This window comes from Theropithecus gelada, chromosome 15 (genome assembly GCF_003255815.1).
Source record: "Theropithecus gelada isolate Dixy chromosome 15, Tgel_1.0, whole genome shotgun sequence".
Classification (NCBI taxonomy): domain Eukaryota; kingdom Metazoa; phylum Chordata; class Mammalia; order Primates; family Cercopithecidae; genus Theropithecus; species Theropithecus gelada.
The window spans coordinates 104,776,770-105,048,472 of record NC_037683.1 but is presented as its reverse complement, the minus strand read 5'-3'; the positions used below and the strand labels follow the sequence as shown (position 1 = coordinate 105,048,472).

The 271,703-nt window shown below is 46.9% G+C and overlaps 1 protein-coding gene and 1 pseudogene across 2 annotated transcripts; one reads left to right on the top strand and one right to left on the bottom strand.

Annotated features, from left to right (window-relative positions):
* The first annotated feature begins 30,363 nt into the window (after window positions 1-30,363).
* On the top strand, window positions 30,364-247,730 carry ROR2 (receptor tyrosine kinase like orphan receptor 2). 2 transcript variants are annotated; one of them, XM_025360580.1, is made up of 9 exons: window positions 30,364-30,854; window positions 200,988-201,065; window positions 216,393-216,680; window positions 217,807-217,837; window positions 232,974-233,101; window positions 237,045-237,359; window positions 239,337-239,582; window positions 243,740-243,942; window positions 245,227-247,730. In XM_025360580.1, exons 1-9 carry the CDS (start codon window positions 30,758-30,760, stop codon window positions 246,667-246,669), a joined length of 2,829 nt encoding a protein of 942 aa, XP_025216365.1. In that variant the 5' UTR covers window positions 30,364-30,757; the 3' UTR covers window positions 246,670-247,730. The 2 variants fall into 2 exon arrangements, with proteins under 2 accessions (XP_025216365.1, XP_025216366.1); XM_025360581.1 differs by lacking the exon at window positions 245,227-247,730 and having other exon boundaries at window positions 239,337-239,548; window positions 243,740-244,034.
* On the bottom strand, window positions 130,564-131,801 carry LOC112608603 (annotated as a pseudogene).
* Window positions 247,731-271,703: the final 23,973 nt, after the last annotated feature.

The window sequence follows — 271,703 nt, the reverse complement described above, 5'->3', positions numbered from 1 at the left end:
TTTTTTTTTTTTTTTTTTTTTGAGATGAAGTCTTGCTGTTGTCTCCCAGGCTGGAGTACAAAGGCATCATCTTGGCTCACTGCAACCTCCGTCTCGCGGGTTCAAGCAATTCTCCTGCCTCAGCTGCCCGAGAAGCTAGGATTACAGGTGCCTGCCACCACATCTGGCTAATTTTTGCATTTTTAGTAGAGATGGAGTTTCACCATGTTGGCCAGGCTGGTCTCAAACTCCCAACCTCCGGTGATCTGCCCGCCTCGGCCTCCCAAAGTGCTGGGATCACAGATGTGAGCCACTGTGCCTGGACTGCTGTGTTACATTTAAAGACTACCAGAAAGGTAGGTCTCAGACTTTCCAAAGGCAGCTTGTTTTGAATTTAACACTAATTTCCAGATAAATTATCTTTTCTTTTTTTTTGGAATTTGTTCCATTTTTCCCCCTGGCTTGTCACTCTGGAAGTAAAGAAAAACACTTCTGCACACTTCCCACAACAAACCTTCATGCTCCAAGAATGAGTCATCACATTTCTGGATGGAGCAAAGACAGTGAAAGTATGCTTTTAATCTTCCCGTGAGTGATCCTGACCCTGTGACTCAGCAGCTAACTTCAAGTGAGCTTTGAGGGTCAGGACTCGGTCAAGGCAATGAAGCCTCCTTTTTTGCTAGAGAGGGTGGGATCTGCTCTTGGTATCTGTGGAGACTGTCAGCCATGAGGAATCACATCTCCTTGTGTCTAGACTCCTCTGACAAGTGGCAGCGAGCTCTCTGTTTTGAGATATGGAGTCTATTTCTCCATCCCATGAATCTGGGCTGGCCGTGCAATTTGCTTTTACCAACAGAAGGTGGCGGAAGGGACAGAGTGCTGGCTCCAGGGCAAGAGGCTTTGCAGTTCTTGCTCTCTCCCTGGTGGAACCAAGAAACCACCATGTCTAGCTTGTGTTGGATGGAGAAGGACTCAGATGTTCCCACCCCAGAGCTAGAAGCTGAGAGTGAGGCTGTCGGGGATGTACTCGCCCAGCTGACCTTCTATCTAAATGTGACCTTGTGGGTGAGCCCAGGAAAAACCAGCAGAGGACCCACCCAGCCAACCCACAGAATCATGAAAAATAAATAATCATTGCTCTTATAGGCCACTCCATTTTGGGATGCTTTGTTTAATGGAAATAGATAACTGATCCAGTATTTGAGAACATAAAATGAGTTTCTGGCTCTGAGGGAAGATGGGGAGAACAGCAGTCCCAGTGCTGCCAGGCTTCATGTCTGAGAGGTGGTGGACCTCCAGTTCCAGCATGGGTACCAGTCCTGGGAGGTGCAAGATTCTGCGTGGCAAGACGACGCTGCTGGCTGGCATCACACAAGGGTCTAAGACTAGAGGACCAGCAGGTGCGGTAGCTTATGCCTGTAATCCTGGCACTTTGGGAGGCTGAGGCAGGCGGATCACCTGAGGTCAGGAGTTCAAGATGAGCTTGGCCAACACAGTGAAACCCCGTCTCTGCTAAAAAATACAAAAAAAATTAGCCAGGTCTGGTGGCGGGCGCCTGTAGTCCCAGCTACTCGGGAGGCTGATGGGGAGAATAGCTCGAACCCAGGAGGTGGAGGTTGCAGTGAGCTGAGATTGTGCCACTGCACTCCAGCCTGGGCAACAGAGCAAGACTTTATCTCAAAAACAAAACAGGCCAGGCGTGGTGGCTCAAGCCTATAATCCCAGCACTTTGGGAGGCCGAGGTGGGAGGATCACGAGGTGAGGAGATTGAGATCATCCTGGCTAACGTGGTGGAACCCCATCTCTACTAAAAATACACAAAAAAATTAGCCGGGCGTGGTGGCGGCCCCCTATAGTCCCAGCTACTCAGGAGGCTGAGGCAGGAGAATGGCGTGAACCCGGGAGGTGGAGCTTGCAGTGAGCCGAGACTGTGCCACTGCACTCCAGCCTGGGCGACAGAGCGAGACTCCATCTCAAAAACAAAACAAAACAAAACAAACAAACAAAACAGACTAGGGGACCATCCCAGCACTGCAGCCCCTACACAGCCCCCACCTACTAATCCTTCTTTAATTGAGTTAGTTGGACTCAAGCAGTTGTACTATGGACATGCCACAAGGAACTTCCCATCAAGTCACTAAAATTTTAGCAAACCAGCAACATCCTTGGACATGGCAGGGAACAATGCTGGACTCACCCTGGAGGGTCCTAGGACCTCTAATGGGTGGGGGCACTCATCTTGATATTGTGCAGTCACCGGCCAGGAGCTGGGGAGCTCAGGGGCCACCTTTGCATGCATGGTCTGGAGCCCATTGGAGTCCTCAGGGTAGAGAACCAGTAGTGTCCTGGTCCATACCTCCTGTGATAACAAAATACCTGAGACTGACTAATTTACAAAGAACAGAAGTTTATTTCTCACAATGCTGGAGCCTGTGAAGTCCAAGATCAGGGTGCCAGAAAGTTTGGTTTCTGTGAAGGCCAGGCCTCTCCTTTCCGGACGGCAGCTTAAACGCTGTGTCCCCAGAGGGGAGGAGCACTGCGTTCTCACTTAGTGGGAGGGACAGAACGGCAAAAAGGGCCTACGTAGTTCCCTACAGACTTTTGATAGGTGGCGAATTGCATTCACAAGAGCTCCACCCTCATGACTTAATCAATTCCTTATGTTATGTATGTATGTATGTATGTATGTATGTATGTATGTATTTATTTATTTTTTTGAGACAGAGTCTTGCTCTGTTGCCCAGGTTGGAGTGCATTGGCGCGACCTCGGCTCACTGCAACCTCTGCCTCCTGGTCTTCTGGCTCAGCCTTCTGAATAGCTGGGACTACAGGTGCATGCCACCACACCAGGCTAATTCTTGTATTTTTAGTGGAGCTGGGGTTTCATCATGTTGGCCAGGCTGATCTATAACTCCTGAGCTCAAGTGATCCACCTGCCTTGGCCTCCCAAAGTGCTGGGATTACAGGTGTGAGCCACCGCGCCCAGCCATGACTTACTTCCTAAAGACCCCACCTCTTCATACTTTCACACTGATGATTAATTTTCAACATATGAATTTGAAGGTGACACATTTAGACCATGGCAGGGAGTAAACACCCCTCTTAAAACCTGACTTCATTCCACTATAGATTGAATGCACATTTACAGTTTCTCCACTGCCTACCTTACCTACACTATGACCTAGAGCTCAGTTTAGCTGTCACTCCACCTACTTTATAGTAGTCCCCCACTATCCAGTTTTGCATCCCACAGTTTCAGTTACTCCTGGTCAACCACCATCTGAAAATATTGTTAAATAGAGAAATCAAGGACTAAAAATTCATACTTTTAAACTGCATGCCATTCTGAGTAGTGTGAAAGTTTATCACACGCTACTTTTTTTTTTTTTTTTTCCTTTTTTCTTTTTTTTCCAGACAGTCTCACTCTGTTACCCAGGCCGGAGTGCAATGGCACGATCTCGGCTCACCACAACCTCTGCCTCCCAGGTTCAAGCGATTCTCCTGCCTCAGCCTCGCGAGTACCTAGGACTACAGGTGCACACCACCATGCCCTGCTAATTTTTGTATTTTTAGTAGAGATGGGGTTTAACTTTGTTGGTCAGGCTGGTCTTGAACTCCTGACCTCAGGTAGTCCTCTCACCTTGGCCTCCTAAAGTGCTGGGATTACAGGTATGAGCCACTGTGCCTGGCCGGGGACAATATTTTTGTTACTGTATTCTCAAGTATCTAGAAGATAATAAAGAATTATTAAATAAATGAGTGCCTGTGTGGAAGGTCTTAAGAAAGACTGAAATACCCTGAGAAGGAAGGAATTCTGTCTCCAGACTCCCTCTGGACTTGCTCTGCAACTCTGACTCTTCCCTGGGGCTCCTGCCTGCCAACCTCATCTACAGACTTTGAACCTACCAGGTCCCACAATCCTGTCCAATTTTTAAAAAAATGAATATTTATCTTTGTCTCTCTCTGTATACACACATACACACACACACACGCACACACACACACATCCTGTGGTGCTTCTCTGGAGAACCGTGACTGATAGAGCTGCTCTAACAAACTGCCACACCCTGGGTGGTTTAAACAAGACAAGTTTGTTGTCTTGCAGTTGTGGAGGCCAGAAGTCCAAGATAAAGGTGTTGGCAGGGTAGGTTCCTTCTGAGGGCTGTGAAAGAGAATCTGTTACAGGCCACTCTCCCAGCTTCTGGTGGCTTGCTGGCAGTTTTATATCCTTGGCTTGTAGAATAGCCACCCGGATATCTGTCTTCATCTTTATATGAAGTGAATTTATGAACAGTTTATAATATATAATATATAAGCGATTATATATTATAGATAAGTGATTATAGATTATATATTAAATATAAGTGATTATAGATTTTATATTATATATAAGTGATTATAGATTTTATATTATATAATATATAAGTGATTATAGATTTTATATTATATAATATATAAGTGATTATAGATTTTATATTATATAATATATAAGTGATTATATATTATATATTATATATAAGCGATTATAGATTTTATATTATATAATATATAAGTGATTATATATTATATATTATACATAAGTGATTATAATATATTATATATAAGTGATTATATATTATATGTTATATATAATATATAAGTGATTATATATTTTATATTATATATTATATATAAGTGATTATATATTATATAATATATACATGATTATATATAATATATAAGTGATTATATAATATATAAGTGATTATTATATATGTGATTATAAATATATAATATACAAGTGAATTTATGAACTGTTTATAATATATTATGAACTGAATGTTTTTGTGCCCCCAAAATTCATGTGTTGAAGCCCTAAGCCCCAATGTGATGGTATTTGGAGGTGTGGCCTCTGGGAGGTAATCAGATAGATAAGGTCATGGGCGGTGGGGGTTGGGGGGTACCCCATGATGGGATTCATGCCCTTTTCTTTTTTCCTTCAACTTTTATTTCAAGTTCAGGGGTACATGTGCAGGATGTGCAGGTTTGTTACACAGGTAAACGTGTGCCATGGTGGTTTCCCATCACCTTGGTATTAAGCCTTGTATGCATGAGCTATTCTTCCTGGTGCTGTCCCTCCTCTCTCCCCAGCCTCCAAAAGGCCCCAGTATGTGTTGTTCCCCTCCCTGCATCCTTGTGTTCTCATCATTCAGCTCCCACTTATAAGTGAGAATAGGCGGAGTTTTCTGTTCGTGTGTTAGTTTGCTGAGGATAATGGCTTCCAACCACACCCATGTCCCTGCAAAGGGACATGGTCCTTTTTATGGCTGCATAGTATTCCATGATGTATATATACCACATTTTCTTTATCCAGTCTATCACTGGTGGGTATTTAGGTTGATTCCATGTCTTTGCTATTGTGAATAGGGCTGCAATGAGCATACCTGTGCATGTATCTTTATAATAGAATTATTTATAGTCCTTTGGGTATATACCCAGTAATGGGATTGCTGGGTCAAATGGTAGTTCTGTTTTTAGGTCTTTGAGGCATCACCACACTGTCTTCCACAGTGGTTGTACTAATAATTTACACTCCACCAACAGTGTGAAAGCATTCCTTATTCTCCACAACCTCACCAGCATCTGTTGTTTTTTTACTTTTTAATAATTGCCATTCTGACTGGCGTGTGATGGTATCTCATTGTGATTTTGATTTGCATTTCTCTAATAATCAGTGATGTTGAGCTTTTTTACATATGTTTGTTGGCCACATGCGTCTTCTTTTGAGAAGTGTCTGTTCATATTCTTTGCCCACTTTTTAATGTGGTTATTTGTTTTTTTCTTGTAAATTCGTTTAAGTCCTTGCAGTCTCTGGATATTAGACCTTTGTCAGATGGATACATTGCAAAATTTTTCTCCCATTCTGTAGGTTGTCTGTTCATTCTGGTGATAGTTTCCTTTGCAGTGCAGAAACTCTTTAATTTAATTAGATCCCATTTGTCAATTTTTGCTTTTGTTGCAATTGCTTTTGGTGTTTTCATCATGAAATCTTTGCCTGTGCTTATGTCCTGAATGGTATTAACTAGATATTCTTCTAGGGTTCTTATACTTTGGGGATTTACATTTAAGTCCTGAATCCATTTTGAGTTAATTTTTGTACATGGAGTAAGGAAGGGGTCCAGTTTCAATTTTCTGCCTATGGCTAGCCAGTTCTCCCAGCACCATTTATTAAATAGAGAATCCATTCCCCATTGCTTGTTTTTGTCAGGTTTGTTGAAGATCAGATGGTTGTAGGTGTGTGGTCTTATTTCTGAGTTCTTTATTCTGTTCCACTAGTCTATATGTCTATTCCCCTGTAGCAGTACCATGCTGTTTTGGTTACTGTAGCCTTGTAGTATAGTTTGAAGTTGGGTGGTGTGATGCCTCCAGCTTTGTTCTTTATTCTTAGGATTGTCTTGGTTACACGTGCTCTTTTTTGGTTCCATATGATTTTTTTTTTTTTGAGACAGAGTTTTACTCTTGTTGCCCAGGCTGGAGTGCAATGGTGCAATCTTGGGTCACCACAACCTCCGCCTCCCGGGTTCAAGTGATTCTCCTGCCTCAGCCTCCTGAGTAGCTGGGATTACAGGCATGCACCACCACGCCTGGCTAATTTTGTATTTTTAGTAGAGATGAGACTTCTCCATGTTGATCAGGCTGGTCTTGAACTCCTGACCTCAGATGATCTGCCCTTCTTGGCCTCCCAAAGTGATGGGATTACATGTGTGAGCCACTGCACCCAGCCCATATGAATTTTTAAATAGTTTTTTCTAATTCCGTGAAGAATGTCAGTGGTAGTTTAATGGGAATAGCATTGAATCTATAAATTACTTTGGGCGATGTGGCCATTTTCACAATATTGATTCTTCTGATCCATGAGCACGGAATGTTTTTACATTTGTTTGTGTACTTTCTGATTGCTTTGAGCAGTGGTTTCTAGTTCTTGAAAAGGTCCTTCACTTCCTTTTTAGTTGATTCCTAGGTATTATATTATTTTTGTAGCAATTGTGAATGGAGTTAATTCATGATTCAGTTCTCCTCTTGCCTATTGTTGATGTATAGGAATGCTAGCGATTTTTGCACATTGATATTGTATCCTGAGACTTTGTTGAAGTTGCTTATCAGCTTAAGAAGCTTTAGGGCTGAGATGATGGGGTTTTCTGGATATACAATTATGTCATCTGCAAACAAAGATAATTTCACTTTATCTCTTCCTATTTGAATGCCCTCTATTTCTTTCTCTTGCCTCATTGCCCTGGCCAGAACTTCCTATACTATGTTGAATAGGAGCAAGGAGAGAAGACATCCTTGTCTAGTGCCAGTTTTCAAGGGGAATGCTTCCAGCTTTTGCCCATTCAGCATGATACTGGCTGTGGGTTTGTCATAGATGGCTCTTATTATTTTGAGGAATGTTCCTTCAATACCTAGTTTATTTAGAGTTTTTAACATTTTGGATATTGAATTTTATTGAAATTCTTTTCTGCATCTATTGAGATAATCATGTGGTCATGTGGATTTTGTCTTTAGTTCTGTTTACCTGATGAATTATATTTATTGATTTGCATATGTTGAACCAGCCTTGCATCCTGGGGATGAAGACAACTTGATTGTGGTGGATAAGCTTTTTGATGTGCTGCTGGATTCGGTTTGCCAGTATTTTATTGAGGATTTTTGTATTAATGTTCATCAGGGGTGTTTCTGCCAGGTTTTGGTATCAGGATGATGCTGGCCTCACAGAATGCGTTAGGGAGAAGTCCGTTCTTTTCAATTTTTTGGAATAGTTTCAGTAGGAATGGTACCAACTCTTCTTTGTACCTACAGATTCATCTGTGAATCTTTCTGGTCCTGGGCTTTCTTTGGTTGGTAGGCTATTTATTACTGCCTCAATTTCAGAGCTCATTATTGGTCTCTTCAGGGATCCAATTTCTTCCTAGTTCAATCTTGGGAGGGTGTATGTGTCCAGGAATTTATCAGTTTCTTCTAGATTTTCTAGTTTATGTGCATAGAAGTGTTCATAGTATTCTGTGATGGTTGCTTGTATTTCTGAGGTGAGTGGTGATAACCCCCTTATCATTTCTGATTGTGTTTATTTGATACTTCTCTCTTTTCTTCTTTATTAATCCAGCTAGCAGTCTATCTATTTTATTAACTTTTTTTGGAACACCAGCTCCTGGATTCACTGATTTTTTGAAGGGTTTTTCTTGTCTCTATCTCCTTCAGTTCTGCTCTGATCTTGACTATTTCTTGTCTTCTGCTAGCTTTGGGGTTTGTTTGCTTTTGGTTCTCTAGTTCTTTTAGTTAAAATATTAGGTTGTTAACCTGAGATCTTTCTAGTTTTTTGATGTGGCACTTAGTGCTATAAATTTCCCTCTTAATACTGCTTTAGCTGCATCCCAGAGATTCTGGTACATTGTCTCTCTTTTCTCATTAGTTTCACATAACTTCTTGGTTTCTGCCTTAATTTCATTATTTACCCAAGAATCATTCAGGAGCAGGTTGTTCAATTTCCATGTAGTTGTGTGGTTTTGAGTGAATTTCTTTTTTCTATTTTTTTTTTTTTTTTGAGATGGAATTTCCCTCTGTCGCTCAGGCTGAAGTGCAGTGGCGCGATCTTGGCTCACTGCAAGCTCCATCTCCCAGGTTCATTCTCCTGCCTCAGCCTCCTGAGTAGCTGGGACTATAGGCGCCTGCCACCACGCCCGGCTAGTTTTTTTGTATTTTTAGTAGACAGGGTTTCACTGTGTTAGCCAGGATGGTCTCAATCTCCTGACCTCGTGATCTGCCCACCTCGGCCTCCCAAAGTGCTGGGATTACAGGTGTGAGCCACTGCACCCGGCCTTGAGTGAATTTCTTAATCTTGAGTTCTAATTTGATTGTGCTGTGGTCTGAGAGACTGTTTGTTACGATTTCAGTTCTTTTGCATTTGCTGAGGAGTGGTTTATTTCTGATTATGTTATCAATTTTAGAGTAAGTGCCGTGTCACAATGAGAAGAACACATATTCTGTTGTTTTGGGGTGGAGTGTTCTGTAGATATCTATCAGGTCCAGTTGATCTAGAACTGAGTTCAGATCCTGAATATCTTTGTTAATTCTCTGTCTCAATTATCTGTCTAATATTGACAACGGGGTGTTGAAGTCTCCTACTATTATTGTGTGGGAGTCTAAGTCTCTTTGTAGGTCTCTAAGAACTTGCTTTATAAATCTGGGTGCTCCTGTATTAGGTGCACATATATTTAGGATAGTTAGCTCTTCTTATTGAATATAACTCTTTACTGTTATGTAATACCTACTTTGATCTTTGTTGGTTTAAAGTCTGTTTTGTCAGAAAACCAGGATTGCAACACCTGCTTTTTTCTGTTTTCCATTTGCTTGGTAAATTTCCCCCCACTTTTTTATTTTGAGCCTCTGTAAGTCGTTGAACATGAGACAGGTCTCTTAAAGACAGTATACCAACGGGTCTTGGCTCTTGATCCAGCTTGCCATTCTGTGTTTTTAATTGGGACATTTAGCCCATTTACATTTAAGGTTAGTATTGTTATGTGTGAATTTGATCCTGTCATCATGATGCTAGCTGGTTACTTTCCAGACTTTTTTATATGGTTGCTTCATAGTGTCACTGATCTGTGTACATCAGTGTGTTTTTGTAGTGCTGGTACTGGTTTTTCCTTTCCATATTTAGTGCTTCCTTCAGGGGCTCTTGCAAGGCAGGCCTGGTGGTGACAAATTCCCTCAGCATTTGCCTCTCTGAAAAAGGATCTTATTTCTCCTTCACTTATGAAGTTTAGTTTGGCTGGATATGAAATTCTGGGTTGGAAAACTTTTCTTTGAGAATGTTGAATATTGGCCCCCAATCTCTGCTCACTTCTAGGGTTTCCTCTGAGAGGTCTGCTGTTAATCTTATGGGTTTATCTTTGTAGGTGACCTGGCCTTTCTCTCTGTCTGTCCTTAACATATTTTCTTTCATTTCAACCTTAGAGAATCTGATGATAATGTGTCTTGGGGTTGATCTTCTCATGGAGTATCTTACTGGGGTTCTCTGCATTTCTTGAATTTGAATGCTGGCCTGCCTTGCTAGGTTAGGAAAGTTCTCCTGGATGATATCTTGAAGTATATTTTCTAACTTGCTTCTGTTCTCCCTGTCTCTTTCAGGTATCCCAATCAGTTGTGGGTTTGGTCTCTTTACATAATCCCATATTTCTCAGAGATTTTGTTCATTCTTTTTTGTTCTTCTTTCTCTATTCTTGTCTGCCTGTCTTATTTCAAAAAGATAGTCTTTAAGCTCTGAGATTCTTTCCTCCCCTTGGTCTGTTCTGCTAGGGCTACTTATGATTGCATTGTGAAATTCCCATGTTGCGGCTGGGCGCAGTGGCTCAAGCCTGTAATCCCAGCACTTTGGGAGGCCGAGGCGGGCGGATCACAAGGTCAGGAGATCGAGACCATCCTGGCTAACATGGTGAAACCCCGTCTCTACTAAAAACACAAAAAAGTAGCCGGGCGAGGTGGCGGGCGCCTGTAGTCCCAGTTACTCGGGAGGCTGAGGCAGGAGAATGGCGTAAACCCAGGAGGCGGAGCTTGCAGTGAGCTGAGATCCGGCCACTGCACTCCAGCCTGGGGGACAGAGCAAGACTCCGTCTCAAAAAAAAAAAAAGAAATTCCCATGTTGCATTTTTCAGCTCTATCAGGTCACTTATATTCCTCTCTAAACTGACTATTCTATCAGCTCCTGGCTTGTTTTATCATGATTCTTAGCCTCTTTGCATTGGACAGCAACATGCTCCTTTAGCTCAGTAAAGTGTGTTATTACCAACCTTCAGAGTCCTACTTCTGTCAATTCAGCCGTCTCAGCCTCAGCCCAGTTCAATGCCCTTGCTGGAGAGGTGATCATTTGGAGAGGAAGAGGCACTCTGGCTTTTTGAGTTTTTAGCATTTTTGTGTTGATTCTTTCTCATCTTTGTGGACTTATCTACCTTCGACCTTTGAGGTTGCTGAGCTTCAAATGAGGTTTTTGTGGGGTCTTCTTTGTTGTTGTTGTTGTTTTGTGTTTGTTTGTCTTTCCTTCAACCATTGAGCCTCTCTTCTGTAGAGCTACTGTGGTTTGCTGGGGGTCTGCTCCAGACCCTAGTTACTTCTGTTTTTCCTGTACCTGGAAGTATCACCAATGAAGCCTGTGAAACAGCAAAGATGGCAGTCAGCTCCTTCCTCTGGAAGCTCCGTCCCAGGGAAATACTGACCTGTTGCTGGCCTGCACACACCTATCACCTATGAGGTGTCTGGAGACCCCTGTTGGGAGGTCTCACCCAGGTAGGAGGAATGGGATCAGGGACCCACTTAAAGAAGCAGTCTGGCTGCTTTTTGGTTGAGCAGGTGTGCTCTTAGGGGGGACCCTTCCTAGTCCAGACCATTTGTATTCTTCAAAGCAGCCACGCTGGTATGGCTGAGTCAACCAAACCACAAAGATGGCAGCCATCCCTCCCCCTAGGAGCTCAGTCCCAGGGAGAGATCAGAACTCTGCCGTAGAACTCAAGCTGGAGTTGCTAAAGCCCCCACAGGGAGGTCTTGCCCAGTGAGGAGGAATGAATCGGGGTCCCACTTAAAGCTATCTGGCCACAATCTGGCAAGGCACTTATGCTGCATTCCTGGGGACCCTTCCTCACTGGACCATTTGTATTCTTCAAAATTGACAGGCTGGAATTGCTCAGTGTACCCAGCCAAAGAGATGGCAGCCACCCCTTCTTCTGGGAACTGAGTCCTATCTCCGGCTGACTTCAGCCTGTTGCTGTTGGCTGTGGCTGGAATTCCAAGCCATTGGGTCTTAACTTGTAAGGTGCCATGGAAGTGGGGCCTGCAGAATGACACTGCCCGGCTCCCTCCATTCAGCCCCCTTCCTAGGGATATGTATGGACAGATCTCCTGCCTTGCCGGGGATCCTGGGGCTGGAGTATCTCAAACTCCTGGGACTCTGTGAATGCCTGAGCTGCTGCTCTGCCAAGACTCCACACAACTTGTGTGTTGGACCTAAGGCCCTGGTGGCATGGGCTGCCAAGGGATCTTCTGATTGGTGAGTTGCAAAGATCTGTGGGAGAAGTGTTGCTTTTTCGGGTGGTGTCACACAATCACTCACCGCTTCCCCTGGCTGGAAGTGGGGGTGTCTTTGACTCCGTGCCACTCCTGGGTGGGCTGTCACCCCACCCTGCTTTTCTTCATTCTCCAAGGGTTGAGTTGTTTGCCTAGTCAGTCCCAACACGAGAACCTGGATATTTCAATGAAGGGTGCTGATTTCACTCGCTGCTTTCATTCATTTCTGTGAGTGCCACAGACTGCAGCTGCTTCTAACCGACCATCTTGGTCCCTCTCTCTCATGGCCTTTTCTATGACACTCTCTCCACACACACAAACAGAGGAAAAGCCACATGAGTGAGAAGTCTGTGGTCTCCAAGCCAAAAAACAAGCCATGATGAGGAACCAATTCTACCGTCACCTTGATCTTGAACTTCTCAGTTTCCAGAACTGTGAGAAATAATTGTCTGGTGCTTAAGCCACCCAGTCTATAGTATTCTGTTATAGAAGCCCAAACTAAGACACATGGCATTCTCTTGTGTCTATGTCTGTCTGCAGATTTCACCTTTTCATAAACACACAACTGTAGTGAATTACAGCCCACTCTAATCACCTCATCTGAACTTGATTGCCTCTATGAAGATCTTGTCTCTAAACAAGGTCACATTCTGAGGCACTGGGAGTTAGGACTTCAGTATATGAACATTTTTTTTTTTTTTTTTGAGACACAGTCTTGCTCTGTCATCCAGGCTAGAGGGCAGTGGCGTGATCTCGGCTCACTGCAAGCTCCACCTCCCGGGTTCACGCCATTCTCCTCTCTCAGCCTCCCGAGTAGCTGGGACTACAGGTGGCCGCCAGCACACCTGGCTAATTTTTTTTTTTTTTAGTGGACAGGGTTTCTCCGTGTTAGCCAGGATGGTCTCGATCTCCTGACCTTGTGATCCGCCCGCCTTAGCTTCCCAAAGTGCTGGGATTACAGGTGTGAGCCACCACACCCAGCCAATATATGAATTTTTTGAGAGGATGCAATTCAACCCATAACACTTGGCCATCATGTATGAATCATTTCAACTTTCCTCCCACAAGTTTTACCTTTCTATAATTTTATTCATCCTTCCTACCTATAGTGGACATTTGGAATTTGCTTGCTCAATAAACTCTCCTCATCACTAACGGTTGCTAATATCCTTTTGGAGAATCCCTTCCCTATTGTGTGCTGGCATAGGCTCATTCAAATACACCACCGGCTACTCTTGAAGTCATAGCAGATGATTCTTCCCATGGCCAATGCCAGCACAGCTGCGGGGAGAGAGACACCTGTGCACTAAGTTCATTCAAATGAGTGCTCTCTCTTGGAACTTGAAACTTGATGGCAGGAACAGGGATTGGAGGTTATTCATTGTAGCAGGCTCATACTCATCAGACTGACCCTATTCTAGAACTCATGCAGTGATTCCTATTGCAGGACATACTGAAGTCCACTGGTTTCCAGTGATTTCCAATTCCTGTCCATTCCTTGGTATTCCCCCATACAAATTCCTTCGTACTTAAGGAAAGCTGAGTTTCTGTTCCTTCCAAAAAATAAGCCCTAAATAAAACATAAATTAGTGCCCTTAGAGGGGTAAACGTATGTGACAGGTTAAAGCTGGCCACAAATTCTTCATTGTTTCTCCCATGGATGAGGGAACTCTTTCCTTCCCCTTGGACCTGGGACAGCCTGTAACTGCTTTGACCACTGGAATGTGACATATGTGAAGCTCTGTTAGTTTCAGGCTTAGCCTTTAAGACTAATGGCTATTAGCTTGCTTTTGGAGCCCTCAGCAGCCATGTAATGAGATTGACCACTCTGAGGTGATCATGCTGTGAGAAGCCCAAGCTATGTGGAAAACTCCCCAAAGAGTAAAACACTATGTGAAGAGAAAGGCCAGTGCGCCCCAAGGCATGTGAGTAAAGAAGCCATCTGGAAAGGAAATGCACCAGCCCCAGCTATCCTTGCTGACCCTACGTGGCTCAGAGACAAACCACCCAGCTGAGCTGTTCCCAAATTCCTGACCTACAAACTCATAAGCAAAATCAAATGATTGTTTTAAATCCCCTGTTTTGAGGTAGGTAGTTACATAGCAATAGTTAACCAGAAGAAATAAACATATCCTCAGGAAAATACAAGTATGAGATGATACAGAAGACCATGACACTCTTGGCCGGGCACGGTGGCTCACACCTGTAATCCCAGCACTTTGGGAGGCCAAAGCAAGTGGATCACAAGGTCAGGAGGTTGAGACCATGGTGAAACCCCGTCTCTACTAAAATACAAAAAATTAGCCAGGCATCGTGGCGCACACCTGTGGTCCCGGCTACTCGGGAGGCCGAGGCGGGAGACTTGTTTGAATCCGGGGGGCAGAGTTGCAGTGAGCCGAGATCACACCACTGCATTCCAGCCTGGTGAGAGAGCGAGACTCCATCTTAAAAAAAAAAAAAAAGAAGAAGACCATCACACTGTCACCCACACATGGGTATGGGAACAGAATAGCTGATGGCATTCTGTGGCAAAACCCGCATTCCTAGGATAAACTTCACTTTGTCATAGTGTATTATCTTTTTTACATCTGTAGAATTTAGTCTGCTAAAATATTGCCTAGGGTATTTTGCATCTAGTTCATTGAGGATAGTGGTCTACAGTTCCGTTTTGTTTTGTTTTTTTCTTTTCTTTTCTTTTCTTTTTTTTGAGACAGAGTGTAGCTCTGTCACCCAGGCTGGAGTGCAGTGGCGTGATCTCGGCTCACTGCAACCTCTGCCTCCCGGGTTCAAGTGATTCTCCTGCCTCAACCTCCTGAGTAGATGGGATTACAGGCGCACGCCACCATGCCCGGCTGATTTTTGTATTTTTGGTAGAGATGGGGTTTCACCATGTTGGTCAGGATGGTCTCGATCTCCTGACTTCATGATCCACCCGCCTTGGCCTCCCAAAGTGCTAGGATTACAGGCATGAGCCACTGCACTGGCCGGTTTTGTTTTCTTGTAATGTCTATCTTGTTTTGGTATCAGGATAATCCTGGCCTCATAAACTGAGCTAAGAAATATTTCCTTTTTGTCAATTTTATGGAAGACTATACATAGAATTGTTATTTCTTCCTTAAACATTTTGTAGAATTCATCAAGGATGCCATCTGCTATTGTCTTTGGGAGGAAATTTTTAACAACATTTGCAATTTCTTTAATTTTATTTAATAGATACAGAATTATTCAGGTTAGCTATTTCTTCCAGAATGAGCTTTAGTTTGTGTCTTTGAAGGAGTTGAGCTGATACATGTAAGTTGTTCAAATTATTGGAATAAAATAATTTAAAATATCCCCTTCTTACCCTTTTAGTGTCATATGGTCTGTACGGACATCACTGATGTCATTCCTGTAATGTGTCACTCTGGCTAGAGATTCATCAGTCTTATTGATCTGAAAGATTTGGTTTTATTGATTTTCTGGTTTCTGTTTCATTGAATTCCCCTCTGATCTTTACTGTTTCCCCCCTGCTTACCTTCCATTTAATTTGCTTTCTTATTCATAGTTTCATAAGGTAGAAACAGAGGTCATTGATTTCTATGCTATTAATTTCCCTTTAAATACTATTTCTGTAGCGTCCCCATAAATTTTGATATGTGGTGTTTTCCTTTGCATTCAATTCAAAATAGTTTGTACGTTCTCTTTTCACTTAATTTGTATTCCTTTGATCATTTACCTGTGTGTTATTTAGCTTTCAAATATTTGGGGGATTTTCCAGAGATCTTACTGTTGTTGATTTCTAATTTAATTACATTATGATCAGAGAATATACTTTGTGTGACTTGAATCCTTTTAAATTCATTGAGACTTGTTTTATGGTACAGAATATACACTATCTTCCTAATTTTCTTATGTACTTGAAAGAGCATTGCATGGAGTGTTTTAAAAATATCAGTCAGATCAAGTTGAAGGATAGCATTGTTAGGTCTTCTACATCCTTACTGATTTTCCATTTTCTATCAATTATTGAATGAGGAGTGCTGAAATCTCTCACTATAATTATAAATTTGGTTTTTTTATCTTTTCACTTTTGTATGATCTATTTCAGAGCTCCTTTATTAGATGCATAAATGTTTACAATTCAGAAATGTTAAAATTGTGTCCTCTTGATGAACTGACACCTTTATTATTATGAATGGTCTTCATCACTGATAACATGTTTAGCTATAAAGTCTACTTTATCTGATATTAATATAACTAGTAAGCATTCTTTTGACTAGTGTTAGCATGGTACATCTTTCTTAATCTTTTTACTTTTTACCTATTTGCATCTTGCATTTATTGTAAGCAGCATATACTTGGGTCTTGCTTTTGTGTTTAATCTGGTAATTTCTGACTTTTAATTATAGTGCTTTGCCAATTACACTTAATGTGACTATTAATTCAAATACATTCAAATACATTCAGTCATCTTGCTTTTTGTTTTCAGTTTGTCCCATCTGTTCTTTTTTCTACTTTTCTGCTTTCCTCTAGATCAACTGAATGTTTTTTATGATTCTGTTTTATCAGTTTCATTGGCTAATGAACATAACTCTTTGGTTTGCTATTTTAGTGGTTGCTTTAGGATTTGTAGCTTAGATCTTTAACTTTTTGCAGTCTAGTTTCAAGGGATATTACAACGTTTTAAGTACAGTGAAAACCTTATAAGACTATACTCTCATTTTTCCTTTCCTGGTCTTTATGCTATAGTTGTTATATATTTTAGTTTTATATATGTCAGAAACCCCACAAACTGTTTCAGGCCACATGGTTTCAGGGCCTGAATTGTCTGAGCCAAGATCCATCCTCTTAATATATATGCTAAACTGCTTCAACGAAACAAACCAAGAAAACAAACAAAAACAAATGAATAAGCAAAAACCTTGTGCTCAGATTTGGGCTCTGATGAGCCTCAGCTGTGAAAGGCATGCTGGCTAAACATAAGGCAGGATCCTGGCTAAAATGCAACACAATCAGGAAATTCAACATCATGTCAGTATAGATTCTTGATGGTTTCAACAATGTGTGTTATAAAATGCTACTAGGATGCAACTGATAGATTTCCAGAGTAATGTTACTATAATCTATTTTTTCACATGGAAAGTATACATAATGTAATACATAGTTTTGTGTTGTGTGATTAATAACAGTTAATTACACATATGGTGCTTACAGTATGCCAGGTACCATTCTAAATGCTGTACATATATTAATTTATTTACTATTACTTCATTGTAGTCTATTTACAACAAGCCAGTGAGAATTGCTATAGACGACAATTCAGAAAATGTTTAACTTGAGAGTATAATCAATTTTAAGGATGGTATGCATCCTGTTATATTATTTTTGCTACATTGTTAGATCAGGAGTTACCAAGACTGATTTAGTTTCCATCCCATGTGAATACTAAATTTCTTTCTATCCTTAAGAAGAAAAATACTTTGTGTTTTATTATTTCAACAAGTTCTCAATCTTATTGTTTCAAATTGCCCCAATAAATTTTAGTTGTTACTGTTCATATCATTTTTACGATATGGCATCAGTTTCTCAGATAAATCTTGACAGGAGCAGGGTTGGAATTCATGGTATAATGTGTCATTTGTATAATCTATACCCCCTAAGAGATGCATAAATCATGCATTCTTGTGTAGTAGGATAGAAGGAGTTCTCATGTGCTCCAGTGCAGAACTCTGAGCACATCTGTGGAATGTCAGTGCCCTGGTTCAGGTGGAAAAGACCATGTGAGGTGGTGGTCCTTTGGCTGGCAGCACAGACTCCCCAAAAAAGGTAGTGGCACATCACTCCAAAAGGCCCGATAGAACCAGGGAGTGAACCGGTTCAGCCATCCTGCCAGTGAAGCTGACGGGCTGTCTGTGTGGATCTGATGACTCCTCTCTCTCCTTGCTATTAGGATGAGCGAGTCACATCAGGCTCCCAGACAACTTGTTAAAGAAGAAAAGCAGGAGGAAAGTGAAATCTAAAAAGAGGCCACTTGGACCAGCACATGTGGAGAGTTAAATCTTGAATAAACCCTCCATAAAAATAAGTAAAGTTGTAGTTTTGTAGATAGCAATATGTGCCAAGGAGAAGATACAACAGCAAAGGGAGACGGGAACAGTTAAATTTGGGACTAGGGTGGTCAGAAAAGGCTCCACGGAGAAGGTGACACTGCTGAAGGAGGTGGAAAAATCTTCCATGTAGGTTCTTAGGAAAGAGCGTTCGGCCGGGTGCGATGGCTCATGCCTGTAATCCCAGCACTTTGGGAGGCCAAGGCGGGCAGATCATGAGGTCAGGAGATCGAGACCATCCTGGCTAACACAGTGAAACCCTGTCTCTACTAAAAATACAAAAAAATTAGCTGGGCGTGGTGGCGGGTGCCTGTAGTTCCAGCTACTCGGGAGGCTGAGGCAGGAGAATGGCGTGAACCTGGGAGGCAGAGCTTGCAGTGAGCCGAGATCATGCCACTGCACTCCAGCCTGGGTGACAGAGCGAGACTCCATCTCAAAAAAAAAAAAAAAAAAAGGAAAGAGCATTCCAGGAAGCAGGGGAGCTGTCCCCAACCTGTTGACGGAGACTAAGCAAACCAGTGCGGCAGGAATGAGTGAGTGATAGACAGGGAATGTCCTAGGACCAGAGGGCACAGGGGAACAGATGGCCAGGTCACATGGAGTCTGCAGGCCACTGGAAGGATGTTTTCCTTTTCTTTTTTTCTTTTTTTTTTTTTTTGAGACAGCATCTCACCCTGTCACCTAGGCTGGAGTGCAATGGCGCGATCTCAGCTCACTGCAAGCTCCAGCTCCCGGGTTCAAACCATTCTCCTGCCTTAGCCTCCTGAGTAGCTGGGATTACAGGCGCCCGCCACCATGCCCAGCTAATTTTTTAATTTTTAGTAGAGACAGGGGTTTCACCATGTTGGCCAGGCTGGTCTCGAACTCCTGACCTCGTGATCCACCCGCCTCGGCCTCCCAAAGTGCTGGGATTACAGGCGTGAGCCACTGCGCCCAGCTAGATGTTTGCCTTTTCTACAAATGGTGACAACTGTGGAAAAAGTTAGTGGGAGAGAAGGAAACAGTGTGAGTTGGATTTTATTTTATTTTATTTATTTATTTATTTTTTTAAAGACGGAGTCTCGCTCTGTCACCCAGGCTGGAGTACAGTGGCCGGATCTCAGCTCACTGCAAGCTCCGTCTCCCAGGTTTATGCCATTCTCCTGCCTCAGCCTCCCGAGTAGCTGGGACTACAGGCGCCCGCCACCTCGCCCGGCTAGTTTTTTGTATTTTTAGTAGAGACCGGGTTTCACCGTGTTAGCCAAGATGGTCTCCATCTCCTGACCTCATGATCCGCCCGTCTCGGCCTCCCAAAGTGCTGGGATTACAGGCTTGAGCCACCGCGCCTGGCCTGTGAGTTGGATTTTAAATGCAGCATCCCGTCTGCCATGTTGAGACCAGGCTTAGCATACCAAGGATGGAAGCAGAGAGAGCAAGTTAGAAGCTGTTCCACTAATTCATCTAAAAGACAATGGAGGCCTGGACCATGGTCAAGCCCCCTAAAAATTGGTTGCTATAGGAATATTTTCTGAAGATAAAGGCAGCACATTTGCTAATGGATTTGATTTGGCATGTAAGAAAAAGGGAAGAGTCAAGGGTGACTTCAAAGTCTCTGGCCTAAGTGATATTCACTGAGATAAGAAAGATTGCGGGAGGAGTATGCTATTTTTTGGACACTTCAAAATTTGGTATGCCTCTCAAAACTCAAGTGGAAATGTTGAGTATGTCGTTGGACATCTGCTCTTTGAGTTCAGGGATTCAGACTGGAGATGGGCATTTGAGAATATCAGCATGGAGCTGGCATTTAGACATGAGACTGGAAACCATCACCAAGGGAACAAGACATCCTAATATTTACAGGTTAGATTGGTGAGAGGAAGCAGAAAAGGAGATTATAGAAAATGACCAGTATGGTCAGAAGGAAACCAGAGGAGTAAAATGTTTAGGAAGTCAAACAAAGGAAGTGTTTCAAGGTGAAGGTCAAATGCTACTAATAAGTCAAATAAGATGAGGACTCATAATTGATTCCTTAGATTTAGAAACATGAAAGTCACCAAAAACCTTGTCGGCCGGGCGTGGTGGCCCACGACTGTAATCTCAGCACTTTGGGAGGCCGAGGCGGGCGGATCACCTGAGGTTGGGAGTTCAAGACCAGCCTGACCAACATGGTGAAACCTCGTCTCTACTGAAAATACAAAAATTAGCCAGGCATAGTGGCGGGTGCCTATAATCCCAGCTACTCGGGGGACTGAGGCAGGAGAATCACTTGAACCTGGGAAGCAGAGGTTGCAGTGAGCCGAGATCACACCATTGCACTCCAGCCTGGGCAATAGAGAGAGCGAGACTGTGTCTCAAAAACAAAAAACAAAAAAAACCAACACCTTGTCAAGAGTAGTTTTTGTAAAGAGAGAGAGGTAAAATCCTGGTAGAAGTGGGTTCAAGGTCAGTGGAAATGGTGAAGTAATAACCTCTAAAAATTTTCTGCTCCATAAAAGCAATGGGAAAACTGAGAAAATTGTCAGAATCAACTTTCTAAGAACTCTGGAAATTAACGTTAAGGTTTGTAGCAATCCAGGGAGTATTTATGCAAAAAAAGAGGCTGGGTCTGAGTAAAAACAGTAAAATTATGGTGCTTTAACTTGCCCTATTCCCAATTTATTCTCCGGCTTCACAGAAGCCTTGATAACCAGCAGCCTGTTCGCTACCAGAAAAAGCAGAATGGAGGTGGAACTTCTTCAAAGCCTCCTTCCCAAAGAACTGTAATACTTTGGTTTATCTGGTGGTTCCCTGGAAGGTTCCACTTGAAAGGCTGTCTCTATTTGACCAGAATCAGGGCTTGCCTAGTGAGAAAAACCTTTTCTCACAGGTGTTTGTTGAAAATATTTACAGGCAACTGTTTAACCTGACTGCTACATAGCTGGGAAAAACGGCAGGCTAACAAGGAAGCTTAAAAGGTGAAAAATGAGATGTCCATGGGGCTTTGAAATGCTGCAACACATTCCAGAGAATTTGGAAGGCTCTGCTGTATGTACACTCAGGAAAAACCTGAGAAGCCCCTAAGCTGCCACCTCTGATGAACCCTGAGCTTCTGTGTCAGCAGGAAGTGAAGGGAAAGGCAGAGTTGTCAGCTGCCTGGCTGAGTGTGGAAGGCATGTCCCAACACATACACACGGGCCCTTGGCAAAGACTGGGAGACTGACTAATTCCAGGTGTTTAAGGAAATCTGCTTGATCAATAGCTGGCCAATAAGCTAATCAAGCAGAGACTGCAGTGACCGCACACGACAAAGAGTACTGTCTTAGTCCACTTGGGCTGCTGTAACAGAATACTATATCCTGAGTGGCTTATAAACAACAGAAATTTATTGCATACAGTTCTGGAGGCTGGGAAGTCCAAGATCAAGGCACGAGCAGATTCAGTATCTGGTGAGGGTCTCTTCCTGGTTCATAGTTGGCACCTTCCTGCTGTATCCTCACGTGGTGGAGGGGGGCAAGGCAGCTCTCTGGGGCCTCTTTTTATAAGGGCACTAATCCTATTCATGAGGGCTCCACCCTCATGACCTAATCACCTTCCAAAGGCCCCACTTCCTAACACCATCACATTAGGTTTCAACCCATGAATTTTGGGAGGACATAAACCTTCAGTCTAAAGCAATTATAGACAGAATTAATTCAGAAGAGTTTTTAAACACACAAACAACAGCTAAAACAACAAGCAACAAGAAGTTCTGGAAAGGGAAGGAGATTCTGATTTCCAGAACTGTCACATTATGTTATTTAAATGTCCATGTTTTTTGTTTTGTTTTTTAAGATGAGGTCTCACTCTGTTGTCCAGGCTGGAGTGCAGTGGTACGATCACAGCTCACTGCAGCCTCAACCTTCTGGGCTCAGCTGATCCTCTCACCTCAGCCTCCTGAGTAGCTGGGACTATAGGCATGTGTCACCACATACAGATAACTTTTGTACTTTTCATAGAAAAGGAGTTTTGCCATGTTGCCCAGGCTGGTCTCAAACTCCTGGGCTTAAGCAATCTGCCCACCTTGGCCTCCCAAAGTGCTAGGATTATAGGCATGAGCTACTGCACCCAGCCAAATGTATAATTTTTAACAAAAAATTATGAAGCATGTAAAGAAACAAGAAAGTATGGCCCATACATGTAGAAAAAAAGCAGTCAGTAGAAAATGCCCCTGAGGAAGCCCAGACGTGAGACCTACTAGACCAAAGACTTGCAATTGGCTGCTTTAGGTATGTCCAAAGAACTATAGGAAACCATGTCTAAAGAAATAAAGTATGGCCAGGTGCAGTGGCTCACGCCTGTAATCCCAGCACTTTGGCAGCTCACTGCACGTTCCAGTAGCAGATGGAGCCATCATTTTCTATATATTTTAGAGATTGTGTTATTCAAGAGAGTAGCTGTCTGTCTAAGCATTGCCCAACAAAACTGGTGATTGCCAGTTCATAGGAAATAGAGATTCTAACTGTGCTTTTGAGACTAGAAGTCAATTATTATTGTTGTTATTATTATTATTGTATTTTTGAGACAGAGTCTCACTCTGTCACCCAGACTGGAATGCAGTGGTGTGATCCTGACTCACTACAACCTTAAACTCTTGGGCTCAAGTGATCCTCCTGCCTCAGCATCCCAAATAGCTGGGACCACAAGTGTGTGCTACCACACCTGGCTAATAGTTTTTAATTTTAGTAGAGACAGGGTTCTGCTATGTTGCCCAGGCTGGTCTCAAACTCTTGGGCTCAAGTGATCCTCATGCCTTGCTTGCCAGAGCACTGGGATTACAGGTGGCCACACCTGGCCTACACATTATTATAATTTGAGACAGAGTCTCGCTTTGTTGCCCAGGCTGGAGTGCAGTGGCACGATCTCAGCTTACTGCAACCTCCACCTCCCAGGTTCAAGCGATCCTCCTGCCTGAGTCCCCTTAGTAGCTGGGATTATAGGCACGTGCCACCATGCCCGGCTAATTTTTATATTTTTAGTAGAGATGGGGTTTTGCCATGTTGGCCAGCCTGGTCTCGAACTCCTGACCTCAGGTGATCCATCTGCCTCAGGCTCCCAAAGTGCTGGGATTACAGGCATGAGCCACCATGCCCGGCCTACACATTATTTTTAAAGGGGATTTTGGAAGATATTATTGGCATGAAACCTGGCTGAACAAAACTCTTAGCAGCATTAGTATTTTAATCTAATAATCCTATGGTAGTAACCATGATGATACAAACACATCTATTATTTCTAGCTGTCCCATCAGGAAAATCCTGACCACATCTGTGGTATATGGGAAGTATATATGTGGTCTTGGTCCCCAGTTCATAGCACATAGCCCCAAAACCCTTGGAGTTTCCTGAATGATCATGCTTTTTGTCGTTGATAAGAACCCATTTAGACCATACCTGGGTTTATCTTAATAAGGTGGTTTTGGGCTCCGGGCCTTAAATAACTTCCGGTTAGGGGCTGGTCACCAGAAACAGCAAACCTTAATTAGAGGGTTGGAACTTTCAGCACCCCTCCCCAACATCTGGGGAAGGGAGAGAAGCTGCAGACTGAGTCAATCACCAATGGCCAATGATAAAATCAATTGTGCCTACGTAATGGAACCTTCATAACCACCCCTCACCTATGCGGTTTGGGAAGCTCCGGATTGGTGAGTGCACTGGGATACAGGGAGGGTGGTGTGCCTGGATATACACAGCAGCTCCGTGCCTCCTAACCCCAGACCTCAGCCTGTTCACCTCTCCCATGTGACTCTTCCTGACAATGTCCCTATAATACACAGGCAATAGTAAGTAAGGTGTGCTCCTGAGTTCTGTGAGCTGTTCTAGCAAATTATCCCACTGAGGAGGTGGTTGTGGGAAGCCACAAATTTGTAGTAAGTCAGACAGAAGTGTAGGTAACCTGGGAACTCAGTACTTGGGGTTGGCATCTGAAGTGGGGTCAGTCTTGTGGGACTGAGCCTTTAAACCTGTCGAGTCTGCTCCTAAATCTGGATAGCTAGTGTCATAATAAAATGAAATTGCTGGGCACCCAGCTGATTTTGGGAGAATCAGAGAATTGGTGTTGGCAAAGACACCACATACTTGGTTTCAGGAGAATTCTCAACACGATTAAGGAGATTAAGTCAGCCAGGCGTAGTGGCTCACACCTGTAATCCCAGCACGTTGGGAGGCCGAGGCAGGTGAATCTCCTGAGGTCAGGAATTCAAGACCATCCTGGCCAACATGGCGAAACCCTGTCTCTACTAAAAATATAAAAACTAGCCAGGTGTGGTGGCAGGTGCCTGTAATCCCAGCTACTTAGGAGGCTGAGGCAGAAAAACAGCTTGAACCTGGGAGGCAGAAGTTGCAGTGAGCTGAGATGGTGCCACTGTACTCCAACCTGGGCAACAAAGAGCAAAACTCCGTCTAAAAAAAAAAAGATTGGAAATTCAAGATAAAGTTTTTTTTTTTTTTTCCGAGACGGAGTCTTGCTCTGTCACCCAGGCTGGACTCCAATGGTGCGATCTCAGCTCACTGCAACCTCTGCCTCCTGGGTTCAAGCAATTCTCCTGCCTCAGTCTCCCAAGTAGTTGGGATTATAGGTGTGTGCCAGCATGTCCAGCTGATTTTTGTATTTTTAGTAGAGGCAGGGTTTCGCCATGTTGGGCAAGCTGGTTTTGAACCCCTGACCTCAGGTGATCTGCCCGCCTTGGCCTCCCAAAGTGCTGGGATCACAGGCGTGAGCCACCGCGCCTGGCCAAAATTTCTTTATTATAATGACTACTGTACTCAAGCCCTGTGAACTTCCAAACTTTGTAGCTATTGGTGAAAACAAGAATCCTTATTTTATTATTCCTGAATCTGAATTTTTGGAAACAAGAAAGTCTGAATAGCTTAAACAGCTGTACACAGAAATATATGGTTTGAGGTAAAATTTACTTTATAAAAGCCCCGTGCTTCTGGATGATCAGTAATTTCAGGATGAGTCTACACTTCAGTCATGTAAGTGGGAAATGGAGAGACCGCCAGCATCATTAAGAAAGAATCTGCTGTACATTAGAGGGAAAGGCAGCAGACTGGGAAATAAAAAGAATTTATTCTATTTGCCCTAAATCAGAGCTCAACATGTCGGCATTTTTTCTGCCTTCCTCTCTTCGTTTTATCCACAGATTCACTGCTGGCACATCTCAGGCATTGCTGGGGACACACCAGTCTCTTCCTGGTGGAGCTTCAGGTCGGCAGAGAACACAGTCTTCAGTCCAGTGAGCATGCAGAGCACAGTGGTCTGTGCTCAGGTGGGTTTCCGTGGAGCCCACTGTGGGGTGGGGACAACAGAGAAGGTATTTCCAAGTAAGCGGCATCCACAGGGATGAGACAGAGCCATTTGAGTGAAGGCAGTGAGGGAGAGCATGCTGCAGGCAGAAGGAACTGCTTGCTAAAGGGGCCCCCTGGCGAAAAGGAGCTCAGTGCTTTCTATGTTTTTAGAAAATGAAAGATTGGAATAGCTGGAAAGTAGGGAGCAAGAAGAACATAGCACAGAATGGGCCTGGACAGGTAAGGAGGTGTCAGATCCCCAGGGCTGTGAAAGATTTCAGGCTTTCGCTTAGGAACAGGAGCAGGGCAGTTGGCAGAAGCATCGTTAGCTTTAGTTGCTTCCCATATATGGGTGGAGAGGAGACTGGAGCGGGTGGAAGCTAGAGATGGAAAGACTAGTTAGGAGGCTCTTCTCCAGGCAAACGAGACAAGCATCTTGGGCTAGGGTGATGGGGATGGAGAGAGAGGACGGGAGGCAGAGGGCATCGGGTGGAGACTAAAGGCCGTGGTGCTAGGTGGACACAGGAGAGAGGGAGGTGGCAAGGAGGGGCTGGGTTTCTGTCTTGTAGAACTACAGGGATGATGGTGCCATCAGGTGTAGGAGGGAACATGGGAAAAAGATGAGGTTTGAGGCAGGGTTTGGGGTAGGGCGATGTACATCTTGAGTCCATGATTTAAATAACTTGAGTTTGAGGTGCCATTGGGAGAGTCATGTGGAAATGCCAGAGAGACAGCTGCAAATCAAGTTTGGAGGTCAGAGGAACACACCAGGCTGGAGTTACAGATTTAGGAGGTGCCAGGCACATAGGTGGCAGTAGAAGCCATGTGCCAGGCACATAGGTGGCAGTGGAAGCCATGAGCTTGGAAGAGATTTCTCACTGGGAGAGTGTGGAGCAAGACAAAAGGATGGCAGAGGACCAAGACCAGCATATGCCAAGTGGAAGAGGTTAAGGTGCAAAGAAGAACAAGGAGAAATGTCTAAAGAAGTAGAAGTAAAACCAGGAGCGCTTGATGTCATACAAGCCGAGGGAAAACATGTTTTGAAGAGGGAATGGTCTAGGGTAAAATGCTGCAGAGTGACTGCATGAGAGAAGAACAAAAATGTCTGTTGGTTCAGTGCGTGGATGACCCCACCCAGCCGCTTGTGTGGATTCAGGGTGGCAGACTGGCAAGGAGTGTGGAGTGAGGAAATGAAGCCATTGTGTTTGACAAGTCTGGCAATTTATCTTGTTTGCAGTGGGATATTTGTAGAGCTCCCTGCTAGTGGAGCAGAAGGGTACAATTCAGCTGAGGATTTTCCTAACTGAAAAAGTAATGAGCAAGTGAGAAACTCCACCACACTGGCCTGCAGGTATTCCTCACCAAAGCGCGGTGGGCCCAATGCCTGGGACTGCAGTCACCTACTTTCCATGTCCACGCAGTGAAGTTTGGTATGCCCAGAAACTCCATATTCTGTTTTTTTTTGGTGGGGAGGGGTCTGATTTGGTATTTATTGAAACTCAAAAAGCACTACCCACAAATTAAAGAATGGATAAACTGGACTTCAGCAGAATGAAAAACTGCAACTTACGAAAAGACATTAAAAAAATGAAGACTAGCCAGAAACTAGAAGAAAATATATCTATCCCTTTGAGTTTTCACCCAGAACATACAAAAAAGAACTCTAAAAACTTTTTATTTGTTTGTTTTAGAGACAGGATCTCACTCTGCAGCCCAGGCTGGAGTGCAGTTGTGCAATCATAGCTCACTGCAGCCTCATACTCCTTGGGTCCAGGTGATCCTCCCATCTCAGCTTCCCGAGTAGCTGGGACTATAGACACTCACCACCATTCCTGGCTAATTTTTAAATTATTATTTGTAGAGACAAGATCTCACTATGTTGTCCAGGCTGGTCTTCAAACCTTAGGCTCAAGTGATCCTCCCACCTCAGCCTACCAAAGTGTAGGGATTAGAGGCAAGAGTCACCATGCCTGGGCAACACTTAAAAAGAATAAGACATCCAACCTTATTAAAAATTTAGAGAAAAAAAGAAATCCCATTTTTTTTTTTTTTTTTTTTTTTTTTTTTTGAGACGGAGTCTCGCGCTGTCGCCCAGGCTGGAGTGCAGTGGCCGGATCTCAGCTCACTGCAAGCTCTGCCTCCCGGGTTCACGCCATTCTCCGGCCTCAGCATCCCGAGTAGCTGGGACTACAGGCGCTGCCACCTCACCCGGCTATTTTTTGTATTTCTTAGTAGAGACGGGGTTTCACCGTGTTAGCCAGGATGGTCTCGATCTCCTGACCTCGTGATCCGCCCATCTCGGCCTCCCAAAGTGCTGGGATTACAGGCTTGAGCCACCGCGCCCGGCCTGAAATCCCATGATTTGAGGGAGACAAAGAATAAAAATTAAATCAGCAAAAATTTGAATAGACATCTGACAAAAGAAGATAGGCTAATGGCCAATAAGCATAAGAAAAGATATAGAACATGACTCTTCATCAGGAAAATGTGAATTAGACCACATAATTTAACCACCCAGGCATCAGATATCCCAGGATACCCCTGGCCTTGAAACCTTCACACTGGCTCTTCACTCCAGCTGAAATACTCTTCCCAGATATCTGCATAGCTCCCTTAAGGCCTGCAAGGGCTCGTTCCTGCCGCTCTTGCCAGTATAGACCCTGCTCGTTTTCTTTCCCTCTTGCTTGCCGTCCATCACAAGGATCAGCATGGCTGTCCCCATATAGCTGGTGTGGTGTCAGCCTCCAGTGATTCCCATCTCTTGATATATAACCCTGTTTACTTTCTTTCTATGACAAAGGGCCCACCCATGCAGCCAATAAGATGTTGCAGAAATTATGGCATGTGACTTCCAAGGCCAGGTTATAAAAGACACTGTGGCTACTATCTGGTTCTTTTTTGGATTGCTCACTTTGGAAGAAGCTAGAAGCCATTTTGTGAGGATGCCCAAGAAGGATGCTAGAAGCCGAGGCTTCCCATCCACACCCAGCACTAACTTGCTGAGCATGTGAGTAATCCACCTTGTGAGACTCCGCTAGCCCCAGCGAACCTTCAGATAATGGCAGCCCTGGCTGACATCCGACTGCAACCTCCTGAGAGAGACCCTGAGCCAGCACCACCTAGCTAAGCCTCTCCTGCCTTCTCCACCCAGAGAAATGGTGCGAAATAACGAATGTTTACTGTTTTTAGCTGTTAAATCCTGGGGCAATTTGTTATGTGGCAATTGATGACGAATACAGATGGAAAGGAATATGTTGCTCCAATGTGGCCTTGGACGTAAGCCACATTCTCTTAACCACTGAGAAAGCTTGTATTTTCATCCTTCCAACTTTGCTTTTCATGTTTATCCTTCAGTTCTGAACCTACAGAAAGGGGAGGAAGGAGAAAGTGAGAGAGACATGCCAAAAAAGAAAGCTTTAAAAAGCTTTAAGAAATCATATGCAATATAACCCATATTTCTGACCCCACCCAAGAAACTGTCAGCAAAATAGATGTTGCTGTTTAAACCTTTGAGTTGGGTTTGTGAGGCCTCAGTCATGTGAAAATAACACACAGATGGGGGGCTGAGGCATGATGAGGTCATTTTCCGGAAGGTCACACAAAAATAAATGGCAGGGCTGCTGATGAAATGGTTCTGGAGCCACATGCCCAAGCTGTGTGAAGTGGAAAGCGAAGGTGCTGGGACCACCTTCTCCGAGCTGCACAGCACCTTGGAAAGGACACAGCATTGCTGAGGGAGGGGTTTTCCAGGGCAGGTTCAGGACCCTTCTCTGCAGCCCCTGTCGGGTTTTCCCCCCACACTGGGGAGAGCATCCCCCCGTTCAGACCCGCAGCAGCCTGGGCAGAGGAATAGCCTAAGCCTGTCTAAGAAGTTTGGCAATAATTTTGCCACCCAGTTGAGGAGAGGTTGGGAGCCTCTCCCATTCTCCTACTGGATTTACAGCAGCTCCTAGGAATAAGAACTGCGTGAGATTATTTCCCCACACAAATCGGGTAGAGATGGCCGGGCGCCTAAATACTTTTAATAGAGGTAACGGGCTAGAGCTGGCTTAGTCATTTCGTCCGCAGACCATAGCAAGAGAGTTTTTATTTCTGGCCAGTTGTCTGAGGTCTCAGGTCTGGCACCCAAGGCCAGGGCTCTGCCTAATGCACTCCAATGAACAGGGCTTCGTACTCCAGCAAAAACACCAAACAAACTGCTGGATAATCAGTTGAAAGATCAATCTCATGGAACAAGCAACTGACATGCTGGAGAATCCAATTCCTTCCTCTAAGAGAGGAAAAACAAAGACATTTGCATGTGCTGAGCAAAACCAAGAATAAGCAAGAAAATATGCTATTTGAATTGCGTTCAAAATGTCTCTTACAAGTGAAGCAAATTACTTCTGCATGCTCTGGGGCTCTGCAGAGAACAAATAATGTTCTGCCTTTAATGGGTAAAATTATACAATTTGCTTTTAATAGTAAACCAAAAGCCGCGGTGGCTTCAGATAGCACCGCGCTCCCGAGGGCTCCCTCCACGCAGCTCCACCCCTGGCAGTTTTGAGCATTTTGGGGGACGCGCTTGTCCCCACCGACCTGGGAGGGCGCCGGTGCCAACGCGGCCTGTTTGTTTTCCTGAACGTTTCCTTTTCCAGCTTTCGCTTCTCCTCTTTCTGCCTCACCGCTGGTGTCTGGGACTGGGTGGCTCTCAGATTTGTCCCAGTGCGTAGTGCAGCCCGGAGTTACTGATTTGTGACTTAGATCCCCGTGTGTCTCGCCCCGAAAGTCGGGGGCAACCGCTCTGGGCACCTCTCCTGCGTGGGCAGACCCGCCTAACTCCGGCTGACGCCCCCAAGGAGCCACCTTTGTGTTCAAGCGTTCCGAGGCGCAGGCCCGAGGGCGGGCGCGGGAGGCAGGTCGGGGCCCCAGCTGCGGCCCCAACTCCCTGGGTCCCGCCCGCCGCCCGCCGCCCGCGCGTTTCCCCGGCAGGGGGCGCTGGCGCAAGCCTCGCTCTGCCCATCGGGGCGGGCGAGCTGGGACCCTGCCTCCTGCGCGCCCGCCCGCCCGCGGTCCGCCCCCCGCGCTCGTCCTGGCGGCCGGCGGGACGCCCCAGCTCGCGCCCAGGAACCTCCCCAGCCAGCCCGCGCCGCGACTGGAGCAGAGCGGCGCATCCGGGCCCGAAGAAGAAGACGACGACGAGGTCCTCGAAGTGGACCCATTTGCGAAGCGCCGGGGAGAAGGAGGGGAGGACGCGCGGCAGAAAGGGGTGGTGGCGCCCGACCCTGCGCCCCGGCCCGAAGTTCGGAGGGCGGCCCGGCCCCCACTGCCCGCGGTATGGCCGGGGGCTCGGCGCTCTCGCGGCTGCCGCTGCTGTGCATCCCGGCCGTCTGGGCGGCCGCCGCGCTTCTGCTCTCGGTGTCCCGGACTTCAGGTAGGATCCGGCGCACCCCCTCGTGCGCAGGCGGTGGCTCGCGGCTTGCTGGGCCAGCCCTTCCTCCGCCGCTCTGCTCCCGGCCGCCGCGCCGGCGCCCGTGCTCCCGAACGAGGGGCGCCAGGGAGGGCCATTCGCACCGCGCCCGGCGCCGCTCCCCGCCCGCACCCCGGACCCCGTCGGGCTGGTTACAATAAGCCGCGCTCTGGGGACGCCTGTTTCTAGAGGCTGCGGGCGGGCGGGGGCGGCGGGGAGCCTCTCGCTGGCGCTTCCCGAGGGTCGCGAGTGGGAGTGGGAGTGCGAGCCCTGGGCCCGGGACCCGAGTCCGCAGATGTGCCCCGAAGGTCCCAGGACCCGGTCTTCCTCCCCGAGGTCTTCCTCCTTCAAGGGCACAGGGTCCCGAGCGTCCCCCCACCCCCAGGGCGGCCTGATGCCGGGCGGAATCCTGGGTTGGACGTGGCCCCGGAGAAGCGGCTCTTGCGGCGGGGGTGGGGGCGCCCGCAGCTCTGGGTTCTGACTCTCCCAGCCCGCGGGCCGCTTGATGGAAACGGGCTCTTTGGCTTCCCTTTTGTTGGTCTCTGAAACCTCCTCTCCCCCACCGCTCTGGGGTCGAAGGTGGCCGAAGTGGCGTGTGATCTGGATTGAAATGGTTTGCGACCGGGATCGCGGTCCCTGAGCGGCGGGGGCCCGGCCGCCTTCTGGCCGCGCCCGGGGACCCCGGGACCTGTAGGAGGCACGCGGCGGGAGGGGCGGGGCCCGGCCCCTAGGTGGGTTTCCTCCCTGCGCGGCCTCGGCTGCTTGGACCCGGGGCGCAGAGGAACGGCCGGGAGGTTCGGAAGAGCAGCTGGGGACCTGCCTAGGTTGCCTGGAGGAGGCAGTTCGCCCTCGCTGTGCAGACCCCGGGAGCACCTCCGGCCCGCGCGCCTCCGACCGGATTCCGGGCACCCTGCGGGGGTGGAGGAGGGCGGGTGGGGCCTTCAGGTCCAGGAGCGCCAGAGACCGATGGGGTTCGCCTTAAGCCCCCGAAATGTGTGAGACGCTCCTTACTAGTAAATGGGCTTCAGTAGCTTCCCTCCCCTGCATTCCTGCAGGCAGGTGGGAATCTGGGGACAGTCGCAGGCTGGGAGACGATCTGCTTTTCCTGCGCCCTGCTGGGAGCTGCGCACTCCAGGTATCCTGGCCTGCCGCCCTAGCCGGCCCAAGGTACGCGAGTCAGGAAGACTGCGCAGGCTTTCCTGGGGGGTGTTTTGGTTTCAGCAGATGTTAATTACGTCAGATATTCCTAGTTACTTGATTTGGGAAGGGAGCTTGCCTTTATCTCACTGTCCATTAAAGCCTAAATCGCTCAGAGTGCATTATATATAAAATAAGTAAGCCACATTCTAAGTTGGTATCCATCACTCAAGACCTCTGTCGATTTCTGCAACCCCTCCCCGAGAATCTCCCAGGAGATCCCTTTGCTGGGGGAGAAGGGTAGCAGGGAGGCGGCTTAATCACGTTGCTCGACGTGCTGTTCGGCGGCCTTTGCTGGTCACCCTGCGGTTAATTGTCCTGCAAAAACTCCGCCTTGCAGACCGTGAGGGTTGAGCGCAGCCTTTGAGGGGCGGTGCTGTGGTGGGGGTTTTGAGACGGGCGATGAGTAAAGCACAGTGGGTCCATTGCTTAAACCAAGGTGATTGTTAACAGGAAAGTTCCTTGAGTTTTGGGTGGAGGAATTTAAACACTGTCATAGTTTCCAGTGAATGTACAAATGTCTTATATGAACAAAGCAATCGGGGTCGTTGTCTTTAATTTTTGAACGCTGTGTGGAGGTGATTTTCTTTTTCTAGTGAAATACTCATAACCTTTATAGGAGAGGGCATAGGATATAATTCTCTTCGTTCTGGACGGCTAGGTTAACAAAATCCAAAGAGTATGATAATCTTTATTTAAATATGAATAAATGATTACAGGAGATTTGAGTGTTTGAGATCTTTTCTGCTGTGAAAAGAAGAGTCCCTGTTATTTGAGTGTGTTTTATCCACGAAATAATTTATTTTGTAAAGCTATTTAAGGGTTTTTCTAAAAGAATTTGCAAGTTCTTATTCCACATTTTAATAGCAAGACTCTGTTTCCTCTAATGACAAATACTGATTGGGACTATGTACCAATCCTAGGTAGGGTAGGTGAGAACGATGGAGCATTAGGGTCCCCCCAGCCCCCATTTTTGGCAGCGTAGTGTTTACTTTTGGCCCAGATCCCTGGAGTGACGGTGGTAATAAATAATGACAGTGATCCCTCTAGAAGAAGTCCATCTAGAAGTAAATAAATGGAAACATCTTGAATAAGACGACTTTGTGGAAAAAGAAAAGTTTTTATGTATATAGTAAGGCAACATATTTTTCTTATTATGGCTGTGTGCCAAGCAAAGAGCTACACATTTGAAATTTTTCAGTGTAATTGTGAGATCCAGCTTAACTCTCATGTCCTCTTCATAAACCGTGTCACCCTGAAAATCTGAACACCATGGACCCTATGTGACACTCAGTGTAACTGAGAGGGCTCTGGAAAGTGAAGCTGAACTTTTAATTAGTAAAGCAAATCATGGAAAACTGACAAGTCTGCTTTATATTTTATATGTAAAAAAGCAACATGGGTTTAAAAATGTCCTTTTTCTAGGGGTAGTTTTTGGTGACAGTGCTCTGCAGATTTTTAAGGCAATGTTAAACATTTTTATTTTTATTGTGAAACTTTTTAAAATTGTTTATTCAAAGTGCTGCTGTAATTGGTGTTTGTATGTCTGTCTATTACGCTGTGGTTTGCAGTGAATCACTTCTTGCCCCTCAAACGGTTAGCCTGGATTTAACCTCCAAGAGATTAAGTCTGGCAGAGTCTGAATTTTACACTGCTCTTTTCTTTGGAAGCTCTTCTGAAATCAGTGGAATAGAAATGCAGGGGTAGGAACAGCTCATCTGACAGTTAGGGAAGATTAATCCCCTTTAGAAAGGTTTCAGCTGGAGCACTGACACTCCTTTAAAATGCATTCCCTGGGAGGCCAGGATGGGAAAAGTTATCATTATTGAAATGGGAACTGGATGTGAAGGACTTGAGCTCCTTAATCTGCAGGACCTGGCTAGTCTGTTGTAGTGCTGGAAATTTGTGTACTCCTTGTAATCCTTTCCCGTGGAGAGTTCTAATTATCTAATTCCACATTGTAGTCAGGGAAAGAAAGTATGCTACAAAGTGTGACTCCTACCCAGGATTTATAACCATCTTCTGAAACAGTTCCTTAATGACAGGCCTTTTCTTTTGGTGTTTATCTGGTCCATTCCCTCGGAACCTGGAGGGGACACTGTGAAGGACTCCCTCCTCCTCCTCCGCCCCCCATCAGCATCTTGTGGTTTCCACATGGTGAAGGGTCTTCCTTGCACCTGCCCATCGATTGTGACTTCTTACATTGTCATTAGGATGTTTCCTTTTTGGGAGCCCCATGGTGACCACCAAGTGGACCCTGTGAATACTAAGCATGTAAGGTTTCAAAATAAAGAAACCAGGGAGTTTTGCTTTGCAGAGGAAGCATTGCTAGTTAGGTCTGGATTTTTATTGGTTGCACCCCAGCTGCATGGCCACTAGCAATTTCATGAAGGGACTGTTGGGCTGAAAGGACTGGCTTTGAAAACATTGCTTCTTAGTGACCCTTTGGGCTCTCGGGGTCTGCATTGTCCCACGACACCACCATAACACTGTTAAGGATTTCAGTGGGTAGTGTGGGCATCTTGAGTTTTGAAAGTAGAAATCCAAGCAACAAGAGGCGCTCTGGCCCATTAATTATAGCTGCAACTGGCCGGGGTTTTGTAGCAGCCGCCTTTTTCTAGCATGTATTTATTTGGCTTTGTTGAGGAGCTTGCCAAGTTGGAAACGAGGGCGGGACAGCTTTGCTTGCGTGTGCAGTTGTCATAAAATATGTCTGGGGTGTAATCTGTTTAAAATCATATTCGTAGAGTGGCCAAAGAATTGTTGAACAAACAGTGTTGGGAGTTTTCACAAAGCTTTTACAAAATAGGGAATTTTATTGGTGTGGTTTGCACTGTTTTTGGGATTTCTGTGGGTGTTTTCTTTTAAGTCCTATCTCTGAAAGAAGCAAAAAACTCAAAAGCTAAAGGGAAGGAAATAATTACACAAAAATGTAGCTTAATTCGACTAAGTAGCTTGGTCCTCTAGAAATCCTTCAGTTCTAGTGGGAAGTGGTGTGTATGTCTTTAATTGTCGCTGGAATGAGCTTCAGTAAGCACTCTGTCACTTTCTAGATGTTATCAGAGGAGAATGTGGCTGCTGCTTCAAGTCCTCCCTGAGTGGGGGAGGGTTCCCCTAAATCCCAAATGCTCCCAGCCTAATGGTTTCCACACCCTCCTGGAGGGATAGTCAACACAATGGGCAGTTAAATTAAGGAAATGTTTAGGCCTGAACTCCTCATTGTAGGCTTGTGCTGTGGAATATAGTGGCCACCAGGCACACACAGCTATATAAGTTAAAATTAATTAAAGGCAAAAGAGATTAAAGATTCACTTCCTCCCCTTCACTGGCTTCATTTCAGGTGTCAGTAGCCACAAATTGCTATGCAAAAATAACGTTGGGATTTTAGTAGAGGTTCATTGATCGGTAGATGGATTTGAGTAGTATTAACTTTTTTTTTTTTTTTTTTTTTTTGAGTTAAGGTCTTGCTCTGTCACCCAGGCTGGAGTGTAGTGGTGCAAACATGGCTCACTACCTCTGGCCTTAACCTTCTGGGCTCGGCCTCCACCTCCGGGGCTCAAGTTATCCTCCCATCTTAGCCTCTGGAATAGCTGGAACCACAGGCACGCACTACTGTGCCTGGCTAATTCTTTGATTTTTTTTTTGTAGAGATGGAGGTCCAGCTGTGTTGCCCAGGCTGGTCTTGAACTCCTGGGCTGAAGGGATTCCCCACCCCCACCCCAGCCCTGGGATTGTAGGCATGAGCCACCTGGCTGGTCATCATCTTAACAGTATTGTCTTCCTGTTCATAAACACAGGATGTCTTCCCGTTTATTTAGAGGTTTCATTTCTTTCAGCAACGTTTTTTAGTTTTCAGTGTATGAGTCTTTTGCCTCTTAAATTAAATCTATTCCTGAGTATTTTATTATTTTTGAACGATTGTAATTGGAATTGTGTTCTTTAAATTTCCTTTTCACATTCCTTTTCACACAGCCCACTGTTAGTGCACAGAAATGTCACATTTTTGTGTGTTGATTTTCTAACCTGCAAGCCTGTGGAATTTGCTTATTAGCTCAAATAGCATTTTTGTAGCTCTTATTCTATGTGTAAGGTCATATCATCTACAAATAGGTATAATTTTACTTCTTCCTTTACAATTTGGATGCCTTTTATTATTTTTGGCCTTGCCTAATTGCTCAGCCTAGAACTTCCAATACAGTCATGGGCCAAATAATGATGTTTTCAGATGATGGACCACCTATATGACCACCTACAGTGGTCCCATAAGATAACACTACTGTATATGACTGTGCCTTTTATATGGTTAGATACACAAATGCTTCCCATCCTGTTACAGTTGCCTACAGTATTTAGTACAGCCACATGCTGTACAGGTTTGTTGTAGCCTAGGAGAGGTAGGCTACACCGCATAGCCTAGGTGTGCAGTGTGTGTGAGGAACACTCTATGATGTTCCTATGATGATGAAATTGCCCAGGGGCACATTTCCCAGAATGTATCATCATCGTTGAGCAACACATGACTGTACTGTGTTGAATAGAAGACGTAAAAGTGGGCATTCTTGTCTTGTTCCTGATCTTGGAGGAAAAGCTTTCAATCTTTTAACATTGAGTGTGATGTTTGCTAGGGGCTTGTCATATATGGCTTTTATTATGTTGAGGTAGTTTCCTTTCTATTAGTTTATTCTCATTTTTTGGTATGTTTTTGACTTTTAGGACATGTTAACATTCTACGAGTTCAAAAAATAAATCACTAAGAATAGCAGGAAACTAGAATTGAATGCAAACAAGCACATAAATGCAAATGTGTTGCAAATGAGTAACATGGGGGGGGTGGGGGGGTGGGGAAGAAACCAATGTTGGGCTTAGTGCTTTGACGGTGTATCCTTAGCCTACAGGAGAAACAACAACCTGAAAGCAAAACTCGCATCCTTCTTAGTAGGTTTGATTTTCATAGTGGTCTGTGTATATCCATTCTGCAACGATTTTGTGTGAATTGTGAGATTAGACAAATGAGAAATGTGTTAATAGTGTTGTCACCAGGGTGCTCACTGAGGAAGGAGGGAGATATAAGGATGGAATAGAGGAAGGCAAGGAAGAATCTGGAGGGGTTGAATTGGAATTGGAGATATCAGTGTAACTCATGATTTCATTTATATATATTTGGCCTATATTATGTTAAATTATGAACTGTAATTTGTAAAACATATTTTATTCTATATCTAACAGTTATTTCTTACTATCTCATTAGCAGTGAGCTTTCTTAGTGCCCAGATAATGATTTCTCAATACTATTTCATCTTAAAGGAGCTAGAGAGGCTTGGAAGGAATGACTATGAGACAGGGACAGGGAAATATATGCAATAAGCCTGAAATGTGTTCTTGTGTTAGAATGCAAATGAGTGGAAAAAGTGGTGGGGTCATGGCAGATGTACTCAGGGGCCAACTTGAAGGAGTTCCAGCCAAGTCTGGGACCATTTAGGCGTCAGAATAAATAAAGACAAGCATGGCTTATACAACGAACAAAATAGGCATCCAGGACTCACCATTCATAATAAGTACATAACTATATGTATGAGTTTCCTACGCCTGCTGTAACAAAATGCCATAAACGGGGTGACCTAAAAACCGGAAATGTATTCTCTCACAGTTTTAGAGGCTGGAAGTCCAAAATCAAGGTGGTGGCAGGGCCACGATCCCTCCCAGGGCTCTAGGGGAGAAAACTTTTTTGCCTCTTGTAGTTCCTGGTGGCTCATGGTGTTCTTGGTTTGGGGCTGTATCACTTTGACTTCCATTGCCATTTTCATATGACCTTTTCCTGTAAGGACACCAATGATTGGATTTAGGGACCACTGTAAATACAGGATGATTTTACCTCATGTTCCTTATTACTGCTGGAAAGACTATTTCCAAATAAGATCACATTCTGAGCTTCTGGGTGGTTGGGGAAACACTAATTTACTACAAAACCTAAGTGGGAGGGATGGGGAAGATAGGGCCCTTCCTAAAGCAAAATGCCAACTGATAAATGGGAGGTGAGTTGGGAATATCACATTTTACAGCAATAACCATATAGATTGATTTGGGCAGGCATCATGAATGAGTGCTAAGCTCATTAAAGAAGACATGTTTGATGAGGAGCAGGAAATTTTCGTGGTCTCAAAGGATTTCCCTACAGATTCCTTGTTGGCAAGGGGACAGTTACTAACTGTAGACTGGTGAGATTTGCATCCCAATACCTGGGTGGTCCAGGTTAACACCACAGGTTCGGGCAGATGGATGCCGTCCTTCCCAAGAGCGTAGATCATTTAGGTTGCTTTCCATCTGGGGAAGAGAGTCTGATTATGAACAAAAATCAGCAAACCAAATGGAGGGACATTCTATGGAACAATGGTCTGTAGCACAAATTGTCGATGACATGAGAGATAAAACAGGGCAGGCCAGCTCCAGCTTGAAGTAAACCACAGGGGCTGAGCGTGGTGGCTCACGCCTGTAATCCTAGCACTTTGGGAGACTGAGGCCAGTGGATCTCAAGGTCAGGAGTTCAAGACCAGCCTGGCCAACATGGTGAGACCCCGTCCTCACTGAAAATACAAAAGTTAGCTGGGTGTGGTGACGTGTGCCTGTAATCCCAGCTACTAGGGAGGCTGAGGCAGGAGAATCACTTGAACCCGGGAGGTGGAGGCTGCAGTGAGCCGAGATGGTGCACTACACTCTAGCCTGGGCAACAGAGCAAGACCCTGTCTCAAAAATAAAATAAATAAAATAAAATAAAATAAAATAAAATAAACCACAGGGACAAGGCAGTCCAGTGCATGTGCTGGCCTTGACCATGTGCTGGAGGAAAAAACGTGCTGTCGTGGTTACTAGTGGAACCACTGAGGAAATCGGAAGGTGGGCATAAGTTATTGAAACATGTTGTCAGACTTATGTTTCCTGAGTTTGTTAATTGTGCAGAGGTGGTGTAAGAGGATGTCCGTGCTCATAGGATGTACACGCTGCCATGTTAAAGGATAAAGGGGCTTGATGTCTGCAGTCTACTATTATCATCTCAGACCATGATAAAGCCTGTGGGGCAAGAGTGACACATTAGTGAACCTGGGCAAAGAGTAGAGGGGAGTTTCATGCCCCATTCTTGCAACTTCTCTGTAAAGGTGAAATGGTTTCAAAGTAAAGAATTAAAAATGTTAAATTCTAACAATGGGTGGCTGAAGCCAGTGCAATGAACAATGGAGTTTAGCACATGCTGTTAAAAGAAAGACTCAAGGCCCAGCACGGTGGCTCATGCCTGTGATCCCAGCACTTTGGGAAGCCGAAGAGGGCGGATCACCTGAGGTGTGAGGGGTTCAAGACCAGCCTGGCCAACATGGTGAAACCCCGTCTCTACTAAAAACACAAAAATTAGCCGGGCGTGGGGGCTGGGTGCCTGTAATCCGAAATACTCGGGAGGCTGAGACAGGAGGATCACTTGGACCCAGGAGGTGGAGGTCACAGCTGAGATCAAGCCACTGCACTCCAGCCTGGGTGACAGACCAAGACTCTCAAGGAAAAAAAAGAAAAAAGAAAGAAAGAAGGAAGGAAGGAGAAAAGAAAGAAAGAAGAAAGAGAGAGAAAGAAAGAAAGGAAAAGAAAAAGACTCGCACAGTTACGATTTTATTGGAAATGGTGTCACAGGGACTGAGGATGGATGCGATCCAGGTGCTTTTGAGGCCAGACAGCATTTCACTGAAGGGACTGAAAATCTTCTTCTTTGTCTAGCTTCTGGATTGCCCCAAGTTTTCTGATTTTTCTTTCTTAATTAAGATTTGTATTATAGAAAACTTCCAACATACATAAAATTAGACAAGTGCATTGAACCCCTGTATATTTTTCACTCAGCTTCAACAGTTACCACATTCATTTCCCCTGGCCTACTTAACAGGCCCCAGACAGCCTTAATTGTTTACCTGAAAATACTTCAGCATGAATGGTAAGAACTGTTTTTTTCACACCATCTCAATACTGTTATCTACAAGGAGCCCTGGTGTTATCTGATACCCAGCCCTGCTGGAAATGGCCTTTCACACTTGATTTGCGATTTGCCCACAGGGGGCTGAGTTGCTATGAATGCAGCTGTGCTCTGGGGTTCCTGAGGGCTTGGAGGCTCCGAATTCTGGAAGGTGTTGCCTGCCTGCATCACACAGGCTGTGGCCCCCTGTGTGGAGCCTCACTGAGTCTCTCTTGGACATCTTTGTGCAGGTGAGTATGGGGTGTGGCCCGGAGATTCAGCCCACGAGGCGTCTGCTGAGCCTTGTTTAATACAGCCCTTCCCAGTCCCATTCATTCTGTAACCCTCTTTTGGTGGGTGCTCTTGTTACCACCTCCTTCAGCACAGCCCGTGGCATGGACTATTCTCCACTGTACTCAGAACGCTGGCTTTATGAAAACAAATATAGTATTAATGCGTAGAAAGAAGGGAGGAGGCACTTTGACTTCCAGGTGTTTACTGCCCCCCTTCTTTTTTTTAAGTAACAAACACAAAATACTCAATTTTCTGCTTCTCGGTGTGGAGGCTTTGGCATCCCACTGTGGGATGGGCCTTTACCACAGAGAGAACAGATGAGGGATAACATCCAGAGTACGTAAAATAATTCACAAGATCAGTGAGAAAAAGATGAATGCCCCACTTAAACGAGGGGCAAAAGGTACAGTCAGGCAGTTTGCAGAAGAACAAATACAAAAGGCCACAAACTTGTGAAAAAAAAGTGTGGCCTTATTAGGATTCAAGGAAATGCAGATTATAAAACAGTTATCCCAAGCTCTTTTGCCTCATTGGATTGCTGAAATCAGAAGTGGGTACTGAGCATGAAAATCGTGATGCGAGAGCATGTGTTAATGGTGCAGGACTGACCACAGGTAGGGCCATTTGGCATTACTTGTTAACATTTAATTTAATTTTTTTTTTTGAGATGGAGTCTCGCTCTTTCACCAGGCTGGAGTGCAGTGGCACAATCTTGGCTCACTGTAACCTCTGCATCCCGGGTTCAGGCGATTCTCCTGCCTCAGCCTCTCGAGTAGCTGGGACTACAGGCGCTCACCACCACTCTCGGTTAATTTTTTTATTTTTAGTAGACAAGGGGTTTCACCATGTTAGCCAGGATGGTCTCTATCTCTTGACCTTGTGATCCACCCGCCTTGGCCTCCCAAAGTGCTGGAATTACAGGCATGAGCCACTGCGCCCGGCCACTTGTTAACATTTAAAATGCACATACTCCGTGGCCCACTCTAAGGAAATAGTCATGCTCTTCCTTGCGGCACCATTTGCAGGAGTGAAACGTAGAAACATGTATGTGTCTTTTAATGGGAGCCAAATACATGGTGCTAATTCTCAACTGTGGGTTATTCTACAAATGCAAGTCCATATGGGGATCTATGGATGCGAATAGAGGGAAATTTCAAAGAGGAAGATTCTGAGTGGGGAGAATGGTACAGAAGGAGAGATGGGTACTTACGTATTTAAAAACTCTCGCCTTCCTCCTCTCATTTCTGTGGAGATACCAATCTCTAGAATAAGATCTTCTTTTTTTTTTTGAGATGAAGTCTCGCTGTGTTGCCCAGGCTGGAGTGCAGTGGTACAATCATAGCTCACTGTAGCCTCCACCTCCTGGGTTCAAGTGATCCTCCTGCCTCACTCTCCCACATAGCTAAGATTACAGGTATTTGCATCACATCTGGCTCACATTTGCTTTCTTTTTGGGATGGAGTGTCGCTCTGTCACCCAGGCTGGAGTGCAGTGGTGCAGTCTCAGGGCTTACTGAAACCTCCGCCTCCTAGGTTCAAGCTGATTCTTCTGCCTCAGCCTCCTGAGTAGTTGGGATTAGCTACCAACATCTGGCTAATAAAAAATTTTTTTTGGTAAGAGACAGAGTCTCACTACGTTGTTCAGACTGGTTTCCAACTCCTGGACTCAAGAGATCCCTCCACTTTGGCCTCCCAAAGTGTTGGGATTAGAGGTGTGCCACGATGATTGGCCTGGAATAAGATCTTAAAATACCCAAATATCAGACTAACTCGGGGTCAGCCTGGAGGAGATGAGGGGGTTGGTCAAAGGTGTTGTCGTATTTTAGCTGGAGTTGTTATTCTAACAAAGAAGCTGCTCTCGTGTCATTAACAGAATTCAGGCTGGGCATGATGGCCCTTGCCTATAATCCCAGCACTTCGGGAGACTGAGGTGGGGGGATCCCTTGCAGCCAGGAGTTGGAGACCAGCCTGGGCAACAGAGCAAGACCCTGTTTCTACAAAAATAAAATTGAAAAATTAGCCGGGCGTGGTGGTGCAAGCCTGTAGTCCCAACTACTCGGGAGGTTAAGACAGGAGGATCACTGGAGCCCAGGAGTTCAAGGCTGTAGTGAGCGCTATGATCACTGCACTCCAGCCTGGGTGACAGAGCAAAACTGTGTCTCCAAAGAAGATAAAAAGACTCAGGGTCTTTTTTGCATTGTCCCTCCTGTGCTAGTGATCACTTTGTTGAATCCTTTACTGAAGCTCCTGGGGAACACATTCATCTCTACAAATTGGGACCGGTGAGTCAGGGGCTGCTGCAGTGAGGCCCTCTTTCCCTGCATCTCCCTCCTTGCTTCGTAAGAATTCTTTGGCTCTGACCAGAGGAGAAGGTGATGAAGAAGGGGGAAGTCAGCTTATTGAGTAGGCTGTGGCAGTTCATACGTGGTCGGAGTGCATCTGGACCCCTGGGGCATCTGGAACTCTATCTGTGGGGTGTCCTGTGAGCTGTTACAGAGATGGGAGTTTGGAGTTGTCAGAAACTCGCCTCGTCCTCTGGGTTTGTAGACTCCCCACCAGGGAGTCCTCTGGGCTTTACAAATATTGGATCCACATTCCATTTTGAGCATATTTAACATTTTTAAAATGATCATGAAAGCCTCCACTCAAGTTTGCTTCCTGCCAGACCAACAGTGCGTCCACAGGCATCTCTGAATCAGCTTGTTTTAGCGCAGACTGAAGCAGCCGTCTCTGTTTAATTCTATAATCCTGAGTTTGCACCATGAGCGCTTGAAAAAATACTTTAGCTTATGTTACTGGCTGCAAACAAATCATAATTTTCTTGATTTTCTGAAACTAAAGCAGAAGATGGGAAATCTAAAACGATGTTGAGGTGGAAATAAGATTAGAGCTGCTTCCTAAACTTGCCGTTTCAAGTTTTTATGGCCATTATAATGGAGGCTCAGGGTTCCCACTTACTGACTTTTTAACAGAGAATATCACACTGTTATTGATTGAATTGCTCAAAAGAAGATATGTTGAAGTCCTAACTCCCAGTACCTCAGCATGTAACCTTATTTGGAGAAAGAGTCTTTACAGAGGTGATAATATAGAATGAGGTCTTTACAGTGGGCTATAATCCAATGTGACTGGTGTCCTTAAGGGTCAATTTGGCCACAGGCCAGCTCACACGGGGGCAGGTGATATGCAAGTTGGCTGAAGATAAGAGACCACGGGCAGAAGACACTCGGCTTATGGACAGCTGAGGACCCCCAGAAGGAATGAACCCTGCCAGCTCCTGGTCTCCAGATCTGTGAGACAACAAATTCTTGTTGTTTAAGCTGCCCAGTTCGTGGTGCTTAGTTACGGCAGCCCTAGGAGGCTAACATACGCATCTGCCCGTAAGTGCCTGTGGATCAAGCGCGGCTCACTGTTGATTTTATTTTTTGGGTTTCTGCCTAAGAATTAACTTGAAAAAAAGGTTCTACTGCTAAACGATTGCTGAGCTTCGGGAAGTGGGGTGGTGATGGTGGTGGTGGTGGTGGTGGTGGTGGTGGTGGTGGGCTGCCTGGCACCGGCCCTCAGCGCTGCTCAGTGCTGTGATCAGGAGCTGGGGGCACAGACTCATGAGGCCAATTCTGGCTGGAGGCGGTGGGTGCTTCATGGAGTAGCTGGGGCTGCAGTCTGTGTACCCACCACTTGTCATCCCTGCACTTGGCCAGCCCCTTGGGCATATGGGGCACCTCTGTACATCCCTGTCCTGTGTCCAAGGCCTTCTCTCTGGGGGTCATTGGTAGGCTGTCCATCTGTCTCTATTACCTCCCTCCAGCTGTTGGGTCCTGAGCCCTGTCACTTGTGGACTGTGACTGGGGTGCATGATTTCTGCAGCGGGACATCCCAGATGTCAGAGCAGACGAGGCAGCTCTCCAGGGGTGGGTGCTGGTAGAAACACAGCCTGCCCCCGGGGCCAAGCCCCCTGATGCCAGGCGCCTAGTGCTGCCCGTCCTAGGGCCTTTGTTTCTCTTACAGGGGCCTGGGCAAAAACAAAAAAGCCAACAAAAGCAAACATCCTCATGGCGGCTGGGATTGTGGGGCTGTCAGCAAGTGTGATTTATGCGGGTCCTGAAAGCCCTTTGAAGTAGGAGGCAAAGTGGATGGCCCTGGTCTCCTGGGGAGGCTGTGGCAGCACCAAATGGAGGAAGGAGCTGCTGTGCCCGCCCTGGGAGGGTGTGTCAGGGAGCTCTCTCACTCTTGTCCCATGTTCCAAAGCACAGGGGTAGGCCCTGAAGCAGAAAAAGAGGTGAGCTGTGTTTGCTCCCCCAGCTTTTGTGGAGCCCCCAGGGCAGGGGCAGAGGTGCTTGGCCAGCCGGCTGCTCCTCTGAGGTTTCCTGGTGCTCAGCAGCCAAGTCGCCCCGAGTGCCGGAGGTGGGGTATCCATGGAGCGGTGTGAGGAGGAGATTTGCAGTGAGCATATTTGGGGGTGTCAGTGTGGACCCAGGTGGCCGCTGGGGACTTGGGACTGGAAGGTGACTGTTCACAGATGGATCCTAGTGGATGCTTTAGGTCGAAATGAGATGCAGAATTCTGTCTTCTGATTGTATTAACAGTGCTGTCAAGAACATAATTATGTAAGATTCAACCAGCTTTCTTGACAGGGCAGTTTTCCTTGACCACTTGCAAAATTTAGTGTGTCATTATTTTAGTTTGAAAATTTTTTTTTTGGAAATAAAATATTATTATCATTTTCTTTTGAAAGAAGGAAACTCCACTGTTTTGCAAGGCAGAGCTCCGACACAATTTCATCTAATTAGTGAAGTGTTGTATGTTTTCAGAGTTCAAATAAGGTTCACATACTCTTTTTTTTGTTGTTGTTGTTTTCTAAACTCTGAGCTCATTTCTTTTCTTTCTTTTTAAGAAAACAATAATTTTAAAAAGAACTAAGTCAAGCTTCTTATAGTTGATCAACCACACATTTCTATGCGCTCTAAAAACTCAGCCATTTAAAAATAAAGCAAAACGGAAAAGAACAAAAGCCAAGTGAGGGTATACATTGAACTACTCAGGATTAAGTTTAAAAAATGCTTTTCATAATTGCTTTCTTCCCCAGCCAGAAACTGAGGCCTGCTGTGTGCTTTGGGTGTATGGGTGGGTAGGTTGCTGGGGGAAGGGTCCTTGTGTTATTCAGGGAGTTTTGGCTGGGGCCAATTATTCCTAATTCTAAGTATTTATTTGAAAAAAACCCTCACAAAACAATACTACTTATTTTCTGTCTTTTATGGAGGCAGCTACGTCTAAGCGACCCCTCCTGGTCCTGGGCTATGATCAAAAGGGACTTTAAGTTTTCACTGGGCTGCTTTAATTTGCTATCAGAACAGTGTATTTAGTACTTGATTAAGTAAAAAACAAGAAAAAACCAAAATAAAAAATCTGGTAAAACATGTTGGTGATTTAAAAAAGAAACCAAAACTGAGGAGGGTGTGAAATGAAGAGCACCTCCCGCTTCTCCCTTTTCACTTGCCCCCCGCATCCATAAACACACCAAACAGACTTCGTGTTTCATTCCCGACGTTTTCTGCGCACATGTGCTTGTCTGTGCTTCTCCTTTATTTATTTTTAAAAATTCTGGTAAAATTCGCATAACATAAATTTAATCATGTTAAAGTGAACAATTCAATGTCTTTTAATCTGCTTTTATTGTTAGTCGACCATCACTACCACCCAGTTCATTTTCATCACCCCCAAAGGAAATCCTCTATCCATTAACCATCACTCCCCATTTCCCCGTCCCCGCCTTTTTCCTAGCCTCTGGCAACCCCTAATCTACTTTCTCTCCCTGTGGATTTCTCTATTCTGGAAATTTTATGTAAAGGGAGTTATGCAGTATGTGGCCTTTTGTGTCTGGCTTCTTTCACTTAGCATAATGTTTTCAAGGTTCACCCACATTGCTCCATCCTTCCTTTGTTTTTATACACAGAGAGATCATACCGTGCATACTGAAGTTTGCTGTTTTCACCTAACGATAGTTCTCGTAAGTCTTTCTATATTAGTACATGCCAGGCTACCTCATTTGTAAACACTTCAGATTGCGAATATCTGTCATTTGTGTATACATTGCTAATATCTGTCATTAAAACAATTTGCTGATAGCTCTCATTTGGAATTTATTTCCCTGGTCTCCTGTGGATGTGTACTTCTGATTTTTAGCTATTACTTCAAACAGGTCTGTAGTGAACATCTGTAAACATATTTGTTTTTCACTATGTGAGTATCTGAAGAGCCAATTTCCAGTCCAATACTTTGTGCAAGGTATTATATTTTTTGAGACAGGCTGGCTCTGTCTTTCAGGCTGGAGTGCTCTGGTGCAATCTCGGCTCACTGCAACCTCTGCCTCCCGGGTTCAAGCGATTCTCCTGCCTCAGTCTCCCGAGTAGCTGGGACCACAGGCGCCTGCCACTATGCCCGGCTAACTTTTTATTTGTATTTTTAGTAGAGACGGGGTTTTACCGTGTTAGCCAGGATAGTCTCGATGTTCTGACCTCATGATCCGCCCGCCTCGGCCTTCCAAAATGCTGGGATTACAGACATGAGCCACTGTGCTTGGCCTACATTTAAATTTTTGATAGTGTTTACAAAGTTGTTTTCCCAGAAGGTGACAGCAGTTTATTCTCCCAGTAATGATGCATGAACTTTTCAGGTTTTTCTAGACCCAGCAACATTGAATGAAATCATTTGGCATTTTCTTTTTTTTTTTTTTTTTTTTTTTGAGACAGAGTCTCGCTTAGTCGCCCAGGCTGGAGTGCAGTGGCGCGATCTCGGCTCACTGCAAGCTCCGCCTCCCGGGTTCACGCCATTCTCCTGCCTCAGCCTCCCGAGTAGCTGGGACTACAGGCGCCCGCCGCCTCGCCCGGCTAATTTTTTGCATTTTTAGTAGAGACGGGGTTTCACCATGTTAGCCAGGATGGTCTCGATCTCCTGACCTCGTGATCCGCCCGCCTCGGCCTCCCAAAGTGCTGGGATTACAGGCGTGAGCCACCGCGCCCGGCTGGCATTTTCATCTTAAGAAGTGTGAAAAATAGAAATGTCATCTTAATTCTGTATGTTGACATTTTAACAATTGTCCACCAGGCCAACTGTCCTTAAAAGTAATTTGTATTTCCTTTTTCTGGCAAATAAGTGGTGTTCACTTTCTCTACTAATTTTCTAGTAGTTGTTCTCAATTGCCTCACTGGTTTCTAAGACTATTTCTTTTTTTTTTTTTTGAGACAGCCTTGCTCAGTCGGCCAGGCTGGAGTGCAATGGCACAATCTTGGCTCACTGCAACCTCCGCCTTCCTGGTTCAAGTGATTCTCCTGCCTTAGCCTCCTGAGTAGCTGGAATTACCAGCATGCGCCACCACACCCAGCTAATTTTTTTTTGTATTTTTAGTAGAGACCGGGTTTCGCCATGTTGGCCAGCCTGGTCACGAATCTAAGACTATTTCTAAGAATATTTAGCTATGTACCAGATGCTATGAACATGTTTTTTTTCTTAGGTTCTCCTTTGACTTTTTAAATGATACTTGTTTTCATGCGGTAAGACTTAATTTTTTGGAGTCAAATTAAGTCAACTTTTGTTTTATGTATTTTGAGTTTTGACTCATATATTAGAATCCCTTTGCCATTCTAAGCTTGTTTTTAAAAAATTATGCTGTTTTGGGTAAATTCTTAATGATTTTGTGTCTGTGTGGTTAAATCTTTGGTTCACATGCAATTTAGATCCAGCTTTATTTTCCTCAGAAAAATGAATTGTCCTGAAATTCTTCATGGCATAATCAATTCCTTATTAAAGATTTGAAAAGCAGCTCCCTCTTTTTTGGGGTATTAAAATCCCATGATAGATTGGTGTTACTTCTGGGAAATTCAGTTTTTATCTCATTTTCATTACCATAGCTTTCTAAATTTTGGTATTTGGTAGGACTAACTCTTTACTCATTGTTCCCAGAACTTTATTGGCTAGTTTCATTTATTTTTCTAGATAAACTTTAAAACGATTTTATTATAAGTAAGGCAAGTTCTTAAGGCTATCAGTTGTCCCACGAGTGTAGCTTTAGCTACAGCTTCTATGTTGTGTTCATGTTGCATGATGTTTTTGGTGTTGTTCTTTTCCAATAGCCTGTCATTTCAATTTTATTTCTTCTGCAAGACGAAGAAAATTTAATACTTATAGGGAGTTATTTTGTGGTTTTATTGCATTTTGTGTAGAGAGTGTGATCTGCTATGTTCTGGTTTTAGGAAATTTGATTTTTTTTAAATAGCTTAAAATTTAGTTATTAAGTGGGACCTTAGATATAATCTCAGTTAAGAGCAACCTCATTGGTTATATAGTTTAGTTTTTCTGTATGTTCACTTACACTTTTGTCTTTATCTGCCCTAAGTAGAGACCTAAGTTGAAGGTATCCTAAGCCATTATTTTGGTCTGTTTCTCTGGTTTTGCTTCAGATTTTGTGTTGTTTTTGGACACTGGGATGTCTCTTACATATATTCTTGACAGAGCCTTACTGAGAATTCTACCTTTAATCATTTTAAAGTGTCCCTTTTGCTTCTAATTAAGGAGTGTATGGCATTAATATTACGGTTCTTCCTTATTTGTGACTTGCCTGGTACATTGTTGCCATTTAAAATTTTTCTATCTTTCTAGTTGTTTGGATTCAGACAGATTTTTAAATATAACAAATAATTTTATTTGGGTTTTAATCCTGTTGTTTTTTTCTTCTTGATATTTATTTTCCTTCAGTTATACTTATGGAGCTAACATATTTGACCTCGTTTCTGTCACATTTGGGGGGAACCATAGTTTCTATTTTTAGTGCCTCCTTTTTTCTCCCTTTTGTTTGTTTTCTTTGACTTTTATGTAAAATATCTATCTAAATCCAAGTGATTGGAAGGTAAAAAAGTAAAAAGAAAGGCAATGATGTATCAGGCAAATACTATGAATTTTTGAGATTCAACAACTTCACCAGTTCATGCTCTGATAGTGACCAGCCCATATCCATTCTTCTCGGGAATTAGGTCTTCAGTCTGCAAATTAAGTCTTGCTTTATTTTGGCTTCGTTTTCATCTATTAAACGTTTGAATCCATGTGTTTCTGTTTGCTGTATTCTCTTTTTCAGGAACATCGCTTATAGGCGTGTTGTATCTCAGCTGTCTATAACCAGCAGTTCTGTCCTTTCTCTTTGACTTCCCCTGACACAGTGATTGCCAATCTTGCCCCCACGATGAACTCACTTTTGCAGCTTTACATTCCTCTGGCATGTATTAGAAACAACTGCTCAGTGCCGCAAAGAAAAACCAGCACTTAAATAGGAAGTTTCTCAGCAAGGCACATTTACTTCTGCAGAAGGGTGCTGCTTGTATTTGTCACACTCGCAAGAGCACACCAAACAAAGGAGAGAAGGGGTTTTTATCCCTAACGCAGCTTCTGTTTCTGTGTCCTTCTCCTATTGCCTGTGGTCTGACCACACAAGCTAAGCTGATCCCGAATGGCTAAGACTTAAACTTTTCCAAACAGAGTAAATGCGTGGAAAGAAGGGGGAAGTAGGAGTAGTTTACAATTTGTGACTAAAAAGTTGAGTCTTTGTTTCTAGCAGTTTGGTCAGCAAAGGCAGGAAGCCTTGTTAACAGAACAAGAAAGAACAAGAACCTTTGAAAAGGAACTTATTGTTTCGAGCACGTGGAACCTAGGTCTGTATAAAAGCTTCCAGGTGACTGTGATGCGTGGCTAGAGTTGTGAATCTCTGCTTTTCAGGGGAGCTTTAAAAAATATGGTGGTTGGGTTGGTTTCCTCCTGCCTATGATTTCAATTAAACTCTCTGGGGTGTGGCCGGGCCCGGTGGCTCAGGCCTGTAATCCCAGCATTTTGGGAGGCCCAGGTGGGCGAATCATGAGGTCAGGATATCAAGACCATCTTGGCTAACATGGTGAAAACCCCATCTCTACTAAAAATACAAAAAATTAGCCGGGCGAGGTGGCGGGCGCCTGTAGTCCCAGCTACTCGGGAGGCTGAGGCAGGAGAACGGCGTGAACCCAGGAGACGGAGCTTGCAGGGAGCTGAGATCGCCCCACTGCACTCCAGCGTGGGCGACAGATGGAGACTCCGTCTCAAAAAACAAAACAAAACAAAACAAAAATACTGTTTGGGGTGCAGCTTGGGTGCCCAGATTTGTTTTTTAAAGCTTGCAGTTAAAACTAGTGTGCCGTAGGGGTTGAGCAGCCACTGCAGTAGGACACACATCTGGGGATGAAAACAAAGGCAGCACATTTTCTTGGCCTTTCCTTCATGTTTGCTCTCTGTGTTCAATGATGTGGGAGTCAGGTCCTGGGGAAAACTCCGTGGTCCTCAGGATCTCGCACGCCCCTGGCCTTAGCACCCAGGAAGCCGCTTGAGGTAGTGGCCATCCTCTTCCTGGGGTTGTGGAGGTGTGTTTTGGCTTTTGGTGCCCACTCTTGATTTGTTTGACCTTTCTGGGTGGTTTAGAGTTAGGCTCCTTTGGGTTTTCTTGGACTTGGAGCAGTGTGAAGTGACTTTGCTCTGTCCTCTGTCATTGGGAGCCACCTGCATGGATGCTGGAATGTCTTTGGGTCATAAGTTGAATTGAATGTCCGTGGGGACCAGAGGCAGATTCTGGTGCTGATTCTTTTGTGTCTGTAAACATGACTCGTTCTGGAGGTGTTGCGTCAGTCTCTTGATGGGATAGAACATTGGCTGTGTGGGATAGAACCCCTCTCCACGAGTTACACCTTGATGCACCTGCCTTATCCTCTGAGAAGCTGCGAGGATGTCCGTGCTGACCACTGGCCTCATCTCGAAGATGCCATGCCTTTGCGGTGCTTTTGAATTTTAAACGTTACTGGCTGCAGTAACGTTTGCAAAGTGGATTTCACTGTGCCCCCTCCCTTGAGTTCCTTCACAGAATGAAAAAGCCTCCAAGGTGGGCACATTTGGAAACTGGTGCAGGCTGTTCTATAAAATCCTGCTCTGTATTTTCTAACGTAATGTTTCTCAAACATACTTACTTGATCATGGCGCTCTTTTTATTTTGGGAACTGTGTTGGGGAAATACGGGTGTGGAGGTTTACTGTTTCCGAATCTGTGGAACCACAAAAAGCCAAATCGTGTTCCCATGCAGGCACAAAGCCGCAGCGCCCACACTTCCTTGCTGGACAGTATGAACCCAGCCTTCTGCAGAGAAGAGCAGTGATACTGTGCAGCCTTGGCTGGTTTTCTTGCCACTCTTTTTATTCAACACCTGTAGCAGAATAAGTAGGATAATTGACATGACAACTTTTCAACATTAAGTCCTAATATTTATTGAACTAGTGATGAAGATGAGGAAAGTCCAGGGTGCACATTTTCTCCTGTGGAGCTTGCGTGATTGACACCACCGAACACGGGTCCTCCACGTACTATCATGGGGTTCTTCAGAAGCACTCCTCAGCATGTGATTCGTGCCAGGATCTGCCCTGCTTTTTAGACGAATTACGTCATTTAGTCTTTGAAACAGTCTGTGAGGGGAGGTGCTGTTTGTCCCTTTTACAGATGAGGAAACTGAGGCAGAGCGAGGCAGCATGCCTTGCCCAGCATTATGTCCCCAGAATGGCGAATCTGGATTCTGCTGGAGCGATTTGGCTTTCCAAGGCTGTGCTCTCCCATGAGAAGCCCACAGTCTGCCCCTTTCCTTGCCCAGGGTCAACAGTGAGCCCACATCAGAGTGGTGTATCTTCCTTTCTTTCTGTGGCCCCCAGGGCACAGTCCCACACCGTGGTGGGTGGTGTCCCAGTGATGGGGCCAGTGGGGTTTTCCATGGAAAGATTTTGTTACTTACATTTCCCAAGAGATGGGTACCTGCCACACCATGCAGGGCCTCAAGGGCAGCAGCACGTTGGGTTGGGAGGCAGAGCAGCAGTGAGGGGACTGGGGAAGAGAAGGTGGGGGGAACGGTTCCGGACGGGCTGGTGTGACTCTTGCTGGCAGACTTTGGGGCCTGGGGTGGAGCTTTTCCTGGGTGTCAGGTGTCAGGTGCCTGGTGCCTGCCCTGGGGTCACATAGGGCCAGGAGGTTGGCTTGGTGTGTGAATGTAAAGCAGGAGGTGGTGGCAGGTGCATGTTTTGCAGGAGGTGGTGGGAAGTGGGGTTCTGGGGTAGTTGGTTTGCATAAGAAAGGCGAGCTCCCAGTGGGCCCTTTGCTGTCTCCAGGATTTGCCAGGCCTTTGGAGGGGCAGTCTCTTTCTAGCTAGTGGGGCCACAAATGCAGGAGCATCAAGGATACAGAAAATAAAATATAGTTGATACAACTGACCCTGTGATGCATGGATGCCAAATAGACAATTATAGAACCTAGAGGCTGGGCACGGTGACTCACGCCTGTAATCCTAGCAATTTGGGAGGCTGAGGAGGGTGGATTGCCTGAGCTCAGGAGTTCGAGACCAGCCTGGGCAATATGGTGAAACCCCGTCTCTACTAAAATACAAAATATTAGCCAAGTGTGGTGGCATGCACCTGTAATCCCAGCTACTTGGGAGGCTGAGGCAGGAGAATGGCTTGAACCCGGGAGGCGGAGGTTGCAGTGAGCCGGCATGGTGCCACTGCACTCCAACCTGGGTAACAGAGAGAGACTCTGTCTCAAAAAAAAAGAATCTGGAAAACACAGAGCCAGCCACAGAGGGCACAGAGATAGGGTATGGAGGTAGCGAATGGAGGTGGTGAGTGGAGGTGGCCCTCAGACTTTTTACTCCCCTGGTCCCCCTTCAGGGTCCCCTGGCTTTGGAGTTTGTGTAGGGGGTTTAGTTTTCCCTGCAGTGAGTGGGTCGGCAAGGACTTTTCTTGCAGGCAGGCTGTGAAGTCACACTTACCTGTGTAATGGTTTGGAGATTCAGATGAGCTTCCAAAAGCCACTGAGGGCGGTGACCACCAAGTGATCTTAAGATCCTGGTTTTGGGGGGAGCTGTGGGTCTCTGCCCTGGAGAGTGTGACTTCTAACCCAGCTGTGTCCAGGACGCAGTTTGGGTCTTGAAAGATTTATGGTCTGAAAAAGATCACTTCGCTATGGTGGGCTGAGTCTGGCCCGTGAAGTGGGGCAAAAGAGCACCGTTCTACCAAATTTAATGACATAACACTTCTTATAAAAAAAATGTTATATTTTTCTTTTTAAAATTTTGGTATTCAAATACACAAAACATAAAATGTGCCATCTTAGTTGGTTTTGAGCACACAGTTCAGTGGCATCAAGAACGTTCACATTGCTGTGCAGCCATCACCACCTCACTACCGTCCGTCTCCAGAACTGCTTCATCTTCCCCAACAGAAGCTCTGTCCCCATGAAACACACCACCTCTTTATTCCCCGCTCCCGAGTCCCTGGCAACCCCGATTCTCCTTTCTGTCTCTATATATTTGACTACGCTGGGGACCTCGTATGAGTGGAATCATATAGTGTTTGTCCTCTGTGCCTGGCCTGTTTCACTGAGCGTGATTTCCTCAGGGTTCACCCAGACATAACACTCTTGATCTTTTACGGAAGGTAGATGGATTTCTACATCTGGCTACAGTGATTGGAATTTAAAAAAATGTATCCCATGTTTATATGTTTCAAATCCTGTTGCAAGGATAAATATAGGATGTCTTCCTTTGTTTTTGTTTTTGTTTTGAGATGGAGTCACTCTGTTGCCCAGGCTGGAGTGCAGTGGCGTGATCTTGGCTCACTGCAACCTCCACCTACTGGGTTCACGCAATTCTCCAGCCTCAGCCTCCTGAGTAGCTGGGATTACAGGCATGTGCCACCATGCCCAGCTAATTTTTTTTTGTTTTTGTTTTTGTTTTTTGAGACGGAGTCTCGCTCCGTTGCCCAGGCTGCAGTGCAGTGGCGTGATCTCGGCTCGCTGCAAGCTCTGCCTCCCGGGTTCACGCCATTCTCCTGCCTCAGCCTCCCAAGTAGCTGGGACTACAGGCGGCTGCCACCACGCCTGGCTAATTTTTTTTGTATTTTTTTTTTTTTTTAGTAGAGATGGAGTTTCACCATGTTAGCCAGGACGGTCTCAATCTCCTGACCTTGTGATCTGCCCGCCTCGGCCTCCCAAAGTGCTGGGATTACAGTCGTGAGCCACCACGCCCGGCCTAATTTTTATATTTTTTTAGTAGAGACAGGGTTTCACCATGTTGGCCAGGCTGGCCTGGAACTCCTGACCTCAGGTGATCCGCCTGCCTTGGCCTCCCAGAGTGTTGGGATTACAGGCCTGAGCCACCGCACCAGGCCTAGGATGTCTTCTTAAGTGTGCATGCAAGTCATGCGGGAGAAATTCGGCAGAGTGCATGGAAGCCAAGTGGCTTGTTTCTCACCAGGAGGAAACCCCGTCTCTGGGGTCAGTTGGTGGCTTCTCTACCCAGGTGTCTGTTGAACCCAGAGTGGTGTCACACCTCAGGATCGGTCCCCCAAATTCTGTGCAATGAAAGGGTAGAGTGAGCGAGTTTTTGTCTGTCTGGCTCTCTGGCAAGCACTCTTGACACAGGATTGCTGTTACTCTGTATTTGAGTTCCTATGGCTTATCCATTTGTAGGTTTTCTGCCATCCAAGAAACTTAGGTGTGTGCACGTATTTGGGGTTGGAGAATAAGGATGGTGAGGGCATTGGGAATTGGGGCTTGTGTGGAGGTAAGTCGTAAGTTTGAGAAGAAATGGGTGCATGTGCCAGGCACCAAAACAAGTGTACATGCGTGCCGCACACACACACACACACACAGGCAACTGACAGCATTGTCAGGAGTGTGGACCTGTGAGCTCACGTGTGCTGAGCAAGGACAGAGCTTGCCGGGCTGGGGGCTGGGTCTCGTGGGCTTGGGCTGAGCTATTGGGATGGCTGAAGGCTGTATCTTGGGGGAAGTGAGTTCTTGAGAGCTGTGTAAGTTAATGTTTATGAGACGAGCAGATGGTTGGTGTCATGAGGGTGTCCTTTTCTAGAAGACCCAGGGCCCTACAGTGATGGTTCTCTCAGTGGGGTCTCTGGACCACTGGCATCAGCATCACCTGGGAGCTTGTTAAAAATGCAAACATGGTCAGGTGCAGTGTTTCACACCTGTAATCTCAGCACTTTGGGGGAGGCCAAGATGGGAGGATTACTGAGCCCAGGAGTTTGAACCTGGCCTGGGCAACATAGTGGGATCCTATCTCTACAAATAATAATAATAATAATAAACAGCCAGGTGTGGTGGCTGGTGCCTGTGATTCCGGCTACTTGGGAGGCTGAAGAGAGAGGATCGCTTGAGCCTGGAAGGTTGAGGCTGCAGTGAGGTATGGTTGTACCACTGCACTCCAGCAGGGATGACAGAGCTATACCCTGTCTCAAACAAACACACAAAGAAAACAAAAAAAGCAAACTCTTGGGCCTGCCCCATGTCCGTTGAGTCAGAAATTTTGAGCTGGACTCAGCAATCTCTGCCTATCTAATGCACGTAAAAGTTGAGATCCATTGGCTGTGATTCCTGTAGAAGGCCTGGGACAGGAGGAGGCAGGCAGAAGCCACTGGCCTTGAAGCTGCCTGTCAGTCCACCACAAGGGACTGAGACACGATGGACACCTTCCTCCAGTCCTCCCCTTGCCTCTCTCCACCACAGGGACTAGGAGAGATGGCTGGGCAGTCCCCAGCGTTGACTATAGGATGCCTGATTTTGGGGGTGGGGACAAAGGATAGGAAAAGGGCTGGGCAGCAGGAAGGATCACCTACCATGGAGGACAAAGACCTTGCCCCCAAGTGTCCCTCCCATCCATGGAGTACCAGCTCAGTTCTCCTCAGTGCAGACAGGCAGCAGAGCAGCAGTGTGGGGAGAGCAGGAAGGACTCAGCTGCCAATGTTGTAGTGGAGACGGATTTCAGGGCCAGGTCTAAGTATGGACTGCAAGTGGGATGCACGAGAACATCCTCAAAACCCTGGACTAGGAAGGCATCCATGTGCCCTGATTCCTCCTTGGCGCTCATTCCAGGAGCCACACAGGACAGTTGACCCAACACTTCTGCCACCTGAAGAACGACACCTGCATCCCTCCATCTGTGGGACCACCAAGGAACTCAGGGAGCTCAGATCAAAAAGATACCGAGTCATCGGATAGCCATGCCATCCTGAAAACGGCCTTCTTTGTGTGTACGTTCTTTGCAACAAGCAACAAGTTTATAAGCACTTTGATAAAATTGCGTGTGAGGGTTAAAATATTAAAGTCAGTGTGTCAACTTGAAATAAATGATGAGGTATTGATGACGACTAAAGGAAAAATATAGTATATGTGCGCCTGTCGTGGTTTAGATATGAATTTTAAAAAGAAAGCCTTTGTTCAGATTTTTGCACATTTCCTCAGCTCCTGGTCTCCAGAGCGTTGTTTTGCTTGTCAAGTCTTAAATTAGCCACTTGCAAATTTCCTTACCTTGGATATTTCTGGATATAGGAGGATGCCCAGGGTGTGCGTTGTTCTGTAGCTGTACCGTCCAATAGATACCACTCATCACATGCGGTTATTTAATTGAAGTTAACTCAGACTGAATAAGATTACAAACAGCCCCTTGGCTGCACTAGCCAAACTTAGGTGCTCAGTTGCCACACACCACATGTGGCTGGAGGCCACACTGGACAGTGGAGATAGAGACCCTCTCCCTCTTCACAGCACGTTGGGCAGTGCTGCTTTATACTGCCTCATCCCCAGCATACTGGCCAGTCATAAATCCTTTCTGAGCACCTCCCTGCTCTGTGCCTAGGGGCTGCTAACCTATTAGCTTATTGAATAAAATACACTGGGCATCTTCTCTGTCCAGGTGATCACTGAATTCCTTGGCATAGCTATTTAGTAGAGTAACAGACGTCCATTCTTTGGCATGAGGGAGAGGTTTTATGTATGTGAAGACGGAATGGAGCTATATTGGGCAGGATGTTACTTAGTGGGGAGTGGGGAGGTCATGCCCAGCAGAAGTGAGGCAGGGTGAATCTGTTGGAGGACGGTGCTTGGAGAGGCAGGCTGCCCCGCTGTGCACCCAGGAAGGAGGGCAAAAGGCTGAGCAGCTGGACTGGGGTTGGATGCAGCAGCTATGCAGCTCATTTGGAGAGCTTGACATGAGAGGACACTGAGGAATCGACAGGTGTTTGGAGAAGATTCCCATCCAATAGTTTTAAAAAATAGTATTGGCCGGGCGCGGTGGCTCATGCCTGTAATCCTAGCACTTGGAGAGGCCAACGTGGGTGGATCACGAGGTCAGGAAGTCGAGACCATCCATCCTGACTAACATGATGAAATCCCATCTCTACTAAAAATACAAAAAATTAGGTGGGCGCCTGTAGTCCCAGCTACTTTGGAGACTGAGACTGAGGCTGAGGCAGGAGAATCGCTTGAACCCGGGAGACGGAGTTTACGGTAAGCTGAGATCATGCCACTGTACTCCAACCTGGGCAACAGAGCGACACTCCATCTCAAAAAATGAAAAAATGGGCTGGGCGCGGTGACTCACGCCTGTAATCCCAGCACTTTGGGAGGCCGAGACGGGCGGATCACTAGGTCAGGAGATCGAGACCATCCTGGCTAACACGGTGAAACCCCGTCTCTACTAAAAAATATGAAAAACTAGCCGGGCGAGGTGGCGGACGCCTGTAGTCCCAGCTACTCGGGAGGCTGAGGCAGGAGAATGGCGTGAACCCGGGAGGCGGAGCTTGCAGTGAGCCGAGAGATCGTGCCACTGCACTCCAGCCTGGGTGACGGAGCGAGACTCCATCTCAAAAAAAAAAAAAGACAAAATGAAAAAATTAAAAAAAAAATTAAGTAGGACAACATTCAGTATGGACATCAAACCGTTGATATTTCACCTGTTTCGTGAAATTGCAAGGAAGATGCGACTCAATTCGATGTTGATTTCTAAGTAACATTTCATTCACAAGTCTTCAGTTTCTTTGGGGGACATATCTAGCAGTCGAATTTTGGATCACATGGTCATTCCATGTTTATTTTTTTTGAGGAACTGCCAAACTTTTCCACAGTGGCTGCACCATTTTGTATTCTCACCAGCAATATTCCAGGGTTTTAATTTCTCTACATTCTCAACAGTACTTGTTTTCTGTTTTTTGTTGTTGTTGTTGTTGTTGTTGTTGTTTGGTTTTTTGATAACAGTCGTCTTAATGGGTGTGGATTAGTATCTCATTGTGATTTTGATTTGCGTTTTCCCAGTAAACTAATGATGAGCATCTTTTCATGCTCTTTTTGGCCAGTTGTGTATTTTTTTTTGGAGAAATGTCTATTCAGATCCTTTGCCCAGTCTGACCTTGGGTTATTTGTCTTTTTATTATTGTTGTTAGAGTTTCATTTACTTGTTTTGAGACGGAGTCTCTGTTGTTCATGCTGGAGTGCAGTTGCACGATCTCGGCTCACTGCAACCTGTCTCCTGGGTTCAAGTGATTCTCCTGCCTCAGTCTCCTGAGTAGCTGGGACTACAGGCGCGCACCACCACGCCCGGCTACTTTTGTATTTTTAGTAGAGACAGGCTTTCACCATGTTGGCCAGGCTGGTCTCTTACTCCTGACCTCAAGTGATCCTCCTGCCTTGGCCTCCCAAAGTGCTGGGATTTCAGGCTTGAGCTACCACACCCGGGTTCATTTACTTTTAAAAGACTAAACATTACCATCCCCTTGAAGTTAGAAGAGAAGAACTTGGTGACACAAAGAGGCCTGTGGCGTGGTCTGCAATGAAGCACACTCTTGAAAAGTGTCCTCTTTTGCCAGTGTAGTTTGGGATTTCCAAGCCTCTGCACGCTATTCCTGATTCTGTTTACTTTTGCCACATATATAAGTGTGTGTATACATGTATATATTTAAGAACAGAGGAAAAATGTAATTACTTTTAATTTGGAATTCATGTTTTAACTTTCCCCTGTATTAAAGAAGGACTGATTTTGCATGTGCTTAGCCTGAAGTAACCACTTCTTTGTTGATGTGGGATTGAGATCTTGATTCATTTTTTTTTCCTGCAGGTTGGAGAACACTAGGACATACCCAGGGCCGGTTTGTGGGACCCTATGTGGGGAAGGGACAGTGCTTCTCCTGTCCCCTGCTTCTTGTGGCTGACCACCTGCCATTTGGCCCTTGGTTGAGGATGGGACACAAGTGTCCACTCCACAGTGCTGTGTTCACCCCCTTGGGTGGAGGTCCAGTTTGTTGGCAGTGATACTGCACACAAGCTGTCTGAGGCCTGGCTCTCCTGAACAGTCTCTGGCTGGTTTCAATACGAGTTACTTTCATATTTTAGTGTATAAAACCTCCAACTTATATTTTGATTCTGATCAATGAAGCACACCCTTGGTCCATGCCTGAGTGTCTGGGGACACATTAATTAAATTATGTTCACTTCAGATCTTCCTTTGTGCCCCATAGTGGGGTCTCCGCCTCTTGTGCCTGCAGCTCTGTCATCTCTGAACATACTGTCTGCTTGACCTATCATGTATATATTTGCTTTTATTTGCTTTCCACCCCAGAGCAGACATCTTCATTTCCTTTGTCAGTATGCTCCCAAGTGCCTGGAAGCACCTGAGACAGAGCAGGTGTTTAGGAAGTACCTGCTGAAGGAGTAAAATGCTAGGCTTCCTCACCTGATCTCTGTTCCCTCACCTCTTTCTGAATGTCTCCTGTGGGCAGGGTAAAGCACTGTGTACTTGTTCTTTTTCTTTTCCAGGCAGGGTCTGGTTCTGTTACCCAGGCTGGAGTGCAGTGGCGCAATCATAGCTTACTACAGGCTCGAACTCCTGGGCACAAGTGATCTTCTCACCTCAGCCTCCCGAGTAGCTGAGACTATAGGCACGTGCCATCATGCCCAGCTAATTTTGAAATATTTTGTAGAGATAGTGTCTCCCTATGTGGCCAGGGCTGATCTTTAACTCCTGGGCTCTAGTGATCTCCCACCTCGACCTCTCAAAGTGCTGGGATTACAGGCATAAGTCACTACGCCCGACCATCGTGTTTATTCTTAAGCACAAGTAAGGGCTTAAAGTTAACATAAAAATGCTTTTTTAATTTTTTCCCTTTAATGAATATGGAATTCATTGAGGTTTTGATTCTTTTCTAATTTTTTATGTTACTTGAAAGAGAAGGAATAATAACTCTCCAAACTTTGTTTCACAAATGGCCTGTTGATATTGGGAGTTGAGTGGGATTTATGTGCTGGCTTCCGAGGGGGTCAAGGGAACCTGGTGGGGCAGGTGTGGGATGGTGGTGGGGGCTGCTCCAAATATCCCTTCTAAACTGTTCCAAATGTTTCTGAAAGTTCAGGTTCAGTAAATGTTGGTACCGGTTGTTGGTTCTACTCCCCGCCCCGAGTCCACCCCAGTGGTTGACAACTCCATGACGGTGGGCTGGGACACCTTCCCAGGGAGGGCACAGGAGGAAGAGTGTGAGATTGGCCAGGCTGGGTGCAACCCTCCCCACTCCGGCTGCCACCCTGCAGGATGAAGGAGCAGCGCGGGCTAGAGGGGAAGCAGCTGCCGGTAGACTTCACATCGCCAGCTGCCAGAAGGGCAGGTGTTCCAGGAGACTTAGAGCTGAATGGGTGTCGTAGGAACCTTGGTACACATTTGGTAAGAAGAAGAAGAAGAAAAAAACTAAACGAGGCTGAATGAGCCTCTGAGAGTTTTGAAGAATGTGAATACTGAAAGTGAGGTTGAGGTACAGGATTCATGGTGGGCAGGTTGTAAACCTGGTGTTTCCCTTGGATTCAGATGGTCCAGTGCTCAGAGACAGCGAGGAATTTGTGGGTTCTCCTGAACTGTTGTTTTTACACAAGTTGGCCTTTGATGTGAATTTATCCTGACTGAATTTGGTATTTAAAGAAAGAACAGTCAAGAAAGCAGAGTCTTGTACAAATCCAAGGCATACCATATTTTACGTTTGAGCTCAGGATTTCTGGTTACCTGAGCATCAACTGTTTAAAAGCAAGGGGATTTTGCCTAAAAACCCTAATTTTTGTCAGTAGCAATTACGAATGTTTATTAAGTGCCTATTTAAAAGCCAATATTATTATCCTGGCAATATGAGGAAATAGTATATTCATCATGTAGTATTTGTCCTTAAAGATAGTTCTAATCTACCTGGGAAGCTGGACTATATGTGTGAAAACATGATGCAGGCTGGGCGCGGTGGCTCGCGCCTGTAATCCCAGCACTTTGGGAGGCCAAGGCGGGCGGGTCACGAGGTCAGGAGATCAAGACCATCCTTCCTAACACAGTGAAACCCCGTCTCTACTAAAAATACAAAAAACTAGCCGGGCATGGTGGCAGGCGCCTGCAATCCCAGCTACTCGGGAGGCTGAGGCAGGAGAATGGCGTGAACCCGGGAGGTGGAGCTTGCAGTGAGCTGAGATCGCGCCACTGCACTCCAGCCTGGGCGACAGAGTGAGACTCCGTCTAAAAAAAAAAAACAACAACAAAAAAAACATGATGCAAATAAAATCCTAGGCAGTCTGGCTGTGTTGAGCGGAGTGGTCTGGAAATGAGGTCACAGGGGTGCGGACTGCGGAGAGGGGCGGGGAAGACCTCAGAGAGGGACACTCAGTCTGTGGGTGTGACAAGGACAGGGGTGGGAGGGCTGTGTGTGTGTGGGATTATTGCTGAATTTTGCCTTATTTTGCTTTTTCAACTTCAGTCATCTGTAATGAAAGGTTTTGCTACATCTAAGCCAGCCTTTTAGAGTTGACCACCAGATGTGCATAGGACATTTGCAGGCTCTTCCTGTCCCTTTTATGTTAACAACAGAATTCTTAAAATTAAGCGATAGAATCCACAAGCCAATACAATTCAGCCTTTCGGAGTGTACAATTCACCAGTTTTTAGGACATTCACAGAATCATGTAACCATCACTACTATGGAATTGCAGAAAATGTTTATCACTTGCTGTTATTTTGACAACATATTACATTGTGTCATAGGAGACTGCCTCTCTTTAAGCCCTTTTCAACCTACAAAAATGGCAGTTTCTTATGTTCAAACCTAATTTACCTACTATCGAACACTTGTCTTAAAGGCCTTCTCTGAAAGCTAGCACGAGATTTTTCCGCCACCTTCTTTTAAACTGTCAGAAGGTATTTAGGGTTAGGGAACCACATGTGCTGAGAACAGTTCAGGGAGTTTATGGGGAGCCTAGGGTTGGGGTGGCTTCAGATCTTTGCAAGCCTGTTAAGTGGGAGAACTTGACCTCTGGCCCTGTGCCTTTCAGCTTTTTTTTTTTTTTTTTTTGAGACGGAGTCTCGCTCAGTTGTCCAGGCTGGAGTGCAGTGGCACAATCTCGGCTCACTGCAAGCTCCGCCTCCTGGGTTCATGCCATTCTCCTGCCTCAGCCTCCTGAGTAGCTGGGACTACAGGTGCCCACCACCACACCTGGCTGATTTTTTGTATTTTAGAGATGGGGTTTCACCGTGTTAGCCAGGATGGTCTTGATCTCCTGACCTCGTGATCGGCCCGTCTCGGCCTCCCAAAGTGCTGGGATTATAGGAGTGAGCCACCGCGCCCAGCCTGTGCCCTTCAGCTTCTAATGGGAACAGTTAGGATCACTGGGTGGAGGTTACTGGGACACAAATTTCAGTTTGATACAAGGATGAGATTTCTACTTATAAAGAAAGCTGCCTCACCGTCCAGCTCTATGCAGTGTCCGGGTGTCATTGGGTGAGCTTGGATGGAGGCAGAAGGATGCCCTGCACTGTGGGCTCCAGCAGAAGTGCCCTGCTGGCCTTTCTGGCTTCGCTCACTTGTTCAGATGCTCTCCTGAGCACCCCAACCCCAGTGTGCACCCCTGCATCTCACTCCCCTATGCAGCTCTACACCAGGTACGCTTGTTTTGCCCAATGTGGGGAGCACCGTTGCTGTGCTTAGCCTGCAGAAGTGGGATCTGTGCCCGCTGTGGGGAGGGTTGGTCAACGTTGGGTGCCCAGGTCTTCCTGAGCAGGCTTTCCAGGGGTTTTAGCTAATCTTCTCCCTTTCAGCACAGATGATGCTCTTAAAGATTCGGGGTGTGGCCCAGTGGTGCCCTCTCAGGACACACGAGCCTCCCTGCCCTCTGCATAATGTGTCAGTATCCACACCTCCGGTCTTGGTCCTTTTTTGTGACATGGATTGTACTTCCCCATGAACTCCAGTCTCTTTCTTGGCGTTGTTTCTCTGCACATATCTTCTTCCTGCACGTGTCTGGGTTTGAGATTATTTTTCCTATGTTGATTTTTAGATGGTGTAGGCCAAAGTGTTTAGAACTAAGAAACCTACAGACCCAGTGTAAGGGGGGAAATAACAGCACAAAAAATAGAACAGAGTCTGTTTGAAGAGGGAATTGGAAATCCATGCAAGATCAAAAATGGCTGAGCTGAAGCATTGCTCTTAAATTGTTTAAGGGAGTGGGAAGAGTGCAGTGGGGTCAGGAGGAAATTAATGACCTTCAACAAATGGTTGGTGATGGAAAACAGATAAGCAACACGTGAATAAACACGGGGAATTAATTTGGAGCTGCTGGGGAGGAGTAAAACTAAAGAATAAGCACGGCAAAGCAGAGCGTCTATGGGGCAGGGAACATTTTCCTCTCAGCATGGGACAACCTCGACCATCTAGGGAAGCCTCTTTGAAAGCCCTTGAGAGAATCTTTCTACCATGTGGGTGGCCGACTTCACCTTTCTTCCTCCTTTACCTGTTTCTTGGGAGGAAATGGTAGTGAAGCATTTTTACATGATAAGGCTTCAGATCCTAAGAGCGATTCCAAGATTTTTTTCTTAAATTACCAGAAAAAAAGTCCATATATGAAATCCCGTGTGGGACCCTGGAAAAGGGTCCCAAACACATTGCCATCCCTTTAGATGCTTTGCTAGCAATCTGAATTACCATACGGAAGCAAACCGTACATAATGGAACCAGTTGGGAGTGGCAGGCTAATATTTCGAATTCTTTCCACTTGAGAATTAGCTTAATTTGCAGAGGATCTTTGAAGTCCAGGGGAAGTTGCCAGGTGGGGAAGAGGAGTTCTGAGGGTAAAGGCGGGAGGCAGGATGGCAGCCCAGGGTTTCCCTCAGGACTCCCTGCAGGGGGTGCATCAGGGCTGGCCTGGCTGTGACAGGCAGGGCGTTGCATAGGCAAAATGCTTGGTGAGATTAAAGAATGAACCAATATAAAAGTCAGGGGAGCGTCATCCGAACAAAATAAGCTAACAGGATTTGGAATCCACGTAAGATTATTCATGATTTAGAATTTCTAATTCCATTCCAGGGATTTTGGCTCCTAGCAAGAACACAAAGGGCGCCAAAAAGATTGGGGGGGGGAGGGGCGGGGAAACAAATTTCCATGATTAGATTAAGACAGCTTTGGCTGCTAGGAGCAGAATCACCCTTCCTTCTCTTCTTCCTTGTTGCTTTCTTGCATGGAATCAGTTGCAGCCAAGATGTGTCTTCACATACATCCCAGGGTCTCTGCTGACAGATGCTGTAACACAGTTAGGATAGAGGTGTTAGAATTGTGCAACATTCCATTCTAGATCCTGCCAGAGCCTAAGCCAGGAGCCTGGTCTTTGCCTCGTCCGCCCCTCCTTTTGAGAGGTGAAGCCAGCTGGACTTCTGGGTGGGGTGGGGACTTGGAGAACTTTTCTGTCTTACAAGAGGATTGTAAAATGCACCAATCAGCACTCTGTAACTAGGAGAGTAAAAAGCACCAATCAGTGCTCTGTGGCTAGCTAGAGGTTTGTAAAATGCACCAATCAGTGCTCTGTAAAAATGCACCAATTGGTGCTCTGTGGCTAGCTAGAGGTTTGTAAAATGGACCAATCAGCACTCTGTAAAATAGACCAATCAGCAGGACATGGGCGGGGACAAAGAAGGGAATAAAAGCTGGCCACCCCTGACCCAAGACAGCAGCAGCAACCAGCTCAGGTCCTCTTCTAGAGCTGTGGCGTCTTTGTTCTTTCACTCTTCACAATAAATCTTGCTGCTGCTCACTCTTGGGTCCAGTGCCACCTTTGAAAGCTGTAACATTCACTGCGAAGGTCTGCAGCTTCATTCTTGAAGTCAGCAAGACCACCAACCCACCAAAGGAGCAAACTCCGGACACACTTTCCCCAGTGGGAAATGGAAATGCACCAACCTCCTCTGCAGGGGTGCCAGAGAAGGAGATGATTCCAGTTAAAAGGGGGCTGCTGTTGGTGTCTATGGGGTCTGCGTCTGGTAGTCACAGTCCTCAGTTCCCTTCACGGTCCTGTGCTAGGTGGAGGCCACTGCACCTAAGAGTCCTCGTGTGGGGGATGACAACCCTGACCAGCTGCTGAGCTTGGATTGAGGCTTCAGCAGCCATAAACGCCAGGTAGCAGGGTGAGGCACGGCGCCGCCCCTACTGTTCTCAGGATGATCATCCCTTTGTTCAAATGGCCAGTTCCTAATCCTAGAAGCAGTGTATCCCTCCAGATACTACATCAGAAGGATGGAAATGTTCTGACACGGGTGATGGACCCACTTACCCATACGAAAGGTGACAAAGTACTCTTCAGTGGTGATGCTGAGTGGACAGGTGACGTTTAATCCACAATCTAGGAAAGCAGCTGGAAGGCAGGCCAGGCCCTGTGTAAGTTTGCCCTGCCAACCTCTTTTGTGCTCCTGTTCAGGTACTCAGGAGCAGGAAGGGGCCAGGTGACTCCTAGTCATGACAAATCTACACCTGTGGTGGCAATCACGGTTGCCTTTGCCAGTGATTGGTTGTCTGTGACTGCAAGTCCTGGTTCTGACCAATGAGATGTGAGGGGGGCGGGGCTTCCTTTCCAGGCAGAGGAGTTTTAGGGAAAAGCCTCTCCCCTTGGACAGTAGCCGGTGTGATTCCTGGAGCAGCCACTGTGCCCACAAGGTGACCTGCAGGAGGGTGGAAAGCGCATTCACAAGCCCAATGGGAGGGAAAGAGAACCTGGACCTCGGTGACGTTGTGAACCACCTCCCCGCAGCTGTCTTGTTAAGGGAAGACCTTTATGGTTAAGAGTTTTCTTTCACAATGCAGCCCAAAATATCCTCACTGCTAGAAATGAAAGAAATTGTATTACAGGGTAGCTCTTTGGAATTTAGTCTCATTCTAACGTTCGATTTGCTGAACTAAATTGAGGCCTCGTGGAGGCTTAAACTCTGCACATTTGAAATATGGCCACGTTATGCTTGGCTGGGAATACGCTATCAGCCAAGTGACAGGATGGCCCCGTGGCTCGAAGGGAGGCGCCTTTGTACATGAGTTCTTAGCTTACACACAGTGTAAGGTGGCCAGACAGTGGAGTGTGGCCCAGCAAGCGCACGGGGGTGTTGGCACTTCGCAGCGGTGGTCAGACTTGGGGAATAACAGCATGAGATGTTTTTTTTGGTTGGTAAGAGTTTCTGGCTGGAAACTGTCCAGAGAGACTTTGCCATCTTACTTTGTAAAAGCTTTTTTCTTTTTAACATTAAAAAAAATGGTTAATATTCATACAATTGACCAAGGGGCCATTTTTCAGTGTACAGCTGGGTGGCATTAAGTACAGTGGTGGACAGCCATCACCACCATCCATCTCCCGAACTTTTCATCTTGCAAAACTGAGACTCCGTCCCCATTTAACACAACTCCCCACTTCTCCCTTCCCCCAGACCCTGGAAACCACCCCTCTACTTTCTGTATGAATTTGATTGCTGTAGGTGCCTCATATGTGAAAGCTTTTTGAAAATCAGATTTTTTAAACTGTCAAGATTGGTGAAAGTATAGACTGGCTGGAACAGAGGAGGATTTGCGGGGTAGTTTAGAGAGTAAATCCATTAGAGGTTGAAGTAGTCCCTTCCCATGCCAACTATGGGTACCTGGGTTTGTCCCAGTTGATGTCAAAGTTTTTATTAACGGTGGACCCAGGGGCAGCTATTGGTAACTCTGTCTTCTGCTTGGGCAGTTTTGGGTTCTGAGTCTCCAGAGAAATTGGCAAGTTCTTATCTCAGCTGATACAACATAGAATTCTTTGTTTTCATTGATTAGCAAAGCAAGAATCTTTTTGTCTCTTCTCTGGACCAAAGAGAGAAAAAAATGAAATTTTGGAAAGACTGAAAGTGTGATTCATTCCAAAGAATAAAAATCTGCTCAACCAGTGTCTGCTGTGAGTCACTGTTGGTGGTGCATTTGAAGACTTTGTATCAGATACTGCTGTCTGATCTATTTTTGTATTTTCAATTGTAGTATATATTTTGGGAGCACACATGGTATTTTGATACCTGTATACACAATGTGTGATGATCAAGTGAAGGTAATTGCAACATCCATTTCCTCAAACACTTTTCTTTTTGTGGGAAACACTGCAATTCTAGCTGTTTTGGAATTTATAATAAATTATTGTTAACTATAATTTTCCTACTGTATTATCGAATTGGAAATTTTAGGTGTACAGAAAGGTTGCAAAAACTGTTCCATATTCCCTTTAACTTGGTTTTCCTTAATATTAATATCTTAAGTCAAGTGATATATTTTATCAAAACTAGAAAGTTAACATTGGTATGAAACTAGTGATAATATTAAGCAAGCCACAAACCTTGTTTGAATCTTACCAGTTTTCTCACTAATGTCTGTTTTATGTGATCCAGGATCCCACATTGCATTTAGTTCACCTGTTCTTCTAATTTGTTTCTAGTTTGTGACAGTTCCTCAGTATTGCCTTGTTTTCCTGACCTTGACATTTTGGAAGAGTACTGCCGATGAATTTTGTTGAATGTTCTTTAATTTGGGTTCATGTTTTTTTTTTTTGCTTAGACTCAGGTAATGGATACTAGGCAGGAAGACACAGGTACAAGGTTGTGTTGTAGCAGGAAGCGCATGAAGTTCTCTCTCCCTTTTCTGGGGATGTTTACTTTGATCACTGGGTTAAGGAGCTATCTGCCAGCTTTCTCCAGGGTAAAGCTGCTATTTTTCCTGTGTTAATTAGTATGTATCTTGCGGGAAGATACTTTGGGACTGTGTGAGTATAGTGTTTCTCATCGTGTTCTCTTCCACTAATTCGAGCTCCATCTGTAGTTTCTGCTCGCAATAATAATGATTTCAGCTTTTGTCTGATGTGGCTTTGTGTTTCACCATCTTTTCTGCATTTACTAATTGGAATTATTCTGTCCCTACTTCCCTATTTATTTGTTGAATTATTTATTGAAGCTTATTTTAAAAGTACGGTAATGCACCACATAATCATGTTTTGGTCAACAATAGACCACCTATACAATTGTGGCCTTATAAGATTATATTGTATTTTTACTGCACTTTTCTGTGTTAGATGTTTAGATACATAGATACTTACACAGTATTGCAGTGCCTACAATATTCAGTACAGTCACATGCTGTATGGGGTTAGTGCAGGTGTGTACTAAGCTGTACCATGCAGGTTTGTGTGCGTACTGTATACTCTGATGCTCGCATAGCAATAGAATGGCCTGAAGATGTATTTCTCAGAATGTATCCCTGTCCTTAGGTGACACATGACTTATAGTTTGTTCTGGTGCATTGTTTTCAAGAAGAGCCTGTGTGTAAAACACTGCATTGTGTATAGTTTCGAAGGAACAGGTGGTGGGGTAGTGTGCAGATGGGGAAATGGGCTTGGCAACGGCCAGATCCCTTCCTTTGTCCTAGGTATTTGTTTGGAAGCATCATTTGTAGTGAATGAGTAATAGTGTTCTTAAGCATTTTCTATTCTAAGTTGTTTCCATCATTCTGTATTATTAAAAGTATTACATATTTGGCTGGGTGCGGTGGCTCACGCCTGTAATCCCAGTACTTTGGGTGGCTGAGGCAGGCAGATCACATGAGGTCAGGAGTTAAGAGACCAGCCTGGCCAACAAGGTGAAACCCCGTCTCCAAAAATTAGCTGGGCATGGTGGTGCATGCCTGTAATCCCAGCTACTCAGGAGGCTGAGACAGGAGAATCTCTTGAACCTGGAAGGTGGAGGTTGCAGTGAGCTGAAATCAGGCCACTGTACTCTAGCCTGGGCAACAGAGTGAGACTTTGTCTCCACAGACACACACACAAAAAGTATTACTTATTTTATGTATTTAATGAAAACCAATTTTCTTTGAATATGATGCTTCTCTTTATGTAGTTTGGATATTCACCCATTATTAGATGTATGACTTGCAAATATTTTTTCTCATTACCTTGGTTGTCTTTTCACTCTGTTGGTTGTTTCCTTTGAGGGGGACAGACGTTTTTAAGTTTGATGTAGTCCAGTTTGTCTATTTTTGCTTATGTTGCCTGTGTTTTGATGTCATATCTCAATGTCATTACATTTACATATCTCAAAGTCATTACATTACATAGATTCCCATATGTAAAATTAATAGGTCCCAGAGATACTTGGGGATGGAGATACTAGGGGGTGGAGATACTAGTAATAGTAGTAATAAGCCCAAATATTTTGGAGTTATTTGATAAGTCTGGCCGGATTGCCTTCAGCACACAATCATCAATTCACTCTCCAGTGTGAAATGTCTGGAATTGCCTATTTCACATCACCAGTGCCAGCACTGGGCACTGACACTGAAGTTTCTTTTCTGCTAAATTAACAGGTTAAAAGTAAAGATTGGCTGGGCACAGTGGCTCACGCCTGTAACCCCAGCACTTTGGGAGGCTGAGGTGGGCGGATCACAAGGTCAGGAGTTCGAGGCCAGCCTGGCCAATATGGCAAAACCCCGTCTCTACTAAAAATACAAAAATTAGCCCAGTGTGGTGGTGGGCACCTGTAGTCCCAGCTACTTGGGAGGCTGAGGCAGGAGAATCACTTGTACTTGGGAGGCGGAGGTTATAGTGAACCAAGATCATGCCATTGCACTCCAGCCTGGGCCACAGAGCGAGACTCTGACTGAAAAAAATTAAAAAAAAAAAAAAAAAAAAGTAAAGATTATCAGAATGCTTATAAAATAGCAAATGACTTGAAGAAAAATGCACAGTATGTCTTTACTTTAGAAAGACATAAAGTTTTCTAAGATATTAAAACCCATAGATGGAACAGGAGGAAAAACCAGATCCTTCATACAGTTAAACATAGGAGCCTGGGGCCGGGTGCGGTGGCTCATGCCTGTAATCCCAGCACTGTGGGAAGCTGAGGCGGGAGGATTACTTGAGGCCAGGAGTTTGAGAGCAGCCTGGGCAACATGATGAGATCCCATCTCTAAACAAAATAAAAAAATTAGTTGGATGTGGTGATGCATGCCTGTGGTGCCAGCTACGCAGGAGACTGAGTCAGGAGGATTGCTTGAGCCCAGGAGGTCAAGGCTGCAAGCCACTACGCTGCAGCCTTGGCAACACAGTGAGACCCTGACTCCAAAATCAGACCAAACCACGGGCGCCTGAAAGGAGAGGCAGGTTTGGTCTTTATTCCTGGTTTCCCAATCAGTGATGATAGATAAAAAAGCTCCTCTTTCCAATAAGAAGAGGATGCAGAGGAGGTGTGCATCATGCATCCCACTCCTGAGATACACAGATTTGACTTTCGTTACCCTGGCTGAGGAAATGCACCCATGCTATGAGATCCAAGACAGATCAATGGAAAAGGAAAAGTAATTAGCAAACAGTTTTAATTTTCTCATCAGAAAGAAATTATATAGGTTGTTTTTGGCAAAGCAGCATGTTGCGTTAGGCCCTGTGGACTCCGGTGCTTTGTAAATTAAAGAGGTTTAGGTCATTGTGGTTTCTTCTTAAATTCCTCTGTTGGCTTGATGCTGACAACAGCTGGATCTTCAAGGATGTACTAATTTGGGGTGATGGAAGGAAAACTTTCCCTCATGGTCAGTGGAGTTTTTAACTGTCCAAGGTGTCAGTTTTATGGGTTTTCATAATGAAAATATAAGGTGTTTACATTTTAAGGAATTTGAGTCACTTTTCTTAATTGGCACCCTCCGCTTGAAATCTTAGTGCTGTTTCCTTTGGCTCTACTGACTGTTTAAAATCTCAGTGGAGCTCATTTTGGGTAATCTTTTAAGTATGACATTAATTTTATTTGTTATTAATAGCAATTTTGAATTACCAGTAGAGGGATGCTCAATTTATTTTAAACGTCTTTCTTTGGGACTGATATTATTTCCCACTGGTAATGGCATGTTCCTTGATTTTATGTAAATATCCCCTCCCATAGTGTAAGTACCTGGTACTTATCTACCTCCTGGGGTTGTTGTTTTGGGGATTAAATGAGTTAATGGTTATAAGGTCCTTAGAGCCAGCACTTGACTTGCTGAAAGTGCTAGATTGGTGTTAAGATAACTGATACTAAGCCTGCTTGTTAAAAAGTCATTAAAACGTTATGTTTTTACCATTACCTTTTAAAAGGCCTTCTGAGTTTGCATGGTCAGGTGATGTTCTTTTTTTTTGTTTTTTTTCTTGAGACGGAGTCTTGCTCTGTCGCCCAGGCTGGAGTGCAGTGGCGCGATCTCGGCTCACTGCAAGCTCCGCCTCCCGGGTTCACACCACTCTCCTGCCTCAGCCTTCCCAGTAGCTGGGACTACAGGCGCCTGCCACCACGCCCGGCTAATTTTTTTGTATTTTTAGTAGAGATGGGGTTTCACCGTGTTAGCCAGGATGGTCTCCATCTCCTGACCTCATGATCCGCCCCCCTCGGCCTCCCAAAGTGCTGGGATTACAGGCGTGAGCCACCACGCCCGGCCAAGATGTTCTGATTGATGTTTTCTGTCTATCAGTAGCTACTAAAACATCTCAAGCTGGATGTGCTGCTGGTGGCCCAGGCACATCTTTAAATGCAAACTTGTCCCATTGTCTCCCTTGGAGCACTTCCTGGCATAGATAGCGTCCCTACTACTCACCAGGTGACCAAGTTGGAAACCAGGGAGTTGCTTTCAACTCCTCCCTCCCCCCATTGATAATACAGCTGTGTCACCCATGCCTAAAATCTCAGTTTGGATTCCACTCTCTATCTTATCCAACTTTTTGTCATAGGGTTTTGTGGCATTTACAGGTCCCAAAGGAAGTTCTTTCCCACAACAATTAGTGTCATCACAAGTCTCGGATGTTTCCCTGAAGACCAGATAGTCACCTTCTTTCCCTTTATTCTGGCCCCTTGCCCTGTGCCCACCTGGAGGCAGTGCATGTAGGGTGGCCCTGGGTGTGGGGTGGCCAAGCTCACTTGGAGTGGGGCGGCACCTGATCCACGCTGCAGCTGGGTGACCTGAAGACCTTGTGAGGCAGGAAGCTCATGACTCAGTTCACTGCGTTCTTGGGTTCATGGGGAAGGGAAATGCTTTTGTTAAGTATGAGGTATCCTGAGAAGATGCCTTCTGTGTAAGGAGTGGATTTTGGAGGATAGATCTCAGGAATCTGGGAAGCCAGCCCTCTTTGTAGACGTTGCCGTGAGTGGGAAGCGCCAGGTTTCCTGGCAGAGGAGGCCCTTCCTGTAGCTGCTCAGGATGTGGCTTTCTCAGAAAGATGACTTGATTGACTCAATTTTGATCCCTTTTTTTTTTCATCACCTTTTTTCACTGTGCAGAATCCCACTTCAATGATAACGAAAGAAACTTAGGGGTTAACGTGCTGATATCCTAAAAGAAATCGGGCGAGGCAGTCACCCAGATCCCCTTGCCCCAGGAACTCAGGAGAGGCAGCGCCTCATTTCCTTTTGCTGGTGGATTTTGGACACATCTGTGTCCATTTGTGTTTGGGAAGGACATTCCCATGTGTGACCTGTCCTGCCTGTTAAAGTGAGGAGGAGTCTGGGGGCTGCATGCCATTGTACCAGAGGAAAAAGTATGTGCAGAGCCACTGAGAATGTAAAGGAGAAGGGGTTTTTTACCTGGAATAAATGGCTTCCTGTTTATCATTTAAGACAATCACGCAGATTTATTATTTTCATGGATTTCATTCGCTGCTGTGAGACAGCCCCCTGCCAATTTATCTCCCTCAATTAAAAAACAAGTAGATGAAATCCAATGGGGAGTTAGTGCTTAATGGGGATGGAATTTCAGTTTTGCAGGATGTAAAGTGAGCTGGGGATGGAGGGTGGTGCTCCTGCACAACGCAGTCAATGTTCCCACCGCCACCGAACTGTCCACTTAAAAGTGGCAAAGATGGCAACTTTTATGGTATACCGTTTACCACAATTAGAAAAATAGAAAAGCTTGAAAACGTGAATCCACTGAGTTGGAGGCGGTCTAAAGCTGGAGCCTGGACCTTGGCAGTCCTTGGTGCTTCTCAGGCTGTCCGTGGTGCAGAACTATGTAGCAGGTTTTCCCTCCAGCTACTGCAAACCAAAACGTTTCTAAAATACAATGAAAAAGATTAATAGAAAATAAAGACCAGAAAGGATAGATGAAATCCCTGTAATAATGCAAAGATCATTGACCGTGACTTAAGAAAATCACAACAACAACGCAAGAACAAAACCGAGGGGATTTTCTTGAACTCCATGAATGAAGGGGAAATGAATGGTGGAGGCGGCTCTTGGAAGGTCAGAGAACGGAGGGGCATCCTCTGCCTGCAGAAGACCCTTGGCGGGAACTGAGAGTCTACCTGCAGTGGAGTTGGGGTGGCAGCCTGTGACCATGTACCACTAAGAATGGTGCTCTGGGTTTTCTGGGAGATGAGACGGCAGAGACACCCTTTAAGGTTTCATTTCCCTCACATGCACAGACTTTCCCCAGAGGCTGCCATGCAGAGATCTTGTTCTGTTGGTCAGGGTAGAATTTTCCTTATGAACGGGCAGTTTGTCATTCCAGACATCCCACCGGGCACAGAATTGTCCAGTCCTGCTGTGTCGCGCAGCCCCTCAGGGTGACCTGCTTGGCTGCTGCAGCGCATGCTGCTGTCCCCTCAGCCCTGCCACCTCCTCCCGCAGGCGGAGTTATGGTCACAGCTTGGGCTGCAGGAGTTTCAGGGATGCTGACGCCCCTCAGGGTTTTGGTGTGGTTTAAAAACCCTCTGAGTTTAACTTTATTATGCCTGCTCAGCAGTTAGTACTCTGTGTGGGTGTGTGTGTGTGTTTTTTTTTTCAAAGAATTCTCGTTAAGGGGTATTTTGCCTCTTCATTAATAATGGTTTCTTAAAACCACCAATTCAGGGTTGCACATAAATGTAGTCTGTAATTTTCTGCATTTTCTTTAATATGTAATCTTCCACTGGGATCAAGAATTTCCCAGGAGAGGCTCTGCTCTTAGCTCTTAAAAAATAACAAAAAGTCGATTGGCTCCCTCTCTTAGTTCTTGAGCTTTCAAATTTGCTTTAATTTCTGTTTTCTCTCCTAAAGAGTGTGATGGCCCCTCCCCCCGCCCCCGTTTATCTACCACCTAGTGAAAGGGTTTGTTGGCTTTTAAAAAGAAAAACAGATTTTGTAGTGTATGTGTGGTGTGCGTGTGTTATGTGTGTTTATGTGTGTTGTGTGGCATCTATATGTGTTGTGTGTGGCATGTGTGATGTTTGTGTATGTGTTGTGTGTTTGTGGTGTGATGTTTGTGTTGTGTGTGGCATGTGTGATGTTTGTGTATGTGTTGTGTGTTTGTGTTGTGTGTGGTATGTGTTGTGTTGTGTTTGTGTGTGTTGGGTTGTGTGTAGTGTGTGATGTTTGTGTATGTGGTACGTGTTGTGTCTTTGTTGTGTGTAGTATGTGTTGTGTGTTGGGTTGTGTGTGTTGTCTGTTGTCTTTGTGTGGTGTGACACTTGTATAGTTTGTGTTGTCTGTGTGTGTATGGTACGTGTTGTGTGTCTTGTATGTATGGTGTGTGATGGTTGTGTATGTGTTGTGTGTGGTGAGATTGTATATGTGTTTTGTGTGTGTGGTATGTGTGGCGTGTCTGGTGTGTGGTATTTATTGTGTGTGCTGAATTTGTGTCGTGTGTGGTGGTTGTGTTGAGCGGTGTTTGGTGTATATGTGGCATGTGGTATTTGTGTATGTGTTATATGTGTGATATGTGTTGTGTGTGGTGTGTCCTGCATGTGTGATATTTGTGTGGGTGGTGTGTGTGATATATGTTGTGTGCGGTTTGTGTGGTGTATGAGATTTGTGTATGTGCTGTGTGTGGTATATGTTGTATGTCTTTGTGGTGTGATGTTTGGCATATGTTGCTTTTTGTGTGTGGTATGTGTTGTGTGTATTGTGTGTTTTGTGGCACGTGACATTTGTGTATGTCTTGTGTGTGGTGTATGTGCTGTGTGTGTGTGCACGTGTGTTCTGCAGCTGTGCACCTCGGAGCCGTCCAGGTAGTAAGTCAGGATGGAGGCGATAATGAGTGATGAGCAGTTTGGTTTTTCCCTTTTTGGAGGCTTTGCCTCATTAACTTGGAACCAGAGGTCCCTGAGACCACAGGTGGCAGAATCGAGGAGCCCTCTAAGGCCAGCGGTGGAGCATAGGAGCCAGGGCGCTGGGGTGGAGATGGGATCTCTACAGCCTGGAAGGGACATCCTGTGCGTCTTGCTGCCCCTCACTGGGTGCCCTCCTATAGCGTTGGTGGCTGCTCCCAGCGCCAAGGCACCCCCACCGTAGGCCTTAAGCCTGATTCCACTTCCTTGCTCCACAAGGCTGGGCCACCCTCTGCCTGGTCTCTCCAGGCTGTGACCGGATGGCTTTTCTCCAGGGTGACGGCCTGTTGGTCGTGGCCCAGGTCCTACCACTCCCTACCCCAGCCCTTGGGCCTTCCAGTCTTTTATGGACCGAGCCCGCCTGACCAGAACATTCTTGGGCTCTTGGTGCTAGGAGGGCAGTGGGCTCCACCTACTGGACTTGTGGCATCTGCAGGTCAGGTGAACAAGGCACAATGGAGGCAGGGAGCTCTGAGGTTCTGATCTGAGGAACCACCTCACCCCGGGATCCTTCTGTGATCCCTGGTGCCAAATCTGACTGTGGTTAAAAAAGGATGACCTGGGCCTGGGCATGGTGGCTCACGGCTGTAATTCCAGCACTTTTGGAGGCCGGGGCGGGCAGATCACAAGGTCAGGAGTTTGAGACCAGTCTGGCTGGCAGGAGCAAACCTGTGTCTACTAAAAACACAAAAAAATTAGCCGGTTGTGGTGGTGCACGCTTGTAATCCCAGCTACTTGGGAGGCTGAGAGGGGAGAATTGCTTGAACCCGGGAGGCGGAGCTTGCAGTGAGCCGAGATCACGCCACTGCACTCCAGCCTGGGCAACAGAGCCAGACTCCGTCTCAAAAACAAACCAAACAAAAAACAAAAAACAAAAAAACCACCAAAAACCAAAAAAAGGATGACCTGTCAGGGCAGCGATTCCTGCTTTGTGGGATGATTCACATGTTTCTTTGAATATCTAAAACCACTCTCTTTTAAAAATATTTCAGCTGTGCACTGACTGTAGTTTTGGAAATTAAATGGATTTTTTTTTGAGAATGCAGCAATATCCCTTTAAATACATAAAATAAGTATAGGCATTTTATTGCCGTGGACTCTCTCCACGACCCCAGTCTGAGGTATTTTTATGAGCTCCTAGTAAACCCGGTCTCAAGCCGATTGCATTTGTTTTTGTTCCTCTTTGTCTACAGAGTTGTCGAATGCTCACTGGGAAGGGGTGGGCAGTTGTCCCTTTGGGGACATTGAGAATGTGGGGAAACCACTTCCCATTTGCTGACTTAGGGGCTGGTTTAGGAGAAAATCTTTGTTCTTCCCTTTACAGAAAATATTTAGGTTGGGGTTGTTTGTTCCAGAAGTGTCTGCCTTGGAAATACCCCACGGAAGAATTTGGAGATGTAGGAAGGGCTTAAGTTTTGACTTGAGAAGAATAAAAAAATAACAATGAAATCGACCTCTTGGGGCCACAGGCCACTCCAGCAGCCTCATTTCCATTTATTTTGGGGGCTTGTGTTGCAGAAGTGAGTTGATGCCTGATGGGAAGAACTGGAGCAGATCACCCTTCCCAGGCTTTCTTGGGCAGGGGAAGCCAGCGGGTTGGGGTGTGGGCATCTGAGACTCCCCCATGCAGCATCTATCTGGGTTCCTCCTGGGCCGACTGCAGTCAGGGGCACAGAAAAAAAATCCCATTGCTTTCTTGATGTGGCAGTTTTAATTTTCCATGCATTCATACTTTAGGGGAGAATGTATTTTTTTATTTGCTTTTGGTTAAGTATCTGTATTTTTTCTTTATGTTTTTATCATGGTAAAATATGCATATCATGGAATTTACCATCATAACTATTGTTGAGTGGCATTAAACACATTCACTTTGTTTTGCAACCATCACCACCATCCACAGAACTCATTTCATCATGCTGGACAGAAACTCTGCACCCATTAAGTAATGCCTCCCCCATCTCCTCGCCCAGACCCTGGCAGCCACCGATTCTACCTTCCGTTGCTGTGCATTTGACCACCTTTAGGGACCTTGTAGAAGTGGAACATGCAATCTATGTCGTTCTGTGGCTGGCCCGGTGCCCTTAGCATGCCTTCGATGTTATCCGTGTTGCAGCATGTGTCAGAGTTCCATTCCTGAGGATATGGTTTTTAAATGGTCATTTGTTTTGCCAGTGCAGCTAAAATGTTTACATATTAACTCCATGCTGATGAAGCGGTTTCCTCTTACAGTGAGCTTAACAGTGTCCCTTTCTTGTTGCCTCAGTTGTGACTGAGCTCTCCAACTGATGCTGGATGTCTCAGGGAGGGCCCCATGGGGTCTGGTGGGGGTGGGGGCAGGGTAACCCAAGGGGGGCCCTTGGTGTTACAGAGATCCCTTGGCAGTTCAGGAGGCCTCAGTGCATAAACATCAGCGACCACCCAGCTCCCCATCGGGAACTGCTTTTGAGATCTGTTTTCAGCAGGGCCTTGAGGCGTGGGAAGGCCCTGGCTGTGAGAGGTACAAGCAGGGTGGGCTTGGTGGAGAGGTGATGGAGGGCCTGGGATTTGGGTTTCCTGGAGGGAAAGAAGGGAAAAGACCGTGACAGGGAAGGGGAAGTTTACTTCGTTTTGTGATACCGAAGGATAGAAATTGAGCTTTGGTTTAGAAATGAGATATTTCTACTCTGAAGAATTAAAATTGAGAAAACCTTTAAAAATAATTGTTTCTTACTCGTTTCTCTTTTTTGTTGTGTGAGTATGTATCTCTTACTTGTTGACTACTTAGATGAATCAGGCCATCATCTGCAATGGGGGAGCCCTTGTGAGTTATTAAATATTTCATCTCCGTGAGCCCCAGTTTCTGCATCTGAAAAATGGGAATGTTACCCATTGTGTGGATTAAATGTTGGGACTGGTTGAATGAATTGAAAGAGGTATTCTGTGCCAATGACTCTTTCAAGTGCCTCTGGCTGTGTTGGCCTGCTGCTCCAGAATTGAGGGTAGGCGTCCCCACCTACGCCTGGCAAAGGTACAGCTGACTTTGCTCACACAGTAGCTATGGAAAAATAAACAAAGCTCTTTTTTATTTTGTTTATTTATTTTTTTCAGAGCACTTTTTTTTTTGAGACAGAGTCTTGCCCTGTCGCCCAGGCTGGAGTGCATTCGTGAGATCATGGCTCACTGCAACCTCTGCCTACTGGGTTCAAGCAATGCTCCTGCCTCAGCTTCTTGAGTATTACAGGTGCGTGCCACCATGCCTGGCTAATTTTTGTATTTTTAGTAGACATGGGGTTTCATCATGTTGGTCAGGCTGGTCTCAAACTCCTCACCTCAGAGGATCTGCCCGTCTTAGCCTCCCAAAGTGCTGGGATTACAGGCATGAGCCACCACACCCAGCCCACAGCACTTTTATTTTTAACCCCCTGTAGAAGGCAGATAAGTACTGAGCCCACATTTGAAATGACATGGAGCCTTTTCTCCTGTTGGAAAACAAAGATTTTAGTTCTAAGTGGGTGGGAAGATAAGCCAATGAGGACACTGTTGGTTTGGTTATACTTGAGGTGACTAGTAAACTGTCACTACCTCCTAGTTACTGGTGTTTCATGACACCTCACAGGTATCTGAAACATTCACAAACTACTGACATGCAGATTTGCATTTCTCATGGGTACAGTTGGAGATAGTCTAACTTATAGTAAATATGCTGTATAATTTATGTGTTATACATACCATGTGATATACTACACGTATTTACAGTGTAGTTTGCATTTCAGAAGAGTATATTTGGGCTGTCAAATAACACAATTTTACAAGACAGTTCTCTAGTTGAAGGGTGGAGTGGAGTGGGGTTCTGCCCAACCTTCCTGGCTCTGGATTCAGTCTGGCTGTGCTGAGGGGGTCTCTTGTGCAGCTTCCTCATAGTACATATGAAAAACCCTTCAACTTAAAAAAAAATCTGCCCAGAAAAGGGATTTACAGTCTAGTACCTGATGAAACAATGTGTGTTTTAATTCCCAGAACTTTGCTTCCTAGTTGCTCTTTTTAATTAATAATGGATTTCCTTCTTAAAAACAGATGTGCATTCTTGGCTTATTTTTTTCCCTTCAAGGGGGGACATATACTTCTGTTCGCACAGAATTGAGGTGCGAAGTGGGTCTAATGGTCCTGACAATTTGAAGGACTTTTAAGACTGTAGTTTTGTGACAAGTGCTGACTCCGGGTGGGAGGGGCCTTGGCGGCCTCGCTGCCCCCAGTCCAGGAACCCGCGTGTCCCGCGAGGAGTCCTCTCCTGGGGCCTGTCCTGGTTCACTCTCAGCACTGTCTTCGAGACGCTTGTTTTCCTGCCTCCTTGGCGGCTTTTGAACGTTCTGGATGACACGCAGTGCCTTCCTCATTTCTTATTTCCTGCGGGTCCCACGTGCGGCCCAGCGCCCTCGCGTCCCTGCCCTGCCCCTCCTGCTCCGGGCAGCCGGAGGATCGCCCTGCGTCGTCACCGTCCCTTGCACAGAGCAGGGGCACGGGTGCTGCACTAGGGTCAGCCGCCTGCTGTGCCTCTCAGCCACTGCCATTGACTATCTTCTGCGGGAGACGGCGGGGGGACCCATGTCTGCCGTTGCTACGCCTCCTTGCGGGGTCCCGTTTGCTCCTGCCTCTGCGCTTGGGCTGCTGGATGGGAGGCTTCTGGGGCCGTGCTCCCCACCCCCTGGCGGCACGGACCCGCCGCGTCCTGAGCTTATCTGGGGGCCCACCCAGCACTGGAGGGAGGCTTATCTGGAGCCCCGCTGACTTGCTGTCTGTCACTTTGCAGGCTTTAAAACTTATCTTCCTGGTGAGTGCATCTAGTGGGTTCCAGGCTGGGATTCTTTTGGTCTCTAGGTACTTATCGATTAATGTTTTACTAAATTATCAAGCCTGCATTCACAGGTCAAATGTAGATTTTATACTTTAATAAGCTTGAGTCTCGTATTCCTAGTTTCCTGGATGTATGTATTCGTGTGTGCATATGTGTTGCGTGTGTAATGTGTATGTGTGCACAGTGCACCTGTGTGTGTTCGCGACCAATTTCCTGGTGTATGTGTACGCGTATGTGTGAGTGCATGTGGGGACTGTGGCGCATGTATTGTGTGCACATGTTTATGTGTGAGTGTATATGCGTGTGTTTGTGCATAGCTTCCTGGTGTGTGCGTCTAAGGGTTGAGGTGTCAGGCAGAGCGTGGGGAACTCTGAGGAACTTGGTCCCAGCTGCCCCCTCCCCTCCCCCCCCCCCGCCCGCACGGGGGCGCCCCCCGGAGACCGCGCCCCCCCCCCCCCCCCCCCCCCCCCCCCCCCCCCCCCCGTCTTTCTCCTTGGGGACGGAGGAGGCTCTGTCCCCTCCTGCCCACCTGGTCAGTGCCAGTTCCCAGCTCTCCTGCTGCTTAGCTCCTAAGCAGACCTTTTTTCCCAGGTGCATCTGATATACCTCTTTACTCGACGTGTGCACCTGAAGGCACCAGGACTGGTAGGGTGGCATTTGCATGCAGCACACAGGAGGGACACAGGGTTCCGTAGTCTCCTTTGGCAGAAGAGGAAAGAGGCCAAGCAGGGGATATTGGCCTGGTGTCCCACACGTGGTAAGTGCTGGGCCCTGCTCTGTCTGCAGCTCCCCAAATATTTGCACAACTGCGCAGCCTCAGCTCCCTCTGTAGCCTGGTGTCTGCAGTCGCCCTTTGCAGAGGCTCTCAGCACATGAGACCACCTATTTGCCTCATTAGTTCCTATGCATTTTCTCCAAGATGCACTCCTGCTCTGCCATCCCCCACACCCCATGGGGGCCTTTTCCGGTCCCTGTGTTTCTGGAGGACAGAGGTCAGGCCGGAGTCAGCGGAACAGGAAGAGGCCACCTGGTGGGCTCAGGCAGCTCTTGGCGGCTGTTTGTCCTAACACATGTGCTGAAGCGGGCTCCCATTCCCGCTGCCCTCTCTGTTCAGAAAGCAGTCTCAGGCCGGGCGCGGTGGCTCAAGCTTGTAATCCCAGCACTTTGGGAGGCCGAGACGGGCGGATCACGAGGTCAGGAGATCGAGACCATCCTGGCTAACACGATGAAACCCCGTCTCTACTAAAAATACAAAAAAACTAGCCGGGCGAAGTGGCGGGCGCCTGTAGTCCCAGCTACTCGGGAGGCTGAGGCAGGAGAATGGTGTAAACCCGGGAGGCGGAGCTTGCAGTGAGCTGAGATCCGGCCACTGCACTCCAGCCTGGGCGACAAAGCGAGACTCCGTCTCAAAAAAAAAAAAAAAAAAAATAGAAAGCAGTCTCTGCTGTTGCTTCATCAGCAGAACAGTAACAGAGTCAAGACCAAGAAGAGGGTGCTCAGGCCACGTGGCATCAGGTGTCTGAGGCTTCTCCCAGCTTCTTGGAGTGACTGTGGCCTTGCTCGTCCATGTGCCAAGCGTGGAAAGCAACTGGTCACGCCGCCTGTTTGGAGGCAGCTGGGCTGTCTGCCGTCCTGTGCTGCTCTGTGCTGCATCTCCTTGTGCACTGGGGCTGGAGCCGGCCTTGTGACTCTGATAGCCAGGAGAAGGGTAATCTAAATTCAGCTCTGCAAACAAGATTGTCCTTTTAAAGTCCTGTGAGAGTTGGTGATTTACGGGCATCTCTGGGCAGATGCCCTCATTGCTGGCATTTCCTCATTGTCCTTATTCGCTGGGGAAGTGGGGTTCTGTGTTGTGCTGGCCACCTGGCTGTATGTTTGTCTTGTCCTTGAAATGGGAACACTTTGTCATGTATAAATCACACCTCCATAAGGTTGATATGAATAAAGGGGTGGGGTTCTGCAGGGCCTCTTGGGGTTGTAATCCTGGCTCTCCAGTGTGTTTTTTGGGCAGGTCATTTAGGATCAAGGGTCGCAGATGTTCATTTCTGAAACGGGGACACCATTTCTTTCACCACTGGGTTTTGTGAGGTTTGGGGCAGGGGATATGCACCCAGCACTGAGTACAGTGCCAGCCACATAGTGTTATCCAGATGACAGCTGTTATCACTCTGGGCTCTGAGTTGGCCACAGGTCACCTTTCCTCTGAGGGAAGTCTGGGATGGAAGTGGTTCGAAAGCCTCTGGACACAAGACTCATTTGCAGAGAAGGAACCAGATATGGATGCTTCACTAAATTGGCAAAACCACTTGGGACTTTTTTTCCAGAACCGGTGACCATGGCGGGGGCATCAGTGATTGTGGACAGGCTTGTGGGAGTCAGAGAGGCCTGGAGGTGTGGCCCAAGGGGTTCTCGGGGTGTGTGGACCCCGCCGTGGCAAGGTCAGGATGGAGTCTGTGTGTGAGCCATCTGGTGCTCCTTCTCCCTTCCTCTTCAGTCTCACCCTCTGTGGCTCCAGGCAGGGGGGCTGCGCCTCTGTCCACGTGTCTACCTTCCTCACCACGCATCCTCAGGTGGATGCGATGACACACACAGGGACTCCCTCAGAAACAGACCCGTCCTCAGGGAGGGAAGTCTGGGTGACCGGGCCCGAGCTGCCTTTGGAACTTGGGTGTAGACATCCCACTTATTTCTCTTGAGTGTTTTTATTTAGAAAGAAGGGTGAGGCTCGGAGTGAGGCAGCGTCTCCAAGACCCCTTCCTGGGGTGCCTCTGAGCCTGGAAGCCCGTCCTCAGCCCACCTGTCTTCTGTTCCACAAGCTCACCCCACATCCCAGGCTCGCCTTCACACCTTTGGCCAGGCGGTTCCCCCACCAGGAATATCCCCCGCTTCCAAATCCTGTTTTTTGGTCAGAGCATCACCCGATATCACTTTGTTTTTTATGACAAAATTTTCCTAACGCCATGGAAGGTTGTACTAACTATTAACATTACCACCCCCATGAGACTATTACTATAACGTTTGTTAACCACATAACTTTTGGCAATGCCTTCCAGGAGAACATGCCAGAAGCCCTGGATCACCTTCTTTCCTCTGTGCAAGTGGGATAGGAATGTCTGCCCTGCTTCCCCTGTGGGATTGTTTTGGCCTAAAACAAGAGACCATATTTGATTTCAGTTTGAAAATTAAATTCTATAAGTTTAATTGCTAATTTTAATAAGTAGCTTGACTATCAAGTTTAATGGGACTTGAAAACTCCCAGCCTCTCCCTTACTTTGGGAGCAGTTATTCTGATCACGGTGCTGAGTGGGGAAGGGCGGGGGCTCCGCCACCCACCCATGCCTCCCGTGGACTTACGGGGTCTACGTGTGTCTACGTGTGCATCCAGCTGCCGGTGCCGTGTTGCACCGAACACGGAAGAGGAGCTTTCACGAGGCGCAAGGGTCTTCCCCTTCCTCCCCTTTGCTCCCACTTGCTCTTTAAATGAGCTGTGGTACCGGGCAGAGAGGACTCAGGGAGAGCAGCCGAGGGCGGTGGAGCCCAACGGTGTTTGCTGGGGCCAGGCCAAGCGGAAAGCAGAGGCCTGTCAGGAATGATTAAAGAGCCCAGTGTTGGAAAAGAACAGGCCTTTATGTTGGTGGTAAAATGATTAGAAAGTAATAAGAAAAATGCAGGTTTGGACAGAACATTGTTTTGTTTAATCAGTTCTAAGCCCAAATAAAAAAAAAAAAGTGCCCTTAGAAGTAATTTTAAAAGGGATTACAATGTACATGTGAACATTTCTCCCATCTAGTTTATGAGTTTAAACTTTCAGGGGAAGGGGGAAGATAAGTCTGTATTTCTTGGTGTCCAGTGAGGCAATTTCTCTAATGGGAACCAGAAGCAGAGAGAGTAAGTAAGAAACATGCTGATGTGAGCAGGCACCTTTGAGGTATGAGAAACTGTTAAGTGATTATTCACACTTCTGTTGGCTGCGCAAAATCCGGATACGGTGAGATCTTTCCAGAAGCTGAAGGAGAAACCTGGAATCTGATCACCTTGCAGGGAGAAATAGGGATCTGAGGAGAATTAATTCTGTTGTTTTAAAGTGGTGTTCCTGAAGATAAACTGGAGGGGGACAGCATTGTGGGGAAGCAGGGGAACCAAGGCTGCATCTTTGATCTTCAGCCAAGAGAGAGTCAGGGCTACGAATATACCCAGTGGAGCGGCACTGGCAAGGCAGGACACGCAGTCTAAGGAGAGATGGTCTGGGGGATGCTACTTTTCCATCTTCACAATATCATATGCACTGCGTGAATTTCTCTTCTAGGGGAAGGAAGACAGATTTTGGAAAACTTTTCCAGTAATGTGTTCTATGGATTTTGTCCTTTTCTGCAACATTAACCTTGGGCATTTGTCAAAGATGGAGACTGTTTGAATATTTTTTGGAAGATTGTGACATGGGCTCATGTTTTCTTGATAGACAAGCAGTCTCAGCTGCCACAGGTGTCTGGTGGGAAGTACTGGCATACGGGTGACATGGAGGGGACCTTGGCTTCCCTGTATCACCAAATGCCTGAATTGCCAACTAAGAGTAGAGTTTTTTCTTAAATGGATTTATTTATTTGTTTATTATTATTATTTTTTTTGAGACAGAGTCTTGCTCAGCCACCCAGGCTGGAGTGCGGTGGCACGATCTCGGCTCACTGCAACCGCCGCCTTTCGTGTTCAAGTGATTCTCCCATCTCAGCCTCCCGAGTAGCTGGGATTACAGGCACCCGCCATTATGCCTGCCTAAATTTTGCATTTTAGTAGAGATGGGGTTTCACTATGTTGACCAGGGTGGTCTTGAACTCCTGACCTCAGGTGATCTGCCCACCTCAGCCTCCCAAAGTGTTAGGATTACAGGCGTCAGCCACCATGTCCGGCCTAAATAGATTTAGTTTTTAGAGCAGTTTTAAGTTCACAACAAAATTGAGATAAAGGAACAGAGACTTCCCATATTCCCTGTGACCTGCCCAACATCCCCTACCAGAGTGGTGTGTTTTCTATAATTGATGAACCTATATTGACATATCATTATCACCTAGAGTCCATAGCTTACCTTAGGGTTCACTTTTGGTGCTGTATGTTCTGTGGGTTTGAACAAATGTGAAATGATACGTATCTACCACGATAGTATCATACAGATAATTTTCAATGCTGTAAAAATTTTCTGTACGCCACCTATTCATCCCTCCCTCCCCTAATCCCTGGCAATCACTGATGTTTTTAGTCTCTATAGTTTTACCTTTTCCAGATGTCTTCCAGTTGGAATATAGTATGTAGTCCTTTAAGACTGGATTTTTTCATTTAGCAATAGGCATTTAAGTTTCCTCCATCTCTTTGGATGGTATGATAGCTCATTTCTTTTTAGTGCTGAATATTTTATCCACTGGATGTACCACAATTTGTGTACCCTCTTACCTGCTGAAGGACATCTGCTTCCAAATTTTGGCAATTATGAATAAAGCTGCTGGGAATATCGTTGTGCAGGTTTTTGTGCGGACATAAGTTTTCATCTCCTTATACCAAGGAGTGTGATTGCTAGAACATAGGGTAAGAGTGTGTTTAGCTTTGTAAGAAACCATCAAACTGTCTTCTTCAGTGGCTGTACCATTTTGCATTCTCACGAGCAGTGAATGAGAGCTCCTGTTGCTGCACATCCTCCCAGCAATGGTGTCATCAGTGTTTTGGATAGGAGGAATTTTCAGGTGAGAAGTAATTAAGCATCCTGGAGGAACTGGAAAGGACAGAATTCCCCTCCACTCTCAAGAATAACAGTGGAAATGCCCAGGGCATCCGATGTTGAAAACTGGAGTCCTGGGCATATTTTGGGCACCCACAAGTTCTCTGTGAGAATGTTTAGTTTAAACTCATTGTGTTTTTGCACAGCTAACAGAAGTGAAGACAGTTTCTTACACCTCAAAGGTGCCTGCTCACATCAGCATGTTTCTTACTGTCTCTGTTTCTGGTTCCCATTAGAGAAATTGCCTCACTGGACACCAAGAAATAGGGACTTATCTGCCCACTTCCGCTTAAAGTTTAAACGCATTGTGTTTTTCTCCTCAACGGTAATCTAAAAGCCGTGTTAATCAGTTAGCAGGTACACGTGTTATGGTGTCAGGGGAGAGCAGATGAGGCTGAGGCTCCTTGCGCAAACGAAGGTGGGAAACAAGGGGACCCAAGCATTGGCATGTCTGAGAGAAGAGCCTTCTTGGTAGAGGGAGTGACCAGTGCCAAGGTCCTGTGGCTGGCGCAAGCTTGGTGTGTTCAAGGAAGAGCAGGGGCCAGTGAACCTAGAGGTGGGTGCTGGGAGAGTGACGGGGCTGGAGTTGGGGAGCAGGGACCAGTCACGAGGGCTGTGCAGGCCACAGTGAGAACTTGGATTTCATCCTGTGTGCATTGGGAAGCTTTTGGAAGGCTTTCCGCAAAGGAATGTTGTGACTTCGTTTTATGCTAAAAAAACACCCTCTGATGGGTACAGAGTTTCAGTTGTGCAAGGTGAAAAGAATTCTGGAGATAGATGGTGATGGTGGTTGCCACAGTGTGAATGTACTTAAAGCCCCAGAACTGTCCATTTAGAAATGGTTAAGATGGTAAATGTTATGCTGTTTTTGGGAAAAAGGCTCTCTGAAGTGGCAGGAGAGTGTGGCAGGGGAGAGGATGGTGGCTTGGATTGGACGGGTGCTATGGAGTATTGCGCAGTGGTGGGGATACAGTTTGAAGGGAGAGGGAGAGGCACTGGCTGTTGAAGGAGTCTTGGATGTGAATATCTTCTGTTATGTATGTGGTGTATTAGTCTGGGCCCTCTGAGATGTAAACTCCCAAGGGGGATTAGGGGTGCAAAATATTTATTAGGGAAATGGCTAAAATGAGTAAAATGGGAAGAACAGGCAGGGATAGTTTGGAGAGCCTGCTGTGAGGTGTGTCCTCCAGTGGAGGGATGTGGGGAAGGAGGGTTGGTGCAGGGACCTCAGCCCGCAATTTTTTGTTTTTGTTTTTGAGACTACTCTGTTGCCCGGGCTGGAGCGCAGTGGCATGATCTTGGCTCGCTGCAACTGCCGCCTCCCTGGTTCAAGCAATTCTCCTGCCTCGACCTCCTGAGTAGCTGGGATTACAGGCGTGCACCACCACACCCAGCTAATTTTTGTATTTTTAGATTCTCCCGTCTTGGCCTTCCAAAGTGCTAGGATTACAGACATTAGCCACCATGCCCAGCTTCAGCCTGGACTTCTGCCTGGCCAAGTCAGCAGGGGCGTCTCCTAGCCAAAGCTAGCCGTCAGAGGTGTCCTGTGTCTTCCAGGGCCAGGCATGCTGGAGTGTCCTTGTCTGTGGGAAGAGTGGCCTTGGGGTCCTGACTCAGCGAGAGGTCTGAGAAGCTTGTTCCCTTGGTTACCGCAGGTGGACTTTTCACTTCGCCCTTGGTTTCGTTTGTTGAGCAGAAGTTTAAAAATGATTGTAAATTCATCAATCTACTTTATAGTGTAGACCCCAGACCCTCACAAGGATAGTACAAAAGAAAAGTATCTGCGGCCGGGTGCGGTGGCTCACGCCTGTAATCCCAGCACTTTGGGAGGCCAAGGTGGGCGGATCACGAGGTCAAGAGATCGAGACCATCCTGACCAACATGGTGAAACCTGGTGTCTACTAAAAAAAAAAAAAATACAAAAATTAGCTGGGCGTGGTAGCGCATGCCTGTAGTCCCAGCTACTCCGGAGGCTGAGGCAGGAGAATCTCTTGAACCTGGGAGGTGGAGGTTACAAATGAGCCGAGATCGTGCCTGGCGACAGAGCAAGACTCCATCTCAAAAAAGAAACAAAAAGAAAAAGAATCTGCCATTCTGAGATAAAATCAAAACATCCAACACTTAGGTCAGGTGCTGGTGTAAGCTCTTTATATAGTTTAATCCATTTTATCTCCTCGAGCACCCATTGAGGTAGGTATTGATACCCCACTTAACAAATGAGAAAACTGAGGCATAGGCAGGGGAAAGGACTTGCCCAAGGTGGGAGCCAGGGTGCCAGGAACTGGGGGTTCATCCCAGGCTGCTCTGCCCTTCTGCAGGCGATGGCAGAATTCGAAGATGCCTCAAGTTTCCCATCCACTGGTGCACTTACCTAGGTCCTACCCAAGGATGTGATGATGGCGGGTTTCCCTTTCATCAGTAGGTTGTATGTGTGGCACGGTGAGGTTAAGAGAGGGAGATTATCTGGCCAGTTTGGCTTCATCACAGGAGCCCTTAAAATCTGGGCCTAGAGGTTGGGACAGGAGGTCAAAGATTGAAACTGTGAGAAAGATTTGACGTGCCTGTGCTGGCTTTTTTTTTTTTTTTTTTTTTTCCCTTTTTTTTCTTTTTAGATAGAGTTTTGCTCTGTTGCCCAGGCTAGAGTGCAGTGGCACGATCTCGGCTCACTGCAACCTCCACCTCCCGGGTTTAAGCAGTTCTCCTGCCTCAGGCTCCTAAGTAGCTGGGACTACAGGCGCCCACCATCACGCCTGGCTAATTTTTGTGTTTTTAGTAGAGATGGGTTTTCACCATATTGACCAGGCTGGTCTCGAACTCCTGACCTCAAGTGATTCTCCCATCTTGGCCTCCTAAAGTGCTGGGATTACAGGTGTGAGCCGCTGTGCCCAGCCCCTGTGCTGACTTTAAAGGTGAGGGGCCTGGGGCCGGGAATGTGGGCAGCCTCCAGGAGCTGAGAGGGGCTGCAGCCCATACCCAGCAAGGAAACAGGGATGCAGTCCTGCAGCAAAAAGGAACTGAATATTGACAACAGCCTAAATGAGCCTGCAAAAGATTTTTTCCCTGAGCCTCTAGGAAGGAACACAGTTAGGGCCGGGTGCGGTGGCTCACGCCTGTAATCCCAGCACTTTGGGAGGCTGAGGCGGGTGGATCACCAGAGGTCAGGAGTGCGAGACCATCCTGGCCAACATGGCAAAACCTCATCTCTACTGAAAACACAAATATTAGCTGGATGTGGTGGCTAGCGCCTGTAATCCCAGCTACTCAGGAGGCTGAGGCAGGAGAATTGCTTGAACCTGGGAGGTGAAGGTTGCAGTGAGCGGAGGTTGCAGTGAGATGGCGCCACTGCACTCCAGCCTGGGCGATAAGTGAGACTCCATCTCCAAAAAAAAAAAAAAAAAAAAAAAGAAAGAAACAGGAACACAGTTCTGCTGACACCTTGATTTTTAGCTTTGTGAGAGCTGGAAACCCAGCCATGCTCTTCTTACACTTCTGATCTACGAATCGTAACCTAATACATAGTTGGTGTCTAGAAAAGCTGCTAAGTTTGAGGCAATTTGTTATGGAACAGTAGAAAACTAAAATATCAAACTACAGATGCCCTGTGAACACTTGAAAATACAGATGGAAAAGTCCTACATAGAATTTAGCAAATAAGCCCTGGTACTATGTTAAAAGAACAACAGCAATTCTGGGATGGTTCAGCATTAAAAAAAGCCACATGAGGGCATTTTAATGTTAGAGGGAAAAATTATCTCTGTGGATTCTATAAATGCTTGTGCTAAATGTCAGCATTCTTTGCTGACATTAGCAAAATAGGCCTAGTTAACTCCATAAAAGGACTCTTTAAAAGGCTTTCAGTGAATATTCCATTTCAAGGTAAAACACAGGACATGATACAGATTTCTGCTGTCATCGTTACTGTCCAGTGCTGCTCTGGACCTCCCAGCCAATATGATAATTAGAAAAGATCAGAGCAAGCTGTCATTATTTGTAGGTAATAAACTGGAAAATTCAAGGGAATCAACTAACAACTATTGAAACTTAAGGAGAGCTAGATGGCCACATGTTAATTAACATAGAAAACCCATTAGCTTCCGGATGCATTGGTAGGGGCCTGTTGGAACCAAAAACTATAAAACACTTGGGAAAAAGTTTAATAAGTGCAGCGTCTACAAGAAGAAAACCATAACATTTACTTATGTTTGTTGTTAATCAAAATCCCAAAAGGTATGAGACGTCTTCTTAGTGAATATCAAAGAAAAAAAAAAAATGAAGAAACAGCTTTGCAGGAGAAGATTCCTGCCTCCTTACGTGGAACTTGTTCATTCCACAGTTAGCGTTTCCCTGCTTGAGGCTGAGGGTTTCCCTGTTTGAGGCTGACAGTGGCTCCCTGGCTCCTGTGCCTGGGTCCTTGCCGGTCCTGCTGGTGTCTCCATCTGGTTCTGGATTTTCTCTTCAGACTTTCTTCCAGAAAGTGAGGGAATGAGGTTTCCATTTTCTAAGAAACAAGCAGTCCAGCCCAAGAGCACCTCTGACCCTCACTGGGCTCTTACGACTCACTTGTCTGAAGCCATTGACTCCCCGGCCCTGGGGCCCAGTCTGTGTGGGAGAAAAAGCCCTGGAGCCTTTTTGCCTGTTCTGGTTGGCTCAGCCAGGAGCTTTGGCTGCAGGAATTGTAACCCCCTCCCCACTAATATTACACCCACTGTTCTTATGGGCCCAAGCCAGGATTAATCTGGAGCTTTTTGCTGTGCAGAGTGTGTCTCCTGTGTGGGTCAGCCATAAAACAGTATCATTTCTCCCTCCGAAGGCTCCTCAAGGAGGCAGGGTGCACAAATGTAGATTGTAAAGCTTAGCACTAAGTTTTTGGACTTCAAGAAATTTCCTGAGTCAGCCTTTCCAAAGCCAGGTCCTTGACCCAGTTTTAGGGAGTTAGTGTGTGGTGTGCGGAGTTTTGGTGTCTGATACTGGCTTCGGCATTTTTCCTGAGCCATTGACTGCTTCAGATGGAAGGGACTGTGGTGGTCTTGCAGCCCGCCCTGTAGGTGTGGGCAGCTATGCAGCCTGTACAGAGCTGGGGAGTCTGTCCGGCTCCTCACAGAGAGGGTCAGCAGCTCCAGGTCTGGAGTTGCCTGGCAACAGAAACAGAGACGCCGAGGAAGCCCCCAACCACGTCTAGCGTGCAGTATGTCTAGTGTGTGTGGACATTCTTTCTCAGTGTCCTGTTGGGGCGCCTTCATGGTATAGATTTGAGACAGGCACCTTCACAGTGCGTTCACCTGAGGGTGTGATCTGCGCAGCAGCCCAGTGTTGTGTGCCTGGGACCCCGGGACTCCTGGCTCCTCTGTCCTTGCCCCTCTCCTCCCCCAGGGCTTGGGAGTGGGACACTCGATGGCTTCAGCTCTGCAGGCAGCGGTTTCTCCTTCCTTAGTACCAGGTGTTCCCACTCTCAGGATGTGTCCTGGGACTGGCGTCCGTGGCGTCCTCTTACCAGTCTCACTGAACGTAAGATTTAGTATTTTATTAGCTAGGCATGGGGGAGTGAAGCTCCAGCTCTCTATTTTATTACACGGTCTGTCGTCCGAGGTTGTTCTGTGATCATTTGTTTTTCCAAGAAGTTGTTCAGAGTCAGTTAGAAAGCAAAGGAAAAATGGGCAGAGCCGTAAACATGAAAAAAATGGAAGAAGAAGCCCCAGCAACCTGTTTCGTAGACAGCCTGTCACAGCAGAGTGGGCTTTGGCAGCAGAGGGGAGTGAGTGAAGAAAGGACGTTGCTTCCTGTGCAGGACACGGCCAGCCAGAGGTCTCTGAGCATCGCCAGCCCCCCTTTCCAGTCCTGTCAGTGATTTCCTCCTACTCGTTTCGTCCAGTTGCCCCTTGTCTCTTGGTAACGCACACGGACACGTTTTATTCTGCTGTTTCTGAGCAAATGGCACGGCCTCAGTCAGCTCTGAGAGCAGAGTGGAAGAGGACGCATGGCGGGGAGGCAGAAGCATTGATTACAGCTTCCATCCCATCCCAGCCTGGCTTCCCTTGTTCCTGGGTAGGACAGAGACATTAAGCCAAGAAGGAGTTTTAGGAGTGTCTTCCAGTAGTGGCTGGAGATCTAGGATGAAACGTGTCTTCATTGAGTCTTGCAGGAGGATATCAGCATCTAGCGGAAGAGGAGGTTGTGATTCTTACCCAGGTGTGTTCCTGCATCTGTGTCCTCTCATCTGGCACTGTTTGCTTCCCATCGAGCAGAGGTGTTTGTAGTCCATTGTTTGTACCTTTAAGTCTTTAAACCCACGTTCAGCTATGCCCTAAATAAATGGGTCTCAAAACTATAAACAGGCAGTTCACTAGGAAAATCTTCCAAACACTCATGAACTGGGGAAATACAGTTAAAATCATAAGGAAGTACCATCAAATTCACAAAAGTGTGGAAAAAGCATTGCTCCCATCAAATTCACAAAAGTGTAGAAGTCTGACTATACCAAGTGTTGGCAAAAATGTGTTATGGAGGCCTGGCGCGGTGACTCACGCTTGTAATCCCAGCACTTTGGGAGGCCGAGGCGGGCAGATCATGAGGTCAGGAGTTCCAGACCAGCCTGACCAACATGGTGAAACCCTGTCTCTACTAAAACTATAAAAATTAGCCAGGCATGGTGGTATGCGCCTGTAATCCCAGCTACTTAGGAGAATGAGGCAGGAGAATTGCTTGAACCTGGGAGGCGAAGGTTGCAGTGAGCTGAGATGGCACCACTGCATTCCAGCCTGGGTGACAGAGCGAGACTCTGTCTGAAAAAAAAAGAAAAAAAAAAAGTGTTATGGAGAGAAGAAACTGCTGGAGGGTGCTGAATTGGTATGCCCCGTTATACCTACATTATTGGGCAATTTAGCAATTACTGGAAAAGCTGAATCATGCTTCTCCTACTCAGTGCAATTCCGTTCCCAGGCATAGGTCAGAGAACCCCTCAGATAAAGGCGCAAGGAAACCATAAGGGGATTGTTCATAACAGCTTTGGAATTTGCAAAAACTGCAAGTAACCCAAATGTTCACCCACAGAACAGTGGGGAAAAAATTGTGTTATATTTATTGACTGGAGCCACATGTTCAAACATAGATGGACCTCACAGCGTTGAGCAGGAAATACAAGTTGTAGGAGCCTTGATATTTATGTAAAGGTTAAACCTATGCAAGGAAATCCTGCGTACGGCTCTGGGATACACACTGTAGGGAAGTACTGTATTAGTATAAACTTGGGATTGTGGGTGCCATTGGAGGGGGGATTGAGAAAAGAATAAGCCTTTCATTTGGCCTGTTGTATTCATTCACTTTTTTGGAATGCATCTGAAATATTACATACCAGATTAAAATGCTATAAAAGTGATGGCAGCTTTCAAACCCTTGGATGTTAGAAATGGAACTCTAAAAGATTTCCTCCTCCCCACGAATGTACCCTTTGCGTAGTATGGGAGGCTGTCACCTGGAGGAGCAACCCAAGGCCCTCGACCGCAGGGGTCCTGGCGATCCTTGCCTTTGTGCATCTGCTCTGGGAGCCAGAGAAGTTGAAAGCGGAATTTCCCCACAGTCCTGGATAAAAGAAACGGCAGGCAGTCTGACTGTCAGGGGAGCCCCTTCTGGGTCTGTATTTGTATATCCCTAGGAATCCTCTCCTGCGGGCTCTTAAATGGTAAGTAGTGGGTTCGTGACCCGTGGTGAGAAGAAAGATGCCCCAGCAGGTAACGTTATCTTTTCCTTTCATCTGTGAATCTCCCTGCTGCAGGCAAAGCACCCCTGAGTCCTGCAATTACAGCCTTCCCACCCCCAAGCTGAAAAACCTGATTTTCTTCAGGAGAAGAGAAACCTCATCCTGGGAGCAGAATTTGGTTTGTATTTCTAGAGTAGAGGCAGAGTGCTCAGGGATCGCTTAACCCTCCCTTGCAGCCCCGAGCTGGGGGTTGTCGGAAAGGGCCGGGATCCCGTCGTGACTCGGCTGGAGGGACTGCTGCGGGGTATGTGGCTGCACAGTCCGTGGTGTAAGCAGAGACCCTGGTGTCAACAGATCGTGGTGTGGGGAGGAAGCAAACGGGTGTGCAGAGGCCACGGTGTAGACAGACGCCAACATCTACCGGCCCACGCTGTCGGTCCAGCCCTGTCTAGCTCTACACCCTGGAAATGGCCAGGGGAGGGAGAGAATGGCGGCCCCCCCACTGGCTCCAACAATCTGGGCTGTTCACATGGCCTCCTCTCCTGCTCCTCTAAATGTGAAGCCCTTTTAAGACGGCAACTTTATGTCTCAAGAAGATAAATGCACTTTTAAAAAGTAACCATGGCCGGGCGCGGTGACTCATACCTGTAATCCCAGCACTTTGAGGGGCTGAGACGGGTGGATCAGTTGAGGTCAGGAGTTCGAGACCAGCCTGATCAACATGGTGAAATCCTGTCTCTACTAAAAAATACAAAATTAGTAGTGGTGCACGCCTGTAATCCCAGCTACTCGGGAGAGGTTGAGGCAGGAAAATCGCTTGAACCCCAGAAGCAGAGGTTGCAGTGAGCTGAGATCGCGCCATCGCACTCCAGCCTGGGCAAGAAGAGTGAAATTCTGTCTCAAAAAAAAAAAAAAAAAAAAAGGTAACCATACTGCCATTATCACACTTAAAAAGGCATTTCCTAATATAAAATATTCACAGTTCACATTTTCCTGTTTATTTTATGAGTTTTATTTTCTGTGTTATTCAACAGGATTTAGGTAAAACCTAGGTATTTTGATTAGTTGATCTGATTGAAATGCATCACAGTGGTCATGTGGGAGAAAAGTCAGAACCTTGGGACAGAGCTTTTGTAGATGACTTTAGGGTTTCCTGTTGTTTCTATTTGGAATTACATTTTGGTGGGGACCAGCATCTTTTCAGATCTTGGTCTCACCCAGGCATTTGGCCTCCCCTTCCCTTAGGTCCCATGTGGTAGCCACCATGGTGCAGGCCCAGGCAGGTGTCACATGCTGCTCAGTCCTGGGGAATCCCAAGCCCCTCCACCCTATGCAAGGCATGGAGATAATGGGCTGAGAATTAGGTTTTATTAAAAGCAAAGTCCTTGAAGGATGGTTATTCCTGCCTCGAGGTCCCACAGCAGGATAGGGTCTTTGGAGTGATAGACCCCCCCCTTCCCCATCTCCCTCCCCCATCTCCCTCCCCACCCTGTCCCACTTCCACCCCCACCCCTACCCGCAAAGCTTCAATAAAAGCTTTTTTTTTTTCAAAGTTTTCCGGTGCCCTTTGCTCTTTGTTTGCCTTCCTGCTTTGTTCTCTGGCCAGCTGCAGGCCACGCTGCCATTTGGAAAGAAGTTTCCTTGGGTTTGATTGACAAATGGGAGAGAATTGGGATGCAGAGGCTCATGTCTTCTAGAGAATATTTTGGAGAAAGGTGGGAACTAGAGAGAGCTGCTGGCTTTACGATGTTGGGTTCTGAGAACTACCAGGTGTGGGGTTCGTGAGCACATACAGGCTTGTTAGCTCTTTAAGTTCGTGAGTCTTTAAATTCATAAGACTTTGTGAGCTTGCAGTGATAACACAGAAAATACCAAGTTAAGGCAATAAAATGGTCTCCCCAACCAACTGATCACTTCCCAGCACAGGAAACTGATGACTTAATTTAGAAAATATGATTTTAAAAATTGGCCTCAAAGCGTTTTTGGACTCAGTTCTGTGCATGTTATTATCTATCCAGATTATATCCTGACATTCATTTAGAAAAAAAAAAAAAAAAAAGACTAAAAAATTTTGCCAAACTGGAAATGGAAACGTATTACGGTCTGTGGATGGGAAGAGTCTTGAATGTGTGTGACAACCCGCAGGATGTGTTAGCTCCGGTTCCAGCCAAAAATCCAAGAGAGTAATGAGTTTGTCAGATACCATCACATCAGGGAGAAGATTTAGATAAAACCCTTCAGCATGAATATTCTGGCAATATTTAAAACTATCTTAGAAAACCAGGCCTGGGATTGGAGAATGGAGAGTACAGAATTTCTGTACCTGGAAGGCCCCCAAGCCTTTTTTTTTTTTTTTTGTTAAGGTAATCAAAGATAAGTGAAGAGTAAGTAATCCTTTTTGTAGGCCAATTAGACAAGTCATGCCTGAAGCTCCCCGCTCCCCCGTGACTCCTGGAGGAGACTGGACTCCCGGACACAGGGGTACCCACCAACACGCATTCCTGCTGGTTGAGATCTGAAATGCTTATTTGAACGGGCTTGGCTGGTGTGTTGCTGCCTGTGTTTATTTGGATGTATTTCAGCAAAAGCCATCACACGGACAGTAGAGGCGCGTTTTATGAAATGGTGTTGAATGAAGGACAGGTCAAACTGAAACCTGATTGACAGATGATCAGATTGGTGAAACCAGACCAAAAAGAAAGGGATTAGCATTCAAGTACCTTGGCTTCAGAAGTACGGAGCTTCCCTTTGGTGACTCCTCCAGCTCCATCTTTGTTGAGTGAGCTTTGGTTCTAGCTCCGTGGCAGGATGGTGAGTGTGCTTTCTCTTGGTTTCCTTTGTGTACTTGTCTCAGTGGCCATAACGTGCTACTGCATTGCTGTGAAATCCCCTGAGATTTTACCTCCAGATGTAACTCATGCTAGATAGGGGCCCTGGGTAGGGGACTGAGAAGGGGGCTCCGAGACCACCAGGACCTTGGAAGGGGAAGGGATTTTGGTGGTGATTTAAGCGCCGGCAAGGGCTCTGTTGGAAAAGGTTCACTAACTTCCTGTAAGGACACTTCAGAGGTGCGATGGGCAGTAGGACAGTGGGTGGGGTTTGTTTCCTGTTTGGAGTGAGAGAGGATTCTGGTGCATAGGTGTCTCATTCCAAGGCCTCTTGTCCATCAGACTGTGTTGGGCAGCACTGTCCAATAGAATTTTCTACAATGATAGAAATGTTCTATACTTGTCATGTCCAAATCAGTAGCCTGCAGCCACGTGTCCCTGTTAAGCACTGGAAATGTGATTAGTGTGAATGAGGAACTGCATTTCTGATCTTACTACTTGATTTTAATCAATTTAAATATAAAGAGCCCCATGTGACTAGTAGCTACCATATTGGACAGTGCTGTTACAGAGCTCCAGCTATCACCTTAATAATTTTATATCATCCATACAAAACAGTGAAGAAAATGTGAATGGGAAACATGAAGAATGATGAACAAGTTCAGTGACTTCCACCCTGTTGGAGAAATTGACCTTCATCCCCAGTTCCTGTGCAGCTTTCTGGATCTCGTCTTCCAAGGTAGTGACTGTCCTCTGTTTTGTGTTAATAATACCCTTACTTTGCAGTTTTGCCGTATGGGACAGGCCAGCTATCCTCTAGTCTGAAATACTTGGAACAGAAGTGTTTCAGATTTGGGTTTTGTACTGTGCTTACAGGTTAAGCATCTCTAACCCCAAAATCTGAAATCTGAAGTACTCCAGTGAGCATTTCCTTGGAGCGTCATGCCAGCACTCAAAGTGTTTCAGATTTTGGAACACGTCAGAGTTCCTGTTTTCAGATTAGGAATGCTCGACTATTAGTTTTCTGGGACTGCCATAACGAAGTCCCACAGGCTGGGCTGCTGAAACAACAGACATTTACTTTCTCCCGGTTCTGGAGGCTGGAAGTCCCAGATCAGGTGTCAGCAGGGGTGACTTCTCCTGAGGCCTCTCTCCTTGGCTGGCGGATGACGCCTTCTCCCTCTGTTTTCACATGGGCACCTCTCTGTGTCTGAGTCCTCATCTCCTCTTCTTATGACACCTGTCTTTAGGGTCCACCCTAATGACCTCATTTTAACTTAATTACTCCTTTAAAAACCTTATCCCCAAATACAGTCGTATTTGGAGGTCCTGGGGTTAGGACTTTAAGGTAGAATTTTGGAGAGACACAATTCGGTTCAGAATAATCCCTAAACAGCAGATTGCTTAGTGTTGCCTGTTTTTGACCTTTCGGTAAGTGGAGGCATCTTGTATATATTTTTTCGTTGAGCATTTTCATTGCTTCTTATGGTCAGTTGGAGACCACCCGCCAGCTCTCATGGGGAGTGGATTGTCTTGGTCGTGGGCTAGTTCTTTTTTTTGTTTTTGAGACAGAGTCTCACATTGTCGCCCAGGCTAGAGTGCAATGGCGCAATCTTGGTGTACTGCAACCTCCACCTCCTGGGTTCAAGTGATTCTCCTGCCTCGGCCTCCCTAGTAGCTGGGATCACAGGCACCTGCCACCATGCCCGGCTAAGTTTTTGTATTTTTAGTAGAGATGGGGTTTCACTATGTTGGCCAGGTTTGTCTCAAACTCCTGACCTCGTGATCCACCCGCCTCAGTCTCCCAAAGTGTTAGAATTACAGGCATGAGCCACTGCGCCCGGCTGGTCATGGGCTAGCTCTATAGGCTGAACTGTCAGCTCTGGGTTCTCATTCAAGGTCGAAAGGGTGGGAACCAAACTGTCCTAATTGCAGGCTGCTCAGGCTTCTCCCTGTATATGACAAGGAGAGGTGGCTTCAGTGTGGAACCCTACACTCCATTTGCCCAGCTAGATGGATGCCCGACACATACTGCCGCCCGCCCTGAGAGCCTCGCCTGCCCTCCTGCTCCTTCAGTAGAACTTCCTTTCAAGTCCTCAAAATTCAGATGCCTTAATGCCTTTCCTCGAATTTCTCCCCTCATCCTTCTTCATCTCAGGAGGTTCTTTGCCCCCGTCAGGCTTTTCTCTACGAACCCTCTCTCCATGTGATATTTCCCTCGTCTTGTTTTCTCTTTGCTAATCACCTTCGCTGAAGAGGCTGGATAGCTCAGAAGTGCTCGTCCTCCCTAATTTTTTCACCGCATGATAAAATTAATACACGGATGTCAGTATTTAGAAGAAAAATAGTATAAATAAGAAAACAAAAATTATTTGCGACTGTACTGCTGGAGATAACTCACCATCGAAAAAGGAGTACTAACAGGAAGTCTTCACTTAAAAGCACTGCTAGGCTCTTGGAAACTGTGACTTCAAGTGAAATGACATACTGTAGAACAAAACTGATTCTACCGTACGCTAACTGATAGAAACAAGAGTTAAGTTCTTATGGCACACAGCATGTCATCTCATTTAACGTGGGAGTTTCTAAGAACCTGATCGATGAGGTCAAGTGAGGACGTCGGACTCATTGTACTTGCATTTTAACACATTTGTGATCATACTGACGTGGTTGTATTTCATAAACATGTTTTTCTTGTTACCTACTTGGTCTTTTTATAATAATCAATTTTAATGGTGGCGTATTATCTGGTCAAGTGCCATTTCCTGTAACAGATCAAACACTCCACTCGTTTCCATTATTTAGGATCTTTTCAGTTTTTCCAAGTTATATATGTGAAGTTCAGAACTTACTGGAAAGTTGCAAGTAGAGTATATGGAAGTTCCTCGTCCCCCCTCTAACCATCTGAAAGTAAGCAGCTGGCAAGATGTCCCCTTACCCCCAAAATGCTTTAGTGTGTATTTTCTACAAACAAGGACTTTTTTGTGCATAATCCTAATACAACCATCATGAAAATCACAACATTAGTACAGATGCATGACCACCATCAGACCCCAATCTGGACAGTTGCAACAGCGGTCCCAGTGATGTCCCTTTGAGCAGCAGGATTCACTGCAGGGTCATTTGGCTCTGTGCTTCTGGAGTGTTCTCTAGTCTGGAACATTCCCCAGCCTGCCCTTGACCTTCATGACCTTGACATTTGTGAAGAGCGCAGGCAGGTTATTTTGTAGGAAATCCCACCACTTCTGTTTATCAGGCTTTGTCTATGGGCAGGCCCACTGCAGAAACGATGTTGTATAAAACCTTTCCATTGCTCTCATTGGATGGCGCACAGGGTCACTGTGTCCCCTAACTGATGAGATTGACTGGCAGAGGTGGCATCTGTTAGGCCTTCCCTTTCAAATTAATCAGCATTTGGTATTTGATGGGGAGGTTCTTGGAAACCGTCAACTTCATCAGGCTTGTATTCCTGTGTTTACTTGTATTAGTATGCTCACAGCACTCCTGTTTTATCCAGTGGGTTATAATTCTGCCATTACCCCCTGGAAATACCTATTGCTAATGCACCGACAAATGCTTTAAATATATTTTATTATGGCATTAGTGTGCTAGGACTGCTGTAACAGTGCACCACAGACTTAAGGGCTTATACAATGGAAATTTATTTCATCATAGTTCTGGAGGCCGGAAGTCTGAGGTCCAGGTTTCAGCAGGGGTGGTTTCTCCTGTGGCCTCTCCTTGGCTTGCAGATGGTGTCTTCACCCTGTGTCTTCGCGTGGTCATCCCACTTTGTGTGTGTCCTTTTTTTTCCTTCTTATAAGGACACCAGTCATACTGCATTAGGGCCCACCCTAATGACTTTATTTTAGCTTAATTACTTCTTCAAAGGTTCTGTCTCCAAATGCAGTCGCATTCTGAGCTACAGGACGTTACAGTTTCAACATACAGATTTTGGAGGACACAGTTCAGCCCATAATAATTCGGAACTGTGCTTTGTATTGCATTAACATTCTGCTGACTTCTACTGTGATGAAAAACTTAGTATTGACGACCTTAACATTTCTGAGAATCTTCTCAGAAAAAGTGAGTGCAAGCAGAGGCAAGAAGTTCTGATTTTAAGCAAAGATGGGCACATGGAAGGGGTTGGAACTAGACTTTCTGCAGTTCTTGTCCAAGTTAATAGGACCGTCTGGATACATGATGAGGTGTTCACTTAGTCTGCTGCACCCGGACTTTGGTTAGACCCTGGGCTTTTCCTGGGATTTGTTTCTTGGTGGGCATGCATTGATGTTGCATGAGTTAAGATATGGAAGGAATAGAGTGGGATCTTCCAAGGCCCAGCTGACCTCCTGCTCACATACCTGCATAAGTGCATGAGTGTGTATCAGAAGTGTTCAAAGGTTTATAAATTATTTAAAGAAAGCTGAAGTTATTGCCTCTGCAGTGGGGGACATGGGTGGCTGGGGAAAAAGAGTGGAAGAAAGTCTTACTTTTCACTCTTGTGACTTTTGAATTTTGTTTTGTGTGTATACACACACACACACACACACACTCAGAAAATAAATAAAAGTTAACTTTGGAAAAAGGAAGTAGAGAAGAAAAAGGGATCAGCATTCTCTCTTACTGCCTGTCCTCTGTCTTTAACATTATAAGGACATCATCACTTTCCCTGAACCTCCAAGGCCCTACCAAGGTGGAGGTCCTCCTGGGCCAGGCCCGTGGTGTGGGCAGTGGCCCCGTCTGTTTCAAGTCCTCGTCTCCTCTCCTGGAAATGGAGCCCTGGGTCCGTTTGGTGATGCATCCTTTAAGAGACCCTTTTCTTGTGCTTGACCAATTTCTGTGACTTTTGGGAACAATGGCTTTTGGATTTGTCTTTGTTTCTTAAAGTGCAGCTCTTCTGTAATGAGTGCCTTGTTGGGGGGTTCTGGAATTGTGGTTGGGTTTTAATTTTGGTCTGTAGGGAGGAAGGGCTCTTTCCACTGAATGTGCTTCTCAGAGAATGATGGGCTATGGTTTGGCTTCAGCCTCCAAGTGGCTTTCCAAAGAGGTGAACTGGACCTATTTGAAGCCAGCCAGGTGCTGGATGTGCGAGGTGGGAGCTTCTGTGATTATTGACAATGAATAAACCCAGACTCTGTCCTTAGGAAACTATATTTTATAGAAAAGAGTCCAAGAAATGAATAACTTGGGAGATGCTGTCAGGTGGGTTTGCATGAAACACCATGAGGACCTAGAGAAAAAACCTACTTCTGCCAGGCGAGGCCAGGAGTGCTTTGCAGAAGAAGAGTCTGGGCTCAGGAGCTGACCATGAGGGGGTGAATCATCTTCATCAGGTGGAGAAGAAGGGCCATGGAGGTGTGAAGGAGCCCAGGAACCTGAAGCCCAGGAAGGGGAGGGTGCAATTGTGATCTGTTGGGGCAAAATTCATTCATTCTTGCCTGCCTCCTGCCATTTCCCTTGCCCCACATCAGTGTGCAGATTAAATGAATTTAATGAATGTATCCCATTTAAGGGCCACTCTAGGGTGTTTTTTTCCCTAGCAATGAAAGGATTTCTCAGCTGCTGTAAATATTCCATTTGCTGGAGGAAGCTGGAGCCGGTACTGGGTTCCTGTGAAGTTCTAAACACTCTGGAAATCTTGTTAAAGCTGGAGGCTTACGTAAATTATGGGGTCCTCATCCTTAAAGCCTTTCTTTGTTAGCCTCCTTTTGATGAGAAAATAATTGATTATCTTTGGGGAAAAGAACACCTTGAGTTATTTATAACCCTTCTCCCTGGGGAGCGCTGGAACTGTTTGCAAATGTAATCTAATTATAAGCCTGACACTCTCCCACCCAAGTTGGGGCAGGTATTATTACCCCGTGGTACTTCCTTCTCCTGTTTTAGCATAAATGTAAACCTGGGAGATGAAGTGGCTTGCCTAAGTATAATTTAGTCTGTCAACAGACATAGCAGGAATAGCTGCTGTGTAATGAACTCCAGTTATAAAATGGTTCGATAATGTCGTTGGTGATGGTTCTTCAGAATTGTTAGAGGCTGAGTGAGAACTGACCCTCAGGAGTGATTGTAATTGTTGTCTGGCAACGCTTAATATATCTCCTAAATATTCAGTATTTTGGGTACGTTTAGATCACTAATTTTCCTTGTGTAGGTATCCGTCGTCTTTTCCTGAACACCATGGTTGTTAATCTGATCTTCTTGATCCTCTTCTGGTCACAAGACCCGTTACTGGGGAGGTCATTCTGTGTCTTTCTGCCCCTATCCACTTAGATTGGGCTACATGACTTACAGATAGCCATGGGCCCCTCACAGGCTGATCTGAAGCCTTCCTGGAACTTCTTGATCACCTTCTTTCAGGAGGTATGGATGAAACCTTGAGTGTATGGTGGTGAGTGAGGCTGGAAAGAGAATAGAGAGGGATGGGAAGAGGAGACGCAAATGTTGTAGGAAGCTGCATTTAAAGGGTAAGTGTTTTGAGTCCTTGTAATTTCCACCTGCACATGCTTGATAGTTTGGGTATCATTCTCAGTTGCGTGTCGTGTTCTTTGGAATGTCACCCCACGGTCTTCCCAGCACCCTGTGCCTTCTGAGAGGTTCCCTGCCACTTGAAGCCTCATTCCTTTTCTGGTGACTTGTTTTTGCTTGGAGAGGTTTTGGGATCTTCTATGTACCCTGGGGTTCATTACGATATATTAAATGTGCATGTCTTTTGCTCGTTCTCAGTTGTGGCTTGGCCCTTTTCGTATGGACACTTGAGTCTTTCAGTTTGGTGATGCTCTTCGTGTCTTTTTAAAAAATATTCCTCTCTCCCACTTTTTTTCTGTTCTGTCTTTCTGAAGTTCCTCTTCTTTCTTCTCCTTGCTGTAGAATTTCACCTTTATCTTTCAATCCTACAGTTGAATTTTCCTTTTAATGCTGGGATCCTATTTTGATTTCAGTACCTTCTTTTCTATTTTTTATTGCATTCTGATGATATTTCAAGAAGGTGATACCTTCTCTAATGTCTGAAAACTTCATTTTCTTTCTTTTGGCTCTTGAATCATCTTTGTTTCCTCTGGAGTGATTTGTTTTCTTATCTTGGCACCTCTTTTTCATATTGGGAGCTTTGTGCAGATGTCTGGTTATTCTTGGTTAATTCTTGGTTCAAGCAGTAGCTCACAGTTGGAGAGTTTGCATGTGTGGATGGGGAACTTCACTTCAGATTTGGTGTCGGGGACTGGGTATTTTACCAGGGACCCTGGGTACCAAGATATACAAGTCTATTCCTGAGGCCTTCACTTTCATTTCACTTTTTTTTTTTCTTTTTTTTGAGACAGTCTGGCTTTGTCGTTCATGCTGGAGTGCAGCGGTGCTATCTTGGTTCGCTGCAACCTCCGCCTGCCGGGTTCAAGTGATTCTCCTGCCTCAGCCTCCCAAGTAGCTGGGATTACAGGTGCCTGCCACCATGCCTGGCTAATTTTTGTATTTTGAGTAGAGATGGGGTTTCACCATGTTGGCCAGGCTGGCCTTGAATTCCAGACCTCAAGTGATCTACCTGCCTTGGCCTCCCAAAGTGCTGGGATTCCAGGTGGGAGCCACTGTGCCTGGCCTCATTTGAATTTTAATGAAAAGTACACTTTTCTGGTTTTTTTTTTTTTTTTTTTCCCCCCTGCAGGGTAACGGGAAAGGTAGAAATGCCTGAGTGCCAGGTCTGCTCCGAGCTCAGCTGAGATAGGAGTTGGCCATTTGGGTTTCTACGTGTCCATCTATACTATCACACTCAATCTCACTGTTGGTTACCCCACCTTGCTTTCTGATGAACCTGGTGTTCCCAGGTTCTGAGTCTTCCTGTGGCTGAGGGAGCTACTTGGACCCCGCTTATAAAGCTGCTTTATCCTTGAGTGGCACTCCCCATACATAGATGGTCAGTGTGCTGACTTCTCCGGCTTGCTGTGCGGTGTGTCTGTTGACTTGCTTTCTTCTATACATTTCTGGAGCTCTCTCACCTCCAGAGAATGTCTCTGAGAACTTCCTTTTCTTTCTTTTGGCTCTTGAATCACCTTTGTTTCCTCTGGAGTGATTTGTTTTCTTATCTTGGCACTTCTTGTGACCGTTCTCATGTTCTCTGTGTGGCTATGGGTTTCTTACTTTGTTTCATTCTTATCATTTTGTGGGACTTTTAGGAAGGAAAATAAAGCAAGCATGGTCAATCCAGCGTTGTTCGGTGGTGGGTATAATAATTTGAGAAGCACTGCAGTAGACCTTTTCCTATTTTCTGCTGGCTCTTAAAATGAGAAAATTAAACAATTAGTTCCTTTAGGGCCGTTGGACATTCTTTTTAAAGCATCTACATTTCTACAACTTTGTCGAGTGGAATCAGAGAAATACTGGCGTTTCTACATATACTCCCCATTGCCAGAGGTTTGTTACTTTTGATTTAGTCAAATTCTTGTTCATTTAAACAATTGTTCTCCACAAAAATGTGAAAGCACTTGCAGGATATCTCTAGGCATTTCATTCACAGAATTGCATGTTGAAGTTAGAGTAGAATCTGCTCCCTCTCTGCTGTTGTGACCATTAATTGGTCGGCGTAACTCAGAATGTCTTCTGAAGTTGGAGAAAATGTAATAAAATGATCCACCCATGTATTAAATATTCTGTTCCATTTGGATCATATAAGTGTCCATTAATTTACCAATTTTTTGAGGTAGGCCAAGGCTTTTTGGTGAGCATTAGCTGATAAGGAGTTCTCAGTTGTCTTTTTTTTTTTTTTTTTTGAGACGGAGTTTTGCTCTTGTTGCCCAGGCTGGAGTGCAATGGCGTGATCTCAGCTCACTGCAACCTCCGCCTCTGGGGTTCAAGCGATTCTCCTGCCTCAGCCTCCCAAGTAGCTGGGATTACAGGTATGCGCCACCATGCCCGGCTAATTTTGTATTTTTAGTAGAGACGGGGTTTATCCGTGTTGGTCAGGCTTATCTCAAGCTCGGGACCTCAGGTGATCCACCCACCTCGGCCTCCCTGTGCTGGGGTTACAGGCGGGAGCCACCCGGCCCGGCCAGTTGTCTTTCTTGCTTACACTACACAGAGCTTTCAGTTTTGGTTTCTTCAGAAGTCATATGACAACAGGAAGAAATCTGTGAAGCAGGCTGAGGTCAGATGTTTACAATATTTTCCTAGTCATTTTCTGTTTTATCACCTAGCCTTCTTTCTAACACGGATTATTTTTTTCATTGTATGGAGGCTTTTCAAAGCCAACTTAGTTTTCCTAGATAAAACTTTTTGTTAACGTTTATAGTTCCTCATCAATTAAATATTTAATTACATAATTTAATGACTAGAATAAGTGCAGCTGGCCTAAGCAGGTTTGTGAGCAGCTGTGGTTGAGTCCTGGGACACGTGCGCCACTTTGATGAGGCAGAAATGAGGAGCGAGTGCTCGTGTGCAGAGCCTCCTGAACTGGTGCAGGTGGCCAAGTGGCCGCCACAGAGCACCTTGTGCTGGAGTAATCCTGCTCTGAAGCAGATTAGGTTTCATGTCAGTGGAGTGGAAATGAAGGGTCTTTTCTCTTCCCTCTAGCGGGGTGATTCCTTGAGGCCCTGTCTGGGAGGGAGGCTTCGTCAGCCCCCTTCCAGGTGGATGTTATCACTTTCCCATGTCCTGACTTGATTTTCTGTGGGCAGAGACCAAATTACAGGCTGTAAGTGTTCGTCAGAGCAAAAGAAGACCAACTCCCCCAACCAATTCAATAGGACCCCAGACAGAAAGCCTTTCATGTGCTCTCTTAGTGCCCTCCTTTTAAAATTTATCTCTGAGGAGAAGTGAAAGTTAATTTGTCAACGGTAATTTACAGCCTGAATATTCAGGGGAGGAAAAGGTTCCCCTCAAGGCATCTCTTGATGGAAGAATCTGGATGTAGAACATGGCTTTGGACTCTGGGATTCAGCTGCTCGGCGCTGGATAAATTACAGTGCTGTCAACACAGCTGTATATATTGCCGGGCTGGGTACAGTGTGTTCCTGTGGAGGTGGTGTGTACATCTGCCATGGCTCAAATGCACTTCAGATGTCTGTGGGATTGTCACAAAGAAGGCCCTGTGACACTTTGTGTTCCCACTGGTGGCTTTTTTTTTTCTTTTTTGAGACGGAGTCTTGCTCTGTCACCCAGGCTGGAGAGTGCAGTGGCACGATCTCGGCTCACTGCAACCTCCGCCTCCCGGTTCAAGCAGTTCTCCTGTCTCAGCCTCCCGAGTAGCTGGGACTGTAGACGCCCGCCACACGCCTGGCTAATTTTTGTCGTTTTAGTAGAGATGGGGTTTTACCATGTTGGCCAGGTTGGTGTCGAACTCCTGACCTCAGGTGATCCACCTGCCTCAGCCTCCCAAAGTGCTGGTGTTGGGATTACAGGCGTGAGCCACCACGCCCAGTCCCACTGGTGGCTTTTTAATGCTCTTGCTAGAGAGAGCTTCCAGTGGTAGTCTAGGGGGACATGGGCCAGATGCACGTAGGCAGTGGGAGATGAGTTGACGTACAGTTTTATATAAGTGCAAAAATGATAGGAGAAGGTGAAAACCAACTTTGACACTGTTTCATCCAGGAAAGCAAGCCAGACCCACAGGGCCAGAGACTGTTGATGGAGCAAGCCTTAGCGCATATCTGTTGGAATTGAAAGTATGATGATGATAAAAGTGATGACATAAAATAGTGGTGTCTCCAAGAACTTTAAGAATTTCAGATAAACTGTACTTAGGTTCTTTTACAGAGTTAAAAATGTGAGTCATGCCATGGTTGAGGGGACACTTGGCCTGTGGACCTGCCGTGGGCCTGGTTCCTGGTTCCATAGATTTATGCAAAACACACCAGGTGCCTATACTTTTCCCCAGTGTGTAAGGGACCACAGCATCCAGGTCCCTCTCCATCCCTCAGAGGATGTTGGTACTTTGGCCATGAGCCATGCCTTCCTCATTTCTACTGAAGAGCTGCTAAGGGAGTTCTTACTCTGCATATTTCTATATTTCCAGCCCAGCCTCTATAATATGGTAAAACGCATGACCTGTGTTTCAGCAGTCGACAGTGCTGCTTCATAAGCAATGTGTAGTATAAGGAACACTTAATACAATGGCCTATAAACACACCAGCCCCAAGATAGGACTTGGAAAGTACTGGGGAGAAAGAAGAGGTAACTTATTAGTAGCCTCACAAAAATCCGTACAGGAAAAAATAGAACAAATTCTGGCTGTGTGGTGTAAACACTGCCTGATTCCTTGTCAAGGTTTGGCAGTAAAGTGAGGAATAGTCATTGGATGGATTGGAAATCTTTCAGTTCATGGACATTTGTCAGGCTTCCCTTGGGTGATGGTGCAGTCACTCATAGTTAAAATGATGAGATGCACCCCAGGACGAACGGTGCCAGCCTGAGTACGTTTACATGAGTGGCTGCAATCTGAAAACTTTCCTTTCGCCATAAACTCAGGTTATATTATACCAAGAGCGAGGAGTCTCTTTAATGCTGTTTTCCAGGAAAAGGGAGAAAAAAACAAATGAGGGTGAATAAGTAAATTTCCTTAGTAGAATTATTTGTGGAGAAAATGAAATTCCTCCACAGATCTGTTTTTTTAATCTGTTGCTGTGTAACAAAACTGCACAATTTAGAGGCTTAAATGGATAATGTGTTGCTACAGCACACAGTTCTGTGGGTTGACGGGGTCTTTCCTGGGGTCTCTTGTGTGGCTGTGGTCAGATACTGGCTGCGGTAAGATGCTGGTGGGGGCTGCAGTCATCCTCAGGCTCAACTGGGCTGGACATTAAGATAGGACACTGACATGACTGGTTGGTGGTGCTGTTGGGGGTCGGGGAGTCTCTTGACCTGAGAACCCATACATGGCCTCTCCGTATGGCTTGGCCTTCTCACAGCATCGTGACTGGGTTCCAAAAAGGACTCTCTCAAGAGTGAGCGTGTTAAGGGCAGAAAGTGGAATTTGGCCAGTTACAGGCTTCATCCAGAATTAGCACTCGAGGCCACTTTGCATTCTAGAGGTCACAGCAATCACAGGGCCCACTCTGATTCAGGAGAGTGGGGAAACAGACTCCAGCTCTTGTCGCGGGAGTGTCGGGGACACCATATGGAAGCACGTGTGAGATGGAAGATACTGTTGTAGCCTTCTTTGGAAAATACAACCTGTCACAAGATTTTGCGATGGAAATTGAATATACAATCCCTTTGTCACAGACATATATATGCTTGTATCATTATAGGACATGAACACATTTTTCCACTTCCAGAGTGATTAATATTAATTAATTCAGCCAACTTTTATCTAGCACATGCTATGCGATATATTATGCCAATCCATGGCAAGATGAGGGAGAACGATAGAAGGAGATAGTAAGAAACGCAGATAGTGGTTTAGATAGAGGAAGACAAGCACACAGAGTGGTGGTACATGTGGCAGACAGCTGCTGTACACATGGAAGGAGACCAACATGTAAACAGAGAAAGTGGGACTCTTCAGAGGAGAGGCAGCAGGGGAAGCTGCATGTTAGAGTTTTAAGGAACAGGGTGGGACAGACCATCCCAAGCTGTCCTCAGCTCTAGAGAAGACCATGTTAAAATAACCAAGGGTTTCTTTGGTCAGGAGAGTCCCTAAACCTGGACATTTCTGCCTGTCTCTGGAAGGTGTTGCTTTAAAGAGTAATTTGATCTGTAGAACAATGCTGTTTTTAATGCTGATATTAGCAGTTCTTTGTGTTTATGTTTTTACTTAATGTGAACTCTGTTAATAGCATTCCAGAAATTAAAGGAAGATCATGTGTTGAGTTTTCTTGACTCTGTGAGTGTCACTAAAAAATAACTTATTCTGGCTGGGTGCGGTGGCTCACACCTGTAATCCCAGCACTTTGGGAGGCCGAGGAGGGCAGATCACGAGGTCAGGAAATCGAGACCATCCTGGCTAACATGGTGAAACCCCATCTCTACTAAAATACAAAAAATTAGCCGGGCGTGGTGGCGGGCGCCTGTAGTCCCAGCTACTTGGGAGGCTGAGGCAGGAGAGTGGCGTGAACCCGGGAAGCAGAGCTTGCAGTGAGCCAAGATCACGCCACTGCGCTCCAGCCTGGGCGACAGAGCGAGACTCCGTCTCAGAAAAAAAAAAAAAAGAAAATACTTTAGTCTAAAGTATTTTCCCCAGGTATATAAAAATATTCTACACACTAGCTCAAGCTGTCCTGCAAAAATCAGTGCCATAGCTGTGGCTTGGGGCCATTTGCAGGCTCCGTGAAACAATGCAGTCCAGATTTGTTGAAATATGACTTTTTTTTTTTTTTTTTGGACACCTGTACTTTCAACATTTAGTACTTTATTTGATATTAAAAATCTCCTTTTGATCTTGCGTTGCTTTCAGCATCCTAGAAATGTTTCCTTCTTTTGTAAAAGTTATATGGGACACGTGCTAGGGAATTGAAAGGATAGCAGTGTTTGCAAATAAATAGAGCCCTGAAAATAAGTGAATGGTGAATTAGACATTCATTTTTCTTTGTTAAGTGGTGGATGTTGGGAGCCCTGGCTTTTTGGGCAGTTCCAGGGGAAGTTACCATCAAGACCCGGTCTGGCTATCCTTGCCCAGCCAAGTGGTTCCCTGACCCCATATGTACCCTGCTGTTTCAACTCTGTGAAAAAGGAGTTTCCTTGGTTCTAAAATATCGGCTGTAGGCAGATGATGGTGTTCTAGTCTTTGGACAGTTGGGATCAGTCAAGAAAAACACAACATTTCATGTTTAATGACTAAATGATCCAAGTATTGACTTAGATTGGGGGTCAGCAAGCCTTTTCCAATAGATAATCAGATAGTAAAGCAGGCAGAGATCACATGTTAACAATACGTCTTATTAAAACTTTGTTGTGGACATATAATTTTAGCATGCCTCAAAATCTTCTTTATTTGATGTTTTCGACAATTTTAAAGCGTAAAAACGATTCTTGGCTCTTGGAACAGGTGGTGGGCTGCCTTTGGCCCGTGGATTGTAGGTTGCTGACTGCTTCCCAATATCTTGCAGGAGTAGACAGACACACACGTTAACAGGGTACTTGACTTAGGTAACTTTTATGAATGCTTATTTTTTTCTTCTTCAAAAAGTTCCTGAGGAAGATTTTTAAAATTTTTAATTGTTAAGTTAATACACCGAAATAGATTTTTGTGGTCTGTAGTTCTGTGATTTTAACACAAGTATGGGTAGCTTTGTTTAACCACTGCTAAAATCAGGATATGGAGCAGTTGCAACTTCCTTGTGGTACCCCTTTAGAGTTGCCTTTACCTCCACCCACGAGCCTTGGCAACCACTGATCTTTTTTTCTGTCCCTATAGTAGTTTTGTCTTTTCAAGAATGTCAAGTAGTGGAATCATACATTATTTAACTTTCTGAGCTAGACTTACTTGTTTATTCACTCAGCATAATACCTTTGCCATTCACCCAAGTTGTTGCAGTTATCCGTAGTTCATTCCTTTCTATTGCCAAGCAGTATTTCATTGTATAGATGTCCTACAGTTTGCTTATCCATTCACCTGGTCAAGGACATTTGGGTCATTTCTAGTTTTTGCCAGTTATAAATAGAGCTGCTTTAATATGCCTGTACACAACCAGGCATGGTGGCTCACACCTGTAATCCTGGTGACTTGAGAGGCTGAGGTGGGAGGATTGCTTGAGGCCAAGAGTTGAGACCAGCCTGGAATTTAGTGAGACTCTGTTTCCAGAACAATGGATAATAAATTCACTGGGTGTGGTGGCACGTGCCTGCAGTCCCAGCTACTCAGGAGTTTGAGGCCGAAGGATCACTTAAGCTCAGTAGTTCCAGGCTGCAGTGAGCTATGGCTGTGGTGATAGGGTGAGACTCTGTCTCTAAGAAGGAAAAAAAAAAAAATACATATTCACATATAGGTTTTTGTGAGAGCATATGTTTTCGTCTCTCTATGGTGAATACCTAGGAGTAGGATTACTGGTGACATAAGTGTATGATTAATTTTATAAGAAACAGCCAAACTGTTTTCCAGAATGCATTCCCAACAGCGATGTGTGAGACTGCCAGTTCATCATTTTTGTTGTTCTTTCATTCCTGGTGGTCCAAGTTCTCTTTCTGGTATTAATTCCCTTCTGCATGAAGCACTTCCTTCAGCGCTTGCTCTACTTCAAGTCTGCTGACAGTGAGTCTGTTAGCTCTTCCTTCATTTGAAAATGTCACCTTCCTTCCCTAGTGATGTGTTCACTGGGTATAGAATTCTGAGTTGATAGTCTCTTTCTTTGAGCACTTTAAACAGTCTGTGCCACATCCTTCTGGCCTTCATTGTTTTTAGCGAGAAATCTGCAGACTTTAAAATAGTTTTACCTCTGTAAATAACGTATTTTTCTCTGATTGCTTTTAAGATTTTTTCCGTCTGTCTTTAATTTTCATCACTTTTATTATTCTGTGTTTGGATATAGATTTATTTGGGCTTATCTTTTTGGGAATTCACCAAATCTATTTTGTGGGTTTACGTTTTTTTTTTTTTTTTTTGCCACATTTATGAAGTTCTTAGTCATTTCTTAACAATTTTTTTGTTCTTCTTCTGGGAATCTGGGGATATAAGCGTTGGACCATTTCATTTTGTCCCACAGTTCTGTGATGATCTGTTCATTTCATTTCAATCTTTTTTCTCTTTTGTTCACCTTCTGCAATTTTTATTGACACTTCTCTGTCCTTATTGCCATTGATCCCTTTCATTGAGGTTTTTCTTCTAGTTATTGTATGTTTTCTTTCTAAAATTTTCAGTTTTCTCTTTTTTAAAAAAATTTTTCTGTTTTTTTTTGTTGAGACATTTTATCTGTTTGTTTCCAGAGTGCTTTACTTGTTGGCAATTTTTATAATAGTTGTATTGAAGTCTTTGTCAGATAATTCCAACATCTGTGACATCTTGTTGCTAATGTTCTTTGTATGTTGAGTAATGTTGGATTGCATCATGGAGATTTTGAATATTAGGTTTTGGTGGTGAGACTCGGGGTGTTCAGCCACTGCGGGGAATGTTGATACTGTTTTATGGGCAGCCAGTCTGTTTGGGTTCAGGCTGCAAGTTCTGAACAGCCTTCTGTGTTTGCAGTCCCAATGCCAGCTCTACTTTCAAAGCCTCCGTAGTGCTACTTGGATCTGTCCCACATGTGTGCCACACTGTGGCCAGACTGGGACCTGGGTGGCATTCTGCTTCGCAGTTTTGTTCTCAACATCTGCGTAGGGTCAGATCTACACACACACATAGCTCATGGGTGGTCTCAGGAACTTGTAAACAACCTCAAAGGGTCACTTTTCTGAGTTTTCCCCTCTCCATCATCTCCCTGGTATTTTCAAGTTCCTTAAAACACCCATTTCAGTCCTCTAGCCCAAAACCTTGGGTTTTAGTTACCTTGTTCTGCTGCATACTCACCTTGACTATGTCCATGTCTCAGAAAAACAGTTGAGGACACAGAGAGAAAAACAGCAATGGAGTTTGACCACCTCTTGGGACCCCAGCTCCTCCAATTGCAGAATTAAGTTATCTCTCAGGGTTTTAAGCTACTGCAGTTACTTGTTGCCACCTCCACCATCACTTCAATAGCATGGGGACTGGAGTGCAAGAGAATGAAGAAAAGAAAGAAAATGAAAAAAGAACCATATACTTTCTATGCTCTTTCAGTGGAGAAAGATATTCTTATCTTTAACCCTGCTCAAGCAGAGCTAGAAGCCTGCTCTGGAAGCTCTCTTCTGTGTTGATGCCCTTGTATGAGTTTGGGACTGTGTTAAGTTCAAACCTGGAGATGCTAAGGAGTCCCCAAAGAAGTGCTCCCTTATTCGTTCCAGGTTTTATAGCTCCATTCATGGGAAATGTGGGCAGAATATGCCAACTGTATGTATCTTGTCCAGAACCAGAACCCTCAAGATATTTCGATCAGAGTAACTTACAAATTTTATTTTCTATTTTGTTTTCCAGCACAATTAGCACCAACCCTATTTTGAGGAGGATGTGCAGATTTCAGATTGTTTCAAGATCCTTTCCATTTTCTCCCCAAAATTAGGTAATTAAATTACTAGATTCTGTTGTCAGTTCTGTCGCATAGAACTTTTGGGGAAAACGGAAATAGTCTGTGTCTGCGTATGGTAGCTGTTGGCCTTATGTGGCAATATTAAGCTCTTGAAATGTGGCTAGTGGGGCGGGCTAATAGAATTATAAATCTTCTGTAATTTTAATTAATTTAAATTTTAGTAGCCCCATAGGTCTGGTGGCTCCCTTACTGTACAATGCAGCAAGTTTATTCTGCTGTGGAAAGCACTCTTTAAAACATGCAGCTGGTACAAAAATATCTAAGTGTGGTAGCATACCTGTAATCCCAGCTACACAGGAGGCTGAGGCAGGAGAATCACTGAAACCTGGGAGGCGGAGGTTGCAGTGAGCTGAGATCATGCCACTGCACTCCAGTGTGGGCGATAGAGACTCAGTGTCCAAAAAAAAAAAAAAAAAAAAGGCTGGGCGTGATGGCTCACGCCTGTAATCCCAGCACTTTGGGAGGTCGAGGCGGGTAGATCATGAGGTCATGTGTGGTACAATAGTGGCATCACAGTGAAAATGCTTTACACACGAAATAGTCAAAGAATAGTGATATTCTTCCCTCTGCCCAAATCCAAGCCTGCCAGCTGGATGGTTTTTCGTTTTTTTGTTTTTTGTTTTTAGATGGAGTCTTGCTCTATTGCCCAGGCTGGAGTGCAGTGGCACAATCTCAGCTCACTGTAACCTTCGCCTCCTGGGTTCAAGTGATTCTCCTGCCTCAGCCTCCCGAGTAGCTGGGACTACAGGCACCCGCCACCACGCCCGGCTAGTTTTTTGTATTTTTTAGTAGAGACGGGGTTTCACCGTGTTAGCCAGGATGGTCTCGATCTCCTGACCTCGTGATCCGCCCGTCTCGGCCTCCCAAAGTGCTGGGATTACAGGCTTGAGCCATCACGCCCGGCCTGTTTTCTTAAGCAGAGTCCTGGAGTGGGAGAGACGTCAGTGTAACCGAGTGAAGAGCGCTGGTTGGACGTGTGTAACCTGCCAGCTGATGGGCTTCAGAACAGCAAGTGCCTTCATGTGGTTTCTTTCTTTGTTGTCCTGTGGAAGAACTCGGGGAGATCTCTTAAGCTCTTTATTACTGTGTAGAATTACTATATTTGACAAGTATACTGGAAAAAAAAAAACCTTTTAGCCTTAGCTTTCACACTGAGGATTTTGTAGATTACAGAGAACTCTATTGAAGACTTTGCTGTTGAGGTGAGCATTTTGCAAAGTATAAAACTTCCTGGCTAAGGGGAGTACTGTGACCGTTTAAACTTCCCACGTGAAGGAGCCTGTCTGCTAAATGATGTGACAGCACTTTATCTTCTGATCATCCCCCTTTCCCTTCAGAGCAGAGAGAAGGAAGATGTAAAGGGCTGTGCGACGTCTGCTTAAATAAAACATATGCTAAAGTTGGACCGACCAAGATGTAATTTATCTGTTACTTTTTTCTGTACTCAGTTATGGTGAAAGTTATCTATCTTTTAATAAGGTACCATCTAAAATGAGCACATCCTGAGACTAGCCTGGCCCCCTGGTCCCTTCTGACATGCCAGCATGGACGTAGGAAGCAGTCGATTCTTGAGGCTCATGCGTGGAAGGAGAGAGTAGCGAGAGTGACCGCTCTGGCAGGGTTACTGATTATCTTGATTTGTGTCGCAGTCCTGGCCAGAAGCCTTCCATGTGCTTTGATCTATGGTGGCGTCTCTGCAAATTTTGGCAAGAAAATCCTAATGTGTCTAAGTCATAATTAAGACTGTGTAGCAGGGCTGGATTGTTCATTCCTTCTCCATGTGTGTTGACAGTGCTCCTTATCCCCGCCCGTCTCTGTCCATGGCTCGTGTTCCCGGTCTCCAGAGGCACAGGTGGACTTGGGGCCCAGAGTGGGCTCGTGGACTTGTGGCGGGACTTAGGATTCTCTTCGTTGCAAGAACCGAGCCTTGTTCTGGCCAGAATCACTGATGGGTGGATGGAAACAGGAGGATCTCTTTCCCTGGGCGCAGTGTCCAGTAATTCACATAATCTAACAGGAATCCTGGGGCGTTTCCTGTGGAATTTGAATTCAGGGAACGCAGAAGTGTGCAGTGGAAAAGGAAATTAGTTTGCACATGAGGTTAAGGATGGGACCCTTGCACATTTAAGGGGGTCCAGGAGTTTTTATCTCCCAAACTGAGCCTGCCTGCATCTTTTCCTGAACCCACCTTATTTTCCACTTTGTTTCTGCTTCTGCTTCCTTGTGTGTGTTTCTAGTTTTTATGTTGCCGGAACCTGCTCCCCTTCCCTTCCCATTTCCAGCATCTCCAAATCAGTCATTTTTATATTTACACTTTGAGATACAACTCACGTACCATGCAGTTCACCATTTAAAGTCTACAACTCAGTGGTTTTTAGTATATTCACAAAGTTTTGCAACCATTACCACAATCAATTTTAACACATTATTATCACCTGAAAAGAAACCCATCAGTCATAACCCCTTTCTCCCATCCCCCCACCAGGCCCAGCCACCTGCGAATCTCCTTTCCATCTCTATGGATTTGCCTATTCTAGACATTTCATGTAAATGGAGTCATGCATTATTTCATGTAAGTGGAGTCTTTTGTCTCTAGCGTCTTTCACTGAGCATAAGGTTTCCAAGCTTCATCCATGTTGTAGCCTGTTGTAATGGCTAAATCATCTTTCACTGTATAGATACACCACATTTCTTTTTCTTTTCTTTTTTTTTTTTTTTTTGAGACGGAGTCTCGCTCTGTTGCCCAGGCTGGAGTGCAGTGGCCGGATCTCAGCTCACTGCAAGCTCCGCCTCCCGAGTTTACACCATTCTCCTGCCTCAGCCTCCCGAGTAGCTGGGACTACAGGCGCCCGCCACCTAGCCTGGCTAATTTTTTGTATTTTTTAGTAGAGACAGGGTTTCACTGTGTTAGCCAGGATGGTCTCGATCTCCTGATCTTGTGATCCACCTGTCTTGGCCTCCCAAAGTGCTGGGATTACAGGCTTGCGCCACCGCACCCGGACTCTTTTTCTTTCCTTTAAGTTCTGGGACACATTACCACATTTCCTTATCCTTTTTAAACAGTTAAATTGTGTTCCACTGTATGGATACACCACATATTAATTAATTAATTAATCTATCAGTATATAGACAGTTGGGATGTTTTTACTTTTTTTGCTATTACGAATAATGCTCCTGTGAATGTTCCTATATACATTTTAATGTTTTCATTTCTCTTGGTTGTATACCTGCGAGGGGAATATGCGGGGTCCTCTGGTCACTCTGTGTTTAACCTTCATGCCTGCAATCCTAGCACTTTGGGGGACCAAGGCGGGAGAATCACTTGAGGCCAGGAGTTGAGAACCAGCCTTGTGAACATACTGAGACCCCATCTCTACAGAAGAAGAACGTAAACATTAGCAGGGCATGGTGCCCAAAGAACTGCCAGATGGTTTGCTGCAGCGCTGTACCGTTTTACATTCCCCCAGCAGCGTGTAAGGTCGCCCTTCCTGCACATCCTCACTGACGCTTGTGCTTGTGTATCTTTTTTATTATAAGCAAACTAGTCGGTGTGAAGTGCAGTATCTCATTGTGGTTCTGATTGGCATTTCATGGATGGCTAATGATGTTTAACATTTCTTCACGTCCTTATTTGCTATTTATGTATTTTCTTTGGATTAAATGACTATTCAGGTTCGTCTTTTGACTGAGTTGCCTTTTTTACTATTTAGTTGTGTTTGGATTTGTTAGCTTGGGCTGCCATAACAAAATACCGTAGACTGGGTGGCGTAAACAACACGAACATATTTCTTACAGTTCTGGACGATGGGAATCCAAGATCAAGGTGCTGGCAGATTTGAGGGCTGTCTTCTTGCTGTGTCCTCACATGGTGGAGGGTAAGCAAGCTCTGGTTTCTTTTTCTCTGTTGCCCAGGCTGGAGTGCAGTGCTGTGATCATGGCTCACTGCATCCTTGAACTCCTGGGCTCAAGCAATTCTCCTGCCTCAACCTCCTAAGTAGCTGGGACTACTGGCATGTGCCACCGTGCTGAGATAATTTTTACATTTTTCTTCTGCAGAGACAGGGCCTTAGTATGTTGACAAGGCTGGTTCTGAACTCCTGGCCTCAAGTGATCCTCCTTCCTTGGTCCCCCAAAGTGCTAGGATTGCAGGCGTGAGCCACCACTCCTGGCCTCTTCGTGTTGTCCAGGCTGGTCTCGAACTACTGACTTCTGGTGAGCCGCCTGCCTCTGCCTCCCAAAGTGCTGGGATTATAGGTGTGAGCCACCGTGTCTGGCCTGAAACATGTTTTTATCCAAAAGAGACTGTCATTCCCAGGACCACAGTCTGGAACACTCCAAAAAATACCCTTGCTGCCTTCAGATCTTTCTCAGGCTATAAGAGAAATACTTCTGAGACCATCCTGGCCAACATGGTGAAACCCCATCTCTACTAAAAGTACAACAAAATTATCCAGTCTTGTTGGTGCACACCTGTAATCCCAGCTACTTGGGAGGCGGAGGCAGGAGAATTGCTTGAACCCGGGAGGCAGAGCTTCCTGTGAGCTGAGATCTCGCCACTGCACTCCAGCCAGGGCGACAGTGAGACTCTGTCTCAAAAAAACCCACAAAAAACAAAAGCTAAACCATGTGTTTCAGCCACAGTAAGTACATGCAGCCCTACCTGGTGGGACCATCACAAAGAAAAGCATGCCTAGAAGACCCAGCCCCGTTCAGCCCACTCTGGGCATGCGAGGGTGTGCTCACTCCTGCAGGCCTGGACGCTGCTCCGGATGAGTAGAGGAGCTCGTCCTGAAAACAAGCACAGATAGGGCCTTTCTCAGGGAGGCGAGTGGAGACTCCAGTTGGCATGGTCTGAGGAAGGCACAGGGAGAAACAGGAGCCCTCTCAGGAAAGGCTCGGTTCCAGGCCCTTCCCGTCAGGCGCTGACCAGGTTAGACCTTTGCCATCTGGGAGAGGGAAGGGTGAGAGGGAGGCTGTGGGGTTCCCTTGGGAGCAGGCCGGGAGACAACGGACATCCTTAGCAGAGGAGCCCTCAGCAGCGCTTGGTGACTCCCTGACGGTGAAAGAAACAAGCACCCCAAGGCTCCCTGGGTGAATGGGGGATCTCATGAGAAACGGTGGCTTGAGAGGGAAGATAGTCCATCTTTGAGCAAGCACATACCAACGGACGAAATGTATTAGAGTTCGCCAGAGAGAGAGAACCAATAGGATGTACATATGGAAATGCATGAGAGGGGATTCATTTGGGGAACTGGCTCACAGCGATCATGGAGGCTGAGAAAGTCCACAGTACACAGTCGGCCGTCTGCAAGCTGGAGACCCTGGGATGCCAGGGCACGGCTCAATTCAAGGTCAAAGGCCTGAGAACCCAGGGAGCCACGTGTGAGTCCTGGAGTCCAAAGGCTGGAAGACCTGGAGTGCTAACGTGTGAAGGCAAGAGGAGGGTGTCTCAGTTGCAGGAGAGAGACACCTTTTTTGTTCTCTCCAGGCCCATTGGATGGTGCCTCTTACATTGAGGGCCCATCTTCCCTACTCAGTCTACCAACTCTCACACCAGTCTCCTCTGGAAACACCCTCACAGACACACCGGAAGGTAATGCTCTACCATCCTCTAGGTACTCCTTAGTCTAGTGGACACCTAAAATTAAACATCCCGTGTGTATACAAAATGAGTATACAAAAATCAGTTGTATTTCTATATGCTAGCAATAAACGATGTGAAAATGAAACCAAGATAACTCCATTTACAATAGCATTAAAAAAAATAATATATTACTTAGGAAGAAATTTAATCCTCCCAAAAAAGTACAAGGCTTACACTCTGAAAACTACAAACATTGTTTGAAGAAATTTTTTAAAGATCTAAATAAATGGAAAAACATCCTGTGTTTATGGATCAGAATACTTAATACTGTTAAAGATGGAAATACATTTTTCTGTAGATTCAACACAATCCCTACCAAAATCCTCACCTAGTTTTTGAGGTTTTGTTTTGTTTTGCAGAGATTGATCTACTGCTTCTAATTCATATGGAAATGTAAGGAATACAGAATAGCCAAAACAATGTTGAAACAAATAAAAGGAGCTAAGTTGGAGGACTCAAAGACTTCTCAGTAACTGAAGTAGTGTGGTACTAGTATAAAATTAGCATACAGATCTGCAGATGAATGGAATAGAGGTCCAGAAATAAACCCTCACATTAAGGCCAGCTGATTTTTGACAATGTTGCCAAAACAATGCAAGAGAAAGAATAGTCTCTTCCACAACTGGTACTGGAATAAATGAACATCTGCACACAAAGGAATGAAGTTGGAACACTTCCTCACTAAGTACGTAAAAATTTACTCAAAATGCATCACAGACTATGTAAGTGCTGAAACTATAAAACTATTAAGAGAATACAGCATAACTTTTCATAACCTTGAGTTAGACAACAGTTTCTAAGAAATAATACCAAAAGACAAAGCAATAACAAAATACATAAATTAGTTTTCATCAATATTAAAAACTTTGGTGCTTCGACAGATAACATCAAAAAGGTAAAAAGACACTCACAAAATGGGAGAAAATACTTTTAAATTATATGTTTGTTAAGGGACTTGTTATCTATTATATAAAGAACACTGTTATGGACAGAATGTATCCCCTTCCCCGTCAAATTCTTATCCCTAACGCCCAATGTGATGGCATTTGGAGATGGGGTTTTGTGAAAGTCATTAGGTTTTAGATGAGGTCATAAGGGTGGGGTCCCCATGATGGGATTAGTGCCCTCATAAGAAGAAGAGGCCAGGAGTGGTGGCTCATGCCTGTAATCCTAGCACTTTGGAGGACCAAGGAAGGAGGATCACTTGAGGCCACGAGTTCAGAACCAGCCTTGTCAACATACTGAGGCCCCGTCTCTGCAGAAGAAAAATGTAAAAATTATCTTGCATGGTGGCACATGCCAGTAGTCCCAGCTACTCAGGAAGTTGAGGCAGGAGAATTGCTTGAGCCCAGGAGTTCAAGGATGCAGTGAGCCATGATCACAGCACTGCACTCCAGCCTGGGCAACAGAGTGAGGCCCTGTCTCAAAAAAAAAAAAAAAGAGAAAAACCAGAGCTTGCTTACCCTCCACCATGTGAGGACACAGCAAGAAAGCAGCCCTCAAATCTGCCAGCACCTTGATCTTGGATTCCTAGTGTCCAGAACGGTAAGAAATATGTTCCTGTTGTTTAAGCCACCCAGTCTATGGTATTTTGTTATGGCAGCCCAAGCCGACAAATCCAAACACAACTAAATAGTAAAAAAGGCAACTCAGTCAGAATACAAACCTGAATAGTCATTTATCCAAAGAAAATACATAAATGGCAAATAAGGACGTGAAGAAATATTCAACATTAGCCAAGCTTGGTGGCTCGCCTGTAGGCCCAGCTACCCAGGAGGCTGAGGCAGGAGAATTGCTTGAACCCGGGAGGCCGTGGTTGCAGTGAGCCAAGATCACACCACTGCACTCCAACAGAGTGAGACTACGTCTCCAAAAAAAAAAAAAAGGAATACTTTCAGATGCTCCTTCTTGGCAGGACTGAGTTCCACCCCTGCCTAGGGTCTTTACCTTGCCCTGAATCTCTTTGTGGGTCACCAAACTTACGGACTGACCAGGCTGGGCCTTGTGCTTCGCTGGACCCATGCTGCCTGGTTCCTGAGCCCCTTGCACTGGGGCCTTCCCAGCATCTGTTCTTCATCCCTCCTTGGCGGTGACCCTGTTCGCCTGGTGTCCTGGGTGACACCTGGCACTGTGTGTGTTCAGGAGGTGGGCAGTAGAGCCTGATGCCTGGCTCGGATTCCTCTTCTGCCCCCCGATAACTGCATGATCTTGGGCGAGCTGCTTAACCTTTCTGTAAACCTCATCAGTAAGCTGGAGTTGCTGGCACTGGATTACATGACTTGGTTCTTGTCAGGATTTAGGATTCCCTGTGGCATGCAGAAGCCCTGAGGGATGGCTGAGTGCTATTGTTATTATTACTGCCTGCGAGCTGTAATGCACACACAAAATGTCTCCTTAAGCGAACTGATAATATTGTGATCTTGTTTTTCAACTCAACACTTTGTCTCCTAGCAGTTCTCAAATTGTAGCCCAGAAGGCTTGTTAAGTACACATTGCCTGGCCCCACCCACAGATCTGGCTGAGTCTGAGATTTCTGCCTTTCTAAGGACTTTTCTTGGGGCTGCAGCTGCTGCTTCTCATTGGGCACTTTGAGAACCACTGCTCTGTGGGGTGTGTGCCCAGTGTGTGCCTGTGTGAATGTATGCCCGTGTGAGTGCGTGTGCGAGTGTGTGTGTGTGCATTCGTGTGTGTGCATATGTGCACGCAGGTGCCTGCATGTGTGCGCCTGGGCTCAGATGCCTATGCCCATGTGGATGCATGTGTGTGTGCATGTGTGCCTGTGCCTTCTCATGGCCCAGGTGAGCTGCCAGCAGTAACCTGCTCCCCTGCCCCCGCTGCACCGGCCCTTAGTCAGCCGTTGGTGTGAGGCATAGGAGCCCAGGTTGGAGGCTGTAGGAACTCGGGGTCCTGTCTTTGGGCACAGCCTGGTGATCTGTGGTCTTTGTTCCCCAGGTGCTTCAGTGGAGCAGGCCATGGCCAACCTTCGTTTCTTCTTCCAGCAGGAGGATTAGGACCGGATTCTGGGTGGGAAGCAGCCTTGGTTTTTATTTGCTGGGCTTGGTGGCCTAAATCCAGAGGACCTGTGGTCGTCCTTTCCACCCTCTCCCCCCTTCCTCCAAGTTAACCCCTTTATTTTCTCCTGTTCATTTCAACAGGATTTATGCTTGATTAAGTTACTCTCTTTTATCATAATTAAAGAAAAATGTGGTGGGAGAGCACTAAAAACTCCATTCAATGAAAACCAGATTGTTGAACCTGCAGGGAAACAAGGGCTGCCCTGTGGCTCCAGGCCCCTCCCAGGGAGATTGATCGCTGGGAGCTGCGGGGAGGGGGCGGAGAGGAGGGGATTTAAGCTCCTTAGGGAGGAAGTTGGCTGCCCCTGCCGGCCCAGAAGACAGGGGCCTGCCTCCGGGCTTGCCACCCCCTCGTCCTGGGTCCTGCCCAGCAGCCTGTGTGTAACATCTGACTCCTGACGCAGTCAGGCACAGCTCTGCGCACAGGCCCTGGATTTATAAAGGCCTTTTTCTAATGGTGCCTGCGAGTCTCCTGCTGCAGAACATGACCTGCTGGAATGTTTTTAAAAAGTGTGTTTTTAGTTGACTCAGTTCCTCATGCTGGTCGCAGTTGCTCATAAAGGCAAGGCTGTGTAAAAATCCCGCCGAAGCCCTGGCAGTCACAAAGCCCTTGCTCCAAGCTGGGACCTGGAGTGGCGGGGTGTGCTAGGCCCCACCGCCTGCCCAGTGAGGTCAAGCCTGGCTGCGGGTGGTTCCTGTGCAAAAGGAAAGGCTGCCTTCATACTGCTTGGGGAATTGTTTCTGTAATACGTGTGGGATTCTAAAAATGGCTAGACCTGCGTAGCTGGATGGGAGGGGAGGAGGCAGTGACTGACTGCAGGAGGGACAGCCTCCTTGATGGTCACCTGTGAAACGAGATGGCAAGTTCAGGAGCCACGGTCTAGTCCCCTCTCTGCTGCACTGCACATGAGTGTGCACAGGCCCCTGGTGAAGGGTTGTTTTAGGGGATGGGAGTGAACATAGGTTCTGGGAGTGAACACGGGTTCTGGAGCCTCAAGGCAGGGACCCTGCCACTTACCAGTAGGGTGACCTCAGTGAGTACCTTAGTAGAGAATGGTGGAATTTGTTCCTCGTCCACTGAGGATGGTTAAAATAATACCCCCGGCATGGGACTGTTGTGGGGACTCTATGAGCTTGAACAGCGAACACCCGGCACAGCAAGCATCCAGCGCGTGTTGGGAGTTGCCGTTGTGATGGGCCATCTGTTTCAGAGGTAGAGCTTCAGACAAGGACATCGTATTAGTCTGCTCAGTCTGCCGTAAGTACCCACCCCAGACTGGGCCGCTTAAATAACGTTCATTCTCTCACAGCCCTGGAAGGGGAAGTGTGACGTCAAGGTGTCAGCAGGGTTGGTTTCTCCTGAGGCCTTGCTCCTTGCCTTGCAGTTGGCTGTCCTCTCCCTGACTCCTCACGTGGTCGTCCCTCTGTGTGTGTCTGTGTCTTCATCTGTTCTCCTTATAGGACACCAGTCAGGTTGGGGTAGGGCCCACCCATATGACCTTGTTCTACCTTCATCTCCTCTTTAAAAGTCTATCTTCAAATGCATTCTGAGGTCAGGGCTTCAACCTGTGTATTTTGGGGGAACGCAATGTAGCCCAGACATGCAGTTTAACTTACAGCATTTTAAGCTTAGTAAGGTCTCGCTTTGTTGCCCAGGCTGGAGTGTAGTGCTGCAACCACAGCTTACTGCAGCCTCTACCTGCTGGGCTAAGTGATCCTTCCGCCTCGGCTGCGCAAGTAGCTGGGACTACAGGCACATACCACCATGCTTGGCTAATTTTATTTTGTTCGTAGAGACAGGATCTTGCCATGTTGCCCAGGCTGGTCTCAAACTCCTGGCCTCAAGCCCACCTCAGCCTCCTGAGTTGCCGGGATTATAGGCTTGAGCCACTGCACCCAGTTTATTTATGGGTTACAAGGACAATTCGTTTTTCTTTCACATTTACTTTTTGGTGGGCAGTCCCAACAAATGCTAGGAAGACCTAGCATTCCAAGATTTTACGGGTAACCTCTGGAACCTGTTTATTTCTGCCTCTCGGGCTCACTGGGGGCTCCTGGAACCCAGAGCCCCAGATCTTCCTGATGGTGCGGCCCTGGCACCTAACCCGGCCGGCAGGTATATCAGACTCCTATGCAGCAGTCTCTCTGGGGAGTGCAGACCCCAAGGCCGCCCTGGTCCCTCCTCTCTGAGGTGGCATCCCAGAGTTGTGTAGTTATGCTGGTCCTCTGCTTCCAGATGCTGCTCCCCCATACTATCCCTACTCCCCTCATCCATGCCACATGTCATGATATCTGTAAACCAGCAGCCAGAGGAGGAAGCCTGTTCACGCTGCTGCCCTGCTGGGGAGAAGCATTCCTCCAGCGAAGGCAGGCTGATTGCCCCTGGGTGTCCCTTCCTTCTCTAAGATGCTTAGCCTGCCACTGGGGGCAGGAAACTGGGGGTGCAGGTCACTGTTCAGTGGAAAGGGCTGTTCCAGTGCTGTGGGAGATGAACCTTCACCCCTCCCTTCTCAGCCTGGGATCAGGACTTTCAACCTGCATGACCTCCTGACCTTGCCTAGGGCCAGGCTGCCATGGCGGGAGGGCTGAATGCTGTGCCCTGATCTCTCTGGACTGAGTCCTGTCTCAGGAGCGCTTGTCATGCACCCTCAGACACACCTGTGGGAGGAAAGTTGCAGGGCCTAGGCTCTCTGGGCATGTGCTGCTCTCTTGCCAGGAGTGAGGATGCATGGACTGTTGGACCAACTATTAGCAATCCAGCAGGAGCTTCCTCCAGCCTGCAAGCATTGAGTCTAATGTGAACGTGGGGCCCTGCGGGATAAGGGGAGGCACTTGTTGGGATGGGGCGTGGGGTGATAATTTGATTTAAAGTTAAGATTTTTAAAGAGTAATTAAGTTAAATTTTATGTTCACAAGGCCTACAGGACAATTCCATTCTTCTGAAGATGTTGTTTGAAGCATTTTATCATCAGTTGTAATATAACCTATTGATGTGTGTTTCATTTGCCTTTACTAAAATATTGGAGGCGTATCTTCTAGTTACAAATTATTCTAATTGATGGATTAAAGTAGTTTTTAAAATAAAAGCCTTTGCTAATTCCCTGCTGGCTCATCCAAGCCAAATGGCCGGTGGCAATGCTACTTAAACAGCACTCTACAATTCAAACCTTACCTCTAATGAGAGGCGAAGCAGTGAGGTCTTATTCTAAAAGTGCATGTGTAAGTGGTTTTGCTTGATGCAGCATTTAGGTCTGAGACCTCCAGCTTACCAACCAGCTTCCACTTTGCAGCCCTCTCAGAGGCAGCGGAGACTCCAGGGCCCTGCGATTGTTGTCCTGCACTCCTCCTATCACATGACCTCGGCTCCTTAAAAGAGGACACTTGCTCTTCATTTTTTTCATCTACAAAACTGGGGCAGCAATAGGAAGGCCAGTCTCCTTCACTGAGAGATTCAGGGTAAAATGAAATTACTGCCGCATTACTTTGCAGTGACAACTCTGCAAATGGAGTGCTGCCTTTGCACAGAAGGTCAGCAGCAGCAGGGTGTGTCTGTGACGAGAAAAGACCGTGCCAGTCAAGCCTTGGTCATTATGTAGTGGACGGTGTTGCCACTGGCCCCATCCTGTGCCTCACCACCTCCTGCAGGCTGCCGACTCCAAGCCGTTGGGACTTGGTCACAGGCCTTTTTTGGCCGGGGTACTTGGTCTACAGTCTAGGTACACTGGGGTGCTGGGAGCCATTGCATCCTCTGCTATCGGCAGTCCTCCAACAATTAGCCCTCATTGGGTAGTGAATGCTCCAGCTGCCTTGCCTATGGGGTGGGCAGCTCTGAGATGTAGGGTCTACGTGGCCTCCCACAGGGGCCCAGTGTCTTGCGTGGTGTTGCCCATAGCAGGAGCCTGCTCATGCACTACCTCTGGGCCTCTTCCCCTTCTCCTCTCCTTCCAACTCCACTTCCAGAGCCCCCTGACTTCGTCTCCCAAATGCACTGTGGATTGACTTCTTGGGGAGCCCAATCTATGATGGAAACATTACAGATACTGGCCAAGGAACACTGTTCCTCAGTGTCTCATGCACCCTCGTTCTGCTCACAGCTTGCTGCTTCCTCTCAGATGTCATGTCTCTGCCATTTCCCAGTCAGTGCTGCCCACAGCCCCATCAGGCCGAGTCGAATATTCATGCATGAAATTTGACCAACTCGGTCGGCTCTTCATGCGTTACTGTCACAGCATCTTCCTGGGCACTGTAGTTGTCTCAGAGCGGGATGTCGAGTGGGACGTGTCCTGTCGTCTTCAATTAGCAGCCAGTACCCAGAGCTGAGGACCAAGGGGGTGAGCTAGCCCTTGGTCTAAGGAGTGCTGCCTGTTGTTATAGGGGTGGGTACCACTCCTCGGGGTTCCAGAGTGGGTCCTGCACCCTCCTGAGTCTCTTGTGTTGATCAGGGTGTAGGGGAGGGCTGGAGGCTGGGTAGCACCTGCCCTCCCACCCTGACTTGTGGCAGTACTGTGTCTGCAAAGGCCATCTCTGTGGAGCCACACCTCTCGGGACCTTCTGCTTCACTCTGCCCCAGTGCCACCTTTCTGACCCCAGGCTGGTCCTCTGCTGCCACCTCCCCTTCTTCCACCTCACGTCACCTCTTGGGCACACCTTACCCGTTCACAGCATGGTTACCTTTCCCAGGAACTCTGGTCGGGTCTTTAAACCCCCTCTGGCCGTTGAGTCCTGGTGCCCTCTGATCAGGCCCACCCCGGAGGAGCCCTGCTGTGTTGGTCTCTGGACTCAGGCCTGGCAGTCCCATGGGCAAAGGCCCAACCCCAGGCATAGACCAGACCCGGCACGCCTCAGCCCCGGTCCTCGGCCAGTCTCCCACAGCCTGGCCACCTCATCGCCTTGCTCTGGGGCTGGTCCTCCCTGCTCCATGATTGTTATTTTCACCCTCACCACCCCCCAGCCCCCACCCCCAGCCTTTCTGGAGTGTGCTCATGGAGCATGCGCTGAAGAGGGAGCAAGAAAGGTGGCGAGCCCGGGAGGGGCAGCCATGTCCAGTGCTGTACCAAGTCCGGTGGCAGAGGCCTGTGCCAGTGAGAAGGTCAGGAATCTCCCTTCTCTTCACTCTCTTCAGAAGAAGAAGAAGTCTTCAGGAGGGAAATTCCCCAAGTTCTTGGTCCATTTTCCTATAGGCATCCTTGTCCTCTTCTTTCCTATTAGGATAGGAATGATTTCTTTAACTTTTTGAAGGACAGTTCCTTGACCCTATTTTTTACTGACTTCTTAGGGACTTAACATCGTGCGTGTGTGTGTGTGTGTGTGGGTGTGTGTGTGTGTGTGTGTGTGGTTCCCCCCCCCCCCCCATTTATTTGTGACTCTGCCCTTTCAACTGAATCCAGATGGGCTCAAGTTTCCTGGTGTGAAGAAAATATAAAATGCTGCCCCCTGTACCTCTTTCAGGAAATCCTCCTGTATTATGTTTTGAATGCAGCTGCCTCCACCCTCTGGGATGGAGTCGTTGCTGTACAGCAGGCATAGCCACTGTCATGAAAGATGAAGCTGGTCTCAAAGACACTAGGACGTTGCAAAGAGCCACATGAGTTTGTTGGATATGGCAGAATTTCTCCAGGTGGGGGAGATAAAGGAAGCAAACGTTAGGTATACGTTTTGTAAAATGATAAAACTCTCATTAGTTGTGGTTGGTTCAGTTGTCTCTATTTAGAATGCAAGGGACTCAACGGAAAATGTTAGCACCAATACAGAGAGGTAGTGGGTTGGCTGGAGGATTCAGGACCAACTTAGAAACATCAGTGGCATTTGTATATACCTGTAACCATAAAAACAAGTAATAGAAAAAAAAAATACAGTAGCAGCGAAGCCATTCAGATACCCAGGAGTAACCTTAGTGAGAAATGCTCCTCCACACTCCTGAGACTTCACTGAAAAATTTGAAAGAAGATTAGACTAACTGGAGAAGAAAACCCTGTTGTCTTATGTTACGTTATGTTGTTATTTTTTTACGGAGTCTTGCACTGTCACCCACGCTGGAGCATAATGGTGCGATTTTGGCTCACTGCAGCCTCTGCCTCCCAGGTTCACGCAGTTCTCCTGTCTCAGCCTCCCAAGTAGCTGTGATTACAGGCACACACTACCAAACCTGGATAATTTTTTGTACTTTTAGTAGAGACAGTGTACTTTTAGTAGAGTGTTGCCCACAGTGGTCTGGAACTACTGACCTCGTGATCCACCCGCTTCCACCTCCCAAAGTGCTGGGATTACAGGTATGAACCGCCACACCCGGCCAGAAAACCCTGCTGTTACTGGGAAAGTAATATTGTAACGATATCTGTTCTCTCAAAATTAAAATACAAATTTAGTACAGTTCCAACTAGCACCCCAGTGAGTATTTTATAGAATTTGGCTTGCTGTTTCTGAAGTCCATGTAGAACTGAAAGTGAGCAAGAAGAACCAAGACAGTTTTGAAAGAGTGAAATTATCGTGAGAACCTTGCTTTACCCAGTGTCAAAATGTGTTGTCGTAATTAAATAGACAAACAGATCAAAAGAAGAGAATAGATAATCCACACACAGACCTATGGAATATATGGAATTGATTTTTCTTTTCTTTTTTTTTGAGACGGAGTCTCACTCTGTTGCCCAGGCTGGAGTGCAGTGGTGCAGTCCCTGCTCACTGCAAGCTCTGCCTTCCTGGGTCCATGCCATTCTCCTGCCTCAGCCTCCTGAGTAGCTGGGACTACAGGTGCCTGCCACCATGCCTGGCTAATTTTTTGTATTTTTAGTAGAGACAGGGTTTCACTGTGTTAGCCAGGATGGTCTAGATCTCCTGACCTTGTGATCCACCCGCCTTGGCCTCCCAAAGTGCTGGGATTACAGGCGTGAGCCACTGTGTCTGGCCCATCTCAGGATTCTTAATGTAATCATGCCCACAAAGTCCCCTTAGCCATGTAAGGCGACGTGGTCACAGGTTCTGGGGATTAGGATGTGGCCATCTTGGGTGGATCCTTATTCCATCTTCCACACTATATTAGGAAACAGAAAATAACATAAGTTACGATTTCAAGCTATCATATCAGCAGGGTTTAAGGTGAGGGTATGGGGAACTGGGCATTTTAATAAACGGTGAAGTGTAGATTACCACATCTGCTTTGGAGGACAGTCAGCTGTCCTTAAAATCAATAACAGGTACACCCATGAACCTGGTAATATTGTGCCTTGGGATTTGCCTTCCAGACACACTGAGCTCAGGGCACAGAGAAGTCAGTATGAGGATATTTATGGCAATGCTGTTTGTGGGAGAAAAAGAAACATTATAACTGTTTACTGTTTTGGAAATGACCAGAAAACCAACCCATACATATGGAATATTAGTGCTAGGGAATATTACACCGCAATGAAAAAAAAAAAAACGAAGTGGCTCAAACCTCAAAGATCTCCAAGTTATAGCTCAACGAAAAGTCATTTGCAAAACAGCACGTAGATAGTTTGTTTGGCGATTTAGGCCAAACAGCATGTTCAAAACACCATGTTCCTACAGGCAGAGGAAGACCTGAGAGCGTAAATGACACAGTACTAACTGCTTACATCTGGGGAGGTTCAAGTTATGTCCAGGGGGCTTCAGCTTTATGTACAAGTGTGACTCAGAGAGGAGTGTATTCACATAATACTTGCAGAGTATAAAAGAAAGTTCGAAATGTAAGGGTATGATGAAGCACAGTAAAGGGCGTAATGAAACAGAAGGTCAGATACTCTGTAGTAATCTCCAGAAGTCCACATTCTTTAGGAAATTATACTTGATTCTAGGGCTACGGATTATACATGAACAGGGCCATGTGGCCTGGGGTGGGAGTCAGGCTCGGAGCCCAGGGTTCTTTCTAGCCGGCTTCCTTGGAAGTGTTAGTTTTTTGGGTTTTTTTTGTTTTTGTTTTTTCCCAGTGAAAAATAACTTTTATTGAGACCCCATGAGCTGCAAAATCTGTTCCTGGCATTAAGCTCCTTCTTCCTTTGCCGTTCGGTCTTCCTTGGGTGGTCCCATGAATGCTTTCTTCTCCTCCATGGTCTGGAAGCAGCCATGGCCAAACTTGGAGGTGGTGTCAGTGAACTTAAGGTCCATCTTCTCCAGAGCCCGCCGCTTCGTCTCCACCAGCAAGGACTTGCGGAGGGCGAGCACCCGCTTCTTGGTTCCCACCACACAGCCTTTCAGCAGGACAAAGTCATTGGTCACTTCACCGTAGTGGACAAAGCCACCCAGAGGGTTGAGGCTCTTGTCAGACAGGTCATAGTCGGTGGAGGCATTGTTCTTGATCAGCTTGCCGTCCGTGATAAGGCAGCCCTGGCCAGTCTTACAGATCTTCTTGTTGACCTCAGTGCAGTGATCGTCGCCTTTCTGCCCAGCGTGTGCCACAGAGAAGGCCACACGAGCAGGATGCCATGCCCCAATCCAGGCCACCTTGTGCAGGCCTCCGTGGGTCTTGTGGGGCAGCTTTTTGGTGTGCCAACGACTGGTGACCCCTTTGTAGCCTTTGCCCTTGGTCACCCCGATGACATCTATCATCTCGTCCTGCCCAAACACTTGGTTCACAGGTACCTGCTGCTAAAGCCTCTTCGCGGGCCCCATCCAGCTTCTTGGCCACAGTGCCTCTGTTCATTTGGATGTCCATCAGGTGGGCCTTCTTCTGGCACAGAGGAAGCAGGTGCATAGGGTGTGGGCAATGATGCAGATGACGTGGCAGTACTTCTTCATGCTGCTAAAGTCCTTCTCCAGCTGCTTCTTGCCATCCTCATCCTGCCATTTCTTGCAGTACTTGGTAAAGGCCTTTGTCTTAGATTTATGCCAGTTCTTATAGAAACGCCTCTTGCATTCATCACTAATGTGCTCAGTGAATACATCAGTATCTGGAGACTGACGAAGACATCAGTGAAGGTCTGGAGGCCTTGAGGGGTTTCCATGTAGCCCACAATGCCCACAACCACCATGGGTGGCATCTCCACAATGGTCACAGCCTCCACCACCTCCTTCTTGTTCACCTTGAATCCTGACCTGTCGACTTCCTGCATGGTGTGGGTCATGCCAGCCTTGTATCCCAGGAAGGCTGTGAGGTGGACCGGATTGGACGGGTCATCCTTAGGGAAGCTCTTCACCTTCCCACGGTGCGTGCTGCTGTGCCTCCAAGGCAGGAAGCCGAGGGACCCATGTCTGGGAGGGGAGAACTTTCTGTGAGACATCACGCTGTCAAATCCCGCCGGTAAAGGTCGGTCGGCCTTCGGTTCCCGCTAGATAAAGCTAAATCTGGAAGTGTTAGTTTTAACAGGAGAGTTGAAGAGAAGAGGGGAGCTTCGAAGCACATCTTCGAAAGTGAAGAGATTGCATTTTCAGCAGTCAAGATGTTTTCCATGTGGCAGTTTATTTCTACCTCCAGGGCCCCTTTATTTGAGCTCTTGTTCTCTTTCCTCACCCCTGGATTGATTCTTCTTGTTGAAATCAAGAAAAGCCTGGAAATCTCATCTGACCATCGTTGGGAGGTAAAGAAGAATTGGTGGGAACATTTCCTGTGATTCTCCTAAAATTATAGAACCACACAAGAAAGGGTTTGGTCCCATAGTAAGGCTGACCAAAGTGATCCCAAGCAAGCAAGCCCTAGAGTCACTTCTGAAATGTGGGCACCTGCTAGACGTGCCTGCTCGACATCTGTTCGGATGGGCTGATGGAGGGTGGTCACTGTGGAACTGCACTTAGCGCTGGGGAGTGTTTCCCTGGAGACTCACTGCAATCCATTGTTACGAGTCCTGATGCTCCTAGACAATAATGATACTTTTTAAGAATTGCAATTGCTTTAAAAATCTCCAAACACTAAAGGAGAGTGTGTATCTCCCGTTTGTGTGCTACCTGGATAATAGTATAAACGTGTCCCCGGCTCTCAGCCAGCGTGAGTCTAGCACAATATTTCAACTACAGCCTTAGGTCCAACTGTTTTTTTTTTTTTTTTCCTGAGATAGAGTCTCACTCTGTCACCCAGGCTGGAGTGCAGTGGAGCGATCTCAGCTCACTGCAACCTCTGCCTCCCAGGTTCAAGCGATTCTTCTGTCTCAGTCCCCCGAGTAGCTGGGATTACAGGCACGCGCCACCACACCTGGCTAATTTTCTATTTTTAGTAGGGTTTCACCATGTTGGCTGGGCTGGTCTCGAACTTCCGACCTCAGGTGATCCTCAGCCTCCCGAAGTTCTGGGATTACAGGCATGAGCCACCTCGCCTGGCCCCAAATGTTATTTGTAAAAAATTAAGCGTTAGCCAGATTGATTAAAACACAGATGGCACTGAGCAGAACCCCCATATATCCACGTCCATCATCTGATGCCCTGCCTCCAGATGGGTGGACAGACAGAGGTCCGGTCCTTTTCTGAAAAGCCAGCAGAATTTACATACAGCTCCGCTCCCCTGGTTTAATTTAATTTCTATGCTTCACTCTTAATCCTGACCTTCAAGGTAGGGAATTCGCAGGAAAAGAGTTTTTGTCAGCTTATTGAATGCCATTCTTTCTTGATTAGGACTGGCATACATACGTTATCAGAAGCAGAAATCAAGAAATAGCCTCAAACCAACGCATTTCCTTGTTATGTTTCGGTAAAAGTCACATCCATTTTTCTGGTGAGAGAAGACTCGAGTATCCTTGGTTTTGTGCCCCAGGTGATAAGGCTCTTCAAGTTTCTGCTTGCTCTGAAAGATTCCGCAATATAAATAACTTTCTTTAAAACAGGCTCATCTGTTTTACATTTTGAGACAGTTTCTACACTGCGAGGCAGAGCTGCTAGCCAGGAGTTCTGCTGAAGCTGGCTCCTGCATCCTTCCCGTCCTGGAGAGTGACTCTGCGTGGGTGTTTCCTGCAAGATCAAAGCCTGACTCGAGCTTGGTTGAGTGGAACTTGAGTTCTGGGGAGTGTGATTCCTGGTGGCAGCGAAGATGTGAAGGATGTCTTCCTGCGACCAGCATCTCCTGGCCGGGAAGGGCAGGATCCACTGTGTGCTGGGGGGTGGGGGTCGTTCTCAGGCCTGCTCTCCATCCCCAGGCCTTGCAGGCTGCACACGGAAATGAGAAAAGCAGCTCTGGAGGAGAGCTGGGGTGCCCTTGGGTCCCGCCTGCCTAGGCTTACTTTGAAATACTGGAGCTGTTGCTGTATGAGCTGGCCCCTGCAGGGCCTCCTCTGGCGCCCTCAAGTCTCTATGTGGGAAGTGGGGGGACTGCATTAGGGAGCCCTTTCTAGGGGCGTATATGTGTGGTTTGCAAATGTAGCTTGCTTCCCATGTTTTGGTGCATTGTACGAAGGAGCAAGGGGACGTTGAGGGACCTGGCAGTAGATCTTGTCTGCAAAGCACTATCTCTGGAAGTTGGGGAGATGGTAGCGAGGCCTAATGAGGGGTCCAGGAGGGAGGGAAAGTGGCCTTCCAGGGGAGTCAGGCATTCTGTCCATGGGACAGGCACTCCTACTGTCTTTCTGGTTCCAAGCCTGTCTGTGCTGTCTGCGGACCTGCACATACTGACGCCTTGAAGCTCTCATTTCCTTTCTCTGTTGAATCCTGCTTTCAGAAGGATGGGGCCACACCCACCTGAGCCCACATTCCCTCCTTGCACTCATCCTCCACCTTCCACATTTCCCCCCTGCCCAATCCGTGCCACTTGTGTCTCTGAGCCTTTGCCTGTGCTGTTCCCTCAGCTTGTGATGTCCGCGGCTCTGCCCTGTGTTGTCTCCACACGGTACCCTGTGGTTATCTGGGTACCAGAAGGGCACCTCTTCTTCAACATGTCTATAGCTGCGTTGACAGATAATTTCTGGAGGCACAGTTCTGTTCCTGAAGTCAGTGATACTTGAGCCCCATCTGCCCTAGAAGGCAAGGGAGTGGTACCTGAAAAGACAGACTTCAGCCCAGTGGCTTTCCAAGGGTCTTCTCCAGAGCTCTGGAGGTCAAAGGAGGTTCAGGGACCACTGCAGAGGGTGCCTCTCGGGGGGGAATGCTGAGGGGACAGGCAAGACTCAAAACCTGAAATCCGAAACCGCTGGTCTGCTTGATTGGAGCAGTTCTATTGCGTTGTGGTTACTGAGGTTTCTCCTGAGATTTCCTTGAGAACCTTCAATTCTCTGCAGAAAGTCTTGTCTCGGTAGGCTCCAGATGCCCTAACAAAGCACCGAGACTGGGCGGCTTAAACAGCAGACATTGATTTCCTACAGTGTGGAGGCTGGAGGTCCATAGTGAAGGTGTTAGCAGGTTTGGTTTCTGGTGAGGGCTCTCTTCTTGGCTTGTAGATGGCCACCTTCTCACTGCATCCTCATGGGGTGGAGAGAGTGAGTGCCAGTGTCTCTTCTTCCTCTTGTAGGATGCCAGCTGTGTTGAATTGGAAGCGCCCTTTTGACCCTTTTAACCTTGACTGCCTCCCTATAGGCCCCGACTACAAACACCGTCATACTGAGGTTCAGGCTTTGACATATTTTGTGGGGACACACTTCAGTCCATGGCAAAGCCTGTAATCCACGCTACAGTATTCCAAGCTTTAAGATGAAGAGACTGAGGCTTAACTTCTCAAGGTCATCCAGATAGAGAATAGCAGGCCTTGCCTGGGCTCCATTGTTGTAGAAGCCCAGCTGGGAGGCATCCTGGGGTTGGTGTCACCCAGCGGCTCCCTGCGTGAGTGTTAGTCACCTCTGGCTGCAACTGCCATGGTATTGCTTCTTCTGCCAGGTTCTTCTCAGTGGGGACTATAGTGGTGGTTGCATCTGTGTTGACATTTGTCAGAGCTCTTCATAAGGTACACCTTTTTTTTTTTTTCCTTTTTTTGAGGTGGATTCTCGCTCTGTTGCCCAGGCTGATGTGCAGTGGCATTATCTCAGCTCACTGCAACCTCCACCTCCCGGGTTCAAGTGATTCTCGTGCCTTAGCCTTCAGAGTAGCTGGGATTACAGGCACCTGCCACCATGCCTGGCTAATTTTTGTATTTTTAGTAGAGATGGGGTTTCACCATGTTGGCCAGGCTCTTCTCGAACTCCTGACCTCAGGGGATCCGCCGCCTCAGCCTCCCACAGTGCTGGGATTACAGATGGGAGCCGCCACGCCCAGCCTGGGTGTGTGTTATTACATGTAGATTATACCCCAGCAAAGCTGATTAAAAGCATGCTTTGGTGTGAGCATGCTTTGGGTGTGCGTGAGGGTGGGGGCTGGCTTCTGAAAGGTGCTGACTGGGAACTCCCCTAGTGCATATACTTGACCCGTGGTGAGTTTTGGGTAAGAATTAGATGGGGTGGTGCCCTGGGATGGATGTCTCTATGAACATCCTCTTGCCTGGGATCCACACAGTGAGATCACCTGAAAGTCTTGGATTTGGGGGCAGGCATGGCCTGTGGCTCTGGCTGGTTGCAGCATTCCTAGAAGAGACTCACCAGGGGGTCAGGGCCTGACTTCCCCAGGACAGGCCCTCACCCTGGGGCGCCCAGGCCCGACACTGGGAGTGAGGGTGCTGGGTGATGGGGAGGGGCGCATGCAGAGGTTCTCACTGTGCTCTGGTGTCGCTGGACAGAGGGCCCTTTTCTGAGAAAGTTTCCTCATTCTACCTTGGGCGTAGGGTGGGGAGGGCAGAAAATAGAAAACTGCCCCTCCGCTTGCAGGCCCCTGTAACTGTCTATGCTGGATTGGATTCGTAATTTTGAACTGTGTCATGAAGGCATTTTGCTTTTTCTGGCAATCTTTTGCACACCATGAAATGGTTACTTTACATTAGGATGCATGTGTAGAAAATGCAGGAATGACATCTCCCCTTCCCGCTCCCGCTTCCCCCCCCCCGCCCCGCCTTCTCTGTCCCACGGGAGCATGCAAGGACCTGGGGTGAGGCTTGCTATTCTGTATACGGAGGTGGAGTATAGAAAATCATTGCTAACCACGGCCGTTTTGCCCCGTGGACTCATTCAGCTTCTGGTTTTCTTTTCAACCGTCCCAACGGTGTAGGTTCTGGTAGCCACGAACTTATTACACCTAATAGGACAACATCTCGCCAGTGTGGGGAGCTGGACATGGGGCCAGTCCGGGGCTGCAGTTCTTTAGGACGACTTTGAGCAAGTTCAGCCCCAGCTGCCGCCTCCTAAAACTAAGAATGTTGCACAGTGGATTTTAGATTCGCTGTGGACTGAATTGTGTCCTTCCCAAAATTCATATGTTCTCTTCAGACACAGCGAGAGCCTGATACTTGGAGGACGGCCGGAAGAAGTAAAACCGCAGCCTGCGTGACAGCGAGTGGTACGAAGGAGGCGGTGTCTTTGGGGCTGGCAGCTCCCTAGGCGAGGAACAAGCGCTGGTCTGTGGAAGGTGCGGGAGCGTGGAGGCCGAGAGCCCATCTCATGCAGCGGCCCAGAGGAGGCCCCCAGGAACCTGCAAACAGTGTTTCTTTGTGCTCTGGGCTCCCAGGACAGACGACCTGAAACTGGTAGCTAGAAGTCTAGCCACCAGGCAGCAGTTTAAATCAAAATAATCACTTTAAGAAACGGTAGGGAACTTTGCTGGAGAACCATTTCCTCCACCGTGAAACAGGAAAACACGTTCTGATTTATGCTGCTGGCTCAGGGCAGCCTGCTGAAACGTGTGCAGCTCTGCGTTTGATGGCCCCCTCCCTTCCTCTGCCCCGCTGCAGGGATGAAAAAGCATTTAGAAGGAGAGTGTGTGGATGGCCGTTAGTGCCAGAGTGGCTGTTGAAAGGCCCTGCTCTGCAGGAAAGTGGCCTTCAGAGGCCAGAAGGTGCAGACAGCAGGGCCGGCAGCCCAGGGCTGGGAGTGGCTGGAACCAGCGTGGGGGTTGGTTGTGTTTCAAATTGAGATTTTTAGAAAAACTCTGTGGAGCCCTTCTTACTAAACAAGGTCACTCATTCCTCAATGAGAAGCAGACATAGTCCAGCCAAGCAGGGCATGTGCAGAGCCTGGAGCCGGGGTGGTGCCACGGGGCTTGTCTCTCCTGGGGCTCCTCCTGCTGCCCCGGTGTTCCCTGTGATTTATCACCTGCAGACGTCGACATGCATGCGGAGGAACTGTAGTTGTGTGGCGTCTCTAGACATACAGTAATTTCTAAGTGTGAGCAGGCTAGTGGGATTGGGCGTCACGGCCCTTTAGGAGAAGTCCATTTTCTCCTTAGAAAGAGAATGGAAGTCAGCAGCCCCTACTCCCCACCCATGCCTCTCATCTAGATCATCGCTTCTTAAAGGCACCGAGGGCTGTCAGGAAGGATGCATTATGTCAGAAATGAGAACGTTTCTTTAAAAAATAAGTCTAGGATACAACAGACTGTCTTGATGGGGCCATCTGAGCCTTTAAGCTGGTCATGCACCTGACCTGCCCCGGGGTGGGCATGGAGGACCACCTGGCTCAGACCCCACTGACTTTAGGGCTCCTGCACAGTACCTGCTTGTGTTCTGAGGCCCTCATTCCAGGAGCCACGAGAGGTTGAGGACATCCGCTAGTTCCTGTATGTCTTCAGGGTCTTTGCAGCAGCCAGCCCAGCCCTTTGCAGGGCCGCGGGCCACCTTGTGTGTCTTCTGTATTTCCTGGGTAACTGTGGCTGCTCCCTCCAGCTCCAACACGCTCTCTCCCTCCTGCACATGTAAATGCATGCTGTGTGGGTTTTCTTTTCTCTGATTTTTGCTTCTAGTTGTTCTCTTTTAAATTCATATCCATTTAGCAACTATTTTGTAAGTGTAAAGAGGAGAAGAAACCCCCGAATGCCCCGTCTGAAGGGCTCGCGTGCAAGGGCGTTCGGGCAGCTCTCGAGTGGGAGCATCTTGTGTTTTCACCGCTGGTCAAGAGAGGGGGAAGACACCTCTCGAGGGGATGCCCCCCTCACCATTGCTGTAGGAGAGCAAAGAGCTGCAGAGAATTAGGTGGCACCTGCGTGCCAGCTGGATACGGAGCAGCACATCAGTGACATGTGGCTGGAGGAGGCCTCTGGGCTCTTGGGGGAGGAGGAGGGGAGTGGCAGGAGCCCTGGCACCTCCTGCCCGCTGCCCTCTCTTGAGTCAGTGGAGTTCTCTCTGTCTCCTTGACACGATGGACCACTGAGGGCATTGGCCCCCTCGCCACCCAGCTTTTAATTCCAGAGGTGGAATTAAGATACCGGAATATTCAAAGTACCTGTCTGGGCAAACCCAGCCCATTTCTCCTTGTTGCCTCAGAGGCAGAGAAGCTGTGGACAATTGGAAGTGGGCTGGCTGCGCTGTCCTTTAGGTCACAGTCTGTGGAGAGTGCCCATGCATGTGGCATCCTATTGGCCTCTGGCATGAGACACTGACGCCTAGGGTGAGGACACGGCACCCAAGGGCCAGTGTTTGGGTTCTGGTGCCTGTGCTATTGACTTGCATTCTTGGTGCCTCAGTTTCTTCAGCTGTTAATCGGGATAATGATGGGGTCATTGTGAGGATTAAAGGAGATAATACACGCATGGCACCTGGCACACATGTGTTGGCTGTTCCTAATCTCGACAGCAGTAATAGTAATCAGGACAATAGATCTTCGTGACACTTGGGGATCAGGAGTATGTTCGAGCAATTAGGGGATGAGGAAAAGAAGAACTCCTTCCCTTACCTGCTGTCCATTTCTTGAGAATACTTGCTTTTGACCATCTCTCCTCTTTATGCTTTTTCTCTCCTTTCTTTCCTTACTTCTCTTTCTTTCTCCTTTATTTTGCACTTACTTTGCAGGCATGCGTCTGCACGGGGACAGTATGGATCCGAGTCCTGTTACCAGAAGCCTGGCCTGGTGAGGCTGGTGGGGCAGGTGGGGTTGGCAGGGTGGGTCCATCAGAGGTCCCCATCCTTCCCCGCCCTGACTGCATTGCTTGGCCTTGGGTAAGGCATTTTGTCTTTTCTTTGGAAAATGCAGACAGACGTGCCTCTCATGGTGGCTGCCAGGGCCATACACAGAATGTGGAGGAAATGCATAGGCTGCTGGCAGTTGAGGTGCCATTAATATAAGAAACGGTCCAAGAAGAGGAAACCCAGTGGGGATGGCAGAGAGGGCTGGTGCAAACCCCACCAGGCTGGCATCTGAGGGCATTGAAGATTGAAGGAGTTGCCTGCCAAAGCTTGCTCCTGGGAAAGCTCATGCAGACGTGTGGAGAGCAGAGGGGTGAGGGCAGGTGTTCCGGAGCCCGCTGGGCTGTGATGCTGAGCACCAGCTTTTGCATGGAAGTACACATTTACAGACTTTTTCACAGACCACACCCATTCGCAAACCACCTGATGGTTAGATTTAAAATATGATCACCTTAAACCAATAAAAAGACTATTTTAAAATTAATACCTTGAAGAGCTTCAGGCCTTTGCCAGTCTGTGTCAGGGACTACAGCTTTGCCTGTGACTTTAGGAGCAGTCACAAGGGCCTTCAGGCAGAAGCCACATTCCGAGACCTAGAGAGTTTGTGAATTGGTAGAAGAGCGTTTAAAGTGTTGGTGTGGCAGCTTAGAAGAGGGACTGCTGTGAGTTTTAAAAGCTCCTGGTCAAACTCTAGAAAACGTTGAGTTTTCCATGGACTCGTGTATTTATTAATGTGTTAATCACTTCCATCACCCTGGGAGTGAACACCCACAAAGTTCCAGGCCATCCGCGCAGATCCCTCTGTATTCTGTGTTTTGTTTTGCTTTGTAAAACGAGGATAAAAGGAGCATCTGTGAGCTCAAGGGTTGTCAACTGATGGGCCAGCGACCGGGGAATGGGTGAGACTGGACCCACATGACGCCTGTTTCAGTCTATGATTTGGCTGTGGGAGCACAAGCTCTGCTGTATTAATATAAGGAGCTATTTCAGCTTGTCTTTGGTAGTTGGACAGAGCCTTGCAAATCATGCCATTAATCCATACAGCCCACAGCCACACATCTATAATGGCCTCACATGTATAGGATACAATAAATGCATGCAACGAAATGGCTAGAGAATGAAGCAGAGCTGGAGCGTGGGGTGTGGATCTCAGGTCCTTGCATAGGAACGGGGCAGGGTGGGGGGTTCCCGGTATCTCATCTGGACACGCAGAGGAGCTTTGGGTGCTCCAGGCCTGCCTGGGAGACAGTTGAGAGAGTTACCCAGGCTGGCATTTGGTTCTGGCCATCACTGCCTCACCAGTCTTGGTTGCTAGTGTGTTTGCCTGTCTCTCCTCATTCCCTGTGCGCTGGGCAGATACTGACTGAGCGTATGGGTGATGCTGTTGTAGGGCCAGGAAGCACAGCCAGCCCGGGAGGAAGGCCCCCAGCTGGGGATCCAGCCTCGCTGCCCGCAGCCCCAGGCCTGAAGGAGGGGAGCTGGCATCCAAACTGGAAAGAAAACGTCAGACATCTCTCCTGTCTCAGTGATGAGAGTTTATTTTAATGAACAGAGGCCTCCTTGAAGCAATTGGGTATGGTGGGCCCTGGGGTCTGTCACTGGAAGGCCCTGGATTTTCAGTGCACTGCAGAACTACAGGTTTCCTCGTTCATAAGAAGAGAAAGTTAGAAAGAGAAAGAGAAACAGGTAACGTCATCCCGGGCCGTCGTGGCATTTTAATGAGGTCACACGTGTGTTCCTGTGCAGCTGCTGGTCTTTGCTCTCCCGGGTCCCTCCCCTCTGATTCCTCTACTACCCACTACCAATGCACCTCCCAGGACAGTGGGGCCTCAGGAGTGCCCTTCAAGCAGCCAGCTACTCTCTGCTCTGCCAGATGAAGCGGGCGTTTCCTGGGAAGGGTGGGGCTCTCCTTGAGAAATGCTGGCCAGCCCAGCGGATGGGGGCCAGTACAGTGCGGGGTGATACGGCGCCGTGGGCAACACAGGTGGGGATGTTTAATCACCAGAGCCTTTTTGTGAGCGATGGAAAGAACACATTGATGAAGAGAAAGGGGTGTACTTTCGGTGGGGTGTCCCCAAATCAAAGGTGGTTGAGAAGGGGAATTGTGTTACGCAGATCTCCATCTTCAGGAGTGTCGGCGGAGAAAACCGACTTCTGGCTTCCGAGGCTCCCCCGGGGACACATCACCCAGTAGAGAGGCAGACACACATGTATGCACGCCACACTGATGTACCACACGCCACACATACAGCACACACACCACACATAACACACACACATACAGCACACACACCACATATAACACACACACGACACATACAACACACACCACATATAACACACACACCACACATACAGCACACACATCACACATACGACACACATACCACATACAGCACACACACACCACACATACAGCGCACACACCACACATAACACACACACACCACACATACAGCACACACACCACATATAACACACACACACCACACATACAGCACACACACACACCACATATAACAAACACACACCACACATACAGCACACACACCACACACACAGCACATACACCACACATACAGCACACACACCACATACAGCACACACACCACACATACAACACACACCACATATAACACACACACAGCACACACACAGCACACACACCACACACACAGCACACACACCACACATACAGCACACACACACCACACACACACCACACACACAGCACACACACACTACACATACAGCACACACACCACACATACAGCACACACACAGCACACACACAACACACACAACACACACACCATACATACAGCACATACACCACACATACAGCACACACACCACATACAGCACACACACCACACATACAACACACACCACATATAACACACACCACACATACAGCACACACACACACACCACACATACAGCACACACATCACACATACAGAACACACACAACACACACACACCCCACACATAACACACATACACCACACATACAGCACACACACATACCACATATACAGCGCACACACACACCATACATACAGCGCACACACACCACACATACCCACGCCGTATGCACAAACATGTATCCCCACACATATACTTCTCATACCACACACACAATATACGCCACATACTTCCGTAGACACACACACTCACAACAAACACAGACACACTCCCTCACATTCCTATACCACAGACACACCACACTCATATACCTCCCCACAGTATACATGCACCACACATACCCACAGCATATGCACACATATCCTCACACATATACCCCCCACACCACACATATACACACAAACACCACAGACCCACACTCACAACACACACCACACACATACACACATACACCATATATGCACAGACACACCCCTCCCACATTCATACACCACACACACACCACACATATACACACAGGCACACATGCCTGTACTTACATACACACACACACACACACACACACACACACCCATCTGACAGCACCACGAATCAGGCCAGGATATTGGAGGAGGTGTTTTGGTAAACACAAAATACACCCAGCCCCCTGCCGTCCCCCCTCCCGAACCGCTTCATCTTGTTAATTGGTGAATTCATTCCTAAGCTGCTGTCATCCCGCGCTTGTGTCGCTGCGTGCCTGCGCGTAGCCGGTGCGGAGGGCCTTGGGTGTTGTGTAGCGTGTGCTTTTTGTGTCTTTATTTTAATGTCATTTTTGCCCAGGATTCTGTGATTAGATTTGCCTCTCTCCCAAACTGAAATTTATCTCATTTTCCTTGGAGTCCACAGGGAACTTCTCTCTAGTTTCTGCTGAGGTAGACTTCTACTGTGTGCCGAAAAACGATTTTCTTGTTCTTTGTGCCCTTTTATTTCAAGCTCCAGAATGGAGCACTGCTTTTATGAATGCCAGGTTTCGCGAAAACTCATAACATCTGTCATGGTTAATGCGTAGACACACAATGCCTTTACTCTTTTACAAAGGGTCTCACTGGAGCGATCGCGTTTTCCGACTGCAGCGGGGTCTCCTGCGCCGGCTGTGGTGCTTGGGGTCTCTCTTCCCAAGGGGCAGACAGCCATGCTGGAGTGGCCACCTGCAAGCCTGGTGAGGGACCCATTCCCCAGCGGTAACATCAGAAGTGGAGGGTTTTGAAGATGAGATCTTAACTCGGAATGAAACCCCGGGGTCCGATCTCAGGGTGTTTTCATGTCTGTTCTATACAAAAGGTAGTTTATGCCGAGGAGAAAAAAGATAGCGGCTGCAACCAGGCGTGGCATGACTGGTGAGTCCGGAATGTTTCAGGTGCGAGGAGGGGAGAGGCTGCAGGAGAGGCAGAAGGGCACCCCAGCCCCTCACCCAACACTGTGTGCGCGCTTGGCCCTGGTCCCGGCTCTCGGGGCCTTCAGGTTAATCCACGGTCTGAGTGGCTCACTTGGTCCTGAAATGGCCTGGTGGTGCCTGGTTTAATTTGCCTTTATAAACTAATAGGCTAAGTTGAGCATTTCAAAGGGGCAATTTTTCCTTCTTCAAGTTGCAGTGAACACGTCTTTCAGAATCCAGAGGGAGAATGACACACATGAGGTATGCCCAGGTTAAGGAACACGGTAAAGATTTTAACTGCCTAATAAACTATAAATCCCTAAATAAACTCCTGGACGAGGCAGTAAAAGCTTAGACGTCAACATGCAAAAATGAAACCAGTTTTGTGAGGGTTGGGGGAGTGTGGGTAATTTCTGTTTTTCCTAAAATACATATTTAAAGTGGCAGTTTGACGATGAAAAAAAAGTATGGTTCGGTAATTTTTTTTCTTTTATGTGTTCCTCTTAGAATGTGTGAACACGTGGCGCCGTAGCCTGCATCCCTTATTCTTTTACTTCTACCTTGTAGCTTAGAAGGAAGAAACCTACAACAGCGATGAAAACTATGTATTTTTTTCTACCTGCCAAATGTGTATAGATTAAAAACACTGGATGTTAAGAAATTTTCTTATGCACAAGTGGAATTTGTCTTCTTTTAAAACACGTAAAACATCTTGAAAATGAGACAACTGGGACATGAAAAATGTATGAGATGGCTTTGAGAACCACTGCTGCTCCTTTAATTGCTTGGCGTTCTTCCCCAAGCCCCTTAAGATCGCTTACCTTTGGGTAATGCTCATAAAGTGCAGAGAGCAGCGGGGTTCTTTTAATACGGCAAGGCTTCTCCCCGCCCCCCTCTTAAACGGCCAAAGTTTCAGCCTGTCATATTTGGTGATTTTTTTTATTGTTACAAGTTTTGTTTTTTTATAGTGGATCTGATGTCATCTCATGACATGGCTGTTTAAGACCAGTAAGCAGGCTGGGCGCGGTGTCTCACGCCTGTAATCCCAGCACTTTGGGAGGCCGAGGTGGGCAGATCACGAGGCCAGGAGATCAAGACCATCCTGGCTAACACGGTGAAACCCCGTCTCTACTAAAAATATGAAAAACTAGCCAGACATGGTGGTGGGCGCCTGTAGTCCCAGCTGCTCAGAAGGCTGAGGCAGGAGAATGGCGTGAACCCGGGAGGCAGAGGTTGCAGTGAGCTGAGATCGCGCTCCTGCACTCCAGCCTGGGCGACAGAGTGAGACTCTGTCTCAAAAACAAAACAAAACAAAAAAACAGCAATGCAGAACAGAAATTCCTAAGGAATGATTTAATACCGTGTACACACACACACACATTTATCTCAAGTGAACTTTTAAAGTTGTTTTCCTTGAATACACTTTTTTTTAAAGAAAAATGGTTTTATTAATTTTCTTGTGATGATTATCCAATCTAATAATCTTAAATTACCATAATTTCTTTCCTCTAGAAAGACACTGGCATTGACTGAAGTTGCAAACAAAAATCGCCAATGTATTAAACACTGCAGCTTGTAAGTGCAACGCAGCAGACAGACAGACTGAATGGGCAGGGCTCATGTGCTTTGAGGGGTTCCTGCCTGGCACCTAGCTGAGACCCCTGCCCAGGCGGCAGAGGTGGAGGAGCGAGCTGTCATTCGTAACTGGGCAGCCTGGTAAAACCAAAGCTTGAAGTTCCAGAACTCGCCACAGTGCAGGATCCTGTGAGCAGCAGCTCCTCCAGCCGCCCTCAGACTTGACATCAGCTGGCGCAGCCCCCTGACCTGGGGTGGGGCAGAGACAGGCAGTTAGCTGCGTTGCCCCACCAGAGGACAGAGGAGACCTGGGCTTTCTTAGCATTGCTGCTCGTGAACGTCTGTCAGCTGCAGACTGGATTTTTTTTTTTTTGAAATGGAGTCTCGCTGTGTCTCCCAGGCTGGAGTACTGTGGCGCCATCTTGGCTTACTGCAGTCTCTGCCTCCCGGCCGGGTTCAAGCGATTCTCCTGCCTCAGCCTCCCAAGTAGCTGGGACTACAGGCACACACCACCATGACTAGCTAATTCTTGTATTTTTAGTAGAAACGGGGTTTCACCATGTTGGCCAGGCTGGCTTCGAACTCCTGACCTCAAGTGATCTGCCCGCCTCGGCCTCCCAAAGTGCTGGGATTACAGGCGTGAGCCACTGTGCCCGGTTCAGACTGGATTAATAATTGGTACCTCTTCATAGGACAAAGTGCCATACGACAATGAAAACAAGTGAACTTCACCCACAAGCTATACTGTGAGTGAATCGCACCACCAGATGGCAAAGGAAAGAAGGAGGCCACAGACAAGCATGGTGGGATTCCATGTGCAAAGTTGTGTGTGTTTTTAAAACAGGTGAAACTAAATTCTTTTGTTTAGCGGGGGAATGCAGGAAGTAAAACCTCATTGCTTGCATATACCTTGGATTTTACCAAACACTGGGCTGGGGAAAGCTGTTTTCAAGTTGTACAGAAAGGCAGGGAAGCGAGGATCACAAAAGCATTGTCCTCGCGCCCAGAAATTAAGCAGTTACTATAGAAGTGAAAGGCGGACGTGTGGAAGAGATATCTTGTAAGAGTGTTTTTGTGGTGTCTTCTTGAGAAAGGTTTCGTGGGAGACCTTCCCAGGCTGGCAGGTGGCTTGGCCTCCACCTGTCAGCCCCTGAGCTCCACAGGTGTGCCCTTCCGCCTCCTGCAGCTGCAGGTAGATGCCACCTGTAGCTTTCCCCTCCTGCCTCTGCTGGTCTTCCTGGAGAGATTTAGTTCATTTTAATGATTTTACAGGTCTTATGGAAGGATGCTCACCGCTGTTGCTGCAGACTCCTGAGTTCACTGTGATGAGTTGGGAGCCTTACTGGGAACATTTTCCCTCGTAGGGGATGGGGATCAGGGATGGGGCAGCGGGGCTGTGGAGGGAGTTCCAATCTACATTTCACTCTGAGCATGTCGGGGCAGCCCCCAGTGGCTCTGACAGGCTGTTTTTGCTCCTTCTGCTTTTCCAGTATATGGAATGAGGGCTGGGGGCAGTGTGTGTGCAGAGAAGAGAACAATGGAGCCCATAAATCAGTGCAACCGTCATGATGAAATTGTACATGTCTCTTGAAAGAAGCCACGGAAATTGGAGTGTTTGAAGACAGAGGAGCCGAGGGTATTTTGGGGTGGCCTAGCTTGTTTGTTTCACGAGGCACATCTTTGCTTCCATTAGCAAACGGCACTGCTGTGAACCGGCTGGGTTGGTGCAGGAGCCTTGGAGGTGAGGGGGCAGCTGGTCGTGGAGAGAGGCTTCCGACAAGGGGCAGCATGTGAAGACTGCAGGGTCTGTGTCTGCGGGGTCTGTGTCTGCGGGGGTCTCTTTAGGCGTCTTCAGCTCCATCACCATGTGTTGTAAGACCTGCCCTGGCCTCAGGCTCCTCATCCCTGGCCCACCCACCCACAGTGACGTTTGTGCCCAGAGACATAAGGCAGGGTGCATTCCTGTGCTGGGCTGGAAAAGCAATCATTTCCTGGCAGAGTGCTTGGTCAAGCTGTAAAGTGGTCTCACTTGAACAGAGCCCATGCTATCGAGTTTTATTGGAGCTGTGTTTATCTTGAGCTCTGCGGGAGTCAAAAGCTCACTGGAACTTTTAGGTAAAACCTGTGCATGTGCAGATGGGCCACACTTTCCTTGGTTTCAGGACAACGGTTTTGCTCGACTTTAAAATCACAAGAGCGCTCGTTTGGGATCCGTGCCTTTGGAGAAGGTCTTGACGATTTGACTCCACTTAGGTTTTTCAGTGGAATCTTAAGTGTTTGGATAGATGGGTCCCTTTCTCAGTGCTGTGTGTCCACGTGAATCTCGCTGACCTTTGCTTCTCATGGCTGTCACAGAGCAGCCCTGCCAGCGACGGGACTGGTGGGGCATTTTGTCCCCGTTACTCCATGCATGAGGCAGAGAGAGTATGTCTTCTGCTGCAGCTAGAGTTAAATACAGGAAAATTCATGCCGGGCTGAGTTCGGGATTGATGTTTGCTCTGTGGCTGCGTTAAAAAACAAACCACAAACACGGCTGTCCTTCCACAGGGCTGGCGTTGAGTTAGCAGCTGCCAAATGACTTGTGGGTGGTGGGTTTGCATGTGGCGACGTGGTGCTGGGCATCTGTGGTGCAGGGAAGGGAGGAGATGAAGCCCAGCTGGGGCTCCAGGCAAGTCCACCCAGCGATGCTGAGGACAGCCAGGCCCCGAGTGGGCTCCCATAGCCCACAGTTTCTGGTCTCGTTTCCTGAGCCAGGTTGTGCCTTTCTCTCTGGGTAACAAGATAGATTTACTGACCTTTGCCGTGGAGATCATGTACTTTGGAACCCGAGACCCATTTTTACTTTCCTCTTGTCAGCTGAAACAAAAGCCGGAATGAACTTTACAGCCCGCAGGCCCAGGGGGATGGCCTACCCACTCTGCACGCTGTGTCTTCCCTGGAACCATCCCTGACCTCAGCCTGTGGGTGCTTGAGGCTGGGGGAAAGAACATGGAGAGAAATCCCATGGCTCCTATACGCCTTGGATCTCCCCGAACACTGGGCTGGGGAGAGCTGTTTTCAGGCACAGTGAGGGGACGTCCCTGCCTCCATATCCCTTCAAGCTGAGTCTTGCAGCAGGACTCGGGTCTGCCCTTGGCTGCGTGGGGCAGAGGGGATGCTCCAGCAGGTGCCCAGGATAGCTCCTCCTGCGTGTTGAGGCCCCAGGGAGCTCTCCGGGACTGAGCAGAGCTGATCAGTTGGAGGCTGGCAGGAGTGCAGGCAGCTTGAGGTGGGCATGCAGGTCAGCAGGGTGCGCTGGCCATGGGCCGCTGCTTTTTGATAGGGGGTCATTGAGGGATGTGCATGGAAAGGAGTGCTCAGCTACCCCAGGGGCCTGGGGTGGGGGGCACGGCTCTGGCGTGGCGGTGCCGGTGGTGGGACTGGGAGTTCTTTGTCTTGGAATCAGCTGAGGGTGACCTCAAGAGATGTGACTTGAGCACCTGAAAGGACGTGGCCACCATTTGCTGGGAAAGGGACGGTGGTGGGTGGGGCAAAGCTGGGAGTTGCGATCCGGGCCCAGTGCACTTGGCGTGCCAGCTGGGGGTGGCAGGAGGAGGACCTGCCGCAGAAGTGCAGAGCAGGGTGCTGGAGCCCAGTGTGGATGCTTCAGCCGTGTCCAGCAGGCTGGGTGGCCAAACGGCTGAGCGGCCTGGGGTGTCCTCCCACCCTCCCAAGCATTTACGTCTGTGGGTTGGTGTCGTGGTGACCCATCTGCAATCACCTTGATGCCATGCCTCTTGCCCACGCGGCAGAGAGCACCTGGGTGTTTTGTCCCTCAGCCCGCCTTCCCTGTCGGGTGTTGCAGGGCTTAGGGGAGCCCACTCTGAGCCCCTCACCTGTTTTTGTGTTCTACATCTAAACTTGTGGTGGGCTCCTACCCAGGAGGGCTGTGACCTGGGCAGGGCTCAGGACTGGCACTGTGGTGTCTTCTCTTGGCATCTCTCCTCCTCCTTCCCCTCCACTGCGTTTGGGGCTACAGGAGGCCCCGATTTCCCTCAAGATGGACATTGCATTTCTGGTTGCTGTTTCTCTGCATCGTTTTGGGTGATGTGAGGAGTGTACCTGTCAGGGTCCAACTAGAGAAACAAAGCTCGTAGGAGATATATAGGAAAAGATTTGTCCCAGGGAATTGACTTACTCGGTTGTAAGGTCCGACCAGGCGCATTTGAAATCCATGGGGCCGACCACAGGGAAGGGTGGCTGGAACTGTGGCCACCGCCGAGGCTGCTGTCCCTGGGCGGAGTGTCTTCTTTCTCAGGGAAGCCACTGCTCTGCTTTTGAGGCCTTCGACTCACTGAGCCAGGCCCTCCTGGGTCATCAAGGATTATCTCCCTTACTTAAAGTCATACCTGGAGAGCAGCACCTAGAGTTGCGTTTCTCTGGTGTGTTTGACTGACGACTGGACCGTGGGCTCTGACCATCACGGGTAGGGGACACAGCCGGTTTTCTTTTGTCATTGTGACCCTGGAAGTTGACAGAGACTCATCCAAACTTGTCATTTAACATCTCATGGATGTTTGAAAACATAACATAATCTGTGACTTTTTTCTGTCACTAGTCACTGTGTTTAAATTTTAAAGTAGTGAAGTCTACCTATGTTAATCCAAAGAAGAATTAAGAATTAATTTTCCCTCACACCTGGAATGGCAGTGAAGATGGCTGGAGTTGACTGGCTGTGAGTGTCTTGGGCTCTGTGAGAGATACATTAGGGGATCTCCATTCCTCATCCTGCTCTACAGGGTCAACCTTGTGGTGACTTTATGGTCAAGGTCACCAGTGGTCAGCGTGCAAGTCCAAACAGGACAGAACATCTGTGGCCCAGCCTGACAGAGGCACTGTTGGTCTGGGGCTTTCTGACTTGGACTTCTTTCTTAGGTCCGGGACATGATTGGCTTGCATTTGACCTCGCACATGGCATCTTTTTACAGGGAAGAAGATGGCACCATCTCCTCTGGCAGGGCGAGCTGAAGTCTGCAGTCCTTCACTTGCTTTTTTTTTTTTTTTTTTTTGAGACAGAGTTTTGCTCTTGTTGCCCAGGCTAGAGTGCAATGGCGCGATCTCAGCTCACTGTAACCTCTACCTCCTGGGTTCAAAAGACTCTCCTGCTTCAGCCTCCCAAGTAGCTGGGATTACAGGCGCGCGCCACCACGCCCAGCTAATTTTGTATTTTTAGTAGAGATGGAGTTTCACCACGTTGGTCAGATTGGTCTCAAACTCCTGACCTTATGTGATCCTCCCACCTCAGCCTCCCAGAATGCTGGGATTACAGGTGAGAGCTACCACACCTGGCCCTTCACTTGCTTTTTTGCAGGGGAATGGATGTTATCCCCCCAGATGCCTCTAAGGAAAAGCGGCACCAAATCCTCCCTTCATTTCCACCAAACGCTGCCGGTCGCTTCCAAGAAGACATATGATTCCTCTCAGCCCGAAACATGACTTCATGCTTGTGTTCTTTTTCTTAAAAATAATAACAAACTTACATTACAAAAGTAATAATACAATTTGTTTTTTTTTGAGATGGAGTTTCGCTCTTGTTGCCTAGGCTGGAGTGCAGTGGCTTGATCTCGGCTCACCGCAACCTGTGCCTCCCTGGTTTAAGCAATTCTCCTGCCTCAGCCTCCCGAGTAGCTGGGATTACAGGCGTGCACCACCACGCCAGGTTAATTTTGTATTTTTAGTAGAGACGGGGTTTCTCCATGTTAGTCAGGCTGGTCTTGAACTCCTGACCTTAGGTGATCTGCCCGCTTCAGCCTTCCAGAGTGCTGGGGTTACAGGCGTGAGCCACCACGCCCAGCCACAAATTTTTTAAGAAATTGAAATCATAGAAAGTGTGTACTATCTATTCCTTCCCAGGTCTCAAGGGCAAATGCAGCTCCTGGTAACAGTTCGATGTCTACCTTTTCAAACTTGAGTTTCTCTACACACACACACACACACACACACACACACACACACACACGCACAGTTATTTAGTTTTGGTAAAATGTATTCATATTAACTTTGTTTTTCAAATGTTTTCTCTCAATATAATAACATAAACTTCCATCAATGACTGAATGCATAATTCTTTCTTACTCTTTTTAATGGCTGCAAAATAAACTCAGAGCTCCATTTCCTCTGTAAATAAACAAGACCGTTGCCCACTCTACCCAGCTGGGGGAGGCTGGTGGGCTGCAGTCTACTTTCCTGCTTCTGCAGTTGGGTTTTGTGTTGTTAGTGCTGTGTGCTCTCAAACCTGCTTATGGGAGTTGTGTTTGTTATTGTACAGACGTAGCTTTCTTTTCTTTTCTTGTTTTAGAGACAGAGTCTCACTCTGTTGCCCAGACCGGAGTGCAGTGGTATGGTCATACCTCACTGCAGCATTGAACTCCTGGACTCAAGTGATCCTCCCACCTCAGCCTCTAGAGAAGCTTGGACTAACAGGTTCATACCACCATATCGGGCTAATTTTTAAATTTTTATCTTTTGTAGAGACAGGGTGTCACTATGTTGCCTAGGCTGGTCTCGAACTCCTGGGCTCAAGCAATCCGCCCGCCTTGGACAGCCAAATTGCTGGAATTACAGGCATGAGCCACCACACCCAATCAGAAATAGCATAAATGACATAATCTATAAATTTCGTGGGTATAAAGAAAGGAAAAACTCAAGTTGACTGATTCGAAAATACAAATGTGAGGAAAACTTTTAAAGATAATTTCTGTTGAATTAGATATGAATCATAATGAAAGTTGATCAGGATTTTGTATTCAGATGCATAGGTGCATTTATACACTTCACTTTAAGAAAACCAGACCAGGAAACAGATGATATATGTGATTTGTGAAGAAATGAATGTGAACAGCAACAAGTAGATTTTTTACTCAAAAGAAAGGGCTGGGCTGTACATCTGTTGATTGATTAAAATGGTTCATTTATGTGTGTTACGTTAAAAATATTTATTGTAGGTGTGGATCATTATTTATAGTGCCTAACTTTATCATTTTTAATGTTTCCATTAATGAACATTCATATGAATGAAGATTCATATGGATCTTGGTTATATCCGTAGGAAGGCATCAGCTGGTCCAGTTGCAGAATACAGCTGTGCCTTCATTTCACTGCTCCCTGCTGTAGTTATTTGCAACTTTCTTTCCCTTGGTTTCAGGTAACCTGGAAATATTCACAGAATACACCTGAGCTCACAGCCTTCTTTGAGATGCCTGCTTTTTTTTTTTTTTTTGGGAGATGGAGTCTCGCTCTGTCACCCAGGCTGGAGTGCAATGGTGTGATCTTGGCTCACTGCAACCTCTGCCTTCTGGGTTCAAGTGATTCTCCTGCTTCAGCCTCCCGAGCAGCTGGGATTACAGTTGCATGCTGCCATGCCCAGCTAATTTTTTTTTTTTTCTTTTTTTGTATTTTAGTAGAGATGGGGTTTCACCGTGTTGCCCAGGCTGGTCTTGAACTCCTGAGCTCAGGCAATTCACCTGCCTCACTCTCTCAAAGTGCTAGGATTACAGGTGTGAGCCACCACGCCCAGCCGAGATGTCTATATTTTATTACAAATGTGCCCATACACTTCTGAGAAGGGTAGAGTGTGTTAATCTGTTTGTCTCACTCTGGCTGCACTCCCCAGAAACTGCCTGTGAAGTTTAATTGGCTTGGAGGTGGGACAGTGCCATGATGTCTAGTTAACATATATTTAAGTTATACCTTGAGGCCATTTGAAAATGGAATTCTCCTTAGTGCCCAGCTTGTGTTTATCCTCTTATGTTTCTAATCATTTAACCATTTAAAATAGGGAGATGATGAGACACTTGCAAGACTTTTAAGAAATTAATCTTCCACTTAGCTTTTTATAATGTTAATTAATGTCTATACCAAACTCAAAGCAAACATTAATGGTGTAATAATCTAAGTAGTCTATTTAATATCAAGGCTAATTCAGAAAGCCTTGTATGAGGTTGCTCAGCATGTCTTGTCAGTGTATTGAGACAGGAAACAGAAACAAGGGGCAAGCTAATGGATTGTAGAAGATGCAGTTACTATTTTTAAGAGAATATGTACTTTTATTTATTTATTTATTTATTTATTTATTTATTTGAGACAGGGTCTTGCTCTGTCACTCAGGCTGGCATGCAGTGGCACAGTCTTGGCTTACTGCAGCCTCGTCCTCCCGGGTTCAAGTGATTCTCCCACCTCAGCCTCCTGAGTAGCTGGGATTACAGGCGTGCACCACCACGCCCAGCTAATTTTTGTTTTTTTAGTAGAGATGGGGTTTTGCCGTGTTGGCCAGGCTGGTCTCAAACTCCTGACCTTGAGTGATCCACCCACTTCGACATCACAAAGTGCTGGGATTATAGATGTGAGCCACCGCGCCCGGCCGAGAATATGTACCTTAAAGCCCAAGTAAATAGACTAAAAACTTTTAGAATTAATTTGTGAACTTACTAATGAATTTACATACAATATATTGGAAAAGATTTCCCATGTATCATCAATAATCAGAAGATGTACAGGGGAAACATTCCATTGCAAAAAGCAAAATAGATAAACCACATAACTGTGCCATCAAAAATATGCAGGTGCTGTTGAAATAACCTAAAAACTTGACCAAACAATAGGAAAGTATGTAAGAATAATGACATTTTCAAAAGTACAATAATTTATTTATGCTCTGGAAGACTGAATGTTTTCAAGATGTCAGTTCTTCCAAAGGTAGCAAACATTTAAAATAACCCCAAGCCACATCCCAGTGGGACTTTTCAGGGGTGCTGGACAAAAGGATCCTATAACCCATTTGGAGGAATAAAGAAATGACAAATGCCAAAAAAAATTTTGAGTATGGTAAGTGATGAAAGGAGATCTTTACTGTGCTTTCAAATACATTGAACAGCTGCAAAAACTACAGTATGGTACTGCCCGAAATGATGAATACTGATAGGAGAACAGGCAAAGGAGACAAATACATTTTTTTCAGAAGGAAACTACTATGGTTGGTATAAAAATTTTTAGAAGTCCTGAGAATCATTGAAATTACGGAACTAGAGATTAAGCCTACCATGGAACACTTTTTGGTTATCAAATTGAACAAAATTATATTGATACTGCTGATTGATCTGTACACTGGACCAGTCTGTACATTGGACTAGTCTCTTGAGAGAACCTTTTGGGCCATGCATCCTGAACCCACCCCCTGCTCCTTGGACCCAGTACTCTTACTTCTAGGAATCTGTCCTAAGTAAATGGGAAGAGAAATAAAGATTGACAGATGGGAAGTGTATCATAGCTTTATTTGGTGCAGTTGACAATTAGAAATGAACCTAGTGTTCAGAAGCAGAAAAATACTTAAGTACATTTGGTAAGCTACATAGATATTTATTTATTTATTTATTTATTTATTTATTTATTTATTTGATGGGGTTTTGCTCTTGTTGCCCAGGCTGGAGTGCAATGGCACGATCTCTGCGCACTGCACCCTCCACTTTTTAAAAATCACATTTTCAAAAAAAAAAAGATAGCAAAACCTTCAAAATATAATATTCATGTATAATGATATGGGAAAGTTTTTATAATATAATGTTGATTTAGTCAACTAAGACACACTGAGTGCTTATTAGGACCCAGGCAGTGTGCCAAGCTCACAGGAGACACTTGACTATGTAGAAGAATTGCCTGCCTTATGGAGCATGTAGTAGGGGGCAATATAACAAAATATTATTAATATTATTTTAAAAAGTAATATAAGAAGTTCAATTTATGAAATGACTAATCTTGTAAGAAAAAGTGAACTGTAGAGTGTGTACATAGTTAGGGAAGTCAGAAGGCCGTGCATCAAAACTTTAATAGTGGTCTTGTCTGGTAAACATATGGCAGATGATTTTTGTTCATTATTCTTTCTAGCACTTTCCCAATTTTCTGTAAAAGCTGATTTGCCTTTTAATAATCAGAGCAAAGTTATAAAAGAAACTTCAGAGTCTCCCCTTCCCAAAATGTTACTGGACACAGTACATACTTGTTGATGATTGACATTTACAAAAAATCACATTTATTTAACCCAATAATTAACCACTGATTCCTGCATAGTTATGCTGGTACAATGGCACGATCGTGTAACTAACCAGTGTATTTCTTTTTGTTGTTGTTGTTTTTGTTTTTTTGAGATGGAGTCTCACTCTGTCACCCAGGCTGGAGTACAGTGGCGTGATCGCGGCTCACTGCAAGCTCCGCTTCCCAGGTTCATGCCATTCTCCTGCCTCAGCCTCCCGAGTAGCTGGGACTACAGGCACCCGCCACCACGCCTGGCTGATTTTTTTGTGTTTTTAGTAGAGACGGGGTTTCACCATGTTAGCCAGGATGGTCTTGATCTCCTGACCTCGTGATCTGCCCATCTCGACCTCCCAAAGTGCTGGGATTACAGGCGTGAGCCACCGCGCCCGGCCTGTTGTTGTTGTTTTTTAAGGAACACAAATAAAAATGTAAGGTTTACATCAAGGTTAAAAACACGAGATAAGACAGGGGGTCCGGAGGTGTGTGGAGACATAGCTGGGTATAAAAATGAAATGGCGTGATTGCTGGTAGAATGTTCGCTGTGCTGTACCATGTTCTATCCTCCATACATTCAGTCCTATGAATGGGAAGGGCTCATCCCTCCCATTCTGTAGATGAGAATACTGAAGCCTCGCAGTCATGCTTCTTGGGAGCGTCCTGGGTAGCCCTGGCCAAGGTGGGCTTTGAAGGCCAAGGTGGGCTTTGAACCAAGGGAGCCTGGGCTGTTAACTACAAAACCACAGGACACGTACAACATGAGACATCGACATTCCCTGTCCAAATCGCCAGCAGGCAGGAGGGTGAAGCCACCCAGTGAGAGTTCCTAAGAGACCGAAGGGAGGAGACCCACACTTCTGCTGGATCAAAGCTGATGTAAGTCAGCAGTAAAGCTTTTCATTGGTTTATTTGCCAATGGAAGGACCTTCTTGCTTCAGAATCAGTGTTTGCCCAAGACAGCAATTTGTGGAAATGGAGAAAATCTGAGAATTCTTCTGTGGCTTTGCTAAATTGAGGCTCATCCTCCGCAGTCCATCCTACCCTCCCCCACTTTTTTTCAGCAAAATAAGTGGTAGTTTACTCACCTTCTAGGCATAAGAGTCATCCTTTCACTGTGGTGAAACCAGTTCAGAGCTGACTCAAAAGTCCTGTGACTTGTTGAAATACAACATTGGATGGGTGCCTCCTGTTCTCTCCCGGCATTCCGAATACTGGTGTTGGGATGTTTCCTGACACCCACCTTCTCCCACTGCCTGGGTCTGTTCCTGTGCAAGTCTTTCTGCATCGTCTGGGCAATGGCAGCTGTCCAGATCTTCCAAGGGCAAGATCTCAGGATGGTTTCACAAGTACTTTGCACTCTGTTTTATCTTCTCACCACAGGGGAATTAGAGGTGAATTACAGGTAAGTGGAGCCCACCGGGTGCCCCACAAGTTTGGTGACTTTGCCCCAGGTGTCCAGGTAGGTGAATAGCCCATCACGTGCCCCGCACTTCCAGGGAGCGTCTCTCCTAGCACCTGGGAGCATCTGCTGCCGAGTGGGGTGTGGCTGGAGCAAGCTTGAACTTTATTGCGTGTCCCCAGCCTTCCCTGATTACCAGAGGCTTTCTTCCGCATCCTGGGAGGGGCGCCCCGCTTTAAGGGCTTCTGTGTGTTACAGACATACTGCCAGCGGTGGAAACAGATGTATGTGTTTTTCGTGTTGGCCCCCGTGTCTGAAAGACACATGTTACTTGTCACTGGCTTACTTAAGGCCACAAAGAAACATTGACAGCCCAGCCCTGTGGCCTGTCTGACTTGGGAACAGGACCCAAGCCCCGAGCTCCCTCTTCCTTTTCATTTCCTTGAGGCCAGCGGGCTGGGGGTGCCCTGTGGGCAGCGCTGTTCACCAGGTTAAGGGGGCCCCTGTTTTGTCAGAGAAGAAAATAACAGCTGGCAAGAGGCCTTGCCCGGCACCCCCTCCTGCCAGGGCAGGCTGCTTCCTAATTGCAAACACATGGGCTGGTTCCAGAGTGTGGGGACGGATTCCATGTCCCGCCTGGGAGAGCTGTGTGTGTCCCACCCCCGATGCCCTGTTTCTCATCAAGGAAATGGGGGTGTTGCATACCAGGGCCGGAGGACAGCTGCCTCGGGTGGGGGAGTCCCTGGGCACTCCCAGATGTGCCTGCTGGGAACATTTTTGGTGTGCGTTGAAACATTGGGATTTGTTGCATTTCATCGTCCTCTGTTTCCTACTGCATTTTTGGTGAGTGCTTTTGAATTCTTTCTCCCTTTCCCTTCTCTTCCTGTGAGAGTTAGCCACTATGCAGTAGACCTGTTGAATGCACTGTGTCCTGCAGAGGGGGTGCCCTGCACAGGGGGTGCCCTGCACCGGGCACGTGCATGTTCCTATCTGTTAGTGAAGTTTCGTGCCCACTTCACTGGGAACATGAAGTGCCAGGGGATGCTGATGCTGTAGTCCCAAAAGGCCACACCCTAAGTGGGAGAGGCCCCTCCAGCAGGAAGCACAGTGAGTTTGGCTGGGGGAACCCCACAGGCATGTAATCCAAGGGACTTGGACAGAGTGCCCAGCTTCATCACTTCCTTGTGGCTCTTGAGCCTTTGTTTACCTGCCCGAGGCTCATCCTTTACCTGTAAGATGCCCGCAATGGTGTCTCTCTGGGAGGGTGGCCTGGTCATGATAATTACCTGGGAACTGTGAAGTAGAGAAAGTCTGGCAGATTCTGTTGTCAGCACATGAAATTCTTATTTTCTCCGCCTGTCGACTTAGACGCACTGCTGTGAAGCACCAGCTCATTGCGAAAAGCCTATTTTCCCTGAGATCTGTTAGTGGAGGTCTGTTAGTGGGGGTCTGTTAGTGGGGGTCTGTTAGTGGAGGTCTGTTAGCAGGCTGAACCTGAGTACAGGTGTGGAAGAACAGCAACAAACTGCGAGGATCTTAGAGGAACAGCCGGTGAATCCAGCAGAGATTGTGTATTTCAGAGAAATTTAGGAGATTGAGAAGTCTCATGCCTTTGGAGCTCCTCATGCCTTGGGGGCACCTTTCCTGATGCCCCAGCCTAACTAAATGTAATCCTGTTTATTCATCGTCACCTTGGGAATGAGGGCCTCTGTATTCCTTTTCATTATGAGAGTTTTCAAATATGTACTTGAAAGATAATACTGCAAACACACACATAAACTCTCCACCCAGATTCAGCGGTTGTTAATAGTATGCTGTTTCTTGCCCCCACTTCCTCTCTGCCCCTTAAGTCCATATTTTATAAACATTTGTTGCTGAGGCTGGGCACGGTGGCTCATGCCTGTAATCCCAGCACTTCGGGAGGCCGAGGTGGGTGGATCACGAGGTCGGGAGTTCAAAACCAGCTTGGCCAACGTGGTGAAACCCCGTCTCTACTAAAAATACAAAAAAAAAAAAAAAAAATTAGCTGGCATGGTGGCATGTGCTTGTAATCCCAGCTACTTGGGAGGCTGAGGCAGGAGAATTGCTTGAACCTGGGAGGCAGTGGTTGCAGTGGGCTGAGATCATGTCACTGTATTCCAGACTGGGCGAGAGAGCAAAGTACTCTGTCTTGGAAAAAAAAAATTGTTACCGAACAGTTTGAAAATAAGTTGTTGACATCATGACATTCCCCCACCCCAAATATATGAGAATTCATCTCCTCTAAGAAAAACAGTGTTGTTCTCCATAATGGCAGCACCATTCTTATGTGGAACAAAATGAACAGCAGTCCCATGATACCATCTGATGGTTACTTGATGTTCACCTTTCTCCAGTTCTCTTCAGAATGTGTTAAATATCTGCTCTGTCTGCAAACCTGGATCTGCTTGTTATAACTACTCAGACTCTTTAATCGAAAACAGCCCTTCCTTTTTGTTCTTATCTTTGTGACATTAACTGTTAGAAGAGGAAAAGCTAGTTATCTTCTAGAACGTGGCACCTTTGAATTAGTGTGACTGTTCCTCTGGTGATGTTTCTTGCTGTCTCCCTTACTGTCTTCCTCTGCCCTTGTGTTTGCTGTCATGCTGGATGTCTGCCCGTCTGTGGCCAGAGCACTTACTGGAGAAGCTGTGCACTTCCGGCTGCATCGCACGTGGGGGCCAGTGGTCCCACTGTCAGAGACGCTAAATCCGACCACCTGGTTAGAAGCGGCTGCCCCTTCTCCCGCTCCTCTGAAAAACCATGTTGTTTTTCCGCCTGTCCCGGGTATAAAATCCGTAGGACGACACTTGGACATTCTGTATCTATCTTGTTCCCCAAACAGCCTTCTGCTCAGTGGTTTTTGCATCCAGTGAGTCTTGCCTGAATCAAGAATTTTATGGCAGGTTGCAAAATGATCATTTTCTAACTTTGCCATTTCTACCGAAAAGAAAAGCCCCCTCTGCCAGTTTTTGAGAATCGTTGATGGCTGATGATATTTTTAAAAACTCTGTGTACTACAGAGTCATTTTTGTTCTTCCTGATGCTCCAATTCAGTCTATGGGAGCCCAGGAAGCAGATGCCTTTGTTCTTTTAGTTTTTGACTCTTTCTTGCCACCTGGCATGGTGAGATACCCTGGCTCACCTTGTATTATACATCCCCATTGTCCAGAGCGAAGATGAACTGTTTTTCCAAGGTGCTCTGGTCCTTGGTGATGGTGTGTAAACACCAATGCATGGATGCTGGTGTGCTCAGGGACCCTGGGCGGCTGCTGCCTCCAGGCCTTTTAAATAGCCAGCTCCAGGAGAAAACATGTTTAAAAATCCTGACTTTGTATAGCTGGTTCCAGTTCAAATTTCATATTTAAATGTTGGCCTCTTTACATTTCCATCACTTCATGGATTTCTTTCATCCTGATTTGGGTCGACTGCCCTATTTACAATTTGTTTTGAAGCATCTTTTTTTCTAGCCTTTTCCTGGTTTTTGTTTAGCTGTGAGGCTTTTTTGTTTATATATGTATTTTTAGCTGTCTTCTTTCCATCTTTCCTTTGCTTGTGTCCATCTTTCACTAAATATACATTCAGCATCGGTTTTATCCAAGAAACAGGAAACCTTGAAGGACAAGGACCCTGGGTCCCAGTGCCTGGAAACTGCTGAGTAGATAGTACAGTGGGTGTGATGAGTGCTGGGTAATGACACCAGGGCTGGAGTCCTTGCCTAAGGTAGAGATGCGAGGATCTTCCCCAAGGCGGTAATATTTGTGTCCTGGAGTGAACGTCTGAGCCAAGATGATGTTTGAGGATAGTGGAAAGACTAACGCTTGGCACTGACAGATGGTTGACTCACATTTGGAAGGGCTGGAGAACGAGGATGGGGGAGTAAGTGACTCACAGGTGAGCATGTGGGTCTTTCGGGGGTGCAGGGCTGTGGAGGGGAGCTGTGGGGTAGGGGGGTGCTACTGTAGGGGGCAGTCTGATCTGCAGGTGTTGCTGAGGGAGCAGGCTGCCGGGAAGACCAGTCAGCCAGTGTGGAAGGGAGACCACCAGGAACGGTACAGACAGTAGAACGGTGGCTCCACGGTGGAGGGGAGGTGCTTTTTAACTAAAGAAGTTGGGCAATAATAACGAAGCGATGCATGCCTGTCATATACCGTATTTATTTGCAAAGGCTGCTGCAATAAAGTGCCACAGACTGACAGACTGGACGGCTTAAACAGCAGAAATTTGCTTTCTCCTAATTCTGGGGACCAGAAGTCCAAGATCAAGGTATGGGCAGGAATGGTTCTCCTGAGGCCTTTCGTTGGATTGCAGACACTGTCTTCTCCCTGTGTCCTCACATGGCTGTCCCACTGTGCATGTCTGTGTCCTCACCTCCCCTTCTTTTTTTTTTTTTAATCTTTCTTTTTTTTAGCTATTCTTTTTTTGAGACAGAGTCTCATTCTGTTGCTCAGGATGGAGTGCAGTGGCATGATCTCAACTCACTGCAACCTCCGCCTCCTGGGTTCAAGCGATTCTCCTGCTTCAGCTTCCTGAGTAGCTGGGACTACAGGCGCGTACCACCACGATCCATGATCTGCCTGCCTTGGCCTCCCAAAGCACTGGGATTACAGGAGTGAGCCACTGCGCCTGGCCTCACCTCCCCTTCTTCTAAGGCCATGGGTCATAGTGGATTAGGGCCCATGTATAGGACTTCAGTTTAACTTTGCAAAGACCCTAAGGAATAAGGTCACATTCTGAGGGACTGGAGGTTTTAACTTCAATATATGATTTTGGGGGACACAACTCAACCCATAACACACCCATCGATGGGAAGCTCTTGGCTACGTAATAACCCACTGGACTACGAAACAGCATTGCGCACATGGGTGTGGAGGGGAGGGGAGGGAGGGAGCCAGCGTGGTGATGGACCCCGTGGGTAGATTGCCTGCCGTGGCTCCTGTTGATCTGGGGACCACACTGAAGCCACTGTGCATTTGCTCTGTTCAGGGCTGGGGAGGCGACTGCCTGGCTCTTTGTGAGGTCCCCAGGACACCCCAGATGAATGTGTTCAGGGCATTGAACTCTGCTTCCATTGGTCTCTGCTGGGGCCTTGGTGTCCATCTTGCTCAGATTCCTGGCTGACTGTAGAGGGCTTCCTGCCCTGGGAGCGTGGCTTTGCTCGGGTCTTGAGGATTAGACTTGGAGCCTCAGGAGAAACACGTCCGTCTTCCGACATTGTCTTGCTTACTGAATTAAAATTTGAGGTGGGGGCAGTGCATTTTAAAAGCCAAAACAAACATGGATATGTAATGAAGGATGCAAAATGTACGTTAATTTTTAAGTAGAAAGAAAAAAGATTACAAAGATAGCTCTAGTGTTGAAGGCGGCATTGTGAGAGACTCATCACCATCCCGACCTTCTTGCCGCCTCTTCTTCATATGAGAGGTGTGCACACACAGACACACACGGGTACAGACACTGTCAAAGACAGACACATACACATTCAGAGGCACACACACAGACATACAGAACACTAAACAGACACACAGAAATACAGACACGCACAGAGAACACACTTAGAGACACACCGGCAGACACGCAAAGACAAACATAGACACACACAGAATACTCAGACACACATGCAGAATTTGAATGACACACACACACACAGATACATACTCAAAGACACAACACAAAAACACACAAAGACAGATACACAGACACACTGAAAGACACAGACACACAGAAACACACCAACACACACTCAGACACTCAAAGACAGACACACAGAACAAGACACACAGAATACTCAGATACACACAAAGATACGCACTCAAAGACACACACAAAGACAGACACAGAACACACGCCAAGACAGATACACAAAGAGACACACAGACACATACACAGACACACAGAACACACAGACACACTCATACGCAGACACACACAGAACACACACACACACTCAAAGACACGCACATAGACACGCGCATCGTCACAGACATAGACACACACACAGATGAGCAGCCTTGCCTGTAGCCCTGAAGGTTGGTGTCTGGGAAGCAGGACCTTCACTGTGCAGCGACAGCTCTGCCAGGAGCCTGGGGGTGGGGGTCCGCTGCTCAGTGACAAGGTCGGCGCTTCTGTGGGGTTCCCATGCTGTGTCAGTGCTGGCCCTGGGCTGACACCTCATTGCCCCAGCAGCTCCCTTTGGCTTCAGGGTTCACCAGGGCTCATCCTGGGCCGCAGTCCGTTCACCCCACTGTGGCCATTTCCCTCCTCTAGACCCACCAGGCTCCTGGCTGGGAAGAGAGGAAGAGGTGGACCACCTCTCTGGGGACTGACTGGACGGAGCTGGGGGGCGGGGGGGTGTGGGTTCTTCTTGAGATGGAAGAAGGGGGCTATCCTTCAAGAACAGAGACAGAACAGCACGCCCCGCAGTGGAGGGCGGGGCCAGATCCTGCGGGCTGGGGAGGCCCTGGTCCCCCAGGCTGCTCTGGGTAGGGCTCAGGGTGGGAGGGAGTTGAGTTGGTGGCTTCCTGTGCAACTAAGAGAGGCCAGAGGTGAGGCTGCCCGAGGCTCTGAGTGGGCTGTTCTCTGCGCCATTGGTATTTCCGTCTCCGGGACTGCTGGGGCAGTCGCGAAGACCCCCTGAGCCCACTCTGTTCTTTCTGTTTTCTCATGGGTACAGCGTTAGGCTTCCTGTGCCAGTGTGGGTATGGTCTCTTTTCTTCTAGAGGGTCCCGGGGCCTTTCTTTGTGGCATATGCTTCCTCTCTCCCACCTCAGAAGGCTCTGTTAGGAATGGTTCAGTCATTGCAGACATTGCCATGTCACCTGAGGGGTCTCCACCTCCCCTGGGGTCCAGGTGGCATGAGGGGCCCCCGGGAGAGGGCTGGCTACGGGGGCCGGGGCAGGGCCGGCGTGGTGGGTGGGAGTCGGTGGTTGTGGAGTACGGGGAGACAGCCTGTGGGGGGTGTGGCATTTTGTACCAGTTAAAGATACTGCAGGAGATACATGATTGTGCTGTTGCAAAAAAAGTTTAGGATTTCTTCCTTCCCTGAATGAAAGACGTTTAGCCTTGCATATCAGAGAATAGGAATCTGTCATCGGAGAAGTTACTAATTTGCAGTTCTGTGACACAGATTTGCGTAATTAGAGGATTTGATCGCCACGCTTGTGAAACCTATACAAATGTTGGTCCACGTTCTTGGAAAGAAGTCAAACTTTGAGGCTGTTTGAGCGAGTCATGATTCTTTAAAGTTGCCACAAGCTGGATTGATTTAGTTTGGCAGAAACTACAAAAACAAACACGGAGTTTAGAAAAGCAAAGACTCATGTGATCACTGCTCTGGCCCCAGAGAAAAGGAAATGCTTCATAAATTGCATCGCGGACCAGAGCGTGTTGAGGCTCCCTCTCCCCCACCTGATAATTTTCAGATCGTCTGGAATAGCTATAAACAAAAGCTGGAGACGCTAAAACAGCCCATGGCCCATTCCCCTCCCTCTCCTCCCTCTTTCCCCTCCTCCCACCTCCCCTTAACAACTAGCTGGGCCTTTGTTTTCTCTTTGCTTTTACTCCTTAAGTAAATCTTAATCAGGGTCGTTAAACCCAGCCTTGACTTTCTTTCCGTTCCCATGGATACCAGATGGGGCCTCATATTGGCAAGGTGGCCATAGGACCGCAGGACCCAGGAGGCCTCGATGGGTGCCTGGCAAGTGGAGGGGGTGCTGCTCCTGGCGCTGGTGGCTGGGCAGGATGGTCCTGGGCATCAGTGCCTGGCCCAGTGCAGCTCAAGATAGAACCTCTTCCCTCCCCGGAGGAGACGTGCACAGGTGGCCAAGCTGGAGGCGCCTGCAAGTTGCAGGGGTCAGAGGTAGCAGGTGGCAGCCATCAGGATCTGTCCAAGCCGAACCCTTTCCCCAGTGCCTTGTGGTAGAGACCATCTCTATCTTGCCGGTCACTGTCTCTATCTTGCACAGCCACCTGCAGTGGTCCTATAGCTGCATTGGTCTGGGATTTGCCAGGAACCCTGGACCCCATGGAAGGTCTCCTGCCCTCCTCGGCGGAGGCACGCCGGGGTCCTGGCACGAACTCAGGTTGGGGACGGTCCTCCCCGCTGGGTCCCGGCCTTCTTTCCCCATCTTACTTCGGTAAAGTCAGGTTGGCTGAGAGACATGCAAGCCGACCGCCTCACCAGCACTGAGCCACTGGAGTTGTGTTTGAAACGGCAGATGTCAGCTCTGCCCTCCACCTGCTCAAAGGCCCCGAGTGGGAGGGAGGGAAGCTTCTGGAAGGCAGGCAGAACCACAGCCCACGGGTCTCCCCGCAGGCAGTCTGTATTTCTCCTTCTGAGATGTTTGAAATGATTTAAAAGTATAGATTGTCAGTTAAAGACACCTCTTCAAATGCTTTGTCACATTTTTAGGAGATTTAAGATCATGTCAACTTAAGGTAGTGCAGCTTTGCTGTGGGATGGTTATCACTTTCTCTCCAAGAGTCTTGTCTCTGAAGTGGGGCTGAAAACCAATGGTGAGTGGTAAATGCTGGTCTCTTCCCCCTTCTCCCACACCCTTGCTCCTTTATCTCATGTTTAAATCCTCCATGGACTGACATGTCATCTCCCTGGAAATATGCAGAACCAGGCAATTCTAGTGTGTATGTGTGTGGGGCTGGGGGGCGGTAAACAAGGACCCACTGAAGGAGGAGATCGCGGATGCCAGGGAGGGCCCTGCATACCACAGCGGAGGAGCTGTGGGGTGGTGGGGGAGCCTTGGCAGGTGGGCAGGAAGCCTGGCGGGGGAGGTGGCTTCCGCAGGGAGATCAGGTCCAGGCTGGAGGACAGAGCTGGCATTCGGGGCAAGGCCGAGGAAGCAGGAGTGTCCACATCTCAAGACAGGAAGGAGCGTGGGTGATCTGAGACCAGCCAGAGGGGCAAGGGGGCTATTCTTGTGGGAGATGAGGCTGCCCAAAGAGCCTGGGCAGGTCCTCGGCTGGGGCTGGTGAAGATTTGGAGCTTAGTTGAGGTAGGCGGAGATGCCTTGGAGGGTTTCGGCAAGGAGGAGTGTGATCTCATTGATCTCACGAAGGGTTTCCTGTGGCTGTGAACATTCGGGTAAAGTGGTAGAGCGTGGAGATGGGGCTGGGCCACAGCGGTGAGCCCGAGCAAGGTTGCTGGTGGCTGCCGTGAGGGCAGGCCCAGGAGAAAGACAGGGGACTCCAAGACCTGTATTGGGGTAGAACTGACGACCAATGGACCGGCTTGAGGAATCCAGGGAAGAGGGAGCCAGATGGCATCAGGTGTTTGCCTTGACCCACTGGGTAGAAGGTGAGGCTGCTTGCTGTTTATGGGGAAGGGTTTTCTGAGAGAGGAGATGCACAGGCTTTGGGGGTGACTGTGAGCAGGTGGAGAGTGGCCCGGAGGGTCCCATGGGGCAGGCTGAGTTTGTGCTGTGGGAGCCAGTCTCCGGGCAACCCCTTCCGTGGGCACTGATGGTTTTGTGTCGCTGTTGGGTTTTTGAGACACGCTCATCTCCGTATATCTGTGTTTGCTAGGGATGTGATGGTATCCTTCCGATCAACTGAGAAGGGCCTTGGGAGCTACTCTGCATTGCGGGATGGTTTGGCATCCTGTGAAATAGTTTTCCTGTGCAGGGAGTTTATCCACAGACCATGAGTTTCAGGGAAGCTGACAGTCACAGAGCCGTCACAGTGCCATCACATTTTTCGTCAAGAATACCTCTCGATAGCAGGTAGTTTCTGAGTTAAGAACAGTATTTACACTGTTTATTTGAGGATTAGTGAAAATCCTGCAACTCACTATATGCCTGTCAAAGGCAAGAGGAGCTTGATTTAATGCCTCAGTCTGGTTGTACTCATTTTACCTGTGAACATTTAAGCACCTTTTTTTTTTTGGACCCATGTATTGTAATTGCCTTTAAAGTTTATTTTTCAAACCATGTGACAACTTTTATTGTGAATGAAAATGCCTGTGGTTTCTTTGCTCCTTGGAGGAAGCTATACCGCTCTGTAATAACTGATCATAAGAGAAAAATCATTTTATACACACCATGAATCTGTAACATGGCATGTTGGGAAGCCATAGATCATTTTAAAATGTAATGCATATCATTTATTATGGAAAAAGGTAGTTTTTGGACGTTATTGGATTTCCTTCTTGAAACATAAGCTATATAACCACGATCTTTTTCTTAAACCCATTCGGTAAGTAGGCCTCCTCAATTCCCTACAAGAATTAAATTACTTGTATTCCCTGGTTCTGCCTTAGAGCTGTTACTGTTTTTCCATGTCCTGTTTTCCAAGCAGGCACATCTCTGAGTCATTGCTTGGGACAATCACTTGCAGGTGCTTCGGGGAGTTTCCTGTCTTCACACCATCACCCTGATCCTTGAAAGGCAGAACCCTGTCATTTTTATCTTACAGAGAAGAAATTAGGAGTACATGGTGGTAATGTCCTACCGTTTGACTTAATGAGGGATCCTGTAAATGTGGGAGATCTGAAATTAACTTTTTGTCTTTAATTTGTGGATTTCTTCCAAAATGTGGTACGTAACAGCTGGTCCGCTTTAGTGGTATCGCTTATGGTGATGTTATTTTTGTGTTCAGAAGTCATGGCTTGTCAGCGGCTGGCAGTCGTGGAGGTGACCAGATTCTAGGATGGCGCTGTCATGCCAGGGTCCCCCGGAGCCTGTCTCACCTGCATGGTGGGTGGCTGCTCTTCTCCCTGGAGTGTGCGTGGGGTAAGGGGAAGCCAGAGTGCCTGGCCTCTGACAAATGGACAGGAGTGGTTTCTGTTCTCTGGGAAAGTGACAGAGCCAGGCTGTTGCTTTCTAGAGGCGGTGGATGCCTTCCACCATCAAAAGTAGGTCAGAGTTTCTTTCACTTTGATTTTTTTTCCCCTCAAACATTCTCCTTTCTTCTGTCTTCTTCCTTCTTTTATTCTTCTGTTTAGAGGCAGGGTCTCCCTCTGTCACCCAGGCTGGAGTGCAGTATGATCTCTGCTCACTGCAGCCTCGACCTCCCAGCCTCAAACGATCCTCCTGCCTTAGCCTCCCAAGTAACTGGGACTACAGGTATGTGCCACCATACCTGACTGGAACATTTTTCTTCTTGACAGAACATCTTATTTTGCAGTATCTTCTCCTTTAGGAGGGAAAAGGCAGTACAGCTCAGGATTATCCTTCAGTGCCGCCATGCCCCATAGGCCCTCAGCTCTCATTCTTGCTGCCCCCTTTAAGTTTTCTGAGTGAGTTTTGCTCATTTCCAGTGTCCAGGGACCTTCTGAACTCTGGCATGGGGAAGCCTCATTTTTCCCAAGCCATAAACACACTCTCTGAGGACTCTGAGGTTACGATGGAGTGTTTTGGCGAAAGGAGTCAGAAAGGGCTCTCTCGGAGAGGTTTCTAGAGGGGGCCCTGAATTCATGTGGAGGGGCCAAGCGCAGCTGAGAAAATGGGGCATGCTGGAATCTTCCAGAGGCTGCTCTGGGTTCAGAGGTGGGGCCAATCGGGTTTCTGGGGTTGGGCGTTCTCTGACATTGCGTTGCAGTTTGGGTCTTCCAGGATCCACAATGTAGGCCTAGTTTCAGTTCACAAAGCCCCTTTCTTGAGTCCCACATCCCCCTCGCCAGTTTCTGTGGCTCCTTCCATCCGTGGGCCCTGAGTGCTGTTCCACAGACGGCAAACCCAACCTGACCCAGACGCGCCAGCCCCAAACAATCTGGTTACTGTTTAAACAACCGGTGTAAATAATGAGCCCTGCATTACCAAGAGTATAAATACATTTAGACAAGTCAGAGTTCTGTAGAGCGAAAGTTTAGGTTATGGGAAAACATCAACAGCTGAAATTTGTAGGCCTTTGTAGAGCGAGGGGTGTGAGTGATGTAAACTGTAGAAAGCCGACATTTCGTTTATGTATTTTTTTGTCATTATGCCAGGAGGAGAACTTTGTTATATTTCCTTTGCTGAGAATTAATCTTGAGGGGGCAGCACCTGCCAGAATTTTTTTTTTCCCCTCTAAAAGTAAATGTCACCTAGGTGGCCAGTGTTGATGGGCGCCCTGGCAGGGATGTTGTGGGCAATGATGATGAATTTTGTATGGAAGATTGCATTTGGTTAGCCACTCTTCTCCTAGTATTGAAAAAATAATTAAGGGCAAACCACAAAGGCATATGATGAAGGTGAATTCTACAGTAAGGAGACAGATGTACATGTGAAAAAGAACCACAAACATTGGCTGCAGGCATGCAGGCTGATGCTCATGGCTTTCAGAGTGTAGGAAACTGAGCTCCGTAAGTCAACACAGCCTTTGGCTGGGTCTCTCTTTGGTGAAAGGGTAAAGTGAAGCCTCCCTCTTTTTATTTTTTGGCCAAAGTGGGAATTATCTGAAGACCTGTAAAATTAAGTATTTTTCTTTACAAGGAGAAAGGTGCAAGGCAGAAAGTCCCACGGGTGTGAGGGATTACTGGGTTTCTCTCCCCTAATAGCACAGTTCACACACACCCGGCTCCAATCCAAGGCCTATTTCAGTGGGCCCCAGTGTGTGTGACAGGCCACACAGGTGTGTGTGTGGGGGGGGTGGGGGGACAGGCCACACACACGTGTGTGCCTGACACTCAGAGGTGCTGATCCTGTCTTATGTTGGAAATAATATTCAGTGTTGGTTTCCACAGTCACCACCAATCTGTGGATTAGCTTCTGAGGCCTCCCCTGACATCCCCTCCTCCCCACATGCCCGGCCGCCATGCAGAAGCCTGAGGATGTATTTTTTTTAAGATTACCTACTTGGGAAAAATAGAAGGATCGGGTGATCTCAATGAGCTGTTTGCTAAATCTGCCCATTTTCTTCTGCATCTCTACTTCCAAGAGGTGTGATGTAGGGATTTCACACACACGCACGCGCGCGCACACACACACACGCACGCGGACACACACACACACAGAGCCAAAGGGATTGTATAGATTTCAGCAGAGGTGAGGAGTCAAGTGAACGGAACACTGAGACCTGGGATTACACACACACACACACACACACACACACACACACACACAGACCCCCGAAGGGATTGTATAGATTTCAGCAGAGATGAGGAGTCAAGTGAATGGAACATTGAGACCAAGCTTGTCCAGTCCGTGGGCCGCTCGTGGCTGAGGATGGCTTTGAATGTGGCCCAACACAAATTCTTACACTTCTTAAAACATTATGAGATTTTTTTTTTTTTTTTTTTGCATTTTTTAAAGCTCATCAGCTATCTTCAGTGTTAGTGTATTTTATGTGGCCCAAGACTGTTCTTCCAGTGTGGCTCAGGGAAGCCAAAAGATTGGATATCCCTAAGATCAAACCAGATGAGGAGGAGGCAGGCACATGGAGTGTGTGGGGAGCCCCCCTGGGAGCAAGGCCCCATTTTAAAGTGTGCTCGGATCTGTTTTAACCAGAAATAGAAAGACACACAGATACAGAAATGGCTGGTGTCACAGACCCTAGAAGGAGGAGGCTCGCTGCGAGGGGCCACTCTGAGGTCAGCAGGAGGCTGAGGGAGTGCAGGGAAACAGGGCAGGCATGCCAATGGGTTCCAGGTGTGGGGCTGCCCCTGGCTGTCGGATCCCCAGCCCTGGGTGTCTGTGGCCAGGGAATGGAGCCCGGGGTGAGAGCTGCTTAAGGAGGTAGTTGGGGGGCTTCTGTGTGGTTGGTTTGCGTATGAAGGTCCACTAGCAGGTGATGGGTGCTTCCCTCTAGGAACTGGCCAGCACTTCTAGCAATTGAGAGGGGCCATGTATCTAGGATCAGCGAGGCCCCATGTCAGAACACCCGGAAATACAGAAAATGTAAAGGCATGATGAACACAGCCCCTTCCTCGGAGACACCCGCCTCCTCACTGGAGAAGTGCTGGGGCGGACCTGGGGCAGAGGCCAGCTTTCCACATGGGCTGAATGAGTACCCCCGGCCACACACAGAAGGATGGCCCCACGTGGTCCCTGTGCAGTCTGGGCCCAGGTGCCCCTGGAGGGACATCTGAGGGACAGCGTTTCCCACCTTTGCCTGTCACTACTGCACGGCAGAGAGCTGGCAGAGGCCCTGACAGCTTGTCCTCCACCAGCGCTGCAGTCCTGGCCTAGGGGAGGTGTGGGAAGGGAAGATTTGTGTGGGCATTTGCTTCCTGTCCCCCAGCTTCCAGGGCCAGTGTCCCTTTTCCTCCTAGCCAGCCTCCTCAGCCCGGAGAGCGGGGGAATTCCCATGAGTTTGTCACTTGCTCTGTTGATGAGAAACTGCATCTTATAGTTCTGCTGAGAAAAGAGCCACGTGACATGTGACATCAGAATCAATACCACTTGTCCTTGTACCTTCCCATGCCAGGTGGGGCTTCGGTCCCAGCCTCTGCAGCATGAGGGAGCCAGTGTCTCCCCTCTGGGTCTGTCTTCCTCACAGCGAAGTGGGGTCCTAATTAGGGTCGCATCCCCTGTGTGTGACCCGCAGACATGGGCTCTGTGGGAGAGCAGAGGCCATTGTCATCCCTTCTGTTCAGGCCACACCGGGTGACACAGACCGCAGGGCTCCCGTGCTGCCTGCAGTTGTCCTCGTGGCAGCCTTCATTGCTGAGCGGCCTCTGCCGGGAGTGACGGGACAGGCGTCCTGTGTGAATGCGCTGTCTGAGGTGGAATTTACTGAGGTGTTGCTGCCGCTAACAGTAACGAACACAAGGGCCTGGGCCGAGCCCTGCTTGCAGCTGAAGTGCAGAGCAGAGGGTCCCAGCTGGGTTGGCATGTTTAGGCACTGCCTGGGAAAGTAGATGATCGTGTCTTACAAGGAGATAAAGCCCCAGTAAACATCTGCTTGAGCAGAAGGCAAAACCGCACCCGTCAATCCCGCAGGTGCTTCGGGCTTGAAACTCACCTCTAGGAAGGCATTTGCTGACGGTTTCTCCTATTTGCCACGTGAACCGTCTCACCTGAGTGCTTGAGAACATGTCTGACTTGCTCCATACACCATACACTAGATAGTGTAGCTGTTCAGACTCTTCCCAAAGAGGCCAGCCCTGTACCGATGCCAAGCCCTGGTGAACTTCAGGAAACCATAGACCCCATTCTGATTCTGTCGCCACCATAGCCTCTTTGGGAAATGTCTCAGCCCAGGGTTGCAGGTGCTGGCTCCACCGACGTGGGGGCTGGAGGCCCTGTGCCTGCTGTCTTGTGCTGGGGCATCTGAAGGGCGGGACTGGGGGTCATGTGCGGCATGGCTGATTTAGTCGCTGAGCAGCCTGTGTGGGGTCTCACTTGCTCCCCGGTGCATCGCAAAATCACCTTTACCAAGTTGCTGCAAATGACGTGTGAGGGAGGCACTTGTTTCAGTTCCAGCTGCCCTCGGACACTGGACACTTTTGCTGAGTCGAGATGTGTGGAGGGCAGTTTGTGGTGATGCTGTTCCCATTCCCAGCAAGGTTAGCAGTGACCCTTGAATGTGGTAGTGGAGCCGGGAGCCCCACCGGCGTGGTCTGTGGGCACGTGTGCTCTGAACATGCGGTGGTGAGGATGCCCACTGCCCCGCCCACTCTTGCTGCCGGCTGGACCGCAGACGCCCCAAGAGAAGATGTTGCTACATGTCTGTGAATTGCAAAAATGGATCATGCTGGCGAGTGCCGCCGGCCACTGAGCAGGATTTGGCTTTGGCTCTGGACCTGCCCGGTTGGTGCAGACTGCGTGGGCTGCACTGCTCCACCCCCAGCTCTCTGTGGGGCCGAGGGGTTCGTGGCTTATTAAGAGCTGTGCGGGGAACCGTGAGGCAGAATTGTTGCTTTTGCCTTTACAGTGACTGTGAAAATGAATGTGGCCATTTGTAAAGAAGCTGAAATAACAGAAGGCAGGGAAAAGCTGTGCGCCTGGTGCCCACTGTTCCTGGGGGGTCACGGTGGCAGAGGGCTGGGGTCAGCTGAAAAGGAGTCTCCACTGTGTGCCGACTGAGGAGCCAAATGATCGACTTCATACTGACACTCCCACTGAGCAGATTATCTGCATGTATCCTCTCGCTTTTTCCAGGGAATGCTGGCGTGAAAGAACACCTGGTGAGGGGAGGTGGAAGGGAGGAGTGACATTGTAGACAATTCGGGGAACCCTGAAGGAAGCCAGCTATACGGACGTGCAACATGGAGGCAGGAGCATTTGATTTAATATTCTTAGGGGAGAGGAAACCTTTTATCCCCTAGGGCATGTCCATTTCCAAATGACAGCCCAGAACAGTTTAATGCTTCACACATTTTACCTTATTTACAATGCGTGATAATTTATGAATTTTTTTTTTTTTTAAGATGGAGTCTTGCTCTGTCACCAGGCTGGAGTGCAGTGGCGTGATCTCGGCTCACTGCAAGCTCCGCCTTCCAGGTTCAAGCGATTCTCCTGCCTCAGCCTCCCCAGTAGCTGGACTACAGGCGCCCACCACCTCGCCCAGCTAATTTTGTATTTTTAGTAGAGATGGAGTTGCACCATGTTGGTCAGGATGGTCTTGATCTCCTGACCTCATCCGCCTGCCTCAGCCTCCCATAGTGCTGGGATTACAGGTGTCAGCCACCGCGCCCTGCCAATTTATGAAGATTTTAATTGAGGAGAGGCTTACTGATTGGAATGCCACCTCATGTTTCTCACATCAGCCACACTCAAAGTGCATATTTAGTGATTCTCGGGTTTCAGTTCCTTTAAAATGGGCAAAAACTCTTAAGACACTTGGACAATGCAGGATCCTAGTAGATTTTCACCCCCTCACTTCAGTGTTTCACTGTTGTCATGTGCACAAGTAGCTGTTTTAAGCAACCCACTTTTATTTTTTTTTCCTAAAGCATTCCGCTTAGTGTTTATAGAAATAACTTTCTTCTTGTTAGCTGTCAGATGATGTCACATTTTGCAATAAGTACCTAAACAACATAATTATAGTAACAAATATAACTGGCATATTCAGGCGACCAAGCTAGCCCTGGGTGAGTGCAAGTCTTAGCTGGTGCAAGAGGCATTCATCCATCAGCACCTTTCACAGAAGAAATGGACAGTGTCATCTGGCAGATCAGCTTGGAGAGGGTTGCCATGTCATAGTGCACAGCGATCTCACTGACTTCCCCAACAAGCCTGTTCTGGAAAACTCTCAAGTATTTTTCCTCTGCTCTCACACCACAGCAACAATCACCAACATAGACGAAGGCTTCTGTGACCAAATGTGGAGAACTTTCTGCACATACAAGCAGCGGACGCCGGCTGGGTGTCCTCCAGTCCAATTTAGACACTGTCTACCTGGAGGTAGCCTCTGATCTCCCCCACTTGAGGGCTCAGTTCTACAAGACCACCCCTCCTTCCCACCAGTTACAAGTCTCCAGAACTTCCGACTGACCCACTGGGGTTTTCACAACTGTCTCTTTGAGTTTGTTAATTTGCCGGAGTAGCTCACAGAACTCAGGGAAAACACACTTACTGGTTTATTATGGAGGGTATTACAAAGGATCCAGAAGGACAGCCAGATGAAGGGATATGCAGGGCGAGGTCTGGAAGGGTCTCTAGTGTAGGAGCTTCTGTTCTGGTGGAGTTGGGGTGCCCCACCCTCCCAGCACGTGGATGGGTTATTGTTGGCCTCCATGTGTTCATCTCTTAGGAAGTTCCCCAAACCCTGTCCTTTGGGCCTTTCATGGAGGCTTCATTGGTTGTCCAGGATGCAGCGTGGACAACCATGTCGAAATGTGATTGGATAGAAAGGGTACGATCTAAATCCAGCAAGGACGGTCTGTTCAAATTCTTCCTGTCCTCTCTATGTAGCCTTCCTTCTCTACATAGCCTTCCAGGATAGGAGGCAGGACCCCCTGTGGAATGAGAGTTTTATGACCCACAGTCTGATGAAGTCCTGCTTTGGGCAGGTGAAAGGAGGGCAGGAGAAGGTCAGATATTCTGTTTCCGGAGCCTGCTTCTGAACCCTAAAGCGCCGTAACATTATAACAAAAAATTACAAGTAAGGAACTGTGGACAAAACCCAATATGATTGGCCAGGCGCGGTGTCTCACGCCTGTAATCCCAGCACTTTGGGAGGCCAAGGCGGACGGATCACAAGGTCAGGAGATCGAGACCGTCCTGGCTAACACGGTGAAACCCCGTCTCTAGTAAAAATAGAAAAAATTAGCTGGGCGTGGTGGCGAACGCCTGTAGTCCCAGCTACTTGGGAGGCTGAGGCAGGAGAATGGCGTGAACCCGGGAGGCGGAGCTTGTAGTGAGCCAAGATCGCGCCACCGCACTCCAGCCCAGGCGACAGAGCGAGACTGTGTCACAAACAAACAAACCCCAATATGATCATAATATCACAAGGTCCAAAATAGAACTTGCTGTTTTCCTCTCTCCAAACCACAGTTGCCCCCTGCTGTGGTCGGAATGTTTGTGTCTCTCTCAAATGCCTATATTGAAATCCTCACCCCCAAGGTGATGGTATTAGGAGGTGTAGGGCCCTTGGGAGGTGATGAGATCAGAAGGGTGGAACCCTCATACATGAGATTAGCACCCCTAACACAGAGGCCTCAGAGAGACCTTCTGCTATGTGAGGACACAGCCAGGAGGTACTGTCTATGAACCAAGAAGTGGACCCTCAGCAGACAGTGAATTCACCAGTGCCTTGATGTTGGGCTTTCTAGCCTCCAGCACTGAAAACAAATCTCCGTTTCTTATAAGCTGCCTGGCCTATGGTGTGCTGTTAGGAGTGGCCCAGGTGCAGTGAGAGAACCCCTTTTCCCTATTTCTGCTAATAAGCCATGCTGGGCCCTTTCTTCAGCCCTCCACACCCAAACAGTCACACAAAGCAGCGCTACCTTGAAAAAGCACATTGTATGCAGTTGTACTTTTTCATCATCCAATTAAAATCAGGCTTACTGAATTGCAGCGAATCCTCAAGTGCCCCTCAACTGCCCGAATATACTTACTGAGGCTTTGGACTTCTCTGGAGTGGTGAGAGTTTGTGAGTTCCCATCCGTCTTGTCCCTGCGAGGATGTCATCTGGGCATAGTCTGTAACTTCACCCTCACGGGGAGGGCAGTGTTGGTGAAGGAATGCAATGTCGCTGGACATTTTTGAGTGGAATTCCATCTTCCCATCTCTCTTCTTTCTATATTCACCCCTCGGTGTTAGGTTGACAGGTGTGCATATGTGTGTGTGTGTGTGTGCGCGTATGTTTATAGTCATGTTGTAAGCATGTGCATGGGTGTGTACATGTACTTCTGCTGCCATCCTATGAAGACATGCCCGGGCCATGCAGGCGTTTCTTCCTCTGCCACTCCTTAGGTTTGTGAGTGTGATTGAGATTTCCAGCTTTCATGCTGAGAGTGTGTGCCTCTCTGGCTAGGGGGAGCAGCCTGTTTAGGCTTCCTGCTCTCGCGGAGAAGTAGAAACTGTCATTCAGGGACAGGAGAAGAGAAGGAGGGAAGCTGTAACTAATGGGAGGAGAGGGGCTGATAGGAGAACTTGGAATCCCAGGAGCAGCTGCTGACTGCCATGTGGCTGTGTCTTGGGGTCCTCACCTGTGTACCTGGGCCCCAGGCTGAGAGGAGGAATGCTGGATGATGGTCTCTCAAATCTGTTATCCCCTACCCTAACTCCGTGTCTTGGAGTGGATGGATAGAACTGCATGGCCATGTGACTGTCCCAGGCCGAGCAAAGGTGTCCAGAGGCCTGCGGTTGGTGCTGGCACCAGTGGCTTCTGCATGACCTTACGCGCATTGGTCACTGAGGCAGACGGGACTTCTGAGGGGCCTCAGCCACAGGGAACTCGAGGACAGTCATGTGGCTTTGGAAGGCCAGAAGCCATTTAATTTGGGTGTCATCATTAAATACTATTTCCATACTACCATGTGAAGTACTTTGAATAAATGCTTTTTCTGTGAGAAAGGAGGGCTAAGGGCACATACATTATTCCTATGAAGCATTTTGGTTTTAGCCTTTAAATCACAAAGGAAAGAAAAAGGAATTTCTTCGGGGGTGGGCGTGCAGTCATAGAGAGGGCTGGACAGTAGAATGAAGCGTTTGAATGATCCCGCTCATTTGAGTAAAGGTAACTCAGTCAACTGACAGAGGAGCCTGACAGCCCGTTTTCATTCATGCTTCTCATCTCAGAGTGCAGTTCTGTGGCCCCCGCTCTGAACCCACTGCTGTAGTTTCATCTCTAAAGATTGGCCCTAGTTGGTGAATCGGGAATTTAGGAATTGGCCCTGGGCAGGAGCCGGCAGGAGCCCGAGGCAGCTGTACAGTGAAGGCATGCCCGGAACTGAAGTACAGGCCGTGTGATGCTCTGCCACCCTGGCCAAAGCCTGACCCACATGAGCCGCCTTTCTCCCTCCTCAGGAGATGAGCGTGCAGTCTCCAAGGATGGCCGCGGGGGTGCTAAGCCCTTGGCACTTGGAGGCTCCCTGGCCTGGCAGTTCCATGAGGCTGGAGTTTAATAAGAGGCTGCCGAGCAAAGGTCCCCCCAGGGGTGGCTTTGTGTCCCTGGCAGCTGTGGGGCAGGCACACGCACTGCTACAATAGCTTCTGAGAATTAGGGCTGTGTTAATTGGCTCAACATTTCAAATCAGAGGGTTGCTGGAACACAGGAGAGAGAGAGGCAAAGGTGGTGTTAAACTCTTCCCTCCTGCCGGTCCTCGAGCCTGCCATTCCTGCTGCTAGCCTTGATAGCGGCCGTGCTTGCAATGGGACCCTGACGGAGCCGCGTAGCAGGCCTGGCTCTGAGCTGAGCAGCTTCGAAGGGTGGATGATATCATAATGGTTCCTATTTTCAGATGAGTAGACTTAGCCGCAAGCCACTTTCCTAATGTCAGAAGGTCAGAGATGAGTGTGTTTCTGGTGATTTTAGGGTCATAGCAAATGAATAATGAAATCTCAAATGTTTTCATCCAGAGAAGAGATCATCCCAGAAAATATGTGATGTGTCCTCACAGTCAACTCCCTAATAAGGTGTTTTATGCCGTGGAGTTGCACATTCAGCAGATTGTAAGGTCTACCATGAAGCAGGACTTGCACAGTCAAAGCAATTCTTGAACATGACTGAAGCTCCCTGGAAAGTATAAGCTGTCGGTTTTATGCACAAGGCCACATGCAGTCATGAGGGAGGCACATCTGTGTGTATGCCCACATCTGTGGGCCTCCCAGGGACCCATGTGCAAGGCCACATGCAGTCATGAAGGGAAACACATCCGCGTGTGTCCATGCATGGCTGTGGTTCCACCGAGGGCGTGCTTTTCTGCTTGGAATGTTCTATATGGGTTTTTTTATTGTTGTTTCCTTCTGTGGAATTCTCCTAGTTTGCATGGTTTTTAAAAAATTGTGTTAAAAAATACATAACAGAAAATTGAGCATCTTAACCATTTCCGAGCGTACAGTTCTGATACATTCACGTTGTTGTGTGACCAGTCTCCAGAACTGTGTTCATCCCGCATAACAGAAACATTAAACAGCTCCCTGCCCCTCCTCCAGCCTCTGGCAGCCTCCATTCTGTTTCCTGTTTCTGTGGATTTGATTGCTCCAGATATTTCACAGAAGTGGGTTCACATAGCCTTTGTTGTTTTGTGGCTGGCATATTTAGCATAATGTCCTCAAGGTTCATCCCTGATGTAGCAAATGACAGAATTTTCTCTCTTTTCAAGGCTGAATCATATTCTGTGGGGGAATATGCCACGTTTGTTTGTCTGTTCATCTGACCTGAGGGCACTTGGGTTGCCTCCCCGTCTTCATAATTTTTTTCAGTACTGTTTTCTGCAGAAGCTGCACCATTTTGCACCCCCACCAGCAGTGCACAGGGTTCCAGTTTCTCCACCTCCTCACCAAAACTTGTTATTTTCTGTTGTTACGACTGCCTTAGTGGGTGTGAGCTGATCACCTGTTGTTGTGGTTGTGATTTGCGTTTCCTTAGCGACTAATGATGTTGAGCATCTTTCGGTATCCTCATGGCCATATAGATGTCTTCTTGGAGAAATGTCTGCTCAAGTTCGTTGCCCATTTTGTGGTCGGTTTGTTCTTGTGTGGCCCCTGAATGCCTTTCGCCTTCCTCTTGGAGTCACAGTGTGGTGGTTCCTCCACTTCCACAGTGATTGGGAGACCAGGAAAACCTCTCATGTTCTTTCCACCTTGGCTTCTGCACACCTGGCGCCACTCCAGGCTGGATTCAGTTCATTTCCCTCGGGCAGAAGGGGAGGCATTGCTGGTGCTGTTGAAACTGGTGTTTGATAAGCCTTGTCCTCTCTCCCCCCAGCTCTCTGTGTTTCCTTCTCTTTGCCGAGCCATGTAGTTGAAGTTGCCTCTGTTTCAATGGCCTTTGCGGAAACTGCTGCCCAGAGAAAATGCTGCCCTTACGTCTTTTGGGTGTAGACAGTGATGCCTCCGGAAGTAGCTCCTTTTCCCTGCAGTTGAGACTGGGCAGGGGTCTCAAACCCAAATGCCTCCAGGCTCTGCTGGGTGATACAAAAGGGCAGATTGGGCCAAGTGAGCCAAGTGTGTTCTCCGTCAAAAATCTTCCAAATGAAGAAAAAGTTTGTTTATGATGGGCTTCATCAACCAAATGGCTTGGGCTCGGCTGTCGGTCCTAAGCCCAGTCAGGCCAGGCCCCATTTGCCCAGATGCTCAGACCCTGCTGTGCACGGTGGTCCCCAAACATTTCAGGCCACGTCCTTTACCCGGCCTTGCCAGGCTCACCTCTGCCTGCCACATGATCAGCGCATCCAGTCAAGGAACGTTTTCGGAGGTCAAAGCTGCTGGAAAATCCTTTTGACTCCTTAGCATCCTCCTGTGGGGTCTGTGTTCAGTGAACTTGTGGAATATAGCAGTTTCCAGTGTGGGGGCGGTAGAATTCGTCTTCTCCCCTCCTGGGGCTTCCGGCATGAGACAGATGGACAAGGAGAAAAGCATGCAGGCCGGGCATGGTGGCTCATGCCGGTAATCCCAGCACTTAGAGGCCAAGGCAGGCGATCACGAGGTCAAGAGATCAAGACCATCCTGGCCAACATGGTGAAATCCCATCTCTACAAAAAACACAAAAATTAGCTGGGCGTGGTGGCGGGCGCCTGTAGTCCCAGCTACTCAGGAGGCTGAGGCAGAAGAATTGCTTAAACCTGTGAGGCGGAGGTTGCAGTGAGCCGAGATGGCGCCACTGCACTCCATTCTGATGGAGTGACAGAGTGAGACTCCATCTGAAAAATAAAAATAATAAAAAAAAAACATGCAAATTTCATTTAGTAAGCTTTTCATGGACATGGGACCTTCACATGAAGAACAAAGAATCAAAGCAGCATTTGGAGCTGAACGCTTATATCCCAGGTTGAACAAAGAGCAGTAAACTATGGAAACATGACAAGACAGAGGGGTTTGGGCGAGGGTGGTTAATTATGGAGAAGTGTCCAATTAAACTCCTCCATGCTTTGAATTCTTTACATATAAAAATGATGGAGCAAAAATGTAAGTGGGGGCGGGAGGGGGTGAGATTCTGTTCCCTCTGTAGGTTTCATGCGTGCCCATAGGTAGCAGAGTTCCTGGGGACCCTTCCTGGCTGCATTCGTCTCATATCCTCATTTCTGCAAAACTTTCCCCTCCAAGAGCAGAGTGTTCCAGGCCTTTTCTCCTCATCCGCTTTTTACATGGTGTCAGACTTGGCATCTATTTTGGTAAATATTTTAAATAGGGCTGAAGCCCAGGAAGGGCTCCTTGCTGTCTGCGAGCCGATGTGTGTAGAGGAGCCGTGTGTTTGCACAAATAACGAGTCTCTTTGGAAGCGTGACTGTGAACTTTACTGTGGCCTCATAACTACATGTGAAGCCCACTGGGAATGGTTTGGAGGACAGCAGCGGTGCATGGATGTGATGCCCGCGTGCTATGCCCTGGTCCTTCCCCCCTTCCCGTCTTCCATCCTGATCAGGAAGCTAATCTGCCTCAGTGGCCTCTGTTTTGTGTTAGCATTTTTAATACAGTGAGCTCAGCAACTCTCAAATTAGAGACCACAGAGAAGGAGGGGCCACAAAGAAATCGCTCCCTTCCTTGTGACAGGACACGTGTGTCCTCAAGGAGTTGACGTTTCTGGGTATCTCAGGTCTCTCTCCAGCCAGCAACTGTGGTGTTCCCATCTTTGGCCAAGAGAGGTGCTGGCCAACAGTGCTTTGCAGTACACTGCAGATGACAGTGATATCTGCACTGGTATTCTCTGGTCATCGTCTTCTTTCCTTCTTCTTCTTCCTTCTTCCTCTTCCTCTTCTTCCTCTTCTTCCTTCTTCTTCCTTCTTCTTCCTTCTTCCTTCTTCTTCTTCCTTCTTCTTCCTCCTCCTTCTTCTTCCTCCTTCTTCTTCTTCCTTCTTCCTTCTTTTTTTCTCCTTCTTATTCCTCCTTCTTCTTCCTCCTTGTTCTTCCTCCTTCTTCTTCCTTCTTCTTCCTCCTTTTTCCTCCTCCTCCTTTTTCCTCCTCCTTCTTCTTCCTCCTCCTTCTTCTTCCTCCTCCTCCTCCTTCTTCCTTCTTTTTCCTTCTTCTTCTTCTTCTTCTTCTTCCTTCTTCTTCCTCCTCCTCCTTCCTCCTCCTTCTTCTTCCTCCTCCTCCTCCTCCTTCTTCTTCCTCCTCCTCCTTCTTCTTCTTCCTTCTTCCTTCTTCTTCTTCTTCTTCCAGAAGAAACTCGGGACACGTCTGAACATCAGAAGGAACAAACTCTGGACACACCATCTTTAAGAACTGTAATGCTCACCAGTAGGGTCCGTGGCTTCATTCTTAAAGTCAGTGAGGCCAAGAACCCACCAATTCCGGACACAATAATCCCTGCTGGGCTGTCCTGTGTGTTGGGGGGAGTGAGCAGCGTCCCTGGATTCTACTCATGAGAGGCCAAGGGCCTCCTCAGTCTGACCATCAAAAATGTCTTGGGCTTTGGCAATGTCCCCTGAGGCAGTGTCATTGAGAACCACTGGAGTAGAGGAAAGATACCTTCCAGAAGATGGGGAGATAATTGCAACCGAAAAGGAAACCACTCCATCACAGCTTGCTCCACCTCACACAGGGGGATTCGGAACAAGAAAAGGAACAATGCCACGTCAGAGTGACAGGGCGCGAGGGGCATGTGTGAGACAGAGTGGGTGAGGAATGGGTCTCTCTGTAGCTTGGTGTTTCTGTTTGGAAAATTCTCAGTCGCAAGTCTCCAAGAGGGTGCTGTGTCTTTGTGAAGGTACCTGCAGATGCACAGGGTCAGAGCGTCTCCGCTGGGTGGTGTATCTCTCCCGCCTGCTTCTCCCATCCCAAGGGTCACCCACCTCACAAATACAGAACTGAGTCATGACGGAAAGAACAGAATTTCCTCCACACTTTGTTCTGGCAAGGAGGGTTTGATGAAAGTAGAGCACAGAGCCGGAGGATGAGAGGGGGTATCTCACACTGAAAAAATTCATGAACAAGATAGCAGGGCCCAGAGTGTCAGCCCCGCCCGCTAGCCCAGGGCGTCAGCCCAGAGCGTCGGCCCCGCCCACTAGCCCAGAGCGTCGGCCCCGCCCACTAGCCCACAGCGTCAGCCCCGCCCAGTAGTCCAGGGTGTCAGCCCTGCCCACAGAGACAAGGGTGTCATTCCCCACCCACATACCCCAGGGTGTCAGCCCCACCCATAGAGCCCAGGGTGTCATTCCCCACCACTAGTCCCAGGGTGTCAGCCCCATCTACTAACCTAGGCTGTCAGGCTCACCTACTGAATCCAGGATGTCAACCCCACCCACTGAGCCCAGGGTGTCAGCTTCCCACCCAGCTCCCCAGCCATGGCTTAGTCACACTGGAACCTCAGATAGACATTATCACAACAACTGCAGAAGATAGATCTGGGAAGACACCAAAACTGTAGAGTGGAATGTGCCGTGAGAATTTGGAAAGAAATGGTAAAACACGTGAAAGTGGTTTTTTTTCTTGAGACAAGGTCTCACTCTGTTGCCCAGGCTGCAGTGCAGTATCGCCATCTCAGCTCACTGCAGCCTTCACCTCCCAGACTGAAGCAGTCCTCCCACGTCAGCCTCCAGAGTAGCTGAGATTACTGGCATGTGTCACCATGCCCAGCTCAGTTTTGTAATTTTTGTAGAGTTGAGGTTTTGCCGTGTTGCCCAAGCTGGTCTCAAACTCCTGGGCTCAAGCAGTCCACCCGCCTCAGCCTCTCAAAGTGCTGGAATTACAGGCGTGATTCACTGCGCCCGGCCAAAAGTGTTCTTTAGAAGCATACAGATCTTCCGTGGGGAACGTGTTCAGTCTCAAGTGAGCCCTGCACCGATGCCCAGGTCCTCTGACCCTTGAAGTTTTGCTCTGGTTTTCTTCAGGTGCCGACTCCTCCGGCTTGGGGATCTTCGCCTGGGTGTGGCACTAGCACTTGTTCTTTTCATGAGGTCTCATCTTCCTCTAAGTCACCTAACACTGTGAGGATGACATCACCGGGAGCCTCTGAGTCAGGGGTTGTGGGTGTGAGTGTGCACGTGTTTTGTAGGCGGTCCCACCTGTATGTACATTCATGCATATTTTTGCCATAACAGAGGTCCCTGTGTGCCATTTGGTTGTTGAGGCAAAAGTGCTTTCAAATACCAAGCTGAGAGTCTCCCTTCAGCCTGGAGAAACAGGAGGCACTTCACCCAGTGGTAATTACCCGTGACATGATGCCATGATTGATTAGTTTAGGGCTTCTGGCTGTGAAAATAAAAAGTCCTCAAGGAAAAGCTTGGAAACAACCATGATTTATGAGTTTATGAGTCTCAATTAGGGAAAACAATGTATTGAAAAATGTTCTTTTTTATAGGGGCGTGGGAAGTAAACAGTGTCTGGTGATATGATTGCTAACTTAATTCATTCAATAAATTCTTCTAAAAGAAGAAAGCTTAGAAGTAACTAATCCATTAGTTTAAAGAAAAAATTCATAGTTGGCAATTACATGTATTTTTATGATAATCACAAACAGTAGTTTAAATTGCTTAAGTATATTCAACATCAATGCCACAATACAGTCACCATAAAATACACATTTATGTCGTCATTCCAAAATTCTCATTTTTCTTATTGTAGAAATCAGACATCATCTAATGGTACCGAATATGGAAAGATGGTGGATGGAAGATGATCAGAAAATGGAACGTAAAGACTCTGTCTCATATTAGAAATCCATGGGGCGATTAGAGGCAGAGAAATCTAAATGCAGCTACATATAGCTTCATGCAGTTGGTATTTTGTTATATAATGCATTACTTTTTTTTTTTTTTTCTTTTGAGATGGAATCTTGCCATGTTGCCCAGGCTGGAGTGTAGTGGCACGATCTCGGCTCACTGCAATCTCCACCTCCTGGGTTTAAGCAAGTCTCCTGCCTCAGCCTCCGGAGTAGCTGGGATTACAGGCGCCCGCCACCACACCCAGCTAATTTTTGTATTTTTAGTAGAGACTGGGTTTCACCATGTTGCCCAGGCTGGTCTCGAAGTCCTGACCTCAAGTCATCTACCTGCCTCGGCCTCCCAAAGTGCTGGGATTACAGGTATGAGCCACCGTGCCTGGCCTATAATACATTAATATTTAAAAATTTTAAGAGAACTAGAGAATCTCATTAAAATCAGAATTTCCAAGGTGAATTTCATTATTTTACTTTTTTTATTAGAAAAATTAAACTAGTTTTTTTTTTTTTTTTTAATTGAAAAAGAAATGCGTAAGGAGAATCACTTGAACCTGGGAGGCGGAGGTTGCAGTGAGCCAAGATCGCACCACTGCACTCCAGCCTGGGCCTGGGCGACAGAGACTCTGCCTCAGGAAAAGAGAAAAAGAAAAGAAAAAAAGAAATGCCTAAATGTGCGAAAATACTTCAGACAGCAGCTCACTGGGTTTCCCTCCCTAAAGCCTCTGTGTGGATTTGTTTCTTCTGGGATGTCTGGTGACTGTAACAGGTCAAGCTACGTGTGTTCAGGAATGGCATGAAAGGGACACACCGTGGTTCTCACCTTGCTTTACTTACTGGTGAGTCTGCTGACTTTCTGCATCTCATGCACAGATTTACTTCAAGCTGCAAGCCCAGTGAAGTTTGGCAATTAATTCAGTGGTGATGGGGTGACAATAGAAACTTAGCATTGTTTTGAGAGTTAAACAAACTAAGGAGAAGTGGTTTAGCCAGTGCCCAACACTCAAAACTTGTGAATATTGCTGTCCTTATTGTATTTTTATTATACCCATGTTATCTATTGCATTTAACAATTGTGTGTCTGTACTATAATTTGTTAACGAATTTGGGTTTGATTGGTATTTGGATAGTCTCCCATCTTTTGCTGTGACAATCAGAGCTGGAACAAGCATCCTTATAGTTGCACCTCCAGATAACCTGGAAGGTAAAGTCCTGGCTGTGGAACTGTGCATAGGCACATGGCTGGTTTTGGTAGAAGTCCTGATGGTGCAGCAGAGATTTTGAGGCATCGTTCACACCATGGGCCAGGCCATAGGTGTCTGCCTCCCAGCCCTTCCATTGGCACGCATGAACTCTCTCTCTCATTCCAGTTTACCTCTGTTTAATTTGCACTGTAGTTTTGAACCTTTTCATATTTATTAGCTATTGCAATTTATTTTTATGTAAACTTTGTGTCTTTTTTTTTTTTTTTGAAATGGAGTCTCTCACTGTTGCCCAGGCTGGAGTGCACCATCTGCATAGGGCACTTACCACGAATGGAGCTCGTAGGACTGGAAGTTGCTCTGGGTGAGTCAGTGAGTGAGTGGTGAGTGAATGTGAAGGCTTAGGGCATTACTGTACACTGCTGTTGATTTTATAAACACTGGACACTTAGGCTACACTGTTTATAACAAAAATTTATTTCTTCAATAATAAATTAACCTTAGCTTGAGGTAACCTTATTACTGTATAAACTTCTTAGTTTTTTAATCTTTCTTTCTGTTGTAATAACACTTAAAACACTAACACATGCACAGCTGTACAAAGATATTTTTTATGTTTTTATTCTAGAAGCTTTCTTATTTTTATTTTTTTTTTTAAACTAAAAACAAAGGCACAGACAGACACATTAGCCTAGGCCAACACAAGGTCCAGACCATCCATATCACTGTCTTCCACCTCCACATCTTGTGCCACTGCAGGTTCTCAAGGACAGTAGCACGCATGGAGCTGTCATCTCCTATGATAACAATGCCTTCTCCTGGATACCTCCTGAGGGACCTGCGGGGGGGCTGTTTAACAGTTAAAAGTAAGAGAACACTGTAAAATGATGATAGAAAGTATAGTATAATAAGTACATAAACCAACAACATAGTCCTTTATTGTCTTTATCAAGTATTATGTACTAGACATAATTTTATGTGCTGTACTTTTTTTTTTTGAGACGGAGTCTCACTCTGTTGCCAGGCTGGAGTGCAGTGGCATGATCTTGGCTCACTGCAGTCTCCTTCTCCTGGATTCAAGCGATTCTCCTGCCTCAGCCTCCCGATTACAGGCTCGCGTCACCACACCCAGCTAATTTTTTTTTTTTTAGTAGAGACAGGCATTTCATCATGTTGGCCAGGATGGTCTCGATCTCCTGACCTTGTGATCTGCCCTCCTCGGCCTCCCAAAGTGCTGGGATGACAGACATGAGCCACTGCACCTGGCCTGTGCTGTTATTTTCATACGACTGGTAGAGCAGTGGGTTTGCTTAGACAGCATCACTGTAAGCCTGTGAGTAATGCATCACACTGCAGTGTAACTAGGCGATAAGAATTTTCCAGCTCCACTGTAATCTTATGGGACCACGGTTTATATATGGTTTGCAGTTATGGAGCACATGACTGTAGTTTTATTTTGTCTGATACGAGTGTTGTAGCCACTCCAAACTTCTCATGGTGGTTGTTTTATGATACATCTTTTAAACCTATTTGTGTTTCTGAATTTGAAGTGTGTTGCTTGTAGGCAGCCTATGTTTGGGTAATTTTTTTTTTAAATTCATTCTGCCAGTCTTGGTGTTCTGATTTGCCTTTTTTACCCACTTACGTTTAAGTTACTTACCAATATGGTACGCTTTACTTCTACCATTTTGCTGCTTGTTTTCTGTATGTCATAATTATGTCTTTTTTATTTCTCTATTCCTGCCCTTGTTTGCATTAGATAGTTCTTAATATACTTTTAAAATTCCCTTATTATTTGTTTTTATATATATTTGATGGGGTTATTTTCTTAGTGGCTTCATCTTAAATTTTTAAAAATCTAGTTTGGATTAATACTAACTTAATTTTGGTAGCATACAAAAACTTTTCTGCAAAATATCTCGCTTCCTTTCCCTCTCTTTTGAACTATTAGTGTCATAGACTTTATATCTTGTGTGCTATTAGTCCATCAACATGGTCTTACAATTGGGGCTTACTGCAGTAGTCTTTTAAAACAAGTAAGTGAATAAAAGAATTAAAAAAAACACATATTTATATTGTCTTTCATAGTACCTACTTAGTTACCTTTACTGGAACTCTTTTATTTATCTCTTCATGTGAATACAATTCCTATCCAGTGTTCTTTTATTTCATCTTGAATGACTCTTGACTGTTTCTTACAGGGTAGTCTGCTAATGATAGATTTTCTCATTTTTTAAATATAATTTTTATGTAAAATTGATGCAACAATTCTGTATTTTTATGAGGCACAGTCTAACATTTTAGTGCATGTATGCATTGTATAATAATTAAAATGAGGTAAGTACCATGTCCATCACTTTAAATGTTTATTTCATTGTGGTGACAATATTCGAAAACTTCTCTTTTAGCTATTGTGAAATATACATTACATTGTTACTCACCAGAGCTCACTCTTTGTAACTGTAACTTTGAACCCATTGACCAACCTCCCCCATCCTCTCTTCTCCTTCCCCTACCCAACCTTTAGTAGCCACTATTCTACTTTCTGCTTCTATGATCAACCATTTTAGATTGTCCTTCATTTCTGAAGAAGAGTTTGGATATTGAATTCTTTTTTTTTTGAGATGGAGTCTCGCTCTGTCACCCAGGCTGGAGTGCAGTGGCATGATCTCAGCTGGCAACCTCTGCCTCCCAGGTTCAAGCAGTTCTCTACGTCAGCCTCCTGAGTAGCTGGGATTACAGGCTCCCGCCACCACACCTGGCTAATTTTTGTATTTTTAGTAGAGATGGGGTTTCACCATGTTGGCCAGGCTGGTCTTGAACTCCTGACCTCAGGTGATCTGCCCACCCTGGCCTCCCAAAGTGCTGGGATTATAGCAGTGAGCCACCGCGCCCGGTCTAGATATTGAATTCTTGATTGAAAATCTTTTTTTTTTTTTTTTTTTTTCCAACACTATGGTTGTGTTGTCTCCCTGGGTTGTGATGAGAAGCCAACTATTAACATTATTGAAGATCCCTTTTACGAGATAAACTGCTTCTCTTGCTGCTTTTAAGATTCTGTCTTTCAACAGTCTATGATGTGCCTGGTTGTGGATATCTTAGACTTTATCCAACTTGGAGTTCTTTGAGTTTCTCAAATATGTAAATTAATACTTTTATCAAACTTGGTGAGTTTTCATTTATGTTTTCTTCAAGTATTTTTTTTCTCCTTCTTTCTCTTCTCCTACTGGACTCCTGTTACGTATGTGTTGGTATTGATAGTACCCCACAGGTCTCGTAGGCTCTGTTCATTTTTCTTCATTCTGTTTTCTTTGCAGACTAGACTGTCTCTGTTGACCTGCCTTCCAGTTCACTGATTCTTTCTTCTGCCAGCTCAAGTCTGTTGCTGAGTCTGTCTAGTGAATTTCACTTATGGCACTTTCAACTCCAGAATTTCTGTTTGATGCTTTTAATCACCTTATTACTATTCTCTGTTTAGGAAGATAAAGTTATTGTAATCTAAAATTCTTCAGATATCCTTTTCTTTATTTTTTTGAATGTATTTATAACATTTTATTTAAAGTCTTTGTTGTGTGGCTGGTTAGCTCAGTTGATTAGCATGGGGTGTTGATAAAGTGTTTGTTAAGTTCAAAATCTTGGCCACTTTCTTCCCCCGTTCTGTGCATGTGACATACTTTTCTTGTTTCTTGGCATGTCTTGTAATTCTCTGTTAAAAACTGGACAATTCAGGTAGCAAATCCCCATACCCTTCAAAGTTTGTTGTTGATACTGTGTTTCTTCTTTTTCATTGGATGGTTCGTGGTGTTTGCCTTGTTACTGTTAGTTTAGCAGCTTTCCTTTAGTAGTTCTTTGGTTTATGTATTTCCTGTAATGTGTGACCACTAAGTTATCTGCTAATTTTTAAAGTTCTTTTAATGTTTATTTATTTATTTGTTTGAGACAGAGTCTTGTTCTGTTGCCCAGGCTGGAGTGCAGTGGCCCGATCTCTGCTCACTGCAGCCTCCTGGGTTCAAGTGATTCTCCTGCCTCACTCAACCTCTTGAGTAGCTGGGATTACAGGCACCCATGACCACACATGGCTAATTTTTGTATTTTTGGTAGAGATGGGGTTTCATCATATTGTGCAGGCTTGTCTTGAACTCCTGACCTCGTGATCCGCCCACCTTGGCCTCCCAAAGTGCTGGGATTACAGGCGTGAGCCACCACGCCCAGCCTCTTTTTATTTTTAAATCCTGGATTCTGTGGGGTCACAGCCGAGCCAGTATAATTGTATATAATTAGCCAGCCACTGATCAGATTTCCTTTCCATACATGCCTTGCCTGTGTTTCTGACACCTTTCATCAAGGATCTGTATGAGACAGACTCGGCATGCTGTCCAGCTTCAGGGAGTTTGTAGGACGGCTTTAGCTTTCATTTCCTGATTGCACAGGGTTACAGGGTCTCATGGTCACCCAGAGAGGAGTGACTGTGGTGTCCTCTCCTTTCCCAGGTCTTTTCTGGGCATGCATACAGCCTTTTCCCTTCCCCAGGAATGTGTCAGAGCTTTTGAAGTCCGTAGGTCCTCTGATTCTTTAGGACTTCCTTTTAAATTCGGGGTCAGGCTCATGTTGACTGTAGTTGTAGTCAGCTCTAGGCAGCTGAGGTTGCCAGTAGTTTGTTGTTGTTTTCATAATGCCCCAGGGGTATCTGCCATCTGCCGCCTTCCCTACCCCTCCACCCCCAGCTGAGTTCTGAGGCGAAGCTAGAGATTTCCCAGAGTGCTGCAAGTCCAGACAAAATGTTGACTCTGTTATGGGGCCAGTACTTTTCACAGAGCTCCAAGAGCAGAGAGTCTCTCACTGTCTGTGAGGCTGGTGGCCTTGGCTACTTCACCGCTGAGCTGGGGAGGGAGGGGCAGTGGGAGTAGCCCAGGTTAACTGGTCACAGACCCACCTTCTTATCAAGGTTCCGCAGGTTCCCTTCAATAGACAATTTTCACTTCATATTTTTCTTGGTGTCAGCAGAGAGCAAGTTCATCCTAGATATACCACTCTGGGAGTGGATTCTCTAGTATATTGCTTATTTATTTATTTATTTATTTATTTGGAGACAGAGTCTTGCTCTGTGCCTAGGCTGGAGTATAATGGCATGATCATGGCTCACTGCAGCCTCGACCTCCTGGACTCAAGCGATCTTCTCATCTCAGCCTCTGGAGTGTCAGGGATCACAAATGGCACACCACCATACCTGACTTTTTTTTTTTTTTTTTTGTAGAAACAGGGTTTCCATATGTTACTTAGGCTAGTCTTGAACTCCTAGGCTCAAAGTGATCCCCCCAAGTGCTGGGGTTATAGGCATGAGCCACTGGTGCCAGCTCTATTGCCTTTTGAGTCTGGCTTCTTTCACTTAGTGAAATGTGCTGGAGATGCTTCTGTCGTGTGGGTGTTGTATCCGTTGGCTCTTTCAGTGGTTGAGTAGCATATGGTAGAGTTTTAAAGTCATGGGAGTTTCTTTGGAGTTGTAAAGATATATATGCTCATGTAAAAGGGGATGTTATCAGAGAGACTGTGGAACCTTGGGCCTGCCAGAGCTCCTGGAGAATTTTGGGGCATTTCAGGTTCCAAGGCAGTGGAGCAGGTCAGTGCTCTCCAGCATTGTGGAGGAACTGGAGCCCATGCCCTGCAGCAGATCTCAAGGGCCACAGAGCTGTGTCGCAGGGGCTCTGAACTGTGACACTGTCATCTGCCTCTGGTGTAGCAGGCACGACCCCGCATCTGGAGCAGATATGAGTCCTGGGCCCAGCCTTCGGACTGTGAGCTGAAACTCAGAGACTCCTCATGCAAAATGAACATGATGGTGGTCACCAAAGTATTTGTTTACTCATCAGGTATTTTTTGAGTGCCTGGTGCATCTTGGGCTCTGTTCCAGGGGTGGGACAGGTGACCATCACGTAGACTCTGGAATTTGCATTCTGATGCAAAGACAGACAGTGAACCAGATGCTTGTGTGCACACACACAGTGCTCTGGAAAGAAATACAGCAAGGAAGACAGCAGTCTGAGAGTAGGGCTAAGCAGTCTTCAGGTTGTTCAGGGGAGGCCGTGGGTAGGAACTAACACTGAAACGGGCCTGAAACCAAGTGAGGGGTGAACCATATGCACAGGGACTCTGAAACCAAGCGAGGGGTGAACCATATGCACATATGGGGAAGCATTATCCAGGCAGAGGGAAGAATAAATGCAAACTGCAGGGGAGTGGCTGGAATTGGAGCTGAGGGAGGGAGAGATGAGGAGTGGAGGCCACCCCAGGACCATACTCGTGTGTGTGTGTGTGTGTGTGTGTGTGTATACCTATGTCCATGTGTGTAGGGCTAGTGAAGGGAACTAGCTTCTTCTCTGAGCAAGTGGGAAGATGCTGGAAAGTACTGAGCACAGGAGCATTTATTCACTCATTCATTCGTCCACCTAATGAGCAACTTGCATGCTGCTCTTTAGGCGCTGGGGGTAGCAGTGAACACACAGGTAGAATCTCCTGGCCCCATGAAGGCGAGACAGAAAAATAAACAGCCAGTCATCTCATGGAAGGCCTTAAGGGAAAAGTTCAACCGAAAAGTTGGGAGTGGTTAGGTTAGGACCATGTGTGTACATGTGGAGGGATGTATTTGACATTCTGAGTAGGGTCAGGGAGGGCCTTGCTCAAGGATGTAGTGTTGTATGAGAAAGATTTTTAAAAATGTGGTAAACTTTGTAAATGTAATTGACGTCTACAAAAGGACATAAATTGCCAGTGTATATAGTTTGATGAATGTTGACGTGGTATATACACCCACCTAACAGCAGCCACGCCAGCAGCTCCCAGCAACCTGCTCCCCCAGGCATTGAAGCCAGCTGTGTTCTGACAGCCATCCCCACGGATGACGTCTGCCTGCCTTTGAACTTAGTGTGAGTGGAACTGCACAGCACGCATCTTTGTGTCTGGCCTCCTCCACCCCACCTGATGTGCCTGAGCTTCACCCATGTTTTGTAGGTAACAGTGTTTGAAGCCCCTTTGAGAGGCTTCCTGTGGCTGCTGCGTGGAGAGCAGGTGAGGGCCGGGGGCTGCGGCAGTTGCCCACAGCATGTTAGCAGGGCAGGTCCTGATACATTCTGCAGATAGAGCAAACAGCATTTTGCAATGGATTGGGCTTGGGATTTGAGAGGAAAGGAGCCAAGGCTAACTCCAGCCTTGTGGCCTTAGCTGGGAGCAGGGTAGAGTCAGCACGGATGCAGCTGGGTGGCCCTGCCAGTGCGCAGGTGTGTAACGGGAGGCCGGACTGCGGCATGGACAGGTCAAGCATGGTGCCTCCTGGACACGCAAGTGGAGGTGTGGGCAGGTGGCGGGATTTCTGAGTCGACTTTCAGGGGAGAGGTCTGGCCTGGACAGGTGGTTTGGGAGTTGTGGGTGTTCTGGTGTTATTTAAAGCAAGCCTTCAAGGAGTCAGGATGGAAAGAGAGGAAAAGCTTTTCCATTCAGAGGACTGGAGAGGAGGAGAGACTCGCAAGCGGGCGGAGGCAAGAAAAGATCCAGACGTGGGCAGCGGAGTGGGGAGGTTGTGAGCAGTGTGCGTGGAATGGGGGCTGTGTGAATGCTGACCAGGGTCGTTACCCACAGCGGTCAGGCTGCAGAAGGCCGGCGCCGCCTCCATCCCTGGTGTGCCCTCCAGGCCTGACACGCTGCTCGCAGAGCCGCGGAGTGGCACTGGTGTAAATATTATGAGAAAAAGAAATGTCAGCCAAAGAGGGAAGAGCTGAAAAACTCATTTGGGCACAAGACTAGGCCTAGGGAGGGGCCGCAGCTGTGGCTGGAACCCTGGAGGGGTGAAGTGGGAGGACCGCCGGTCTCAGCGGGTTGGAGGCGGCTTCCATATAAGTGAGAGTTGGCTTCAGAAGGGAGGCGTTTGGGGCACTAGAGTCACTAACTTGGCAGCTCCTCTGGCATATGGGCAGTCCCAGCACACCTGAACTTAGCCCAGGGAGTCTATCCATCCCTTCTCAGGGCGGCACTCACTGTCAGGCTGAGCCTTGCCGTTGTGAGTCACTCTAAAGTCAGCACTAAGTATTGAAGACAAATGATGCTTCCCCTTATAGGCTGAATTGTGTCCCCCGAAAATAGAAACACAGGAGTCCTAGTCCTCTGTGTCTCAGAATGTGCCCTTATTTGGAGATCGGGTTTTTACACAGATAATTAAGGTAAAAGGAGGTCATCAGGGCCCTCACCCCATGGGACTGGTGACCTGTAAGAAGAGAGATTTGGACAGAAAGACAGTGTGCATGGAGAGACAGTGAAGAGATGGAAGGAGAAGCCACCGTCTGCAAGCAAGGAGTGACCTGCAGCAGATCCTCTCTCCTGGCCCCAGAAGGAACCCGCCCTACTGACACCTTGATCCTGGCCTTCCAGCCTCGTGAACTGTGAGACAAGGCATTTCCATTGTTTAGGCCGCCCCATCTGTGGGGCTTTGTTGTGGCTGCCCTGGGAAACTAACACAGAAGCCACCTTAAAAAGAATCACTGCTGTTTCCTGTGATCATATCAGACATTTACCCCTGTTTAATTCCAAGACTCTGAAGCAAATTCTGGGTGCCAGAGAATCTTCTGCTTTTGAACCCCCTCTGGGTTAGCCTCTGACTACATAGCCTGGGACCTGGATTCCTGGTTGATGGAGGTGGAGCCTGCTCCAGACCTGGCCTTAATTTAAAGCCAGCTTGTCTAACCGGCGGCACATGCAGCCCAGACGGCTTTGAATGCAGCCCGACACAACTTCGTACACTTTCTTAAAACATTATGAGGTTTTTTTCTGTTTGTTTTTGTTTTTTTTGCCATCAGCTATCGTTAGTGTCAGTGTATTTTATGTGTGGCCCAAGACAATTATTATTCTTCCAATGTGGCGCAGGGAACCTAAAAGATTGGACACCCCTGAAAAGCCTTAAGCAAATGAAGACATCTGCTTTCGCTGCCAAAGGATAGTGCAGTTTCTTTCCTAATTAGGGTGGGTTTTTTTTTTTTTTTTTTTTACATCCCTCCCTTTAATTAAAAACTTTCCAGAGATTCAAGGTGAAAAAGTAACCTTTTGTGTGCATGGGAATAACGAATAGTCCAGAGCTACTTCCTTGAAACTAGATGAAAAGATACAATAAACCTGGAGCCTTTACTTAGCATTTCTGTTTGCTCTTTTTCTGCTGGTCTCGGTGCACAAACAAGCAGCCACTTTGGAGAAAGCCTCAGCTCCCTGTCACAGTGATGAGGGGATCTCACCTTCTCACTGTATCTGGTGGGGGTGGAGGTGCGGCATTTGGCCTCCCAGCCCCGCCGGGCTCACGGCTGCCAGGGCTGTGGATGCTGGGAAGAGAGGAGGTCTGTGAAAGGCCTCAATTCAGCCGCCTGAACGGCCTCTCTCCCCCTTCAGCTAAATATTCCTTTGGCCCCTGACAGTGGGCTTTTGTTGGGGGCTCTGGGGGCTGTCAGAGACAGAAAGTAGAAAGAGCTTTATGAAGGCAATATTGAAGGGAGTTCGGCTGGTACATTGACTCACTTGGGGGTTTAATACGTTTGCTGTAGAAGTGGAATCGAAGCAAAGTTTAAATTGGTGAAATGGTTACTCCATTTTCAAGTGGTTGAGTTTTAACTCCCTATTTCCAAAGTAGAGTTAAGCCAGCCCCTGAAGGAATATAAGACCAGAGGTGAGTATTTACTCAACTCAAAGTTAGAAATAATGAAAATAAAAAATTACAGACTGTTAAGACCACTACCAATTAGGTACTGGCAGCCCACCTTGCATGCTGTTTGGTTTTCTAGCTGCAGTTAAAACACAGGGTGCAGTGTCTTAGTCACGCATTGCCCGAAAGAGTCTCAAGGCTCTTTGCTATTGATATACTTCTCCTGACCCAGGTCCCAGACTAATAATGGCCTTACCCTTTCACGACTTTATACTCTGCTCCGTCCCAGTTTTTAACTTTCCTACCTTAACTGTTGCCTTTCTAGCATCATGGGTGTTTTTGATCTGACCTGTTGCCGAGCTCAGTAGTTGTTCTAGAACACGAGTGACATCTGCACTTGTAAGTGGGCCAGTGGGTACACGGAGCGTGCTCACAATGTAGCTCATTGTGAAATCTATCCTTGCCATTCATTCAGGGGGTGTCTGGTTTGCAGCACCGCCACCTTCTCAGGCTGTGCTTTTTCCCTGCCATGGCTTCTGTTCTTCCACACATCCTGCAAATTATACCTTCACACGAGGACAACCAAATCCAAGAATGCCAAGCTCTGGTGAATAAAATAACCTTACTAATTAAAAAGAGACTGCTTTGAAGTTGTCTGAACATTCTGAAGACTGCATCTAATTACATCACAGTAAGCATACTGATTCAGATCAACAGGTGAAGAGATGAATGGATGAAAAGTCTGAATAGCAAAGCACGTTTAAAAGAAACGCAAATCAAAACCAGAATAGCACCATGGGCTCAAATCCAAGGGCATAGGTGAAACTTCATTAATAAATGCTTGCTTAATGGTGTGTCTGCTGTTAATGAGAGAATGATTGTGATACTGAAGGTAGTGCCTGGGAATCAGAACAGACGTGCTTGCTACTTCACAGGTATAAATTTACCTTTTTTTTTTTTTTTAGATGGAGTTTCGCTCTGTCACCCAGGCTGGAGTGCAGTGGCGTGATCTCGTCTCACTGCAACCTCCACCTCCTAGATTCAAGCGATTCTCCTGCCTCAGCCTCCCAAGTAGCTGGGATTATAGGCACCTGCCACCATGCCTGGCTAATTTTTTGTATTTTTAATAGAGATGGGGTTTCACCATGTTGGCCAGGCTGGTCTCAAACTCCTGAGCTCAGGTGATTTACCTGCCTCCACCTCCCAAAGTGCTGGGATTATAGGCATGAGCCACCGCGCCCCGCCAATTATCTTATCTTGTTAATGCCGTAAATCAAGATGTCACATCAGACGTCCATGTTGAAAGAAGGTTTTCAGAAGAGTTTTGTTTGATGGTTATATAATTTCTTTCTTTCTTTCTTTTTTTTTTTTTTTTTTTGAGACGGAGTCTTGCTCTGTCGCCCAGGCTGGAGTGCAGTGGCATGATCTTGGATCACTGCAAGCTCCGCCTCCCGGATTCACGCCATTCTCCTGCCTCAGCCTCCTGAGTATCTGGGACTACAAGCGCCTGCCACCACGCCCGGCTAATTTTTTGTATTTTTAGTAGAGACGGGGTTTAGCCAAGATGGTCTCGATCTCCTGACCTCATGATCCACCCGCCTCAGCCTCCCAAAGTGCTGGGATTATAGGCGTGAGCCACTTCACCTGGCCTGGTTATATAATTTCTAATTATTCAGAATCTGCACCTCCAGCTATTGCAGGCCTGATGTGACTCTCTTAACAGCAACCTGGCATCATCACTATCAACAGTGAACCCTTTCACTTTGGCCATTCTGTAGACACCAATTGGTTCAGCCTGGAATATACAACACATTCATAAAGTGCTTCCAAGAATATGCTACAAATTCCTGCTTAAGAGCTGATGTCACCATGCCAATGGCAATTCCTATAGGACTCAGCTAAAAAATCCAACATTCTCCAAAATGTTTTAATTTCTAAATATTTGCCAGCATGCTGTCTAAATCATTGAATAACATATTAAATCCAGTGAATTTGTGTCCGATTCTGTTCATAGGGTTAGGGTACATACTTGGCTTTGAGGCCATTTACCAGGGATTGCACCATTAAGAATGTAAAGTATTGGCTGGGCACGGTGACTCATGCCTGTAAACTCCTAGCACTTTGGGAGGCTGAGGTGGGTGGATCATTTGAGGTCAGGAGTTCGAAACCAGCCTGGCCGACATGGTAAAACCCCGCCTCTACTAAAAATAAAAAAAATTAGCTGGGCGTGGTGGTGGGCACCTGCAGTCCCAGCTACTCGGGAGGCGGAGGCAGGAGAATCACTTGGACCCAGGAGGCAGAGGTTGCAGTAAGCCGAGATCGCACCACTGCACTCCAGCCTGGGCAACAAGAGCGAAACTCTGTCTCAAAAAAAAAAAAAAAAGTAAAGTATTTGGAGGTAGATGTTTTATGCAGTTCTCTACCTGTGAGACTTGGTTTTAAGGGATTGAACAAGGTGATAGAAATGTGTAATTGTTCTTCAGTAAACTTTCTTTTTTTTTTTTTTTTTTTTTAAATTTATTTATTATTATTATACTGTAAGTTGTAGGGTACATGTGCATAACGTGCAGGTTTGTTACATATGTATACTTGTGCCTTGTTGGTGTGCTGCACCCATCAACTCGTCATTTACATCAGGTATAACTCCCAATGCAATCCCTCCCCCCGCCCCCCTCCCCATGATAGGCCCCGGTGTGTGATGTTCCCCTTCCCGAGTCCAAGTGATCTCTAAACTTTCTACTTTAGTTTTAGATTTATAGAAAAGTCGTGGGTAGTACATAGAGCCGCCACGGACCCCACACCCAGTTTCCCCTGTTGTTAATACCTTACCTTGGCGCGGTACATTTGCCCCATAATACGGGTGCATTATTCTTGACTAACGTTTCACACTATTCATTTCCCCTGAGTTTTTACCTAATATCCTTCTTCTGTTCCAGGGTCCTGACCAGGATACTACGTTATATTTAGTCTTTGCTTCTAGACTGTCGTGTGTATTTTTGACATGGATAAAACTAGATATTGAATGTGCCATTTCATTATACCAGCCACACTTAAATTTTTGTTTCATATTAAATGTTTTTCTCTCTTTAAAAAGTATCAAAAAGCTAAAAGGAGCTTATAAATCACCACTCCCCTACTGACCTACCCAAGGGTTGAGTTTCCTTCTGGCTTCACCTCACCACTCTGTGATGTTTTTACAGTGAAAATGACCCAGGTCCAACAGAGAAAAGTCAGGGCACTGTGTCTGTCATACAGATGACATTCTTGATGGTCATGTAGGGCACACTTATGAGCATTTTACCCAAACGAAGGTCGTGTGGTTTGGCTAGAGTGGGGTCCTCATTTTCAGGAGAAAAATATATTGAAGCCCTGAGGAGTCAGGACAGATGAATCTCCTCTCAGAATCTCTTTTCTGGTGGCCCAGAAGGCCGTGTGGCCTCTCTCTTGCTCCACCAGCTAAATCCAGGCAACTAACCAGGACAGGGACCTTGCTTGGTGAACCCGTCATCTAGCTGGGGTGCAAGGGTGCCTGCACCAGGTGAAAACCAAACAGGCCTTTATGTAAAGAACGACTCAGCACAGGCACCTAGGAGATGTTGCAGGGCGCACCACCGTGATGAGTCACCAGCCATATTGGGTTGGCAGTCACCACCGAGGCAGGTTGTGGTGTTGTGAGGCTGTCACAAAGTCATTGGGTCAGGAATGGTGATAGCCCTTTAGGTGCAGAAGCACATGCTTAGTACATGTGCCCAGTGCAACATCCATTGTGGTGGCCCCTAAACTGGCCAAGTTGAAATTGTTCCCCGATCTTCCGAGTAGCCAGCCATTCCTCCCGGCTTGTGTGCAGCAGGAGTGGGGGCGTGTGCAGGTGTTCCCCACCAGGCGAGCCTGGCTGCTCCTAAATTGCCCCACCTTGGGAGCAGCAATCCTAGTAGCTCCGGCATTTTGGGGTAGTTACTCCCTTTCATACTTCAGTCGTCTCTGAGGCCTCACGTACGTTCCCCACATCCCCTTCTCCTTGTGGAGCCAGCCCCCCCAGTCTGGGAAGTGGTCTGAGCGAGCCTTATTAATGGCCTTGTTTATTAATCCCGTGGCACAGTATGCCTTTTTTTTTTTTCTTTTTGCTACTACAGGGCATGCATTTTAAAAAGTATAATTATAAAATTGAAGCTTGTTCAAAATACTGCATATTGTATGATTTCATTTATAGAAAATGTCCAGAATAGGTAAATCCATAGAGACAGCAGATTCGTGGTTACCGGGGGCTGAGGGAGACACGATAGGCTTGGCGGGGGGATGACTGCTAATGGGAATGCGGTTTTCTGGGGGAGATGATGAAATGTTCTGGAATTTCATAGGGGTGATCATTGCACAACCTTGAGAATGGACTGAAAACCACTCAATTGCACACTTTAAAATGGTGAATTTTATAGTGTGTGAATTATATCTCACACACATTAAAAAATTGATACTTGTTCACAGTAGGGCCATTTAAATTGAAATAAAAGAAATTTAAATTACCTATAATTCCAGATGACTAATAGTAACATTTTGATGATGATGATGATGATGATGGGGGGTGTGTGTGTGTGTGTGTGTGTGTGTGTGTGGCAGTTTTGTTATTATTGTTTCCATGTTTTGTTTATTTTGGAGGAAAGGTGGTATTCTTAGCTCTTTTACGGGTTAGGAGACACCCTGTTGGTTTCTGCTGAAAACACTGAGCCCTGTTTTCACTTGTACCCATCCTACAAGTTCACATACCTCCTGTCACACTTTGCTTATCAACTGTAGAAGGCTGCAGTATCTGGAGTGAGCCCAAACTATGTAGTATAGGGAGACGACACTTTAAAATTTCAAGATATAAATGGTGTCTTAGTTTCTCAGATTAGCAATAACAACCTAGTTTTGTTGAAACATAAAGTGTGAGTTCTAAGGGTCTCGTGATTGGACATGCTGAGTTTATTAACCATATTTGACTGGCAGAGGAAGTGAAATTTCCACGCATGAAAATGCCTCCATTTCTGAATTAGAAACTGACTTGGGAAGAGCCAGGACTCTTTTCCACAGGGAAATTGGGCTAGTGAAGCTTATTTTTCTTTGGGGTATGTATTTATTTGAGTGTTTCACACCATTTGTCAATTTCTAAGCAGTTAATAATTTTTATGTCTCTTTTCGATGTGTGTATATAGTGCAAGTATGTTTGATTTCATGTGGTCTCTCTACATTTAAACAGTGCTGAGTGATGGTGTGTGTAATGTGCTGATTTAAAATTTCACATCCAAACTGAAGTCTTTAATACTTCAGCAGAAATCCATGGGCCGCCTTGCATAGCTGACGCCAGCCTCTGTTCTGTAGCAGAAGGTGCTTCTGTCTAGGTTTCCGTGATGGAACCACTCGTCCTCCCCCAGGGATGCAGCACCGGCTGGCCCCATGTGGTTTACCTACTGTTGAGGAAGAGTAAAATACACGCAACTGTTAACCTGGGGAAGAATGGTAGGATTGCTGTGGGAGAGGCGTGTGGTTTGCAGGGAGACTTAGAGAATAGAAACGTTTCTTCTAAATGGTTGCTCATGGACATTTTATGAAAGATGGCTCAGGGCTTGGCTTTTGGGGGTGGGTAAATTTGAACTAGAAATGATAAGAAGAATGGAAATGAAAAGCCACAACACCCATTTATGTCCTTTACATTGTGGGGTGGGTACTTGGCTGCTGCCACTGGGTCTGGGGATGGGGAGGGCAATGAGTTGCTTAAGAAATCCTCCAACTCTGAATTTATTACCCAATTACCAGGACCCCCATCTGGAGGGCAGCCTGCGGCATCTGGCTACAGAAACGTTTGATTTTGCCAGCCAGTGCTTTGGTTTCTTTCTCTCCCTCTCCCTCCCGCTCTCTGTCCCTCTCTGAATGAAGCCCAGGCTCCACTGACTTACTTCCATACCTGGTTTGCAAAGCCCCCACATTTGCTATTCTTGGGATAAGCTTCAAAGTCACTTTTACTGTTACGTCATATCTTTATATCACTATAAAATCCCTCTAGAGGTTACCATAATGTCTTATCCCTCTGGGTTTTCTACAAATACTGCGTAGTTTTGCTAGAATGTCATTGTCTTTGCATAAAATTAAAGGCTCCTGAAAGGAAAACTTGTTTAATACCTATCCTGGTTTCTTTTTCCCAGGCGAAGTGGAGGTTCCGGATCCGAATGACCCTTTAGGACCCCTTGATGGGCAGGACGGCCCGATTCCAACTCTGAAAGGTGAGCTGGGACATGCAGGTGCTCTCTGTGTTCTTGGAATGCCCTGTGCTGAGGCTCATCTTGCCCTGCCATTGCCTGAAGGAAGGCGCTGGGGGTCCTCTGGCCCCTTGCTGCCCCCTGGTGGTGGGCATGGTGGACTGCCACCTTGATTCCTGTGTTTCTTGACTTGGAGGGCATTGAGGGCCTGTTGGGGCCACAGGTGGGAGGTGACATGCAGGGAGGCGTGGGCGGACAGTTGGTGGTGGCCTGGCAGATGGGGAAGGGGCCTGAGCAGAGCCTTAGGAGCTGGATTCCTGTTGCCTGTGACTCCAGAGGTGTGTGTACGTCTCAGTGGGCAGGCGGCCCTCCTCCTCTCAGCCACCTGGAATTCTGCCTTGTGGCTTCAGCTCTTCCCCTGGGTCTGTGGTCAGAGCCATGCTCACGTGGCACACCTCGCTGGAACGCACCGTAGATTTGTCGGGTGGATAGAACAAGTTTCCCCCGGATGCAGACCTGTGGCTTGAGGAAGTGATGCATTTGCTAATGCATGTAGTGTCACCTCATAGCCGCAGATAGCCTGTCTCAGTCAGCTCGGGCTGCTTTAGCAAGCACCACAGACCGGGCAGCTGAAACAACACACACTTCGTAGTTCTGGAGGCTGGAGGTCCAAGATCAAGGTGCCAGCACATTTGGGTTCTGGAGAGGACCCTCCTCCTGGCTTGCAGACAGCCGCCGCCTTGCTGTGTCCTCATACGGCGGAGAGAGAGAGGTCTGTTTGATTCTCTTCTCATAAGGACACTAATCCCGTCATGGAGGCCCCGCTGAAACCAGCCCAATAGTCCTATAGGCACTTCTTTGGGATAAACAGAGAACTTGACCCTGGTCTTAAAGTTTGAAACTTACATTTGTTTTATCTTGAGTTCCTTCTTCAGGAAAAGGATGCCCAGACCTCTCAAAAAACTATCGAATCATGCTTCTCCAGGCCCTCCATCGTGTCTGCTTCTGTACCCCTCCCTAGTGCCTGTTTTCTCACGTATAGTTACTTTTCTTCTCTGGTGTATAAACCCCAAATTTTAGTCCATCGGGGGAGATGGATTTGAGACTGAGTTCTCATCTCCTTGACTGCAGCACCTGATTAAAGCCGATTAAAGCCCCTTTCCTTGGCACTGCTTGTTGTTTCAGTGATTGGCTTTCTGTGTGGGGAGCAGGAGGACCTAGACCGAATCCCAGTGTTTTCGTAACGCCCGCCTCATGACCTCATCTAATCCTAATTACCTTCCAAAGGCCTCACCTGCAAATATCATCACATTGAGGGTTAGAGCTTCAACTTACAGGTTTGGGGGACACAGATGCTCAGTCCATAACAATCAACTGCCGCAACAGCCACTTTATTTCTGTCCAGTCTACAGAGTGGCTCTGCACAGCATCCGCATGGAGGTCAGTTGTTTAAAACGAAGAGCAGGTGGAGCTCTGCCCAGCATGCAGGGTGGCGGTGAGGCTGGTGCCTGGTGCTTGGAGGCTTCCTTAAGAGGATTCCATCCTCTGTAGGATGTTAAATGTAGAAGACACATGCTCTGAAAGCTTGTTTAGCACACTGGCCTTGGGGACCACATTTCCTTAGGAGTAAAAATAGTTTTTGATGGTTAGATTCTCAACTTGTTTCTCAAAAGCCTGACAACCCACAGTGCAGAAAGACCACAGATACTTACTGATTGCCCCCATAGCTGGCTCTGCATGAGATCCTAGGACATGGTGTTGGCTGAACTGTGCTCTTTGCTGTGTGGAGTTTACAGGTCTGGGGAGAGTCAAGCTGTCAGGTCATTATGAAATTCTGAATTGTGGCAAGTGACCTGAAGGAAGAGATCAGGTTTTGGGAGGGCAGAAGAGAAACGGGTCTCTTGATTTGGGGACAGATGGTTGTGCTGAGATCTGAAGAGTGGACACTGGCCAAGTGAAAATGGGAGGGAAGTGTGTGCCAAGCCCACTGGGGGCCCTGGGTCAAGCGGGACTTGGTGTCGTGGTGGTGCCACAGGGCAGATGCCTGGCTTATGGGCTGGGGCAAGGTGGAGGTCAGAGTCAGCCGGGGCTGAATCCCTGAATCTCAGTAGGGCAGCCGGGAGGCTCTTGAAATTCAAGTCAGTTAGAATAAATAAAATTACGAATTCAGTTCCTTGGTTGTACTAGCTACACTTCAATTTGGCAAGAGCCTTCCACAATGGGTAGCACAGATCTGAAATGTACCAGTGTCACAGAAAGTTCGTGGGGCAGCCCTGGGCTATGCCCTGCACGGCACTTTAGGTCCCGGAATTTATGTTTCATTGTCAGTTGTTGAGGGCGTCTGGTCTGGGGGGTGGTGCAGTCCGATTCACTCTGTGAAAAGATCACACGGCAGCTGTCAGGCACGGTTCGAGGAGAAGCAGAGGATGCAGTTGAGGGGGTGGGGGCGAGTGACGAGAAGCAGACAGGCCACAGTAACAGCCGAGAATCCAACTGGAGTCATTCCATAGACTCTGATATTTCCTTGGGAAAATGTATTGCAGTCCTTTGTTTCAGATGCGCTGCAAACCTCTCGCCCAGATGGGGAGCGTGGGGGCTTCCTGGTGGGCCTGGGGCGGGACTGTGCTGAGGCTCCTGGAGCGGGGGCTGCAGGGGGCCTGAGACTGCTTGTGGGATGGGAGCTGTTCTTTAAGTGGAGTGATCATAAGTAACCCTATGAGGCAGAAACAGCTGCATATTCATGATGCACTTAGGAAGATACATTTGCTTATCAAGGTGAAAAAATGACCATCAGATGAAATTTAACAGAAAATTTTATTCTCTGGATGCTGCAAGCTCCCAGCATTTACAAGTCAAATTCAGTGCCCTAAGGTGGGATTCTCTCACTTCCCTTTCTGGAAGTGGAGCAACTTCTCAAGCTTAGAATAGAATACTTTCTACTGTGCTTTTTGTTTGTTGGGATTTGATAGCCTCTTGACTTCTTTTGTTGTTGTTGTTAACCCACAAGCGATTGGGTTAAAAACCATGTGTGTTCACTGCGTTCCCATGACTGAAAGGAGTTGATTGATGACAGAGTTTGGAAGTTTGCCTTGGACCTCTGAGAGCACAGAAACGCTGACGCCGAAGGTGGCCCGTCAAGTGGGCACATCTGTACATACATGCATGTTTATGAAAGGGTAGTACAAAAAGAGAGCAAAGAACCACAGACGGCCGGCTGTGTTTCTTTGCAGTAGCGGGATAGTGCAGTATAGTGCCGCAGTTCTGAGCCTGGGTTTGCAGGAGGAAGGGCCTGGATAGATGGTGGCTTCACCCTTCCCCTGGGGCCAGGGCCTTGGGCATGGCAGTTTCAAGATGGGAGTACCCCCAGCGTAGGCGGGATGAAAGGACTTGCTCAGCTCGCTGCAGGCACCCAGAAGCAGTAACTGATGCTGGCGCCATTTGTTAGCATCATAATCATGATGATTTGTGGATCCATCAGCACCCTTAGTGGGACAGGATCCGTAGTGAACTGCCCGCCCCTGCCAAAGTCTCAGGGTAGGGGCCCCAATCTTTCCCCTGCTCGTTAATTATCTGGTTCTGTAACGTGATTTTACTTCCTTTTGAGTTCTTGCTCTTGCACAAATGGAGACTCACTCCACCCGTCCTTCTACTCCTGGCCCGTTCCTTATATCATTTAGTGATAGAAGGAGTCGGCCTGGCAAAGCCAGACTCATTCGTCCTGCACATTTTTGCTCATAGAGCTTCTGGGAATGTCACGCTTGGCCACATTTGCCCTAATCACATGTATAATCATAGCTGAATGTACTATATTAGCTATTTATTTAACCCAATCATCAGTCATGATGTATGAACATCTGCAAAATCACTGGCAGGTGACATTGGCCTGTGGACCAGTTCATCAGTGATAAGACAGCTTTACCTTTGGCCAAGCAAAAGCGAATCCAAGAATTAGCTGGAAAAAGTGTTTTTGTTCAGATGTCCTAGGTCAGTATTTGGGATGAAGCTTATATTTGATAGATGGTATCGAGAGAGAGAGAGAGAGAGAGGAGAGAGAAGTTCCCAGAGCAAAAAGCCTATATAGAGAAAGTGAACACCGAGGATGTTGTGATTTACAGATGAAAAGTTTGCCTTCAGTTTTCATATGCCAAAGTACTGTCATTGTTTAAGACTGCAGGCGACTGTAGGACTCGGTTATAACCAGGTTAACATGTAAGTGGATATTTAACAGAGCTTTGTCTTCCCTTGTTACCTTAGACGTCCAGTAGACATACATACATACATGTTTTAGAATTATCATTCTATTACTTACAGAGGCTTCTATCTGACCTAGAAACCACATGCTTTTTTGTTCCAAGGCTGTGTTTTAAGTGCACATGGAATACAGCTTGTGTTTTGTAGGATCAGTACTTTGGAATGTTTGTGGGAAGTGGATAATTTCTGAAGTTCGGGGCGGGGTGGTGTGGGCTCGCCTGTCTGCTGGCCTCCTGTTCTGGCTCCGCCAAAATAGACCCGGCGAGCTGTGTCTCTGTCTTTGGAGAAGAGCTGCTCCTCGTCCACACTGCAGCCAGCAGGGGAATTCCTGACTTTGCCCATGTGAGGATGTGTTGCAATTATAGGTGATCTCAAGTGGATTCTAAATAACAGGGTAGTGAAACCAGTGCCTTGGTTACTAGGCTGTTCCCTGCTATTTGTGACATGTCAGGCTGTGGTGCTGAACTAAAATTTCCTTGGAAAGAGAAAACAAAGCAGTCAGCAGAGCTCCCTGAGCTGACACGGAGACCGTGCCTATTGGTCTCTGTTTACCAAGCATCAGTTTCCTAGTTCATATAGGTCTTATCAGCTGAATTATTGTGTGTGTTTCTGGTTTATTCTGGAACTCCTGGCGTGCATGCCTGTGTGTATGCATGATGGTTTGATAGGTTTAACATAGAGTGAGGGTCTCTGAGGCTAAGCGGGTGGAAAATGAAAATAGGATCATCACTGCAAACAGTCAGCATTCAGTCTGTGAGGTCTGTGATTCGCAGCTCGGGCTCAGCATCAGGGCGCACCATGCGACTCTCCCAGCTGTGTCTCCTCTGGCCAGGGACCCCACGGAAAGTTACTTTTGAGACTCCAGTTTCTGAATGTACAGAATGGGCACGATGAACGTGAGTTGTTCTGAGCGTGCGCAGAGATGGCAGTTGTGCGTCAGCTGCTGGGTGCACGCCTGGCTCCAGGAGGCAATAACGCTGTTGTGCCTGGGCTTGTTGTTCCCTTAGAATAGAGAAGACACTCCCTGGGGTGGGTGTGCTCCAAGCGCCCGGACCAGAATGTGAGAGGCACCCTGCCCCACCCATACCAGGTGAGCCTGGAGTGGGCCCCGTGCTGACCGCCAGCAGGCAAGCCAGGGTAAAGAGTACGAGGACTGTCCTCCTGCCCGCTGATTGGAGCCTGTCCTTAGAACTCTGCTCATCCTGAGAACATCCAGATTGAACACAGAGGTGACACTGAGGTTTACCAGATACCCACAAGGGGCACTCAAGCACAAATAAGGATGCACAGGGCAGCGTGTTGCAGTCCCCAGGGCCACCATGCGGGCATCCCTCTGCAGCAGACTGCTCTGTTATTCCTCAATAATTTCCCTGCAGAGGGAGAAAGGACAGGGTCTAGACACATAGAACAATAAAGAGAAAATAACGTGAACAGTACAGTGCAGCAGAAATGCACAGGGAACTGATGGTGGTCTGGATGTCCAAGGTGTTACTCGGATGGGCACGGGGGGTTTCTGGGAGGATGTGGCCCCTGAACTGAGGCTTCTTGCCTTCAGCATGTATTTACCGAAGCCCACCGCATGCTGGGCGCTCAAGAGTCTCTCAAAACGTCTCAGTATGAGGCGGCGTGGTCTCCACTTCCCCTGGGCTCACTGAGTATCCTCCTAAGCGGGAGAGGCAAGCCTGGGAACCACAGGAGGACCTCAGATCATGAAGGTGCTGGAGGGAGGCAGGGCCGGGACGAGAGTGAGCGGTGCTGGCTGTCGCCGATAGGGTGGTCAGGAGGCTGAGCCCCACAGAGTAGGGGCAATGGCTGGCAAAGGCCCCACAGCTCAGGATGCTCCAGGCAGGAGGCGGGCGTGGGAACGAAAGGGAACGTGGGGTCCCGCTCAGAGCAGCAAGGCTATGACACCCAGTCTCACAGTGGGCGCCCAGGGTCAGACTCCGGTTTCATTCTGGCCACTTTGGTTGTTATGTAGCCAAGGGCAGGAGTGGGTAATGGAGTCCCACATGGCCTCCGTGCTCAGGGAACCCCAGGGCAGTTCTGAAGGTGCTGATATACTTAAGGGGCACAGGCAGGGAGAGGACCAGGCCGCCACCAAGGAGGCCAGAGTGGGCTCCATGCTCTCATCCTGGGGCATCTCAGCCCTGTGGGTGTTGGCTGGAGCTAGAAACTCATTTTACAAGGGCACCGGAGGCTTGCACTGAGCCCAGTGTCCACATCCATGTCCACCCTGGTCTGGGGATTGCTGGGGGTACATTTTGTATGGCACAAAGAGAAGCTCCAAGCTCCAGGGTGACATGGGGAGGGAGCAGCTGCCGAGCACTAGGACTTGGTGGAGGGAAACCTCCAGGCAGGTCATTCTTAGGTTCCAGGTCAGAAGCCAGTTCAGCCCCTGCCAGTCTTCTCTGCCCCCGCCCGGCCCACAGCCACACAATCCCAAGCAAACCTTTCCCTAAGACGTTTTCTAATATCCATTGGACAAAATAAATCACGAGATTTCCAGGTTCTGAGCCTTGCACCACTCTGGAGGCTGAAGGCCATGTTCAAGGCACCTTCGATCCAAGTAGGGGACCCTTTGTCCTCCTATTGGCTGTGAGTCTGCAGTGCCCGTTGTGTTGTCCGGATCTGGAGCCACTGAATGGTCTTGGAAGAAAACTCAACACCACAAATAGGAGATTTCAAAGTGCACCGTTGGTTGTTTGGGGCAGAGTTTGGGCCGGGCATCTGAGACTGTCTGGACTGTCTGTAGACCCACAGCAGCTTCTTGCCATCGGTGAGGCTCATTCCTGCCTCCGAGCCTTCCCTGCAGTCCTCCATCAGCCCCTGTCTTTTCCCAGGGGTAGAGTTCTGATAGCCCGCGCCCAGCGGGGTGGCATCCCTATGGTGGGCGGCCGTTTCCCTCGTCTGACTGGTATTGTCAGTGGCTGTTGTTCTTCCTCCTGCGGGTGACACACACGGACAGCAGTGATTCTTCCTGAGCTCGCTGGGTTTGAGACCGTACTGCAAAGGACTGTGCCACCACCTGTCTGTCTCTGTCTGTCCCCAGGGTGTGCACACACCCTTGTCTCTCTCTCTTTGGGTGGGTGTGGATGTCACCTGTGTGTAGGTCTTAGTTTTAGTTTCTTGGACTGTCTCCTTCCGTCTGTAGCCGTTCTTCTTTCTTCTTCAATTCCTCTACCCTTGGAAAGGATCTCAAGACAAGATGCCTTAAGACATCAGAATGTCTTTCTCTCAGCTCTGGAGGCCAGAAGTCTGAAATCAAGGTTTGTTGGCAGAGTAGGTTCCTTCTGAGGGCTCTGGGGACAGTCTGTGCCATGCTTCTGTCTGAGCTCCAGGCATCGCTGGCAACCCTTGATGCCCATGGTGCTCTGTGGCTGTGGCAGCGTCCCCCCATCTCTGCTCTTTCTTCCCTCTAGGTCTGTGTCTGAAATTCACTGTTCCTATAAGGAAACTATCGTTGGATTAGGGCCCTCGCTAATCAAGTAGGACTCCTCTGAACTTCATTACATCTACAGTGACCCTATTTCCCAGTAAAGTGGCACTCACGGGTTGCGGGGGTGAGGACTTCAGCATGACTGGCTGGGGGACACAGGTCAGCCCACCATAGTCTCGGTTTGTCCAAAGGTACAAACACTCTTAGGTGCTTTTCTTCATCTCGCAAGTCCCCATGCTTCTTGTTTTCCTCGTTTTCTCTGACTCCCATCCTTCCTGACGCTGCCCCTGGCTTTCTGCAGCTGGCTGCATGCACCGCTCAGCAGCTCAGTGGGAAAGCCTGAGGAGAGTGGTCACTGTTCCACGCCCGCAACGGATTTATTAACCTGAAAATATTTTCCCTCGGGAGGAACAGCTTTACGTCCTTCCTGCAGCTCTCAGGATTTCCATTCCACGTGCCCTTCCAGGAAATTTGTTTTATTTCCCACTAATCCAAGCTCCACAACCTCATGATCGCTAATACACAAAGTTTTCTTGATCTTCCCGGACTGATCCGTGTGACCCGGTAAAAGCAGATCCTCAAACGCCTGAGTAATTTGACCAAGTTGGTGAATACTTGGATGATCAGCTGGGATTTAAAAATCATAAGTCAGCTGGGCAAGGTGGCTCACGCCTGTAATCCCAGCACTTTGGGAGGCCGAGGTGAGTGGATCACGAGATTAGGAGATCAAGACCATCCTGGCCAACATGGTGAAACCCCGTCTCTATTAAAAATACAAAACTTAGCCAGGCATGGTGGCGCGTGCCTGTAATCCCAGCTACTCGGGAGGCTGAGGCCGGAGAATCATTTGAACTAGGGAGTCGGAGGTTGCATTGAGCCGAGATCACGCCACTGTACCCCAGCCTGGAGACAGAGCGAGACTCCGCCTCCAAAAAAAAAAAAAAATCGTAAGTCTTTGATCTGACTGTGACTGCAGCAGAGCCGTGTTCCCTGGTGATGAGATTCCTTTGTTACTTTGCCTTTGGGTTGTTCTAATGCTTGGACTCAGCTCCCTGTCCAGAGATTTGCAGTGCACAGAGAGCTGGCCTGGGCACGGGGAAGATGAGCCTGTACCATCAGTAGCACTAAAGTCGTGCCACTGTTGAGTTAGAAAGGGGAGCCTTTTTGGGTCAAAGGGAAGACTTCTGTTCTGTGTAACGCTATGCAGTGTGAGTGCTGCTCAAATCCAAGTGAGCCAAAACCTCGGTCGGCCATGCCTGGCTCCTTTTGGCCTGGCAGATTGTTTCTGGAGAGGTTTGGGGCAGCTACAAAGGCATGTTTTTGTGAGTTGGAGGAGAGCTTAGAAAATGGTTAGTACAAACCCCGTATTTTGCACATAAGGGAAATGAAGCCAAGAGAGGCTAAATGACTGGCTATAAATTAAACACCAAGGGAGAAAGGAATATTGTGCTTACTCTCTAGAGAGCTTTCTCTCCCGCCTTCATGTTTGGCCCCTAGAGAATTGATGACGTTGAAAATGGTGGACCAGACTCATTTGGCAGCCCTCCCACGTAAATTACATATGAGTGCTCAATAAAATGCTAGTAAAAGATGCAAATGCTTATATGAACATGCAAGGGAGATGGAGAAACGCCCAGGAGCCAGGAATGGAAGGGAAGCAGGATTATAAGTGACAGCCCTGGGCTGCCACAGAAGAAACCACTTGAGGTAGCCCCCACTACGTTTGCAGCCTTGGAGAACAGCCCGGTTCTCCTAGGTCCTCAAGAAGAGTTTATCTTACACCAAGGGCCGAATTCTGAAGGCATCATGGAGTTGTGACATGAGCTCTCCAACAGTGAAAAGTGGTGTCACCGCATGGCCATGGCACATATGTGGACATGTCTGTGAGCCACAGAGCAGAGAGAACACCAAAACGTGGACACACCAAATCCACCAGGGCTGTAATGTCAGAGCAGGCCCGGGAACATAAATGCTACACTCGAGAATACACAGGGAGAGGGAAATCCTGATGGAGAGTAAATGAAAGAAGTCACCTAAAGTTACTGATGTCACTTGGAATTGGATGTATTAAGTTTCCTCTAATCAGGAGAAATGAGGGGTTAGGAGAAAAATCTAGCTTGGCTTAGGAAAATAAAGGAATGTACATTTCTTGCACCATAATGTAAGGCCTATGAAATATCATCCCTGCTGTAGAAACGATTCGGCTAGGTCTGGTTTCATCAAGAGCCTTGGGTTTCCACACCAAGCCAGGAGGGAACCCATGGGCTCCACAGAACTGAAGCTTTGTTGACAAGCTTCCCTGTGAAGCTCAGAGACCTGCACGCTGGAGTCCTGGAGAAGAGGGATGAGCACCTTGCCTCGGGGTCAGCCTCCGGAGGTGAGATGAGAGATACCTCCACCCTGGCTCCAGATGGGAAACACAGAAGGCTCTCCCATGAGAAATCAGCTGGGACAGGCACCTCTGGAAGCCAGATTTACATTACCAGAATGCTGTAGGACATTCCAAGCCAAAAAGTGAAGATAAAACTTGGCACTGGCTGTCAAGCGAACCCAGTCCTCAAGGGATTCCCTCAGAAAAACCAGCCTTACAATAAAAGAATTACACAGCACACTTGGCGAAGCCCAGGATGAGTGGCAAGCTAGTAAACAATGAAGCTAGTAGGATTAAAGATAAAGGAGGAAACAGAAACCACATAGAAGAAGAGCAGTGGTGGATTTGAAAAGGAACCAACAGACCTTCTAGAAAAGAAAAATATAGTCCATGAAATGAGAAACTTGATGGATATGTTACAGGGTAGATGCACATAGCTAAAGACAAAAAGGTTAAGGAGTATTAAAAATAGGTACAGAGAGAGCACAGTGGAATTATCATCTGAGGAAAACCAGCATATATCTAGAAGGATATTTAATATTTTATGAAATACTGATAGAGGTTTTATAGACTTGACAGAAAGCACAAATCTTCAGATTTGAGGAAGGGCACTGAGACCTGAGGAGGATGGAATAAAAATAAATTTACTATTAATGATAGACAATCTGGAATGGCAAAGACAAAGGAAAAATATTGAAAATAGCCTAAGGAAGGGAAAGTTCAGAATACTTACAAAGGAACAAGAACTGCAGGACTTTCAACAATCACTATAAAAGCCAGAGGACAGCAGTGCCTCAAATTCTATACCCAGCTAAACTATCATTCAAGTGTGAGAGTCATGGATGTTTTTAGACCAAGACTAAGAGTGTTTACAGGTTTAGTCCTTTACCCAAAGAATGAACGTTATTCAGGATGAGCTCAACTGAACCTAAGAGGAAGGAGTGAGGTGCAAGAAGTGTTGGTGAGGAAAGAAGTTGGTGAGCAAGTTGGTAGATCTCAAAATACTCGTGACAGTAAAAATAACAATAACTGGAGACTTAAAATCAGAGTGTATCTAAGCACTAGGAAGCAGTTCCAACATATCTCTCTCTCTCTGTGTGTGTGTGTGTGTGTGTGTGTAGCTCATAGCATTTAAAGCCTTTTGTAATAGGGGGACTTTGCTAAATGAGGTATGCCTATAAAAAGTAGTTAAGCTAGCCACTTATATATAACTTTCAAATAAGAAGAGGGGGAAAATGGAGAATTTAAAAATCCAATAGAAGATAGGAAAGAAAAAACAAAAGGCAATGGAAACATTAAAAATAAAACTTACCAGTTAAAAACATAGACTCAAAATGTAAAATTATATGCCACTTATAAGAGTTATGTCTAATACAGAATCATAAAAATGATGAAGATATTAAAAAGATAAAAGTAGGGCTATGTTAACCAAAGGTTCCCTGAAGATGGCTATAATAATATCAGATAAAACAATCTTTTAGACAGAATTGTTGCTTAGTGATGTATGGACCAAATGATGTAATAAAACTGAAGTTGGGAGTGCATTCAGCCCCATCATTTCCCATATTATCAACTCAACTTGACAGAATTACTAAAAGCTATTTGACAAATGCAAAGTCTTTGAGTCTTGTAGATAAACATACTAAAAATACGAACAACAAAATCAACAAACTTGATCAAATGGGCACTTAAAAATAAAACTCTGCCATGAACGTAGACTAAGCACGTTCTTACTAAGCATCTGTGGACCATCCCCACCAGGAAGCTGACTCTGCGGAGCATATCTCAGTGGCTTCAAAGAATTGTCACCACACAGACCATGTTCTGTGACAACAGTGCAATTAAAGCACACTTTAAATAACTCATAGCTAAAAGAAAAATGTCATAAGATATATTACACGATATTTGGGTCTGATTAATGATGTGAAGATTAATTTATTGGATGGCTAAAGAAGAGTGGAAGGAAAATTTTACACTTAATGCGTACATAGAAAAGGAAAAAGATATAAAATGAATTAACTACAGAAGTTGGAAAAAGCATCAGATAGATAGATGAACAGACAATTACAGAAGGGGCACCCCAATGACGAGCAATATTCTAAAGAATGTGGAAGCTCACGAGGAAGTCATAAGATGCGAACTAAAACAATAGCACAGAACTATTTTATGTCCATCAGATTGGCAAATATTTTAAAGCCCTCAAACACCAAATTCCAGCACAGCTGTAGGGAAGCACTTTAATTCAGATACTGCTAGTGAAATACAAATTGTTTCAAGCACTTTTGAGGCTCAGATCAATGAAAGATTTCAAGACTCGATGACACCACATCCGGGTAAGTATTTTTTTCCCCCTTCCAACTTTTATTTTAGGTTCAGGGGTACATGTACAGGTTTGTGACTTGGGTAAATTGTGTGTCATGGGGGTTTGGTGTACAGATTATTTTGTCACCCTGGTAATGAGCATAGTACTCAATAGGTAGTTTTTTAGTCCTCACCCTCCTCCTACCTTCAGTCCTCCAGGAGACCCTGATGTCTGTTGTTCCCTTCTTTATGTCCATGTGTACTCAATGTTTTACTCCCACTTATAAGTAAGAATATGAGGTATTTGGGGTTTTGTTCCTGTGTTATTGTGCTTAGGGTAAGCATCTATGTTGCTGCAAAGGATATAATTTTTCTTAATGGCTGCATTGTATTCCATGGTGTATAGGTACCACATTTTCTTTATCCAGTCATGTACGTACTTTTGAGAGACTCTTGTATATGCACAGGACAAGATATCTATATAGGTGGTCTTTAAATATTATAATAGCAATAATGTAGAAACAGCTTACTGTCCTTCAACTGGGGAAATGGATAAGGAAATTGTGGTTTGTTTGTATAATGTACCATTCTATTACACAGTAATTAAAAATAAATGGAGCACGTCAACCAACATAGATGGATGAAATGAAGCAACTAACAAATATGACCTTTCAGGAAAAATTTCTAAAAACGTAAAATAATACAAATATGCATTGGAATAATGCATACAAGTTCTGTGGAGCAGAAGAAACAAGAGTAGGTTTTGGTTGCATTCTAGAATTTTTTTTAAGTGTTCAAAGTAAAATATGGGAAAATTAATGTCAAATCTTGATACGTTTTGTTCATGGTTACCGTTTGATAGCTGTATTTTTCTGTATGTTTGCAGCATTTTAGCATTTAACCTTTTTAAATCAAAAAGAATACTGAAAAAACAGGCAAAAAGATATGGGAGATATGAATTTTGAAAGCAAAAAGGTTATGTTATTGTTATTTGAAGAAGATGTTATCTATGTAGAAAATCCAAGGCAATCAACTCAGAAACCGTTATAACTAAGATAGCTGAGTAAAGTGGCAAGATCTTTAAAAACTTGCAGGTGGGATTAATTTAATGATTTTGAGATGAGAGGATCTTTCTGGCTTATCTGGGTAGGCCCAGTGTAACCACAGAGGTCCTTAGGAAACCGGAGCTGGAAGACTGGATTCAGCAGTAGATGTGGCAATGGAAGCAGAGGTTGGAGTGATGCAGTGGGGAGCCACTGGCCAAGGAAAGAGGGGGCCCCTAATGTTACTGAAACACCAGGGTTTGGTCTAGGTCCTGCTGCTCACCACACGGAAAGCCAATCACTGAGACAAAAATTATTGCCAAGAAAGAAGGCTTTAATCCAGTGATGCAGCTGAGGAGATGAGGTCTGCCTCAAATTCATCTCCCTAACTGACTAAAATGAGGGCTTTATATAGCAGGGAAGAAATGTAGCTATGTATGGGAAAACAGGGACATGGAAGGGGTAAAGAAGCCATCATGATGATTGAGGGCCTGGTGTCTTATTGTCTCGATGTGATATGATGATCTTGTGAGTTTCAATTCTTTGATACTTTTTTAAGAGGTCCTTTTCTGAGGAAGGGTCAATTTCTATATTTATCCAAAAGAAATGTCTATGGCAGGGGTCCTCAACCTCCTGGCTATGGACTGGTTACTGGCGCGTGGCCTGTTAGGAACTGGGCTACACAGCAGGAGGTGAGCAGAGGGTGAGCGAGTGAGGCTTCATCTGTATTTACAGCCACTCCCCATCAATTACATGACCACCCGAGCTCCACCTCCTGTCAGATCAGCAGCAGCATTAGAGTCTCATAGGAGCACAAAGCCTATTGTGAACTGCACATGTGCGGGGTCTAGGGTGTGCGCTTGTGAGAGTCCATCTTAGGAGCAGCCCACTCACTCCCCATTCTGGGTGCTTTAAGACCCCGTGTGCCCCCTAGTGTGTGAGCGCGGGACTGCTTCTGTCTGCTCTGGACAAAGCCTTCAGCTGCCCTCAGCACCGTAACTTCTGTTCTGTTGACAGGACGGTGATTAGCTTGGTTTGGGGATGTCCATGTTTTGTCACACATCTTCTTTTTATATTTTACTTCTGTGGCTCTGTGCTTAATGATGTGGCAGGCGGGGAGGAGGGACTTCCTGAGCGTGAATTTACATCATTTCGACCAGCCCAGGTTAGATGTAGTGTTGGAAAGAGAAGCACAGTTGATCCTGATCATTTGCAGATTCCGTATTTGTGAGTTCACCTAATACCTAAAGTCTATTTGTAACCCCCAGATCAATACTCGTGGTGCTTTTGTGGCTTTTCACAGACACACGCCCAAGGCAGTGAAAAATCTGTGTCCCAGCTGGTGTTGAACAAGGCGATGGTCGGCTTCCTGGCTTCTGCTCTCATACTGTGAACATGTGGCCTTTTCTTGGTCTATTTAGTGCCACGTTTCTTGCATAGTTGGGCTTTTTGTTGGTGATTTTACTGTTTATGATGGCCCCCGGGCACAGCGCTGAAGTGGTCTGGTGTTCCTAAGTGCAAAAAGGCTGTGACGTGCCTTATGGAGAAAACAATGCGTGTGAGAGAAGCTTCGTTCAGGCATGAGTTATGAGGCTGTTGGCCATGGGTTCAATGTGAAGAAATCAACAGTACACATTGAATACGGTGTCTTTAAACAGAAACACACATAAACCAAGGTTACGTATTGGTTAGTTGATGAAAATATTATGACGAGAGGCTCGCAGGAATTTGACTCTGTGTTTCCCGTCGGAGCGGTGGTTCAGTATGCACTAATTCAGTGTTCCCTGTAGCATTCTGGGAGATAATTACCACAGATAACAAGAACCTATTTTAGTAGGTGACAGAAAATGGAAAACTTCCCTTGGAGGAGTTCCTAACGGAGCCCCCAGGTGGCCCTTCCCTCCAGCCCTCACTGAAGCTTGTTCTTTTGTGACCCCTCTCCTTGGCAGGTTACTTTCTGAATTTTCTGGAGCCAGTAAACAATATCACCATTGTCCAAGGCCAGACGGCAATTCTGCACTGCAAGGTGGCGGGAAACCCACCCCCCAACGTGCGGTGGCTGAAGAACGACGCCCCGGTGGTGCAGGAGCCGCGGCGGATCATCATCCGGAAGACAGAATACGGCTCGCGACTGCGAATCCAGGACCTGGACACGACAGACACAGGCTACTACCAGTGCGTGGCCACCAACGGGATGAAGACCATTACCGCCACCGGCGTCCTGTTTGTGCGGCTGGGTGAGTCGGGCAGTGAAGTTGAAGTCGTGTGGGTTAGCAGATACGAAGGTTCCCAGCCACCGAGCAAGAGGTCCGGTTGCTATTTGAAAGTGAACACACGAGTCAGCACTCGGGGAGAGCAGTGAAACCATTCCCTAGGGCCTTCCCCGTGTGCCCCAGGGCACAGCTTGACCTGTTACCCATTTACTAGTAATAAAAGAAAATACGGCCAGGTGGTGGCTCACGCCTGTAATCCCAGCAGTTCGGCAGGCCGAGGCAGGCGGATCAGGTGAGGTCTGGATTTTGAGACCAGCCTGGCCAACATGGCAAAACCCCATCTCTACTAAAAATACAGAAATTAGCTGGGCGTGGTGGTGGGTGCCTGTAATCCCAGCTACTGGGGAGGCTGAGGCAGGAGAATCACTTGAACCTGGGAGGTGGAGGTTGCAGTGAGCCGAGATCGCGCCAGTGCACTCCAGCCTGGGTGACAACAGTGAAACTCTGTCCCAAAGAAAAGAAAATAGGTGCAGATGGAGGGGTTTATAGACCGGGAGCCCAGAAGACAATCCCAGGTGCACACGGGGAGCCGAGGTGTTTATCAGGAAGGCCATGTGTTAGGAGGTCAGGCGTCCGTGGGAAGGTGGCCACACTGCAGGATAACTGGGCAGGGTCCGAGGCTGGCCTGGCTGGGGTGGGGAGAGAGCTGAGTGCGATGACCAGAGATTCTGAATCTCTGTGCTCGTCACACCTGGTGAAGGAATTAAGTGGCAGGAAGGAATGTGTCCCCTTCATCCCAGCCGTGAAAAGCCCCCAGGCAGTGAACGTCCCGGCCATGCCACCCAGGCCCACGCCATCCAATCACAAGTGGTAAAACAGATTCTGTGTGTAAAGACTAGATGAGAAGAGAGAGAGTAAGGACGGCAAAAACTCCAAAAAACAAAGATACCCTCAGTGTCAAAGCGCCCCTTCCCTTGTGTGTGGTTTCCAGCCTTGCTGACGTAACCACGAGCGGAGCCTGAGGCCCGAGGACAGCTGCCCACCAGTGAGCCCGCTGGCTTCGGCCTGTTTGCCACTGGCCTGATTTGAAGAAGGTCGTATTCCAAATCATGGAGTATTAATAACTCGTCTTTTTGTTTCCTCTTTTTAGGTCCAACGCACAGCCCAAATCATAACTTTCAGTAAGTATCTATATCCCCCAAACCATGTTCTGCTGCTCTGAGGGTTTTTGTTATGTAAGAATCTGGGTTTTAAATCCTGCCAGCTCATGTCTTTGCCGAATTTGCTAGAAGTTGGCTGGGTTTCATACAGGGATGGCCACATGCTTGCTTAGGGTTGGGAAACGTTTACATTTTCCATGTTTCTTGTACAGAAAAAATGTCAGACAACCAAAAATGGTTAATTTCTTTCTGTGATCATGACTTTACACAGGGCTACTGAGAGGAGTATAAATATACAGGCCAGGTTGCCTGGGCACCAGGAAGGATCTCGGCTCATTAGTACGTTTGGAAACAGGGACATAATTCATTCTGAAATCCCAGCACCACCAGCTGCAGTTAATGAATGTGTGCCCCTGAGCCTTGGGCCACCCTGTGACAGTGGGCGGGGGTCTCAACTCCACCTTGCAGATGAGGAGACCGAGGCTCACAGCCAGGCTTACACTCCTTCAAGAGCTGCTGGCGGCAGTGGCTTTGAACTCAGGCCTCTGGTTTCCCAGCACGAGGTTGTCCACTGTGGCCAGGCTGTCTTGGGAGTGTCCCCTCTGAACTGCCCACGTTCTCCCATCGTGTACACAGAGGAGTGCTCATTCGTTGCCTGTGTTTGAGCTGAGCAGTGACTGTCCAGGTCTCCTGCGTTTCCTCCTCAGGCCTATTGGAGAGCAGTGCTTGGTGAAGTGGTGGGTAAAGTGTGCAGTGTTGGCTGATTTCTGTTTCCCTGGGCCTCGTATCCATTATCCACCCATGGTGTGCTGCTGCAGGCTCGGCAGGGCTGCGACCTATCTCAGCAGACATCAGCAACTTGCTTACAGAGGGCAGATTTTCTTTTTAGCCAGGCCCGGCTCTTTCACCCAGACTGGAGTGCAGTGGCACAATCATAGCTTACTGCAGTCTTGCACTCCTGGGCTCAAGCCATCCTCCCCCGTTCAGCCTCCCAAGTAGCTGGGACTATAGGCGCGTGCCACCACACACCCAGATAATTTTTTCTTGTATTTGTAGAGGTGGGGTCTCACTATGCTGTCCAGACTGGTCACAAAGTCTTGCCTCGAGCAATCCTCCCGCCTCACCCTCCCAAATCACTGGGATTGTAGGTGTGTGCCACCACACCTGACCTAGAGGGAAGATACTTGGGAAGATTCTGTGCTAAGCAATAGTGATGGAGCATTTTTCCTTAATAATCCTTTAGACACAGAGTAAGGAAAGAAGAAATTGCATCATGAGCACAATTATGGGGCTTTGAAAAAGGCATATAAGTCATTTCAAAAGTCGAACTATTGTTTCCTCTTATTTTATATTTATGTATTTTATTTCAGTTATTTTATTTTTCGAGACAGAGTCTCGCCCTATCACCCAGGCTGGAGTGCAGTGGTGCAATCTCCACTCACTGCAACCTCTGCCTGCCAAGTTCAGGCAGTTCTCGTGTCTGAGCCTCCCAAGTAGCTGGAATTACAGGTGCGCACCACCACGCCCAGCTAATGTTTGTATTTTTAGTAGAGACGGGGTTTTACGATGTTGGCCAGACTGGTCTCGAACTCCTGACCTCAAGTGATCCGTCCACCTTGGCCTCCCAAAGTGCTGAGATTACAGGCATGAGCTGTTGCACCTGGCCTATATTTGTGTATTTTATAAATAAAACTTTTATAGTTCATTTATATATATTTACATAAATATCTTATGTAACTAGATAATATATTGTCAATATAGAACATACAGAGCTATAATTATATAAATATTAAATATATTCATGTATTTATATACAAATTGTAAATTTATATATATATTTATATAAATTATTTCACAATATTTTTACATTGACTTTCTTCTCATTTTAAGTTATGGATTTAATCCACACATTGATGTAAATGACTGGGGCAGTTTCGGAAAGTCCCGCCTGACCTCCCATCCTTCCAGGCCTCCCACCTCCCTTGTCACGAAGGTAAATCATCCAGGGAGTTTCCAGGCACTCAGTACATACATACATCTACCCAGGGAAATCCATCTTAAGAAAACAGTCAACTTGAAAAAAGGTCTAAAAGAACAGAAATTACTCAGTATTACTGAGGCAATGAAGAAATGCGCTTTACCTATACACGATCGGTGAGAAATTTCTGGAGTGCTGTTTGACAATAAACATAAAACTATTTTTAAAAAGAAATACCTCTTAACAGTTTTATGTACTTTTTTACTACTTGACATGTTTAGTTAACCATTCATAGAAATCTTTCCATCTCAGTGCGTTTGAAGTTTCCAGATGCTCTCTTTGCCTCTTTCTGGACTCATGTGCAGAGCATGTGACTGTTCCATCGCGATGGGCATTCCTATGAGGGAAGCCTCATCCCAGCCACTCGTGCCACTGCGTCTCCCTGCCCTGGCCCTGAGACCTGTGGCTGGGTTTCTATAGGAGAGATTCTGAAGAGGAAAAGCTGCAGGGGCACAGGCACCCCCTTTTTATAACTGATACTGCAAATTGGCCATTCATAGGTAACCTTCCCGACACAATGGCAAAGGACCCATTTCTCCTTATCTTCCATAAGATGACTTCCAAACTTGTTAACTTCCACCACTGGAAGGATGGAAAATGAATAAGTGACCCACTTTGTTCTCCATTTCCCTGGTTACTAGTGAGGCTGAGCATGTGGACACACGTTGCTTGGCACTCATGTCTCCTCTTTGTCAATTGCCACTTCATATTCTTTTTTCGTTTTTCCTTTACATTGTTTCTTAATGAATTTTGATAATTCTTTATGTCTTATTTCTTGATCATATAGACATTAAAACTTTTACAAATGATTAATTTGTTTTTCATGGTGTGTCTTGTTAAAGAATGTCCTAATTTCCTTGAAAAATTCTGACGATAGTTTGATTGGAATGACAATGAATTTTTAGGTCAGTTTGATGAGAATTACTATCTAAATTGAATTTTCTCATTAAGGACTACTTTGCTTTGTGTTCCAAGGTGTTTTCTTTTTCTTAACATTTTATAATGAAAAATTTCAAACATACAGTTGAAATAATTTAATAGTGGGTTCCTATAGACTCACCAACTAGATGCTAGCATTTACATTTTACTGTGCTAACTTTATCGCTTATCGTTCCAACCAGCCTCCATCTATCCATCAATCAAATTTTTCGTTCATTTCACTGAGTTGCAGATACTTGTACATTTACCCTGAAATACTTCAGCATGTGTATCATTAATGAGATTGCAGTATCTGTGTATGATTTTTGCTGCTTCTTCTTCAGCAAAAATTTTGCATACCAATGAAATGCACACGTCTTAAGTATAGCACTAATAAGGTCTGACAAATGCATACATCTCTGTGATCCAAACACCCTGTCCAGGTACAGAATCTCTGTCACGCCTGCAGGTTCTGTCGTGCAACTTCCTAGCCAACTCCCTTCTACCCAGGCATCCACTATTCTGATTTTTTAAGTAATGGATTAGTTTTCCTGTTATTAAACATCAAAGAAATGAAATCCTTCATTTCATGTAGCCACTTAAGCCTGGTATCCTTTTAGCACAGTGCTTTTGAGATTCATCTGTGTTGTACACATATCCGTAGGTTACAGCTGTTTATTGCTGAATAGTATTTCACTGTATGAACACACTAGTTGGTTGGTGGACACCTAAGCAGATTCCAGGCTTGACTAGTATGAATAAAGTTCCTTGTGTAGGAATACTCTATACAAGTTTTTTGTGGACATGTATTTTCATTTCTGTTAGTGTTACCTAGGCACAGAACTGCTGGATTATAGGGCATGTGTGTGCTTAATTTTGTAAGACATTCCTGGACCTTCTCCTAAACTCTTTTTACCTCCACCCACAGTGTGGGAGACATGTGATCACTCCACATATTTCCCAACATCGGTGCGGTTAGCCTTTTTAAGTGCAGCTATTCTGGTGTATGCAGTGATTCAAGTGACTTTTATATCATTCCAGCCTTTTGAAAGAGTAATTGTTACTAGTGATTTATACATTTTCAAGTAAATATATTTAAAGCTGTACAGTTTCCTCTGAATACCATCTCCCTGCTTCCACCACGCATTTAGGCTTTTGTTGTTTGATACTGTTTTCTGACTTCTGTTGCATTATTATTAAGGAATATGGGCTGTTTATGTTTTACTCTTGATTATTTATTGAGATGTTTCTTTGTAACCAGTTAGACACGGTCAATTTTTGTGAATCTTGCCTATTGTTTCAAAAATAAGTATGCTTTGATGTGGCTGCACATTTCTTGACTCATCTATGAGATTGAGTATAAGTATGTTATTAAAAGTATCTTTTTTTTTTTTTTTTTTGAGACGGAGTCTTGCTCTGCCGCCCAGGCTGGAGTGCAGTGGTGCTATCTCTGCTCACTGCAAGCTCCGCCTCCCAGGTTCACGCCATTCTCCTGCCTCAGCCTCCTAAGTAGCTGGGACTACAGGCACCCGCCACCACGGCTGGCTAATTTTTTTGTATTTTTAGTAGAGACGGGGTTTCACTGCATTAGCCAGGATGGTCTCAATCTCCTGACCTCGTGATCCACCTGCCTCGGCCTCCCAAAATGCTGGAATTACAGGCATGAACCACCGCGCCTGGCCAAAAGTATCTGTATTTTTTTTGTCCACATGGGTACCAGATACCTGAGGATTTGTGAAAGTCACCCACACTCATTCTGGATTTGCTAGTTTCTATTACCTATTTATTGTTAATATTTTGCATGTATTGTAAGGTTATACAGGTTTTTGCGGGGTTTTTCGGTTTCTTTTTACAGTCCCTTTTAATGCTTTTTGCCTTGAATTCAGTTTTGCCTAACAATAATAGAGTTCATGTGCAGAGCATGTGACTGTTCCATCGTGATGGGTATTCCTATGCTTTTTAAATTTGCATTTGCCAGGAACCTTTTTTATGATTCCTGTCCCACTCTTTCGTTTTTCACCTTTCTGTGTTCTGTTTTATGTAGGTGTCTTGTAAATGATGTATAACTAGACTTTTTTGGGAGGTTGATGTGGAAGACTTTCCAGTCTGAAAGTCCATGTTAATACATGTAGGTTAAATTCATTTTAACTAATACACAGTATTCCATTCTGTGAGTCAGTTTCCACTTTAATCATGCATTGGCTGCTGAGTGAAGGTTAGTTCTTTTCGCTGATACGGACCCTCTTATAGTGACTGTCCATCCCATGTCTCTTTGTCCCTGTGGGCGAAAGTCCTCCAGGGACAGAGATCAGGAAGCAGGTGTACAGGTGTGCATCACCCACCTCTCCCAGGAATGGCCAGATTGCCCTCTGTGATGGCCAAGTCATTCATAGCCTCACATGAGTTGTTATTTCCTCATGTTTTCTAGCACATGGTATTATCAGAACTTAAAATGTTGCCAGCATCTTAGGAGTCAAATAGTAATTTTACATTACATTTCACTAGTAAATAGTGAGGTCGAGCATCATTTTGTCGTTTTAAAAGCCATTGCATTGCCTGTGTGTATCCAGCCTATCCTCATTATTTGCAGATTCCATATTTGCAAATTTGCTTATTCACTAAACTTCGTGTCCCCCAAATCAACACGTGTGATGTTTTCATGGTCATTCTTGGACATGCACTGAGTGGAGAAAACCGAGCTCCCTGACACATGTTTCCAGCTGAGACCGAAGGAAACAACGCCGCCTTCTTGTTCTAGTCCTCATGCTGTGAACACGCATCCTTTCTGTCTACTTAGTGTCACTATTTGTGTCACTATTTTTCCTATTTGTGTGCTTTCTGTTGGTGATTCTGCTGTGGTGAATGGCTCCTAGGTGTGGCGCTGAAGTGCTGTCTGGTGTCCCAAGTGCAGGGAGCTGTGATGTGCCTTACGGAGAAGACGTGTGTTAGAGGCTGTACCTTTTCCACAAATCAATAATATGCATCAAATAAGATGTCTTTAACCAAAAATGTACATAAAACAAGGTGTGTATTGATTGGTTGAACCAAATGTTGTAACCAGAGGCTCTCAGAAAGCTAACTCTGTGAACAGTGGCTCAATATTCACTAATTCAGTGTTTGTCTTGACATTATAGAAAATAACTATGGCAGATAACTAAAATAGACTGCACTTTGTCCATGTTTCTGTTAGAATATGTGTTTTTCGGTCAGGTGTGGTGGCTCACGCCTGTAATCACAGCACTTTGGGAGACCAAGGCGACTGGATCACCTGAGGTCAGGAATTTGAGACCAGCCTGGCCAACATCATGAAACCCGGTCTCTACTAAAAATATCAAAATTAGCCGGGCATGGTGGTGCATGTCTGTAATTCCAGCTACTCAGAAGGCGGAGACAGGAGAATTGATTGAACCCAGGAGGTGGAGGTTGCAGTGAGCCAGGATTATGCCACTGCACATCACTGAGCGACAGAGCAATACTTAGTCTCAAAAAAAAAAAAAAAAAAAAAAAAAAAAGGAATATTTGTTTTTCTTGCTTTATAAGAGTTTCAAAATAATTTCTAGATATATGCCTTTCCATAGTTATTACTCCATCTAGAATTTATTTTTATGCTGGTATAAACTAGTATTCTACTATGATGTTTTTCTCTACAGATGGCCTGGAGTCTTGGCATCATCTAATGAATGACCTAATCTGTAGTCATTAAATTTAGTATCAGCCCTGCTCTATGTGAAATTTCTGTAGATGTAGGTCTGCTTATAGGCTGTTTTGTCCCTATAGCTTCTGTTCCTGGACTAATTCCACAGTATTCTAACAGTGCAGCTTTGTAACGTATCTGTCCATATGTGGGGAACGATGCCCTCCTCTACTGCTGTGGACCGAAGTGTTTCCCACCAAATTCATGTGGTGACAGAGCCTGTACTGGAGACAGGACCTTTGCAAGGTGATTAAGGTTAAATAAGGTCATAAGGGTGGAGCCCTGACCTAAGAGAACTGTACAAGAGGAAGAGACATAGAGATCTCAGGTGCCATCTGGAAGGCAGGAGGAGAACCCCCACCAGGAGCCAAATTGGCTGGCACCTTGATGTTGGACTTCCAGCCTCCAGAGTGTGAGAAAATACATTTCTGTTGCTTAAGCCACCCAGTCTATGGTATTAGTTATGGCAGCCTGAGCTGATGATTGACCCACCTTATTACCATACCATTTTTCTAAATTGTCTTTCCTATTATTTGCCTTGTACTTTTCCTTGTGAATTTTATGTCTTTGTATTGGAATTGAATAGAAGTTTGATTGATTAGGAGAGAACTGATGCTGCTGTTTCTAGTTTGTAGTTTGATATTTCTTTAAGTTGTCTGTGTGCTTTTCTTATTTTTTTTCTTTTCTTTCTTTGGAGATGGAGTTTCGCTCTTGTCGCCCAGGCTGGAGTGCAGTGGCACCATCTTGGCTCACTGCAACCTCCACCTCCCAGGTTCAAGAGATTCTCTGCCTCAGCCTCCTGAGTAGCTGGGATTACAGACGCCTGCCACCACACCTGGCTGATTTTTGTATTTTTAGTAGAGGCCGGGTTCCACCATGCTGGTCAGTCTGGTCTCCTGACCTCAGGTGATCCACGTGCCTCGGCCTCCCAAAGTGCTGGGATTGCAGGTGTGAGCCACCACGCCCGGCCTCTGTGCCCTTTGCAATATAGTTTTAGAATTTTCTCCATGACGACCCGGCACGCCTTTCTTAAGTATGTTTCCAGGTGGTTCATTGATTCTGCTAATGATACTGATATCTGTCTCTCCCAGATTTTATTTTTAAATTGTGTGCTAGTGGTGGTTGAGAAAGGCATTAAATTTTAGATACAAATCTTATACCTACAACTTTGTTGAACTTTTTCATTTCATTATTTTTTCCTGAAGTATCTTTTGGATTTTTTTCTATGGGGGAATTAAAGTTTTCTACAAATACATTTTTCTATTCCCACCTTTATATATTAATAAAAATTATCTATATATACAACACAATGTTTTGATATATGTCTACATTGTGGGATGGCTAAATCAAGTTAATGGACATATGCCTCACTTGACATACTCCTCATTTTCTTGTAGTGAAAACACTTAAAGTCTGTTTTCTTTAGCAATTTTTTTTTTAGACGGTATCTCGCTCTGACGCCCAGACTGGAGTGCAGTGGTGGCACAATCTCGGCTCACTGAAACCTCTGCCTCCCAGGTTCAAGCAATCCTTCTGCCTCAGTCTCCCGAGTAGCTGGGATTACAGGCGTGCACCACCACGCCTAGCTAATTTTTATATATATATATATATATATAATGTATGTATATATGTGTGTGTGTGTGTGTATATGTTTTTGTTTTTGTTTTTTTTTTTAAGTAGAGACAGGGTTTCATCATATTGGCCAGCCTGGTCTTGAACTCCTGACCACAGGTGATCTCCAATACATTGTTATTCACTATAGTCATGTTGTAAAAGCCATCTCTTCACCCTAGTCCTCCTTCTAACTGAAATTTTGTATCCTTTAACCAACATCTCCCCAGTTCCACAGTCCCAGCCTCTGGTAACCACCACTGTGCTTTCTGGCAGAGGGCTTTTCCACGCGAGGACATTCTTTGACTTTGTAGTGCATAGTAGCAGCGCACTGGCCGTCATCCTTCTGCCACCATGAGTCTCTTTTCCCCAGTGACCCTGACTGTGCTTCAGTAGACTGACTCTTTCCCCGCCCCGCCATAATGATGCGCTTATGATATCTCCGGACCGTAACCAAACGAAGACAGAAGGAGAGAATCAGTGAGCTTAAAATAACAATCCATAGGTTCTCTGATTCTTTTTCTCGACCAGTTTATCCTATCAGTGGCACCTCTTTTGGGCCACTTCCATAGAAAATGCACAACAGTTAGCATTGTTCCATTGTTGGTCAAGAGGTGTGTCCTCTCTGTATAAAGGGAGAGTTGAACAGCAAACAGTAGTATCGCCTTGGCTTAGCCCTGTGTGCAGCGTGACAGCAAGACACGGTACCGTGGATTCTCAGCCATGAACTCTGATGGTTGCTGACACAGGGCTTCCACTCACAGCTCTTCCTTGGGTGCTGTCCTGGCCCATCCACATGCGTGGGCGCTGTGGTGTGTGGGACTAAAGCTTGTGCATGTTGAGGGAGGTGGATATCCTTGAAGGTTAAAGGATTTACCACTGTAAGACATTGCTTTCCCTTCTATCCCTGTTAAATTGGGGGCGAGGAGGGTGTGTATATGGAGAACAAAGCTTGAAGAAAAGGTGGTGCCTCCACAGATGAAGTTTCCAAGGCCAGGGTTATCCAAGCTGACTCAGCAGCAGTGCTGGTTGTGCTTGGGGGTTAATGCTAAGCTGCCTGTCTCATATTTCATATTTCCTGCTCTGCTGAGAAGTGGCACATTCAGATGAGTGTAGGCCCATACACAGGTCCTGCTTCTAGCGGGAGGGAGTTGGTGGGGTGGGGAGTGCTGCCTTCGTGAAGTCAGAGCACCAGAGCCCTTGGCTGGCCTGTGTTGCTGTCCTGGACCCACCCCATGGGCCACAGGTGTGTGCATGCATATTGTGCTTCTCACACACGCACACACCTGCTCAAGGAAAGTGTGGTGTTCTTTTGAATAATGAAAAGTTGTGTTAATTATTGGCCTCTGGGAAATCACCTTCCTGGGGCCATGGCCCTGTTATTTTCTTATGGAAACAAGCATCAGTTAATTCCAAGACGTCAACCGTTCTCCATCCAGACGCTTGTGACCCGGGACTCCTTGTTTCCAAGTCTGACTTCTCCAGCCCCACATGTTCACCCACATAATGAGCCTCTCCATGGGGATGATTTGAAGGCACCTCTCGCCGAGTGTGTCTACATGGAATTCGGCCAGCTGCCAGCCCAGACTCCTTCCATTGCTATTTTGGGGGAGTTTTCATAAGTCTAGTTCAGCGTTTATCCTAATTACAGGAAAACAGCACTATAAAATTGAAAGTGCCAAGTAAGAAGCCGGTAATTAGAAATGACATCAGCAGAAACCAAGCCAGGCCAGGCATGGTGGCTCAGGCCTGTAATCTCAGCACTTTGGGAGGCCAAGGCAGGCCAATCACTTGAAGTCAGGAGATGGAGACCAGCCCGGCCAACTTGGTGAAACTCTCTCTCTACTAAAAATACAAACATTAGCTGGGTGTGGTGGCGTGCGCCTGTAATCCCAGGTGCTGGGAGGCTGATGCCCGAGCATTGCTTGAACCTGGGAGGTAGAAGTTGCAGTGAGCCGAGATCACACCACTGCACTCCAGCCTGGGCAACAGAGTGAGACTCCATGTTTAAAAAAAATAACAAAAATAAAAAAAAAACCAAGCCGCCTTATTGCTGACAAACTTGGGCAAAAGGCTGACATTTGGCATTTGATAATAAAGCCCTCAGACCACCAACCTAATCAAGTTCAACTTAATTCAGACAGAGCTTGAAGGAGGGAAGCCAGTCTAATTTTTTTCTCAGTAACATCTTTTTATGATAAGTTCTATTTTCTAGAAAATACAACTTTCCTTAAGTCCCATAGTACAGAAACAGAATAAAAGCGAGAAACTGAATTTGCTTTGAGGTTATGTGATACGAGCAGTAGGTGACTAAGTAGGCAATCATCAATAAGGTAATTTGAGGATAGATACACACATCTAAATGCAGACTATAGGCCGGGCGCGGTGGGTTACTACTTTGTAACAAAACAATAGGGGAAAAATGTTAACTTCGTACACAATGTGTAGCTACATTTGAATTTTGACATGGATTCCTTTTCAACCTTAAAACAGCCTTAGTTTCCTTTAAAGCTCCATCATTATTAATACCTATGAAGGTTTATTCTCAGCATGTGTCATCTAGGGGAAGGCTGTGGATCCACCCCACCATCTTGCCAGTCTCGGTGGAGGAGCACCTTCCATCACTGTCTGCTGGCCCCTGCTTCTGTTTCTCCCCGATCTCCTACCCCTCTCCTGTGGCTTATCTTACCCAGGGTTGTCATTATTTTACATTATTATTATTATTGTTGTTGTTGTTGTTATTATTATCTGAGTCAGAGTCTTGCTCTGTCACCAGGCTGGAGTGCAATGGCACAATCTCTGCTCACTGCAGCCTCCGCCTGGGTTGAGCGATTCCCCTGCCTCAGCCTCCCGAGTAGCTGGGACTACAGGCGTGCACCACCACACCCAGCTAATTGTTTGTGTTTCAGTAGAGATGGGGTTTCATCATGTTGACCAGGATGGTCTCGATCGCCTGACCTCGTGATCCACCCACCTCGGCCTCCCAAAGTGCTGGGATTACAGGCGTGAGCCACCGCTTCCGGCCGGGTTGTCATTATTTAGCGCCCTCTCTCCTCCTTGACAGTCACTTCTTGGTGTAGAAGTTTCTTCTTCATCCGTGTCCTGTCAGGCTTTGGATCAGTGCCTGGCAGCCTGAGGGCAGGGGATTTCCACACTGCGTTTCTGAAACGTGATGCTCCGCCAGCTGGGGGAGCACGTCTGCTGCACTTACGTTGCTGAAGGAATTTTATAGCTGCCAAATTCCGTCTCAGCCCTTTCCTTGCTTTCCCAGGGATTCACTTAACAGACTCTCTCCAGCTCTGTTCCTTGTCCAAGGCTCCAAATGTGCCAGATAAAGATAAAATATAATTGTTTGAAAATAGAAAGCAACTCCCACTTGTTTTCTCAGACAATTCAAAAGCAAAGATGCCATTTTCCAAGCACTTCTGTCTGGCTTTTTGGAGATATATATATATATATATATATATATATATATATATATATATATATATATATATATCTTTTTTTTTTTTTTTGAGACAGAGTCTAGCTCTGCCACCCAGGCTGGAGTGCAGTGGCATATTCTCGGCTCACTGCAAGCTCCACCTCCCAGGTTCACGCCATTCTCCTACCTCAGCCTCCCCAGTAGTTGGGACTACAGGCACCTGCCACCACGCCCGGCTAATTTTGGTTTTGTATTTTTAGTAGAGACGGGGTTTCACCATGTAAGCCAGGATGATCGATCTCCTGGCCTCGTGATCCGCCCGCTTCAGCTTCCCAAAGTGCTGGGATTATAGGCGTGAGCCACCACACCCAGCCTAGATATTGTCTATTCAGATTGAAAGCCCACGTCAGTGAGAGATGTGTAAGCAGGGTGTGATGGCGGGAGACTCCCCACCCCCTTGTCATCTTCCTTACACCCCCTTGCTCTCTCGGTCCTGTGGGCACCTGACCAGCGGCCGGGGAGAAGCCTGCAACAGGGGGAACAACCTTCTCTTCCTTGACTCTTGCAAGGTAGGAAAGAAATTACTCACATTGGTGGCGTCATCCCAGGAGACTGAGCTGAATCTCATAGCTTAGGCATAGCTGACATTAATCCGATCAGGCAGGTCTTAATGATTTTTCCAGCAAGAGTGGACAAGCACCCGGAGCCCGCCTCCAGACAGGGGCATGTCCAGCACATACCCGGGCAGAGGTGACTTCCATTTATGTTGGTAGTGTGGCCAGCGTCTAATCAGCAGTTAACATCAGCTCAAAATGAATGAAAGCGAGACAGGCAGGCGCTCATAGTTAACATATGTGCTGCCCATTTAAACTACCTTTAAGGAACCCGTAACCCAAGGAAGCAATGGCTGGTGAGCTGGAGTTAACACCAAAATCTCCTTCTTTGAATTATTATTATTATTTTGAGACAGAGTCTCACTCTGTCGCCCAGGCTGGACTACAGTGGCGCGATCTTGGCTCACTGCAAGCTCTACCTCCCGGGTTCACACTATTATCCTGCCTCAGCCTCCCAAGTGACTGGGACTACAGGCACCCACCACCATGCCTGGCTAATTTTTTGTATTTTTAGTAGAGATGGGGTTTCACCGTGTTAGCTAGGATGGTCTTGATCTCCTGACCTCGTGATCCACACGCCTCGGCCTCCCAAAGTGCTGGGATTACAGGTGTGAGCCACTGCACCCAGCCCCTTCTTTGATTTATTTATGGCTCCAGGTTCTGTTCTTTGAGAAAAGGGTTTTCTGCAGAAGCTTGAGAAGGTCTCTGCTATTGCAAGTGTTCAGCCTCTGCCTTAGCAAGAGAGTTCAGATAGGAATTTTAAGTCCATTTGGTTAAATTGAACACAGTCTTTTTTTTTTTTTTTTTAATTTAAAGACAGGGTCTTGCTCTGTCACCCAGGCTGGAGTCCAGTAGTTCGATCTCAGCTCACTGCTGTCTCTGTCTCCCAACTCAAGTGATCCTCCCACTTCAGCCTCCTGAGTAGCTGAGACTATAGGCACGTGCCACCCTGCCCAGCTAATTTTGGTATATTTTGTAGAAACGGGGTTTCACCATGTTGCCCAGGCTGGTCTCGATCTCCTGGGCTCAAGTGATTCACCAGCCTTGGCCTCCAAAATTGCTGGGATTACAGACATGAACCACTGTGCCTGGCCTTAAATGGAACAGAATTCAGATTTCATTTGGGGATGGTCTACTCTAAATGGATGTAGGGTGGAAAGCCGAGTGCTCTCAGGCTTGTGGGGTAGGTTCCAGATTTGCTGGAAAAGAAGCTACTGAACTACAGGCCTGACGTGCTCATGTAAGGCTTGTCCTAGCATCTTCAGTCCCCTCTTCCGCCAGCAGTCGCAGTCCCCTGATGTGTCTGCTGTGGCTCACTGGCATCACTGGACCTCTGGAGGGTCCTGAGCACCACTTTAAAATCCTCCAGGATACTTATCATGATGGCTTTCATTGGCTGAAGCCAGACCAACAGTTTCTGCAGAAAATAATTTACCACAAACTCCAACCTGGGGACCTGGAAAAGGATTACGCCCTCTTCCCATCCATGCAGGCTGTCCCCGTGGGGACCGGGAGGAGCAGGAGGGAGAACAGCCTGCCCGTGCCTTTCCCTCTTCTGACCTCCTGCGCCTGTGACATGTGGTCTGTGCTGTCCATGCAGCAGGGCCAGGTCACACTTCTGTGTAGAGTGGGCATGCATGTATGTCATTCTGTGAGTTCTTTGAGGCTTGGACTTCTTGGAGTCCCTCCCATCACCTTGGAACATAGTAGAACATTTGTGTATTGCTTTTCTCCTTTTCAGATATTTCTGCTGTTCACCCTCTGGATTGTCATCGTTATCATAAAAGCCTTACTTGCAAACAAGGGAAGTTTGCAGGGGCATTGCCATAATGTCTCTGATGTATTAAATAGTTCAAGGGTAAGGTGAAACATGTGCCTGATGTTCTGGGTGTGTGCACGTATACACAAACACGTACCCATCCCTGTGTACTCTTCGCCTCAAGAACCATCTTCACGCTTAATCAGTCCTCCTCTTTGTGTTCCATACTCCCTTAAAGATGTGGAATTTTTTGAAATTAATAGTCATTTTTTAGAACAGTTTTAGGTTTACAGAAAAATTGAACAGAAAATCCAGTCTTCCCATCCTCCTTCTCATAGTTTCCCTTATTTTAATGTCTTGCATTCATGTGATACGTTTATTGCCGCTGAGCCGATATTGATACATTATTATTAACTAAACTCAGTAGTTTACATTAGGGCTTGTTCTTTGTGTTTTACCTTCTATGGGTTTTGCCCAGTGTATAGTGATGTGCGCTCACCATTACAGTATCATACAGAATAGTTTCACTGCCCTAAAACCCCAGTGTGCCTCCTGGAATCCATCCCTCCCTCCCTCATTATCCGTGGCATCCACTGGCCTTTCTCCATAGTCAGTCTCTGTAGTTTTGCTGTCCATGGTTTTGCATTTTCTAGAATGTCATATGGTTGGAATCATACAGTATGTAGCCTTCAGATTGGCTCATTTCACCCAGTAATACGCATTTAAGTTTCCTCTCTGTCTTTTTGTGGCTTGATAACTCGGTTTTTTTTTAGCACTAAATAATACTCCAGTGTCTGGATGTACCACAGTTTGTTTATCCATTCACCTACGGAAGGACATCTTGTTGCTTCCAAGTTTTGACAATTATGAATAAAGCTGCCGTAAACATCTATGTACAGGTTTTTGTGTGGACTTAACGTTTTTTACTTATTTGGATAAATACCAAGTAACAAAATTGCTGGATCTTTTTACTTCTTTGGATAAATACCAATACCAAGTAACAAAATTGCTGGATTACAAGATGCTGGATCATAAAATAAGTCATTGGCAGGAGCTGGCACCTCCCAGAGCTCTAACAGACTTTGTGTGTTTTTACCAGGGATGATTACCACGAGGATGGGTTCTGCCAGCCTTACCGGGGAATTGCCTGTGCGCGCTTCATTGGCAACCGGACCATTTATGTGGACTCGCTCCAGATGCAGGGGGAAATTGAAAACCGAATCACAGGTGGGAGCTGCAGACCTTTCTCACAGGATGATAAGCACACGCACAGCCACCTGTCGCACAGATGGTGGCCACTGTGTTTCATCAGTTAATGGCATGGACATTGGGTCCCTCTTCCATCTCATCTGTAGTAGAAAACCAGAGAACTTTTTTAGATGTAGTTGCAATTGCTAACATGATTTGCCCTAAAAATGTTCCTGGCCTGTATGTTTAAATTAGCAAGTGTGGGTTGCTTGGAATATACTTCTGCACTTTTAACTCAGCCAGACTGTGTGGGTCCAAAGCACTGTCCTTACTGCATCGCCAGGGCCTTCGGCCCCGGGCCCGCCACACTGGCGCAGGCAGCCTCAGCGCCCCCACGCTAACTCTGCTTGACTTCTCATTCTGCACTTCCTGACTCTTCTATCCTCTCTGAGCCACATTTGGTCCAAAGGCACCCAGGCCTGATTGCAGTGGTCTGGGGGAAAGAGTCGCGGGTCATCAGTGGTAGGGATACTGCAGTGAACACATATTTTGTCAGTCCTGGGTTTCCAGAGAACAAAGCCAAGTCTTTGAGTACCTGGTTCAGGGTCTGAGAAAGTGGCAGGTCATTTAGGAACTGCAGCTGCTCATCCTTGGTCTCTTTAAGACTTAACTTCTCTGATAGGCTGTCCCAGTTCGAAGCATACAACTCATTGGTGGGGTCCAGGGTCCTTCTTAGGGGAAAGGCCTTGGAAAGCAAGAAAATGAATTAGACAGAAGTCCTACAGAGCCCTCCTCCTGCTGTCCCTGCTCTCCCCACAAACACATACACGTTTTCTCTCCAGACCCCATAAGGAGCAAGAAATATCCTGTGCAGATGGCAGGTGCCCCAGCACCTCAGTTTAGTTGGATCCTCCCCATGGGAGCGGGAGGCTCTGCTGCAGGTTAGAATCAGTGGGTGATCTCTGATGCCTGTGCTCCCAGGAGAGGGTGATGGGGCAAAGGGGATACAGGGCACTGACCTGGTAAGGGGTGACAATGAGGATCCAAGGCAAAAAGTCACCTCATGTCACTGACAAGCCCTTCTAAGTTCAAGTCACCCTCAGACTAGAGAGCCAAAGGTCACATTCACGGTCACAGAAGAGACTGCCTGGCCCATGCTGGTACAGAGACCTCTGAGGACAGGGCCAGGGGGTCCTGTGCAAAGTGAAAGAGCCATCATGAGACAGAGAGGAACCTGGAGGTGCCATCCTGTTCTAGCGGGAGGTGGTTTTGAAAATACAGCTACCTCTCACTGCAAAAGCTTTCTTTGCCATTAAAGTAGAACTTCTCAAAGGATTTTACCGAAATACACAGTGGGAAATAGAGAGTGTACTTTATACCATGACTTAGTATACACATACATGTATTTCACACAACTGCCATAGGTTATAGGGAATAACTTTCACCCTTCCTAAAAGCGGTGCACTTGGATTTTTCTCTTCGATTTTATTTCATTAAAGAAAAAGGTGGCCGAGTGTGGTGGCTCATGCCTGTAATCCTAGCACTTTGGGAGGACTGAGTGCTAGGGAGGCTGAGGCGGGCAAATCACGAGGTCAAGGGTTCAAGACCAGCCTGACCAACATGGTGCAATCCCCGTCTCTACTAAAAGTACAAAAAATTAGCTCGGCATGGTGGCGGGTGCCTGTAATCCCAGCTACTCGCGAGGCTGAGGCAGAAAAATCACTTGAACCCAGGAGGTGGAAGTTGCAGTGAGCCCAGATCGCACCACTGTACTCCAGCCCCAGCAACAGAGCGAGACTATCTCAAAAAAAAAAAAAAAAAGCCCTTAGTAGGAACCATGTGCACTCTGACATCCTCTAGTCTGTTCTTATCGTCTTTTAAAATGCTAGCTGCACACTCCAGAATTAATTAGACACCCCACTAATTGGCAAGCACTGATCCAGGGCACACGATTGTCCCTCAGTTATCTCTTCAGGAGTTAAGGAATCAACTTGCATCCAAGCAGCCTGGTTTTATAGCAGCTTTTAGAGAAGAGTGTAGAATGAGGATTTTCTAGGTCGGTGGCTTTTCGAAAACAATAAATTTGAAGTTGCCCTCAACAGACTTGTGGTTTTGAAATAAGCATAGTAATGACTGTTGTGTGCAGTGTTCTGTTGGAAAGCGTTGTGTGACATTCAGGGTGTGGACAGATAACAGGATGTGAGTTGTTGGATCTCTTTGGTGCCTGGAATTGCACTTTCAGAAAGAAGAAGTACATTCTCAGGGTGAGGAGAAGGAGAAAGGAGGAATGCTATAAAGATGAGCGGAGACATCGCATCAGTGGATTAGCCCAAAACAAGTGACAGCTTTGGCGTTCTTAGGCAGTCTTTCCCTGTCCGGAGGTCAAGGCCTACCTGCATTTTTGACAGCCTTCCATATAATCCCAAATCCGTAATGATGGGATTGAACCGGACTGAAGCCTCAGTTCTTCCTCCAAATCCAAGACATCCTGTATTGTAACCGCTTACCCTCTCTGTTCCTCCATTTAAATATCGGCCACAGGAACCCGGAGGAGGGGAGGTGATGTGATGAGCACAGCAGTGCCCGCACACAGTCAGGACAGTGCGGCTGCTCCCGCCCACTGACACTACCTGTTACCCGACCCCTGGGCCCGTTCATGCCGAGGGCCACGTTATAGGCTGTGTGTGCACTCTCATGTCCCAGTGTGGGGTCTCAAATCACCCTTCAGGTACAGAAACAGGCCTGGAAAGGCGTGAGTGATACCACAAAGTGATCACGCACCAGGCTGTTCCCACACAGCTGCCCCTCCTGTTCCTGGTTGGGTTCCCAGGGAATGACTGACAGCGGCACTGCCACCTGCTGGCCAAACCTGGCACAGCACGTACACGCTTTCCTTGCCTGGAGGTCAATTGAGGCCAGCATTCTGGACAGTCCTCTGTATAATCACCAAATAATCGCCAAATCTGTAATGATGGGATTGAACTGCATTTGTGGGTGGAGCTATGGCTCCTCAGGGACTAAATGCCAGCTTCTGGGTTTTTTCCTACGTTGGAGAACACAGTCTCAGCTGGGTGTGCAGGCAAAGGGGCCTGTCTGCCTCCAGTGTCCCCAAGCTCAATTGTTGTAAACCAGCCTTTCACAGGTGAAAGTGGGGTAGTGAGCCCAGGGCAGGCTGATGCAGTCCTTAGAGTCCTACCTTGGCCAGCTTCTTCGCCCCTACCAGTGTCCAGCCATGCCTCCAGGTGCAGCAGATCTCCCCCCAATGCCCACACTTTGTTCCCGAACTCACCCCGTAGTCTCGCGCCAGGCTGCATCCTCTGACATCTTGCCCTTAAAAAATAAACTTCCCTACCAAAGGGGGCTCTGGATCTTGGGGTTTCTCTGTTCCCCCTTATCATAGAAGCTTCCAGAGTTTTAAGGCGGCCCTCCTTCCACTTTGTTGCTGTCACTGTCTTGGCTTTCCACATTTTACCAGCTGCCTGCCTCCTCCAGCTGCAGTTCACAGTGCTGAGCTGACTTCCTCTTCTGGGACAGGCTTCTCTCCAGACAGGCCTGGGACATTGGGAAGCCCGGGGCTGGGTACTGCACCTCTTGGCTTCTCCACACATAGCGGGTCCTTAGGATCTGCTTTTGCATCTGAAGTCTGAACCGTCCTGTCCTGGAAGAAGCACCTAGCGGAGTGAGCTAGAGGGCCGAGTTTTCCTTCTTTCTCGTTCTGCTTCTGATGTTTCTAAGTGAGGCCTGGGACCAGGGGCTTTTCTGTGTCTGCTGCAAATCAGAGCAGGTGATGGGCAGGCTGGCCTGCTGGTGGGGAGCCTCTCCAGGGTGGTGTGCGGGGCTCAGGGTTGGGGAGTCTGGGGCGGGGCGGGGTATCAGGGGGCCGAGTGGGCAATCTGGGATGCGGGGCTGGGGGTGGGGACTGGATGAATGTCAGGGGCGCGAGGTGGGTCTACCGCTAACGCGAGTCTCGCGGGCTCTGCAGCGGCCTTCACCATGATCGGCACCTCTACGCACCTGTCGGACCAGTGCTCGCAGTTCGCCATCCCATCCTTCTGCCACTTCGTGTTCCCTCTGTGCGACGCGCGCTCCCGGGCACCCAAGCCGCGTGAGCTGTGCCGCGACGAGTGCGAGGTGCTGGAGAGCGACCTGTGCCGCCAGGAATACACCATCGCCCGCTCCAACCCGCTTATCCTCATGCGTCTGCAGCTGCCCAAGTGTGAGGCGCTGCCCATGCCCGAGAGCCCCGACGCTGCCAACTGCATGCGCATCGGCATCCCGGCCGAGAGGCTGGGCCGCTGTGAGTGCCCGAGGGCCCCGGGCGGGACCGGCGGGCGCAGGGATTGTAGGGCCCTTGAAATGTGTATAGGGCGGCGGGTAAAGCCCAGGGAGCCCCATCTGTCCGGGCCCCGCGGAAGCCCGTTAGCAGCTGAGGGCCCCACAGCCCAGACCTCCATTCCAGCAGGGCAGCAGGTGGGGCCTTGGAGCAGGGGCTTTGGAGCCATTCAGCCCAGGGCTCGCATCTGGGCTTGCACTGCGTCCAGCTGTGGGACTCAGGAGAAGTCCCTCCACCTGCTTGAGCCTGGGATTTTCCTTCTCTGAAATGGGAGTGATCTCATTTCTTGTGGAAATGGCTGTTGGGGGCATGAGAGGAGACAGGGCCAGCTTCCTGATTTTCCTGATGGTCAGCACGCACTCGGGCGCCCGGGGAAATGCAGACTCTCAACTCCTGCCCCAACCTCCTGAAACCTGGAGGACCGGTCCCCAGAAACCTGTAGGATCCTTAGCTTTGGACGAGTGTGAGACCCGCGGAGATACTGCAGGACTGGCCTGGGGGGCACCAGAGAAGAACTTCTGTGATGATCAGGCATGGCTAGGGAAGGAAATACTGCAAGCACCCTGCACCTTTCTCCAGCTCCCTGCATCGTGGGCCTAGGGGATAAGCGTGGGGGATGGGGACAGTTCTGAGCCCGGGGCCTGGGTGTGGCCTTTTTGGGGTCTGCACAGGACGGAGGAGCATGCTCCCTACTGCCCCTCCTGCTGGCAGCAGAGCAGCCCCTGCCCTCTGGAGGCTTAGTAAACCGCAAGCTGTTGAGCCCCAGAAGGGTGACTGTGGCCAGTCAGGCTGACAGACACAGGACAGGGAGCCGTGCTGATGTCCCTGAGGAAAACCATTGGTTCACATCACTGCATCCATCAGGGTTGTTGCTTCCCTGAGGAGTGAGACCCAGGGAACGGGCCACCTCCGCCACCGCTCCAGGACTGTATTTAGCATGGTTGGCTAATCTGGGGGTCCAGGAATGGGGAGGACTTCTTACCAGGACAGTGAGGGCCTGATCCCCGGGCCCATTGCCTGCATTTCAACCCTCACTGTGACTCTGGGCAAGTTGCCAAGCTCTCATATCCTTATATTCCGTGGGGATGACACCAGTACTAACCCGTGGGGCTGGAATGAAGGTCAAATGAGGCAATATTTAGGAAGGGGTTGTTTTGTTTGTTTGGTTTTTTTGAGACAGATTCTCACTCTGTCACCTAGGCTTTAGTGCAGTAGCACAGTCTCGACTCACTGCAACCTCCACTTCTCAAGTTCAAGCGATTCCCCTGCCTCAGCCTCCTGAGTAGCTGGGACTACAGACGTGCACTACCGCACCTAGCTAATTTTTGTATTTTTAGTAGAGATGGGGTTTCACCATGTTGGCCAGGCTGGTCTCGAACTCCTGACCTCAAGTGATCCACCCGCCTTGTGAGCCATGGTGTCCAGCCAGAAGGGTTTAGAGCAGCGCCTGACACATGGTAAACACTACAGAAATGTTCACCAAATGCACACACCAACCCCAGGGTTCCTCCATGGAGGTGTCATGGCCTGCACTCTTCTCACCCATGGCTGAGCAGGGTACCCTGAGGTGGAGGGGCCGGGCCTGGGAGTTCGCCCTTCTTGCCCGCACAGTTGGCTTTCTTCCCAGAGCAAGTGATCCTGAGGCTGGGGGTAACACCGTCATTCTGGTGGGGGGGTGGTGTGCAAGTGCCTCATGGGTCCTAGAGATGGTCTGGGGGCTGTGGAATAACTTCCGACAGTTTCCTTCCCCATATATATCCCTGATGTGCCCTGCATTTAATTTGTGGGCTTGGGACTTCATTAAGCCATTACTTGTAATGCCTCTTTTCTGGTAAGTTATGTGAAATCTTTGGATCTTTTGGAAATTCTAGTTTGGGCATGTGTAGGCAGAATGGTTTTTTTGTACCCCGGAGGTTTTCCTAACGTGTTTTCCTTGTTCAGACCATCAGTGCTATAACGGCTCAGGCACAGATTACAGAGGAACGGCAAGCACCACCAAGTCAGGTCACCAGTGCCAGCCGTGGGCCCTGCAGCACCCCCACAGCCACCACCTGTCCAGCGCAGACTTCCCTGAGCTTGGAGGGGGGCACGCCTACTGCCGGAACCCCGGAGGCCAGATGGAGGGCCCCTGGTGCTTTACGCAGAATAAAAACGTACGCATGGAACTGTGTGACGTACCCTCGTGTAGTATGTATTCTCTCTCTTTTTTTACTGTGTTGATTGTTGAGTGAACCTTGTGATGAGGGCATTCTGTCCTGACCTGAGTTGGGGTGTGCCTCTGTACAGTGGCGACCAGAGACCTCTGATCTTACCACGGTGACCATTTTAAATAAAGCTTTTGGGCCAAGCACAGTGGCCGATGCCTGTAATCCCAGCACTTCGGGAGGCCGAGGCGGGCAGATCGCTTGAGGTCAGGAGTTCAAGACCAGCCTGGTCAACATGATGAAACCTCATCTCTACTAAAAATACAAAAATTAGCTGGGTATGGTGGCACACACCGGTAATCCCAGCTACTCAAGAGGCTGAGGCAGGAGAATGACTTGAGCCCGGGAAGCGGAGGTTGCAGTGAGCAAAGATGACTGCACTGCACTCCAGCCTGGGCAATAGAGTGAGGCCCTGTCTCGAAAATAAATAAATAAATAAATAAATAAATAAATAAATAAATAAATAACACAAGTTGTTATTGGTTATGAAAGTAACATCTGACCATTATAAGACATTTTAAAATATAGAGAAGTCTGAAGAGTCATGTGCAGATCACCCCTAATGTTACCACCCAGCAGTGACTTCTTTGCATTTTGGCCCACCCCCTTCCACCAGCCCTTTTCCCGCGTATGGATGGTCCTGGGATATTCACTTTGACGTTTTGTTTCTCCATTAACATTATTGCCCAGTGCGGTGGCTCACAACCTGTAATCCCAGTACTTTGGGAGGCCAAGACGAGTGGATCTCTTGAGCCCAGGAGTTTGAAACCAGCGTGAGCAACATGGCAAAGACCTGTCTCTACAAAAAATACAGAAATTGCCCAGGCGTGGTGGCATACCTGCTTGGGTGGTGGAGGTGGGAGGACTGCTTGAGCCAGTAGTGAGCCATGATGGTGGCGCTACACTCCAGCCTGGGCAACGAAACAAGACCTTTTCTCAAAACCAAAAAATAACAAAAAAACGCCATTATTGCTCAGTATTTCCTAATAGTAGTAAAAATATTTCCCTTCCACCTACCAGCTTTTGAGCTTTTCACTGCTTCTCAGGTTTGGTGGAGTGAGGCGAAAATAGAATGCATTGCTTGTCCCCATTGCTTGTAAGCGTGTCTTTGACGTCATGAATACGGAAGCGCGTGTAGTTAACGGTTGACAGCTTTAACAGTTCTCACCTCTGTCTTAGTCATGGCCGGTTCGCCAGTTCCAGGCAGCAGGATAACCAAGGCCGGGCTGGGAGCTGGAAGCAGCAATTGGTGAATGAGTGGGCACCCGCTATAGAGAGCAGCGGGTGAAGCAAGGCTGGGCTCACCGTGCACCTGGAGACCTCCGGGGGTGCAGGCCCGCATGTCTCTACTCCGAAGCGCAGGAAGTAAACACTGGCACTGATGACCTTCCTGACGTGCGATTCAGCAGCTCCAGATTTGGCATTGCCTCTGGCTCAGCAGATCAGACACAAATCTTCAAGAATGTGTTCATTATGGGAGAACAAATTTTAAGAATGAAATTATCAGTCATTCAAATTGCGGTCTAGGCACTCTGGAGCACGCTAGACCTTAAAGGTTTCCTGCAATGAAGGATGGCCCTGTGCCCTGTAAGGAACAAAAGCAGGTTGTAGGACAGAGCTGTGGTAGAGGTGCTTTTTTGCTCATTGTTTTGTTTCTGGCAAAAAAAAAAAAAATGAGTGGGAGTGTGTGTATGAGCACACACAGGCTCCTGACTTTTATGAGGTTTTGGAAAGATGGATATCAAACTTTTAGCAGTGATTTCCCCAGACCTACAAAAGTGTTCAAATATAAGACTTTTTTTTTTTTTTTTTTTTTACAGTGAGTAGGAATTACTTTTGTAATTAAAAATAAATCAAAACATGAAAAAAATGTATGATTTTGGGCCAGTTATTAGAATCTTGTATTGCAGGTTTGTACTTACAGGGCATAAATGGAAGGATATTTATTGCAGAATCACTTGTGAGAGCTAAACACAAAACAGACTGTTTATCAGTAGGGCTGGATGGGGCAGTTGGAGACGCCCGTTCCGTGGAGTGGCATGCAGCTGTGGGAGAACACGCACGTCTATCTGCTGCAACATGAGCTGCTGTCCAAGAGATTTTATTCTGCCGAAAAACCAGGAGCAGGAAAATACGGATGATATGACTCTACTTAAAATGAAGTTCATGTAGGCCGGGTGTGGTGGCTCACGCCTGTAATCCCAGCACTTCGGGAGACCAAGGCAGGCGGATCATCTGAGGTCAGGAGTTCAAGATCAGCCTGGCCAATGGGGTGAAACCTGGTCTCTACTAAACATACAAAAATTAGCCAGGCATGGTGGCGGGCACCTATAATCCCAGCTACTCGGGTGGCTGAGGCAGGAGAATCACTTGAACCTGCGGGGGCAGAGGTTGCAGTGAGCTGAGATCCCACAACTGCACGCCAGCCTGGAAACAGAGCGAGACTCCGTCTCAAAAATAAACACTCTGTCTCAAAAATAAATAAAATAAAGCTCATTCAACATTCGAATTAAGAAAACCATATAAAACTACTGTGTCTATATGTCAGAATAGTTGAATATCGGTTGTTCCATGTGGTTTAACCTAAAATATATGCAAAGTTCGGAGAACACGAAACTTAACCATTTATAGTCTTCAGGAAAGAAGGCTGTTAGAAATACGATCTTTTGAAAGGCCAGATTTCTATAATACCACAATTTTTCCCAGTAAGCATGAGTCGTGTTGGTAACGTTAAGTAGAGAATAAAAGCAGGTGATGGTGTTGGTGTGAGCTCACACCTCTGGTCTTGACCTGAGAGAGGCCTGGACTCTCCTGCCAACCTTAATAATGAAAAATGAACCAAACCCTAGTAAGAAAGAAAGAATCGGCATCCCCGGTGCCTGTAAGATTTCTGGGACACCTGCCTTGGAACCCATTCAGAGGGGAAGCTGCTAGGTGGGGCCAGAAGAAAGTTTTGTTTGTGGTTTTACATGATTTCATCTTATTTTGGGGAGCAGGGGTGGGGCAAGGCTGGGTTTGGGACAAGGTGCTTTTTTCCTAAGGTGGTAATAGCATGTTCACTTTTAGGATTGAGTTAGCTCTTTTAGGCATCACATTGACCCGAAATCACTTGTTTGCTTCCAGATGAGGAGCGCTTTGCCCCCGGCAATGGGGCCCTCTGAGTGATACAGTTATTGGCAGGGTTAAGGAGAAAACAGAACACCGTGGTTTTCCAGGGATGTGGGAAAGTGGCTCCCTAGAGAACTCACCTTCCACCAGGCTCAGGGTCAGCCTCCTGAAATGGCACCACTTTGCCTTACATTCAACTGCTTTGATGTGCGGGGTGTTTGGGGGCCACACAGCCTGGGAGGAGCCAGTCCTGCCGGGAGGCCTGTTCAAAACCTGAGGTCACCTCTGCCTGCCTGGTGTGCCCCCTGTACTTTTCTGTAAATCCTGTAGAGGGAGACAAAGAGTTACTTTTCCCTGTGACAAAAAAATGCAGGGACGGTAGCTGGTAGCCTTGACTGTTGGTACCCCGTGCCTTCTAAGAATTCTTATGTCCCTGTTGGATATTGTACTGGGTCAAATGCATGGACTACTGGTGCTCTATTAAATCTAGTGCATGTTTAATTATTATCCCAAAAGAATCTGTCATCATTAATTAAAAATGTGAAGAAAACATTAAAATGTTGAATGAGGAAAAGGATCGTGTCTAATCCCAGTACCAAATTTCACTCACCTTGGACAAGGATCTCCAGTGAATGTCATCAACTCGTCAGTAGCTGGGGAGGCCTTGATAAAAGTGAAATTGGGCAGAGCACCTATCTCCGATGGTTTTCAAACCTCAGGAACAGAAAGCGGATGTGGTCATTATTAATATTGAGATCATTAGAATTCGTGTACTTCTTACGCTGCGTATTCCCGCTTGTTTCCAGGTTGGGCACTTTTGGGTTTTGTTTCCCCAGGATGCAGCCGGGTGTGCGTTTTTTGGTGCATCACGTTTTTTAAGGTGTGCTGTGCCCTTTCACCCCGTTGTGTAACTTAGGTGATGACCCACGTGCGTGTGAAGGTTTTGGCTGGAGGTGGAGGGTGGGTTGGTAGAGAACTGACAGTTGAAAAGGGATGTTTTCTGAAAAATCACGAAAGCCTTATTATTCACAGGTCCTCGAGACAGCAGCAAGATGGGGATTCTGTACATCTTGGTCCCCAGCATCGCAATTCCACTGGTCATCGCTTGCCTTTTCTTCTTGGTCTGCATGTGCCGGAATAAGCAGAAGACATCTGCGTCCACACCGCAGCGGCGACAGCTGATGGCCTCGCCCAGCCAAGACATGGAAATGCCCCTCATTAACCAGCACAAACAGGTCTCCGTGCTTACGTATTCTACCTGGGTGGCTCTGCCAGGCTTAATCCTCAGGGGTTGTTCCCCCGACATTAACTGTCTTAATTTACTTGATACATAACACATAATTATTTTAAACTCTGCTTCATTTTGCCATTTTTTTTTCTGTAAACTAGATCAGGACATGTGTGTTTTAGAAAATAAATGGCAGGTGTGTTGGGAATTCACTGCCCCAGAGTTCATGGGCTTCCCTTTGCCTGGACCATGCTGCCCCTGTGGGCGCCAACGAGCATCCTCACTGTCCGGGTGCCTCAGCTCTGCCCAGAAGACACACAAGAAAAAGAGGGCTCCAGTGGCCCCCCATAATTTTTCTTGTCACTTTTGGGTTGGGTTGGTTTTGCTTTGTTTTGTTACAGGGAAGGATAGAAGGAGAGCTCTTAAATGGGAGTAGGCAGACAGGTTACCACTAAAAGGCCACCCCTCATCCCAGAGCAGCCTTAGATGGGAGTGGGGCACTGAAACACAACAGAAGAGAACGTGTGCTGCAGCCTCTCCAGCTTGTGTTGTACGAGGGTGTTTACACTCATTGCAAAGCCGCAGGGAACATCATTCTCAGCCAGCTTTGCAGCGGCTCTTCAAGGTGGCCAGGAGGGAGCTGATGCACTTGGCTCTTCAGCCCCAGAGTCAGTGAGGGTTTGCTGTGGGCAGGGGCTGGCCAGCGAGGCGAGCACAGAGCCCTGGGGCTTGCATGGTGGCCCAGGAACCTCTGGGGAGGATGAGGGCTGGCCACACAGGAGGAGCTGGCGTCACAGAGACTGAGAGAGATGAGGGTTCTCAGGGCTCCTATCACTTGTGGGGTACTCCTTCCAAGAACATGTTTAACAGAGCTCTGTAGAACAACTCGGCATTGGAGGGGACCTGGTGGGGTATGTCCGGGGCTGCCCCAGGACAGCTGGTGCCTGGGCCTGGCTGTAGGGGGGGTGTGTGGGTGTGTCCACACATGCACAAGTGGGAAGGAAGTCTGCAGTGTGTCCCAGCTGGATTTTGGAGGGACCTTATGTGTAGCCTGGTTGGGATCTGTTGAACATTGCAGACGGGAAGCAACCTTGGCATCAGAGCCATATTTAAGGTGAAGCAGAGAGCTGTGGGTGGGCAGGCCAAGGCTGGGTGGGTGAAACCAGAGGGTCTCCTGCAAGGTCCCCCCAGTCGTGGCCGCACGGGGACTCCACTCCTCCCGGCTGCTCTGCACCTCCCTTCAGGGCTGCGGTGACAGTGGTGTTTCACGTGGGGCTTTTCTTCTTGACAGGCCAAACTCAAAGAGATCAGCCTGTCTGCAGTGAGGTTCATGGAGGAGCTGGGAGAGGACCGGTTCGGGAAAGTCTACAAGGGCCACCTGTTTGGCCCCGCCCCGGGGGAGCAGACCCAGGCCGTGGCCATCAAAACACTGAAGGACAAAGCAGAGGGGCCCCTGCGGGAGGAGTTCCGGCACGAGGCCATGCTGCGAGCACGGCTGCAACACCCCAACATCGTCTGCCTGCTGGGCGTGGTGACCAAGGACCAGCCCCTGAGCATGATCTTCAGCTACTGTTCGCACGGCGACCTCCACGAATTCCTGGTCATGCGCTCGCCGCACTCGGACGTGGGCAGCACGGACGATGACCGCACGGTGAAGTCCGCCCTGGAGCCCCCCGACTTTGTGCACCTGGTGGCACAGATCGCGGCAGGGATGGAGTACCTATCCAGCCACCACGTGGTTCACAAGGACCTGGCCACCCGCAACGTGCTGGTGTACGACAAGCTGAACGTGAGGATCTCAGACTTGGGCCTCTTCCGAGAGGTGTATGCCGCCGATTACTATAAGCTGCTGGGGAACTCGCTGCTGCCCATCCGCTGGATGGCCCCGGAGGCCATCATGTACGGCAAGTTCTCCATCGACTCGGACATCTGGTCCTATGGCGTGGTCCTGTGGGAGGTCTTCAGCTACGGCCTGCAGCCTTACTGCGGGTACTCCAACCAGGACGTGGTGGAGATGATCCGGAACCGGCAGGTGCTGCCCTGCCCGGAGGACTGTCCCGCCTGGGTGTACGCCCTCATGATCGAGTGCTGGAACGAGTTCCCCAGCCGGCGGCCCCGCTTCAAGGACATCCACAGCCGGCTCCGAGCCTGGGGCAACCTTTCCAACTACAACAGCTCGGCGCAGACCTCGGGGGCCAGCAACACCACGCAGACCAGCTCCCTGAGCACCAGCCCAGTGAGCAATGTGAGCAACGCCCGCTACGTGGGGCCCAAGCAGAAGGCCCCGCCCTTCCCACAGCCCCAGTTCATCCCCATGAAGGGTCAGATCAGACCCATGGTGCCCCCGCCGCAGCTCTACATCCCTGTCAATGGCTACCAGCCGGTGCCGGCCTATGGGGCCTACCTGCCCAATTTCTACCCAGTGCAGATCCCAATGCAGATGGCCCCGCAGCAGGTACCTCCTCAGATGGTCCCCAAGCCCAGCTCACACCACAGCGGCAGCGGCTCCACCAGCACAGGCTACGTCACCACGGCCCCCTCCAACACGTCCGTGGCGGACAGGGCAGCCCTGCTCTCAGAGGGCACCGAGGACGCACAGAACGCCCCAGAAGACGGGGCACAGAGCCCCGTGCAGGAAGCAGAGGAGGAGGAAGGCTCTGTCCCAGAGACTGAGCTGCTGGGGGACAGTGACACTCTGCAGGTGGACGAAGCCCAGATCCAGCTGGAAGCTTGAGTGGCATCAGGGCCCAGGGTTCGGGGACGGAAGCCCCGCTGAGACCCCATGGGGACCTCAGTCGCCTTTGAGAAGACACCATACCCAGCAATCACGAGAGCCCGCCGGCCAGCGGGCTTGTTTACAGACAGGGTGAGGTGGAGCCCTGCTCCTCTCTGTCCTCTGACACAGACAGCTGTCCTGCCTAGGAGCACCCAAGCCAGGCAGGGGGCCTGGTAGCACGGCATCCTGAGGAGCAGGACACATGGTCACCCCCAGGGCTGCCTATGGATTCTGGTGGTAGACTGGTAGTGAGCAGCAAATGCCTTTCAAGAAAATAGGTGGCAACTTCACTCCGTGTCGTATATGGAGCGAATATTTCAGAACGTTGGGAATAAGGGCCTGCAAAAGGCAGCGAGGAGGCACCTCGGTCTTGAGGTTCCCGACAAGCCATCTGGTCTGTTGCTTTGAGGATGAAGGGGCTCCATTTCTGCTGCCTCCCTGCCGAGAATATTCTCCCTTTAGCAGCCAAAGATTCGTTGGAACCGAGGCTGCCCTCTGCTGCCTGTTGGGGTCGGAAGACAAGGGGCTCCTGAAATGGGAGTTCCTGAGATACAACAAAACGTGTGCCTTCGAAGAAATGGACAGCTTTGTGTTTGGTGAAATGGTTTTAATTATACTGCATGTGTATTTTGCCCACTTTTTGGGAATTCAAGGGAAAGTGTTTCTTGGGTTTGGAATGTTCAGAAGAAGCAATATTGTACAGAACACAGTATTGTTATTTTTTTTTAAGAATCATGTACAGACCTTAAATGTAATTTATATGTTTTTAATATGCCATTTTCATTGAAGTATTTTGATCCTAAGATAATGATTTTAGTAATTTAACTGTTTACGTTACCCGTGTTGGGATCCAGCTGGTCTTGGTTTGCTTGTCTTTGTACCACGTGCACAGGAGGTCCATTCATTTTAGAGCCCCTGTTACACACAGACCCACAGGCAGCCGTCTGTGCCCGGCACACATCGTTGGTCCCATTTGTAAATCCCACACCTGGTGTATCCAATAAAGTGAAACAAAGCATTTGGTTGACTCTCTTGCAGGCTGTCAGGACGCGAGGCAGCGGGAGGCAGTGCTGGACGATGGAGATGCCGAATGGTGATGATTCGGGCTGAGCCCTTTCTGTGGGTTTGGGAGGTTTGCCCCGAGCCAGGAGCCCCAAGCTAATGGGGGTATCCCTTGGCAGATAAATGATGGAACTAGTCCGTGGCTTCTCTCTGTTAAGGTCTCGAATGTGGATTAGTTAATTGCAGATGGTGTGAAGATGGTCTTTGGTTTTAAACTTGTCCCCTCCTGAGGTCCCAGAGCCCCTGAGAGTTTTAAACCTGGAGCCTGGCACTTCTGGGGGCCCTGGAGCAGGGCTGAGTTCAAGGGAGGGGGTGAAAGAGAATGGGCCTCCTTCACAGGCTTCCTGCATCCCCTGCTCCATCTCCAGTGCAGTTGGCTGGTCCACGGTACACCTGGGTCAGAGCACAGCTGTTACAGGGTCACCTGGGGAGAAGTGGCTTCAGAGCTTCCAGTATAACTGGTGTGGAGAGAGGATGCAGAGACTTGGGTGTAACAAGTCCCCTCACTTGGAGTAGATCCCACATAGTAGGTCATCAAACTGACCATGTCGACCTGAAATCTTGTCATAGGGGAGAAATCTTTCTCTTTTCTTTCTTTTTCTTTTTTTTTTAGACAGAGTCTCGCTGTGTTGCCAGGCTGGAGTGCAGTGGCACGATCTTAGCTCACTGTAACCTCCACCTCCCAGGTTCAAGCGATTCTCTTGCCTCAGCCTCCCAAGTAGCTGGGATTACAAGCATGCGCCACCATGCCCGGCTAATTTTTGTATTTTTAGTAGAGACGGGTTTCACCACATTGGCCAGGATGGTCTCGATTTCTTGACCTCGTGATCCACCCGCCTTGGCCTCCCAAAGTGCTGGGATTACAGGCATGAGCCACCGCACCCGTGGTAACATCTTTTTCTTACCCACTGCAAGGCTCATGGCTGAGGCCCCTATAACAAAAGACAGCTTAATAAGAGAAAAGCCTCAAGCGACCCAAAGAAGCAGGGAAGCCTGGGTATTTCCATACCAAGTTTGGTGGAGTGGACAGGCACGCAGAAGTGTGACTGGACAAAGGGATGTGACCAATGGCCATAGACCGGGGCGGGGGCTTGTTTGCCGGCTTGTTTGTTCAGATTCTTTTCTTTGTCCCTATATCTTCAGAGATAAGGAGCTTCCCTTCCTCTGGGTAGAGGGAGGGCACCTCTGGAATGAGGGTTTTACGGCCTGTCTGGGAGGAGAAGGGTGGGAGAAGTTCAGAGAGACCTTCCTGATTCTGTGGCTTCCTCAAATGCCAGGTGCCACTTTTTGGGGGATCACGTCCTGACCCCATCACTGTCCTCCCCTGGCTTGCGCATAGCGCTGCTCACGGATAGATTCACCCACACACAAATAAACAAGTACAGAGTTCTAATGTGCATCCTAAAAAGTCAGGATGGACCTCCCTTCCCAGCAGGAGCAAGAAATGTGATAAGAGTAAGGATTTGGAGCACCTCTCCCGGCCAGTGGGGTCTGGATTGAAAAGTAAAGAAGCTCGCAGTGAAATGGAGTTACTTCTCATTTCCACTGAGCTGAAAGAGGAACTTACTTTTATCTCGAATTTGGTACACCTGATGGCTTAACTGTTGCATGAAGACCTGAGAGTGAAAAATGGGAAATAGCCCCCCTGTGGCTGCTTTCTCCACAAGCAGTCAGTTGACCATCACCTTGCCCTGCCAGAATTAGCCCCCCGGCAACTGACAGTGCTGCAGAGACTCTGCAGAAAAACGTTGGGAGGTTTATTTTTGCAGAGTGGGGGAGATTTTGGCTTGGGGGATTTTGAACATCTGTGTGTGTTACCATTACTTTAATTGTAAAACCTTGATGCATCGTAAGATTACTGAGTGTTTAAAGTTCCTGCAATTGATCAATAGCGACTTAGTTGGGATGTTCCGGAACAATTGACTCTAGAGCTGAGATGCACGATTCAGATAAATCACTAGTAACGTGCCTGTCCTTGTTCATACCCACACAACAGGCAAGTTTTCACAGCTATTAAGTCACTTAAACGTGATTTTTGATCGAGCCAATATGAACTCACAAATGCCTTTGCACTCCGTATATTTTTTGATCATCATTGTTGCAACAGTCTGTCAGAGCACTGGACACATTTTTCTCTGTTGATTTAGGGTGCATGACTGACTACTGCAGTATACAAGAGCTTCCAACTGACTCAGGAAAATCCCTTGGTTCTCCCAACATGTTTAAACACTCAATTCAGGTTTAGTTTGACCTCACAGTTCCACACTGATAGCTATTTTTGGACAGTTTGTGATCTGATGTTTGAAACAAATCTTGCACAGGCATTGGTTTTATGTGTTTCCTAGGGGAACATCTAACATCCTTTCTGAGATGAACTTTGAAAAGGGGGTTGTGTCAAAGTCAGCGTGCTTCAAAGTAGATCTCTGACCCTCTCCTCGCCATGGCCAGTCCACATGAACTTCCTAAGACCATCTGTCCTCCCCCCCAACACACTCTCCTCCCTCATCATTCCCCAGAGTAGTAGAGATTGCAGGTATTTCTTGGCCTGGCTCTTAGTGGGCGTCCAATGATTGGCTCTTGAAATAAAAGAGCAATACTCTATTTAGGGAGAGAAGGTCTGGGTGTAGGTTTACCTGATACCAGCTGCAAAGAAGGACATAGCCTCGTCGTCCTTACAGTGCCGTGTTCCTTTTCATTTAACCTATTAATTACTGAGTAGCTGACGTAGTCCTATAGTTTAAAGATGCCAAGGGAAGTTCCACCCCTCATTTGCCCAGATTTCGCTCCACCCTCCCCCTACAAGTAACTGCTGTTACCTGTTTCTGAGGGATCTTCCCAGAGTTCCTTTATACATATGTAAGTCAATATACACGTGTGTTCTTCTAGTTCTTCCTTGACTTTTTTGCACAAACGGGAACCTTCTCTACAACTTGTTTTCTGCCTTGCTCTTTTCACTGGACCGTGTGTTGTGGTGACCTCAGCTTGTTAGTGGTAGGGAGCTCTGGTTCATTAGTATTCTGTGGTAGGGGTGGAGGGAACTTGGTTAAACCCGTTGTTCACTGCCGCTGTGGAGTCTGCGAGTGTCTGCTGGAGACATCCCCAGAGTGGCTTTGCTGGGGAATGAGCTGCCAGTCATCAGCGCTACAGTGCTGTCCGTGGGGCTCGGCCAGTGCACACAGCCACCAAGACACCGGAGAGTGCTGGCTCACCCAACCCTGGACTGCTGTTCACATCTCTGCCCAAGGCAGCTGCTCACGGAGGGCCTGGGGACACATGGCTTAGCTCTCATGCATGCTTTTAAAAAGACAGGGCAAGTTGGCATCTTAAGCTCATTGTTTTTTACACGAATTTGTCCTGTTCATGCTCCTTCTGAGTCAGGTGTTTAGTGAAAATGTTGCCCAGAAGCAGAGAGGTGTATCAAACCATCCACTGGGCATTGGAAGGCCCTTGGGCATCTGCAAGTACCCAGGGGAGGCACCAGAAGGAAGTGACTGTGTCCCTGGAACTTCAGAAGCCAACTGTTACACCCCTCTAGGATGGCAGCTACAAGCCCCGTCCCACACCCAGGATGGCAGCTACAGCCCGCCCCCCCCCCGCCACAGGATGGCAACTTTAACCCCTCCCAGGCAGCTACAACCTCCCCAGGATGGCAGCTACAACCTCTCCCAGGATGGCAGCTAAAATCCCCCAGAACAGCAGCTACAATCTCCCCAGGAAGGCAGCTACCACTGCCCCCAAGATGGCAGTTACAACCTCCTCCCCTAGGGTGGCAGCTACAACCCCCTCGAGGATGGCAGCTACAGGTCCCCCAGGAGGGCAGCTACAACTCCGATAGGATGACAGCTATAACCCCCCACACAGGATGGCAGCTACAACCCCCTCAGGATGGCAGCTGTAACCCCCCAGGATGGTAGTTACAACCCCTGCCCCCCCCAGGATGGCAGCTATAACCCCCCAGGATGGTAGCTACAACACTGCTCCTCCCCCCAGGGTGGCAGCTACAACCCCCTCGAGCATGGCAGCTACAGGTCCCCCAGGAGGGCAACTACAACTCCCACAGGACAGCAGCTGCAACCCCCCCCCCACAGGATGGCAGCTATAACCCCCCAGGGCGCCGCCCCCACACCGCCCCCCCCAGCATGGCAGCTACAACTTTCCCCCCAGGGTGGCACCCAGGCGCCCCCCGGTCGGCAACTACAACCCCCCAAGATGGCAGCTACAAGCTCCCCAGGATGGCAGCTACAACCACTGCAGGACGGTAGCAACAACCTCCGCCCACAGGGCAACTATCACTCCCCCCAAGATGTCCCAACCCTGCCCTTTCACTGCTGCAGTCCACCAGGGGCCAACTCCAGATGGATTGGGGTGCCTACGTGAATGATACTTGATGACTCAAAGTGGAGGCGGTGTCTGGGAAGGGAGAGGGGTCCAGACAGGTGGAGCGAGTCCAGGAGGCAGGGAGGCAGTGGCTTCTCCAGCTCCTCCTGTGCATTGGTGCCAGCTCTGTGTTCTCCCCACGGCACTGCCTGCTCCTGTCCGGTATCTGGCAAGGCTGTCTTTCCAGCCCTATTGCCTTATCTGCACAAGCGTTTTTCTACATTTCACTAGCTGTCTAACACGGCTTTTCTTTTCCTGGTTTTGAAAAATCATCTTTCTGTCTTTCCTTTCTTTTTAACTGCATTTTGATTGTCTCCTCACCATGGTGGGGTCTTCACAGGAAAACTGCACTAACGCCACCTCTTTTGGGGGAAAGCCAGTGTAAACTGATAAGAATGTGGAACCACAGCATTTTGTTCAGAAAATTCACCATTACTTTCAGATACACAAAATAATTCAAATTAGGCTACAGGAGCCAAAGACTAACATGCGGATTGCCTGGAATATTATTAGTGTTCCCAAAGCATCCTCCTGTTTCTATTATTTCTATTTTCAACTTGCTTGGCAAAGCTTTTCCCATAAATAATGCAAAGGGATACTGCAGTCACAGCACGGAACTAACACGGGCCAGTGTCAGATGGACTGACAGGGTGGGAACAGATGGGTACACGGACCTGCAGTGCTCTTGAAGTCTGGCTGTTGCCTCCTTTGACTTTTCCTTTTCTTTTTCTTTTTCTTTTTTCCTTCCCTTTCCCTTTCCCTTTCCTTTATTGCGGCACTATTCACAATAGCAAAGACTGGGAACCAACCCAAATGTCCATCAATGACATACTGGATTAAGAAAATGTGGCGCATATACACCATGGAATACTATGCAGCCATAAAAAAGGATGGGTTCATGTCCTTTGTAGGGACGTGAATGCAGCTGGAAACCATCATTCTGAGCAAACTATCGCAAAGACAGAAAACCAAACACCGCATGTGCTCACTCATAGGTGGCAATTGAACAATGAGAACACTTGCACACAGGAAGGGGAACATCACACACGGGGCCTGTTGTGGGGAGGGGGTGGGGGGAGGGATAGCATTAGGAGATATACCTAATGTAAATGACGAGTTGATGGGTGCAGCACACCAACATGTCACATGTATACATATGTAACAAACCTGCACGTATGCACATGTACCCTAGAACTTAAAGTATTAAAAAAAAAAAAAAAAAAAAAGACGGAGTCCCACTCCCTGGCCCAGGCTGGAGTGCAGCGGCGCGATCTCGGCTCACTGCAAGCTCCGCCTCTCGAGTTCCCGCCATTCTCCTGCCTCAGCCACCCGAGTAGCTGGGACTACAGGCTCCCGCCATTGCATCCAGCTAATTTTTGTATTTTTAGTGGAGACGGGGTTTCACCGTGTTAGCCAGGATGGTCTCGATATCCTGACCTCGTGATCCGCCTGCCTCGGCCTCCCATTATTTAACTTTTCTTATGTGCTGCGACCTCACACCTCTTACTCTGGGATACCCACAGCGTCTTTTAACAATGAGTTCCAGGCCCCACGCAGGCTCTTCTGGTCCCGGCAGGTAGAAATCTGGGGGCTCAGTTAGTGTCCACTGGTTGTGTTACAGAAGACTGAGGCCCACTTCATATTTTAACAGCTTTGTTGTGGCATAATGTGTCCCGAGTTGGTTCCTGCTGGTGCCTTCCTGGTCTTGCTGACTTCAAGGATGAAGCCACTGACTTTCGAGGTGAGTGTTCAGCTCTTAAAGATGGTAGGGACCCAAAGAGTGGGCAGCGGCAAGGTTTATTGTGAAAAACGAAAGAACAAAGCTTCCACAGTGTGGAAGGGGCCCTGCGCGGGTTGCCACGCCTGGCTGGGGGGTGAGCAGCTTTTACTTCCTTATTTGTCCTCGCTCATGTTCCGTTTCTGTCCTATCAGATTGCCCTTTTTTCAGTCCTCCCCACGATTGGCTACTTTTAGAATCTTGCTGATTGGTGCATTTCACAGAGCGCTGATTGGTGTGTTTTACAGAGCGCTGATTGGTGCATTTTACAATCTTCTTGCTAGCTATAGAGCACTGATTGGTGCGTTTTTACAGAGTGCTGATTGATGCATCATTTTACAATCCCCCTTGCTAGGTACAGAGTGCTGATTGGTGCGTTTTTACAGAGCGTTGATTGGTGCATCTTACAATCCTCTTGTAAGACAGAAGAGTTCTCCAAGTCCCTGTGCAACTCAGGAAGTCCAGCTGGCTTCACCTCTCAATAATTTATTTGCATAAAATTCACTCATTCTAGGTGTCAATTCAGTGATTTTTAGTCTATTTGCAGAGTGTGCAGCCTTCTCCCCAGTCTAATTTCAGAGCATTTCCATTATCCTACAAGGATCCCTTATGCTTGTCAACCCCAGGCAACCTGTTCTGCTTCCTGTCTCTATGGATTTGCCTTTTCTGGACATTTCATGTTAATGGCACCATAGAATATGTGGTATTTGCTTCTGGCTTCTTTCACTGAGCAGAAAGTTTTCAAGTTTCATCCATGGTGTACAGAGCGAGACTCCATCTCAAAAAAAAAAAAAGTCCTTTTTTCTTTTTTGCTGCATAGTATTCAATTGTATAGATATACCACGCTGTTCATTCATTCATCCATCCATGGACATTTGAATTTGTCTAGTTTGGGGCTATTGTGAATAATGTTCCTGTGAACATTTGCATACATTCATGTGTGGACATACGTTTTCACTTCTCTTGGGTAGAGTCCTAGGAGTGAAATCGCTGAGTCATATAGTAAATTGTTGATTTTTGTTTTTGAAAAAGGGTCTCACTTTCTCACCCAGGCTGGAGTGCAGTGCTGCAAACACAGCTGTCTGCACCCTCGACCTCCTGTGCTCAAGGGATCCTCCTGCTTCAGTTTCCTGAGAAGCTGGCACTACAGGCCCATGCCACCATGCCCGGCTAATTTTTTTTTCTTTTTCTTTTTTTTTTTTTTTTTTGTAGAGACGGGATTTCACCATGTTGCCCAGGCTGGTCTCAAATTGCTAAGCTCAAGCAATTCTCCCACCTTTGCCTCCCAAAGTGCTGGGATTACAGGCATGGGCCACCACACCCGGCATTTGTTATCTTTTAAAGAAACTTCCAAACTATTTTCCATAGTGGCTGCACCATTTCACCTTCCCACCAGCAATGAATGATGCCTCCAGTTTCTTCACATCCTCACCAGCACTGGTTATTATCTGCCTTATGTACTGTATATATAGCCATCTCAGTGGGTGCGACATGAGAGCCATGTACTTTTAAGAATATCTGAAGAAAACATTACTTAGATGAAAGGATTGCTGTCACAGAGAAAGTTCTATGAATAGTTTATGGATTCTTACCAAATCCTTTCATTTATTTATTTGTCCATACGGCCATTCAACAAATGCTTCTTGGGCACAGGCTGGGTTCAGCGGTGAACAAGCTGGGGAACACCATCCCTAGTCTCTGGAGGCAGGTTATTCAACAGGAAATACTGTAAACAAACAAACAATCAAAAAAAGAACAAACAAAAAAACAAAGAAACCAGAATAGATCTTCCTGAGACAGGAGTATTTGCTGAGTGACGCCTCAGCCAGAGCGCAGCTGCGGCAGCTGATGAGGCCCATGCTCACAGCATTAGATAAAGGGCAAAAGCCTGCCGCCTCCATCGCGGGCACACCAGGACATCTGGTACCTGTGTTCCTCTGCAGCTTGTGATTTCCAGCGGCTGCAGTCTGTCTTTGGAGGCAGAACTCTTCCTTCACTTGAAGGAAGTTGCAGAGTCCTCAGTTGTAGAGCCCAAGACCTCCACGGTTCTGCCTGGGAACTTGGGTTGGGACAAAAAAAAAAAAAATTACTAACCTACATTTCATTTAGAATTGAGATGTAGCATTTCCTCTTATTATACACGCAGGAAAAAACCCAGAGACGTATCGCTATTATGGGTGGCTGGTCGCCACTAAACACTGGTTATTTTCATGTCACTTTGCAGCTGTGGCCGATACTAGAAATTCTATTTCGCTCATCACTGCTTGACAATAACACACATTATCGGGCCCGCTGCAAAATCTTGTTATTGAGTTAACACAGAAGCACACATATGATAACACATCGCAATGTTATTTTTAAAATATTTTGATAATTTTAATATTAGATGTTATCTTTGGAGTGTTTTACTTTTTGTGTTATGAAAGTATACCCTGAGAAGAGACCCAAGTCCAATTGTGTCCGAGGTGCAGAAAAGGTTAGGGGCCCTGGAATGACCGGTCTTCTTCTGGGACCACTCCCCTGCCTGCGGGAACCCCCGGGAGGACGCAGGTCCTTAGCTCAGGCCCTCACTTCATCCGCTCCGCTTCGGCTCTGCTTCCTCCCGGCTGCGGAAGCGCTCCAGGCCTCCCCGCAGGCGCCTTCCGGCCCACCCCGGGCTCCTCGCCCTACCCAGTTCGGTGCGGAGCCGCGCGAGGTCTCTCTCTATCCAACTACAGTCTCATTCTGTTTTGCAAAGTGCACGCCAAAAAGGACACGGCGCCGGCGCCGCGTGAAAGCACGAACGATGTCTCCGGCTGAACAGGAGCACAAACTGTTCTGAAGGTTGGTTGTGTGTGTTTTTTTTTAGAGTAAATGTTGATAAGCTGCTATTCTCACTTGGGAGCTGGTGCCTGTCTGCTGTGCTCGCGGGCTCTGAATTTTTAATTTTAAGATTAAAAATATTTAAATTTTAATTTAACTTTAAAATTGAAGTTAATTTTTTTAAAATTATTTTTTATTTCAAAAAATTATTTTTTTTAATTTCAAGTAAATTTTCTTCAAGTTTTAATTATGCAGTAAGAGTAAACTTCTAGTTACCTAAAATAGTTTTCCACGTGAACTTCATTCGCTTAACATAAAAGTTACGTTTCTTTCCTACAAAATACAATTGACCATGTTTACAAGGGTTCTCTCTCTCTTTTCCCTAAAAGTAATTTTAGTTCACAGCCAGAAAAAGGTCCTTCAGTTTAAGAAGGGAGGTAGGAGGACAGCATAAATACCAGTCCCTAGAGAAATATGTGTGTCGAGGCACGTGAAAGTCACAGATGGGGGAAGTCGGTCCCCACCTGCGAAGGTGGGAGGTGAGGTCCGTAAGGCAGGGTTTCTCCCTCTGTTGTGTTCACTGCTGGTCCCCAGCACAGAGAGGCGCTCCGTAAATAATTGTCCTCACACACACAGATACACACTCATATACACATACTACACACACACACACCACATTCCACGCACATACACACTACACTTACTCACACATAAGAGCTGCTCTCTGCTGGCACGCAGGTCCCCGGACGGGGTGGGAGGAGACTCACGTGTTGTGGGGCTCCCTCTCTGAGGCCAGTGGTCCCATAAGAGCGAGCAACGCTTTTCTTTTCTAATTTTAGGTAAATTTTCTTCAGGTTTTAGTTATTATGCAGTAAGAGTAAACTTCTAGTTACCTAAAATAGTTTTCAATGTGAACTTCATTAGCTTAAAATCACTGTTACATTTCTTTCCTACAAGATACAATTGACCATGTTTACAAGGGAAAGTGATCTGGTAAAAGCTGGCTTTATTATGTGGGTTCTATAAATATGCAAACTCATGGCACATGTAATATTCTCTTTTAACAAATTGTATATTTTTTTTTCCTGAAATAACCTAGTCTATATAAAAACCCAATCTCTTCCTTGCATGTGCAAGAAAACTAAAGTGCTTATTAGGAAAGCTCTGTGTTTAATATACTGTGGCCAACACGATTGTTTGGAACAGCATTTTTTGGTTAAATTGTGGGTGAAATGCTCTCTCCCAAATGCAAACATGCGGTATTAGAGACCAGACCACAGAAATCCCGATCGTCAGACCGATTCGATGTGAGATTATTAGATTAACCTGGACCACAGATGGAGATCTCAGTCTGCTGGGGGCCTGGTGCTATTCTGGGCACAGAGATGGGGCATAGAACCAAACAGACACATGCAGAGAAGTACATTCTACAGGGTTGGGAAGCTCAGTTCCCTCAGGAAAACGCAGCTGGTGAGGGGCATTCCTTGGCCTGAGTGGGTGGTTTAAATAGTCTGGTCGGAAGGCCTTTCCACTAGTCATCAACTGTGCCTCTAAAAATCACTGTAACTAAGAATCATCTAAAAAGGTGTCTGCACCTGAAGCCGGTAATGGCTTCTTCACCCTCTAACTGGAAACGAAAAGGTGCAGCCTACAGCAGCACAGGCAGCTTATTTGCACAAAAGAGTGTAACATAAAACTGAGAAAGTCACTCTCATTATTTTAAAAAAAAAAAAAAAGCATCCGTGAAAACTAACTTTCAAGTTAGTGAGATTCGGATCTCAGAATCATAGAAAGTGGGAAAATGACTGGTGGTGAGTCATTTGGATTTGTATGGGACACAAGAAGCCACTCTTAATCCACATGATTAGCCACACCGGAACCCTTAATTATCCTTCAAGCAGCAATGAAGGAACCAGGAGAAATGCCACTAGAAAATGAATTCTAATTAATTGTTCATCCAGATCCTTCTCTCTCTCTTTTCCTTAAAAATAATTTTAGTTCACAGCCAGAATAAAGGGCAGGAAAGCAGTTTACAGTGGGGGGTGTAAACATCAATCTGTGGAGAAACATGCATGTTGAGGCAGCTTCAGAGTGAAAGCCACAAATGGAGGCAGTTGGTCTCCTCCTGTGAAGGTGGCATCATGGGAGGTGAGGTCCCCAGGGCAGGGTTTCCCCCTCTCTTTGGTTCACTGCTGGTGAGCAGGGTAGGTGTTCCATAAATAATTGTCCCCACACACATACACATACACAGATACTCATACACACACCACACACACAATTTCACGCACACCACACATACCACACACCCCCATACACATACACCACACACCCCACACACGTTCCACACATACCTATCCACATACACAGCGCACATACATATACACCACACACACACCCCCCACACACGTTCCACACATACCCATCCACATACACACCACACATACACATACACTACACACACACATACCCCACACACGTTCCACACATACCCATCCACATACACACCACACATACACATACACTACACACACACACCCCACACACATTCCACACACCACACATACTACACACCACACACACTCATACACACACACCACACATACACCACACATTCCACACCCACCACACACTCATATACACACACCACACACACCCACACACCCACACACACATTCCACACACACACCACACATACCACACACACTCATACATACCACATACACCACACATTCCACACACACCACACACCCACACACCCACACCCACACCACNTACACTCCACAAACACCAAACACACACCTCACACACACACACCACACACAAACACATACACACCACACACACCTCACACAAAAACACATCACACAAACATACATATATACGTGCATACCACACACACCAAACACATCACATACACAAATGCACATACACAGCACATATACCACACACACGCAAACCACACACCACACACACACCAAACATACAAACCTGACACACACCACCCACACACCACACACCACACACACACAGACACATGCACACACGCTTCTCTTCTATCCCAAGGAGTGCAATTACTTGTTCACTGGTTTTCTTTCTAAAAATCCTCATTGTGAATTTCTGGTAAATAAAATTCTCCACCTCTAAATTTTTTAGCATTTAGGCTGTTTCTAAACTGTTGCTCTTATAATGTCACGGTGAACATTCTTGTGCACAAAACATTAACCTGCCACCTTACCTGGCTTAGCCGAGTGTGGGATCAGTGGTTGCAGTTATCATCTTTGTGTGGTGCCAGCGTGATCCTATCTGCTTTTCTTGTTCTCTGTGTCTTACCTTTATTTATCTTTGTTTTGTTTTGGTTTTTGATACTGTTTTGCTTTTCTCGAACTCAAGGTGATTTTCTTCTCACAATCTACCTCCACAGATGGAAGCCAGGGGAACAAAGTTTCGTGTTTCACCGGAAGCCCCTCCTTTCTCCCCCTAACTCGGCTTCAAGCGCAGCCAAGTAATAAAGCCCTCACACAAGGTCACTGGTCTTGGTGACCGTGTGCATGAATTCACATGTGCAGAAGAAAAGTAAAACACTTTTCCTGCACTTCCCTCCTACCATGAAATTAAATTATTGAACTTTTGAAGGCGACTTCTCTTGCACCAAGTAAAAATCTCTGCATTCGTTTTCATTTGGATTAAAAAGTAGGACACCAGTACTGATATGGGATGAAATGGGGTGCATGTTGGGTGCTGGTGCTCTGTCAGAAGTTAATCCTTCAGAGAGTTCCACTGCCAAATGCCAGGTGACCATCCACCAAAGCCGGACACTACAGTGGTGAGGATGGATTTCAATCAGTAACTTTTTTTTTTTTGAGACAGAGTCTTACTCTGTCGCCCAGGCCAGGCTGGAATGCAGTAACACAATCCTGGCTCACTGCAACCTCCGCCTCCTGGGTTCAAGGGATTCTCCTGCCTCAGCCTAGTTCCTAAGTAGCTGGTATTACAGGTGTACGCCACCACACCCAGTTAATTTTTTTACTTTTTAGTAGAGGCGGGTTTTCACCGTGTTGGCCAGGCTGGTCTCAAATACCCGACCTCAGGTGATCCACCTGCCTCCGCCTCCCAAAGTGCTGGGATTACAGGCATGAGCCACCGCACCTGGCCTCAATCAGTAACTATTGGCAATAGGAGAAAGTCCATCATGAACTCATCAATCTGAACAGAAGTGACCAGGCGTTTTAAAGGGAGGATGAGGGACTAGGGAGTGTGTGAGTGGGGGCTCAGTGGAGCCAGGGAAGTGAAAAATTACAGAGAGTTGGGAAGGTGGCTTTGGTCCATGTGAAACCCATGGATTTGCTAACTAACTGACACGTATCAAGATTAGACTCCTGTCCGCCCGCAGAGGCTGGGAGACCCTGCTTGAAGGCCCTACCTTCAGGTGTTGGCTGGAATAAACTAAATTCTTTTGGCAGCCTTGAGTTTTCCTAGGCAGGCACATTATGGGGGCTAGGGATATAGTGTGAGCTATTAGAAACTATGTTAGAGTTTGTTGGGGCCTGGTTGAGAAGGGGCTCAAAAGAGGCTGTTTAGAGTTTGGCCAAGGAAGAATTTTTGTCACTTGCCTGAGGCCAAAAAGATTGATTAAAAATACCAAAAAAAAAAAAAAAAGGCGGGTCACTGTTAGTTAATCAGAAATATTAAGGTCAGAAATATTCAAAGAGATAATGAAGGGGTCCATGTTTTGATAAAAGGCCATGAAAAGTCATAGAAGCCACAACTGGTTCACACCAAACTTGGCAGATAGGCGTCTAGAGCAGCAGCTCCCAGGATGAATAGCCACCGTGGGAATATTAAATGCACCTTTCAGAAATTGAAAGAGCAAGTCAGAAAAAATATCTGCAAACATTTCATTCTGAAGGACACAGTCCCTCAGCTTGGTCTAATTAGGCAGACTGATAACCTTGGTTCATACACATAGTATCAAGTTTTTCTTATAGCACATTTTTAGTAATCAATCATGTACTTAGCAACGAAATAAGTCTTATTAACATCCCCAAAGTAGAAATTTTACAAACTGTTTTTGCTGATCATAATTCCATAAATCGTTTTGTTGTTGTTGTTGAGACAGGTCTTGCCCTGTCACCCAGGCTGGAGTGCAGTGGCATGTCGGCTCACTGTAACCTCTGCCTCCCAGGTTCAAGGAATTCTCGTGCCTCAGTCTCTCCAGTAGCTGGGATTACAGGCACGCACCACCACCCCTGGCTATTTTTTTTGTATTTTTAGTAGAGACAGGGTTTCACCATGTTGGCCAGGCTGGTCTTGAACTCCTGGCCTCAGGTGATCCCCCCGACCTTGGCCTCCCAAAGGGTTGGGATTACAGGCGTGAGCCACCACGCCTGGCCCGTAAATCTTAATATGACCAGAAAAATGACTACTTCCAGCCAGGTGCAGTGGCTCGTGCCTGTAATCCCAGCACTGTGGGAGGCTGAGATGGGTGGATCACCTGAGGCCAGGAGTTCAAGACCAGCCTGGTCAACATGGTGAAACCCTGTCTCTCCTAAATATACAAAAATTAGCCACGTGTGGTGGCAGGGAGAGTGAAGCAGGAGAATTCCTTGAACCTGGGAGGTGGAAGTTGCAGTGAGACGAGATTGCACCACTGCTCTCTGGCATGGGCAACAGAGCAAGACTTCACCTCAAAAAAATAACTACTTGACCACTTTTCTAGGTAAACCCTGGATCAAAGAAAAAATCAAAATCAAATGTCAAGGTATCTAGAAATTAATGAAAGAAGAATACAATTATGGGAGGTTGCTAAAGCTGCATTCTAAGGAAAAGTTAGAGCTTAACTACTACTGTTATTTAAAATCAATAAAAAGAGCAAGTACAATTTACATTCACAAACAGGAAAGAGCCGCAGCCCCCATCCTCCTGTCCACACTGCTGTGACGCTGGCTTTCAGAGCCCTCAGAGCTTCCTCAATTCTTAATTCTTTTCTCCTCTGCAATCCACCCCCATTCTTTCTTCCCTCTGATGTCCTCACTCAGGCCTTGTCTTCAACCTTTTCCTTTCTGAGTGTTCTACCTCTGCTAGTAACTTGTTAAATGAATAGTAAACTGATTTTTTTTTTCATTATTTTCTGACATTAAAAGTGATAAAGAACTGATTTCCTGGTAACTTTAGCAAGATGGTGGAATAGGAGTTCCCCTTCTTGTATCCCCCACAGCAACAACAATTTTACAGCCATCCACAGACAAAATGCCTGTGTGCGAGCTCTGGGATCCAGGTAGGAGGTTCCAAAACCCTGGTGGAGGCCATGACCAAGGAAGGCCATTTTGAGAAAGCAGGTTCACTGACTGTGGCAGTCCCAGGTGGCCAGGCTCACTGACTGTGGTCCCTGCTACAGACTTGGAAACAGCCCTTTCCCCTGTGGACTCAGCTACAGTCCCATTTGGCCTTGGTCCTGCCACCAACATGATCCACCAAAGGCCCCAGGAGGAGTCATGCTCACCCATGCCTCATGTAACATACCCACTGACTGAAGTTTGACTGCTGGTCCTGAAATAGTGCTGAAACAAGCTCCAGCCCCTTTCAACCATGACCTGAGAGTGGTTCTGCTCACCGAGGGCATCAGATGGAGATACACCCAACTGGGACCCTGGACCTCAGTCCAACTGGAGATAATGAAGTGACCCTGTGACCCAGCCCTGATTCTGCTAAGCCATGATTTAGGGGCAGTCCTGACCACCAAGGAACCCAGCAAGAGGGACATACATGTCCGTACCCCTGGAGGCAGACTTGCAGACCTCAGTTTCTGCTGTAGACTCTGAAGCAGACTTGTGACTTAGTTCTAGCCCCACTTAGCCATAGCCCAGAGTCAGTCCTCCCCACCCAGGGACTTTCCCAGTGACCCAATAGGAGACCTCTCAGGGATCTGGCAGAGGCCACACTCATCCACACACATGGTAACAGGCCCACTGTTTGCAGACCCAACTGAGCACTCTGAAGTGGATTATTGTCCTAGTGCCAGACCTACTGCCCAGTGTTCTAGAGGCAGTTCCATCTGCCCAGGGACCGGGTTGAATTATCACCCACCTGAATGTCTGGTAACAGGCCTACCAATGATGGACCCCATGCAGACCCAGAAACAGCCACATAACCTGGCCCCAAAGCCACTCAACTGTGATCCCAGAAACAATCCCATTGGTCTGGATAGCAGCAGAAGGTCTTTGCCTGCAAAACCAGCCTGTAAAGACTAGAAGAAGGGTTTGCTCCTTCAAATGTGCAAACACCAATGCAAGGCTACGTGGAGCACAAAGAGTCAGGCAGACATGACACTACCAAAGGAAACTAATAAAGCTCCAGTAGCAGACCCCAAAGAAATGGAGGTCTACAAATTGCTCGATGAAGAACTCAAAATGAAGTCAGGCCTCTGTACCTGTGGGTTCTGCATCCATGGATTCAATCAACCATGGATCTATTTTTGTGTCTCTAACTGCACACAGATAGGCTTTTTGTTGTCATTATTCCCTAAACAATACAGTATAACAACTATTTGCATAAAATTACACTGTGTTAGGTATTATAAGTAATCTAAGATGATTTAAAGTATACAGGAGGATATACATAGGTTATATACAAATACTATGCCATTTTATATCAGAGACTTCAGCACTCACAGATTTTCATATCCATGGGAGGTCCTGGAACCAGTCTCCCATGGATACTGAGGGACAACTACACTCATTTTAAAGAAGCTTGATGAGATATAAGAGGACACAGACAGACAGCTAAACAAAATCAGAAAAACAATGCATGAATAAAATAAGAAGATTAATGGAGAAAAAAGAATCAAATTCTGGAGCTGAAGAATACAATGGCAGAACTAAGAAATTCAATAGAGAGCTTCAGCAGCAGATTTTATTATGCAGAAGAGTCAGTGAACTCAAAGACAGGTCATTTGAAATTAGCCAGTTAGAGGAATAGAAAGAAAAAAATAATGAAAAAGAATGAAGAAAGTATACAATGCCTATAAGACACCATCAAACAAATGAATATATTCATTTGAGGATTTCTAGGTGGAGGAAAGAATGGAAATTAAAGCCTATTTAAAGAAATAATGGCTGAAGGTTTCTCAAATCTTGGGAGGAATACGGACATCTGGATTCATGTTTAAAAATAAAATGTTTGGAAGGCTGAGGTGGGTGGATCACTTGAGGTCAGGAGTTCAAGACCAGCCTGGCCAACATGGTGAAACCCTGTCTCCACTAAAAATACAAAATTAGCCAGGTGTGGTGGCTCATGCCTGTAATTCCAGCTCCTTGGAGGCTGAGGTGGGAGAATCGCTTGAACCCAGGAGACAGAGGTTGCAGTGAGCTGACATTGTGCCACTTCCCTCCAGCCTGGGTGACAGAGTGAAACTCCATCTCAAATAAATAAACAAACAAACCAAACAAACTGTCATTAAACTCACCAAGAAAAAAAGAGAGGACTGAAATAAATTATAAGTAAAAGAGGAGACACTACAACTGATACCACAGAAATACAAAGGATCATAAGAGATTATAATAAATATGTATATACCAACAAATCAAATAAGAAGAAATTGATAAATTTCTAGACACAAACAACCTACTAAGGCTGAAGCATACAGCAGTAGAAAATCTGAACAGATCAATAATGAGTAACAAGAATTTTATTACTAAATTTAAATAATGAAGTAGTAATAAAATGTTTCATATTAAAGAAAAGCCTAGGACTGGCTGGGCGCAGTGGCTCATGCCTATAATCCCAGCATTTTGGGAGGCCAAGGTGGGCAGATCACGAGTTCAGGAGATTGAGACCATCCTGGCTAACATGCTGAAACCCTGTCTCTACTAAAAATACAAAAAAAAAAATTAGCCCGGCGTGTTGACGGGTGCCTGCAGTCCCAGCTACTCAGGAGGCTGAGGCGGGAGAATGGAATGAACCCGGGAGGTGGAGCTTGCAGTGAGCCGAGATTGCACCACAGGACTCCAGCCTGGGTGACAGAGTGAGACTCCATCTCAAAAAAAAAGAAAAAAGAAAAGAAAAGAAAAGCCTAAGACCAAATGGTTTCACAGATGAATTCTACCAAACATTTAAAGAAGCATTATTGCCAATTCTTCTCAAACTCTTCCAAAAATTGAAGAGGTAAGAACACTTCTAAACTGATTTTACATTGCCAGCTTTATCCTCATACCAAAGCCAGATAAGGACATTACAAGAAAAGATAATTACAGGTCACTATTTTTGATAAGTGTAGATTTTTTAAATCTTCAAGAAAATACTAACAAACCACCTTCAAAGCACATTAAAATGATCATACAAACTGAGCGTGGTGGCTCACATCTGTAATCCCAGCAGAGGCGGGTGGATCACGAGGTCAGGAGTTCAGACTAGTCTGGCCAAGATGGTGAAACCCCATCTTTACTAAAAATACAAAAATCAGCCAGGTGTAGTGGTGGGCGCCTACGGACCCAGCTACTTGGGAGGCTGAGGCAAAGAATTGCTTGAATCCTGGAGGCAGAGGTGGCAGTGAGCCGAGATCACACCACTGCACTCAGCCTGGACAGAGTGAGACTCTGTCTCAAAAAAAAAAAAAAAAAAAAAAGGATTATACACAATGATCAAATGGAATTTTTCCCTGGGATATAAGGATAGTTCAACATATGCAAATCAACAAATGTGATACACTACATTAAGAGGATGAAGGACAAAAACCATATGATCATCTTAATGGATGCAGAAAAGATGTTCAACAAAATTCAACATCATTTCATGATTTTAAAAAACTCTCAAAAATGAGGTGGAAGAAATGTGCCTCAACACAATAAAAGCCATATGCCATAAGCTCATAACTAACATCATGTTCAATAATGAAAAGTTGAAAGTTTTTACTCTCAGGTTAGGAACAAGAAAGGATAATTTTCATTACTATTTAACACAGTTCTGGAAGTCTTAGCCAGAACTAGGAAAAGGAAATAAAAGGCACCCAAATCAGAAAGGAAGAGGTTAACTGTCTGTGTTTGTAGATGACATGATCTTATATATGGAAAACCCTAAAGACTCCACCAGAAAATGGCTAGAACTAATAAATTAATTCAGTAAAATTGTAGGATACAAAATTAACATACAAAAATCTGTTGCATTTCTATACACAACCAACCAACTATCCAAAAAGAAATTAAGAAAATAATCCCATTTACAATTTCATAAAAAATCCAAAATATGTAAGAATAAGTTTAATCAAGTAGGTAAGAGATCTGTACACTGAAAACTATAAGACAATGATGAAAGAAATTTTGAAGACAAAACATATCCCATGTTCATGGGTTGGAGTGATTAATACTGTTAAAATATCCATAGTGATATGTGAATTAAATGCAATCACTATCAAAGTTCCAATGGTATTTTTCACAGATATAGAAAAAATTCATATGGAACCACAAAAGACTCCAAATAGCCAAAGAAGTCTTGAGTAAGAATAACAAAGCTGGAGGCACCAAATTTCCTTATTTGAAACTATATTATGAAGCTATAGTAATCAAAACAGTATAATACTGGCTTAAAAACAGACACATAGACAAATGGAACAGAATACAGATCCCACAAATAAACTCCAGTATATATGGTCAACTAATCTTTGACAATAATGCCAAGAATGCACAATGGGAGAAAGGACCGTCTCTTTAATGAATGGTGTTGAGAAAATGGATAACCACATGAACCCTTATCTTACATCACACACAAATATTAACTGAAAATGATTTAAGTGTAAAACCCAGAACCTTAACACTCCTAGAAGAAAACACAGAAACAATCTTCTTGACATTGGTGTTGTCAATGATTATTTGAATATGACACCAAAATCTTAGACAACAAAATAAAAAATATTTAAATAAGTGGGACTAGATTACACTAAAAAGCTTCTGCACAGCAAAGGAAACAATAAAATGAAAAGACAACCTACAGAATGGGAAAAAATATTTGCAAACCATATATCTGTTAAGGGGTTAATATTCAGAACATATAGGGACCTCACACATCTCAATAGCAAATCAAGGAACAAAGCAATGTAATTGAAAGATGGACAAAGGGTCTAACAGACATTTCTCCAAAAAAACCATACAATGGCCAACAGGTATGTGAAAAGATACTAAGACTCACTAACCATCAGTGAAATGTAAATCAAAACCATAATGAGTACCAGCTCATATCCGTTAGACTTGTTGTCAACATGATAACAAGTTGATAAGATGATATCAACAACATGATAACATTGATAACATGTTGATAACAAGTCTTGGTTTTTTCCAAAAGTCAAATTGATAAGTCTTTTTCAAAGAGTCAAATGATAACAAGTGTTTGTGAGGGTGTAGAGAATAGGGTGCCCTTGTACACTGTTGGTGGGAATATAAATCGGTATAGCCATTTTGGAAAAGAGTATGGAGGTCCCTCAACAATTAAAAATAGAACTATCATATGATCCAGGACCCCTACTTCTGGGTACATATCCAAGGGAATTGAAATCAGTACCTCAAAGAGGGAGCTACACTTCCATATTCATTGCAGCATTATGAACCACCTAAGTGTCTGTGATGGATAAATGGATTAAAAACATGTAGTATATATACACAAGGGCATGTTATTTGGCCATAAAAATAAGGAACTAGCTGGGAATGATGGCTCATGCCTATAATCCCAGCATTTTGGGAGTTCTAAGCAGGTGGATTGCTTGAGATCAGGAGTTCTAGACCAATGTGGGGAGCATGGTGAAACCCTATCTCTACAAAAATACAAAAATTAGCCATGTGTTGGTGTGCACCTGTAATCCCAGCTACTCAGCAGGCTGAGGTGGGAGGATTGCCTGAGCCCAGGGAGGTTAAGACTACAGTGAGCCGTGATCCTGCCACTGTATTTTAGCCTGGGGGACAGAGTGAGACCCTATCTCAAAATAAACGAATTAGGAGGTACTGCCATTTATGACAACATAGATGAATCTATAGGACATGATAAGTGAAATAAGCCAGATGCAGAAAGACAAATACCACAGGATCTTGCCTATATGTGGAATCTTAATAAGTTGAACTCATAGAAGTAGAGAGTAGGTAGTGCTATGTTTAACAGGGATGGGGTGTGACATGTGTGACAGGGAATGGGGAGATGTTGGTCAAAGAGTACACACTTACTGTTATAAAATGAGTAAGTTCTGGAGACCTAAGGTAGAGCATGGTGACTATAGTTAACGATACTATGCTGTATACTTGAAATGTGCTAAGAGTATCAATCTCAAAGGTTCTAACCACTCACAAAAAGGCAACTATGTGAGGAGATGGGTGTGCTGATTAGCTTGTTTGTGGTAATCATTTCACAGTGCGTACATTTACCAAATCATCACATTGTACACCTTGAACATGCACAATTTTCATTATTCAATTATACCTCAATAAAGCTGGTGAAAAATAAGAAAAATAACTGACTTATTTAATTTCTTCCCTAGTGAGAAAATCAGACTTAACTCCCACTGTCCATGGGCAATTATTCAACAATGTTCTATTTTGGGTGTGCATTGCCTGCGACTGGCTCGTCTGCCACCCCTCTCTGGCATCACCCTCCTTGTTTATTGGCACTTCCACAGCAAAGAAGGAAGGGAATTTTAAAACAGCAATGCCCAGACAAGTCTGTTTTATTTTTCTCCCCCTTTTTTGGCTGAGGTAAGTCTGTAGTGATTGATTCTCAATGTTTTTTTTTCTTTTTAGTGATTCTAAGATTCTCCAACTTGACAATAGGAGTGTGTACAGCTCTTGCTAACATCATGTTGGTTCTTTCTCTTTTTGACCCAGTGTATGACCCTAGAGAAAACTCTTAACTTCTCTGAGCCTCTATTGCTGAAACAATCAATTAAGTAATACTTAGAGGAATAACCCTCAGAGCTTTAAACACAAGTCTGGAGTCTAAGAAAATTGGAGCCTCTGAGCTAAATGTTGTCCTTCCTTTCCTTCCTTGTACAAACTCAGAATTCTAAGTCAGGATTACTCCTTTTTTTCTTTTTCAGACGGAGTCTTGCTCTGTCACCAGGCTAGAGTACAATGGCACAATCTTGGCTCACTGCAGCCTCTGCCTCCTGGGTTCAAGCGATTCTCCTGCCTCAGCCTCCCAAGTAGCTGGGACTACAGGCGCTCACTACCACTCTCGGTTAATTTCTGTATTTTTAGTAGAGACGGAGATTTGCCATGTTGGCCAGGCTGGTCTCGAACTCCTGGCCTCAAGTGATTTGCCCGCCTCAGCCTCCCAAAGTGCTGGGATTATAGGCGTGAACCACCATGCCCGGCCAGGATGACTCTTACAAGTTCTGAGAGTGGGAAAAAACACACTCAAAGGGTTTTTTTGTTTTTGTTTTTAAATTATATCACTCAACAATAATCAACTCAGAAGACTTCCATGACCAAATGTGTGGGGATTTTTTTTCCCCCCACACACCAAGAAAGCAACAGATTCTACAAGGGACAGCAGTTAGGTATCCTCCAATTCAGTTCTGACACTGTCTACCTGGAGAGAGCGTCAGATCCCACAAGGCTCATTCCTGCAGGACTGCACCTCCTTCAGATGCCGGTCCCCAGTCCCGTCTCCAGAACTGACTGGCCAGCTTCAAGGTGAGGGTCCCACAACCCCCTCTTTGGGTTTGATTAACTTGCTTGAGTAGCTCACAGAATTCAGGAAAACACTTACTCGTTTACTGGTTTGCTGTAAAGGATATTACAAAGGAGATAGATGAAGAGATGCATGGGGCGAGGTATGGGGGATGCGGAGGGTGAGGTGCAGAGTTTCCGTGCCCTCCCCGGGTGTGCCACCCTCTGGGGGCCTCCATATGTTCAGCTCTCCAGAAGCTTCCAAATCCTGTTCTCTTGAGCCTTTTTATGGGGACTTTATCAGATAGGCATGATTGACAACCATGGAGAAATGTGATTGGACAAAAAGCCTGTGATCTAATACTGATAGACTAAGCAGGAAACTCCACAAGGCCTGCGTGTTCAGATCCTTCTTGGCCTCTCTGAGCACCCGTCCTTCCCCCAGGGTATCAGCTAGGACTTCTCCAAAATGGCGGTCTTATGACCCACAATTGGAAAGGGAGGTTAAAGAATTTCTTTATGGCCAACACCATGACAGACAAGTGGGAGAAGAATCCTGCCTGGAAGAGAAAAAGCAGCAGGTGGAAGGAGGGTAGGCGAAGGTCAAGGGACTGTTTTGTGAGGCCTAAAGCACCCCAACATTATAATAAGGGTTATGAGAGTCATGAGCCAGGAGTGAAATGTGGATGAAAACCAACATATATATAGCATAATGTCATAATTACTGACTCCATTTTTTACTTTTATAGGTTATTTATTCTCTCTTTTTGAGTCAGTTTTGGTCATTTGTGGCTTTCATCTAAGTTGTCTAATTTGTAGTACAAAGTAGCCTTTACTCCTGATTTTTCTAAGGTCTAAAACTAACTACCTACAAATTACTATCGACAGATTACCATAAACTCAGCGGCTTAATAAGAGGCATGATTGACAACTGTGTGGAAATGTGATTGGAAACAAGACCATGGTCTAATAACGACAGACTGGGAGGGAACCCCGGGCAAGGCCTGTAAACACGGGATGAATTTGCGGAGATAAACACAGGACATTCTAGAATTACATAATCCGACCTCAGCCTCCCCAAAATCCTGACAGGGAGGAGGTACTGTTCCTACTTTTCCCCTGGGGAAACGGGCTCTGGGTCATCAGGCAACCCAAAGCATCCTTTAGTAAAAAACAGGCATTTAGACTAGGGCCGTGCCTGTGTCTGGGGGTGGGAACAGGAGTGCTAGGTGGCAGACTGGAGGTGCCACACCTGGGGTGACAGTCAGCCCCGCTGTCTGCAATCCCACCGGCCCTTTGCACTTGGAGGTGCGAAGAGGGTCTCAGCCCTGTAGTGT

Coding starts and splice junctions, on each gene's coding strand:
- ROR2 (XM_025360580.1), top strand. CDS start 30,758: ATGGCCGGGGGCTCGGCGCTCTCGCGGCTGCCGCTGCTGTGCATCCCG. Junction 217,838..232,973: donor AGCCCAAATCATAACTTTCA/GTAAGTATCTAT, acceptor TGTTTTTACCAG/GGATGATTACCACGAGGATG. Junction 233,102..237,044: donor AATTGAAAACCGAATCACAG/GTGGGAGCTGCA, acceptor CGGGCTCTGCAG/CGGCCTTCACCATGATCGGC.